At 39.4% G+C, this 288,358-nt stretch overlaps 9 protein-coding genes and 1 long non-coding RNA gene across 19 annotated transcripts in view; 4 read left to right on the top strand and 6 right to left on the bottom strand.

The window, feature by feature from the left end:
• Nucleotides 1-8,029, bottom strand: part of LOC116047719 (claudin-10) — a 13,905-nt gene extending 5,876 nt beyond the window's left edge. Inside the window, exons 1-5 of one of the 2 annotated variants that reach the window (XM_031296676.2) lie at nt 7,649-8,028; nt 6,906-7,067; nt 6,727-6,814; nt 6,476-6,583; nt 6,034-6,386 (exon numbers count right to left, since the gene is read on the bottom strand). In XM_031296676.2, the coding sequence (XP_031152536.1) occupies nt 6,191-6,386; nt 6,476-6,583; nt 6,727-6,814; nt 6,906-7,067; nt 7,649-7,880 (786 nt within the window). In that variant the 5' untranslated portion in view covers nt 7,881-8,028 and the 3' untranslated portion in view covers nt 6,034-6,190. Of the gene's footprint in view, nt 1-6,033; nt 6,387-6,475; nt 6,584-6,726; nt 6,815-6,905; nt 7,068-7,648 lie in introns of those variants that run through there. The other variant, XM_031296685.2, reaches the window with a different exon arrangement.
• LOC116047784 (claudin-10-like) lies at nt 1,611-3,017 on the bottom strand. Of its 2 annotated transcripts, none has more exons than XM_031296775.2 (5): nt 2,704-2,950; nt 2,435-2,596; nt 2,258-2,339; nt 2,036-2,143; nt 1,611-1,915 (listed from the first exon to the last, which is right to left on the bottom strand). In XM_031296775.2, the coding sequence occupies exons 1-5, from the start codon at nt 2,933-2,935 to the stop codon at nt 1,723-1,725; spliced, it is 777 nt and encodes a 258-aa protein (XP_031152635.1). In that variant the 5' UTR covers nt 2,936-2,950; the 3' UTR covers nt 1,611-1,722. The 2 variants fall into 2 exon arrangements, with proteins under 2 accessions (XP_031152635.1, XP_031152625.1); XM_031296765.2 differs by having other exon boundaries at nt 1,863-1,954; nt 2,704-3,017.
• A 367-nt stretch (nt 8,030-8,396) lies between the features above and the next one.
• Nucleotides 8,397-11,078, bottom strand: cldn10b (claudin 10b). 2 transcript variants are annotated; one of them, XM_031318601.2, is made up of 5 exons: nt 10,566-11,078; nt 9,715-9,876; nt 9,549-9,630; nt 9,351-9,455; nt 8,397-9,229 (listed from the first exon to the last, which is right to left on the bottom strand). In XM_031318601.2, exons 1-5 carry the CDS (start codon nt 10,783-10,785, stop codon nt 9,073-9,075), a joined length of 726 nt encoding a protein of 241 aa, XP_031174461.1. In that variant the 5' UTR covers nt 10,786-11,078; the 3' UTR covers nt 8,397-9,072. The 2 variants fall into 2 exon arrangements, with proteins under 2 accessions (XP_031174461.1, XP_031175131.1); XM_031319271.2 differs by lacking the exon at nt 9,715-9,876.
• A 4,271-nt stretch (nt 11,079-15,349) lies between these two features.
• On the top strand, nt 15,350-56,228 carry LOC116047696 (multidrug resistance-associated protein 4-like). Of its 3 annotated transcripts, XM_031296630.2 has the most exons (31): nt 15,350-15,626; nt 16,344-16,454; nt 19,554-19,674; nt 19,757-19,981; nt 20,059-20,148; nt 20,267-20,430; nt 20,547-20,672; nt 20,867-21,116; nt 21,203-21,310; nt 21,485-21,574; nt 22,341-22,532; nt 22,669-22,763; nt 22,844-22,930; nt 23,068-23,164; nt 24,488-24,727; nt 24,942-25,073; nt 25,225-25,262; nt 25,565-25,659; nt 26,089-26,235; nt 31,821-31,900; nt 37,675-37,825; nt 38,613-38,732; nt 38,884-38,994; nt 39,117-39,217; nt 40,285-40,476; nt 46,115-46,270; nt 49,107-49,196; nt 49,656-49,828; nt 52,088-52,193; nt 54,395-54,529; nt 55,869-56,228. In XM_031296630.2, the coding sequence occupies exons 1-31, from the start codon at nt 15,553-15,555 to the stop codon at nt 55,944-55,946; spliced, it is 3,975 nt and encodes a 1,324-aa protein (XP_031152490.1). In that variant the 5' UTR covers nt 15,350-15,552; the 3' UTR covers nt 55,947-56,228. The 3 variants fall into 3 exon arrangements, with proteins under 3 accessions (XP_031152490.1, XP_031152498.1, XP_035860385.1); XM_036004492.1 differs by lacking the exons at nt 15,350-15,626; nt 16,344-16,454; nt 19,554-19,674 and having other exon boundaries at nt 19,908-19,981; nt 20,076-20,148; XM_031296638.2 differs by lacking the exons at nt 46,115-46,270; nt 49,107-49,196; nt 49,656-49,828; ... (1 more) ...; nt 54,395-54,529; nt 55,869-56,228 and adding an exon at nt 41,696-42,022 and having other exon boundaries at nt 15,553-15,626.
• Nucleotides 56,229-80,432: 24,204 nt separating this feature from the next.
• sox21b (SRY-box transcription factor 21b) lies at nt 80,433-83,502 on the top strand. Its single transcript, XM_031296616.2, has 2 exons — nt 80,433-80,688; nt 80,840-83,502. Exon 2 carries the CDS (start codon nt 80,857-80,859, stop codon nt 81,589-81,591), a length of 735 nt encoding a protein of 244 aa, XP_031152476.1. The 5' UTR covers nt 80,433-80,688; nt 80,840-80,856; the 3' UTR covers nt 81,592-83,502.
• A 21,683-nt stretch (nt 83,503-105,185) lies between these two features.
• Nucleotides 105,186-111,776, top strand: dct (dopachrome tautomerase). Of its 2 annotated transcripts, XM_036004267.1 has the most exons (9): nt 105,186-105,369; nt 105,438-105,797; nt 106,149-106,448; nt 107,339-107,439; nt 108,758-108,924; nt 109,053-109,232; nt 109,335-109,470; nt 109,595-109,796; nt 110,907-111,776. In XM_036004267.1, the coding sequence occupies exons 2-9, from the start codon at nt 105,509-105,511 to the stop codon at nt 111,080-111,082; spliced, it is 1,551 nt and encodes a 516-aa protein (XP_035860160.1). In that variant the 5' UTR covers nt 105,186-105,369; nt 105,438-105,508; the 3' UTR covers nt 111,083-111,776. The 2 variants fall into 2 exon arrangements, with proteins under 2 accessions (XP_035860160.1, XP_031152454.1); XM_031296594.2 differs by having other exon boundaries at nt 105,270-105,797.
• LOC116047662 (glypican-6-like) lies at nt 111,533-224,595 on the bottom strand. 2 transcript variants are annotated; one of them, XM_031296574.2, is made up of 10 exons: nt 224,087-224,595; nt 194,856-195,014; nt 180,075-180,466; nt 173,123-173,288; nt 141,796-141,926; nt 141,004-141,147; nt 139,966-139,995; nt 117,081-117,217; nt 114,745-114,920; nt 111,533-114,109 (listed from the first exon to the last, which is right to left on the bottom strand). In XM_031296574.2, exons 1-10 carry the CDS (start codon nt 224,235-224,237, stop codon nt 113,898-113,900), a joined length of 1,698 nt encoding a protein of 565 aa, XP_031152434.1. In that variant the 5' UTR covers nt 224,238-224,595; the 3' UTR covers nt 111,533-113,897. The 2 variants fall into 2 exon arrangements, with proteins under 2 accessions (XP_031152434.1, XP_031152445.1); XM_031296585.2 differs by lacking the exon at nt 139,966-139,995.
• A 27,325-nt stretch (nt 224,596-251,920) lies between these two features.
• On the bottom strand, nt 251,921-255,455 carry LOC116047656. The gene is made up of 2 exons (XR_004104447.2): nt 255,280-255,455; nt 251,921-253,159 (listed from the first exon to the last, which is right to left on the bottom strand). It is a non-coding gene; the product is annotated as an uncharacterized LOC116047656 (long non-coding RNA).
• Nucleotides 255,456-258,507: 3,052 nt separating this feature from the next.
• On the top strand, nt 258,508-264,167 carry LOC116047649 (FAST kinase domain-containing protein 5, mitochondrial). 2 transcript variants are annotated; one of them, XM_036004585.1, is made up of 2 exons: nt 258,508-258,723; nt 261,476-264,167. In XM_036004585.1, the coding sequence occupies exons 1-2, from the start codon at nt 258,572-258,574 to the stop codon at nt 263,922-263,924; spliced, it is 2,601 nt and encodes an 866-aa protein (XP_035860478.1). In that variant the 5' UTR covers nt 258,508-258,571; the 3' UTR covers nt 263,925-264,167. The 2 variants fall into 2 exon arrangements, with proteins under 2 accessions (XP_035860478.1, XP_031152417.1); XM_031296557.2 differs by having other exon boundaries at nt 258,526-258,729.
• A 16,311-nt stretch (nt 264,168-280,478) lies between these two features.
• Nucleotides 280,479-286,448, bottom strand: slitrk5b (SLIT and NTRK-like family, member 5b). 2 transcript variants are annotated; one of them, XM_031296553.2, is made up of 2 exons: nt 286,170-286,448; nt 280,479-285,742 (listed from the first exon to the last, which is right to left on the bottom strand). In XM_031296553.2, the coding sequence occupies exon 2, from the start codon at nt 285,683-285,685 to the stop codon at nt 283,082-283,084; it is 2,604 nt and encodes an 867-aa protein (XP_031152413.1). In that variant the 5' UTR covers nt 285,686-285,742; nt 286,170-286,448; the 3' UTR covers nt 280,479-283,081. The 2 variants fall into 2 exon arrangements, with proteins under 2 accessions (XP_031152413.1, XP_035860462.1); XM_036004569.1 differs by having other exon boundaries at nt 286,179-286,448.
• Nucleotides 286,449-288,358: the final 1,910 nt, after the last annotated feature.

The following is a 288,358-nucleotide window of genomic DNA, read 5'->3' as shown; positions in this document are numbered from 1 at the left end:
TAGGTAAAATACATACCTTGTCAGCATTGCCTAATTTTCCTGCAAGCATGACGTTTCCTATGTTATCTTTACCGCAGAGCCTACAGAGCATTTCAATCAGGAGAGACTTTGTGGCAGATATGCAAACATTTATTTGCAAGTTACAAGGTAGGTACATAAACTTTGGAGATTAGACTCCATCGTAAAAAGGTATATATATATATATATATATTTTAGAGGTTTAGAAAAACCAAAACATATCCCCTGATGGAGTCTAGACACTGGTGGTGGCGACTAAAAACCCGAAGACCGGACGAAAAAACCAAAAGGGAGCCGTCAGCCGGAAGAAGACCGAGACCACCGTGGTTGAAGATGCCTGGAGGTAGAAGGGGAGGAGGCGGGTCGCACTCTCGTCTGAAAAGACAACTGACAGAAGCAGGGGAGAGAACAGATTTAAAACATGGTTGTCATGCTGTGATTGGCTTGAACATACGTCTCGATTCTGATTGGTTTACATGAACGTAATTCCTACAAACCAGCTGATCAGTTTAAGAGAAGAGTGTTAACGTAATGAAGTCTCCCTGACAGAATTTACTCTGAACTACATTTGTATAGTAACTAGTACTGCAGTTTGTAAGAGATATTGTCCGCCTGTTACAGACTTGCGTTTGGGACGTGACCTCTCGTGTGATTCGAGCAGAGTGTTTTATTCAAATGGGGGAGATGGGAAAGGCCATCAGTGACCTCAAAGCTGCATCCAAGTTAAAGAGTGACAATACCCAGGCTTTCTACAAACTCAGCACCATCTACTATAATCTTGGAGACCATGAGATGTCCCTCACGTAAGACCCACCTGCAGACTGCTTTCTTGAGGAAGCTACCACACAGTATCAGTATCAGACATTGTGACCAGGTTCAGGTTCAGGTTCAGGTTACTTTATTGGTACCCGTAGGTAAACTAGGTTTCAGTCTAAGAGGCAGGACATCCTTAAAACTTTGTAGAGTACCACATAACATGGAACACACAAACAAATAAAACATGGCCAGGTACCAGAATTGTCACTATGAGACAACTTCCTAATTACTAAGGTGTTTCTTTCAGAATCAAATATGGCACAATCATATCTCCAATAGATTACATCAAAATTATTTTTGTACATTGACATTATCAGCTGTACAGGGCTATTAGCAAAGTGCTATTCATGAATAAGTATGTCTTGCATTTGTTTTTATGTGATAAGTAGGTGGTAAAAATAAATTATCTCACAATACAATGCAGTTGTCGTGCAGTAAATGGCTCATAAAGTTTGTTTATTGTTGAGATTTTCTCAAACCTTGATGGTCATTTTTGTGATCATGACACCTCAAAGTGTAAATATTGTTCAACCATGACTCAACATTTTCACTTTATTATTATGAATTTGATACATGTTACAGTAAGTCAACATTAAGTCCTGGTATTATTAGTTACTTCTTTGTTCATGTTTCAAATATACATAGTTTTATCTACATTACTATTAAAAAATATTCATGGCTACAACAACAGCCAAACATCACGATAATTAATACACATGTTTTGAGCCACTGTAAATGCTAAATGTCTGCTGTGGAAATAAGACCCATTCTAAAGGCTAATATTAAAGCTTAAATATGGGCTTAGATTATAAAATATCTTGGAAAATGAAGAGACGCTTATTTCATGAAGGACAGAAAGACAGAATATTTTCCACCTTTGAAAACAGGTCATACATATGCATTTATAGCTGACAAATTGGTGGTGGTTGTGATCCCAGAGATGCTGCTGCCTCTGCTGCCACTGGTGGTCCTTGGTTTTCTGCTCTCACTAATCTCTGTATGAGCCAACAACTGAATGCTCTTTTTTGTCGGAACAACTCTGTAGGCATCAGGGAACTGGTATTCAGGGAATCTTTTTGAGCTGTGAGGTTCAGATTCAACAAATGGATGTTATTTATGTCTGTAAAACAAAATAAAATAAAAGAATAGAATAGAAATGCTGGAGAGAAACTAAATCAGTCATACAGTGGCAGCATTTTACCTTGAGTGGAACCCGTCCCTCCCTGCAAAGATACTGTAAATGAGGCCTCCAACAACAAGTAAGGTGGAGCCTCCCCAGCCGATAAAGACACCAACACCTATTTCAAACCTGGCAATAAATACAAGAATAATATGTACAAGTACAATTCTTCCTTCATATGAATGTTGATTCATGAAATAAGGTGAGTTTGTAGTGTATTTTGTCCATGTCACTTGCACATACTTCTCCGCTTTGTAGTAAGGGTCCTGGAATTCTGCTCTAAGTTTGTTTCCATAATAGGAGAAAGCAATCATAGAACACATTCCTAAAACAATAGGCACATATTTATTTAAAGATGAATCATGTAGTGTATTGCAATGTGACTTCTTTCAAATAAGTCTGTGTAACTCTCAATCTTACCTCCGATAAGGTAGTTCATTCCCCCAGCAAAGGTTAGTCTTGCATTAACAATCTCTGATCCCCCAATCTTAGTACACTTCATTCCCACTAAGACCAGAACTGATCCAAAGAAAGCCAAGATAATAGAGATGATGATGAGAGCACGGCACATGTGAATGTCCCCTGTCCAAGAACAGCAAAACAATGTTATGCATACATTGGGGTAAAAAAGACTGTGAGTCGCCTTTTTATTCATCATCATGCCTTGTGCTAAAATACATTTTACTTACAATTCAGTGCAAGTAGTGATGGAATGTTCTTGCAGTCAGTTACTCCAGTTGAATCAGATACACAATTCTTCCACAGATTGGAGAAGTAGTGTGAAGTAGTCAAGACTCTGCTCTCTATCTCAGACCATGTCCAGATATCTATGGGCATTGTGGAACACACCAGGATCCATCCAGATAGACAGACAACAAAGCAGCCAATCTCCACATACATCACCACAGTCCTGTAACTCATGCTTGCGTAGAAGTTGAGCCTCTAGACAGAGAAACGCAAATCCAAGCAATGGCACAACAGCTTCTGAACACAAACTGCAGGGCACCTGTGTCATGTGTCCAGTTATGCCAAAAACACACAGTTAAGCACACACAAGAGGCCGGGCAGTTTGTATACATCACAAACCTTCATGTTTTGCCTTGAATTGACACTCCACTGTTTTATGACGGTCGATTTGGTAATGTGTTGGTATAATACACATGGAAACTACTTTGTACAAGCATGGGGTCAGTTTTATGTACCATATTGCTCTTACTGCTGGGTTAAACTCTAAAACGGTGAACAATGGATTTGCACACACAGGAAATACTTGAATTGAAATATTTCTAAATGATGACACTATTTTGTTACACATCGATGATGTTGACAGAAGAATAATACACTTATAGGTATGCCAAAAAAAAACCTTTAAAGTTATTCCCTGGAACTAGTCAGCTGCGGGAGAAACCGCCTGAGGCCCACTAAATGTCCTTTATAGCTTTGCAAGTTTTGAGAACAAAGGATAAACATTGACATATTTAGAGGTAAATAAGTTCTTCTTTCAAGACTTGCATTAGGCCATAGCATAAGTAGCCATGAGCTTCAACTTGAATTTTTAAAAAAGAAAAGAAAAAAAGAGCTGACCAACCAGTGCCAGCATCGAGGGACAGTCTTTGCAATCAGAGACTCCAATAAAATCAATGACACAGATCTTCCACAGATTGGAATAGTGACACTTTTTCATCAAGTGTAGATATCTTCTAGTCTGTCGGCAAGGTGGTAGACACCAGCACCCACCCCAAAGTGGTAAAAATAAAGGCCAAGATCTCCAGAAACATTCTGCTCATGCTACAGAGAGGACTCCTGCACACTACTGTGTGACGGCCAGTGAAGTTGGTAAGAAATGATTTAATGGTTGGATGAATAATTGGATAGACACAATAATGTATGCTGTGTATTACATTATATATCAAATAGATATTCCAGTGACAACGTTAACAAATGATGAGTAAACACAAGACAGTGTATTTTATGACCTGTTTTACCCCCAAAAAACATGACAAGAGCATGGAAACCACAACAACAACAAAAACAACAACAACAAAACAAATTATAATTGTACATAGTCCAATGAAGTGGTGAAGGGTTTTTTCATTCTATCTACAGTGCGATATGCCAATTAATAGTTAAGGGACCGTTCGGTATTTATGGAATGGACCACTGGAGGAAAATTGGGGAGGGTCATGTCTTTTTATTCTTTGTTGAGGGGAGGGTCACCCAATTTTTGTATTCATGAAAAGAGCAAAATTTTAAAGTGGCTTGTTTGGTGCATATTTATCCATGTAGCTCTCAGTCTCTGCCCCCTAGCAGATGGGTCTGACCACATACGCGGTGATGGCTGGGGGGGCAGGAGGAACACTGCCCCCCTGTTGGCTCAAACGGGTAATTGCATTGTTTAAAAAATGAGTGGAATAATTACGTCTGGCATGACCAGATATTTTATAAATATTTTTAATAACACAAAACAACTAAATGGTGGTAGGTAATACATCAGATTTCATATACTGCTTTAGTAAAAACATTATTACCTGGCTGACGATGGGAGCAGTAGGACGCAAAAAACAAAAATTACTGTTGCACTAGTCTGGACATCTTGCTGTGCCAAACTTGCAATAAAGGTTTCCTAAATGCCATGTATATAAATGTGATGTCAGCTTACTAATTGATTGCGGGTTTTGTGTAGATTTGGACTTTTATACATTTATTCCACTTTGTTTAAACGGCGAAGTGGAGAGACCTTGTTCACCTGTTTGGAGTTGGCTGGTGAATGTGACGCTCGTATAGGCCTTGCTGGACACACCGTGACTCTGTTTGTGGATCTACTGATCTCTGTGGATTCTTTTTTTTCCGTGTCATTGGATTACGGAAAAATACGGATCTTTTTTCTCAACGTGTCTTAACTTTTTATGGTGTGACTGCGCTTGGTTTCTGCGTTTGGAGAGGCATCTCAACAGACTGTAGGTCGAACACTGATTATTCACTGTTACATTTTAGTTGAATTTAAAGGAACACGCCAACTTATTGGAACTTTAGCTTATTCACCGTAACCCCCAGAGTTAGATAAGTCCATACATACCCTTCTCATCTCCGTGCGCGTTGTAGCTCTTTCCGACGGCTCCACCAGTAGCTTAGTCTAGCACGGATCCTGAAGGTAATCGGTTCTAACTAGCCTACTGCTCCGAATAAATGACAAAATAACGCCAACATGTTCCTATTTACATGTTGTGATTTGTATAGTCACAGTGTGTACAAATAACAAGGTCACATGAGACACAGCCATCTTCTAACCGTATATAAACTGGGAACTATAGTCTCAGAAAAGCGAAGCATTTCTACTCTCTGTCCGGTGCTTCTCAGGTGCAAGCATATCACTCCGCCCAAGTAGCAGAAGTAGCAGTACTTCACCTTTCTGAGAATGAGAAATAGAACTGCCGAATTGCGTTCCAAGACAGCCATGCCGCGATTGGATTTCATAAGGGCGAATTGTTAAATTGTTACAATGTAATTTAAAATCTGCTTTCAAAATAAACATATGTGTTTTGGAATATAATGTTCAGCTTCGGCACCTTTACTTATGTGCTAAAATATACAATGACTGAGGAAGCCTAGTGACGAGTCCATAGCAACCAGTGTTGAATTATTATTTCCCAGTGGCCTTTGCTGAATGGTCTCAATGTTTTATTGTTTTATTTCATATGAATACTAGTTTACTAGAGGAGTAACTTAGTATTTGAAGTAATGCAGTAATGCATGAAGTGTGCATTTAGTTTCCATGCTTATTGTGTTTGCACAACAATGTTAGTGAGTAAATCTACTGAAATGGCCACCACACCATAACTGAGAAGTGTGATGTGTAAGATGAGAATGCAGAGGTTAACTTGTGTATGTCATGGCTGTAACAAATCAAATGGCATCTGTACTTCTTTGTTAAATGCAAACTTGCATGCAAGGGGAGGGTCATGCCTCTTTTTCAAATCATGTTGGAGGGTCATAGAAAAATTATTGCTGAGGAGGGGAGGGTCAAGTCTTTTTGGCTTAGAGGCAACAAAACTCCTCCGGTGGCCCCTTAATTAAATAACGAACAGTCCCTAATCAGACTTGGAGCTACTTTGTCTTGTTGTGTTCTTCTATTTTTTGTTAAAACAAAACTACATATGAAAGAAGAGCTTTGAGCCACTACACAAATGCATCTCTTTCTGAAATTTTTGTGGGTCTTGTCTGAGAGAGCTTTGAGATTTTGGTGCCAGTGTAAGGCCCTGAGCCCATATAAGATCCATTCTGCCTGGAGGGTTTGTAGTATCCGGTGTACAGGGTTCTTCCTCTGGAGCGAGGGGCCATGTACGTGCCTCCTCCATAGGCATAATCCAATTCACTGTAATACCAAAACATTGTCGAAGTTAATAATGTGGCATGAACTCAACAGTCACTGAAAAAAGGCTAAAGATGGATGAATTTAAATACCTTTCAGGGCAAAGTACTCGGTAGACTGTAACAGCGTATAACACAGCCCCTAAAAGGATCGAAAAACATCCCACAAATCCTAGAAATATGGGATTTCCTAGGTCATACCTGGAGTAAGTTAAAATGTGAGACAAAAAGTCATGATACATTGTACATACTGTACATACTGTACATCAGATGTTTATATTTTACTATGGAATCAAGTTGGACTTTTCTGCAATTAACCAATATGGTAATGTAGATCAGTGTACCGTATTTCTCCTGACCCAACACTGCCAGCGAAGGCTTTTCTGTTAATCCTGTTGATGTATAAGCAGTAGGCAGAAAAATCTGACACACCTGCATGCAGAAGTTTTGTTGATATTTAGAAATAATGAGGGCAAAACATTTCTGTCATTTACAGGGACAAACATGCGTGTTTTGTACTCACATCCAAGAATATGAAACACTGCTCCGGCAAAAAGCTGTTTGGCCTTGGTATTATCAGTTCCACCAATGTAAGTGCAGTCCATCCCAACAAAGCAAAGTACTAAACCAATGAGTCCAAGAGCTACCCCGCATATCAGCAATCCTCGTACTCCCTGTATAAAAGCTGTGAGAAACAAAAAGAAAAAGTTAAGGCAAGAAAAAAATGAAAAAGTTCAATTTTTAGAACAGTGTTCAATTTCAGAACCGAAAAGAAGCTGATTTGTGTTTGAAAAAGAATCTCTTTGGAGAACATCCCAAGCTCTTTATATTCAAGAGTTAGTAGACACATAGAGAAGAACCATAAAGCCAGCTGCCTGACCCAGTTATGTTAATATACTATATAATAGCTACAGTTTCAACACATTAGCAACCAAACCTACTGGTCATACCAGACCAAGTAAAGCTGTAGTGGCAAAATAACTAAGTGGCATTTTATTGCTTATGAATTCAACTTTTCATTTCTAAGTCAAGAATTATGTATATGTATGTATTATGTATTATATTTCTTTTTTTCAAAGGTCACACAGTCTGACATAGCACTGGTGTAAACTCAGTGCCACTGTGAACACGTATCCATAACTGTGCTATGTTCTGCCTGTTGAATTACAGGTCTGCAAATCGTTCTATTCATTCAAAGTAAAAGACTGACAGAGATAGTATTAGAAACATTACTACTGAGGTACATGCAAAATGTGAAGCACTTACGTGTGAGATTCCAGAGCGCAGGGAAGTCTCTACAGGTGATGACAGCCGTGGAATCTGTGTAACAATCCTTCCACAGGCTGGATGAATACCAGGCCACTTTGATGACAAATGAACCTCCTTGTCCTCCTATTGGAGAGATCTTCCAAAAGTCCATTCCAATGGTGCACAGCACAAACAGCCATCCCAGTGATGAAACCACGAAGCCAAATATTTGGATCAGACGTTTCCTCATTTCTGAAATCACTAAATTAAACCAGGTAGTGTCCACTCAGTTGGGTAGAAGCACAAAACACATTAAAAGTCTACTCGGTGGTAAACATGATCATGAGTTATTTCCTGTGTCAGGACAGAATGACATTGTGCCTGTGCCATGTGCCTTAGTGTTGATGAGGGCTATATACAATTGTGTGAGATGTTTACTGTAAACTTTCTGGAGTGTGACACCCACTTGAAAGCATTCAAACCAATTCTAGCTACTTTTTCAAGTGTACATCTTTTTGCAGCCCATGGTATGTATGTTTAATATGAATTTACATTGTAAAAGCCCACGCTTGTAACAACCTTGAAATGTTGTATTACTTTTGTCCATCACACTAATATAATATTAGGATAAAATGGGTTAATGTCACTAATCTTCTTAAAGAACATAACACAAAGTGCAAAACTGCTGCCCTCTTCAGACCTGCTGTAATCACTGACGAAATAACACTTTATAGTCAGCTGAAACTATTTTTAACCATTATTTATTTCTACTCATACCGTACACTCTTCTAAATAACAGAGCCTTCTCATCATTCACCACACATGTCAATCAGACAATGATAAGATGCAGTCCTTTTCTGATCTTCTTGAAGTTAGCTTACTACAAAATCATAATTAATGGTTATGCCATGGAAAACAAAAGAATCTGTGTTTGAAAGTTTGAAATATTGTCATCACAGATTAACAACATGTACAGGTTAGTTACAGTTAAATATTCAATCAACAAAGGAAATGTCTTACAAAATATTACACACTTAATTGCCACATACATTAAAAAAAAGGACAATTATGTAAAAATGAGATCAGAAAGGCCCATTTTGGACAAAATGTTTTTGATTGAGCTGTTTAATCATAATACATACATAATCTGAGCATTCAGTGCACAGTAATATGTAGAACTGCCAAATACAGAAGTTGTCTGCTGTATAGAAAATAGAAATCCCCCAACATTAGAGAGTAAACTGCATCACACAACTTTAAATTCAAATCCCTGGAAAAAAAAAAAAACATTTAAATATTCCAAACTAGATTCTTGGTGAGCCACGGATTAATATCAGGAAATGCTGCTCCTGTTAGACAAAACCACCAACTTTCATACAGTGTGCTGTATCTTTTAAGACTCACCAGTGGCTTTGGCTAATAGTGTTTTATATTCACATACCTCACACATACACATTCTTATCAAAGTGCTGAATCCTGGAGGAGTTGCTGCAGTCAGGAGGTGGCCTCTGGTTTACAGACTGTGCCTGCCCTCTTGGGCGGGAGGAGATATGAGAATGTGAGACAGCACCTTTGTAGATATAGTTTGCTCGACTGTGGCTGTAAAGAAACAGAACACAGACTCATCCTCATTAATCAAACACATATATGGCTCAACATAATTGATTCATAAATGTATCCTCTGTATAATGTAAACATAGTATGTGTTACTCAAACTAACCTTTTGGTAAAAGAACCTGTAATGGAGAAGCAGAGCACGCTGCCTCCGAGGATACAGAGGATAGAACCTGCCCAGCCGATAAAAAGCGCAGCTCCCAGTTCATACCTACAGACAACGACCAATAACCAACTTAATGATATTTTTCTTAATTGGTTGAGTTAAATTCAAACACTGGCTGTACAGTCAGATGGTTCTTACTTCTGGTCATAAAACATTGGGTCAAAAAACTCTGTTGTTATCCGGTGTGCATAGAGGGAGCATGATGAAAGTGAGCAGAGGCCTGAGAACAACAAGAAAAATAGGGAATCGTATTAGATCACATAGATATTTACAGATATCATACAAACAATTTCACTATACTTACCACTAAGAAGGAAAATTACACCTGCAAAGCAGGCAATACTGGCTTTGTTTTTGTCAGTTCCTCCAAGTTTGGTGCATTTCATTCCAACAAGGGCAAATATAGAACCAAAAAAACCCAGACAGACGGCTGCAATCATCAATCCCCTGCATGCTTGAATGTAGCCTGCAAACATAGATAGAGGTCAACTTATATACAATCAAAAGTGTGTTACTTTGAGTGGCTCCATTCTATGGTTTTGCATTCCCTGTACTCACATCTGCACATCGCAAGGTCATTGGGCAAGTGACTACTTTACACATTAAGCAACAAATGCAATTTGTCATGAATAATTCTAATTGTTTTCAGCCACTTTTTTGGTAGTGCGGAGAGTGACTTGGTATGAAATGTCCTATTCAGATGTGATTTTGAGGCAAATATTACCTTGGAAGTTAACCTCTGAAACTAATCAGCCGTGGGAGAAACCGCCTGAGGTTCCCAGTAAATTTCCTTTATAGCTTTCAAGCTCAGAGAACAAAGGCTAAACATTGACATATTTGGAGGTAAATGAGTTGGTTCTTTAAGACTTGCATTAGGTGTTAGGATTTCTATTAATCCTGAGTATCATCTTGAATATATATATATATATATATATATATATATATATATATATATATATATATAAAAAAAACTTAGACGGAGAAAGACCTAAGGTTGAGCACTTGCAATTGGAATCTGAGGATGAATCAACACTTGAAAAATTACAACAAGCATTTAAGGCTTTACACACACTCTTTGACGGAAAAACAAACAGAAAACTCCATAAATCCAAGAACCAAACCAAGAATTCAATGAGAAGGGAAAAACAAGCTGACCATTCAATGCAAGCAACGAGGGAAAGTCTTTGCAGTTAGAGACTCCAGTTGAATCAATGACACAGGTCTTCCAAAGATTAGAATAGAATGTAGCTGTGGTGATGACTGTTCCATCATTTGAAGATACCTCCCAGTATTCCATCGGCAAGGTGGAAGACACCAGCACCCATCCCGAAGTGCTTAATAAAAAGGCCAAGATCTCCTGAGACATGCTGCTCATTCTGCAAAGAGGACTCCTCCACACTGTGTGACGGCCAATTAAGTTTGTGAGACCTGGAATTGATAATGGTTCCCTGGCTAGTAAGGCTTGTTGAAAATGTAGCTATGTTCTGCACTATGTACTAAGTTCAATGGATAGGCTGCAATTGATAGTTAATGTGTTGTGGACTGTTTTATTCTGTAGGGAGGAGTTTGGCCCTAAATATCAACAAGGGGCCAATGGTCTATTATCGCTCCTTCCAACCCCTCATCCAGTACACGTCACTGTGACTCACAGTCATAGATTGTGGGGATTGAAAGTTATGAATGTTGAAAGTATCATGATGACATCAGTAACGCCATTCAAAATTAAAGCAAATGTAGGCATGCAAGATTAATTCTTTGCTATGTGTGTGTACATATTTTGAATGGGCCTATCACTGTGATGGGCATGAAGTCCAATACTCAAATTACTAAGTAAAAGTAATGATACCATTATGGAAAAATACTTTGTTAAAAACAGAATGTTTGCAGTAAAATGTTTACTGAAGTAAAAGTAAATGCACTTAGGTATCAAACATATAGTATTCATTCTGAGGTGTGTTACATTATTAATGTATTAACCTGTAAAATGTGTCAGCGGTCAAACCATTCCTACTTCACGGTAAGGTTAAACTAACAATGCATCATACATTATTTTATGGATGTACAGTATGAGCCAATGATAAATTGTAAGGTGTTCCTGCTAATTTGTCCATTCACACCACACACAAATTACGTATAAGGGGAACCAGCACCTGACAGCCTCAACAAAAACAACAACATTAAGCTTCACAAAAGTCTCTATTATTTTACATATTACATTCATTACATACTTATTTTCACATAATCATCACTCATCTTTGGATTTATTTATTAAAAGAGTTTAAAAAATAACAGTCTAGAGAAACCACAGTCACATTTAAGATAGGAAACAGCAGTGAATGTGTCACCTTCTACCTTTCACCTTGCACTAACAAGAGTGCAGTAACTTCCTCAAAGACCTAAAATAGCAGGATTTAGATAACTTATTAACAGCTTGTCACTTACTTTGATCTGACAGCATGCGAAGGAAACAAATATGCTGTTACATTGCAGAGAAATGTGTTGATACATTTAGAAAAGGACAACTAAAAATATAAGTGAGATGTCACATATAAAAAGCAAACAATAAGGGAAAACTCACCCAAATAAATATTTCATTAAGCTTTTCTAATGTGAAATAGTGCCCCATCTGGTGGATATACATACTAATGTTTCTGCAAACACACTTCTGCCACCAACAGATGGAGCTGGGAATCTCAAACCACTCTGCAATTGTTAGTTAAAAAGAAAAGTATATAAAAATATATATATATATATATATATATATATATATATATATATATATATATATATATATAACTACATATACCTGAATTAATTAGTACAACTAATTATGGACAATAAGAGCAAAATGTCTTCAATATCAAGTAAATGATGCAATACAATACATAAAATATGGGTTAAAAGGGTTGGCAAATGCTTTTTATGCTTTGAATTGAATGGTGTCTAATTGTTGGTGTTTTATTTTTGCTATAAATCTGAAATAAACATTTTTTAAGGTAACAAGTCATTTGTGATTATAGCAGCAATGACCATAGTAAAAGATAATAATAATATTTCATTATGGAAACAGGTATAACTTAAGAGTTTTTATTTAAAAAGAAAAATAAATAGGCATGTGAGTGAAAAGTAAGACAATCTGAAACCCAAGATGAAAATGTTGGTCATTTTTAAAACAAAGATAATGTGATTCTTTCACTGACAAATTGACAGAACGCTGTCAGACTGTATCCTCTATAAAAGACACTTTATGATGAACCTAAAATAAAGATTTATTTGCAAAACACATCACTGAACAATTCCGTCTTTCATAACATTTTACTTCCCAGTAAACTTCAATAGCAATTTCAAAGACTACTTTATGTAATAAACAAATTGCAAAAGTGGTAATGGCCCTATAGGAACAAATGTTTGAGTATCTACTGCACCTTAAAATATATGTAAAAATATGCACTGAATGTATTCTGCTAAGTTTGAGTTTTGATAGAAGTTTGACAACATCTTAAAAATTATTGATACATGCTTGTAAAACCAATGTGATACATCTGTTTCTGTGGTGAAGAATATTTAGGTTACACTATTATTACACATTAGAAATATTTCATAAAGCACCTCCACAGTCCCTACATACAATACCTTGCTGTAGGTCTTAGGCTATGGTCACACACTAGATGTGTTTCCAACCACTATATTGGGAGAGACAAATGCGACATGCAACAGTGTGAGAACAGACAGATACTGTTATGTGGTCACTGTGAAACTCAGACCCTTTTAGCTTACCTTCCAGCTGAAGGATATGTATGCAGTGCAGAGCTCCAAGGGCATTTCCAGCACAGTTGTTCCACAGACCCTGGAGCATCCAGGTTGCTGTGATGACTAGGAATGCACGGCTGATGGCCCTCCATTCATTGGACACTGTGGCACCAATAGTGGCACCCAGCCCTGCCAGGTCGCTGAGAAAAGCTAGATTCTGCAAGCATGACTATTTGGAGTTTTAAGACAGTCTTTTAGCACATTCGTGAAAATTAGAAGAAATATACTGCCCTATGCAGGCAAATTATACTGTGGACATGTGTTTCACTGAGATGATTTACAGACAGGACATCTTGTCTGTGTCTCTAGTGACGAGGGATGGACACAGGTGTCTGACAGTAAAATAGTAGGAAGGAAGCATGAGCTGGCAGTTAGTCATTCAAATTTGGCAAGCAGTATTTGAAAGGCAATACAATATTGAAATATCATACAAACAGGGGTGACCTCTAGCTCAACCAGTAAGAGCGTTCGCCCTATGTTGGCTAAGTCCTGCAGCGGCGTAGGGTTCGAATTTGAACTGCTGCCCTTTGCTACGTCTTATCCCCCATCTCTCTCCCCCTTTCATGTCTATCCACTTTCAAATAAAGGGAAAAGCCCCCAAAAAAATTATCTTTAAAAAAAAAAAAAAAATCATACAAACAAATAAATAAGGAGTAATCAGCAAACCTCAAAATAAGAAGCAATGTGACAAAGTCCAGTTACTGGTCCATCTAGGACACATCATTAGCAACTGAATGACTGTCAACTAATGATTGTCATTTTCAAAAGAGAAGGCGGCATCAGAACTTTATCAGCTGTAATGTGGACCTCAATTGAGTTATACAGGAAATCATTAGGAAAACTAAGACATGCCAGAAAGATTACAAATCTTGCAATTGTTGACTTGTTAGTATTATTTTAAATAATTTTTTTTTCTGTTACAGAATGGGAAAAATACAAACCAAAAATATATCCATGTTTGCGTAACACTGAAGATGTACAAATGTATTAGAGCTGCATTTGGAGTATGTGGAATTTTTTTTTAGAATAAATACACATCTTTATTGGTAGAAAATCAAGCAGAAGTGGATTTCAGAGCATTTTACAGAAAATGGTGTTAAACAGTGTTTGTAACAGGGGAAAAGGTCAAATATAAATATAACAGCCAATATCAACTTTTCTACACAAACACTGGTATACAATTCAAGAAGAAAGGTAAATAAAAACCTTGTGAAGTTTAAACAACTTTCCATTGGCTTATTCAATTATAGATGAAACTATATCTTATAACTAATAGTTTGAAATAGATACAGTAATCAGTATATCAGAAAGGTTTGGAACATTTTGATTTATACTAATTGAATTGATCGGGTAAAATTGAGAGCAAGAATTCATATTCTATTAATCCAAATAATAAATTTTCATACATTTACAGTTAATTGTTTGTTTCTTCATACTCGAGTATGAAGAAACAAACAATTAACTGTTCAAATCTGCAACTTAATAAATCTAACTGAGACTAAACAGTGGTTGTGTGTGAAATGAATACAATATACAATAACTAGAGCAATGTGTAAAATAAATATGGATTTTTTTAACTTTATTTCAAAAAAGTAGTTTACAAAACAGTCATTGCAATACGTAAACAAATAAAATACAAAAATATATACAAATAATAAAATATAAAAGTAAAAATGATGGACAAATGTACATAAGCACAATAAACAAGTAGTGAGTGCATCACCCACTTTGTCACATGATGTAAATGTAACTTAGTACATTTACACAAGTACTGTAAAGCACAATTATGTACACATTTCTGCTACTTTATACTTGTACTCCATTTCAGAGGGAAATATGTGTACAGTCTGCCTTATATATATATATATATATATATATATATATATATATATATATATATATATATATATATATATATATACCACTATAAGGTCATATTCTGCATGGGTAGTTTGGTTGCTGATACAATGTGGATGATATTACTTTTACTGCAGTACATTTGTGTAGTCTACATAATTGTTCTTTGGGTAAGAACAGAGCTCATGACATGAACGTAAATTTGGGAAGTGATTGAGTCCACCGTCAGCCAATCCCCAGGCGGTGGGCGGGGTTAAGCAGCGCCGCGCTCACCTGACAGCACGGCTTTGCGTCCTGTAGTAATCCTGCCCTCAATGTCTGTACAGTAGGTGTGATATTGACAGACATTGGACTTTACAGCAGCTGTGCAGTCAGAGTTTTCCTCCATTGAGTCTTTTGTCGATAGCTCCCTGCCACATAGACTGCAGAGAAAGTCCTCAGGTTGCTTTTACTTTTTGGGTGGGGTGGGGGGGGCATGGAACCACTGTGGAAGGAGGCGAAGGATAATCCGTCGGCTTCAGCTAATCTTCTCTCCAAGATTTTCTTCTGGTAAGAAAAGCGGCCTGTAGTGACAGCCGTGTTTGACATTAATTGAATGGAGAGCTCTCCTGTGTGACAGTTTGTGGCCACTCAAAAGACAGTGTGTCCCCCTGGATGTGATAGCAGGCAGCTGCTGAGCATCCGCCCATGCTTAAACATAAACAACACTGTTCCCACACGGAGGAGAGAAGTCAGGCTCCTCGGTAGCTAAACGTTTATTCCTGAAGTCTGAAATCCCAACAGGCAGACTCATGCAGAGGAATTGTAGAGTAGCATGGAGCATGAAAAAGTGGGCTATTATTGTTTATAGTTAAGTAAAAGTACTATAATAACTTAATTCGTGTGGCTGCCACACACTGTGGCACTTTTCTTGGCAGTTAGAAAGACAAAGTGCTAAAGTGAAAAGTAAGTAAGTAAGTAAAAAGACAGTATTAGGCCTAAACCTATAAATTATAAAGTAAACAAGTTTTGGAAGTGTGCTACAGTTGCATAAATAAACAGATTATTCTGAAGAATGGACCATTTTTTGTTAGTATACGTTAACAAAACATGGTACATGTGGACTACTTCTATAATGCACAGTAGCATTAATGTCTTCTGGTGAAAGCCTTGTATCTCTTTTATTTTTACGCTTTCTCATTATGCCAAACTAGGTTTTCATAGTTTCTTTGAACACTAATAATTATTTTCAACTATTGAACATACTTTGATGTACTTTCTCTCTAGTTGGCTGAATCCCTTGTTCAGTATCGGGTACAAGAGGAAGTTGGAGGAAGATGACATGTATAAAGTTCTCCCAGAAGATGCATCAGATAGACTCGGAGAGGAGCTACAATGGTAAGACATTGAATAAAGTCTTTTATCAATTTAGTTCAATGCTCATTTCCCTCTATCATTGTGTTGGTGGAATTCAGAGCATTTTACAGTAAATGGTGTTAAACAGTGTTTGTTACAGGGGGAAGGGTCAAATATAAATATAACAGTGAGTAAAAAATCAATTTGTCTATACAAATACAGGTATAAAATACAAGAAAAAAGGCAAATGAAAAGGAGGAATCAATGTTCATTTCCCTCTATCATTGTGTTGGTAAACCCTTATTTACTGGGATTCTCCCAAGTAGCTAATACTATAAATAGGCTTAGATTCTAGGAAACAGGGTAGAACGCCAGTAATACCTCTTTAGCTTGATTGATTACATTTTGATTAGATTTGATTAGCTTGCCCCCCCTTCCGTTGTTGGGGTTTTAGACTGTTTCTTACACTGCACTGTAACTTTTATTCTTGTATTTTCATACCTGTCTTATTCTATTATAGCTATTTTTATATTCTCTATAAATGTTTTCAATTGTTTTTAACTGCTCTTTAATGTTTTTATGTAAAGCACTATAAACTGCCTTGTTGCTGAAATGTGCTATACAAATAAAACTGCCTTGCCTTAAGAGGAAAGACACAAACCACCTTCTGGTCACAACTCCTAGCATCAGTTTCCATGATAGCAATTTTGAAAAGTGTCCACTCTCTATCCAATAGTTTTTGAGGCACAGGAATCCAATTCTCCATCATATATCAGTTGACACCTCTGGTTCTCTTGATTAGTGTCCAGAATATGTGGCTTCTGGACTGATGAAACACAGCTGATCTTCAACCATTACCATGAGGTGGTCTGGTACCATGCACACCTGTGAACCTCCTTATGTTAATTCATGCTATTTCTTATTGGCTGCCCATTGACTAGCACGGCTGTCCACTGCTCAGGTTTAGATCAGATTCTTATTCTTGACATCATTGCAACTTCAAGGTGTATAGTAATTGACATTGAAATCCCCCTGAATGGAAATAGTAAATGGTCGATTTGGGCATTGTCCAAGACCCAATTCACCACTTCAGCAAAAGCATACTAATCAAAACTACTATATTCAAACAACAATCAGAGCTTTATTCACATACTAAGCCACAGACATATTGGAATTACCCCCTTCTCCACTGTTTAGTGTGTTTAATAGCCAACCAGAGACTCAAGGATGTCCCCACCACTGCCTGGCACCTATCAGCCTGGACATCTTCTTAATAGGGGACAGACTACCCACTTTTAGGGGGTTTGGTGTCAGACTTCACTTTGTGCTTGGAGGAGAGCCCACCTATATACAGTATAGACAGTACTTCTCAAACTGTCACATGAGAGCTTACTGAATCATAATTGGCATTACAGTACGTACTGGAGTCATTTCCAGCTATGTGTTTGCGCGTCAAAATGTCAGCATCGCCCCCGCACAAGGCCAGGGTGGGAGAGACCCAGAAAGAGGTGGCCTATGCCATCCAGTTGAGGGATGATCAATGGCCATAATGGAAGAGTATAGTGCAAGTTCTTCACAGCTAAGGCTATTGATGGATGATGATGACACATACCAATAGTTAGATATTGCAGCTGCAGTAATGAGGGGTTTGTATTAAATTGTGGCAGTGAAGAGCTAAGCAACAAAGCAAAGCTCTTTCTTTATAATTCAGATCCAATTAGAATTCAATCCAATGCAAAAGCTATATATAGAGAGTCTTGCTATTATTTTCTCGTTACGATGCAGTGCTACAAATAATTGATTACAGTACCTCAGTAAATATTCTATCATAAGAGAAAAAAGGTCCAAGGCACTCTTCTTGCAAACAATTTAAAAAGCCTTTATTTAAATGCCTATTTCATGTCGTAATCTTAGTACATAAAAAATAGAACAGGCCAGCAACCCACACGCAGCGGCACAAACGGCCTTCATTTGAGTGTAGCCCTCAACACACAGTTTACCCTTTAATAGACACCATAGGTGCATCTCAGTTCCCATATTTGATAGCTCTTCGCGCCTCTGCTGAACCGGAAGTTGTTCTATCCCTCCTTCGTGAAGGCCATCTCAAAGCTCTTATTCCTGCTCTGAATACAAGGAGTGAGCATCGAGGAGGGATCAGCGAGGAGCTACAGTATGAGCAAGGATACACCAGAGCAGCCTTCCCAGAAGCGGTGCAGCTAATAGGGTTGCTAACCTCACCCATACAGCTGACAAATTCATGTGACGCTTCAGAGGAAAAGACTTCTCATCCCTCTAAAACACATTTCCTCGTTTCCTCTCTCCTCCCATAATTTCCTCGTGTCTCTCCCGTGCTTCCACGGTGGACCGAACTAAGACGCGAGGAAGGGAGGCAAGTGGAGGAGCTGCAATTTAAGAGAACTGAGATGTACGTTGGATTTATTAACACCTGATAATTGTAAATACCTGAGCAAACAGCCAGTGAGATTAAAGGTTACAAATGTAAAGTATAACCACCAGATGGCTCTAAAAAATATATACAAGGAAGAGAAAAAAATAAAAGTAAAATAAGAAAAAACATGGATGTGCAAAACAGAAAAAAGGAAAACAAAAATAAATATGACTAAATGAATTTTGCAAAAGCACTATAAATGAGACATAACTACAAAAAAGGACTGCAATCAATGTTTTCATTGAGTCCTGGATAAGTTGTGGCCTGGCTTTTTATTTTTTTTGCAAGAGGAGTGCCTTGAAACCTTTTTTTCTTTTCTTTTTTTTTCCCTCTTTTGAACATTTGTCTTCCCCTTCCAAAGAGCACCTTCATGATTTATTTGAGCTTCTGAACAGTCCAGACTTTTTTTTCTTCTAAAATATTCTATCATGTAGAAACGTGTATGTAGACAGCTACACACTAAAATCTGTAGAAATGTAAGATGCACACTTAGTCAGTTAACATCCACACAAGCGAGACATTATTATAATAATAATGAATGATTTTGCTTGAAATGTGGAACTGAATTTGTTGTGATTTCTTTCGAGAAACATTCTGTAGTGCAACAGTTCATTATTGTGAGTACTGTAACAGTGCATTATTATACATTACTGACTGGGAGTAACCATTGCTTTTCTTTTCACTTTTCAAAGGTACTGGAACAGAGAGGTTCAACAGGCGGCAAAAGATATGTGCCCACCCAGACTTGCCAAAGTTCTTGTTCAGTGCTATTGGAGATCATACGCACTCATTGGAATATACATCTTTATAGAGGTACCGTGCAATCTCACAGTGAAACCAAAAGTCTACAGAGAACAATGCTGTATTAACAATTAATATTTTCATTTTCTATCAGGAAGTTATCAAAGTCATTCAGCCGTTGCTACTTGGGAAGATAATTGAGTACTTTGAGTGTTATGACCCCACCAACAAAGCTGCAGTCTATGAGGCCTACAGCTATGCTGCAGGCTTCTCCTTGTTAACCGTCGTTCTGGCTGTCCTTCATCATCTCTATTTCTACCACGTCCAGCGGGCAGGCATGAAGATTCGTGTGGCCATGTGCCACATGATTTATCAGAAGGTCAGTCATTATGACACATCTATGTATAAATGTCTGTATGTATGTATGACTTAATTTAACACCTTTGTTCTGCAAAGGCTCTTTGTCTTAACAGCAAAGCATTTGCCAAAACTACCACAGGACAAATTGTGAACCTCTTATCCAATGATGTTAACAAATTTGATGAGGTAATCATATGAAAGTATTTTATGTTTATCTTTAAATTCATATTTCACATGTGACTTACTCATTCAATAATACAGACCATACCTCAGTAATTCTTTCCTCTTCATCGTTTTATAACAGGTAACCTTATATTTGCACTTTTTGTGGATTGGTCCTCTACAAGCAGCAACGGTATTATTTTTGTTGATGTATGCGATTGGCCCATCATGCCTTGCGGGAATGGCTGTCTTCTTCATCCTGATGCCAGTACAGACTATGTTTGGACAGTTGTTCTCGAATCTCAGGTTTGTAGTCATTCGCCAGATTGATCAAATATAGAAAATAATTTTCTTTACTTTAAGTTTATGTTGTGTGTTGCACTGGTGCCAGGCCATTGCTGTAATTTGTGTCTGTTGTTTAGGGCTGAAACAGCAGTCTTAACAGATGAAAGGATACGCACAATGAATGAAGTAATTTCTGGGATCCGCGTTATAAAGATGTATGGGTGGGAAAAGCCTTTTGCTGCATTGGTGGATGAGGTCAGAAGGTACACCAATAACTAACCTACCTTTCCTTTTACCAAATTCCGTTGAAATCTATTAACATGTTTGTGTCATGTCCTCTTAATTAACAAGCATGTAAAAAACAAATACTCCTGTTTGCTGCAATACATTTGAGAATAATGTACCTGTACATGTAGGCCTGCAGTGTTTACTGACAACATGTCTTGTTATTGCACAGAATGGAAATCTCCAAGATCATGAAAAGCTCCTTCCTGCGTGGCCTGAACATGGCATCTTTCTTTGTGGCCAACAAGATTATCGTCTTCATCACCGTCTGTGTCTACGTGCTGACAGGAAACCAGTTGTCTGCTAGCAGAGTGTTTATGGCTGTTTCCCTCTATGGAGCGGTCAGACTCACCATCACACTCTTCTTTCCCTTTGCCATAGAGAAGGTCTCTGAGTCTCTCATCAGCATTAGAAGGATTCAAGTAAATACACCACATGCAGGCCATATTTGTGTGTGTTGATTACTGTCTGTGGAAACTGAAACTCTGAATGTAATTCTCCTTCTAAGAATTTTCTTTTGCTGGATGAAGTTGCTCCTCAGCATTTGGGGCTTCCTGTGGCAGAGAAGAAGGACTGTATGGTCAAAATTCAGGATTTAATATGCTACTGGGATAAGGTGAGAATTATTTGTGGGCATGGTGTCTCTCCTTATAGATAGTGTCGCTATAGAGATTGTGAAGCCTCTGGGACAAACTTTTGATTTTGAGCTATGTAAGTAAAGCAGACATGAACAGACTTTCTGAATAGTTACTCCATGACAGGGTTTCAGTTTATTTACTTTGTCTTACAGATGCTAGAGGCTCCAACTTTACAGAACGTGTCTTTTACAGTGAGGCCAGAGCAGCTCCTGGCAGTAATCGGACCTGTTGGGGCTGGAAAGGTCAGGTCTATTTTGTATTCCTGGGTTTATAGTCATGCACACACGATGATGATAAACTTGAGACATGTTAAGTAACTCAAAAATGTTAATAATGTAATATTATCAATTGTATTAGCAGTAAAGAGTTAAGTCAGTGCTGAGTTTTTAGTTTTGAATGCCTTATAAAAAGTCACTGGTTTTAATAACAAGATTGCTTAATTTTGCCATTGATTATTGTATTACACTGTTACTGTAAGATAGTAGAGCTAGCATTTCTCATTAAAGCCATTCTTTTGGTTAGCTGAAATGCCATTAATTATTGTCTTTTGGAAAATATACTTACTCACTTTCTTACCAAGAGTTTGATGAGAAGATACATATCTCTCTCATGGTTGTGTGGTAGATATGGAGCTAGAGTCGGGAGACAATTAGCTTAATCTATTTTAGCTTAGCATAAAGACTGGAAGCAGGGGGAAACAGCTAGCCTGGCTCTCATAAGTTCAAAAATACACCTTACCAGCGCCTCTAAAGCTTCCTAATTAACATGTTGTAAGTTGTTTGTTTAATTTATTCACAAACAGAAACGACAATGTGTGTTTTACTGCTAGTTATGTGCTAGCCTGTAAAAATCTCTTTGTGAACAACTTTATGCTAGCTAATTAGGCTACCTCCAGTTCCAGTGGTTTTGATCTTCTCATCTTACTCAGCAAGAAAGTGATTTTAAGCCTCCAACAATGCCAAAATGTTTTTGAAATCTTGTTTTTTGTCCTGTGTTTGTGCATGCCAGTCCTCGCTCCTCAGTGCCATCCTGGGAGAACTGAGTCAGGAAAGTGGTGTGGTCAAGGTCAAAGGAGAGCTGACATATACTTCTCAGCTGCCCTGGATTTTACCTGGTACGATTCGGAGCAACATCCTTTTTGGCAAAGAGCTCAACCCCCAGAAGTATGATAGAGTTCTGAGAGCCTGCGCCCTCAAGAGAGTGAGAATCACTGTTGATTATTACAGCCCCGCTGCATTTTCATTTTCTGTAGTCTATGTATTAGGAAGGTTTAGCTTGTAGTGAGTCCAGTGTAAATGTGAATGATTGGTAAGGGTTGCATTTGGACCTTATTCAGGACATGGACCTATTGCCAGGTGGTGACTTGGCGATAGTTGGGGACAGAGGGGCCAACCTCAGTGGAGGACAGAAGGCAAGGGTCAGCTTAGCAAGGTGTGCTAGATAACTACAGCAATGCACATTTCTTTCAGTGTCAGTGACCGAGATAACATCCATATTTGTGCATCTTTTAGAGCAGTGTATCAGGATGCAGATATCTACTTGCTGGATGACCCTCTCAGTGCTGTGGATGCCGAGGTGGGAAGGCACCTCTTTGAAGAGTAAGTTTTGTTACTAACATCTCCCCATTTTTGTCAATGGAGAACTCAAATGGAAAGTACATATCAGTTAATCAGGTGTTAAAATCAGGTGGTGAAAATATGTTAGTAGTTTTTGTTGTAAAAAGTGTTTCCTTCAGGTGCATTTGTGGACTTTTGAGGAAGAAGCCTCGTATCCTGGTTACTCATCAAATCCAATATCTGAAGGCTGCAGATCAAATTGTTGTCTTAAAGCAGGTGTGTGTTTGTCTTGTGTTTCTAAGAGTTTACATGTAAAGAAAAGTGCTCAGGTGGTAATTAAACAGTAGTGCATCAAATAAGCCAACCAAAGAGTTGTTACTGTTTATGATGCTCCATTTACTCTGAATATTTGCTATTTAAATAGTTTTAATCATGATCATATTATATGGCGTAAAAATGACATTCACTGTCTTATAGTATCACTTAGGCCTATGTCTAATTGCATTGTGTTTCTCAGCTCAATAACTTTTCAGTGACACCACACCCAAAATGTATCTTTTTAGTATCAAACAGTCAACCTCTGTAGACTTCAAGGTCGCTTTAAAAAGTTTGTAGTTACCTGAGGATATCATCTTGGATTCACAGCGATTAAAGTGGATTCCAACAATGACACAGCCAAAAGAAAACAGTACCTGTCTCCTGCTCCTTTATTGGTCAGACAAACCACTCTGTTTTCTTTAGGACATGCAGAGTCATGCTTACCAGCAGTAAGTGACCTATGACCATGGCAATAACAGAGCAGTCCCCAAACAGATTAGCGTTGAAGCCTCACTAACTGATTTGTGGCCAATTGGTATCAGAATAACTAAAGAACAAGCTGACAATTGGACGGTATTGCTAATGCATACAGTGCTTACACTCTCAGCTCATTATCATCTCATTGGAACAGAGTGTCTAGCAGCTTGATGATTCAAGTTCAAAAGTTACTGACATTTTAGCTCTGGTTTGGTCTTTTTTGACTCTTGAGGAAAACATTGGCATGTTTGGCTCTCTAGATGTTTGCATTTCTGCACCTCCTGGTCGCCACAGAAATATTCTCTGTGGATTTGTCACTACAAGCAATCCCTTCCAAACTCCACAGCCACAGCTTCAATCGTTAACAAAAAAATAAATATGCATATATTGTGCAATGGTAGAGCAGGTAAAACAATGGGAAGTGCATGATTTAACTTTATAATATCCATTAATATGACTATTATTACTTTTACTAAAATATTTATAATATATGAACTGTAACTATTGTTGTCAGAATACATCCAACATGGCGGAAGACATTCAAGAACATTCTGTCAAAAGCCTCAATTAGGATGTTATTCTATTACTTATATATAACACATTTGAGGGATTTGTGTGTGTGTGTTCCTTTCTGTAAGAGTTTAAAAGTTACATTCATAGGCAAAGAAACTTACATAAATGTTCTTTTTATTAGTAATATTAACAGGGGCTCATATATCATGTCACTTACAGATGCTGAAATTTCCAGGACTATGTGTGTGACTTCTTGTGCTCTTAACTGCATCTCTTTGCTGTCATTGCCAGGGTCAGATGATGGCACGGGGGACCTACAGTGAGTTACAGAGCTCTGGACTCGACTTCACCACCCTGCTTAAGAAGGAGGAGGAGGAGGAGGGCCAGGACAGGGAGAGGCAGGGCGCGACCCCCATCCCTTGGACTGTCTCCCGCTTCCCCCATACACTCTCTGACAACTCAATGTCCTCTATGTCCTCCCTCTCCTCCTCTCTGTACTCTTTGAGTGATGGAGCAGAGCCACTTACAGTGGTAGGTATAGTTGAAACATCGAATTACTACAACTTGGCTATAATTGGAAAACATGGTGTTCATCAAGCTTTAAGCATATGTGTATAGGGAAAGGCTTGTGTGCATTCTACAGCCACTAGAGGGCAGAAGCTACTCACATTTTCCCTGCTGCTCATTTCTGCCTGATCTGAAGTGTTGCTGGATGGCTGGCATTGACACTAGTGTCTATTTGTAGGCAATGCAACCAATGGAGGAGGAAAGCCGCTCAGAAGGAAACGTCGGCCTGCGTATGTATGTGAAGTATTTCAGGGCAGGCGCTAACTTCCTGGTCCTCTTGGTCCTCATTTTACTCAATGCCCTAGCACATGTGAGTCACCTTCTTTAATTAATTTGGTGTGTGTTTTCTATAAATTTTGGAAAAATACAAAATATTTATCTCAAGTGAATTTGAGACAAAATTGAATGATTTAATGAATTGACTTTTTATATTTAATTTGTTTGTGTGTTTGCTTGTTTAGATCACCTTTGTTCTACAAGACTGGTGGCTTGCTCGCTGGTAAGATTTTGTTTCTCTTACACCCTGTAAAAAGCATGAATGCTTTCAAAAATTGAGAATAGCAGGTGTTGTAAGCCAAACTGACTGATTTTGATTTTGAGGCTGGAAATGGTCGATGATTTAATAGAAGACGACTGAACCAAACTGTTTTTTTTGGCATTATCTGTCACTTGTTGAAACTGACCTTGTGCTTCAGGACAGGAAGATTGTGTTCTGTGTAGTGCCTTCATGTTCCAGCGTTCTTTCTTTGTTGTGTTTATTTGTCCTTGTGGATTTTTGGTTCTTTTGTCGCTGACTTGCAGGGCCTCTGAACAGAAGCACATCAATGTGACAGAGCACCTCAATGGCAGCTTCCCTCGGCGGCTGGACCTTGACCTGTACCTAGGTGTTTACGCAGGTGAAGCTCACAAAGCGCACATTGCTTTTTTGTGTACTGTTGAGGCTCTGAATACGCCAGCCATTCAATGAACAGATCCACAGTTCTCTGGCTGTGGCCCAAGGCCTTCAAGGCCCAGTGTACTGTATGTGTACATGGGCCTCAGCTGTACAGGGAGATAGCAGTGCCTTTCTTTTTCTCTGCTGTTGGATTGCTCTAATTGTCTCCCTGTGACTCCCAGCCACTTCCCTCTTTCAGACTTTTGTATTCACAGTGATAGATCAGCATTCAAGACAAAAAAAGCATAATTGAAGGAAAAACACAAGTAGAATAAATATGCTTTTTTTGTGCCATTCAGCATGCTTAATACTGGAACCTTAAATGCATAGCTGACTACAAGGATAGCATTGTAGTGTGCTGATGGATTTTTTTTCTCTCTGCTTTGGTCAGGTTTAACAGCCACTTCAGTAGTGTTTGGCTTCCTTCGCAGCTTGGTCTTCTTTAATGTCCTGGTGAGCGCGGCCCAAACCCTACACAACAGCATGTTTGATGCCATCCTCCGGACCCCTGTACACTTTTTTGATATCAATCCAATTGGTAAGTGGCTCACCTCCTTCTCAAGTTCTCATTTAGATAACTACTAACATATTCATAACATGACCAAGGTGGTAAAGGAATGATGTGTGGGGATTATGAGATGTTAACATCCAGTGGGACCTGCTGTAGAAGCTCCAGTGGTGAGATACAATATCTCACCACTAGAGAGCAGACTTATGTTTCGAGCCACTTCACAAACAGCCATACGCTTGCTTTTAAACTCCATAGTCAGTTATTAGTTTGTAAGTTATATATATAATAATTTATAATAACTTATATTTTCAAATGCTATCTTTTTCATATAAAACTGTAAATAATTGTATTCAAGGATTTCATATTATAATGATATTATTGAAATGTTTATGTAATTTCTCAATAAATATAATTAATAACTGATAAATATTAATCAAAAGATCTAATATGTACTGTAATATAAAAACTGTACTTTCAGTCATACAAGCTCAAAGATGGTTTTCTGTTTGTGGGACATATGGGGTTTAATATTTGATTGTGACTGGCATCACAAAAGTCGCTGCTGGGATTTAAAGCCTGTGTAACCAAGAGGCCGATTCAGTCAAAAAGCCTTGTGATATGGCATAATATGTAGTCATAATGTATTTAAAAATGAGTAAAGAGAGTCCTATCTTTTTTTATTGTGAGTTTGAACAAAAAGCAAACAATCATATTGAATACATATTGTTTGCACTAGATCTTGGACAGTGTTGTGTTTGGACTATAGAGCTTTGTAAATACAGATGTATTTATCTTGTGCGCTGTATCAGAAATCTTCGATTATTTCATTAGCTTTATAGGCTGTATCTGCTGGGTCAATGGAGTGGGCAGATGGACACGATTTTAAAAAGTGTGCAAACACTCCAAATACGTCTGACTTTACTCAGGTAGGGCTGCTAGTTTTTTCTTCAGGCGTGTTTTGCGCCGCCTTTTATTATTAGTATTTTAGTATTTCAAGATTTGTTTCAATCATTTGCAAAATGTTTTGCTCTTCTTGTTATTGTATCTCTATGACTTTGTGGTATTCATTAAAAAAAACTCTTTTAATTAGGTGAAATAATGTCACTAAAATGTTTCATTTATATCCAAAGTCAACTGTCGAGTGGCCCACTTTGATAACTTTAATTGTTCATCTGTCAGCAGATAATTACTCAACCTAATCTCTTCATAGTGACATGCATGTACAGCACATTCAGCTTGGGTGGGAATTCTCAACAAGAAGGAAACTTGTATCTGTATAATGAGTCATAATAAGCTAATAACACAAGTCTAAATATGATTTGAGGGTGTTCAGAAGCTTGCGGTTTTTGTCGGGTATTAGAAGTGGGTGCAGCAACAAAGCTTTCCTTTGCAAAGCTGTGTTTGGAGCAAACACCACAGGTCTTAATCTTTGGCTTTTGTTTCTAGTGCTGCTGTTGTGTTACGTATTGGACTACCTGACGGCTTATCTGGGTGTGCCTTGCTTGGTAATCTACACAGGGGAGGAGGACAAACACTTTGAATAATGTAATAATCTGTTTAATAGCGCAGTAAAGGAGAGGCTTAACAGACACTGCTATCTGATTGCTGTTGTGCTGCTATCAGTAACCATTGTATGACCAGTCCAGTCATTGCAGCTTGGCCTCTAGGATGGCAAACAACAGTGTTTATGGCTGGATTTATAGACAACTGTCCCAGATAGTGAGTTTCTTTTGTCTTTAGTCCAGTCAATAGTAGATTAAGCATGACCATGACATTTTTTAACAATTTAAATAAGTTTCACTCATTTACATTTTTTTTTAAATTTTCTTCTCCTGGTCTGTATTTTTTGATTTATTCACTTGAGTGAAACCGAACAGAAAAGACCAGGACAAAAAAACGCTGTCAGCTCTGCCGTTTTTCTCTTACTCTTCTTTCTTTCTTAATGTTTTGCTTCTTTTTTTTCCCCCTTTATACAATAACTGCCACTTTCACCACAACTGCTTCCACACATCCACTACTCTCATGCAATAAGTGTGAGTAATTTGTAACTGTGTGCTGATGTGTTGTTAAGGATTTGACAACTGTTTACATGTGTAAGTGATAGGTGCACTGCTGCTGAACAGGCCAAGTGTTTGATAGCTGTCCACGGAGTTAAAGGTTACCATTTCAAGCATCACTGCACAAAGGTCCTATTTGTTATTCTGTGAATGTGGTTTATAACAATAGAGTACAGCAGTGGTGAATTATGTTTGATGAAGAGGCATTGTAGCTCCTCTGTATCAGTCACTGAATGTGCCATTTGTATCATGTGTCTGTGTTATCTTTTGTGCTGTGTGGAAATAGTTGATTTCCAAGTTGGGGCTTGTGGTGATGAAAACCTTTTATATTTTGTAACAATACTGTTTGATAAGAAGAAATCTAGATGATGTTGATAACACTACAGACTGCTATTTCCTCTACTATATTAATTTATATAACTTAATATATTCATGTTGCTCAATTTTAGCAATATGGACAGTCTTATTACAGCTGTTCATCCAAATGTGATCCAGTTAGAGCAGCACAGACAGCGGTGGATGTGTTGAGCTGATGTTGATCCCTGTAATTTAGTGTCATTGAGTGGGCTAATCCCCTCAGAGACTGCAGGCCAGGGCTTCAGCTCATCAGCACAGTCAAGAAGTGGAGCTTCAGTCAACACACACATGCACACACACTTCTACCGTCCCCCTTTCACATCGGCATAGTGGGCCATCTCAGTGCTAGGTGTCACTCAGTTGCTGTTGACGCAGGGAACATTGGATCTTCTGTAGTCAGTGATGTGAGATTCTAATTGTGTCTACAGAGGCAATGTTTTGAATGTCTGTATTTCAGGTCTGGAATGCAAGAGTGTTAAGAGCAAAGTGGAGGAAATACTGCAGAGAGGATGATGATATCGAGGTGTGTAAATTGAATGTGGAGATGGAGCCGTGTGTGTGTGTGCAGTATGGCTGATAGGGCTCCCCCTCGCTCGGCACTTCCACTATTTAATTGCATGAAAGGGAAGCAGAGGAGATTGCAGGAGCCTGTCAGTGTGAGCGAAGAGAATGGATTTAGAATGTATTAGTATTGGCAGCAAGGCGCCAGCGGTGGGAGGCTGCCCCAGGCCCCAAGGCCCTTCATGGAAGTACAGGTGAGCTGTGCCACCTCCAGCCTTGGCAGCCCCCTCCCCAGTATTCCTTCATTATCTCACTTCCCTGACTGAAAGGCCCTCCAACTGCACTGGGGCCCACACATGGAGCGGCTCTGAGTCGTCCCCTTATCTTGATGTTTACAGGGAACAGCGATTTGCCACACGCCCTGCTCTAGCCGGACCCCACTGTTCCACTTCTTTAAGTGTGATTGGGGGCCTTGCTCACCTAATATCTCCACCTAAGGGGCCACCTTAGTTGGAAGGGCTTGATATTTCCTGAGCCTAAAAAATAGTGCAAATCACCCCTGGAGTCTTAAACCATGAGAAATTGTTTGATACTAATGCTGCTGATATCCTGAAATGTCTATACCCCTCGCTACACAATAGGTGATATTGTTGACAACCACCCATAGTGATTGAAGCCATTGTCCCATGCCGATCTTACCTCATAGGCATTTCCATGCAGTGAATGTCTTTGTGTAACTGCACCACTGTAATATATCCCCTCTATAGTCTGCGCAGGATGGAGAAGGGTCTTTACTTCATCCCCTCTGAAACTCTCTGTTGACTGAGCTGCTTGTCAAACAGCTGATAGCTGGCTGATGTTCTCTGTTCTAACACCCTCTAACCATGGTATGATGTAACCCAGAGAAACCTACCCTTTTCTCATTGGCATTGTTTGTCAGATATGCATGAATTTAGGTCATCTATGGCTTAGACAGTAAAATTACATAAATTATTATTGGATCTTCCGCAAACACAGTTTGACAAGCACTCCCCCCATTCCCAGACTAAAGCAGCTATATTCTACACTAGTATAGTAGCAGCTCTACCCCCTTGCATGAACCCTCCCCTCGGGATGTCTGTATGCTAAAGGGGCACTCACACTGTGAATAAGATTAGTCTGCCTCCAAGTGTACAACATGCTTACGCCACTTGACTTTGAATCAGTACTGATTTGGAGCATTGCTGGATTGTTGCGGGGAATAATCTCTGGCTGGGTTTATGCAATGGCTGTTATGGGGAGCCCGGCCTCGTCTGCATGCATGTTTTAGGCAGGAGCGGCATTTTGGATAAAGCTGTAAGCTGCTTATGGCCGTGGAGAGAGGTGATTACAGGGCCCACCTCCGTAGGACTGACTGGGAGGCTGGGAGGCAACTTTTAGGTCAGTGCCATGGCTCTGCCACGCCTCCGAGTGCCATACTGCCACATTCTGCTAATGTGCTGCTCAGCCGTTTCCTCTCTGTCCTGTACCAAGTCCCACCCTTATTCATGGCCTATTCTGTGAGCTCAAATAAACTCATATGCATGCTTGCGAGGTTGGTTTCACTCTATCAGGGGTTGAACCCTAAATACTGTATGTGTGTGCTGCTTTATTTACATTCTCCTCTGACATATTATTTTTCGCTTAGTGTCACTGTGAGAGACAATGGGTTGCTTAAGTACAGTATTAAACATTATGACACCAATTTGGAGACGCTTTGACAGGGAATACACTATAGACTACACACAAAAGATCTACAGTACAGCTTGTTTGTGTCTTTTGACTTGAGCCCTGTTCATGTAGTGGCAATGCTGGCACTGCTCTGGTACTTTTTTCTCTGCCTCTGAGAGTCAGAGGGTTTCATTCAAGGACAGAAATAGAGAAAGCCTTTCTGTCTTGTCTGCCTTTAGGTGGTGAAGTGTGGGAATTTGCTATCACTGACCCTGTAGTAAACACTGTGTGAAAGCAGCTGGAGTATAATCTTATGTGTTGTGGGATCAGAATAGGGGAGCAAAGTTACTAAAGAATCACAAAAAAGGGCTGCCACATCACCTGTGCAGAGCATCAGCCAAAATAATGAACACCTGAGCAAATTGGAGGCAACTCAATTAACGTCACTGACAAAGCCAGTCAGAGCATAAAGGCAGGTACGCAGCTTCTGTTGCCCTTTTGTTTGGAAACAAAAGGTTCCCTCGTGTATTCAGACAAGAGTAGGGCAGTCTTTATGAAATGCTAGACAAATAATGATTCATTGTTTAATCTAGATAGGCCTGTGTTTTGCATCAGACAGTGTATAAGTTCTTTTCTATTAAATTGGAGGGGACTTTCGTAACAGTTGCTCAATAGTCTAGTGAGACTGAAGGAAATTGAAACAAACTAAATATTGTTTTTATGGGTTCAGAATGATTAGCTAATGGATAAAGAATATGTATATGCATTTGACTTATATGTGTTATTCCACATCCAATTAATACTCCAAATGTTCTCTCACACTATACAATTACACATTACATAATCTTGTTTCCCCTATTTTTACTATATTACTTCTGATCGGACAAATGATACACTTGACACCTTTCTAACCAATAAGACCACATTTTGCTTTCAATTGTGTGATTCTATCTTACATATATCTACTCTAATGTCATCTAATCTGTGCTTTTGTGTTGTGTTTCCCAGGAAGAATCCTCAACAGGTTTTCGAAGGACATTGGTTACCTGGACTCTCTGCTCCCATGGACGTTTGTGGACTTTATCCAGGTGAGTCTCACCTCGGCAGGTTTGGTCGCTGGCACTGCAGCATGGGAAGGCCATTTCATGCCTGGCTAAACCTGCTTTGTGGTCCGGGTCCCCTAATCTGGAAACAATTACTGTAGGATTACCCGCCAGCGCGGCCCAGCGCCTGCACAGATTTAATAAAAGTGTGCACATAGGCTGAGGGCGTGGCTCCCTCTGTGTGACACAACAGAAGCGGCATCTTCAGAGAATGTGTTTGGAGACTAAACAAGTGATTGGGAGAGAGAAAGGTACCAAAGAGGAAATAAAGGTCACAGGATGATGGGGATGATTTGGAGGAAAACAGTGGGGAGGCAAGGAGGGGGTGACGAGGACAATTCGCTGAGTGGCAAAGAGAAGAAGTGTGAGCAGCAGGCGTACGATGTATTGCAGGAGTGGAGCTGGAAGCGTGGTTGAGGGGAAAAGGGGACAGGTCAGTTGGAACAGATCCAGAGCGGGACTTGCCCCTCTTAAGGCGATTCACCTAATGCTCTACAGTCTTAGGCCTGGTAGCCAAGGGCCACCCTGGTGCATAACCAGGTTAGGTTACCAAATGCCACCGTGCCACCATGACAGCCATCTCCCACGAAAGCCTGCGGAGATGAGCCAGCTCATGCACCTAGCACCACAAAGAAGGGAATGTTCGCTGCACAATTCGAGGTAGAGGAGCAGGCGTGGCTCTTTGGTTAGGGCCAAAGAATAGAACAAAGGCGCGCTGAAAACGAATCCCCCCTCCACAATGCCTGAGTGATGTTTGTGGCAGATACCCATCTCACAGTAGACAAAAGCCATCTTAAATGCTGAAAGCACAAAGGATCATATGCACAAAGCCTTTTTGTCTGCCATAGTTTCCCTCATTTTGATAATAAGGTGAATAATGGCTGGAGTAAAATAATAAGTTTGTAGAAGGCACATAGGTCCAACTGAAACCAGTGAAAGTAGAGGTCATGACTAAAAACAGTCTTGTATCGCACATATGTACTCAGAGTATGACATCTATTCCACCATATTAGTTATTACCTGACTTATCATGGAATACAAGAAACAATACTATTTGAACCATGTGTCTGTATTGTAGTGAAAAATACCTTTTAATAACTCAAGAGCAAACTGTCAAAATAAGACTAGCTATATCATAGACTGGCTATATCATGTGCACATGGTTTCTGCTGGTCGTTCGCTCTAGCAGAAAGTGGGAAGTGATTGTGATAGTGGACAAAGGTGGCATCCTTTGGACAGAACACTTTTGTTTGTGTGGCTTTCTGCTCTTGTTTGCAGGTGGCTTTCATGAAGCAGTCTTTAATGCTTTCAGGAAGGACGTTTTTCACTCTTTTTATCAAAGTATTAGCTGCGCAGAAAAGCTGCTGATCCTGACTATTGTTGCTCATTCGTGGAGGGACATTTCCCCATAGTCATTGTTTAAATGGTTGTCAGTGGGGAATAAAGTGAAACTTCATAAACAATGCCCTAACTGGTTTATCTCTCTCTATGGGGAGAGGTGTGGGGATTTGCACCAGAGCCTCCGCCTTTATGGTGGAGTAAGCACTTCACAGCCCCTCAGCACTGCTCCCATCACCGCCTAACAAGGGGATTCCCTCAAGCTGGGGAAACCTGGTTACACCCCAGACCCCTATTTTTCTTCACAGGTCTCATCAAGTAGTAATTTAGTGTATTTGGGAAAAAGGCTCTTTCTCCTCTCTCTTTATGGTCAGGGGACAAAGACAGAAATGTCAATTAAAAACACCTCAGGCTTCGGGGACTGTCTGCTTTTGTGTAGACTTGACCTTTAAATCCTGGGTTGCCTCTATTTTCACAGAGGGGGCAGAGGAGGAGGGCAAGACAATAAGGGGTGAGTACAGGGGTCTTTCAGTGGAGGATTTTGTGTGAAGGCTCTTGACCAAATCACACCACTAACTGTCGGGTCCATAGCTACATTCATAGGTCTTCTTAACCATCCACGCAAATTCAGTTTGTCAGCATGTGCATGCTAAGACACCAGCTGACAGGTGCTTTCATTTAAGTGTGACTTAGCCTGGTCTCACCAATTTTAATGGCATATAAACATGCATAAACATTGGCTCATGAATCATAAATTATAGCAGTAAAACCTGGAGGGAGAGTAAATAGTTTGGAGTGTGTGAGAAAAGGGAGCATGTGTGTGGTATGCAGACAGAATCCCAGCACAGAATACACACACAAACACACAGCAAAGATGGCTATTGTCTAAAAACACTGGCGGGTGGATCGTTTTGTGAGTCTGTATATTGTGGCACATTGTGTGTCAGGCCTCTCAGTGGCTTTGTGGTATATACGAACTGCTGACGTAACTGTGAGTGCTATAGGATGGGATTTCACCGGCTTTCTCTCCTTCTTTACCACACTGGTGACGGAAGAAGTGAAGAATGCACTGGCTCCAGGCGTTACTCAGGTTATACTGAGAAACACAAGAGATGGTCCTGTGTGGAAATATTAAGGCTGCGCCATGAATCCCCCTTGAGCATTGTTTTATGACAGTGCCATTGTCTTCCTGCACAAGGTGAAAAAAAATACCAGTGACACCTAAAGATTTGTCAAATTAATGTAAAAATAAACCAGAAAACAGCATTGTGTGTGTGTGCTTATGGGTATGCCTAACTGGCCACTTAGCAATACCACACATGGTCATTCGATGGCGAGCATCGGCCAGCAAAAGCTTTCATTCCAGTGTGTGTATGTGTGGTCTCACATGATGCTGCGGGGCACCTTAGCTGCTCTGACTCAGACATACAGGCCAGGCCCTGGGTCCTTTGAGTCTGGGAACTTACATAACAAAGTGTCAATATGATGAAAGATAATGCATTCTGTGCTTTCTGTGAGTGACTTTTGTATTTGTGAATTGCTGTTTTCTTACACATTTGAAAATGTTTTTGTGTTGTTTTCAAGTGAAAGTAAAAGGAGCAATGACTGAGTGAATGAATTTGCTGGACACAAGTGATTTATAGTAGAGAGAGAGAGAAAGAGAGACCGCATTTCAAAGCCTTTCTCTTATTTCCAAAATGGGCTTGGAAATCTGCAGCTTGACTGAGCCCAAATAAGTGACTTCTTTTACCTTTTCACGACACACAAAGGCCTAATCCTAGGACTACTTGAGCCACCAATGTAGACAGTGACTGAGACCACCATAGTATGTGTCAGACCCTCCTCACCACACACAAAACACATTGACTGCAGCTTTATGAAGTGAAAATGGCCCAGAAAGGGAAAATGTGAAAGAGGTGTCCACAGTCATTTCTCCCAAAGAAAGGCAATAGCATCTGGGCATTTAATGCTAAAATAAAGCCCAAAGACAGAGTAGAATGGATTGGGTCACTTCTATTGTTCCAGAGCCCGAGTGGAACAGCCCTGTTTTGTTTCAGTACCACTGACCCTTGCAACTTATTGTGCCCCTCTGTCAAGGAAAAGTGTGGAGTGAAAAAAAATTCCAGCGATGACAGAGGACTTCTTTTGAGGAATTTTCTTTGCCATGCTTTCCCCTCATTTCCTGTTTTGTTTGCACTTCTTTTTTCCCAGTGGCAAATATTGCACACTGTCAGTAAATAAAGGGAGGATGAAAAGGGGGTTGTAAAAAGCATACTGATTCCTTATGTCCAGAGGGATGTTTAATTAAAGGCAAGTGTTTATTTTCTGCTGCGGAACAACAGTCGCTATCATTGCTGAGCACAAATACAGCAATTAACTTCAATTTTCTACATTTATTTAGACATCAAAGAGCTGATAGAATCATTGAGAAAATAAAGCAATAAGGGTCAGCAGAGATCTCAATGGTCTTTGGACACAGCAGTGCGCCCAGTTTGCCTGAATGACTGAATCACATGCGTGCGGTAGCTTTCTTTTCTTGCTAAAGAGCAATTAGCGGTAATTCTTTATTTAAACAGTTTGTTTACAAAACCTTTCATCCTTTTATCCACTTTTATGTGCAGCGGGATGTGGCTTTGGGAGTTTTCTGTTCCTGTGTGGTTTCATAGGAGATATGGATGTGGTCCGAGGGGGTGAGGTGTGTGCTTGTAGGATCACTTATCTGAGTCATCTGTGTGTAGTGTGGGTGGGGGGCCACGGTGTTCCCGATGCTGACATGATAAGCGCCAGACCACGCAAATGGATCACATCAAACATTGCCTTGGCGACAGCGGGCCCTGGGGAGCAGGAGGAGGCAAGACTCCTATCTAATGGTTCCTGTTCCTCTGTCGCTTCTGATGACCCCACTGTCAGATAAGCCTGTCCTGGACCTTCGTGGCTCCTGACTGAAATGGGCCCAATTAGAATTTAAATGAACCAATCGGCAAACATGAATGAGCGTTGTCGCTGTGTCACCAATCAGCAGCAGGAAGGTGAAGCAAAACAGTATATTTGATAAGACATTTGTTCAGTTAATGTTAGATCCCCTCAGGGGAAGGCTGGATAACATGCAGTAATGGCTCGTGTGCCACCATCTCACTTTGCAGTCTGGTAGCCTTCCATCAAGGCTAAGATTGAAACTTATGTACTGTGAAATTCTTGGGATCAGTTGTGCTCAGTAGCTTCCACTCACTGTTTGATTGCGTGGGCTCCACTACAGCAATGGTTAGACTAGTAATACCCTCTTATCTGAACTGCAAATGGAATTGTGTAGCTTTTCATCATGAAACTACGCTGAAAGTGATCATGCTTAAATGTGTGCTTAAGTGGCAGATAACATCCGTAATTAAGGTGCTAAATTAAATTTTCATCTCTCTGGGCTAGTCTGAGACCACTGAAGGTAACAGTATGATCTTAATCTCCACGTCATAGGATTCATTTCTTAGGATGTGTCTAATTTCAGGGTTTGAGGTTTCAGTTTTATCATCTATCAATCAAATATGAAATATGTAACACCGTATACCTTTCAGAAGAAGAAACGGTATACAGTGGTGGAAGAAGTATTCACATTATTTACTTAAGTGAAAGTATCAATATCACACAGTCAACACACTCCATTAAAAGTTAACTTAGGGGTCATGAGATGATAACAGGTGTAGGAAAGAAGAAAAAACTAAGATTAAAAGTAGAAAAAAAAAAAAAAAATCAAAGGTAGTGAAGAAGTATAAAATTGTGAACACATAATAACCACCACAGATGTGAAATGGTGAAAGCATTTTATTTAACCATAATGATACTTTACCAGATTCTAAACACTGGTGGGTGCTTTGGTGTCGTCAGACTCATTGCCTCCAATCCTGTTTAGGCAGCTCTGGTATCCTGGTCTAGATGTGTCACAGAGCCATTAACACGGGTGATGAGTCACTGTGTTGTTGAGGGTTGTGTGGTTTGAGTGTGATGTATCAGAAACCCACAGTGTGGTTCCCAGAGCCCTCTGCCAGTCACTGTGGCCATGCCTGTTGGCTGGCTGCTCTGCCAGGGAAGCTTACAGGCCAGAAGTGTTGAAGGGAAAGCCCAAGGGAGCCAGGGATATGAGCTGCAGTGGCCAAGTGGTAAATTCTCACCTGCTACTAAGTGAGAATTAGCGCTGTGGTCGTTTTCCTTTCACACTGTGAGTCACATAACCTAAGTCCCACAACCTGCTGTTACCTTTCTGTATGTCTGTAATGGTCTCACACAAATACAACTGAAATAGTTCCTCTTGTTTAGCCTCAAGAAATAGGCCTCACTGCCCTGGTGGTAGCCCACACAGCAGCAGTGGAGCTTTTGTCTCTGTTGCTGTTTGCTTAATATTGTGCCCCTTTCTATTTCTCTTTCTGTCCCAGGTTTTTCTCCAAGTCATCGGAGTGATTGCAGTAGCTGCCGTCATCATCCCCTGGATCCTTATTCCTGTTGCTCCACTTCTTGCTGTCTTCCTGTTTCTGCGATGCTACTTCCTGGAGACCTCCAGAGACATAAAGCGCCTAGAGTCTACCAGTAATTTTTTATTTTATTTGGGTGGGGGGTGGGCATGTCCATTTGTGGTAAGAGACAAAAGCAGACCACAGGAATGCTAATAGACCATTGAAGAAAGTCGTGGTCATTAGCATAAAGGCTAAAGGTGGCGGTGGCCTATGGCTCGGCCACACGCAGTTTCCTCAAGAGACGGGAGTTCATGACATCACATACAAAGGGGAAAAATGCCAAGTGGGCATGACTAGGCTATTGAAGGCTTTAGTTCATCTTTTTTATTCTGGGCTGAGAGCCCAAATGTACATTGGACAACAGGTTCCATCATCTTAAAGAACAAAGGTTCTATTAAAAAGGCCAGAGGAAACATTTAGGTTTTGTCTCTGGTTTTGTAAGCCTAACAAATAGAAACAAAAGACCACTCAATTGCAACCTTTCCCTAAATCAAACTCTTTGTCATCAGAAGCATATTCAATGTGTGTATGACGCAGTTCGTACTTCACTATTGATTACCACATCACATTTCTTTTGTGTATGCCTTCTGAAAGTCAACATATTGAGAAGAAAACCCCGACACATCAGGTAGATTATGACTCACTTAAAAACACAGTGAATTTAAAGACATAAAAGCAGTCTAAAACAGTGTTCTACATAAAAGCAAATGTTTGGATTAAAACTCTTCAAAACTGTCCTAAGTATACTATAAGGAATGCATTTGTGTTGAAAAATGTCATTGTTGAATGTATGGATAGCTGGTTTTACAGATGCATGTTTGCTAACAGGTGCATATACTGTATATATTTTTTTCTTTTAGCTCGGAGTCCCGTTTTCTCCCACCTTTCTTCCTCTCTCCAAGGCTTGAGCACCATCCGTGCCTTCAAGGTTCAGCAGAGGTTTCAGCAAATGTTTGATGGATATCAAGATCTTCACTCAGGTGAGCATTAAAAATATATATTTCAGTTAAGGATATTAACTTTTTATCACGCCCTTTCAAAGCCATTTAGACTAATGTTATTTTGTTAAAATCAGCAATATTTAGACAGTAGAGATTACATGTATTATCTTCTCTGTGTGTTTGTTAACAGAGGCTTGGTTCTTATTCCTGACTACTTCTCGCTGGTTTGCTGTACGCCTTGATGGAATTTGCTCAATTTTTGTCACCATCACTGCTTTTGGCTGCCTTTACCTGGGGGATGGTACTGTATGGGATTTGGATAAAACATTTGACATTATTGACATCAAAGACTTTGTTAGTGAAACCATGGCGATAAGCTCATGACTGTGTGACCGTATGTTTACTTTTTTTCTGATATTACAGGACTGGAACCAGGTGCAGTGGGTCTGGCTTTATCTTATTCAATGACACTTACAGGCATGTTCCAGTGGGGAGTCAGACAGAGTGCAGAGATTGAGAACATGGTGGGAACATTTACATTTGAACACTTACTATACCTATTCATGTAACAATTTACAAAATATTTAACAAAATTCTGGGCACATAAAATAGGTCAACTAACAGAACTTAACTCAGCATTAACACACTAATATAGTATATTAAAAAAAAAAAAATCTCTAAACTAGGAATCCCATCCCCCCATGATGTGGCAGGAACTTGGTACAATCTGATTAGCCACTTCCTGTATTTAATAGCTCTGCTTTGGTGGGCACATCTTTTGCCCAGGCCTGTCAAGATGTTCCAACTACCAGCAGCAGCACACACCCTCAGCACTCGTAACTCAAAGAAATAGAAATAGAAATTATAATGATTCAAGGCAAAGTTATTTAAAGTCAAACTAAAGTGTGACTGTACAGATGTTAACTAAAGGTGTGCATTACAAATAGAAATGAACTGCCAACAATACTAGTATCATGTATAAAACAAAAGCTATGTGTCATTTATCTGTTTGCTGATATATGTGCGTAAGGTCAACAAACAAGTGTCAAAGAGAAGAAAATGAACTATTATGTGTCAACTTAGAACACTAAGGTGTGTGCAAGAGGATTACTGATATTTAAATCAGTTGGGAGGCAGCATGTGCGGCCGTCACCGAGGGTCTAATGAAAGACACTATTGAGTTGCATTGTGGGAAATGTAGGATCCAGTGTTTTTGACTCATTCTTTAGACTAAAAGTCAACATTTCCGCGTCTGCTGCTTCGTTTTTACGTGTTGTCTGTGGTCCCCCAACTTTATGGAAGTGCAATACTAAACTATTAGAGTACTCTTTTAAAACACAAATTGACTGCTACTTCACTGGTTAGATTATTGTTTGCGATGGTCAAATTAGAAATACTAGTAGGACATGTGACATGTCATGTTTGCTGTTTTATGTTCAACATAACTTTACGTTTACTAAAGCTGAAGTTATGCCATTTTCAATTGTTTCAAGTGATCATAAGAGCAAAATGTATGAATCAGAAATCTGTCTTCACAACATATTGTGTACTTCTACATGTTCTGTGAAAAAGATTGCCTTATCTTTTGTAGATGACATCAGTGGAGAGAGTGGTTGAGTATGCCGAGCTGGAGAGTGAAGCACCCTGGGAGACGGACAAACAGCCTCCGCATGATTGGCCCAAGGCAGGCTCCATCACCTTTGACAGAGTCAACTTCTCTTACAGTGCCAGTGAGCGCTTGGTCCTAAAGAATCTGACTGTTGTCTTCACATCCAGAGAAAAGGTTCTTGTCTTTATTCCCACCTGTGCATGCTTACTGGTGTGCACAGCCTGTGACTTAGGTTGATATGCAGCTAGTGTAGAAGGCGTGATGTGATTCTTTTTTATGTGGCATTATTTTCAAATCAATTATTAAAGGGACACCATATTGTACTGCTGAATCTTCAGGACTATACCATTTGTGATTCATGGAATACATATCATGTAATTAAGACTGTTCAAGTGGATCCATTTGTTCCCAATTTGCATTTTGAGCTACCTGACGGTGACAACTGTTCATTCACTATAAGAGAGAGGAGAGGCCGAGGGAGAGCGGCGAGGGAGGAGAGAGAGGGAAGCAGAGGAAGATGGTTGAGGATGATTGAAATTGTGTTTAATGCAGGGGGTGTATTTTGCATGGCTATGGTTGGCCAGGGCGGCTGATTTCACAATGGATGGGTTGATAAGTGTGGAGGCCCTGGCTCTGACAGCCCATGGGAGGGATCTCTGCCACATGCCATGGGGGGGAAAGGCTTTGTACATCCTGACAGTTCCCCTGACACCCTTTCACAAGGAAACCAACCACCTACAGTACACAATCCTTTCACTCTGGCCTTCACTACAGTCACATACTGTACATAATCATATAACCACTCACAACTCCAACTACAACAATAACACCCATTGTTTAGAGAGAAATAGCTTAGTAAGAGCATATTACTCGTCTTCGAGACAAAATCGATGATGCACAGTCCTCACTTTTACATTTCATTATGCTAAAAACCAACTGCACAATATGATTTCTAAAATGAACTTTGACAATCTTTTGTCTGAAGTAAGCTGGAAAAGGTAACGTGACAGCTTTTTTTTAAAAGAAAGCCAAGGAATGTCTGACTGATCGATGCTGAACGCTGTTTCAAATGCATTCAAGAAAAACAGAAATTTTTGGTCATTAGTTTCAATAGCTTAAAATAACCTTTTGTTTACATTCATTTACTGCCAATCAGGTAGTAGTGTGGTGTTCTTATAATGCACAGAAGGTGGATGGACGGGTAAATCTCTGGGTTCGCATCTACTACTGACGTACTAGCAGTCAATATCCTTTTATATTCACCCATTTACAGGAGCCAGCTCCAGGGCTCCAATATTGTGCATGCTCACTCACTGACATGGCTACAGGGACACTAAATGGAATGGAGCCATCATGTTATTTATTTACACCTGTGCTTTTTCTGAATTGACAGGTCAAGATGTCTGCCGTGAAACGGGTCTATCGCTCATATGAGTATGGATCATTACTGTTGAAGAACAAGGCAGCATAATGGAAAGGGATCATGAAATGAAAGTCTTTGTTTATCTGGTTTGGGTGTGGAAACTGCACAGAATGTATGAAAAGATGTTATGCACATATACTGTAGACACACAAATACGAGTTGCATATTATTGAAAAAGGGATAAGCATAAGGTCCTCAACCTGCTCAATCTGCTGATGCAGAGCATACTACTGTCAGCATTAAGTACTTTCAAATTAATTCCATTAGCAACATTTGGCATTTTTTTCATAGCAATCTCCTCAAAAGTCTGCAAATGTCTTCCCAGGACTCTCAGCATCCTTTTCTCCTTGGCAAGGATCATACTCCTTCCTGCCCTCTGCCCTTGCTCCCACATGAGCAACGGGTTAGTGACTTTTGTTTCTCTCATAAATTAACAGCCTCTTGACCACTTTTCATTTGAATATTCAGAGTTGGAGTTGTGGCCAGGCCTGGGCAGGTGGCTCTTCCTGTGGGGTCCATCCCTGTGACATGAGGACCAAATGCAAGCACAATTGAAATTCATGGTATGGTACAAGGCCCTTTCCTCCTCCTGCCTTGGGCATCAGGTTATGGAGAGCAAAGTGATTACTTGCTGTTGAGAATATTTTTTTGTATAGCACTTTTCAAAACAAAGATACAAAGAGCTTTGCAGTCAGGAATAAAACCCTCCACAGACTGAATACAAGTAATCGTTTAGACAGTGAACCTGCTTGTTGACTAATACAGATTGAGGTGACTTCTGCCAGGAAAGGATGACCCAATTGTGTGGAGCTCCTATTCAACAGCTCCATCTGTGAGTCAGTGCTTGCAACAATGTTTTCTACTACTGCTTTGAAAACATTCAAAGTGTGAAAATCTTTGTTCATAATAAACATCTAAACTTTTTCACCTTCGCTACCACCTGGGTGGCATGCCTAGGTTTGGGTCCTGAGAGGTTTATGTGTCTAGGATGTTTTGGCACTGTGGTGAAGCCAATGCATGCGTCCACAGTACACTATTTTTTATAGGGAGGGTGCTTATTCTGTCAGAACTTCAAATGTCTGTTGTCTGTGCACTCTTTGCTGTATCTTCTGCAAAAGAGGGTATAATTCTACTGTCACAGTAAATGTGTCGGTGACATCCTCTTGACATAAGGTCACAAAGAAGTTAAGGAAAGATTTTTTTCCTCTTCTGAAATATTTCCTACCTGGACCAGGTAAAGGCATCCAGTGGTACGTTCCTGCATTTGTCATGTAATAATCACCTGTGTTTATTGAGGCCCTTTTAGTGGGACCATTTCAGCCCACTGCATAGCTCTCTCTGTTTGTGGTGAATTTAGACAGCTTTACTGTGCTTTTGCCTTGGCTCAGAGTTATTATGTGTTTCAGTACACCCAAGTGTTGTGGTTACAGAGGGAGATCTAAGTTGTGCCACAAACCCCACACCCCATTCTGTACGTCTAATAACAAGTTCATTCATTTAGATCCTGGATCGTTGAGCTGGTCCTTCTAACCCTCCAGCTAAATGGGTACAGAGGGAGAAAACATTTTGGTAAACCCCTGGCTAAACAAAAGTTGGCCATTGGCTATGTAATGGCATATAACAAGTGTTGGCAGGCAGCAGTGTGTGGCATCAGCAGCCCAGTTCAGTAGAATAAGTAATGGTTTGCCTTGTGATGTAATTGTTTTCACCATTTCCATTTGGTTCTTGGTTTCATTTGGGTCTTTGCCATGGGGTATGCTCAGCATTCAAAAACACTGCGCAGTTTGATCTAGACTGGTGATGTTCTGTTTGGGTCCTCTTTAGGTCTGTGTGTTTAACACAGCTGTTCCTGGAATGATTTGGGAATGCATGGGCCGTACAGTGAAGGCACTGGCTAGACCTGCAAGTATTAATGGCAGGGTGACCCTGCTTTTCCACTAGACACAGAGGATGAAGTTTAGTAGTTCATCTACATCTAGTACCATTTTCAGGTCAAATATGTCCAATACTTAGTTTATGACCAAACACCTGCAACACTAATGATATTCCCATCAGCCTCAGATGTACTTTGTGTTTAGCGCAAATGAGCAAATATTACCATGCTAACATGCTAAAATAAGACAGTTTATGATGGTAAACATTATAACCTCTAAAAATCAGCCTGTACATGTTGTAATTGTAGTATTGTAATTAAAGTATTAGTGAGACATTCAATACAATCTAGGGAGACCAGTTTGAGTAACAGATCTGTGAATTTGAAGGCTTCTCAGGTGCCCAAAACAAGACAGGGGTTTATAATACTCAAAACATTATACAACTGGGAAGGTAAACTGTAGCTGTAGCTACTGTCAGTCTGAAAGCAGCCTTTGTACTCTTACATCCTGATTGGGTGGCTTGTACAGTACATTAAATACACAGATACAAAAAGATGGGTAGTTAAAGCTTTATTGCGAAACTTTTTTTATATTAATGAACGTCTGTTACATTAAAGCCATTGCCAAATGAGTTGATACAAAGCTAATTAATCAGTTTACCAAAACACTCTGTATTTCTCTGCATGGCTGTGTTTAGAAATTGTTGTCGTCCGGTGGCAGAATCTCGAGTGAAGATAATTACCTTTTCTGAAGAGTCCATCGTGTTTTTTTAAATCCTACATGTCCTCCTTGGCTACTAGCAACTGCGTGGAGGAGGGGTGGGGGCGTGTGCGCAATTACGGAAGGCTTGTGTCATGTGGATGCAACAACAGTGGTGTTGTCATTACTTAGAATCAGACATGTATAACGTACTAGAGACCCATACTTGAGTAAAAGTACAAGTGCTCTATCAAAAAAGTGACTTGAGAAGAAGTTGAAGTGCTCTTTAAGCACCACACTTAAGTAGAAGTACTAAAGTATTCAACATTTTTTGTACTTAAGTATTGCAAGTAGTTTATTTTAAAATGTACTACTCAAGTACTAAAAGTAAAAGTACAAGTATTGTGTTATGTAGTTATTAAAGAAAGCAGTCAAAAGTTTGAATATCATATTATTTATTATTTCAAATGTTTAGCCTAAAGGACACTCACAATTCCTTTGGCTGTAGTCAAAAGAATTAACAAATATTATATATATATTATATTAAAAATAACAAATATTAACAAATACTGAAATAAAATGTACAATTATCACACTGTGCAAGTAAAATGAACATCCTCTCCAGCACAGTAACGATGGAAGCCCCAAAAAACGTATCACACACTAGCTAGTAACATGTGTGATGTACAGTGGAAAGTTAGCAAGCTAGCAAAATACAGATAACTAGCAGCTTCACATCACAGGGTAAAACGGTTAACATTCAGTATTCATTTCAGACTGAAACAACTCAGGAATAGCTTAATCTGCTGCAATAATAGCTAAATAGAAAGAGTACAAACTTACATCGTCTCTGACTTCTGAACAGGCAACCGTAATGAAAAGAAACATAATCGATCTCTGGGATTTCTTACGTAACTTACGTGATAGCGTACGTAACTAACGTAGCTGTAACTACATACACTGTAACCTACATAGTCTCCGTAGCGTGAGGAATTCACAACAGTAACGAGTAACGATGCAGCATATAAAAAAATGTATTGCCGTAAAAGTATTAAACTCATCGAAAATATGTACTCAAGTAAAAGTGGAAGTAGGAGAAAAAAGAAAACTCCAGTAGAGTACAGATACAGTCTTTTAGTACTTAAGTACAGTAGTGAAATAGTTCTACTTCATTACTATACATCTCTGCTTAGAATTCCTCATGGGGGCGACAGAAACTATGCACTATAGCTTTAAGCATACAGTGTAACACTTATAGAGCCTTGTTTAACGGCTTCACGTGTTATCATAGAACTGAAGTTATAATGAGTAACTACAAATTTCCAACCTACAGATGTTGGCATATGCAATGCGTGGAACTGTTGGACTATGAAATGAGCACTTTTATAGAATATAGCACACTTTAAAATAGCTGCCATGAATCATAAACAAGCAAAAGGTCCAACACAAAATTATACAGGTGATGGCATCAAGATGGGTTCCCCGATGCCATCTGAATAAACTTATATAATGATACATCCAAGATACGAGAACATTAAAATGTTTAAACATTCTTTAAAAATCTGGTATTTTCTCCACTATCTGCCAAAATCATGGGATTACTGTCAAAAAAAGAGATTTGTTATACCTGCTTGTTGTAGAACATAATGTTTGCCATCAATCTCTTTTTATCTCCACACGATACAAGTGGTTCCATTGTACTTATGTTCCCTTGATGACATGACACAATAAGCACAAAAATGATTAATAGCCTGAGGGAGCATGACAATATATTGTCTTTACACATCTAAAAATAGTTCTCATTTCTCCACTGTAGGTTGGCATTGTTGGACGCACTGGTGCTGGTAAAAGCTCCCTGATCTCTGCCTTGTTCCGGCTGGCAGAACCTGAAGGACGAATAATGATTGATGGTTTTCTGACTTCTGAGATCGGTCTGCACACCCTGCGTCAGAAAATGTCCATCATCCCACAGGTGACTTTTTAAATTGCCCTCAGTCTCAGCTGTTGTCTTTGCACTTGAAACTGCATACAGTAACCGATATGTAAATCTAATAAAATATTAGGCATCATCATGAAATTAGAACAGCACGCAACTTTCAGCATGATATTACAGGATGTTGTGTTTAATGTTGTCCTTTTCTAAAACTGCTGCACTTTTGCTTTGACTTCTTCTGTACTTCTTTTGATTTGTCAATATTGAGAAATGGCTGATGAACACTGATAACAGACACCTTGGTGCTTTAAAAAAAAAATAATACTAGCTTTTAAAAAGCTAAAACAAGTGAGGAAATGTACAGTCGTCTCTCAGGGGATTTCTGAAAGTGAGACAAACAGATGCCTTGAGACAGTTTAACTTTATTTCCGCTTGTTGAAACTGATACGGCATTAAGAAAATGCCAGCCTGCGGGTGAGTGTCAGCAGAGTGGAGGGAGGGGAGAAGACTCCCACGGCCTGTACTGTGAAGAGAGCAGTTCCCCATCCCTGACAGAGGATTAGCCCTCTACCCCCCAAACATGGGAAAGCTGCTTAGAAGAAGTCTTCCCCCATCCTCACAGTCAGAGTCACCTTGTACACCGTCACTTAGCCCAAGTCTCAAACATTTCTAGGGTGCAGCCAAGATGCCCAAAAACCGTTTCATTAATGCTTTTCTGTGGATTTGATTTGGCATTGCTACTACTTCAGATAAAGTTTTACTCCCTCATCCAAACTAGTTTAAGATATGATGTGTGTTTGATGTGATTTTGTTTACTCTTTCTCTCCTAGAGGGAGAGACTTGCACAAAGTGGCAGGTTACAAGTCAGAACTTTAACTGCACGCCCATCTGTGTCACATACTGGATGGCATTTTTATGATTGAAGTCTTACCAATAGAGTTTCTCTGTGTCATGCTCTTAGTTTTACAAACTTATATAGAGAGAATTCTCTTGGATTTACACAAATCCATCTGAAAGCCTTTCTATTCTCCTGCTAGACGTAAGAGATGAAGTGATAAAGTCAGCCTTTCACATGGAAAAATTGCTAGTTGCCTTTCCTTTTCATGTGGAATTTTGAGTGTGATATGTATACTATACATTGCCAGTGAGGAGTTTCATTATTTGCCACCCCCCGATTTGATTATGATAAGCTTGTATTAGCATATGGCATTAAAAAAGGATCCATTTCAGTTTCTATTGAATTCTCAGGAATTACTTAGTAAAAAAATGAATTCTGTGGCAAACAGAGGGCTTAGAATTGGTGGAGCACATAATCGGTCTATGGAAAGCTGTGCTTGAAAGCAGTTTTTCCGACCTAACATTGAATCCTCAATTAAAGTGTGTCACAAAACTAGTTTGAATTGGGACTTCAGCTGGCTTAATGACAAGGCGGGATTTTTGGTGACAGAAGGAAAAGCTCATTGGAAATAAAGAGATGGAACATTTTCTAAGGAACAGGTAGCAGGGATGAAGTCCTGAAAAGCTTAATTTCTTCTGGATGAAAATTGAGCAGTTAGTCCTGAGCCTTCTGACCTACATGGAGGTTTGTTGAGACAGAATTTTGTATTTCAGGGGTGTGTGCTGTGTGCGTGTACACTGCATACATCTCTGTGCTTACATACCTGAGTGCATGCTGTTTCAGCACTGGCTGTGAAGCTGACCTGTCAGAGAGCAAAGATGAAGACGTGGAGAGTGAGTCACATACAAGAAGTACTGTAACCTTAACGCAGGACACTCAGCCTTTTAGGCCCATTGTGTACTTTACTCTTGCTCCTGGTCTAATCTTACAGTTGCCAGGTGAACAATTACTATCTCGATTTGGATTAGATTCATGTCTTGAGTAAACTAGATTTATCAAATTGCTTGGACTGTGATGAGGATACAGTTGAAGTCTATCAGTTTTTGTTTTGAGCAGTTGCTTGCTGCTCTGCGTCACCTCTATTGCTGTGATAGTTTTTTTCAAATGGCCATTATAACCATTTAGTGTCATACATTCAGTTATGTTTCAAAGGAAAGCACAGCTGTATTTGTTCACCGATATAGAAAAAAAGCCATATAAAATGCTTATCTACAGCAGCTCTGTACAGTCTCTGTATGACAACCTGGGAGAGTCCTAGCAAGTGTTCAGTAAATCATTTCAACATTGGAGCAGAATTTATGAATATATATCTGACCTGACACGACGAGATGGCAGCTTGCTCCTGTTTATCAGGTTTACCACAAACTGAGTGGCATGTTGGAACAGTGCCTGTGGACTTGTTGGCTTGTACATCGGCACTATAATAAAGAGCTTTATTTACTCTCTTAAAGATGGCTGTGCGGCTGAACCTTGATCCAGGTGTGTGGCTCACCATAAATACATATCTCTTGGACATCCTAGCTGTCTGAGATCTGAGGCTGTCCTTTTCATGAGGGTAGTCAACTGATGCGATAACCCCTCATGAAAGATGCTTGTGCGTTTGACAGAGTAAAGCTGTTACTTACATTTTGAGATTATCATTTCTAATACAACTACTGTATAAAAAGTCTTGGATGGTAACAGTGACTAGATGTTTTTGTGCCATATTATATATTCAGACAATGTCGCACAGTTATTATCCACCATTACCAGTGCACAAGCTCTGGTTTTCCAAGTAAAAAGATCAACTTATTGAAGCATAGTTGGCCAGAGCATTGAATAGAGATCCTGAGTGGAGCAAGCCCTTTGTGAACATCTTCCCCTCAAACATTGCTTAGCGGCGCTTTATAAAGCTTGTCTTAACCCTTTCATACATCTTCCCCTTGTCATTATCTTAACTGGCCACGGCCTTCTCTTTCTATATCCATCTATCCACAGGACCCAGTTCTCTTCACTGGCACCATGAGGAAGAATCTGGACCCTTTCAGGCAGCACACAGATGAGGACCTGTGGAATGCACTCCAAGAGGTACTCCAGCGTGGCTCTGAATGATTCCCCCTCGCCGGCCCAGGGGGGGATCCCTCTGTCCCCCTGTACAATGCTACCATTCAGCCTCCCTGCTCGCCACAAGTCATGGGGGGAAATCCCATTAGGGCCATGGGGCCCAGCTCAATGTGCGGCTTGTAACTGGGAACCATTGAAAGTGCTGGGGGAGATGTGTTTGGGCAGTCAGGCCAACCAGGATGAAGGCTCCCCCCATAGTGAAGGGCTTCAGCTCCTGGTCCTGCCTCTGAATGGGTTTGGTGGCCTGGATTAAAGCTAGAGGCTGGCCACAAGAGAGCACTGGCCAAGGTCATCAGTGGACCTGGCCCTGCATTGTGCCAGGCGGTTAATGGGTGTGTTTGGATAGCTCTTTAAAGGGATCCCTGCAGGAAGCCTTTATGAAGGGGTAATGAAGGGTTGGGGCTCTGCTCTCCCTCTCTGCAGGTGCAGATGAAGGCCGTGGTGGAGGACCTGCCCAATAAGCTGGAGACTATGCTGACTGAGTCCGGCTCTAACTTCAGCATGGGCCAGAGGCAGCTGGTGTGTCTGGCCAGAGCCATCCTCCGGAAAAATCGCATCCTCATCATTGATGAGGCCACAGCCAATGTGGACCCAAGGTCAGGGGACACTCAAGTCTACAAGTAAAACATTTTACAACGTTTGAACAGTCCTTTCCACATGTAGTGTGTTTACTGTAAACAAGTGCTCCTTTTAGATGGGTAGATCTTTAATCTAGGTTTAATGAAACTGTAGCACCACAATTGTTATACAAACTGAAATCATTCCTTAAACAATACTTCTGTTCAAGCAACTTTGCAAATAAATCAATATCACGTATGTGTAAGTGAAGCCTTAAAGCTACATTGTGTAAACATTTCTCCCATCTAGCGGTGAAATTGTATATGACAACCAACTGAATATTACTTTCTGGCCCCTCCCATTCCGAGCGCGTTCTAACTCCTACGGTGGCCGTATTATTCCAAGAAGTACGACTTCTTCCGTGAGTGTTCCTTCCAGTGTAATAATAGTTTGACGTTATTTATCGTTATTCTGTATATTGTACGAGATTAATAGTGTAAGGCAATGTTTACAGCGTAGGAGAGAAGCAAAGGAGGTTTGTGTTTTTAATATATTTCTCTGAGCAGTATGAACAATGTCAATGAAACCGATATTAGCTCCTAGTATCTCCATCGTTTACACGCAGCTGTTCTCAGTAGCGGTTTTTGGCACGGGCGAAGCAGGCAGCCGGCCGGGGCAGCATTTTTTCATGACACATGGGGGCGGCACGAGCACTTTAAAAAAAGTCCTCAAAGCGGTTTTCTACTGTATTATCAATCATTTCACCGTGTCGGTAATTGGCAAATTGGCGCCCCTGCTTGCTGAGAAGGTACCGTGCACACTGCACAGAGAAGCTGTGTGAGAAGGGGAAAGGGGAGGGGGGAGCGGTGGAGCGGGGGACAGTTCACCTCTGGGTCTAACAGGTTGCTGGGCATAGGCGCCAATACCGGTGCTTCGCTAATACTGAGCACCCGCGAAGGTGATCGCGGTTATGTGTCAGTTAAACTTTTCATCTCCAATCCTATCCTGAGTTGAAAGATAGCCTACTTTACGGCTTTATTATCGAGTTGATAGGCGTGTGTGTTTGTGTCGGCTGCTGAAATACAAACATTTTTTGACGAAGGGGGGTCTCGCAGTGGGTGTAATTCAATGTAGACCCGCCACTGGCTGTTCTAGCTGTAGCTAGTCTGCGTACGTGAGTTGTCTGCCAGGGAAATTACGACATGTGATTACGTTTATGTAGACAATCCTTTTTCATCATTGACGTGAGGAAAAGTATCCTAGACGTTGTTCTAGCGTTATGCACAACCATGCTATAGTTAGCCAACAACTATAAAACTTCAAATTTACACAAATAGGCAGAATTACCTGTCGAAAAGAAAGCAGGCAACTTCGGTGTCCCTTTTAAAATCTTTGCTCCTTATGAGCTCTTTCCATCTTGGAAAAGCCACTCCAATATTAACTTTGATCTTGTTGCTTTGCCTGTTGCGTTGTTTTAATTGTCTTTTTAACTTCCTTGGCGACTCCGTTACATGTCCTCGAGAATAGGCGCAATCCTCCATTTTCAACAGGCTTTCAAATCTGACGGCAGTCGCAAGTAATCTTCTCCCCCTCTATGGCACTGAGTGTAAACGTGCGAAATGTGTTTTAAAGATGGAGGCGCAACATGGTGGCCATCATTCAAGCGACTCGCTCGTATGTATTCTGAATGATTCTGAATGGCAGATTCTATGCGTATGAGAATACTTTGATTAGTTAGTGGAAGTAATTACACATGAATGAGCACATATTTGTGAAAGAACAATGTTTTTTTTGCTAAGAATCAACTCAAAAAATTACACAATGGAGCTTTAAAGCAACACTAGAGAACGTTTTGTAACTTAAAATAATGTTTCCAAAATCATTTCAGTGGTTCATCAACTCGTAAGAGGGTGAACGGCACTTCTGCATTCGCTTTGCGGCTCTCTACCGGCTATAACCACACTATGCAAGTTTGCCAGATCGGGTAGTGGATCTGTAGTTCAAATGAGACATAATGGGACAATTCCGCTTCCAACCTGTAGGGGGACCGAAGCGGGAACAGTTCTCTAGTGTTGCTTTAATGAAAAGATGCACAGATTTAACACGTATCATCTATAATGCACACTGTTGGGGGGTGCATTATAGATGATACGTGTTAATCCTTTTTTATGCCTTCTACTGCACATACCTTGCTGCTGATGAGCCATTGTTCAGTGTTAAGTAAAAATCCCTGCCCAAGGGTCTAAAGGAAGAGGGTTTTTTTGTGCTGAGGTGTTGTGTTCCCTGCTTCTTTTTAGAACTGACAGCCTCATCCAGCAGACTATCCGGGACAAGTTTCAAGAGTGTACCGTCCTCACCATTGCTCACAGGCTCAACACTATTATTGACTGTGACAGAATACTGGTAAGTAATAAGGCAGTAAATTTCCATTGCCCAGCACTTTAGTCAGTATTTTAAATGAGACCATTATCCTTCTGTTATCAGTTATTAGTTACAGACAGAAGAATGGTGTTAAACTACAAATAACCAGCTAGAAGTTTGGTGCTTTTAGTCTTAACATTGTGTGATATCCCTTCACAAGCTTGTTCTTTCTTATCAACTATAATAAATACGTAATAAGGACAGAATATGTAGTATACCGTGAAGTAACCCTGTCAGAGAAATGTATCTAGTTCTCTTAACAATTACATAGTGGTGTGATTAATCAAATTACTTTACTTCATGCAGCATGGAGGGAAGACCGGGACTGGTGTTCTCTGAAGTTTCTTCAGAGTGCCTGACCTCATGACAGAGTTGATTCAGTCAGGCATTAACGACATACACTACCTGAGCCCTGAGACCAATGCTCCTTTTAATGTGAATGTACTTCCGCAATCCCTCAGGACAAGAGTCTTTTTGATGATAAACTCAGTGCAATGTCAGCAGACTCTTATCTGACAAACTCACACACAAAGGACCCTATTTTAACGATCTAAGCGCACGGCGAGAAGCGCCTGGCGCAGGTGCATTTAGGGCGTGTCCAAATCCACTTTTGCTAGATTGACAGCGGAAAAAGATCACGAGCGCGAGCAGATCATATGATAATACTATTTCACATTGTAATATTTTTATTTTTAATGTTTTGCATGTTTGTGTGTTGATGTGTGTGCACTAAGGCTCGCGCTGTTCATGAGTCTAGGCCCATTTTACTAATGCGCTGTTAAAATAACAATGGAATGCTGCGCTATTCACTTTAGACCAGGTTTTTGTTGGTCAATGGCGTGATCACTTCCCGCTGCCTCAAGATAGCAATACGCCAAGAATTCACCTGAACACACCTCACTGTAGGACCAGCACGCCCATGGGCACTGGACGGTCTTAAAAAAACAAAGACACTTGCGCTGGGCTTTGCGCCGCGCTGCGCTGGGTGCAAGATAGGGCCCAGTGAGTCACAGGCTTCCCCAAAATCAATATATTGAGTACTTAAATATAAATGTTCGCTTCCCACACCCTGCAGAAACATGCGCCTCATATTCACTACTGCTGCCGTGCGTCAAACACACCTGAGGTTCAGAGCTTACAAACACCTCTTTCATTCGTTGCAATGAGCCTGCTGAACAATCTTTACAGAGTTTTAATTCACTTGCTTGATTTTGCAACAGCTGGCCTGATTTCTCCCTCACAGCATTCTTTCTCATTGAGCCTGCACCCGGGCCACTTGATCTTTGGCCCTTTCCTGCTACTGCCTGCAGAGGTGCCAATTAGTGCCATTTGTGGCAGCATTTGTTAAGCGTCTATGGAGGACATGGCACGACCTGGTGGCTGCTCGGTCACTGAGAGGGTTGCTGAGAAAAGCCAAATATCACACAGCAGGGACTATTTCACACCTACACTTGTGTTAAATGCCCCCAGATTGTTGCACACTCAAGGGGAACTAGATTTTGGTCCACCTGAATTGTCTCTTCGAAATCTTAAGCTGTGCCATATTAAGATGCAGAATATTTCCATACAAACTCCATCTCCTAGTGTCCTGTTGATTATGAAAGCAACAGCAGAAGTCTCCCTTTCATACTAAACCATCCCTGAAACTGGGCTTTAGCCATAACAAACTGCTCATTACAGCTGCAAGGGGATTGAGCTTGTTAAAATTTGTCTGTGATATAATTGTTGTCTTTTCCAAACTACTTGAATTGGCACTGTTGTTTGTGTGGTTTCTATGGCATGTGATGACACAGAAATGATGGTAATTTTCTAGAGTGTCTTAAAGGTGTGATTGTTGGATTTGACTGAGGACCACCCCTGAGCCGCTGAAATGCCAGGATAAATACATGGATAAATCACTGATCTTCAGTCTGTCAGAGTCAGCGCGCTAGACTTTCACACTGCTAACAGGCTACGCTCATTGTCCGTGGCCCTGTCGAGCACAAACAAACACCAGTGTTTGCTGTTGCATGAGTCACATAAAATGGATGGTTCCTATGTGCAGAGAACTACTGTTTCTCTATTCATATTGCACTGTCTGCATGCATCACTCAGCAGCGAAACAGCTGAAATGTCAGTTTTCCCTAAAGTAAAGTATACAGGCGCACACACACACACACCCAGCATTGTATGTGTGATTGCAGGTTTTGGATGCTGGCAGGATCCAGGAGTATGACGAGCCATATGTGCTGCTCCAGAACCAGGAAGGGCTCTTTTACCAGATGGTCCAACAGACAGGCAGAGCCGAGGCCGCCTCACTGCTGCACACAGCCAAACAGGTAACCACACCCATCTTTGTCCCAGTACGGGGCTGTCACTAAATAGAGTCCAGCCGTGGCACACTAATCCCAGACTCTCCCTTTAACTCCAGACTTCATTGCTCACCCCTAAAATAATACAGTTAAGCAAAAGAAGATGTGCATTACCCTGACAATGCAAAGACACTTGATTACCATTTTAATTTAAAGTGCTTACTTGGAGCATTGCAACACCATAACATTAATTTCAAGAGAGAAATTGTCCCCTTTGTAGATTTACATCCTCTGATTTTATCAAAGAAACTCTCCATATAATCTTTTTCTCATAATGTAATTTTGAGATCATTTTAGAGATGATTCTAGAAAAGCAGCTTTCTTTGCGCTATATCTATTTGGAAATATTGGGTTTAACTTCATCGCGATTTGGGATAAACTTTCTATGGGGATTACTGTAATAGAGAATGTCCATATTTTTTCTGTGTGAAATTCATTTGTGATGTATTTCCCCTTCAGACACTGAACAGATAAGAGCCGGCTATTCATTGTTCAATTCCATTTTATGTGCATCTGTCTGGGACTACAGATACCATATTGCAACTTCAAACAGGTCTTTGTGAAATAAGAAAAAGTAGGCATCATTCCATTTTCTCTCTGTCCCTCGCACAAATTTATCAGCAGAACTGTATCTTCTCAGCCAGAGGAGTGAAATGAGTAAAATACTGATTTCAAAGACTCAGCACACTGTGGTATTATTTGGTATCGTCTTACCCTGCACACTGGCGGATTGGTAGTGACATTGTTCAAGCCCTTACATTTTCCTTTCTTTATTGTAGGATGCTTTCCTTAGATCAGATTACTGCAGCATCCATAACTGTCTAGCACCACTTATTAAATACTGAGATGGTCCACATGTTGTGTGTCAAGTTTCTATAGTTGTCAGTCAAGGTTTAAATACATTCAATAATCTGATATCAACCTCTGGTTCCTTTGTCCATGTTAAAAGAGAATCCCAGAGTAGACGGTATATCTCTGGCTGAGGCCAACCTGTTTTCACCTGTTTTGCCTCTTTCTCAAACTTACTGTTATTGAAATTGTTAGTCTGTCAAGCCTCTTTGTGTTAAGAAATCAAGTATTTTGTAGAAAAATAAACTCAAATGAAACAAGTAATTTCAATGATTATCTCTGATATTTTTCCTGTGAATTTCACAGAGCTAAATAAGCCACTTTTGCATGCTTCAGCGGGTGACAAATCCCTTCACCCAGCTCTGACTGGATCTGTCATGAATCACACCTCAACAGATCGTTTAGATTGGACTGCGTGTTTGTGTTCTGTGACACCGCTTCCCTGATGCACTTCCAGGTTTACATGAACAAAAAGCGAGTGACAGACGTGCGCTGCGCCAAGGACATCTGTGCCATCTTTGAGACGTCTCTTTGACAGGAGAGTCGCTGTGGCCCTCATGCTCATCATCACTGACCAAATCTATCACCAGATATACTTAGATTCCTTCCTGTTTATTAAAATGTATTTCGACTCCCAGCAGGCCGAATGTAGTATTTGATTGGCGTAGTCCTTTGGTGTGGAACAGAGGCAAGTATCTGAGGCAGGGTGTACCTTTATTGACATTATATTACTGCATGGCTGTTTATTGATTACACCCTGCTATGTTTATGTATACATGTTCTGGCCTCTTAGGTAGCTTCAATTCGGCACTAGTGCAGATATTGGATGTGTTTATCCTGGTGCAATTAATTATTGGTGGCTTAAACTATTCCTTTAAGGCAAACATTGTTTGGTTTCATTATTTGGAAAATGCTTGAAAAGACAAGGAGAACCACAGGAGACAGCGAGCGATGTTTTCAATAATTATTGTGCCTTAATCAGACTATTGATGTTTTTTTGTAATTGCACTGTTTTAATTAAGTAGTCTTCCAGCACTTTGACGATAGTGGTTTTATGTCTACCTCAGCTCTTGTCTGGAAAGAACAGTAAAGTTGAAATGTAACATGTCATGTACTGGCAATGATAATGACTAACACCAAGAAACATTTATTGCCTCTGAAAAATGTTCTCCAGTAATACAACTTTCTCTCTTTACTTTTTGATAAATGGGCTGTTGTGGCTTTAAAAGCATAGCACTGACATGAAATTTGGTATGACTATTTATAGCTATGTATTTATTTACATTGTCTAAATCGTTGCATAAGGTAATATTTCAGGGAGATGCACTTTGTAGTTTAGTCATAAATAAGTGATACAAATGATCACTTATAATGTAGATCAAGTAAAATTCTAATTACTACATATAATAAAACAGTATTTCTTGAACGTTTCAGTACTCTCTTCATTTTGTGTTTCAAACATTGTCTTGTCTGATATTACATTGACTCACTAACAATTTCCTCCCGCTGTTGCTCATCAAATGTCTGAATGGTGTGTTTGCTTCAGGTCAGTGGTTACAACTGGTCTTGACCAAGATGCTACAAATTGGTACGTGGTTAAGAAGAACAACCTAGTGATTATCTTGTTGAGTCAAGTGATTTTTAAATTCTGTTTCATGGTGGTGTAGTCAAGTGGTGTAGCTATTTACTCTCATTTTGGCATTTTGCAATATGATGATTAAGTCCCATTTAAAATGTAATTGTGTCATCACCAGCTCAATTAGAAAATAACTCGCCTTCATACAGAAAAGAGCAAAGCTGGTGATTACACATTGAGAGATGTCTGTCAGCAAACACTTAGCTTGCTATAAAAGGCTGTATTTAACCAGCACAGATTTGGGTTGTGAACTGCAGGACATCAGTTCCTTTAAAAGCTGAGTGATTTACACAATTCATTAAAGCCAGTGAATCTTCAGCCAGCGTCATATTAAATGGTTACTTACTCTCAAATAGCCCCTTGGGAGTTGAATTGTTGGCTTGCGAATAGATTAAAGTTTACATTGAAAAGATAAATTGAATTCAGAGGTAATCAATAGCATAATGGGCCAGTGAGAGGAGCCTGCTGCCTGAAATGAAATTACCATATTTTTAATCTTAATTTTCCACTCTGTTTATCTGACAGTGTGGATGTGCAATCCAAACAGATAATGAGAGAGTGGGATATTGACAGAGAGGTCCTCTGGAGTGCTTGTTTCAGTGATTAAACGCTGTGATCTGTGATTACTTTGTGTCGGGTGTCAGGCTGGCGGCCAGGGCCCGGGGAGACACAGGCACACAGCAGCTGGAGCATCATGGGTCTCCGAGGTGCTAATGCACCTGACACAGCATCGACAGCATTCGAAACCCTATCAGGGACTGCACCACACGGCAGCTGCCACAATAGGAATACTCATGGCACTATCTACATCAGTCAGCATATATCCTCTCTGCTCTCCCCTCGATAACAGCCAACACAAGAATGGTGACAAAAAAGTTTGCACAATAAGTATTATTAACCAGATACCTTCCTATGTTGCCCAATAATGGATCCATTTTAAGACATATCTGAATAGGTGTGCAAATAGCAATGCCGTCAACATAGTGCTGATGTAGCTTTAATAAATAAATGTCTGAGAAACCTTCCTGTCCACACAATGAAGTTTAATTCCAAAGAAATAAAACACAAAATAAGAGTCAGCACAATGTGGAGGTAGTGAATGAAATGGTGCATTCACACCGTAGCATTTAGCCCATCCACACTTTAAGAGAGGAGTGATACGTTGGTGCTGATTTGAGGATGAGATAAACGTCCTATTCAGTTAAAGATGTTTCACTGTCAGTTGAGAGAAAAATAATGTAACAAGTATCTACAACAACGGAAGTGGTGTAAATTGTTAAAGGTTGTTTTGTTACAGGCCAATAAATAAGTAGTCTCAAGGCCATTTTGGGTTGAGGAGACAATGTTTTTCACAAACTTTGTTGTGCCAGCATTTTCTTTTGTGACGGATACTGCTGTTTGACAAATGGAAACAAATTGCATGGTGCAGGCGCCTGAATGGCAGGGAGTTGGGGAGTGTCAAACTCTGTGCTGAAAGACGATGAAGCGAGAGCCTCAGGTTTTTGTGGGCGACTCAGACCTGACTGATCCCAGCATAAAGTACTTGTTGAAGAGAAGGAGAAAAGGAGAACAGGATTTCGACAGGCTGCAGTGAAATTAGGAGAATTGACTATGGCGGCTTTGTTCCTGGCTGGTGACATGGGGTGGGGGAGATGGGGAGACTGGAGCGATTCCCCAGAGACTGCGCTCAGCCTTTCTAAAGTGACTACAAACTGAATATCTGACAAGTTCCCAAGGCCTGACATGACTCTGTGTGGAGCTAAGAAAAACAAACAACAAATGGCACGTTTTTTAAGATACATGTGGTGACACTGGATGCACTGTGTTAGAAAATGGCTTTTTATCTTAAAAAATAAAAATAGGTTCTCAATTCGGAATATGTTGATGCCAAATTTTTTAGATTGTGGCAACAACCTAGTTAGACCTAGTTTCTACCGTGGCAGACTTTGTGAAAGTAGAAACTACCATGTTGATTTTCAACTTAATTAGAGGGCTTATAACTAGTAGTTTCTCTTTGATCATGCATCACAAAAAAAAAACTGAAACATGCAACTGCAACTAACTGCAAGTAGTTCTTCCGCGCATGCACACGTGAGGTTTAATAAGCCCCACTGTATCATGGTGCCTCAGCAGTTTACTGACCACCCCGGACTGGCCGACTGATACTGCTACAAACAGTAATTATAGGTCACATGTGTAATGGATGATTGTGCTTTGTAAACTCCCCAGGCTGTGGTTTATTTCAAACTGTGTAGAGTACACAGTTTGCACACAAAACAAAATAGTGAATCTAATTATATTTTTAAAGCATAAAGAGTAACCTTTTTTTTATGGAAAAGAAAATTAAGAGAAACCGAATGAAGATTTGCCTGGATTTCTGTAATTTTACCTGCCCCTGCTCCTTTGAATTTAACTGGCTAATGTGGCCCTTTGAAAGGCCACCAAATAGGAAACCTCTTGGCATGCTTTAGCCTTAAATCCTGGGCATGCTCTGTCACCTTCCAAAAGTGCTGTTTGAGTCTTAACTGTGAGAGAAAGCAGCAAAGTGGATGGCAAGACAATAGCTGAGGGCTTATCTCATCAGTAAATAAGGCTTATTGCTTAAAGCTATATAAGGCTATGCTTATTGGTGATGTCATCCCTTTGTGGAAGATTGATGAAGCTTGAAGCAGGGGGCATAATGTGAGTGTGAATGTGCATAAGTGTGGAGGAGGAGGCCTAGTGCACCAAACTCGAGAGTTTGTAACTTTCCCCTGCAGAGTTTGATTTAAAATGTATGACATATTTTAACTGCTGCTGCACTAAAATTGCCGTCTTTGGAGGTAAACTAACCCAAATGTACTTCAAAGTTCCATCTGGCCAGGGGGCTTTTATCCTTGGCCATGAGAGCGGTTGATGTTCTGTGCATGTAAACGTGCAGCTTTGGGTAAAGGTGGGGACAGCTTGTGTCCCCCACTATTGTCTGGTTGCATTTACGTGGGTCCAAGGGCCCACTGTGTCTTTTCGGGTTACTTTCTCATCATTTCTCCTAATGTAGAGACCCACAGGGTTGGTGGCAAGCGCACAATGCGGCTGTTGTATGGTTACTGTCAGCTCTCTCAAATAAGGCTTCCTGTTCATTAGACTTCTTTTCACCTCCGCACAATGCGCCGGCTTTGCAGCAATAGTGAGTCGACGCCCATCTCTTCAATGCCATGTGAATAGTTCTAAATAGTGTTTATGCAAGCCATTGTTGTCTATTGTGTACCCAGTCTTAATGCACAGTGATTTGCCTGCTTTTGTAGCCTGGGTTACATTATCTTGCCTATGTGGCTTCAGATGCATGCCTGGCCTTTGAGCCAGTAAACAGTCTAAAAGTTAACTCCCTATGGACAATGCTAAAGATGCCTGATACAGTGGGAAAGAGTATACTAAATGTCCCTCTATAATTACTCAAATGGCTTCTTCCTCTGCTGAGTCCATATCTGTTTTCAACTTTGTAGTTCCATCTGAAAAGGTCACACCTCTCTAATTTGATTTTCAGGATTTAAAGGCATTTTTTGTGCCCCCCACCCCCACCCCCCCGAAATGTAATAATTTAAAAGAAAGTTTGGAAAAGAGTCAAATTTAACCTTAAAGCTGATTTTAAATCATAACATGAGGATTATTCTTTTTTTTGTAATAAATACATAGTAAAGTTGATACAGTTGCTTTGAAAGATTAGACTGACACTATCTGTTGCACATCAGGTGAAGAATGTCCATTCACTGGGGAGATGTATTTAAACACTGTGTCTTTATTCTTCAAACTATCAGGGTGAAAATGAAAGGGTAATACAGATAGACAGCCAGGTGGATAATCTGACACACATCACAGTCAAAGAATAAAAACTTTTAAATCTTAAAGATAATGTCAAAACGATATGTCTTGTAATGGGAATTTTCTGTTTTGTGACTCCGATCAGTTACTTTAACATGGATTTCTGTGTTTGTATCACAACTTTATTTGATTAAGCTGATTTGGAAAAAGATAAGAAGCAAACAAAATTGTGCATTTGGTTCAATTCATGTACATTTGGCTTTATGCTAAGATAGCTATATTTTCTGGCCCACTATAGCCCTAGCTATAGTTTGTGGCCCATCTGTTTTAGTAGTTCCTGCTCTACATCCTACTGTTCAGTTAGCATGAGGTTGCTGCCAGAGCACTTCAGAAATATTATTGCTCATAGGAAGTTAAGTTTGATTTTTTTTAAAAAACTAAAAAACAAGCTTTTTCCCTAGAAGAAAAAAAAACATTGGCGACACCTAAAATGTTTTTCCAAAAGAAAACAAAATAACCCTGAAAATTGAGAGAGCAGGAATGGGCAGCATATTATAGCCTTCATCTGTTTGTGGCATTGTTCTAGAAAGCGTATACATCACCTCCAGAGAGTAACTGATAGGCCTAACCATTCATTTCTTGGATAGATGCACAAAAGCAGGAGATATCTGCGGCACAGATTATTCTCATTTCAAAAGCATTCACAGTCAAGTTTGCAGAACAGAAAAAAAGATGCTTTTAATGCTGGCCAATGATTACAGGTGAGTGATGTAACTGATAGTTGGCCCATTATTGTTCGGAGATTTGGTGTGTTTGACCCCCTAAAGCATTCTGCTGCCAAGGGAATTTAAAACAACCTTTGGACTCGGAGGAAAGGAATGTTATGATTGCTCTCAGTGACACTGATACAACACTGCCACATCTCTGACTCCAGATACAGGAGAGCCTTCACTGTGACTGAGACTAGTCTCACTACACCAACACTTAGCAGCAGGCGTTTCATTAGCCTGTCAGAGAGAGGATAGATGTTGCTTTTGTCTCTGATTGCCACATCCCCTAACGCTCATGCTGCTGCTTATGCATTTGACCTCCATTAGCCCACCAGGTGTGTTTCACATTTTATTTAATGAACTGTAGTTATGAGGTAAATCATTGCCTGCAACAATACTCCTTGAAGCAAGTTTTTTTCCCCCTCTCTCACACCAAAGTAGTGATGTTGACTTGCGTTGCTCCTGGGCTGATATTTTCATTAAAGGCCCTCTTATCAAATAATGAAATAAAGAATCTGTTTCTTGCCCAATGCTATTACCTCCCACAAATCAAAAGGTTCCCAGTGTAATGTCTTGCCTCTCATGCCAGTTAATTAGGTAGTGTTGTGCTACATACTAATGCTGCTTTCATGAGAATAATCTGAGACAATAAACCTGTCTCTTTTGTGTCCTTCCGCAAGCCCTCTTAATTAATATCAGCAAATACAAACCAAAGTTAATTGAAATTTGAACATCCCATCTTTATAGTTTACAATAATCCAATCGCTAGTGTTTTGTTACTGTTGTTGAATTACTGTAATAGCTGGTATCATATCTCTATTTAGTATTTCATTGATCACTCTCAGGGACACAGCAGAAATATAAAAGAAAGAAATGTCTTAACCATGAGTAAACACAGGAGGCAATATATGCAACCCCAACATTGATTCAGACCGAGACATTAATATTCACACTCCTCCAGATAATCATAGCAAGGTGTACATGATTTGTTTTCATTGATTAAGTGACATTGCTTCAGCTTCTCACACCATGGTTATTAATATAGTTTGCATTGATATTATTTCTGCATTAACAACAATTTCACCAAGTAAGAGAGATTACGGGTCTGATGCAAAAGAGTAGCATCTCAGTGGCAGAGCGCTTTAATCAGAACCCCTTTTGATGCAAAATCTTTACAACTTTAATCAATCTTTATGGACGAGCTTTTCAAACTGTATGCAAGTTTGAATAGCATAGTTTTAAAGAGGCTGTGCCCTCCTGTCAGATATCTGATACGTTTTGCAAATTACAAATCCTTCTACGAATATGAATTAGGTTGTGCAACTCCGAGTGTTCCTTCCATTCATGGTGTACACAGCTCAGATTTTACTTTTTTTAAGAATTCTTAGCCCCAGCTAATGTAATCAGGCCAACAATTCCCAAAAGCGTGGGATTGTAGTACACAGAGCCCACAACAAAGCATAATCTGGCACTCTACTATTCCAGTAGGATTTTTTTTGTCCTCACACTTCTTTTGTCACATTGGCCCATGAACAGAAATAGCTAAACACAATAAATAAATAGATAAACAGTGGGTTGTCTTTATAGCCTTTATGCAGTGATATTTCTGAGCCAAGAACATTTCTGAAGTTAACAGTATTTATGTTCCGGTAGTGTTGGTCACAGTCTGTCACACATTATTTGCATCTGCATGTCCGATTAACAAATATGACATATTCCTAAGATCAGGCTCCTAGCACTCTAACCACCCACCATGGCAATTAACTGTCTACTAAGCTAACAAGCGTAACACACATGCCTGATGCAAGCCAGTAGAATATCAAGCTCCTAGATGTATCCCCGTTTACCCCATGGTGCCGCTGTGAACACGCAGTACACATGTGCAGGCTAATTTCAAATGTTAATTAAGTTGCCTCTCTGGACTGAGGATCTTTACTCTGGCCGGTATCATTACATTACATGTCATTTATCGATACAGGGTTTACTTTGGGAGTGCAACTGGCATTTGAAATTCACTAGGGATAGAGAGAGCTGTTGTGTCAGGGACTAGTGAGACCTTGTCACGGGGAAAAGAGCCTGTCAGACTAATTCAATATGGCTTTTCTGAGCTTTTCTGTGTCTTAAGGACTGTTAGTAGTGAATGAAACTATCTACTGTGTACAGCGAACATGCTAACATTGTTATGACCTTCACACTGCTCAAGCTTGTTATCACTGCTTGGGCAAGAAAAAAATAGCTTGGAAATGCCTGAATACCTACAAAGACGCATAGATAGTAGCAAAGAAAGGCCAGGCATACGACATTCAGTCATTCTTATTTTAAGTCAGGTTAGAGGGCAACTGGATTTACAAGAGGAAAAAAGGGCCCACATATGACAGTACACTTTGCATGTCACCAGAGGAGATAAAATAATTCAAGTACAAACCCATAGTATGTGTTTGTTCCTTAACCTTAACCTTCCTTGACTTTGCTGGAAATGACGATCCATGGATGTCATTTCACCATTGTCATGGGTTCAAGGATTATATCCAACATAGCATCTGAAGGTAGAAGGGTTTTGTGGTAAATCCAGACTGTTTTTTACTGCACGATTGCCACCAAACTATCTGTTTTACTTATTTCTAAAAAAGCATTGACCGTCGGGGCATAGCCAATATGGAGGTTAATCCATTCTAGTGTCTATACTATGGGATGCTTATGGAAGCATATTTGCTTAGGGCAGCCATGCAAATTATTACTTACTGCCCTGTTAGCTGATAACACAAATTAGATACCCATTAAAGTTGAACAATGTATATAGAATGAGAATAGATTGCAAGTGATACCTGAAGGGATGCTTAAGTCGTATGGCACTAAAATATGCCTCATGCTTGCAAACTTCAAAAGTGGAGAGATGTTTATCCTTGGGATTGGAAGATGCATAATAGTAATCTCATATGCACAGAGGCAGCTGCCAGGTGGAGGATAGCACACTGCATGTTTATGAATAGAAATCATTACAGGGACTAGGGAGCATACCGACATGGACCAGTGACACAGAACTTTTTTATCATCTACCCAGCGTTCACTACAGCACTTAAAAGTTCATATGCTGAAATGTTTAGTATGGCATTAGTTGAGCTGTGGTCATTTTCCACTGTATTTGATTTGTTATTTGTGTTTTATTTTCTATATATTTGTTTGTTGAACAGACCCAAGTGTTAGGAAACATTTGTAAAAGTCCCTCCAACTTGTCCTGACCTGAGTGTGGGTTGGAGTTGAGAACAACAAGGCTGTTAATACGATCCTGCCACCTGAGGGGCCTGTGAAATCAGAAACATGCCAGCTTTAACAGCACCGCCACAACTCCACTGGGCTTCTACCTTCACTAGCCTTTGCCTTATCAGATGAGCCACTTTAATTCATGTGCCAAACACCTCTCTGAAGGCGAGTACCAATGTTCAGCAGCTTTTAGGAGGTGGAAATGCTGTTTGTGGCGTGTTGGAAGAGAGAGGAAGTGCTTCAGGCCTGTTTGGGAACCCCGGTTAATTCTACCTTTTGACTTGTCTGTTGTTGTCTTTGAGCCCCTTTCCCTTTCTGCTCCTCTGGCCGGCTGATAGTTAGGGATTCATCTTAAAACCTCCCCTTTGTCTGACAGACCGTGGAGTCAGCAGTTATTCTTCAACTGACGACTTTCAATGCTCGGCGGTGAAAGAGATGAAGCTGAAACACAAAGGCAAATTAAGGGTACAAAAACACTCGCCATTGTCCCATTGTTGAGGGTCACAAATCGTCAAGTAAAAGCAACACAGCGTGGTTGAAATGTATTCTCCTCCATCCCTTTCCCCCTCCCTCCCTTCTCCTCTCTTTATATTCATTAGATTCATTATAGGCCACAAAGGATTGCCAACAAAACAGCTTGTGATTTTAGTTGAATTCATCCCCCTCTGAGGCCTGCAGGGAAATTAAAGTAGGTGACTATCACTGGAGGGGGAGCGGGGTTGACACATCTGAAGCTTTCAGTGATGCTAATAGCCAAGCGTATCCAAAATACACAGGAGCTGACCTCAAACAGATTGTGGGGGTTTAAAATCATTAGTTTGCAAATGAAGCAAAAGTACATTGGTTCTATGGTAGAATCAGCCCACTCTGAACCTTTGATTAGTGTTTGTCAACTCCCCTTTCTCTTCATACTCCCCCGCCCACTTGCAATCCAGAAATTAATAAAGGAGACATAGCGACACTTTGGAGGGAAATGCTTGCATCTCCAGCACCTGTTAAACAAATGCACTTAAGGCAGGAATCAAATTGCAGGCAGGTTTAAATTGGTGTAAAATCTTCATTTAGATGATGTCCCCAGGGCCTACTTATTACTTGAGATTTATTTAGCATTAGTTCTGCCTCGCAAATGTGGTGCACCATTCCACCTCAGTGAAATATGAAGAGGTTTGATAAAAAGCTACAACAGATTCTCTCATTAAAAAAAACTAAACCTTTTAAAGATTCATTAATTTAACTTGTAGCATGCAGCTCTGACATGCACACGAGTTCTGTGCTTGTGCCCTTGAGCGCTGTATGTTATACAGTGTAAGATGTTGCTGTGGATCATCGGCACAGGTCTGTGAGAAGAAGTGCGCTGACAAATTAAAGTACCTCCAACGCTGAATGCATCTCATTGCATTGCAGATGTTCATTTTGACGCATGCACTGATACTCGAATAAGCTACCAATAAGGAATTCTATAAAATTCTTTGCACCTGTTGTTGTTTTTTTAGTAAAAATTTGAAATTGGTCACACTTGCTATCATATGTCATGTTGCCGTAAATGGCACACATCATGGTGAAGGCTGGAAGGAAACAACCACAAAGACATTTCATTTGTAGCAGTGCCCCTATTGAGTATGTCTGTTTCAGTCACCAATCTGTTTTGTTCTCTGTCCTTTTCAATTTGTTTACATTTGGCCCCTACTGGAGAGGGACAGTCTATTGATTTATTGTCCCCGCTTCCTGAGAGTGCCGTTAAGAGTGGACAAGGCCCCCCCGTCTTCAGGCCCTGCTCTTACATTGTGTTGCTGGTTGCTGGCTTCTGTTACAGAGACAAGCCAAGGAAGGGCCTTGCCCAAGCATCACAAGGACCCCACAAGAAAAAAAGCTTCAGCCGTACGAAGGCCAGAGCGAGAGCATGGCAGCACAATGTAGCTCCGTCTGAATAGTAGACGGTTTGGGACATTTGCCTCCCACAGAGGGCTTTGTTTTCTCTTCTGCATTTTTCAACCGTTTAGATTCTAACATGAGACGTCCATTTACACATAATATTAGAAATGTTACTATATAATATACAATTAAAAATATGTGGGGTGTGTGCATAATAAATATATATAATATATATATATATATGAATGTTTTTTTGCTTTATGTACATATACACACATTTTATTCTATCAGGGTGGTTTGTATTCATTTTTTGTGACATCTCATTTTGCAGATTGACTTTTTTTTTTTATGAAAAGCACCTGTCTGCGATTCTACAGAACAATTTATATGAGTCAAAAGAATCGTTTCAGATGAAAGTTGAAATGCTATTGTAAAATAGCCTTTCACTCTTCCCGCTTGAAGATAAACAATTTCCCATGAATATATGGCTGGGCCCCCTATCTATCACCAGCATCAGAATGTGTCCCATACTGAGCCTATTGTAGTCTATTAAAAGAAATCCTTCCCTGTGGCAACCATTTTGCAGGTTTCAAGTAGATAAATGCCTTCCAAGAGGGATAATAATGCATTTCTACAAAACTGCATTAAAGAGTAATGTTTGTCAACTACTCCGATAAAAACTTCACAGTCACAATTCTTTTTAGAGGCGGCAAATGCATTGGCAATGTGTAAAGCTGATTGGTCTGGGGAGGCTGCCTACAGGTTAGCAGGCCTCATTTCCAATCTCTGACAGCAATATGTGTCCCTGTGCGCTTCATCCCGATTGCTCATGTTCAACACAAACCATGGTCACTCTATATATGGAAATCTCTGTCTTCAGGCCGAAAAAAAATTAAAAAGGTGAGATTGGCACTTTAACCTCCATGCCCCCCTGAAAATATGTTTTAGTCTGATACATTATACTAGTGCGAATTATTTATCAAGAAGATACAAGCTTGATATTTCAAAAAAATAATGAGATGTTGAGGTGGCAGCTGGAATGTTCTGGTCCAGCGAGCAGCATCTATGAATCGGGGGAAATGAAGTAAATATGGCTGGCTGGGACACACCATGTGCAGAACGTGAAAGGAGGAGTGCAGCGTTTAGGTGGCACTGACCAAAAACTTAAAATCTCTCCTTTGTGGCTCTCTTTTGGAATCGTGGCACCAAATGTATTCGTCTAATGCTGCGTTAGTTATTATAACGATATGAATGAATGTCAGTTTTAAAAAGTACAGTTTGCCAGATGTATTAGGAAATGAAAATTGAATGTCTACTTCCGGGAAAAAAGTCTCCTATTTGTGGTTATCAAACCGCTCAAAAGCCTGGATTCTGTTAGGCAAAAACAAAACAAGTGTTGTGCTATGTTCAGTTGAAAGAGCCCACCTGTCGACTCGCTGCACTCAGAGAACAAGTCTTTCAGTTGTTGAAGCTCATACAAAGTGAGTGAAGAGAAGAAATCCATTCACACAAAAACCGAGAAAGGCTGTGTATTAATTCACTTCAGACCCTGTCAGTCACTGCTTTCACTCCACTGTTAGTCCCTCACGGTTTGATGAACACACGGCAATCAAGGTGAACCGTGACTGGTTTGATTTTTTTAAGGCAGTGAGTAACATGTTTTTCTTCACCACCCATTCATGCCTACACAATGTCATTTAAAACTGAGGCGTGATTGAGAGACGATTGTGCTCTAACATAATTATGGAAGTGTTCCCTTTTTTGTGCTGTTAGTAGATTTAAATATGATAAACCATTATGTTAATGCATTTAAAATAAGTATTAATATTTGTATTTATTTCATCACCAAACATCAGGCTTGTCTCAAGTATTTCAACCTGTTGACTGAACTAAGTTAATCAAATGACAAGAAGAAAATTGATTTATTTCAGAGCTTTCCCCATCTCCACCCCAAACTCTTGTCTTTGTTTTGATTCATTTCATCCTCTCTGAACATCCCGTTGCTTTTCAGGGCCCCCTTTGTTCTTGGTGAAGGGGTCTTTTATTTGGGAGAAATCTCCCATCTCAGACCAGCGCTTTGCCTTGATGCAGATCTTCATTAATCTCCGGGGCCGCTGTGGGCTCTACAGCAGCCTGCCGTTTTGATGGGAATTGAATTTGATACTGCATTGTGGCTTGTATGGAAGCTAACAATGGCCTGTGTTCCTTCCTGTGTCTGTGCACAATCAGAGAGACCCAATTAAATAATTTGGTACAATAAGGGGGAACAAAAGGATACCCAGGCATAAAGTGAGGGCTCCAGCATTTGCATTCTACCTATTTCTGTATCATGTTAATTAATTCACTTTGAAACCACAAGCGGAAGGCACAATGGAAAACAGTGCAGCTCATTTCAAAGTATGTCTGAGGATGCTTTATATTCAGGTGACATGCTAAATCAACATTTTACAATAGAAAAATCACATTTCTCTTTAAAGTGCCAGAGACCAGAGAGAAAAGTGACTTTAATTTATTTGAATACAGTTATTTCTTAACTTTATATTTGGAGAGTCATTATTTCAAAAGCCCATTTTCCTTTAAAGTGCCAGGGACAATCAAAAAGTGACTTTTCTTAATTTGAATACAGTTTTTTCTTAACTTTATATTGGAGAGTCATTATTTCAAAAACCCATTTTCCTGTTCTGTGGTAAATTCTAAAAGGCTCTTCTGTAGCTCCGATAAATAATCCCACCTCTGTTTGAATAGAATAATTTTGCATCTAAAATGACTGTCTGTATGATAACCTGGTCTTAATTAACAATGTGTGAATTGTGTGATATATAACTGCTTTTGTTGATGGTAATATGTCATATTCAATGAAGGGTAAATGAATTATCCACTAGTGGCCCATGATAAGCGGTGATGGGACCCATATGGAGCTGTCAGCGGACCGCTGGTAGGCTCTCCTAGTCCAGCCGCTGTAATTGAAAGAAATGAGCCATGGAGCTGACACATTAGCAGTCTCCCCAGAGATGGACCACACAGCACACTCACACATGCACGCACACACATGCATGCACTCTCACACACACACACACACACACACACACACACACACACACACACACACTTTTTTATACATCATCTATACAGACTCTATCTCACTGAAAGTATAACCCAGACAATGTCAGCCAAGCTGACACAGGACAGTGCCCTACTGTAAGTGAGACAGGGTGTAAGATTGTGTAGGTCTCCGTCTGGGTTAAGGGGATAATGAGAAACTGCCCTGCAGTGAGTTAATCAGCTCATCGCTCTCCCAGCACTGCCATTTATTTGCTGTTTATTCCCCGGCACAGGGCCCCCAGGGGGATGCCTGTCTGTGAGGCAGCACCTGCAGCTTCCCAAACGCTTGATTTAGTGCTGTAAATGCTGCTTGTGGGCCAGATTACACTGGACAGTGATCAAACCTTATTTGCACTCTGATTAGACAAACTGCTCCCTGCACTGACCAGGCTGAAGCAATTCTCCTTTAGCAATTTTATACTGCTGCCCTGCGTAAAAATGATTAACACTGTCTGGATAAATGTGGCAGACATTCACCACAGCTGTATTCCTGCATAGCCTTGATTCTAAACCTGGTATCAGTCATACTGCTATAAGCCAAATATTATAATCACAGCTATGAAAAGGTACTTACTGTTCAAAAGCCTTATGGAAGTAATCACAGAACTTACACTGTCTCTACAATTGGTCACAACAGAGTAGGCAAGGCGACTACCATTTGTCTCAATGCATACGTCTTTTGTATGGCTGGCTGGTACAGTTAAAAAACTGAAATTCACCTCTCAACATCTCTTAGACGACTTTATCATATCTCTGTTTGGCAGCTGAAGTTTAAATGAATATTTAGCAAAAACAATCTATGTATGAATTTCCTTTGTTCCTTTGAATTGTGCCCAGTAGATTTTGGATGTATCTGCATTCATTCAGGCAGAAATAATATGTGAAATTACAAAATATAACAGCATGGCATGCACATTGTACAGAGGGGTCAGACAAAGTAATGCAAACACTTGCTTAAAATATACTTGATCCTGGAAGACACAAACAAAAACAAAAAAACATTGCTACAAAGGTTTGTAATATTACATTAAAAGACAATTTGTAGAATGTATTTGGTAGATGAAGTATACAGTAGCAGGTACTTGGGGTTTTTAGAGCAACCTGTACATGAACAAAGCCCCTAAGTGCCCAAAACCTCTGCCCAAAAAAATCCTTATTTATGAAGAGAACAGTTTGACCATCACAAAACACATGTTTTGGTTTGACAAACGCTAACTGGCATGCTAATATGACCCAACTTTTTATCAATGTTTTTAATGGTGAAGTTGTTCCTTCAAAGTTTTCTACACACCCAACAAGACTAAGTTTATGTTATACAAGCCATTTTTTAGTTTAGTTTATTACACTGTTTTTTTACATTTTACTTTGTCTATGACTTATGTGCAAGCCATGCATATGCACACAGACACCATTCACACACACATGCACACTCCTAAGAACAGACAATGCATCCTGTAACCTTCAAACGTATTGTGTTTAGAGTAGGTTCCCAGTTGCATTCAGAGTGAAAAGCACTCCAGCTCGGTCATTGTACAGCAGATTTTCATGCTTTAGCGCTACACAAAGCCTGCTCTTTCCACCAAATGATCAGGCCATCTTAAATGTTGCATCTGAGACTGAATAGGTACGTATGTAGTACATTGGCAAGGTCTCTTTCTTTCTTCTACTTCTGTGCAGAGGCTAGCAAAAAAACGTTTTCTGATCTGCTCTCTTTGCCCTGATCCTCCCCCAGAATGCCTCTATCATTTTTCTAGTATTTACTGTATTACCATAACCCTAATGCAAGGCCTATTTAGAATTGTGCTTGAGCGAGTGGGAAGCTTATTACAGCAAAGGGGAATTATTGTGAAGAAAAAGTACAGTGTTAACCGCTGAAAGCTTTCATTTTTTCTTTCATTGTCTCTCCTTCCTTCTCTAAACAACCTTCGTTTTTCAGCTACCAGAGCAAAGTTCTCAGAGAGAGCATGGAGTGCATTCATGCATCCTGAAAGAGGCTTTTAAGGTTGAGCACGGTTCAAATAAAAAGGAAGGTGAGCTACAGCTGGACCCAGTTTGACTCAATGTTTATAACCTTGCCATGCAGAATTCAAGAATGCTGAGGAAATAAATGAAGCTGGCTATAAAGCCTATGCAAGCCACAGTGCTGGGAAACATATTGGTATTCATTAACACGTTTTGTCCAGGTTGCTAAAGTGATGTGATGTGTTGTAGGTTTTGTGAGATGTTTTTGGTTAATTAAACTCGAAATTCAAAACTGCAAACTATCGCTGTTGAATTTGAGTTAGGGAACTGACAATCACAGTACTGATATTCTTTTATATATGTATTTCATTTTTGGGGAGAAATCATTCTTTAGAATAGTATTATTGTATTTGTATTGATTTAGAGTGTGCAAAAGATATGCATCTTGAAGATGAATGTATGCTTGCGATAAGCTACATAGAGTATTTTTCTTAGCTGTCAGGCCCCCTCCCATTGCTCTCAGCCCCTTTCTCTCTTCATTTTGCTAACTGGTGCTCAAAGCCTCTCCTCCGCTGACCAAGCATCAGCTTCCCTGTGCTGATAAATGGGCTTCTTTGAATTGATGGCAGGCTGGAGGAAAAAGAGATAATCCTAGATAATGTGGACACAGTTTTCATTTCTTGTCACCCAATTAAACTGCAATTATCCCAAGTGCAGGAGAGGAGAAAAGTGGAAAGAATGGCCAAAGAATGGGAGAGCGGGGCTCCCTGGGACACTCTTTACCAGACACATTAGCCCAGATTTGCACCATCCTGATAAAAGAGACCCATTTCTTGCACTTGGCAATGCACAGCGAGTGGCAGACCAGCTGCAACCTGGGGTTTAGAAAAGAATGCCTGTGCAATGTTTGTGCCATGCCTCAAAGTGGTTGGGAAGAAAAAGATCAAAATGTATACAGTTTGTCATTCTATTAAAGCACTGTGGCTTTTGTATGGCGCTCCATGTGTCTTTAGCTGAGGACATCGAGGTTTTATCCCTTAATAGCCCGTATAGATTTTTTATATTATTATTATGCAAATGTCCAAGGCACATTGTCTGAGAGAACAAGTGTGTATTTTGTGAAACCTTTGTCATCACTGACTGATCAATGTGAGAACCCTGGAGCTGACTACACAGGGGTTCAAAGACCTTCAAACAACTCTTAGCATATCCAAAAGTGCTTTGACTGAGAGCTTGTGTGCACCTACTGTTCCTTAAAAGAATCGACCACTGCTTTAAAAAAAAGGGGACGCTTCCTCCGTGAATTGTTTGCCTCCACATGAATCAAGGCTGGGTGAAACTCTCCCCTGGCACAAAATCTAAGAAGTAAATTAATGTCTTTTGTAATTACAGTTCCTCTTCGTAATTATCACACTGGACAATTTATGGATTAACATATTGATTTCACTTGACCCTTGGCTAGGCTTAATTTGGACAGAGAAGATACTTTTAGCTTGTGCTGCCAAATGCAAGCAGCCCTCAGGGAACCTGCTGGAGCTTTGCTCTTTAGGCGTGTCACAGCATCTTTAGCAAACGTCCCATGGGATGATGATCTGACTCACAAAGGGTCCTGGCCTTCGGGTTGGCTATCTATTCAGAGTGTAGCTCTGCACGGGTATTGACTTTAGCCAAACATAAGAGAACTGCACGAGTGACAAACTGAGCGGAGCATTGGTAAGAGTAATTAATTAATCTTCACGCAGGCGATTAGTGCTTTGAAGTCTTTGATTTTGAAAAGCTGTGCTCCTTGCTTTACTATCCCTCCCCTTACAGTCTGTTAAGATAAACATTGGAAATACACAGATTAGTTTAAATCATTAGGCAAACATCTTAACACACAAACACAGACTGCCTGCTTTGGAATGCTGATAAGTGTAAGTAACCCCTCTGCAATGGCATCTAATGATGCTGTCGCATGTGTTTGTGTGCACAGAATCAGCGTCAGTGGCAGTAATGCATTGCTGATTATGGAGAGGGGAGAATACTCTGTCAAAATATGATCAATATTTCCTATAAGTGCCCCCGCTGCTCTGCATGAGTAATGGCCTGAAAAAGCGAGCCACACGAGAGAGGCTAGTATGAATTTGGCCTCTCCACTGCTGTGTCCATCAAATAATGAGATCACCTGAGACAGCCACTGTCACCGCCCCCCCCCCTCCCCGCCCACCCTCGAACAGGACGTGCTGACAGGACACTTGCCCTCCCATTGATCATATTGTCATTCAAGTCGGTGCTTAGGAAACGCATGTATACACACACACACACACACACATACACACACACACACACACACACACACACACACACACACACACACACACACACACACGTGTTTGGATGCAGATGGTGGAATGCAATGAAAATATTACTAATGTTGTCCTGTGTTATCTGTCTTGTATAATGAACTCTTACTCTAGTTATTGGAATGGCCACATGTTTTGTCCCTGAGGTATGTCAGACATCACTGCCATAAAGGGCTCACCTAGAGATGTGACATTCAGGCGCAACAATGAGCCATCTGCAGGAATTCACTTATTTCACTCCTTTTGAAAAGTGATTCCCCCCCTCTCAATGACATGGTTATTATCTTGGTCACTTAATCTCCTCAAATAAGATTGATTTGTCCTTTCAGGCAGTGTAAGAGTGCCTCTGTCAGAAGGTGCTCAGGCCATGGGAACCATAGAGTTCCAACGCATCCTCACAATTTTCCCATTTGATGGAGGTCACAGTCACTCAGGCTGCTTCTTTGACATACTGATGAGTAGACGCACAAAGGCCCTTTCATTGTTACAAGTGATAGAGAAGAGCATGGCTACATGCACAATACACGACAGGAAGAGATGGAGGGTTGGGAATGTGTCATGCAAATGCAGACACGCACCCTGAATTGTCAGAATATATTTAGATAATAATAAGCAATGGTGCAACCTTTTTTAAAGAACTTTTACAGCTTGATTCTCTTTCTTGTCTTTATGCAAACTTAATTAAATTATCAGGTTTCCCCTTTTCTTTTTTATAAGTAAGTATGCAATTTTTATTTAGCCTGTTAATAACTAATTTTTGGCTAGACTGTGAGATCGAACTGACAATGGGCAATGATTTACACAAAAGCAAAGCCAAATCAGAGGTCATCTTCCATAGACCAGTGAATACTTCAGTTTATTGAATACAGTTTTGATTTGATTATATTTCACTTTGAAACTTCTGCCCATTGAAAAGCCCCTTAACTTGAATACATCTTGACCTTTAACTTTACTTTTTCAGTGTTTTCACCTTATGTTCATTCAAACCAGATGAACACAAATCCTTATATTCCGGTCTTCATCTCCTATTCATAACATCAGGGAAAAGCGGTAGGGTCAAAGATGGTTAATAAGCTGGAAGCACTATATGTGTGTGTGTGTGTGTGTGTGTGTGTGTGTGTGTGTGTGTGTGTGTGTGTGTGTGTGTGTGTGTGTGTGTGTTGATGTTGTGTACAATGTTAAAGACAAACAAGTTACCCTCTGGATTTTTTTTTCTGCTCCTGAAGGACGACGGCACACTATAAAAGCCCACATAGCATGTTGCTGTGCTGCCACGAGTTCAAGGAGATTGGATCACTTTTTGTTTGCGAAGCAGCCTCAATTCAGCTTCCACATAAAAAGCGAGAGACTAGGAGAGGACTGAGAGAGAGCAGTCTTTGTGGAGTTGAAGGGAAAAGGTGGATAAAAAAATTGCCTGGGTGCATCAGTTTTCTCTGATCCCAACTGGAACTATAAATGTATCTGAGAGATGAGCTATCTGTGGCGGGCTGTGCCACAAGCAGGCCTTTTCTTCCCTCTGTCCCAATGATGAGTTAGCAGGACCTGGAGTGATAAAGCTGATAGAAGCGCTGCTATCAGGTGGCAGTCTGGGTAATTACAACTCTCTGTTTGGGGCTTTGCAGCGATGCTGTGGTGATAAGGGGAATATAATGAGGAAGAAAGGCCAGCGATAATGTATCCGCTAAATGGTTCAAAATAGTCTATCATGGGAAAAGTCATCTCAGTGCCTGGAGGGATACAAGTATCTGTGGATTTGAACCACAGGGCTCTGCGTCAGAAAATATGTGGAAGGTTTAAGTTAAACATACGCCCTGTGGGGGGTAGCAGCAATCAGAGTTAAAAAATCTGACTTTTCACAAAGGGTAGGATGGGGCATTTTTTTAATGATCGAGGAAGTTGTTTGATTGCCGCTGCTATTTTGTTTGCCCCTCAGGGTGTGGAGATATTCTGCAGCGTGAGATTACATATAATACTTTGACAAGCGGCGGTTTAAAGATGAAGGTCTTATCAACCTTGCGGACTCCACATCCTTCTATGTAGCCATTCTCCTTCCATAATGTGCTTTCAAAGTTTGTTGTATCTGTCAGTTCAGGTCCTCGAAGATTGAACTGACAATCACTTCTCTTTCTTCCCTCTTTTACCATCATTCAAGCATTCACACGCACACACACACACACACACACACACACACACACACACACACTCACACACTCACATTCACACTCATACTCGCTCAATCCTCAGGCCATTTGCCTGTTCCACTCCCCAGTATTTAATACACACCACAGTGTGTTCTATCTTGTATGGCTGTTCTATTGTGAATTAGAGATTCCCTCACTAGGGATCATGACCACTATCAATAGTATTTTCACTAATGTGATTAAGTTAATACTGTGCTCTATGAGAGGATTATTTCTCAATTCCTCTTGATATGCGTAATATTTAGGTTGTGGTTGAGTAAATATTTTGGTTCTTCACCAAAATAATTCCCACTGAGACAAAGAAACGAAAGTATGCCCTAAGGAGCAGTAAAGACTGTATAATTAGAATGATTACAGAACTGCACAACTAATTTGGCACTTATTGAATATATTTTGAGAACACAACGTTCAAAATAGGTCACATATTTAAACCACAAAAAAATATTAACTTTATTCACATTAATTATGTATTTATTCAGACATTCTGTGTGACTCATTTGAAGTGATGCTGAAGTCGGCATTGTCTCTTTACCAATCCGATCATTATATTGCCTTGTACTTAAGCATATTTTCTACATATTGTGGAATCTGTAAAGAAACCTCATTAGACAAAATGACTTCTGATCCAAATGCAATCATCTTTAAATAGTAATCAATTGGATCCCTTACAACGCTAAACTGTTTGTCATTAGCAGTTTATCAAAGGCTCACTTAAGATAAGACTCTGCAGCTAATGGTGTGTGATAGTGACAAATTGACTTTCAATACTCTCCACATCATGCAGGAAACACTGCTGTCCCTTAGCCTGTGTAACATGTTTGCTTTGCTTGAATTTTTTGATTTTGTTTCCTTGTTCAGAAATGTCTTTGATATGAATACCTTTGTCTTAATCTTTCGCAATTGGAATTTATCTCAGCCAATGATTAATAAAAATAGGCTACATGATGAAAAGAGTTAACTGAAAATACACAGTAATTATTCTTGAAACAATATTATATTTCTTCCTTCTTAAAGCTTCAGTAATATAACGCCAGTCATGGTTTTAAATTGTTTCTTTTAGCAAAACTAATGAAATATTTTGGTCCAGATTTATGCTGTTTATTTGCAGCATAAATCCTTAATCTGAAAATCAGCTGTAAAAAGTGGAGCACGTATTGGCATGTTCATATATGAGGATGAATAAAAATCCTCAGATGAAAATGAGATGACTACCTTTTACTGTAAGATGCATTTACTCCTTCTGCCTTGGCCCTGGCCTACATGGGAGCAGCTACAGCCCATAGCTGAAAAGGAAGGGGAAGATCCAGGCAGAACTGTGATCAGACAAGCAAAATGAAACCACATCAGGTACACAATCAGGACCCCTCCCTCTCCCTTTCTTCAATCCTCCCTGATAATGAGCAAACTTTCATCTTGCTGTAAATACTCTCCACTCTGTGGGGTTTGAAGTGGCAAACAGAAGATATCGTTGTTTACCCTGCATGCTCACTTTTTTATTTTTTTTACCACCAGTCAAAGAACAGCCATCTGATAGCAAGAGGTCAACTTGTGTTCCTTTAAAATCTATTTATTTAAAGACTTGAGTCCCCTTCCTCCATCCTACAATAATCTTAATATATAAGGTATGTTTATGCAAACTGGGATTATCCAAGGATCGTCATCAATCCTCTCTATAATTTGTTCTGCTTTCTCCTAGAGTTAGTGGAGTGTTGAGCAAAATAAACAGTTTGGTGCTATCATGAAGATTCTTGCTCCTCCAGGGGCTCCTATTTCAGAGTGATGGCTTTAGCACTTTAGAGTGAACTGTGTGCGATCTCTCTGGGAAGGAATATGTCCCCATGTGCTTGTTGTTGCTGCTGTCTGCCTTCTATTTGCATGATATTTTTCTATTCAGTCTTATCATCAGTGTGCTGTGAGGTGGGAGTGCTGGCTCCGTCTCAGAGGCTGGACCCGGGCTTTATCGGCAGGTAATTCTTCCACTCTCACTAACTCATCTTGAATTATTTAAGTGTTATTTCCAGGATTCAGGCTAAGGTAAAAGAGGGGGAGAAACACAGGTTTTTTCTTTTTTTTATCAGATCTTCCTTAAATTACTAAATTAAATAAATTAAGGTTTTCTCAGTCTGCAAAATAACAAGCTGTTTTGTGGAATAGATACAACAAATCTTGACATTTTGATGAGAAGAAAACATGGTGCATGGCTGCGCCTGCTCCCATTATTAATACAGGCTCAACTAGGCCCTGCATCATCTGAAATCCTCCAACACATGTTCTTAAAAAAAGAGGCCATGCTTAAGGCAGTGATGGGAGGTATTTCTCAACATTGTCAAACAATCCTAAACAAAATAATACAATTACATAAAACTGCAGAGAGGAATAAAACATTATGAAATCAGGGGGCCAGAAAAAAATAATGTGTGCAGACAGTGAAATGCACACCTCTATAACTGTCAACTCCCGATAAGAACTTTCCACCGTAACTTATTCATATAATTCATTGCAATTTTTGCCCGTTTGTGTCATGAGAGGCATGTGCTCCTGCGGAGTGAGTGGAGCGCTTCATTGCAGTAATGTTATCGAGGTGAATGACAAGCCGACAAAAGGGGCGCACGGTGTTGAGAGATGCTGCGACTCAGTTTAGGCAGCATGTTTGTCTCTCATCTGGTCCTCTTGGCGCGGATCATCCTCACCTTGTCAGGTTTCCTACTTGAGACAAAAGAGCGATCCCTCAGTGAGCTTTTTCTGCGCTGCAATAAAACAGCCCTAATCCTTGTTAACAGAACATTTTAAACAATCTCAAACCGGAGCAATCAAAAGGGCGCTGTCTCTTAGAAATTGCGCATCACTTGGGGATAGGTCAGCGTCATCACTCAACTTTCACCCTCTCAACAACCTGCTCATTATAATTATCTAAAGTAATTATTTGTCCAATATTTTATTGAATAATAATAATAATAATAATAATAATAATAATAATAATAATGGAAATAATAATAACAATTCCACGTTATATATTGTGCAAACTGTCCTTATTTTAGGCGAACTCGTTAAAAAAGAACAACAGTACATTGACTTGAATTAGACATCCATTTATATCCTAATTTAAACGTTCGACCTGCAGCTTAATTCCTCATTTATAATATTGTTCGATACAGCCCTTATGTATTTCCTTTTTTGTACATATATAATTGTACAACGGAGAAGGTGCGAGAACAAACCACTTAAACCTACAATTTACTCAACAAGTCCTGCAGATAACTATAATTGCTTAGTTGAATATTCGACAACCTAATTCCAGTTGTCGATTCGCTGCCCTTGGGAAAGTCCTTTGAAGTGAAAGGGGGGATTTCAGGAAAGTAATTAATTTCACCCAGCACGATTAGAAACACTTCAGACCTCTTCAGCGTTTGTGTATTTACGACAAATGCCACAATATCAGAAAATTAAAGAAGACATTCTTTACCTCTCTTCTCGTCTTACACACTATTCAATGGCAGTGTCAGCCATGGGGAAGGAGAGAGGCAGGCAGAGAGACAGCACACCGGTGAGGATGAAAGGTGAGAAAGTGGAGTGACATCAGCGGTTTGATTGTCAATTAAACACATGAAACAGAGAGGAAGAGGCGATCAGGCGTGTAATGATAAATGTTGTAAATAAAGGAGAGCGCGTGCGTTTTCTTCAAGTGTTTGATGCCTCAGATACAATGCCAATGCAAGTTGAACTTCAACAACATAGCTTACAACAGTCACCAAATCTGTCAATAATGGTGGAAGGTTAATACATGCTGCCACCCTCGGGAATTTCAGGTGCAGCCGTCGCTTAAAAAGTTAGACTAATTACTTTAATTGAAATGAACAATTCCGATTTGCTTATTATAAATAGAATATGAAGCTAATGAGTCGAAACTACACCGGGGTTAAAAACACTCTCACTGAATAAATAAGCATAGCCTATATAATACGAGATGTTTTTCCTTTCAAACAGGGTGGGATTTTTTTCAAAAATCGTTTAGCAAGTAGTCTGCGTACCCGGCACCAACTGCGCATGCGCCAGTTGCACTTTCACTACCTGCCACACAATCCTGTATTTCACATGGGGCTAGCGGGAGTTCTCATCCACTTGCGTAAACGCTGCTGCAGAGTGGTGGTTGACAGTCTCAGGCGACAAGAGGAAAACAAGACAGCAGTTTTTTTTCCTTCTCTTCTTTACTAAAGGCGTATCACTGGTGGATGCCACCATGAAGCAGAAAACATAAGTTGAGCATTTATAAGGACGCTGCCACTTGTACTTCACTGAAGATATTCATCGGTGGGATGAAGAACTGAAGTCTTAAGTAAGTAGCCAAAACATTAGCTGCAGTTGTTGTGAAACTTATAACGTAATTGTTGAACTATTAAAGGAGTCTTGTGTGTGATTTTGTTCCGATTTTATTAAATGTAGGTCTTTAGATCTATTTATACTTATTTTTTCTACGTTATTTTTCCAGAGAGTTTGTGCCAACATGTCTAAACCAATGGATCACGTCAAACGCCCGATGAACGCTTTCATGGTTTGGTCCAGAGCCCAGCGCAGAAAAATGGCTCAGGAGAACCCGAAAATGCATAACTCCGAGATCAGCAAGAGATTAGGAGCAGAGTGGAAACTTCTCACCGAGTCTGAGAAAAGGCCATTCATCGACGAAGCCAAACGACTGCGAGCGATGCACATGAAGGAACACCCAGACTATAAATACAGACCGAGGCGGAAGCCCAAGACTCTGATGAAAAAAGATAAGTTTTCCTTCCCTGTGCCCTACAATCTCGGGGAGCACGACGCACTCAAAGTTAACGGGCTTTCCGCGGGAGCACTTTCCGAGTCCATCATGGGGCACCCTGACAAGGCAGCCGCGGCTGCGGCGGCTGCAGCTGCCAGGGTATTCTTCAACCCGTCCATGTCGAACCCCTACTCCTTTTTCGACCTAGGATCCAAGATGACTGAGCTTTCCCCACCTTCGTTTTCGTACGCGTCTCCGTTGGGCTACCCGCCGGGAGGCGCCACGGCTTTCACCGGGACTGGTGGCGGGACGCACACCCACACTCACTCACACCCGTCCCCGGGAAACCCAGGCTACATGATTCCTTGTAACTGTACGGGCTGGCCCTCAGCAGGACTCCAGCCGCCCTTAGCATACATCCTGCTCCCCGGGATGGGAAAACCTCAACTTGAACCGTACCCTGCATATGCTGCAGCATTATGATAAGGCCCGCTTTGGACTTCTGAGAAAATGAAATGTGAAAAAAAGCTATTCATGCAAGAGTTTTATTATGCATGCACAAACTTGTACATGTGATGAAGTGCTCGTCGTCTCAGATATCACATGTGTATGTATATTGATTAATGCCTTTATCTAAGGTACTGCTTATTTAGAGAACTCTCTAATCTATTATTAGCCATCACCTCTCACAGCCCAGAGCAGAGGGAAAGAACTCAGTGATGGCAGAAATGCACACATTTGAGAGGAAATGGTATCAGAGCATTTTGTAAAAACAAAACAAAACAAAAAAACATTTTGAATTCGATTTCTATCTTTTGCAAGTTGCACCTGCTTTGACTATAACCTGTTGGAGTCCAGGGCAGCATATTCAATGACCATATTAATCACAGGTTTTTTTCTCTCAGATACGTTATTGTAGGCTAATGGGTTGTAATTCATGAATCAAGGAGGATTTGTCACGTGTCCCCTCTTGAATGACTGTAAATGTGTACAGATAAAAATGACTCTTATTTGCCGTTATAGGCTTAGTGTTTGAGATAGGGCCAGGAACCTACGTATTTCACTAGAAATGCGGTGTATATTTTGAGTTTTTAAACCGTTTTATAGATGTCTGTAATATTTATTGTTTAGTGGAATCTATGGTGACCCAGACAATTTTAAAAAGGACAAGACTAGTTCTGTTATATTTGCACATGAAACGTAGAGGATGTAGGCTAATTTATTTTGAAGGTGATATTGCATTTCAGTGGGCTTGATGTATCAAACCGTTTCTCCCTCCAAACAGTTAAAAAAAGTAAACATTTAAATGCAGGTGGAAGTTTATTCAAGGAGTTTATCATTTGTTGATCCCTCATCCTCCCACTCCTCGTATCATGTGCAGCAGAAAAAAAACGTTTTTAACTAACTCTTATGGAATTTGTATGTTTTGTGTTTTCTTTAACCTCCGTTATGTACTTCAATCTATTGCTACTCTTCACTTGTTGAGCAAAGGACTACAATAAAGCGTATTCGGATTAAACGGAAGGGATTCGCGGCTGTAGTTCTTGATGAGATGAACAAGATTGTTATCTTTTCTTTTCCTGCTCCTCAGGCCAGGTGAAGTGTAAGGTATCCTCCAAAGGCCGCTTTTGTCCGCGCTTTGAATGGCATTACTGGGGGGGGGATCTAAATCAGCCCATTGTAATCAAGAGCCAAAACCTTATTTATCACAATTTTAATCGTGAATAGCAGGGAAGATAAAACTGTGTGGTACTCTGAGCTTTCTTTTCCCATGCAGGGAGAAGGAAAAAAAGAGAGCTGCTTTTAGGCTGCAGAACAAGCTCGTCTTTGAGGCTTTTAAACAACCTGAGCTGAATGTGTGTGCGCAGTCAAGTCTGAAAAGAAAAACAAAGTACATTTAAGGGACACGCTCATTACAAAAAAGCATGCTGATCGATCACCTGTCCTAAAGAGTGCATGTCCTCACGTGCGCGTGCGTGTAGCAGTTGTGTGTGTGTGTGTGTGTGTGTGTGTGTGTGTGTGTGTGTGTAATTCATATTAGATCTATAACGTATAATGTAGCCTATGCTGTTTAAGCAAACTGCCCCTCCTAGGTTACACTGAGAGATTAATTCATAAGGATCAGAGCGATTATGCAAAACTAATTTGGACAGTCCAGGGATAATTATCTCCGTCACGGTTAATTAAACCCTTTCACCACTATGTTCTCTATTGTAACACCCCGAACACTTCTCTCCACGGAACTTCCTTCTTGGCCCCGAAAATAACGCGCAAGTGACCTTGTGTTTCATACAGTCTGGAAACTGTACAAACATGTGGGTTATTTTTGACCTCATAATTTGTTGCTTCTTATTTTGATTTCATGACTTATTATTATTAAAAGTCCAATGGTTATTGTTATTTTTGTTATGCCACAAAATGAAATAGATTTCAAGCATGTGTAATAAAAAAAATGTTATTATTTCTTTTAAAATAAGTGTAGGCATCATAAAAGTGCAAGCCAGTAGCTGTCTGATCAAAACACAGAGAAGGTCGCCATGTCTGTAAAAGAACTTGCATTACGAGTTCAGTGGCCATTTCTTTCTCTTTCTTTGGCCTTTTTATTATATATTTTTTTCCTTGAGGAAAAAGGGAAGAAAGCTGAAAGAACTTTTTTTTTTCAACTCTGGGAGCGTTTAGACGGTCGAGGAGGTTTTGTCTGGGAACAAAACGTGGGTTGGGAGGTTTTGTGAGAGTGTTGTTTGTTGAAGTGGAGCTCAGCAAAAGCGGCTGCTTTCCCTCATTGTGATGAAAGCAATCAGTGGTATTTGGAAAACTGTTAGCATTGTGCACTTCTTCTGTGTCCGTTGTGGTGGATTTCTTTTCACAAGGTTTTTTTTCAGCCGATCCAGCTGGCCGGAGTGAATAGCACTGCAATGTGTACACGCTTTGTCCCTCCAAGCCCTTCAAGTAGCCCACATTGAATAGAGTGAGTTGACACTGCATGACAGTGAAACAACATAATAAAAAATACATGAGCGCATGAATAGAAGCAGGCGCATAAATAAATAAAATGGGTGGCCAAAACTGGATAAACTGAATGACAAAACGGTGAAAGGGGAACAAAAAGATATTTAACACGCTAGATTAGCATTAGAATGCAATCTACAAGCCAGAACAATTGATGAATAGGTTTACCGGCCAAGAAAGAAATGGACTAAATGCCTTTTGAATAGATAGCCTATGTTTTTTTTTTTTTCTGTCTAAGACGGGAACTGAATGGAAAAGGTGGAGATGCAACTATGGAAATAAGTGGGAGAAAACTTTTCTTATAAAATGTTTTCACTCTTTATTCCAGGATCCCTTCAGTAAATCAGTGGCAATAAAATCCGTTTCCCAGGGTAAGATTAAGGTTCAGATTCTGCGATTATCACATTGTATTAAACCAAACTTAAATGAATAGCTATTCTAAACAGAAGTCATGTCTTTGGGTTTCCCTCTTCCTTGACTTTTGTTGGCCTCAAATATTTTTTTATAATTGTTATCAAGGAATAACTTAATAACTTAACTTAAAAAAAAAAATGTACATATGGCCTACTAATTTACATATTCTCAACCCACACAATTAAAAGTGAGAATAGCTTTTTAATAGATGGTAGATGGGTATATAGATGACATTGTGATCTGGCCCTGAGTAAGAAGCTGTGAAGGTGCTGAACAATGTGAGCACTTGGCAGAAACACTGCATAAACTCCAGGGATGAAGAAGACTTTTAATGAAGACTTTATTTAATTTAAACAAACTAGTCATTAGCCACTCAGTCATGTGTCAGTTACAATGCATTTCTCTTTGCATTAGGAAAGAGTTAAAAATAGAGAATGTATATCTTTACTGACAGTGTTTACATGAGATAAATACTGGTCCTCCTGCAGAAGCAGTCTATTAAGCAGTGTATTCATTTAAGTTGCATCCTTTATTGATGTCTGTTTAATTCAGAACATACAGGAAGTTAATTTCTGAAAAGATAACCGTTAAGTGGTTTTATTGAAACCTTTGCTGTTTCAAGAATATAATATGCAGAACGCCAAGAGTATTTTAAATGTAAAGCAGCAATGATTCAAACAACAAATATATGTGTGTTTTAAGATATATTGCAGACAAACAATAAGAAACAGGAATTGAGTTTATATTTTAATAAGAAATTAAAAATCCTAACCACTTGCCTTGGTATTTGACTGTAACTTGACAGCCGATACAAAGGTTCCTACAGAAGATTTAAAGCTATATGGCTGCCTCATGTTTTCATAAGCCCCCCGTCTGATGCCCTGATATCATTATGTCTTAGTGTTAAACCCTTTATGTGCCTGTAAGACATTTGTAGAAGTGAGATTAGGCAAATTAACATACATATGTATCACCGGTTCAACTGTGTTGACCTTAAAGGGACATACAATGGTTTCCTCATCCCTAATTTGCCCAGGGCTGCCCCACAAGCATGTGGATTATCACCTGGCTTCAATGGCTTGAGATGGATCATTTTAGTATTTTTTCTGACATGAATAATACATCAATATAATCTCTTATAGGATATTTTCCCTATTTGTTTGCAGTAGTCTGCTTCTTGCCCACCTGGTTGTCATATAGCATGTGTGTGCTGTGTGCAACGCTGGGAGATATACAGCCAGTGCTGGCTTCTTGGTGAGGAACCTCAAAGAGTCTTGATCACTGACTCCTCCATCTCATTTTAGGCAAATCAAAGTGTGAAAAGTCTCTCCTGAAGCAATATCTCCATCATCAGCTTGGGCCAAGAATGTTTATGAAGGCTGTGTGTCATATTACCTGTAATCTCCAGAGTATGAAGTGCTGTATTTCGTACTTCTCTATGCTCCCAGGAGGGAAAAAATGCCAAAATTATCTTGCATTGCACCTTTTCCGCAACCCCTCTACGTGGCAAATCAGAGCCTCAAAACCGTACATGTCGCTGTGCCCAAGGTCACCGGGAGAAATGAGAAATCTCTGTGTACTGTACAGACACTCCCTATAAACATGCCACACAGTCTCTGAAGTCTGACTCTGCTTTAAAGAAGTCCAAGTTTGTTTAATAGTACATAATGCAATAAGTCGATGGACCCCTGCTGGAGTTCAGAGAGGGAACGCTTGAATTAGGTTAGGGGCGAGGAGTGGAGATAGGGGGGTGGGTGTGTGTGTGGGGGGGGGTCTTCATGGGTTGGGGGGTAGTTGAGGTAATCTGGAGTTTTCAGGTGAGATGACTGAACTGCCCTCATAGTTGTCTGGCATCCAAGAACATTAGCAACATCATCATAGCCCTGCTGTTATTTATACGTCAAATACATTTTAGGACACTTCTTATGTCAGAAGAATATTTCTTAAATTTTTCTGCCCTGATCGTAGCTGATGAAATGATACTTCTTGTGTGGAAACATATAGTACTGGTCACATTGCTGATGTGAGAATACACTATTTTGCGGGTACTGCAGATTATGGAATCCTATTGTTCTGTTTGGGGTCTTGGAGACTCTATGCTCTTCCTAACAGCTCAAAAACATATAAATAACATTGCTTTATCAACTTAATATTTATCTTATTTTTTTTCCTCCTAATTTTATGAGAATTACTTTTTGAGATGACATGTTTCTGAACTCCGCTACAGATAATTACATGTTAGTTAATCTTTGGGGTCTCAGCTGTGAAATACATGGTTTAAAATGGACTTTTTATATGCTCTATATCTGAACTTTTTGTGCCAAATCTAAAATAAGTGTGTTCACAAACACACTTATTTCAATATTAATATACTATACTTCAATATTCTGTTCAGATTTCTGTTATTGGAGTTTTGTACCAGTTTTCTCATTAGAAGTCTAACAGGAAGTTGAACCTCTCTGGCATCTAACTGACCTCACATATAAGTAACGTCATTCTTTAGGCCAACATACTGTACATTTATTTGTCTGTTAATTACTTTTTGGCAAACAAAAGAAATGTGTATTTCCTCATTCATAACCTATATAACATATACAACTTGAACAATGTTATTGTTTGGTGTAATAACAAAGCTGTATGGTCCTTGTATTTTTTTTCACCTTCATGAAATGTGCAATCCTAGTTTTGAGGGGGAAGAGAGGAAGATATACCACTACCAATACCACTTTATTTCTGCATATTGGGTCAAGGTCAAAAAAAAAAAAATTGAATTAAAAAAAAAAAAAAAAAGTTCATTGCAATCTTAAATATTATTGTTGAATGAGGACAATGAGGAAGTAATGTATGGTAAATGTCAAAACACAAGAGTTGACTTTTCTCATCAATAAATGAACAATGGATATTAATGCCCCCCTCCCCCCCATAAAAAAACTGAAGAATTTCCAAAATAGATTTTAATCATCATCTCTAGATACTCTGCTGTCTTTCTGAACACATCGGAGGAACAATTTTAAAGTGTGCCATGAAGACTAAGAGGTTGTTGTATCCCAGTCAGTTTTAAAACACAAGGAAATGTGATAAGTGAGAAAAAGACTCTGAAGCTCCCACTGCTGTCTAAAGGAACTCATTGCACTATTAACTTTATATGTATATTCAGTATTATAAGAAGGAACATTATTTTACAAGCCATGTTCAGACACTACAAAGGCTGGTTTGAAAATATACAATTTAACATGAGAATACTATATACAAGCACATTTATTTATATTTGAGGAAAAAAGAAGAACAGATGTTGTAGGTGACACAATTGAATATTTGACATGATTAGACTTTTTCAAAAGATCATATAGCTGCTAGGTAGTCACTGAAATCATTAAGTTAATAAACCAAAACATGAGGCATAGGATTATTTTATGAATCCATCAATAAATTAGAATAATGTCAGTGAGCAGCCTTAAAAAAAATGTTCTTAAAACTGACATGACATTTTTTGTTCCATTTCCAAATGACCGCTGGCAGAGATTGCTGGCTCTCGTATTAATTCTCAGGTTTTGAAGGAAAAATATATCTATCATAAGTAGAAATAATGAAGTTGAAGAGCTGATGCCCTGAGGAGCAGTCACAAAGAATTATATCTTTCTATAACACAGGACACAGGCAAAAGATAAGTACCTGTCAGTTGGCATACTTTTGCTACATGTGCCTATCAATAAAAGAGATTATTTTCCCCAGTTATTACAACAAAGATCTGCAGGGCTCGAAGATTGCACCTTTAATGAGAAGGGATGATTTCCTCCTGCACACTCACAACCACACTTGAAGTGAGTGAGCTGTAATGCCATCAATTTTCCCTCTCTCTCAATTTTTTTCAACAACTTATTAAAATGAAATATTGCCAACATTCATTCACAGGGATTATTTATTACATTTTAACAGGATTATGGTGTGCAAAGCTTGATTTGGGATTCACACCCTGTATTGTGATATCGTGGTTTAGCAGTCAAATTATGTAGACTTGTTGTAATTAACGGTGGCAAAATAGATCATTGCCAAATGATATGTCGCTCCATAGCTAATCTTTGTGTACTGAAATGTTGGAATACTGAAGAATGCGTTCAGTGGATGGAAACTTGGATTTTGTCTCTATCAGTGGAGGACGGATTGTCATTCTGTGGGCAGTACTTTTCGGTTGAAGAGACTCCAGTCCAAATTGCAGAAGGTGATTTCCTCGTAGTTGTTAAATGTTATTGCTGACATTGATTTCATGTGTGTCGCTGCTTTTCTTTACACACACAGTTTTGCAGCCATGGTGTAATGCACTGGAACAACCATACAGATGCCTCAGTAATGACGATATAAAGAATGCAAGTGTATGTACCTCGATGACAGCAAAGCAATAACTCGTACGGACACCTTATCATATTCAGCAGAAAATCCAACACTTGCAAAACATGTCTTTAATCTCAAAACATGGCTGCTTCATGAAACGTGCCATTAGTTATACTGATGAAGGAGCATGACTTCACACCTTAATTGGGAAGTAATGTGAAGATCCTCAGAACAAATCTATTATGAATGGTCCAACCAGACATCACATGCAGGGGTCCTTCAGACACCCCATACTCTTTAGCCACATAATAACGCTGTTGCCGGTCATATTGTGTTTTGGACATTTTCCATGTTCTTTGTTACCACAGAAAGGGTTACATTGAAGGTAATGGCTTTTGAACATTGTATTACTTTCGTTGTTCGCCTGTGTATGGCAAGAAAATGGATCTATAAAAGGATGTGAACAGGGAAAGCAATCAAAAGTCTGGCCTTCACTCTCACTGTGCTGCTAACAAAATATTACAAGGCTAGGAGCTGCTGAAGTACTTGCAGACAGAGAGACATCTCTGCCTCTTCTCTTTCACGCCACTGAGAGGTCCTCCTCTCTCAACATTTTTCTTTATTATTCCATATCTAAGATATATGGTTTTATTCAGCCTCTTTGTCTGCAATGTAAAATGCTGCCCAAGTTACTATTAGCAATTAAAAGTACCATATACATAATAAGAGCAGAAGCATATTACATTGAAATGTTGTTACATACACAGATGCATGGAAAAGTCTGGAACTTTCAGCATTTTAATTCAAGCACACTGAAGTTGTTTGTATGAAAAATAAAATGGGTCAGGTGGAACAGTGCCCTTTGACAGTCCTTTTTAAAACGGAAAGAAACCTGGGAATAGCAACATCTCAAAGCAAGGGCACCCACACAAACTCTTACAGGAGACACAAATGAATTTGAATGTCTAAAAGCAGACCTCTGCACTTTGATATTAGTGCAGACAGGTGTAAAAATATACACAGCTTACACAGAGCAATAATAAGAGATTTATGTATGTAGGGCGCAAAGAAAATGCCGAGCTATTGCCTGCTGCTGTCAGGTTCATTTTCCTGTTGCGTCATTCACCATGCCAGCGCACAGTGAAGCCAAATATGGCAGAATCCTCTATTTCTTATACTGCGTGCATCATGATCTCTTGTCAGGCAAACAGATGTCTGAGCACCATGGATTGTTGGATGTTTGTATGTGTATGTAAGAAATGAGTAAACAAGTTGAAATATTTCCCCCTTAATTTGATGCACAATGCATCTTGACAGCTAATTCAATTCATGCAGATTTCTAAGATCTAGTGTCAAATGGCAGGTCCTTTCTGCTCAGATAAATAAGTTAGTTTAGTGGCAGGCAGCTAATAACTCCATATCGCCACTCAATGCGGCGAATCAGGCGTTTCTATTTGTCCTGTAATATTATCACCTCATGCTGACCCTATCTAACCTTTTACCTGTACAGTCAATACACTCAGAGGTGATAAAAGACCATGAGTGAATGGAGTGTGTGTAATGTTGCAGCCAGCAGCGATTACAGAGGTAACATGAATACTTGGAAGCGATACTGAGACAGAGCTTTTTGTGCCTCCTAAATTGCTGGACAGCTCCAGGGCTGACATTTAAAACATAACATCACCAAACAAAAACACATTAAAAGAGAAAAGCTGACCAGGGGGCTTTAAGCAAAACCTGAAATTCAAGTTTTGGCGAAAGCAACTGACCCAAATTTCCTGCCCCTTATTCTCCTTAACATGCTTCTGCAAGCCTGGGCCCTGGGGTGACATATCCTTTACACAGGGATTGCTAGTGCATTTACATAGCATGGTTAATAAGAGATCAACACCAGGAAAGCGCCTTGAATATAAAGCTTTCTTGTAAAAATAATGAGCGAGCGATTGATCCATACTCAAACAAGCCGGTTTGCTGAGTTAATACCAAAGGCAGATTATAGCCAGTGCCAAAAGTGCCCTGGCGTGCGACGCTTTTTGCTTAGGGGGTCCCCAAACTTGTCATCACATTAGCACATGGTCAAGGAGTACATCCTACCACTCTCATAATCTGCTTTCCTGCACAATTAGCCTTCTATAATAAGGCAGCTGCCTGACAGCCAGCAGGGAGAAAAGAGTAAAATCACTGAGTTTCACATAGGATGGATGGATCGTTTATTGCCACTGAAATATAGACTCTGAGGTGATTCTCTCTCCAACTCATCACCTACTGGTCCTCACGTTAGGTCTGAACGTTGTGACAACATGGAGGCTTGCTCTTCTTTATTGTGCCAAGCATCTATTGCACTTTGATGAACCAGACAAAGGAGGGTAAGGGTGGGGGGTGTAAGAGAGGAAAGAGAGAGAGAGAGAGAGAGAGAGAGAGAGAGAGAGAGAGAGAGAGAGAGAGAGAGAGAGAGCGAGCACCCATGGCCAGGGTGGATGTGTTTTTTAGCTCAGAAAATCTGAGAGAATCAGATGTTGGAGCGAGTAGAATGGCAGGGGATGGCAAGTTTTCTGAATAAAATAATAGATAATTTCATTCCGACAAAGGCGAGGAAACTATGGGCAAGAGAACAAAATAGCAGGAAGGGATGGAGAAGGGAAGGGGTTTGAAAAGAATAAGAAGAATTCAGTGCTGCTTCTTGCAAGGGAAAAGAAAAAAAAAACATTGATGACACCCGGTTCCATTCTTCCGCTCTCCCCTTTCTCTGCTCCTCGCCTCGCAGCACGGCGGGCTAAGCTGGGAGCTGTAATGTCATTAAATTGCAAATGCTTTTTTTTCATTTCCGACACACACTGTTTACTTATCTGGCAAAAACATATGTTGGAAGGAATCCGTTAAATTCTGCCCATTGCCTTGGGTGAAAGTGCAATAGAAACGGGCCCACTGAGCTCCTTCTGTCGTCTCCTTTTAGCACTTTGCCTTATCTACAAGGCTGCTTAGCAGCAAACTGGCGAGTTCAATGAAAAATGAAGATACAGTGCAAGATTAGGGAAGAACAGTGAGGGGAGAAATGCTTGGAGAGAGGGTCATCCCATTGCAAATGATTTCACTCCTCTCCATCTGCATAAATGACTATTTTTAAGGCATCTCCAGCGTCTGTATATTTTTCTCACTCTGCCACACATTTAATTTCACGCCCCGTGTTCTGAATATGCTTAAATGCATATCTCTGATGCACCTTTAAGCCAGAGGAAAGAGGATGGGGGGGTGGGTGGGGGGGTTGGGGAGGGTACGAAAGCAAAATTAAAGATAAAATGGTGTGATTTGCACTACAAGTCTATTACTTTATGACATTTACATATAGTTTACCTCTGCAATTCCAAGATTTTTTTCTACCACCTTCCTATCAGTATTTGGGCTTGTATAAATATGTATAAATCTTTGTTGAGAAAAAATAGAATTCCTAGCACTGCACTGGAAAGTTTGAAGGGTGCACTTTCTTGCTTCAACTTCTTCTGTTGCTCCCATGAGACTGTCAGCATATCTGTTGAGGGAGTGCTCTCCGTGCTTGCCCCAACAAAGACACAAGCTTCAAGCACTTGTGCCCCACGATCCTCAGATACTCCTCCCCTCAGTGGAACGAGTTGGGAGAGGGATCCCGGGTCAAGGCTTGGCCGTGGCTTCAGAGGAAGGGCCTGGCAAAGCCTGATGCAAGCGAGGAGCTGCATCCTTGTCAAACAAGTGGTTGAACAGCTCTGTGAGAGCAAAACATGGACTCCAAGTATGTCTTCAAGATTGTCAGAGACTGTATTTACAGAGGACCCCAGACTCCCACACAGGGCTCTCACAGTGACATGATGAATACTGACTACATGTGTGGTGCTATGCTATCAGGTGGATGTGTTGTTCTACAGAGGAAGTTTGAGCTGCGAGTGGAAAGCCCGCCCCTAACAGCAGAGGAGAGGAAGGCTGTGAATTGGCCTGGGAATGAAAAGGAGAGAAAGAGAGAGAGAGAGGCTATTCAGAGCACGATTCCTTTCCTTCATTGTCTGCCTGCTTAGATTTAAATACGCTCATTCAAAGCAGACAAGAAAAATGCTTCAGACCCTTGCATTGTTGGCTTTCTCTCTCTTCTTTTCTATTTGCAATTAAATGCATTTCAAATGGAACAACTGTACAGAAAGCATTTGTGATAAGAATGAATTCCATTGCCTTTAACCTCCTTTGTAATGGCTTTGCAATTTTTGAGCACTCTTATTATGAGAATTGCACAATCAAAACATATCTTTGAATAGAAAATGCCATACAACTTAAGTATTGCTTCATTGAAAATTAAATTGCATTTAAAAATCATTTTTAGTCCTCTGTGTTCCTCATTTCTTAAGCCAATCTTAGTGTTTCTGTTTTGTTGCTTTGTGTGTAACATTGTGCCTTGACAGGACCCTTGTGTCCTGAGCAGTATCATACACACTGGTCCTAAGCATGGGATGAGATCAGTCAATTAGAATTAATGTCATCTGGTCATTTACAGCTAAACACCCTCCATATGCATTGTGTTTGCTTTGTGTGCAAAGCATCAACTGCAAAACCAATCTCATCCTCCAGACATGAATTTTTGAAGGATTTGAACGCTGTAAATAACTCCAAACCCTCTCTTACGAGGTTTACCCCTGGAGCACTTTGTAACTTATCAGGGCTGCCTTGTGCCTCCTCTAATGCTTGCATTATGCTCAAATGTAAATCGGTAAGCTGCCAGAGAAGTGGGCGGGAATCACTGAAGAAAGAATCACTGAAGGGTCTAGCCAATATTCTGATTGGGGCATAGCAAAATAAACAGTATAATTTAGTTTTTTAGAGGCCAGATGTTTAGTTTTTGTTGTTGTTTGTGAACAAAAATACATCACACTCCTCTGTTATATTGAAAAACAATAGTGCTTTAGTGATACACACTTCCAGAGATTTTAGCTTAAGTAATAAAAAGTGAGACTCCCGGCTTTGAAATATATTTGAAAAAGTTTTCGAGGGTTGTGGGTTTTAATAGGAATAGGAATAAAGGAAACATAATATATTCTGAGTGAATGATGCCCAGAGGTCTGTTTAGTATTTCTAATTTCCATCTCTAATGGTACAAGAGACTGATTAGTAATTAGGAGAGACTCATTTAAATGCATGTAATGAGCATTATAGGTTTCCCATATACTGTGCACTTCATACTGATAAAATGGATACCATCTTTGTCAATTTGAACGCATGTTGACCTTTAATGGCAATTAATCTACAACACAGTTCTTCATGCTGCTCGTCCTTGAATTGGCTTTATAGTGTAATGAGTATATCATTGGAATCTTCCAAATAATTGACCTCAAGCATGTTTCGCAGCATAACTATTAATCTTATTTTCCAGTGGATAATTTGATCAGTTTGCAAGAGAAGTGGGTTATACAAGCACAAACTAGTGCAGACGGATACGTGGCCCCTAGATATTAATTTGGAGATGGATGGGAGTCCTAAAGAGGATTAAAACTCTATGCAGGCTACTCATATTATACGACTGCATACCACCCAACCCACTGTATATACTCTCAGTCACTGCTTGGCATGGTTGAGATTTGAAATGGTGACAGTTAAAGTACAAAGATGTCCAATCCTAGACTATTTCATGGCATATTTCTTGGAGCATCCTGAAGGAAATGCAAACTGTTAGGGCCAGTCATTCCAGTGAACCAGGGCCACCAGACACAGCAACACTGCCCCCCTGCTATTGTCTACAGACACTGCATCGCTCTGTCTGCACAGTATCACTCCTTCTTTCACACTAGAATATGCTGACATAGTGAATGTAAAGGAGGCAAACTACCACAAGGTACTTTTAATATTTGCATAGCACTTTTTTTAAAAGACCTTTTTGACAGTTGACACAAAAAGGACAAAAGCCACAACTAGAACATGTTCACATAATATCAGAAAATAAATAAATATAGAAACCATAACTGAAAACACCACAAAAGAAATAAGATACTTTTGCAGGAGATTAACACAGTGTTTTTTGCAATGTAAAAAGAAGTGTGCTATAAATGTAAATAAGAGAGATTAATCATACAGTGGATTTACTGTTTTCTGATAGGATAGAATCACTTTCAGTTGTGGAGAGGAAGTGGAGTTTGTAAAAATGTTGCATGCCAGGATGTTTTAAATGCAAAGAGCTTTATCTCAATCTCAACAGTGGTTGGTATTTTGTTAAATAGTTAGATAACTACAATAAAAGTATTGTGAGGCATTATGTAATTTACAGGTGATCATGAGACCTGTGCTTTGTTTTTAAACTAATTATGAACTACAAGCAGATATTGTTTTATTTTATGTTTGTTTAAAGTCATTCATTTATTTCATTTAGTAATTTTGTTTTGTATATGTGAGGTTCAAGGCTAAAAATGACTAAACCACAACAGCATTTACATGACCTGTTGTCCATTCTTCTTCATTTTTTAAAAGTTTAGTGTTTGTGCATTTTCTCAAGAGTAAAAGTGCATTACATTTGGTATGTGCTCATTTTAGAAAAAAACTAATATGAATATGGAAAAGAAACCCAAAAGCCCAGCAGGTGTTGTCGAGTGGCTCCTCACATTACACATCATTAATGAAATAATACCAAATAAAAACAAGCAAAAACATGTAAATCGCTTGGTTTTAACCAGTTTCTAGGACACTGAGCTCTGTTCTCTGTAAATGTATCTGAAGTGGCCTCAATTACAATTTTAAAAGGCCTTCTTTTATTTAGCTAGAACATGTTCCTATAAAACATATGCAGAGTGGGTTAGGTGTTAAGAGCAATATTCACAAAGCTGTCAAGAAAATGAATGCATTTCTTCATCCACATAACAAGTAGATCATTTTGATTCTCTTTGAAAGACTATTAACAGAATGTTTTCATTTGTTCTGCTTCAAACATGCATTATGGACCATTATGCTCAGCCTTATATTGGAAACTCCATATGAAAAGACAGTGAATAGATGCAATGAGTTTTATAACTACTAAGTGATATGCAAATCAAAATCTGTTCTTGCCACTATTCCTTTGTTTTTAGTTAAAAATGTATCTTTCCATCATGTCCCCTCAAAACATCCTTATATAATCATAGAAATATGTTGACAGTTATTCTTATATTATTCTAAATTGATCAGCATAAGATTCCAGATAAAATATTTTTTAATATCAGATTATAAAAAAATATTTGTCACTCACACAACCGTGCCATAATATGTGATGGCGTGTTTCTTCATGGCTCTCTGGCACCATCATGTGTTTCAGTAGGAATAATAGATTCTGTTTATTTACACATTTTTTAAGAAGTCGGTTTTTGGTAGAAGAAATGTCCAATAGCCAGTTAAAATAGTGGAAACTAAATGTCTGAAAGAATAATTATTTTGTCTGGATAATTTAACATTACATGGATAGACTGTTCTCACCCCAACCACAGTCTGTTCACCCCACTCCCCTCCGGGAAGCGTTTCAGGTCTCTCCGCACCCGTACCAGCAGGTTCAGAGGAAGCTTCTTTCCTGCGGCTGTCACCCTACTGAACTCTTGCTCTGCATCATACAGAATATCTGTATTTACTCTGTTTTTCTTATTATATATTCTGCTAATACACTGCATATCTATATTATTCTTACTACTATTATAATGTCACTGCTACTACATTGCTCATATCTGTACATGTTGTTCATATCATTTCATATCATTGATCATATTACATAGTCATATTTATTCTGCTCTTATAACACTATATAACATTAACATTGTTGCATTGCTAACACAATATATTCCTTGTCCTGCCTATGCACCACCTGTCTATACTTTGTATATCACATTGCACTTTTCTGCTTTTTTTGCACTTCTGGTTAGACGCAAACTGCATTTCGTTGTCTTTGTACTTGTACTCTGCACGATGACAGTAAAGTTGAATCTAATCTAATGTATGCATCTGCTTGTTGAGCATCACACACTGTATTGATTAGGGTCAATCCGATGACTGGTTCAATTCAGTGTTATTGGAATTCTAACTATTTTGAATAAACAACTAAATTGCAAAAATTTGGTACATAATATTAAAAGGTTTAAACAATTGAATAATAAAGAAACAAAAAGAAAACCAATTAAAAAAAACATTTCCAGATGACAACAATTTAAATGTTACTAACTAGTGTTCACTGTTAGTTATACTTTTTACAGTTAATAAAATATGTTTATTTACAATTCTGTTTCTGTTCTAAATTTTAGTATTTTTAAAAATGGACAAGAAAAAGAAGAAAACAAATACTATTCAACTGCCAATACCAAATCTTTGTTAACCATAACTTGCTGAAAATATAAGGAACACATTTTAAATCCAACAATTATTGTCCTTCAAAAACTCCAACTGTAGCAGTATATGTGTATATGCACAAGTGTGAGTTTGTATTATGTAAAGGCTCTCATTCATGCACATTTACATGTATTTTTTCATTTCCCTAATTAGTTTGCTAAACATTTAAACAGGTATGTTTTATTTTAATCTTGTCTTTATTTTGATTTATAGATATGGATTTTATAACATCGAGCCATGACTGTAATGAACAACAATCAAGTCATTGGTAAATTCATAAGAGTCACATACACCCTGGGTCTGAGCATTCACTTTGCTCTCACTTACACACTTGCAGACTTCTTTTTTTTACTGACATGAATGTGAAATAATTTCTATAAAGTCATTTCATCTGACTTCTTCCAGAAATGATGCTCACTAATCCTGTTGAGTGCAATGAACCTCACACGGCATGTTGTGTAAAACACTCACATGACTTTTTTAATGAGGCCACGTTTATGTCTGTTCCATGTACAGATTTTCATGTTTATGTGATACTTTTTTTTTAATTTATTTTTTTTAAGATGATTTTTTTTGGGCATTTTTAGGCCTTTATTTGACAGGACAGCTGAAGGCATGACAGGGGAGAGAGGGGGAATGACATGCAGCAAAAGGCCACAGGACGGAGTCGAACCCGGGCCCGCTGCGTCGAGGAGTAAACCTCTTCATATGCTGTACCAACCCATTTATGTGATACTTTAAAGGTATTTTGGACTTGGACTGATTTGAAATCTGTCACTTTTTCAGTAATGTATCAAATTTCTTTGTGATTTTATTTATATTGGTTAATTTAGATTCAGACCCCAGGATTTATATTATAACAAAGCTCAACTCTTTTTTTCCCAATACATTTAGAGAGAGATGGATGTAAGCAGGCAAGCTGGCTCCATGGAAATGCTTGGAAAACAATGCTTTTATATGATTGAAGTATTACTGACAGCTCTATCACTAATAAAAGGACTCCAGAAAAAGTATGACAGGGGAGGGATAGTAATGGAATACATTTTCAAATGGTATTAATCTCTTAATCTTGCCTCAGTTATGATATGCTTATAGCTCATCAATATATAGCTTTCATAACGATAGTAATAAGTAATCGACTTTGGAAAGCACTCCATGACTTTCTCTTCGGTGTGGTGGAATACAGACTCCCCTTAACTGCACTTTAGCTGTCAGCAGTCCCATGTCAGACCACTGGAATGCATCGGTCAAAGAGATGAAGGAGTCAGGAGTTTCTCCCATTAGAAGGCTTCTTTAATAGGTGTAGAATAATAAACAATGGCTTAAAAACAAACTCTAGAAGGATCATATGAGGGCAGTAAAAGAAAAACACTTAATAATGACTCCAAATAAAGATCAAGTGATTAAGTCCAACCTCATGGGTTCTCAAGTTGTGTGAGAGGTGATGGATAAGATCTGTGGAGGTCAGGGCATGAAGTTAACTTTTTTGACCACCAGCCACTGTGGCAGGTGGATTTTTAAATCCACCTGCCACAGGGACTTTTTACCAGCCACTTTTTTTTTGCGTCATAAAGGTGAAAAACAGGAATTGCTGTGACTCTATGATCCTGTCCTGTCCTATTGATGGTAGCCCGCCTTGATAATCCTGCACAGGGGCCCGGTGTTGGCTCGTTACTCCACTGCATATAAGAGATGAGATGACTGACAAAATCAGGAGTAGCCTACGCGCACCACAACAACAACCAAACACTGGTGAATGCGCACCATAACACATGAATGTTTTTTGTATAGTTCTTAAAAATAAAAAAATAAATAAAAAGGAAACTTGTTTTGGGGAGAATAATACTTGATGCTGCAAATGTTGGTAAAATATGAAAAAGGCTGGTGGATTTAAGACACAAAATAATTTATTGGATGAATCAAATATGAAAATATCTGTCATTGTCAGTGGCTTGTTAATCTTTACATTGTTAGTTAATTTCCTATCCTGGCCTGGGACACACATTCATATGGTTTGATAAAGTACTTATTGGACTTTAACTTATCATTGCACTTACAATAACGTAGCTGTCCTCAATTTAGGTCATCCTGTACGTCTCATCTGCGTTTTTTCCTGCATCCACCATGTGCGTTTGTGTGTGTGTCTGTGCGTGCGTGTGTTTGTGTGTCTGTGTATGTGATTGTGTGTGCGCGTCAGTCGCGGGGGAAACGGAGCAGTCCCGCCCGCTGCAGCCGACAATTTGAAACAGCAGCGCTGACTTTAGGGTGAAGAAATGTTCCAGCGTACATTGATGTTAAAATGTCTACATGTTGGCAGGACGGTCTGAAATGTTTTGCACGGTCTTTCGCTGTATGTTTTGCTGGTAAATGTGAGATGTTCGAGTCACACACACGTCTCGTCTTTATATCAGAAACTAGGAAATGAATTTGACCCGTTCTCACTTCCGCTTGGTCAGTGGCTGCACGTGGGATGCTGGGATTGTGTGAGTAATGAAAATGCGATAGGGAGCCCCGGCTGTCAATCAATGTCTTCTAGTGATGCGGGCCCCTGATTGGACCAGGCCCGTAAGCAACTGCGTACCCTGCTTACCGATAGTTACGAGTCTGAATCACTCAATTCTCATTGGCTACCCGCCAATGTGGCAGGTAGATTGACAGTTTCACCCGCCAATCACAAAAGTTACCCGCATTTGGCGGGTGGGCGGGTGCCAATTTCATGCCCTGGTGGAGGTTAAAAAAAAAAGAAGAAATCAGCTGAATCAGTTTATTCATTTCTCTTCCGGACTGTGTCCAATTCAAGTCAAGATGCCGATACTGTCATGATGTCATCATGGCAACCCATGCTTCTTTTTTGTTCTGTGTGTTTTTGTTTGTTTTCTCTCATGTCCCTCCCTCCTGTGCCGATTACTGTGAGCTGTGGGTGCGGCTTAGCTGGCAGGTGGCACCAGGTGAAGCTCATTCCCTAATCAACCTCCTGCAGTATTTAAGGCTGCCTCTGTGATCCACTCATCACCAGATCGTACCGTCTACCAGTGTGGTATAGTTGTGCTCCTGGCTCTCTGTGTTATTTGTTATCCTGATGTTTTAGCTTGTGTAGCTAAAGTATTTTCTGTGTTTATCTCTTGTTGCATCCTGCTCGTGTGCCTGCCTGCCTGCCTGCCTGCTTGCTCATCCCGCCTGCTCCTCTCTCTCTCTGTAAGAATTGGATTCAAACTCAATTGTTTGATGGACTCTGGAGGAGGCCCTACCACATGGTCAACGCCACCACTTCACTGGGCACGCTCTGGAGAGCGCACAGCACCCACCACTCACCACTGGATTCCCTCCACCTCGAAATAAGCGGTCAAACTAGCCGCCCCTATATTTCGCGGTGCGCGTATACACTTGCTATTACGGTGAGACCGTCAGAACTAAAAACAGGGAATTTTCCGACGAAGGCAATTTCCCATTCATTTATTCTATCTGCCTGTCTATCTGTCTGCCTTCCTGTCAGAAAGAAAGAAAGAAAGAAAGAAAGATTTTAGCACACCTCACAACCAAAATAAGAGCCCCCCAAAAATCATATATAGGCTGTTTGTCTACACATTCAGAAAATCATAAAAATAAAAGTCCTATCTTCCACAGACCAATTTCACCTCAGATGGAGGGGACTCCATCTCAAGGTGTCAACTACAATGTTTCAGGACATTCTGATGTTGCTTTCCAAAATAAGAGCCCCCCAAAGATCATATATAAGCTGTTTGTCTACACATTCAGAAAATCAAAAAAATAAAAGTCCTAGCTTCCACAGATCAATTTCACCTCAGATGGAGAGTACTCCATCTCAAGGTGTCAACTACAATGTTTCAGGACATTCTGATGTTGCTTTCCAAAATAAGAGCCCCCCAAAGATCATATATAAGCTGTTTGTCTACACATTCAGAAAATCATAAAAATAAAAGTCCTAGCTTCCACAGATCAATTTCACCTCAGATGGAGGGGACTCCATCTCAAGGTGTCAACTACAATGTTTCATGACATTCTGATGTTGCTTTCCAAAATAAGAGTCCCCCAAAGATCATATATAAGCTGTTTGTCTACACATTCAGAAAATCAAAAAAATAAAAGTCCTATCTTCCACAGATCAATTTCACCTCAGATGGAGAGTACTCCATCTCAAGGTGTCAACTACAATGTTTCAGGACATTCTGATGTTGCTTTCCAAAATAAGAGCCCCCCAAAAATCATATATAAGCTGTTTGTCTACACATTCAGAAAATCAAAAAAATAAAAGTCCTATCTTCCACAGATCAATTTCACCTCAGATGGAGAGTACTCCATCTCAAGGTGTCAACTACAATGTTTCAGGACATTCTGATGTTGCTTTCCAAAATAAGAGCCCCCCAAAAATCATATATAAGCTGTTTGTCTACACATTCAGAAAATCATAAAAATAAAAGTCCTAGCTTCCACAGACCAATTTCACCTCAGATGGAGGGGACTCCATCTCAAGGTGTCAACTACAATGTTTCAGGACATTCTGATGTTGCTTTCCAAAATAAGAGCCCCCCAAAAATCATATATTAGCTGTTTTGTCTACACATTCAGAAAATCATAGAAATAAAAGTCCTAGCTTCCACAGATCAATTTCACCTCAGATGGAGAGGACTCCATCTCAAGGTGTCAACTACAATGTTTCAGGACATTCTGATGTTGTTTTCCAAAATAAGAGCCCCCCAAAAATCATATATTAGCTGTTTGTCTACACATTCATTCCCATGGGCCCACCACCTGTGGGAGGAACCGCTGGGGTCGGGTGCACTGCCACATGGGTGGCAGTGAAGGTCAGGGGCCTCGACGGACCAGACCCGGGCAGCAGACGCTGGCTCTGGGGACGTGGAATGTCACCTCTCTGTGGGGGGCCTCTAAATCGGAGGCCATGGTTCTCAGCAGGAAACCGATGGAGTGCCTTCTCCAGGTAGGGAATGAGTCCTTACCCCAAGTGAAGGAGTTCAAGTACCTTGGAGTCTTGTTCGCGAGTGAGGGAACAATGGAGCGGGAGATTGGTCGGAGAATCGGCGCAGCGGGTGCGGTATTACATTCAATTTATCGCACCGTTGTGACGAAAAGAGAGCTGAGCCAGAAGGCAAAGCTCTCGATCTACCGGTCAGTTTTCGTTCCTACCCTCACCTATGGTCATGAAGGTTGGGTCATGACCGAAAGAACGAGATCCAGGGTACAAGCGGCCGAAATGGGTTTCCTCAGGAGGGTGGCTGGTGTCTCCCTTAGAGATAGGGTGAGAAGCTCAGTCATCCGTGAGGAGCTCGGAGTAGAGCCGCTGCTCCTTCGCGTCGAAAGGAGCCAGTTGAGGTGGTTCGGGCATCTGGTAAGGATGCCCCCTGGGCGCCTCCCTAGGGAGGTGTTCCAGGCACGTCCAGCTGGGAGGAGGCCTCGGGGAAGACCCAGGACTAGGTGGAGGGATTATATCTCTAACCTGGCCTGGGAACGCCTTGGGATCCCCCAGTCGGAGCTGGTTAATGTGGCTCGGGAAAGGGAAGTTTGGGGTCCCCTGCTGGAGCTGCTACCCCCGCGACCTGAGACCGGATAAGCGGACGACGATGGATGGATGGATGGATGGATGGTCTACACATTCAGAAAATCATAAAAATAAATGTCCTAGCTTCCACAGACCAATTTCACCTCAGATGGATCTGAGGTGAAACTTTTATTTTTATGATTTTCTGAATGTGTAGACAAAACAGCTAATATATGATTTTTGGGGGGCTCTTAATTTGGAAAACAACATCAGAATGTCCTGAAACATTGTAGTTGACACCTTGAGATGGAGTCCTCTCCATCTGAGGTGAAATTGATCTGTGGAAGCTAGGACTTTTATTTTTATGATTTTCTGAATGTGTAGACAAAACAGCTAATATATGATTTTTGGGGGGCTCTTATTTTGGAAAACAACATCAGAATGTCCTGAAACATTGTAGTTGACACCTTGAGATGGAGTCCTCTCCATCTGAGGTGAAATTGATCTGTGGAAGCTAGGACTTTTATTTTTATGATTTTCTGAATGTGTAGACAAAACAGCTAATATATGATTTTGGGGGGGCTCTTATTTTGGAAAACAACATCGGAATGTCCTGAAACATTGTAGTTGACACCTTGAGATGGAGTCCTCTCCATCTGAAGTGAAATTAGTCTGTGGAAGCTAGGACATTTATTTTTATGATTTTCTGAATGTGTAGACAAACAGCTAATATATGATTTTTGGGGGGCTCTTATTTTGGAATTCAACATATCATGCAGTGAAAGGTTGTGAGGTGTGCTAAAATCTTTCTTTCTTTCTTTCTTTCTTTCTTTCTTTCTGACAGGAAGGCAGACAGATAGACAGGCAGACAGAATAAATGAATGGGAAATTGCCTTCGTCGGAAAATTCCCTGCTTTTAGTTCTGACGGTCTCACCGTAATAGCAAGTGTATACGCGCACCGCGAAATATAGAGGCGGCTAGTTTGACCGCTTATTTCGAGGTGGAGGCTGACTTGACCGCAGTACACAACCCTCCTTTTTTGCCACCAGCACAATTATTGTATATATTTCACTCATTAAAACACTTAATCTTAATTATTGTGTTTTCGTCTGCTTTTGGGTTCCACCTCCTGTGCCGTTCCGTAACAGATACTGTGCAACTGCGGCCTGGGCGCCTCGATATTGGGGGTTATCGTTGCCCACATGTGCATGACGTCAGAGCATGGGATCAAGTTGGACACAAATCTAAATGGCATGAATTGGGGGGCGGCGATCGCCTATGGCAAGCCTTTTTTTTAACATACTGTAATTGCTAGAATGGATATTTATTTTTATTTATTTTATCTATAAAGTTATTCTTCCTATCCATAATGAACATTCTACAAACTAGGTAGGCCTATCTGCAATATAGGCTATAATTCTTGGACTTTTAATTTTAGTTTATGAGGAAGAACTCCAATTTCAGATATCTACAATCACATTGTTACTATTCATAATTTGTAGGCTTATTAAGATTTTTTAAATTAGATATTCACAATTGGCATTATACAAATGCAATTTCAGATATCTACAGATATTTCAGATTTTAACCAAAACTACGATCATAACCAAGTAGGCCTAGTTTCTGTGCCTAAAGTTAACTAAACTGCGACCGCTTCACAACATTAACCATGTGTTTAAAACTGCAACCTATGTTCTCTGGTTTAAATATGAGGACGGAAAACGCTCCTGTGGTTCGTATTTCCTGCCAACGCTAGGATTGTTTATGGAATGCTCCTGTGGGTCGTATTAAAGGGAAATTACCATTTTCATCATATGGTTTAGAGCAGTGGTCTTCAACGTTATAGGCCAAGCTTAGCTAAAAGAGAGACAGAATAGGGATCCCCTACTACATGTGCTGTATAAAATAAAGTTGCATTAAACTGGGCCAGATAGATGAAAATGAATGGCTTAACTGAATGGCGACCATAGTGACTACCATACCTATAGCATGCTTTTCTTCAATGTGTACATTAAATGTTTTGTTTTTTTTCACAAAAAGGCCAATTTATCTTTACTATTAAAATGTTAGATTCCTTTTAATGTATCTTTTCAGAAATTTAATTTTTGAAAGAAGTAACTGTCAAAACATTATTTTTTAAACATAGTTTGGCAGCCGGCTTCCACTAACTCTGAGGATCCCCTAGGGGTCACAGACCCGCTGTTGAATATCTCTGGTTTAAAGGACTTGTTGGATGAGACACATGGTCCCATGAAATTCATTCATGTATTCTCAGTATCATCCACTTGATTCCTTGAAGAATTCTGACGCAGATGAGTTTACTTACAATCATTAACAGAATGATCTGCCTTCAGCGCGTTTTAACGGTGTTTGTAAACAATGTAGTCTTTTAGTACAAAGTGGCCTTCCAACATTATATAACCCTTTAGGCAGTTCCCTACAGCCTATTCATCCAGCTCTTACTCCAGTGTAGAGCCAGCTCTGTCACCTGATGATCACAAGACCGACAGGCTTAATCCTCCTCAGCTCTACAAAAGCAAGAACAGAAATTAGAGGCTTTTTTAATGTGCATGTAACCAACTGGAACACAACATGATTTGGCTTTAAGTGTTGTTTCCACAGATGTTAAAACTATCACTGAATCTAATTTGAAGATACACAACTGGGGGCTATAGCAGACTGAGACTGCACACTCTTCTGGGGGAACTAATTGGCTGTATTACTGCTACAAGTTGAAGTACTAACTGATTTGTCACCACTGACTGGAGGAAACAAACAGGTGAGATATGATGAACGCTCTGGGTCTTGGTTTTCTTTGTTTGCTCCTCTGGCCTGAGCCTGCAGAGGCTCAGTTTCCTCGAGTGTGCTGCACAGTTGAGGGAATCGTGTCCAAGCAGTGCTGCCCCGCTCTGGGCTCAGATGCAGCCAATGTGTGCGGCTCTCTGTCGGGGAGAGGAAGCTGCTCGGCTGTTCGAGTCGACAACAAACCGTGGGGAGGACCGTACAGACTGAGAAATGTTGATGACAGAGAGAGGTGGCCGACCAAATTCTTCAATCAGACTTGCAGATGTACTGGTGAGTCATGTAGGCTACACTTTTATTAAAGTGATTATATGTAACTTTTTAATGTTTCTGAAGCTCTTCCATTTTTCATACAATGGTCTTAAATGACCTATAACAGCAAACGAGACTAACAGTGAAAAGAACGCCATTTTTATATAGTTGTCAGTAAGGCCTCTGCCCGGGTTAGGGTTAGATTAGCGGCAGGGACACGGCGCTACAGTTACACATTCTGACGGGTCACCAAAGCGGCCGCTTGAATCAACACAAACTGAAATTTACATATAGCCACTTTAAATAAAGTCAACTAGATAATCAACAACATTAATATGTTTTGACACGTTAAGTTTGCTCTCTGTGTTGCAGCTAACTTTGCAGGGTATGACTGTGGTCAGTGTAAATTTGGCTGGACCGGACCAAACTGTGACCAGAGGAAAGCCCCTGTGGTACGGAAGAACATCCACTCCCTGACCCCAGAAGAGCTTCAGGAGTTTCTCGATGTTCTGGACCTTTCTAAGACCACCACCCACCCAGACTATGTCATTGCCACCCAGCACTGGCTGGGACTCCTGGGACCAAATGGAACTGAGCCCCAGTTTGCCAACATCTCCATCTACGACTTCTTTGTCTGGCAACATTACTACTCTGTCCGAGACACTCTTCTGGGTAAATGAGCACATTTCGTGGCTGAAAACTATTGTAACTTGTTAGTTCATGTGGTTTATTTTCAGTAGTCTGTTTATTAGGAATATGATAACATTAAAATACAATTATTAGGAATATAATAACATAGGGATATGTTATAGAAACATCCCCATTTATTTAAATGATCTCTGGTGATGTATGACAGATTAGGCTGCACAATATATCGTTTTTTTTTATCGTCACCGCGATATCAACTAGCGCAATGAACACATTGCGAAAGGCTGCGACATATCGCAAAAGACACTCAGAGATTTGTGAGATTGTGTTAGTTGAAAGAAAATATGAGCAGAAAACGGCACTTTAAAATGTAACTGTCATTCTTTTTTGTGGTGCCTTTTATATTTCATTTAAAGTTTCATTTGTACAGAAAAAGAAGGTTGGAAATGATTTCCTGTCATTTGTTTTAAATTCTGTTTTAAATTTTAGTAGAATACTGAAAGCAACAGAATGGCAGAACTGAGTACACTTTAGTATCTGTGTATTTATTGCACCTTATAATTATAGTTTAACTGAAAAATTCAAACTACTTAGTTGATCCTAATTGAAAATATAGGTCTGTTACTATGTTTCTTAAGATTATTGAAATAATCAAACTTTGAACAGCATCAGAAAACAAACATATAGAATAAGGTATTAGGAATAAAAAACAAATTAAGAGGGACAGCAGGTATTATTTAGATTTTGACTTAATGATATCATTTTCTGTGATATAAATCAAAAATAATTTCATATGTATGTCTCATACATGGATTAAATAATATTCCTCTACATATAATAGTGGGTGATGTGTACATTATTGCCTTGTGATCACACAGAGCTCATCAAACACTTTCACTACGGTTTCCCTGCAGGTCCCGGTCGGCCGTTCAAAGCCATTGATTTCTCACACAAAGGACCAGCATTCATCACCTGGCACAGGTATCACCTCCTCAGCTTGGAAAGAGAATTACAGGTATGAGTAATCTTTTGAAAACATGTCATTAAACTAATCTTTTTTGTGCCATGACTGGATTGGATCAGTAACAACACAAGAGTTGATTTCTGATTAAACCAAACAGTTGGGAATGTATAAATAGGCTTGTATCACTGTTAACATTCACATTTCAATCAGGAGAGACAAGTGAATGGATTAAAGATGAAAATCTATTATTACAGATATGTGCTATTTAAGTCTTGGTAGAAAGTCTTTGGTGCTTAGACTCTACAGGGAGACTTGTAACTGAGGGGGGTCTTCCCTGAGCAGCAGTCAGATAAATCACCCTACGGAGTCCAGACACTGGTGGTGCTGGTTGATGGTTCTGATGAGGCTGATGGAGCTGAAGAATCTGCGAAAACTGGCGTTGATGGGGCGCATTGCCATTTGCGACAATTTGCAGTGAAATGGTTGCTGACAACAACAGAGAGGAGAACAGATTTAAAAAGCCCTGACGCACCGCATGCATACAGCATAAATGCACAGAGAATCACATTGAAACTGAGGCAGAAGCAGGATGATAGGCTTACAATAAAGGTGTGTCGCTGAGCTATTGAATAGATGAGATCAGCTGATGTGACCAGCTGATGAGAGCAGCAAGACAGCAAGGAGTGAATGAACATGTGTGTGATTGAATTGAGATGCATGAGAAATAAAAAAGGCCTAAGCATGCAAAAGTATAGTCTTCCTGACTGACCTTATGCTATAGCTTCATTTTCTCCTTGGAGTGACCAGCTTTTCAACGTGTTATTACCATGTATATAATAATTGCTTTTGTAAGTCATTTTAAATCATAAAATGGACTAAGTTTTGGTACATCAGTGTGTGATATCTTGGAGGATCTTTTTTCAGACCACAGCTACATAAACACCCACAAGTTGTTATTTTTTCATACAGAATTTATCCATCCAGTTTATTAATCAATGCCATTTTTGTGAATACATTCTTAAAAGCACAAATACATACCAGAGACTCTTGTATTGAATTGTTTGATGTAATCAGTCTGCCCTAAGAAGCAGATAACCTTCCTACAGTATAATAGTTTTGAAATGCCACGTGCAGGTGAATTCTTGTGGAAGATCTTTAAGGCGCAGATAATTGGTCAAAACTTTGAAAAATGGAAGCGAGAGATGTAAGCTCAGGGAAGAGAAGTAGAGGAAATCGTAGATCTGAGACTGGATCCAAACTGAGGAAGTCACAGTTAGAGTGTAGCAATCATGGCTCGTATATTGGCTGTCAAAATTGTTGATATTGAATTTAATACTAATGTAAAAACAAATGTGCCTATTCCTTGCAGAAATTGACCAGCAATGAGAACTTTGGGATCCCTTACTGGAACTTTGCCACGGGGCAAAATGAGTGTGATGTGTGTACCGACTCTCTGCTGGGAGGCCGAAACCCAGACAACCCATCCCTCGTCAGTAACCAGTCCAGATTCTCCAGATGGAGGGTGGTATGTGACAGGTCAGCACAAAATACTGATGGAAAGGGAAACAGACTTAATAATTGTTGGATGGATTATGATGAAATTAACATTGGGGGGCAAATGAATGCACGTTTTTAAATATTTCAGATATTTTATGAATTTGCAGTTTGGATGAGTACAATCGCCTGGTGACTCTTTGTAATGGCACCAGTGAGGGTTCCATTCAGAGAGGGATAATGGAGAGAAGCAACATGTCTCTGCCCACCATGACCGACGTCAGAAGCTGTCTGGGAATGAAAGACTTCGACAGCCCTCCGTACTTCACCAACTCCTCCTTTAGTTTTAGGTACAACTCTACTATTTAGCATAAATAATCATTTGAGATGTATACCTGCTATTTCTTTTGCAAAACTATGATTTAACACATAATTTGCTTTGTGACCAACAGAAATGCTCTTGAAGGGTATGAAAAACCAGATGGAGAACTGGATGAAGCGGTCAATAACCTTCACAACCTCGTCCACTCCATGGTCAATGGAACCAGTGCTTTGTCTCACTCTGCAGCCAATGACCCCATCTTTCTGGTCAGAATCTGATTTCATGTTTTACTCTGAAATTACCAGGTGAAGTAATGCTTTACTTTAAAATGATGGGGTAAAGTTGCTGCCGTTAAAATCACCATGTCTTTTCTGCTTGTTTACCTTGCAGGTGCTCCACGCTTTCACTGATGCCATTTTTGACGAGTGGATGAAAAGGTTCGTTCCATCCAACACCACCTTCCCAGATGAAATGGCCCCCATTGGTCACAACAGGGACTACAACATGGTTCCCTTCTTCCCTCCGATCACCAACGAGGAGATATATGTTACATCTGAGCAGCTGGGATATTCCTATGCCATTTCCATGGATGGTGAGCAAGTGTTTAAAGGAATAGTTTGACATTTTAGGAAATATGCTTATTTGCTTTCTTGCCAAGAGTTAGATGAGAAGTTCGAAATAGGTTTCATATCTGTAGGGTAAACATGAGGCTAGGTTCGCTTAGTTTAGCACAAAGACTAGAAAGAGGGGGAAACAGCTAGCCTGGCTCTGTCCGAAGGTAATAAATTCCGCCTACTTGCATCTCAATAGTTTACTTCTTTTTAATCTCCTTTGTCTAATCCGTACAACAAAATATCAAACCAGTCATTGATGTCGATTCACAGCAGTGTTTGGCAAGTTACTCGGGAAATGTATTTTGTTACTCTTTACTAATTACTTACGTTACTCTTTATATTACTATATTACTTTCACGCCAACAACTGCAGAAATGCAAACATTCTGCATTCAGGCTGTTACTGTATGTTATGAAGATTATCACACATTTACATAGGTCTACTAAGTTTTTTGTTGAATTTCACATTGGCTTACATATGTGAAGGACCTGGCGACGCAGATTCCCATTACCATAGTAACTTGCTCTGCCTGTGTGCACAAGGCGAGAGAGGAGAGGGACTCTGCTCTGCTCACAGTGACATGTTGGATGTCATCGATGTTCCCACTCAGAGCAAAGCCTTTACATAATGAAAATACCTCCAGCTGTTGAAATTATTCCTTTCTCCATGATCCTTCATTTAGCTTTTTGTCTACCGGCATGACATGACCTGCCCTGGCCATGACCTGCCACGCGCTGAATTACGGCAAGCGAAGGCTACACGTCACGTCATCATAAGAAAGCCTACCTGGGACAAAAACAAATCACATTCGAGTGACGCAGTGTTACTTGGATTAGTAACTGTGATGTAATTACTGTTTTGGAAATTGTAATCCCTTACACTACTCGTTACTATGGAAAGTAATAACATTACAGTAATATATTATTAAGTAATGCGTTACTGCCCAACACTGATTCACAGCCATCTATCAAAATCCCTATTTGAAACATCTTATTTTGACACAATGGCTGACATGATATACATGTAGTTTTTTTCTGCTGCAAAAAGGTTTTTTTATGAATATCTCCACCTGCCCTTCATCTTTACAGATGCAGATGGAGGGCCGGCTGTGTTTGTGCTGGGCTCCACTCTGGGGGGAGTCTTCATTGGTCTCCTGGTGCTTCTCCTTATCTTTGTGCTCTACCTGCGTCAACAGAGAAATAGAGGCTTTGAACCTCTGATAAAAGCAGACTTCACAAATAGAAATTACACAGAGGAAGCCTAGATTTTGCCTGTTGTTCTGAAACACACTTCAATACCTGAGAGAGATGGAGCAGCCAATCACCAATGTTCTGTATGCCCTACTGTGATGCAAGAAAATATTAATCCTGTATATGAACTACACTTGGACTTTTTAGATTAAATCCAATTTCGTATAAGAACAATTATGTGAATCATGTAATATTGATTGGAAATAGTAATAGAAACTTCCCAACACCAATCAAAATGAATGTATAATTGCATTCATTTTGTGAGCTTACAAAAGCATGACCCCATTTTCATTTTTATGAACATTTTACAATTTCTTTGTAACAGCCACTACAAAGAAATCTATTGGAATGTTTTAAATAAATATTTATTCTCAAGAACAGTAACAAAACACAAATGCAATCATATTAATTGCACTGGAAAACAATAAGGCATATTTGCTTAACTAGTTATTCACCCCTCTTAGTTTGAAATTTCAAACACACTTCACCTCATTAGGATTTTACTTCATACAGAAATGCATTGATTGTAAAAAAAAAAAAAAAAAAAGACTCAGCATTTCATGCTAATTCTATTTTTCAGATAATTTGTCTGACATCCATTTTTAATATTTTATTGCAAAAATATTACCATTAAAAGTTCAATGATACAAAACATAAAAAGGGCATCCTGTAAAATGAATATTCATAATAAAGAATCCTTTTAAATGACGCATTTGACATATTTTTTCTGTATTTTTGTTCTTGCAATGTGGATGCAAACACTGACTTAAATGCAATAAAGAAAAGCTCAACAAATATTCACTGTATACTGCGAAGAAAGGGCATAACACTGGTTAATTCCTTGGATATGTAAGCTTAGCTGGCCTGGTGGTTATGGAGCTGACGGGCTCTCAGAGAACAGTGTGGACGTACATACAGGCTGGTTTTGTCCACCCCCCTCAGCAGTGCCAGGCCTCTCACATTCTCTGTAAGTACGCTCTACTGAGGAGCTTCACTGAAGCATTCAGGCCTGTCCGGTCTCCACAGATTCTCATTTCACAGGTGACTGTGGTCGGCTTCCAGCCAGTCTGTGCTGCAGACATAACCATTCAAGCTTTACAGATACATTTAGGGCCCCTTTCTTTGCATTTCCAGTAAGCACCGTGTGCTGTTTGCTACGTCTTCTCTTAATAATTCACTCACCTTTTAAACAAAGGTGGTAATATATTTGGAATAATAGCAACACTTTTGACTACTGTCTGACAGTATTTCAGTTTTGTAGCTTTATAAACACCACAATGCATTTGGCTATTTTATCCAAACTGTAAAAGCTGTTACAGGATAAGCTTTTGCTATTCAATCACATATGCAAAAGTGGCACCTTTTTTTTGTTTCTGTATATGCAAATCCAGAATTCACATGTAATACGTGTAGACGATTTTGAGGATGCAGAAGCAAATGTTATAGGCCCCAAGTACTGTAAATGAATATAAAGATTACAGCAGCAAAATACTCTCGTCTGTGATGGTGATTCTGTATTGAATGGGTGTGCTTTTCATACAGCAATGTCCATTCACACATATACATGATTTTTAATCACTGTGCCTTTATAAGGCTTTATAATGTCAGCAGAGTATGTTTAAGAACATTATTAATATATTTTAAAAATTGTTAATTTTTTAAAATCTCTTTATTAAATGGCTTTGCATGCAGGTCACTGATGCTATAAAGTGGTTAGGTGGAAGCTGTGTGACTACTCACTTAATGGGGACATGAAGCCCTACTGGTAAAAATAATAAATGTATTATCGATCAATCATTATCTATAAGTGAGGATTTTAATTTAGCCCTCTGACATTAAATCATTAATTACACACCAGGACATGCACCCTACAACACTACAGAACCAGCATCATTATGGTATTACTGTATATTGGTGGCACCTTCTGTGTCAATAAATTCTCCATATAAATTCTGTCCCGGCTGTCTATTCCTAAAGCGCAAGCTTGAGAAACCAGCATGATATTAGAATATTTTGCAGATAGTAAATTTGTTGCAAGGCAAATGAGTATATAAAAATGTCAATCTTATCTCTTTAAACAAAGTGTGAGTTTTAGCACAAGGCGGACGTTGACCAGAGCAGATACATGACCAACCAATTATATACTTAACCGACAATCTCGTTAAACGTCATGGTTGAAATTACCGTAAAACATAAGATGAAGCAACATGATCTAAAAACAAACACGGATTTATGATGACTTTGATGAATATTCAATCGCTTCTCATCATAAATCAATAATTGGCACATGATATAATGGCTATGAAACAAGGATTCAATTAAAATTGTAGGTGGAAACCATATGTTCCTGAATTTTCTGTCATTATCCTTTGTATTTGTTTCAAAATATAATGTTAAACACATGTTGAACTTATTGTTCCTCTTTCAGGTGCATCAAACAACCACATTCTCAACATTTTTCAAAACAAACAATTTTTGCATTAAAAGAAACAAAACAATCAAAGTGCGTGTTATATTTTTCCACATGGAGACCTACATTAATACCTGCCATATGTGCAAGGAATCTCTGAAACAGAGTTTGTCGGCATGTTAGATGGTGAAGTGATGCCATAAAATATCAAGTCTAAGGTTGGCACTGCACGATCTTTGGGAAAGTGGGAAATCACGATGCATGACTGCTCTCTTTTTCAGAGCAGACTCCTCTAGCCTCCAGGCTGGCAGCCTAAATACTGTCTGCTTGACTGTAGCTCCAATCTGCCTGAATACAAAAACTGCAAAAAAGAAAAAGAAAAAAACCCTGCTGTCCATGTTTAGCCGGTTCCTCCAGCATTATCTCCATTGTCGGTGGAGTGCCAGGGCTGAGAGGGCCAGCATGGTTGGCAGGGCAACAGAGGGTGCATGGAGCGGGGCAGAGTCATCCACAGGCCCCCTCCGGTCAGCTTCCACCACCGGGGCTTCGGTGGCAGCACCCACGGCGTCCATGTCTGTGGGGCAGACCTCTGTGCAGCCGCTGCCACTGCCTGAGCCGCTGCCTTCATCGCCTGCAACAACATAACAAAACACAAGCCATGAGCACATCACTGACAAAACATTAGTCAACAATTCAAGCAACAATTCCTAAACTGTTGCTTTAAAGCTACAGTATGCAAATTTTTCACAGTCAAGTCTCTTTCAGCTCATTGTTTTTATTTATGGAGATTTAACAATAAAATGCCATATACAGTATAATACCAGTCTGTATCTGCTTATGACTCTGTGCTCTTTGTAAATCTCAATACGACTGTTGAACCAAATCCTAAATATGTGATGGATGGGCTGTATTGGACTGATATGAAATGAAGAAGACTACTGCACATCTAATACGCTGCCTCCAAATCTTTCCATAACTGTCTTCATCAAGTCTTCACATACCTTGATGAAGAATGGACCATTGTGTTTTTTTTCCACACTGCCCATGTTAGATATTTGCTCCTTCAGTGCCTCTTGTGGCTTTCCTGATGCTGATTACCTCTACCTCAAGGTTAGGTAGTATTTCAAAGTAGACAGTTTATCAAGATGAGTGACAGGTTGGAGCATGAACTTGACCAATGGTCAGACTAAAAATACATTTCCTGCCTTAAGACAAAAAGTAGCATGTTGTCGTGTGTGTGCATGGGGAAAGTGGCAAGTTGCTTACTTGAGTCTTGAAAGTAGATATCATTGCCATTGTAGGCATTTTTCAACTTGTTGGTCATCACCCTCAGAGCCATGATCTGCTGGCGGATGAAAGTGTCTGGGCGGGTGATGTCCACACCCACCTCAGGGTTATTCAACTGGTTGGTCAGTCCATCCTTTTGAACTTCAGGGAAGTACCTTTAATACATCAAATAAATTAAACTTAATGACTTATTTTTGACAAGGAGTTTGTTAAAAGGAATCCGGTGAGAGATAATTAGTCAATGAGAAAGAATATTTGTGAAACTAGACAAACACATTAAAAGCGTATTAAGAGTCTGGCTCTCTCACGTGCAAATTATTCCCCTACATCAATAAAAACAAAGAGAAGGCTAGAGAAAGGGTGGACTGATACACACATATTTTGTTGTTTTAAGCCATGTGTCTAATTCTCATACTGCACTCGAGAGTGGCTCTTTGAATTATAACAGTTTTGGCAGTACTTGACCTAATCATGTGGGATAATGTTCCGACATATTTGTGGGATATTTCTCTAGGGAAAACATGTCTGATAAATAAGCAGCTGGTCATTGTGTGAGGGCATTCCACAAAGCGTCTCAGACAACAGCATTTGTGTCCCATTAGGCCAGCTCACTTTGGGTAATATACACCTCTGAAAACACAGCGAGTTAGAGGAGGAAACATTTGATGTCAACTGGTGATATTCTCTTCCTTTTGGTCCCCGAAAATAGCAGCAACTTCCACACCCAATACCAATATACAGGGTTGAATTATCAGCTTTAAGAGTTAATCAGGTAATTAAAAATATGAATGAATGAAGTATTTTGATCATTTTGATCACATATGATGGTATGAATAAAAGTAGCACAAATCTATTAACTGTGACCCCATGGTTGTGAGCATTTGGAGCAGTCGCGCAAATACTTTCCTTGAAAAAAGACGAAATTAAATCAGATTATCAGGGACACACCATGCTGGCACATTTTAAACAACAATAACAAACAAAACACAATTCCATAAAATAACATTGACAGAAATGCAAAAAGAATTTAAAAAGCGATTATAATTTATAGCAGGGGTCTTCAACGTTTTGTAAGCAAAGGATCCCTTAACTGAAAGAGAGATGGCACAGGGACCCCCTACTACATATATTGTATGAAATTAAATTGCATATTAAACTGGTCCTACCATAACATGTAGGGCAGCCTAAATCCTATTTGCAGTGAATACCAAGCTATTAAAATAGCCTAATAATTGCTGTGTTAAACATACATGTGGCAAAATGAATCCTTAGGATTAACTGTATATGTGTGTGGCCTTAGTGACTACAGTCATGTGAAAAAATTAGGACACCCATGCTAAAGTTGAATAAAAAGTTTTTAAAAAAATTTAAAAAATAAAAAAATAATAAAAAAATTAAAATTAAAATAGCCCCACATCACATGCCCTTCACCATACCTAGAGATTGGCATGGGGTACTTTCCATAAAATCATCTCTTAATGCAAATGAAACCAGCTATTAGGCTAACTGAAATAAAACCATGCCAATCTCTAGGTATGGTGAAGGGGATGTGATGATGTGGGGCTATTTTAATTCCAAAGGCCAAGGGAACTTTATCAGGATGCATAGTATCCTGGATCCATGAAATAACTGGCCTTTAAAAATAAAAATCTGCCTGCCTCTATGGGAATTTAACATAGGGGTGTACTTACTTATGCTCCCTGTATTTTAAGGAAGAACATTTATTTATTTACGATACATTATTCATTCACAAAGAAAATTGGTGTCCTTAAAGGTTGGATTTTTCCTCATTTTTTTAATTAAGGCATTAAGATCAATTTCCTAAAGATGATTTTTTTATTCCTCTTTTTAGTCAACTTTAGCATGGGTGTCCTAATTTGTTCACATGACTGTGCCTTACCTATAGGCCAGAGAGCCTACCATCAGTGGGGATTTATATTTGCTAATATGTTGGATTCATGTTAGGACTTCTTAATTTTGAAAAAAACTTTTGAAAATTACCAATAATTTGGAGGCCCCCCTGCTTTGATTCTGAGGACCCCCTAGGGGAAGATCCCTGATTTATAGTAAAGGGTGAATGCAAAGCAGAGTGATCAACTATTAAGTGTTTAAGAGACCACTTTTTATTTGTTCAGTTGACTAACAAAAGTCAAAGTATGCCAAGCTCTTGCGCAAGTTTAATTCAGGGAAAGTAAATAATCTGGTCTTTAATTTTAGGATTAGACTGATTAACATTAGTCAGGCAGAACAGACTTTGGACTTCTAATAACCTTTTGTATCAGCCTGTGTTAGCCCCTAGGCCCTGGTGCACTCACCTGCCCTTGGTGTGTCCATTCCAGCACTCGTCATCACTGGCATTTCCAGCGGTCACTCTGTCCTCCATGCACATCGCCTCAGGCAGGTTGGACCAAAATTTCTTTGACAGCTTTAGTTTCTCTTTTATGTCAACCACCTAAGCAAAGACAGGCGTTGTTATACATGGTAGGGGAAAAAAACCCTGAATAAACTAATCAAGTCTGTGTTCCAATATAGCATTTACAGCTGGAAATGATGCATATGCAAAGTACATAATACAGGAAATATATATATATAAAAAAAATAAACATTAATTGGATGCACATTTGTACACAATTTCTTTAATCAGACATTATTTATTCCGAGCAAGAAAATAAGAAAGAAATATTGCACAGAGTGTGAACGATGCCTTTTCTTTTAAAAGTTGATGACAAACCTAAGACACATCCTAATTACCACATATCCTTTGTAGAATCATCTGAGAGAAAATGCAGACAGTAAAAGATATCCTTGAAGTTTCTGATGTATACGGTATGACAGATTGAAGGTATACAAATCTAGCATTTATGTCTTAACAGAGCTTTAGTCTTTTAAAAAACTCTCCCTTACTCAGGATACATCTCATTTGTAAACTCATTATAAAACTGCCCCAGCGTCACTTATTACCACATCTTATCAAAGGGATTATAAATCCTTGGGATTTAACCCTGAGACATTTTAACTCTCTCTGACTTCCCCAAAATGATTTGGGTTTAATTTCCCCTCCATGTTGACTATCGAATGTTTGCATCATGAAAAGTAAGACCATGCAGGCTCGCAGCAATAATTTAATCTTGAATGTCAGACTTAAATGCTCCTTTGCATCCTGGCCATGTGACACAGTCAGATATCATTTTCTGACTTGAGCCCGTTGAACTCCAATCTTTTATCAAACACAGAATTTGACATATTTCACTGAAGCTGAGGGAAAGCCTGATAGCAGCAGGTTGGCCCCATTATCTTTTTCTGACTGACTTGCTGTTGGCTTACGTGAAATTGTAGTGAACCTGAGCAGAACATGAAAGGTGCTGTACTGACTGTGTGACGCTGCTGTAGGCCCCGACTCTGCTTTTGATGTGTTAATCCTGTCACACTGATGCCAAAGCACTTCAGCAGCTCTGATATTGCCCAGAGGGTCAAGGCTGCACTCAATGCAAGAGATTGACTGGCAATGTTTGACTAAACCTCAAACATTAAGTTTAGTTTAACAAGTGAGAAATTCACAGTTTTTCTCAGGATCTGCAGGCAAAACCTGTAAAAAGTGTGAATTGAACTGGGAATGACAAACTCACCTTAAGGTAATGCAAATATATAATTAGCACCTTCACTAAACATGATACTGCCATGTTTCATGTGACTGAAATAATGATAAACAGTCCACTTATTTAATAGGCTGAGATGACTTAATGATTCCATAATGTGCAGTATTGACACACAAAGCTGTACTCAGCCATATATCCAATATACTGTACAGAGCGATTGGATGTTTTCCATTTCAAACAACCACAACAAACACATAGCCTTAGCAGTTATATAAAACTCCCTATTAAGATGGAAAACTGAAAAAAATAAATAAAAGTAAATAAAAGTACTTGATTGATCTAGACTGCCTTAAAATGTATGATGCTTAAAGCAAAACATGTTTAAAAAGAAGAGGAAAGGTTGAGCCTTTTCACACAATAATAAATATGCCTCTGGGGAAATTCTGCCTCTCTCTTCATTGGGCATTGCCCATAAATAAATAATACGACTGCAACAAGCAGCCCTGGCATGCTACCGGCTACAATGCACACTAGATGGCACTATGTCTTTGAGAAATGGGGAGACAGATGAGCAACCAGAAAGAAAATACAGAGAGAAGATGAGATGTTTACTAATGATGTTTCTTTCACACCAAACTTCACATTCACATGGATCTCCATGTGGTCTATAACACGAAGACTTGTAATTACCATGGAAACAGATGAAAGTAGAAAGACTAATGAAAGACTTACGTACAAACAATCTACAGTTTAAACAGGAAAATATCATCCCAGTAGTGATGGTATGTGAGAAAGGAGAGAGGACGTGTGTGGATCAGAGATCCTCATCACAATCAGCTTTCCTAACTGACAGGATTGATATTCTCATTATCACATAATCACAATTAAGATCATACATAGGTCACCTCACATTAGGATATTACAGTGCATTTGTTTTCAGTGACATCCTAATGATGACTATTATCATGAAGTGTGATAGCTATTTAAATACCTTATGACGTTAAAGTTATTATTAGTGTGTGATACCTATGGTTCTGTAACAAGGGCTGACAAGGCAGTTGATAGAAACATTTACTCACTGGATGTGCAAGCCATGGCCATTTATATTATAGTTTTTCCCTGAAAGGACCTCACAAGCTTAAGTAAAATATTAAAACATTGTCAATATATGCATCTTAAGGTATTACAAGTACTGCGGGAAACAAACTTATATATGCAGTAGCTGTGTTTTACTGAATGCAGTCTTCCACTGATAGAATAGAATGTTTTACCCCCCACACACAAACATATTGACACACACACACACACACACACACACACACACACACACACACACACACACACACACACACACACACACACAGATTATCATGGTAGAATAAAAAACACATGCATCTCCAAATTTGGTGATTTTTAAATTTTCAGATAAACTGAAGGATATACAGTATAGTTTTCCTTTATGGTTTGATATACATTCTCATATTCCGTAAGCTAAATAAATCACTTAAATCACTTAAAAAAATTTAAAACTTTACTTTAACTGACTCTAAAGTATTGCAGATAAAGTCCTGTTTTTGGAGTTTTGCTTTCATATTGGATATAATTAGATCATTGATTTAACCCTCGACCCAACTCATCAAAGGTTATATTTTTAAAACCAAATTTCTTTTCATCTTTTTTCTCTTTTTGCAAAATCCTAAAATTAATTATATATATATATATATATATATATATATATATATATATAGTATTATCCCATTTTTGTAAAGTCATAGCTTAATAGTATGGGATTTACAATCTTTGGTCTCAGCATCTTTTCTTGCTGTCTGTTCCAAAGGTCAGAACTGAACTGGGAAAAAAGGCGTTTAAGTTTGCTTCTCCCTCTACCTGGAACAAGTTAGAGAAATCCTTAAAACTTAATGAATTGATCTCATTGTTGCTTTTAAGAGGATGTTAAATGACTTGGAGGCAGACACATCTGCTGTAGATGTTTTGCCTGATGTATTTATGATTGTGGCTGACCTTGGAAATGTTTGCTGATTCAGTTTTATGTTTTTAATGTTTTTGTGTACTTTGTGTTTGTGTGTATATGTGATTGTACTGCTGCCAGTCTTGGCCAGGACACTCTTGAAAAAGAGATTTGTATTCTCAATGAATTTTTTCCTGGTTAAATAAAGGTTAAATCAAATTTAAAAAAATAAAATAATGTTGTGACAGTTTATATCATATAGTGATCTACACTGAAATGAGTAACAGAATAATTGAATATATATTCCACTTTGCCAAGGTCTTTACGAGGAAGGCTGGCCCATCCTACAGGGCTTTACACGGCATTGCTCTCTTTCTGTTTTATGCATCACATTATCTATATTCTATATTTATTAAAGGCATGATGTATAATGTTCCCTGCAATTTTGTGAAAATGCCCATCTAGAGATGTCTTAATAATTAAACTGTAACACAATATTCCGCTTCACATTAAGGCCTATGAAGGTTCTTAGTCATCCGGGTACAGTTGTAGGATGTTTAGAAAGGTAAGTGGATTTTAGTATTAACAGTTTACTTTCATTTTCATTTCCTATAAAACAGAAAATCCAGTTGTTTGGTGTACAGTACTGTCGTACAGCTAGATATTCACATTAGGAATTAAAAGCATTGCACATCTGGAGAATGTATTTATAATATTTCAGGTTTGGAGGTGCAAAAGGTTCCAGCGGCTCAGCTGGACAATTTAGATATTTGTCTCACCCTTTGCACAATACAAACCCTTGAAAAAGAAATTTTAAAGGATAAGTCATTATTCTATATTCTCCAGTCAGCAAATACCATCAAAAGACCAAACTTAACACTAATGTATTGTCTCTTTAAATGCTTTCTGACTTCCCGACCCCATGTGTGGAATTCAGCCTCAACCCATTGGTTCCTACAAAAACAGATTACACACAGATATAGTTTCATTGTTAAAAAAAAGGCCCAGTAATCTTTTAAAACAGCTGGGCTCTGTAGTTTTTAGCAAATATAACTCAAATAGGAGTAAATATTGCTTTTGCTGGGGACTATTTTCAGTACCGGATTAATACCCATTTCGTACCCAGGTGAGTATTTACAGCAGCAGGACAGTGTATGTGGGATCGACTCAAAATAATTTATTGTAAGGAAGGAACATGCCACTCATAATTGGCTAATTGATGTTTTTAATAGTTTTTGGACAACAATGCAGCTCCATGGCACGGAGGAATACTGTGAGCTATATCAGGCATTGGCTACATAGATAATCAAAGGATTAATTCATTGTTGGTTTCTGTCTTTTCTTGAGACTTAGCTAAAACAAGGAGAGATTCATGATTAAGCGTCAAGTTAAACCTTGAGGATAAAATACTGCAGCAAGGTGTAGTTTTGCCCGCTCTTCCTCCTCAGCCATATTTTTTCTCTTTCGCTCTCCATCGTCTACCTGCTTCCTGTCACAAACCATATATTACTTCATGCTGTTTCTCTCACTCTCTGCCCCCTCGCTATGACTTTCGTCTCTCTTCTCTTCGGACTTTCTTCCTGTTACCACAGTCCTAAGTGAATGTGAAGGTTTCATGGCTAGCTGACCCGTGATCTTAGACCAGACTCCTATTTTAAAAAAGCTTTGTGAAAAAAGACCCTGGTCTTTATATAACAGTGTGTGCTCTTACATCCCTGGACTGTATAGCATCTGTCCTCTCCCATCTTTTCTCCTTGAGTACCACAATGGAAATGAGCTGTGGAGCATGATGGCAATGGCTCTTAATTTTTCTGTCACTTAGTACATGATTCATCTTCTAATAAATATTAATTTACTCATAAATGTAACAAATCAATCATCTATAATGTTCTTCTCTCTCTGTGTTCCTGCTCTGTTTCTTTAGGAACAGGAAAACAGGATGTTTACTAAACAGCTAATCCTCAAAACAGAAGATCAATTCAGCAGTAAACAGCACTAAAAAGTAGCCCATAATGTATTACAGGTCACACAGCTTAGCGTGCCATGATCCAGACCTTTTATTTATTTATTTTTTTTAACCACAAATAAAATCCACACAAACATACTGGATATACAGTACAATGTTTACCCACTGTAGAAAAGTAATTGGCTTGAATGGACAAACATGGGGATGCGTTGACAAAGAATAATTATTTCTAAAAACAACAGTATGAATTAATGAGATAAAGGCATTTGCAGGCTTAAGGTCTTTGTTTACAGATACTCCATGTATTTCTTGTTTTTGTGCACACACAGGCAGGTCATGGTTTCTTTTTCTGTGAACAGGGTGGCAGATGTGTGCCACCTTTCAGCTCAGCACAAACATGTGAGTGAACTGTACTTTGACCAGTGGTTTTCAGATGCCTTTGCCTATTCTCAGATCAAAAGCTGACGTGTCACTGGCTTTGAAGCTGCAGTCACACTCCTGGCAACAGCACAATGTCAGCAGCCTAAGCTCTTATCTGGCCGTGGGATGATGCCTATATGTGCTATCTGCCTTTCAAAAAACGCAACAGACGATCTCTCTAACTTTTAGTCTCAAAAAGCATCGCGCTCACAGCACTGCCAAAGCTGACCTACAGTGTTCAGCTGACTGTTCTGTCAGCTGGTTCTGTCGCGTTCACAAAAAAGGCATTCTGTCTCATTCTAGTTATAACACATGCATCTTGTTTAATTACCAATTACTCCTTTTTTCATGCAACTATCTGGGGATGTTGCCGCTGCTTGACACAGAGCATATCCGTCTGCTGCAAGTCTGAGCTAAATTAGTGCATGTTCAATCTAATCATAGACTCTGCAGCAGGTCTCACCACCAAACCACAAGGGGCAGACAACTCCTCGATCAACTTATTTTCCCTGGCAACTGCTGCTCCTGTCTGCGTTAAAATAGTTTGTAATTGAGATGCAGGAAGAATACTGCATTCGTATCAAATGAAAGAGGTCAGGGAGTCGGTTCTGCTCATACCAAGACCTTGGCCATGCCATAAGTCTCTCCCTGACCAGTGACCACTTTGAGGACAGGCCCGAATAGTTTCTTACAAGAAGGAAGGCCACAGTAAGAATAACTCTGCCTCTTCATCACATTCTTCATCAGATTATATTATTGACTGAGCCAATCCTAAAAAACTAATACACTCTCCTCTCTAAATCTGGATGCACTATGTGGTCATGTAGCCAACTGATCAACTGCCACAGTGTCGAGTATCAGGGTGCTGACGCCCTGTGGGTGCATGTTCCTGGACACGGCTATTTAATCTGGTGTCTAACACGTCATAAAGTCCTTCTCACTGGTTCAGGTCTACTCATAAACAGCAGGATTATCTCATCCACGACCTGCCATCTGGACTCCAAAGCACTTTTAGCACATTAAAAAATCGGTAAAGTAGAAATAATATTGGCTAGCCTAAAGCATACCAAGTAAATGACCTCTGTGATAATGTTTTGAGTAGCAGTTGTCCCCCCTTTGTCAGATCTCGTTTTGTCCTTGTCTGGAAACATTCACCTCAAAGGTGACTGGCAGTGTTGCTTCGAGCAGGTAACTATCAGAGTGCATATAGATGTGGGCTGTTTTCATCCAATCAATATCCATCAACAGAGGGCAAGAGCAAATACGTTTCCCCTCTGTGACTTCGCAATAGATGAGACTAGAAAGACATTGCCCAGTTGTTTATCTTGCACTACTCACACAGATGGGAATGGCAGGGCTCCAGACTAACTTTTTTTTTTACTAGGAGCACTGTAGTCCTTAACTGAATATTTTAGGTGCACAGGCAGAAAATTAAGGGGTGCATATCTTAAATCGACCTGCAACGCAATTTTTCACATTTTCACCATTTTAATTGTTTTACTGATAAATGCCTTGGTAATAAATACAAAAACTACAATGTCCTGTTTTATTTTAGTTCACATACACATTTTAATTGAATGGTGCTTAACAAATGGACATTCAGAAATGTAAACAAAGTATTATTACTCATTATTACTCAACAAGTCATTAGAGTGCAAAAACCAAAAAATAACAAATAAAAAGAAATGTTAACCTGAGGTAAGTGGTCACTGGTCAGTGATCACTTTTCTGTCATTACAGCTTCAGAACAAGTAACATTATTATCAGAATGAAAATATATAATTTTTTTTTTCAAAACGGTCGGTGCGTCCACATGATACAAGCCTTCCGTGACCGTGCACTTTTACGGGCGATGATTGACGCCACAAAAGTGAGACAGCAAGTGTAGATGATGTTACCCACACAGCTGACTAATCACTCACTGCCCTCCCTCTCTCACACACATTGGCCAACTCTTGCAGACTCGCTCCCTCCTCGTTTTTCTACATGAAATAAAAAAAAAAGTAGTCAAATTTACAGGTTGCACATGTCTGAGTATGTTGTAAAGAATACTTGCACGGTTTTAAAATAAATGGTCGCATATTGCGAGCACTTGGTCGCAGTCTGGAGCCCTGGAATGGTACACCAAAGCAAATCATAGTTAGAAAACAGCATAACCACTTGCAAACTAAAAAGTGGTTGGATATGACAGTGCAGCGGTGGTTCTGTCCTCTGCTTCCAGGCTACACTACATGTGATCAAGATAAACCCATTTTTAGCAGCATTGTGTGGGCCATTGCCCTTTTTTCAACTGTCAGCTGGAGCTGCCCTCCTTGTTTCCCTTGATTACAAATGATTATGTCTGAGCATAAATCTGCCACAGCAGAATTCTACGACTTTAACATGGACATCATGACAAAGCGTCAGTGGCGGCAGTGCATATATCTATTTTATATCTCCTGGTGACAGCACTGTGAGATTGTTATTATGCTGCTTCCTGTGAGTGGATACTTGACATGAAGTGAAATTCTATTGTTATTCAAAAATGGCCATTATTTTGCATTTGTTTTGATTTTGCAGCCCGGGTTTTGAACAGTAGCAGAAAAGCTGTGATATCCATCTTAATGGTATATCTGACAGAAAGTGGGGAGGGGATACAGATATTATAGAGGCAATAAACAAGAGTAATGAATATTTATCACTTTATCAGTCTTACACATACCTTAAGATTTAAAAAACTGCTGCCTTGAACAATAGTTCAAACTAAAGTTTATTGATGTAATTGCTCAAGTACATTGTCTTGGAGTTGCTGCCATATTGGCTATATTGACTATAAGTTGTCAAATTTAGTTTTGATTCCATACTTTAGCGAGAGAAACATTGCATTTAATCGCTCAGTTCTTTGACACCCTGGAGGCATAACTTCATTTTCAACTTTCAACAATCTTCATGACTGTTATAGGAGAAATAATTCATAATGCCTTCAATTTAATGTGACGTTGAATCTCTGTGTACCTTGAAAAAAAAACACAAAAAAGAAAAAGATAATGCTGGTTCCAAAAATAGCAGAAGCTGTGTTGTTACAAGAGACGCATAATTACAAACGAACGACTTTGGTCTCTTTAGGCCAATTTGATCAGGTTTGATTACTCTACTGAGAATTAATCCCCAAGATATACATATTACATTTTTTAAAAAAAGCACTAATGATATCTTAAAACAGCTATCCCTTGTGGTTTTAGGGACATGTTTGGTAAAGCAGTCGTTAAAATGAGTCAACACACAGGTGTTGTCAAAGCCCAACCTTAACTGGCCTTAACTTCATTTTTGTCTATATTTCACGCGGCACAATCAGGTCTTTTCTCTCATAAATGACACATTGCTGTAGCACATGTAATATTTGCATACTGTCAATGAACAATAGGACATACTCAGTGGCCCGCTTTTTTTGCATGATATTGCCTCAAACCATTTGCTCAGTCCCAATAATGTATATCATAGTGAGCAAAATGTATCACACAATGATCCCATAGTGAGAAAAAATGACAGAATATTAATGAAACAGTGGTGAGTTTGCGCTTGTGATTCGCCCAAGGCCACGACAGGAGAAGTTTGAAAAAGGGAGATGATTAAAGGGAAGCTATGCTCTGTGGAGAACAGAGCAATCATCGGCAGGCCTGCTCTCTCCCTGCTGCCCTTGTTCCCCAGAGAGGCAGGCAGCCTAGAGTCTAATGGGGCCAATGTGCCTCATTAATGTATTGACAGATATGAAAAGTAGCAAAGCCTTTATGGCACCAGCATCAGTCGCTAAAAGACGAGACGATGCATGGAATGATTTTAATAAAATCACTGAGCTTCTTTTGTGAAAGTCTTGGCGTTATAACTGATGGTTGACTTGGACTCTGATTTCACAGGGATACATTGTAAAATTCACACGTTGTACTGAATATCGGCATGATTATGGCATATGAAAAAGTTAAAAACTGAACCATTTTAGCTTAATTATTATGAAATGATTATTTTCAGTATGGGCAAATTAACTCTAAAATAGTGATTTTAAATGAATGTAACACTTGAATTTCAGTGAGGATGGAAACCAGGAGGCAGATGTACCTCCTCTTTCAGCAGCCGCCTTTCCTGCTCCAGTTTGGTTTCCTTTTGTTTCCATTTTGAAAAGTTTCTCATTATTCTATCCCTATTTTTTCTGGTTGGTAGCTACTTGTGAATTTGGCATGGTAATTGCTACTCAAACGCTCACACATAAAATCAACTTAAAAAATGAAATCATCATTTGCAGAATAACAGACCACTAAGGAAATGTAAGGATTCTTTGAAAGAATAAACAGTAGTGCAACATCATTTAAAATGCCTGTGTTTGATTTGCCATTACTCTCTGGGTATACAGTAACAGGTAATGTTCACGTGACAGCTTGTGAGTTACTCCTAAATGTTTCACTTTGTTGTAAGTAGGAATTAGTGTTTGACAAAATTGTCTTCATTTTCCCTTCTATGATACTTCCTTTCTCCTACGCTGGCTCCAAAGAGCTTTTTTAAAAATGTACTTCACAGAACTGTGATAAATATAGGCCCAGAACTCACTTTGTGATACAGACCCCAATTGGTATCCCTTTGAAGTTTACTTTCAACCACCTTGGATTAGACTTTGGAATTGGTGAAAGGTCTAAAGTGTGTGAATAGAAGTGGTTATAGAAGTGTTATCCTTAGTTTCACACTACACAGACACATGTGCATGCATGGAATATGTTTGGGTTTGTCTCAGAGAATAAATCAATATGATTAAATGTTCATACTGGTGACTTGCTATTACTTTGTAACTCCTCTCTTATAATTTATAATAGATTATAGAGCCTATGAGTTGTTGAGTTAGCACTAGTGAGGCCACAGCTTTCTAGAACTTTCTTGACAACATTACTTGTGTTGCTTTGTGAATGACAGAAGTGAACTGTGGCTGATAGCTTTTATATGGTTGTTGCACCTTTTGGCTTAATACAGCTTGTGTGATGTCTTTATCTCACTACAGGGCCAATGTCGTGAAGCTTTGGTGTACTGTAAGGCTGTAACCCCATGCAGTCTGATTGAGATGTGTCGCTATGGGTTAGGTCTCCTTGCATGTTCGTCAGACGCATAATTTAATTATGCCCTTTCACCTGACAGAAAATGATGACTGTGTAATGAGGGAGAGCTCTGCTTTCTATTCATCTGTACACACAGCTCCTTTCTCTCCCTCTCAGAAGGTGAGACTTTTCACTCATGCAATCAGGCCACACAGCCACAATTGTCTCTGCTTTTTGTTATGGTGTGTGACATTTATGAACAGATCATGAAGTGTTCCTCCTGGAATCCATCTACTCCTGTGTGGTGGATGTGGTGATCTGTGGTTACTGTGGTTACCGGTCATCTTAAGTGGGTTTAAATATAGTACAGATCCCAGAGGTCCATTCAAAAACAAATGTTCTGTTGCTCTTTAGTGTGCAAGAAAAGAGACTCATCTGCATGGTTACACACACCCACACAAACTGGCCTTTTTCAAAACCTACATAATCTACATTCTATAAGGTTGAATGTTCTTTTCAATTAATGTCCTGCTCCACACTAACACAATTACAAACTGGAGGCTGTCCAGTACAATGATCTGATCTGTTGGTCACTGAGCAGCTCCACTGGAGCAGTTGAATGTTATAGGAGCCTTGCTCAAAGATACGTCAACAGTGGTACTGACTGAATTATTACTTCCCGGGAATATATCACTCTTTTTCCCGGGATTGCTTGCCATAAATTATATTAGATCTTAACCCCAGAGCTGCGGGAAATGTATTATGCTGTGTTATTGTAATTTGAGGTTTTTCTTCCATATTCATTAGTTTATGTGGTAATAGAACAGCAGTTTGTTTTAAGAGTAAACTATCTTTGAGGTGAAAAAAAACCCAACAGATTTCTGATTTTCTGCTGAGAATTAAAACGTCCCAACAGCTATGATGGAGCTCAGGACTTATCCTAAGAATGGCCACTATTTTACAAATTATTATTATACAAAATGTGCTAAATGCTACCGCAGGTATTTCCCCCTGGGAAACAGGGCCATATTTTAGCGAGAAATCCCGGGAAATCCCACAACCTCAATTCCTTGCATTCAACCCTATCCCACATCAGCTCCACCCTTCTTTAACTGGCAACAAGCAGCAAACCTAACAACAAGCTTTAAAATGTTCCTTTAAAAGCGTGTGGGTGATGGACACTGAGATATAAGTAAATAATGCTTCAGCATGTTGGCTGTTTTCGGACGCTAATGTAAATGCTTGAAAGAGAGAACATACAGTACAATAACTGCTGTGTGGGAACGCAGATGCACATACAGTATGCCAGTGCCTTTAGGAATCTGCCTATTGTGAAATGTAGAATGTCCAAAACAATCAGATCAGCGTATCATTATTGGAAATGGAAGTCACTTTTTCTCTAACTTCACCAACAGTAAACACAGCTGTTTGACTGGTAAGCTTTATGTTTGGGTCTTTCATTTTAAAAATTCATCACAAAGACCATCGCTAGTAAAAGCATGACTATTGTGTATGGCACATGTAGTTAGCTTGACAAGGGAACTGATCAATTTAAGAGGTCATTGACCTTCCATAATATACATCATACAGTCATAATGAACCTTTTTCAATACATGTTTGTTTTTCACATTTCTCTAGTAATAATTAATTAAAAAAAGTGCTTGGGTTCAGGTTTCTTTAAATAGGTTTTTTCTGAAGGGGTGATTTACATTTAAAGGTAGATTTGGAATTTGTCAGGTCAGATCATTTTACTATCAAATATTTATGCTTGATTGCCACCCCTAATCAAGGTCAAAGTAAATCTACGGTCAAACAATGCTCTGAACTATCACGCCACATATGCACTTTTAGACTATTTTTTTTTTTGTGGTCTTAAAAAAAATATGTTAGAATCTGTGGAATCTCCATAATTGCATGCCTTGGGCAAAAGTGAGTAGGTACAACAACTCAGAGAAAGGAGCTGTGGATAGGCCCACTTTGCTTCCATTAAGCTGTATCCAAAACAAGAATGTTTCAGTGGCTTGACATGTTCCTGGACTGCAGAAATATAATGCCAGGGTCAAGATTTTGGGATAGGAGTGGTTGTGCTTCTGACTTCACAAACCACACACGGATGTTTTACTCAGTGTTTCCAACTGAACATGGCAAAAAAGGATTGTGTGCATGAATATTCCGTTTTACTTAATGTTATACTATTGCACGTTACCTATGTACTAAGTGTATGAGTGAATAATTTATCCAAACATGAATGTGAGCAGAAACTACAAGTGATTTCACAAGATTCGGAAAGCAGCTTGACAGACATGGCAATCCAGTCAGATCACTCCCACGTAGCAGAAAAACTACCTTTTTGCACCTTTTATTTCACACTCTTCACACACTTAACCCTAATCAGAGTCATGGAAGGCTGGAAACAAAACAAGGAAAAACCCTGGGCAGATCACTGGTCTCTCACAATGCTAACAAACAGAGACAGACAATCACACAGTCACACCTAACTGCAGTTTATTGACCTGCATGCCATGGTTGTAGGAAAGTACCTCAAGAGAGACAAAAAAACAGAAGCAAACATGGGGAAACCTAGATTAAAGTGCAAAACTTTCTTGCTGTAAGACAGAAATTCTAAGCACTGATCCACAATGCTGCCACCTTTTCTTACTGAGAGGGCTAGCCAAGAGGACAGGAGTGATTGTCTCTTTCGGACTTGCACCAACTGAAATGCACATTGGCACGATAAGGCGTACAGCAAACCTGGGGATATAACACACGACAAACTGACCTTGATCTAATGTCACAGTAGGAGGTGGCTTTTTATTATTTTCTAAAAAAGTCCAACTCCAAGCTAAATACATTTAGCTCACTTGGATGTTTGACCTTCACTGTGCAGAATGATGTACAGTATGTGCACAGTTGGACTTCAGATGGCTGTTTTCACATTCATCTGCTAAAAGAGGGAAAGGTTCTCTGCTCACTTTAAATCTGGGTTTAAGACATGTACGTGAGAGCATTATTTGTGACATCACGACTAGTTTGGCCAATCAGATTCCAGCATGTACCAGTTTCAAAAAGAGTGAGCAGTTCAACCAAGTCTTACGGTTTTCTTTGAATAATTATCAGAGGCCAGGAGAAGTAAAAATATGCAGTAATTCCCAAGAAAAACAAACACACCATTTTCGTTTTACATTGTTAATCCTCATGTTAACCCTCATATTTATTTTGTGACCCCAGGTTGGAAACCACTGTGTCAAGCAGTTTCCATGCAGACTATTTCCTACAATATTAGGGAAACTTGTTTTTCTGTTTGAATTGCTGTGACAAGTTAAGACTAATATTAGGGTTTGTGGCTGAATGCATGCTGGATAGCCACTCTTGATTGTTGACTTTGGTTTCAAAAATGTTTACTTAAGCCAACAGTACAAAAAATGTTTGACAGGGTGAGGCAGAAAGGGAGAGGAGAAAAAGAGAACGGCAGGGATAAATTATATCTGCACAGATGAAAGGGGAGCTATCATTTGTTAACAATTATACCTTAGTAGTCATTCAACCATCAAGCTTCTATGATATTTGTGTGCACAGAAAAACAAAATATCATATTTGAATATCGAGAAGCAGGTAAACGGGGATTTAAGAAAATGCTAACATTTTGGTAAATGTTAATATTTGGAAACATTTGTAATGCAAAGACGGACTATATAGTACTTAATCAATAAAGGTAAATGGAACCTCAATTGTATTTTCTTCTGTTTTTTCTTGAAAGTTGCAAGAATGCCTTGTTTTATGTAAACTGAGAATAGTTTTCTTCTTGTACCAGTAAACACAACTTAATTCTGTGCTTTTAAAACTTCCAGACATTCCTGATATTTTTCCGTGAAATTCTGTAAAAACCCAACGAGTCTAGGCACACACATAAATGAACTGACCAAGCCTTAATGAAGACGGCTTTCTGAATCCATCAAGGATGTTGGAGCTGGTAATTGATGACTTGGGTTTCATTTATTAATAATCACGGAAGAGCATGTACATGAATAAGTCTATAGCTAAGGTCTTAATACTTAAAAAAAAGATACATCTGATTGACTTTCAAGAAAAACCATGTGAAAGCTATGTAAAAAGAGGATCAAAGGAATCCTTTTTTGACAGATATTGTTCCCTACAGGCTCTTTCTACAGTCTGGTCTTGTTTTTGTCTTGCCCCTATTGTTTATAGTGCCATACTGATAAAATGTGAACCATGTATTACACAAGGGAGACAAAAAGGGCCAATAAATCTACACTGAATTAAATTGCACCAAACTTGTGACAAATGTCAAATTAAAAGCTCCACCTATTATCTATAATGCGCCTCTGAGCCTGACAGTCTGTTGTGCCTTTATCCCCTCTTTGGACTTTCAAATCTCCATTTCTCTCAGAGCTTTGAGGGCGTGTGCTCTGACAGAATGTCAGGCAATTAAACAGTCATGGCTCATTGAGCTGGAGGTGGGCCAGCTCCTCCAGGCTTCTCTATAGCCAGCAGAAGAAATGAATGCAGGCTCTCCCTGCCATTCCTTACACTTTCTTTGACTCACAAACGTACCGCTAAATCCAGACAAGAAGTTCTTATCAAAGGACAACTTAAACAATTGTCAACTATTACAAGGCTGAGTAGTGTCACTGTTGCAGGTAATTATCTTGTGCCAGAATGTAAAGGAGGACAATGTGTGGGACAACAAAAATGTCCTCTCACTGGGAACCCAGTCATGTTCCTGCTACACATAAATGCTGCCACATTAATGATGACAGGAGGCAGCAGCTACATGAGACTAACACCCTTTTCCGAGAATACAGCATAAAGGCATGAACACATAACTGGCAGCAGTTTTAATTAAGACATACATACTGACAGAAAGCTTCAGCTAGAAACAAAAGTCACTATTGTTTATCATATTTTTGTAATATTTCTCAGGTGTACCAGGCATCCAAGAGCTGGTAGAAACCTGCATTTAAAACTTTAGTTTTTTATGTTTAGTTTTGTTCATGCTGGATATTAAAAGAGAATCGAGAACCGTGGCCAAACTTTTCGACCACAGCAGTTACAGACTGACACCTATTTGTTCAAAACCCCAAACCCTTTCAAAAAGATTACTAACAACATATTGTGGTACTGCAGCTTTGCCATATTGAAGGGAGGAAGCAGGAACAGAATTAATAAATAATGGCTAATACATTGCTTTTCATACAAGCTTCCCACTGACCACCACCTACTCTGAAGAGAGATACAATGGTAAGTGGCAGGAAATACATGTGATGTCTGCTGCTATATATACACCAAACAAATAATAGCATGCATCCTAATGCAACCTCAGACAAACAGGGGTGTCACGATTCTCCAAATCCTCGATTCAATTACATTTTCGATTCTAAGGTCACTGTTCGATTCGATTCTCGATTTTTATATTTATTTTTTTTAGGGCTGTCAAACGATAAATTTTTTTTAATCGCGATTAACTACAGAAATTCAGCGATTAATCGCGATTTAAAAAAAATTAATCGCATATTTTATCACATGATTAAAATTCTATTATTTTGCATTTCAGAACAGTTTTTAAGTACATATTAACAATCGAAAGCAATTTTTACCAGTGTATCTTGATTGGGAATCAAATGAATGCAAAGAAAGTTACTTTATGAACTTGATTTTAAGATTTGTAATTATTTATTTACTGTAAACAGAAAAATGTGTGAATCTGTCATTATTGCACAATTTCTCCAAGTACCTAACTAAAAAACTAAAAAACCCTATCCTTACTAGAGTCAATATAGTGTTTAGTAACTCCTAAATAATGTTGATTACTCACTGACGTCCAGTGATCACCGGTTAATGAGACAGCGTTTGCAGCACTTTGCAGCTGTTCCAGTGTGACTGCTTTCTCCGTGTGGTACAGGCTGTGTATGGTGAAACTACTGTCCCTCTCGACGGCAACGAGACAGGTCAGAACATGCCAACCGTAGTACGTCTTTAAGACCCGAGTCCTCTACGTTGCTGACAGGTCTGCAGTTAGTTGCCACCCGTTTTGCAAAAGCTGTAGTAATTTTGGGAGATTTGGTTTCATCCACAGGTCTGCAAGTAGCACTCTCCAAAATAGTGCCTGAGTGGGTAGCATGCTAGCGGGTAGCATCACGTTAACTGTACTACTATGCTTAGCTCCGTAGGTGGTAGCTCAAGCTTGACGTGCTTCGGTGATATTTTAATTCGGCTTTACACAATGTGCATATGGCTTTCGACTTGTCTACGAGCCGTCCGGGAGTTTTGGAAAATAAAAAGCCCCATTCAGAGTTATTGCTGCTGTCTTTCTCCATCATGCCTGCAGCCTGCAACAGCAGGATGTTTTTTTTTGTTTTTTTTGTTTTTTTTGCAACAGCAGGATGTGTTACGAGGAAGTGGCAGCTTGATGATAAGTAACGGTGCTGCAAAGGGTCAAAATAGTAGCCTGTTAGGCACGACGCAAAGCCGAGTGAAGTGTAAAATAAATTAATAAATGCCGGCATGCGATTAAAAAAAATGAATTGCATCGCTGACAGCCCTAATTTTTTTTAAAGCACAGGTTGCTATGCCATTTTTAGACTAGACTTTTATGCAATATAATATCTGACCTTTGGTCGCAATGTACCACACTACATTGTCAAATTTAAAACATTTATTAACAACATAATGTAACAATAACTTATATCTTCAGTCAATTGGAAATTTGACAATTTGTCAATAAAGTAAAAAGAAAAAAAATGTTAGCCAACAATGCTGAGGGCAGATGCTTTGCAACACAGCGGTGTTTGGTGTTTGAAGCCCCCAACGTCGGCACTAGGATTAGGCAATGGTTATGGTTAGGTGCCTTGAAGACGACGGCCGCAGCGCTGCCTTGAAGTCTTGGTTGGGGGCTTAAAACACCATTGACCCAGCACAGCGGTCTTAGCAGACAGATAGCAGAGAGGGCGACTCAGCAGTCCGCTAACTTGTTGCTCTCTCTAATATTACCAATATAAGCTGCTCTGTTTAGGCTACAAAACGTGTTTTGGATAATGTTCAGCTTCGGCAGCTTTACCTATATAGCTAAAATATACAATGACTGAGGAAGCCTAGTGACGAGTCCATAGCAACCAGTTTGCGTGTTGAATTAATTACCCAGTGTGCTTTGCTGAATGGTCTCAATGTTTTATCGTTTTAACTTAGTATTTGAAGTAATACAGGAAGTGTGCATTTAGTTTCCATGCTTATTGTGTTTCCACAACAATGTTAGTGAGTAAATCAACTGAAATGGCCACTACACCATAACAGAGGAGTGTGATGTATAAGATGAGAAGGCAGAGGTTAAACCGTGTATATTATGGCTGAAAAAGTAAAGGGAACCTGTAATCTTTGCCCAGTGCAAACCAGTATAGAAGGCATCCAGGATTTAATTTGAGCAGCAACACGGCGGAACATGTTCTGGCACCTCTGATGTTGGATCCGGAACCTTTCTTAATTGAATCCAACACTTCCTGTATCACCATGAAAAATGAATCGCCTAAATGAAAAAAATAAATTACTGTTTGTGTAGTGTTCAATGTTGTTATCTGTCTTGTTAGTCTTTATCCCCCATTGAAGTTCCACAAAATTCTTGCATTTCCGATGCGTTTTGAGGTGAATTTTCAGGGTAAGACGGAGGCGGGAGGGGAGGCACTTCAACAGCGCGGCGCTGCACTTCAAGTGACACAAGCGCTTGTGCTGGTTGAGATTGCTGATAGCCTCATTTCACTCAGGGGAAAAATGTCAAAAAGACAACAAAGCTTGCTTAACTTTGTCAAAAACGCTGGCCAGTCGGATCCCAAATAAGCAAAAACCGTTTCCGCCGATCAAGAATATGGAGACCACAGTGGGTTTTTTGGTTAATTTAATAGTCCCATGGATAATTGCTGCTTGTGAAAACGATTGTTGCAGTGTATTTTATTTATTTATTTATTTTTTTACATTTCGTAGTGCACGTTCTGAAATAAAAATAAACACTGCCTTGTACACACAGCGTTGTTTAGTTTTTTTTAGTCAGAGAAGCTACGTAGGTGATGTCATTTTTTTTTGTTCCGTTACCTCCAACCCCCGTTTTGAGTCGCCGGATCCACCCCCCCTCTGCGCTCCGGGACCTCCCACTTAACAAATTAAGCACTGAAGGCATCCATAAATTGATGCTGAGGGTCATTCCTCTTTTCACAATCATTTTGGAGGGTCATTGAAAATTTTTTACTGGCAAAGGGAGGGTCAAGTCTAATTTTACTAAAGATCCCAAAACTCCTCTGGTGGCACTTTATATAAATAACGAACAGTCCCTAAGAGAAACAAAGTGTCTCCCCTGTGTTTTCTGACCACGGTGGGAAATCTGTAGCAGGAAAAGTTAACCCTCTCCTTGATTTCATAATGCCATACCTGTCTCTCTCTCGTTGACTGACTCGCTTGTGTTGTTCGTTGTGTGTCCGACTATGCGTGCTTTGGAACACCTGCCCAACTCTACCTCTGATTGGCTAACCATGACATTTTACTCAACCTCAGCCAATCGTCAGCATGTATGCGCTTGCGTCGCGCACTGCCCACTAACCAAGGAAGACCAGTAAAAAAAAGTATTTGCCTCTCGGCTCAGACTCAGAGATCTAGTTGGTCTGATGAAAAAAAACTGCTTCAAATATATTAACACGCCGCATTTTTTGGCAGTAACGGTAACGGCGTTATTAAGATGGGAAGAGTAATCAACGAGATTACTCGTTACTGAAAAAAAGTAACGCCGTTAGTAACGCCGTTATTCCCATCACTGATCGTGACACCCTTACAGACAAATCAACAGGAACTATTTGCATATAGCAACCACATAAACCATCCTCCTGACACTTTTAATTACATACATATATATATAATGACTGGCAACTGATGAGTCCATAACACGTTTGTTTCTTAATAAGCTAATGCGACCATAGTGAAGATCACATCCTGCTGCAGTCTTCATTTGACCACAGCATGGCTACAGTAGTTTAGTACTCTATGTTGCCTGACTCATTGTACTATACCTTCTCTAACAAATGCAAATGCTGTTTTTTTCTCTTAAAGACATTTTGGTTTTTAAATGATCCCTGCAAAGGTAGCCTCCATTCGTTAAGTTTTTTTCACTATAGTGGAACTATCCTTTAATAAGATTATCTCATGCAAACTAGCTACCTCAGCAGTCAGTATTGATGCGACTATATGCAGCAAGATCGAGAGTAGTGTATTTTCTGCCTGCCAGTATAGTGGCTGTTAGAGGCAGTGGTGGTAACTGTAGGACCCCAATAGAAATACATCAAACTTTTCACAAGAAATGTATGCATATCCAGGCCATTCATGGTTTTTTTTATGACATCTGTCTACTTGTTCTTGCCATGCATTTGCTTGCTTGCTATATGTTAACAACAATGTTGGAGGTAAGCTGCAGGAGTGACTTAATAGCAGATGTGTGTGATTTCTAAAAAATATAACCTTGACCAACGTAATTCAATGTTAGCTGAGCAAACCAATTAGTTCAATATTCCCACAACATGACTCATCACAATGATAAAGACTATGTCTCACTGTCTGAATATAACTTTTACCATCTTTAGTTAAGAATACTTAATGCTGACTAATATTCTACCACTGTGGCTGTTCCATTTACTGTAACCAAAAACTATGTCACAAGCTCTCAGCAGTCAGTTTTCATTTATGAGATGAAACTACTGTACTACTTATAGTACTCGTATAACACACTTATCAGTTTTGAAAAGTTTTGACTGTCAAAAGTGCGCCATAATTGTCTAAATTAAACCTTTAAGTTATGTCAAACAGAGGAGGGACATTTCAGCAGCTGTTAAAGACTTACAATAAATACAATGCTGTAAGTTTTGGTTTATGTCATGCAGCAGCTTGGACTATAAAGGCATTCTGACATGATTTTATGTATTTAATATTTTGTTTCACAGCTCATTATAAGAAACCTAATCCAGAGGGACTACACAATTGTCAACATAAAAGACAGCTGTTGGCTATTTTTATATTTCTTTTTACAACATTGATGTTATCATATATTAATAGTTATTAACAATGTATTTTTAGAGACAAGTTGGAGTTTTTATCATGGACTTTACAGTGTCAGTATTATTTGAGCCAGCATCTAGTTGCAGTTAGAAGAGCAGCACCTTATGATACAGTATTTCCACACTCAGCTGTGCTGTATCACTTTACACAGTATCTGATGTGGTTAACAGCCACATATGGTCAAATATGAGTGGATATGAAGTGCCATTTGCAATTTCTTACAGTGTGTGACTTTTTTCTAACTGACAATATGAATAGACAAATTGTGTGTATATATATATATATATATATATATATATATATATATATATATATATATATAGGCATCTATAATCAATAATTCTTTGTTAACAAAAGACCACTTGACCCTCAGGATTACTGTGCTATAAAGCATGTATCAGCTCATTGTTTTGGTTTTAAAGCAACACTATGTAACTTTTCCCGCTTCGGTCCCCCTAAAGGTTGGAAGCGGAATTGTCCATTACATTACATTGTGCAAGTTTGCCAGATCGGGTAGCTGATCTGTAGTTCGAATGAACTGGACAATGTAATGTAATGGACAATTCCGCTTCCAACCTGTAGTGTGACCGAAGCAGGAAAAGTTACATAGTGTTGCTTTAAGACCTGTAACTTTACCTTTTGGGTTCACTCTCACCACTCTGATCAACAATGACTTTTGCGGACGCAGCAGGCAGCTGTTTCCAAGGAAAAACCCTAATAAACCCAGAATACACTACCTGATCAGCACCAAACAGCAGGCAGAAAAAGTTAACAGCTAGCTGGTGAACATTGTGGACCATTAAGCAGCTGAAGAGCCAGATATTTTCTCAGGAATTAGTGGAGACCAAAAACAGAGCTAAAAGCAGAGTGAATATCTGTTAATTTTTCTGAACTATGGCTCCAAATGAATGCTAATGTTGCTCTGTTTTTATTTGAATTGGTTCTGAGTGCGGCTGAAATGATGGATGTGAACTGGACCAAGCAAAAAGACAAACTAAGCATTTTCTTTTTCTTTCTATGAACCAAACAACCCCCCATTACAGCATATTACTGAATTCTCACGATTTGCAGCTTCCTGTGGCCACTGTGATCAGCATGGATTCCTCGGGCACAGGCATGTTGATAATAAAATTTGCTGCTCTGGGCGCCCTCACTTGGTTGAGCGTGCGCCCCATGTACCAAGGCTCAGTCCTTACCGCAGCGGCCCGGGTTCAATTCCAACCCGCGGCCCTTTGCAGCACATCCCCTGTCTCTCCCCCCTTTCACAGCTTATCAATTAAAGGCAAAAGCCCCCCAATTTAAAATAATAATAATAAAACGCTCAGGTACACTGGTCTAGTTATCACATGTTAGAAATAAGCTCCTGTCACTTAGCTCCATCTTGTGAGATTCTCCAAGCAGGCTAATTGCCCGGTTATTCATGAGTAGTCTGGAGCCCCTACTTCACTGTACCATTAAAGCAGATGCTGGTTTCAACACTCTCCCACCAACTCTTTACAGCTCTCCCCTCTGCCAGTTCTGACGAAGCAGGTCACCTGCTGATTGGTTGCCTTCCTCGAGCAGTTGACTCTATTAGCTATAGCAATGAGGGTCTTTAACTGGGATGTCTCTAGAATAGATGGGGTGGTTAACGAAGGTTCGTTTTGGATCTCCAGAGAGGAATCCTCACTAGCTGAGGACACCATGGCATGTGTTCAACAATCCCTGTGGTGTTAGCAACTCAACTGTAAAAAGCCATGTTTAACAGCTGATACTCTGATGCTATAATACACCACAGCAGCTATTATCGAGGTCTTAACAGTTCCTGCAGTAGATCCCCTAATAAATGAAAGACAAAATAGGAAATCCTATGCGACTAGGTGACACTGTCTCCCATGTGAGATGGAAATGAGAACCTGACTGACACTTAGCACAGCAAGTGCCACATACTACTGGGATTTACAGTTAACAATGCTTGTTTGCTGTAAATCTCTAATGCTTACAACACAATATGTATCCCCAACCACACAATATTAAAATGTCAGTTTTGCTCTGTCATAATGCATCAAACAGTTGCAGATGGAGTTGAAATGAGTATAAAATGTTGAACCTTACACTGTGTTGCATCACATTCCAAACAATCCTCTGGTTTGCAGCATAAAGGCAGGGAAACAGAAAGTCTTAATTAATTCAGTGAAGGGGGAAGAAATCATTGACGGACATACAAAGCTATAGAGACAACTGCTGCATATGAGACATCAAAAATGTGGAGAATGAATTAGATTGCGCAAAAACATCATTAGCATTGAATAAAACAAATAACTAATTAATTGTTGTGGGATTCAAAGAGCCAGATGGCAAAAACTGCTGCTTTTCAAATAATGTATTCATCAACCTGTTATTAACCTGACACAATGCTTTTGAGACATTTAATTTTGCATGTTTTAAACACTGTGGGCGAGACTGCCATTCCAGTAAACTGAATTAATACAGTTGCTCCTTTTCAGGTCAATAGGTAAATAATTTCAAAAAATATTTGTTTTGGTTTCTAGTTTCTTCAACATAGCTAAGATACAATTTGAAAAGATTTACTTTGAAAAGGGCTAGAGGGGAGTAAAGAAGGGCACTGTGGCTGCAAAGGTAATCCATGATGAGAACTGTCTCTCAGCTGAATTGGTGTGTCAGCTGCGTGTTAACCTTTACCCCGATGCAGCATTTTAGGTTTCAAGGTTGTTTGAGATGGAAATCCATGTATCAAGATTCAATCCAACAAACATACAGCTAATCTGATAGAAAATAAAGGTGTGCTTTACAGCAAACAATTGATATGGTCAGCCTCACAAAATCTATCCATCTCTTCTTTCATCCCTTTCTTTTCTGTTTGCCAAGTACACAGAGATGAGAAGGGCACTGAACGCAGCGCACCGCACCTTCCGCTGCCCTCTTGGGGTAAAGCTGTTGATTCGTTAACAAACACAAATCGATAGAGGCGCCTGAATGGAGGACGAGTACAAAGAATTAATTTCCGGCTCCAGGGGCTTACGACGGCAAATCACCAGCTTTAATCAACAGTGTCAAGTCAGAAAGACAAATGATGTTTACACTGAAGCAGTGTCTCGCCTAAAAACAGCAGCATTGGCTCTGTCTCCTTACCAGTCTGTCTAGGCTTGTGCCAGCTGCAGTGGTAGGCCGCTCCTCTGGGCTGTACGGCCTGAAGCGAGCGTTGAACACATCCGAAACACCACGTGTAGACCTAGTCATTCCTGCGGGTTTAGGCTGGCCACAGCCTTGAAAAACCTGCAATTACAAAAACATGGGCACCCAATTGTCAGGGGTTTAAATTACTTGGGAAGTGGAAAATAGGGAAAACATGCTGTTTTGTTAAGGTCTTGTGAAGCATTCATCCCACATTGCCAGCTTGACAGTGCTTTTTGTCAAGTTGAGGTAACCACGTAGATAGGTGATTCAACTAGGAGTTGTGACCAATGCTATTTAGGATGACAGAGTTAAGTTTTTACGGGCTTTTGGGAAAATACCACATATACTTAAAAGATAAACAAAACTGCATCTGTTGCATGGGAAAGCCAACAGAGCAATTAGCTTTGAATGAGAACAGGCATCTAAAACTGCGTAGGCAGGAAAAATTCTTCACAACCACCTACATTTTTTTTTCTTTCTAAATAAAATTTTGTGGGCAAAGAAAAATGCAGTAAAACACAGGAAACACATTAACTACTGTTAGTTGAACTAAGATTATCTGACCAAATTGAAACATATAATTCAAATATAGGACCTAAACTTGGACATAATTAAAACGTGTTGTACTACACACCTTAGACACAGCCCAGCCCCAAGATCCCCTCTTAGTTTTGCTTCAAGTTGGACTTCAACAGCCTGTCGGACGTGTTGCTTTAGTTCTCTGGGGAATAAACCCAATTGACATACCCTGTAGGAGACCTGGGCACTGTTGTCTTGCATATTCATGATGGCTTCTGAAATCTTGACATCAATAGGCTCCATGACAGATTCAATGTTGAAAGGTCCCTCCAGCCTCTGTGCCACCAGCAGCATGGCATCTGTAATAACAGTGGTAAAAAAGGTGGGGTGTGAGATATATACAGAGATATATTCAGTTGGAGAAACACTTTTCACTGGTATCTAAGTGGTCAAGCACTTGCATACAAAAATAACCTTCAACATAGCACAACATGTCCAATTTTGTCTAAGATGTATTATATGGTCCCATTCACATGCTCAGTGACACACTCCTGTCATGGATGATGTGGCAGGGTCCAATATTAGTAGCATTTGAGATAACCCAGTGCACTGCAATTTAAGAAAATACAAGCAAATAAAGAAAACATATTCACACGTTTGATTACACAATTAGAAGTTCACTTTAAATGAGCATAACACAATCATAAAACACAAGCAAGAAGGATTCCACTCATGTCCCTGGATACTGTGATGCAGATCAGTTTGGTTGTGTGCATTTACAGTGTTTCTGCATTTGCGTGTATTTTCTGCTAGTAATTGCTTGCATTTAGTTTGTAAGGGTTTTCTGTATTTGCTTATGTTTTCCGTATTTGAAGTGCTTTCCAAAATGCAATGCATGAGTTCTCAAACTGCTGTTAGTGTTTTCCTAATTTATTTCTGATTTCCCACGTTGCTTGTGTTTTCTTAAGTGGCATTGTGCCAGGCTCTGTCAGCTCGCACAGAAGAAGAAGCAGGTTGACTCCTTAGACAACTAAAGAAATGAGGTTTAATTTCCATATTGCAAACTTGTATTCACATGAATTTTTTTAAATGCTATGCCTACCTCAGTACTAAAACAATTAATCAAAAGAATATGTATTGCCAACTGTTTAAGTGATTTTTTATGCAAAATGACCAGATTCTCAAATGTTAGGATGTGCTGGTTTTCTCTATCTTATATCACTGTAAACTGAATATTTTGGGTATTTTGACTGTAAGTCGGATAAAACAAGCAACTTGAAGACATCACTTTGGGCTCTCGGGAATTGTGATGGCCATTTTTCACTATTTTCTGACATTTAAAAGACTACATCATTAATACACTGAAAAAACCCCTCAATAATAAAAATAATCCTTAGCTTCTTAGGCACTGACTTGCCAACGGTCATAGCTTCAAACAGCAACTTATTGTATCTTGCCTTCTGATTACTACACAGCATTGTCCATTACCTCCACCTCTCATCACAGTCCACCAACACACACTTATGAAGCATGAATGCTTCTTGGGGGAAATTCAATTTTTATGTAGATTAATTCAATCACGTCAACAAAATGTTGTTATGTTGCATGCAACAAATAGTGCTGATGAGTAATTGATTTAATTAAACTTTTGAAAGCCTAGCATTTTTTTTTTTTTTTACATCCGGGCAGGCCATGAATACTATAAGGTCAATGGCTCATTACTATCCTTGTGTAGACACCAGCCAGAAGGCCTTGTTGAACATGAGACACTTAACATTATCATCTCCACAGATTCTATTTGTTTTCATCACTTTCAATTAACACATCTGATCATATTAAAAAGAAATGTTCAGTTAAAAAATGTTATATTTACAGCTGTGATGGTGCAGATTTCACAGTAGCTCAAAGTGGTTAGGCTACAGCTGTCGACTTTTAGAGGTTAAGTGTGTCAATTGATATTGCCATGAAACAGAAACAGTGGTAAAGTGCTTTCACACTCGCAGGGTTTATATACTAATGTGATACTAATGTGCCACTGTCTCTGTAATGGCAGTTCTGCATTTGAATGGAGTGCCACAGGGAGTTGGACATCACCAAACCACTAACTCATAACTGAGCGAGTCCCAGATCTGGAGACAGTACTTAAGTAGTCTGTCAGGAGAGGTTTCTCCATCCATAGACCTCCCAGGACAAGACCTCACCACTAGGCTGTTGTAATGACTCTACAATTATGTCCATACTAAATAAGGTCATCCTGCCATTTAGAGACTAAGAAAACGATGACCTCTGACGTGCTTGTGACTGCCTCATTAGTTTATTTAATCCACACTGAAATACAGTAAGTAAGAGTGTTGTTTTTTGAAGAATATTTATTTTGGCTTGCTGCTCCCATCACCCCACCCATCATAAGAGAATGGTATAATTTATTCCCAAGTGGCGAAGGCACAGATAATATTCCAGAGAACAGTGCAAAAAGCAGTGACCGACACTGCGTAAAAACCACATATATGAAAACAATAGGCCTTAGTTGAAAAAATAATGACTGATACTCTGTGTAAAAGGTAGCCAAAGACTTAAAGGGGATATAGGAGACAAATACTGAACATAAATAAACAAAAACAAATCACACAGTTCTTTGATAGCAGGCTTGTCCTGAGATCGCTAATGGCAGAGGAAAAGAGCTGTGAAACATTAGCGCAGCTCTGGCTCGATATCCTTTCCAATTATGACGAAGTCTGAGCCTTTGAAGAGCTCTTCTGTTTGGTAACATAGGAAGATCTAATAGCCTGTGATACTTGCTGAAATTTTAATACACAGACTATGTCGGAGCCAAATGGTTTTCTGAAGGAGCACTTCAATCGCACCACTGTGCAACCATATGGTCTTAGTGTAGATGACACCTGTACCAGCAGAAAAATCAAACAAAAACAATTGAGATTTTATACTAATAGTCTCTTAGCATTTATGCTGATCCGCTTCTTTAAAGTGTTTCATGATGCTAAACTGGAATTTAGGCAGAACGCTTTGTTTGTGTTCTTGTATTTTTTTTATTTTTTTATATAATTTGAACCTGACATTGCCATATAGCTTGCTGTTTAATCTGATTATGATGTAAATTCATTCATCTGCCTCAGGTATGTCTGCTTACTTGATAACGAACACATAAAAAAAATCTCAACTGAAGCGTAAGCTTAAAAACTGCCAAGTGCAAATACTGAAAATGTAGGTCAAGAGAGCCAACTGGGAACAACTCATGTTTCATAAGAGAAAAGAAGAGTGCCTCTAGCATCAGAGACGATGGAAACCATGGTGACTTTTCTGCAACTTATCAGATGGGCTCGACAAACAGAGGGAGCCAGGAACTTTGTCTTCATACATAACTGAGGGAGAGCAGACAGGGAGCGACAGGAACAGAGAGAGAGAGAGAGCAAGAAGAGAACAGGAGAATGAGAAGTGGTGCTGACTGGGTTGAGTCAGGCCAGGGTATGGCTTTGTCCCAGAGGAAGGGCTCCTACACCGCATGTGGAAAAAACTCTACCTACATGGAGAATTAATGACCATCATTTATGAGGAGTGTATGAAGTCCAGTCCGCTGTGGAATGGCTGCCACTCTGAGCCAAATTTTCCCTGCATCACTTTTGCAGCACTGAGATAGGCCACTGGCCAGCCGGAGGAAATCTTTTTATCATCACGACACAGCCATGCAAATAGACGCATTTTGTCCTATTCAGAGCTGAGGATTTTAAAAACAACAACTGAGACTGTGCCTGCATGACATGTAAAACTAAACAGTGTCACAATGGCCTGAAACCACAGCATTATCCAAATTTGTTTTGTTTAATATTGGATGTTAATGATTAAGTCTGGCATGTGAAACATGCTTATTTGCATTGTCTTGCTCAACAGCTAAAAACATCTGAGAAGGTAATATTACTCTGGGCCTCTGCCTCTTCATCGAGATTGATGTCCACTTAAAATCAGACTATGTCAGCCAGCGGCAACCTCCAGCAGACAAGGACAAAAAAGGTAAGTGAACAGGCCAATCTATGGCTCTTTGCCTGTGACGAGCTCCACAGAATGAAAAATGGCTCTAGTGTAATTTGGATTCTGTAAAGCATAGCTCATCTGTGGTTCAGTCAACCAACTAATGGTGCTATATAAAACGGTATAAAAATGAATACAAAGAAAATGCATGTTGTTCCTTGGTCACACCTGATCAAAAAAGTCCTTGAACATACATGTATGTGCGTGCGCGCACACACACACACACACACACACACACACACACACACACACACACACACACACAAACACACACACACACACACACACACACACACACAGATTAAGACAACACAATTAAGAATAATTTCCAAAGTCAAGTCTGTTCTGTCATACAATGATCTGGAAAAAGTCATCCATGCCTTCATAACCTCCCGCCTAGACTATTGTAACTCTCTCTACTTTGGTCTCCCTCTGACTCTGGTGGCACGGCTTCAGATGGTTCAAAATGCAGCAGCTAGGCTGCTCACGAACACAAAAAAGCGTGAACACATTAAACCTGTCCTAGCCTCCTTGCACTGGCTTCTAGTCCAGTCTAGGATACAATTTAAAATACTGTTGATGTTTTTAAATCTCTTCACGCCCTGGCCCCCAGCTACATAGCAGATATCATTCATCCCCACGTAGCTCCCAGGTCCCTCAGATCCTCCAGCCAAGGCCTCCTCCATGTCCCACGGTCCCGGCTTAAGCAAAAAGGTGACAGAGCCTTTTCTGTTGCTGGCCCTCAGCTGTGGAACCGACTGCCACCTGACATCAGAAGTGCCCCTTCAATTGTGATATTCAAAGCCAGGCTCAAAACTCACCTTTTTACATTGGCCTTCCAGGCATCTTAATTGTCTTGCCTGCTATGTTTGTAAATAAGTGTTTGTCTTTTGATGTCGTTTTAGTCTAAATTACTGATTTGTAAGTGTATTTTATGACCCTGTGGCTAATGCGCTATGTACAGCACTTTGGTCAGCGTGAGCTGTTTTTAAATGTGCTATAGAAATAAACTTGACTTACTTACTTACTTACTTACACACGCACACACACACACACGTGGGCAGCCACAGAAAAGGACAACATACTGTTCTATTTCGTATAGGCTTCGCCCTCTAAGCCACGCTATTGGGTTTATCCCTTCGCGCATTGCGCAGTCGTGAAGATTTTCTTTCCCGCCCTAGCGTGCCGGTCGGGCTTCAACTACGTCCGCAAATACTGTATATAAACAGAGCGGACGCGTAGCTCTGCTCCCACTTTTTCTTCAAGCTAGCAGTATGAAGACAAGCTCAACTTCCAGCGGTGTTCACCTCTGCCCCACCTGCCGGACTGGCTGCATCCTGCCGCCGGACCTCCATCCCCGCTGTGAGACCTGCCTTGGCGCCGCTTACGCCTCTTGCCAGTTCTGCATCCGCCTGCCATCTAAAGAGCTTAACCGGCGGGCGGAAGCTTTCTGGAGTGTCAGGCTCTCACCCCCGACGCCTCCTGCTAGTTCTGCATCCGCCTGCCATCTAAAGAGCTTATCGGCGGGCGGAAGCTTTTCTGGAGTGTCAGGCTAGCGGGGAAGGGGATGGCAGCTGGGCAGATAGACGGCAATCCGTCAACACCCTGGATCCGCCGGAGGAAGGCTTTATCGACGAGCACGAGTCCGATGGCTCGATTCTCTTGGATAACGCCTCCGTCACCGGCTGTCCCTCCTCCCCCTGGGAGATCTTGACCTCGAAACGGGGATCGATGCCCTCCCATTGCGGCTCTCCCCATCTCCGGAATGGCCAAGGGCACCGCTCCGGCGGTCTTCCCCTCTGCCTCAGGCGGCTCCACCCTCTCTTTTGGATCTGCCGGAGATCATCAAAAGGCGGCAGACCAGAGAGGCATAGCGCTCCCGGCTGAGCTTCCAGCCCCCGCTCGCGGCCTCTTGAGCGGGGATGTTTACGCTCAGGAGCCGCCCTCCTCACGGACCCCACTCTGGCCGCGCTTCACGGAGCTTCGGCCATTTGTGGAAGAGGAGCTCTCCCAGCCCGGGAAACTGAAGGCTCCCGTCTTTCGCTACGCCCCGTTTACCCGGGTTCAAGGCGACACAGAAGCGGGCTTCCTTTCGGTCCCCCCTCTGGAGCAGAGTCTGGCGTTCATCCTGCTTCCGAAGGCCACTTTTTTTTTCGGCCACCGGAAGCCTACGCCTCCTTCACCCCATGGATCAGGTATGTGCTCAGGTCACTGACCGGTCACACCAGTGTGCGGCCCAGGGTCTCGCGGCACAGAACAATATAGCTTTGCTAGCCTCCGCCATGGCCATTAGCCTACTCCGGGAGCTCTTCCTCCGGAGCTAGTCACGGAGATTGGCAAAGCTATGACCGCGATCCTCACCCTGACCACGGCGTCCACGGTGGTGTTGTCCAGAGTCATGGCGTGGCAGACTGTGGAGCCAGCGAAACATCTGGCTCCACATGACACAGCTACCCACTGACATCAGACGTGAGCTTCTGTACGGCCCCATAGCTCCTGATGGACTATTTGGGCCCCGCCTACAGACAGCCACGTCCCATTTGCACCAAGTTGAACGATTTCGAATGCTCGGCTCTTGGAAGGCGGCTCCTCCACAGCAGCGCCGTCGCCATGACAACCGGCATGAAAGGAAGCGCACCACAGCCTCTGCTGCGGCTGCGTTTTCCCAGGCTTCGAGCTCCGCTCCTCCGCCCGGCCCCCCTCCGCAGCGACTGCCGGCTCCACATGACCGGCAGGCCTCTCGGAGCCGGAGGACCATGAAGGCGGCCCCCACCTGGTCTAACCCACCCCCGAGCCCCCCAACAAACAGCGGCGTCGGGGCGCGGGAAACGTCTGTCCACATACAGTTGAGAGATGGAAACGCAACGGCCCTTTTAACGACCCATCTAACGAGCAGTTTCCCCTCAGCCAAGCAGCCCCTGTTCCCATTGAACAGTGCGCTGACAACATGACAGTCGTTCCCCACACAAGCGCACACCAGCCCACCGTTGCACGTGGAGCTCCACCGCTCTCTCACTATGCAGACAGCGAGAGCGAACGCTCATTCACTATGAACGGTGCCGCTCAGTCATCCCTCTCCCCCCCCCGGCCATGCCAGCGGGACGAGGAAGACAATGACCTGGTGACCGCTCCCGCCTCTCACAGCGGTCCCATGGGCTGGGCGTCACAATCTCACGTCTCGCCCAGCGGCGGAATGGGCTCTGCGCTCCTTGCTGACCATGTCCGTAAACAAACACACAGACATGTGCACGCCTGCTCAGAGCACAGCGCAGCATGGATCAGGCTGACACACATGGACTCATGGATGTCAAAGCTGATAACACGGGGCTATACACTTCAGCTCGCCTCCCCCCCGCCTCGCTTCACGGGCGTATTGGAGACAACCGTGTCATCCCAGGCAGAGCCACATGCCATGACAGAGCTAGGGGAGCTACTGTCATGGAGCGCCCATTCCACATGCTGACCATCAGACATGTGTTGGAATGTGTGCGGCACCAAGAATGATTTACATCTGTGGATCTGAAAGACGCATACTTTCACATCCAAATCATTCCCAGACACAGGAGATTCCTGCGCTTCTTTTCCAAGGGGCCCATTTTCAGTACAACCGACTACCGTTCGGTTACTCACTGGCCCCCCGCACATTTCCAAGTGCATGGAGACGGCACTTCAGCCGTTGCAGAAAAAAGGCGTCAGAGTCCTGTTTTATCTAGACGATTTGCTCATCCTGGCTCCCTCTCGGGAAACGGCAGCGCTGCACACTGTGGCAGTTCTGCAGCACCTGCAGACACTGGGTTTCGCCATAAACTGGCAGAAAAGCTCATTGGTTCCCACACAATCGATAGTTTTTCTGGGTGTAGTGCTAAACTCGATTGTTATGAGGGCCAGGCTGTCAACACCAAGGCAAGACGCGCTGCTCTCTCTCCTGTTGCACACCACGCCATGCGCAAAGGTATCAGCGCTGTCCGTCATGCGCCTTCTGGGCATGATGTCCGCGGGCTACATGGTGGTCCCCCTGGGGCTTCTCCACATGAGAAAAATCCAGAGGTGCTTCCTCCGTCAGCGTCTCGACCCCATACGTCACAAGTGGCGAATGCTGATCATTCCTCCTTCCCTACAGTCGGACCTGTCACATTGGGGGAACCCCCGGACCTTGTCAGCTGGGGTTCCCCTGGGCAAGGTGACGTCATATGTGACAGTGTACACGGACGCGTCCCTCACTGGCTGGGGGGGAATGTGCGAATCACAGGTGGTGGGAGGAGAATGGCCACCCCTCTCCCACACATAATTTGTCTGGAGCTGTCCACGGTGCTGAAGGTTTTGAAACACTTTGCCACCACCCCTGGCCCAGAACCCTCCTATATGCTTTTCCCCCGGTCCCTCTGATTCCTCGTCTCCTGGAACGCATCCAGGAGGAGAATCTGTCGGTCATCTTGGTGGCGCCGGAGCGCATCCTGGTTCCTGACACTGGTCCAGCTGCTGGCGGGTCCCCCCTGGCAATTGCCGTGGCGCAAGGACGCCCTGTCACAGCTGGACGGCGCGATATCTCACAGTGATAATCTAGCGACTGTGGGGCTGGCTGCTGAGCGGGAACGCTTGCAGAGGTTAGGCTTGCCCCCTGCCGTGGTGCGCACTATTCAGAGCGCGAGAGCCCCCTCCACAACAGCGTATTACGCGGCGCGTTGGTCCGCTTTCCAGCGCTGGTGCACGGAGAGGGAAACAGACCCTATATCGTGTCCCCTGTCTCTCGTGTTGACTTATCTCCAAACATTGGTAGATAACGACCTGGCTCCGTCCACAGTCAAAGCCTACGCAGCGGCCATTTCATCCTGCCACGAAGGCTATGGAGAGAGAAGGTTTTTTGCGCACCCCCTAGTAAAGCGTTTTTTGAAAGGGGTCAGACGACAAAAACCCGCCGTGCGCTCTCTCACTCCCCAATGGGATCTGGCCCTGGTGCTTCGAGCTCTGGGAAAGCCTCCTTTCGAGCCCTTGGCACAAGCCTCTCTCAGGTTGCTGTCCCTAAAAACGGCGCTCCTCCTTGCTCTGACGTCAGCCAAGCGAGTGAGCGACTTATGTGCGCTGTCAGTTTCACCGTCCTGTCTCTCCATTAGAGGGGACAGGAGCGCAGCCACCCTACAGCCTAACCCTTCTTTCACACCGAAAATTTTAACAAATTCCTTTCGGTCGAGGGTTTTTTCCCTCCAGGGTTTTTTCCCCCCGCCTCATTACAATGACGTGAAGGATTGTGCTGACCGATTGTGCCCGGTGCGTGCGTTATCACAGTACGTTTTACGCACGGCGGACATAAGGCGGACACAACAGCTGTTTGTACACTATAGGGAACACTCCCAAGAAGTGGCCCTGTCAAAACAGCGTCTGTCTCACTGGCTGTGTGAGGCTATCACCCAGGCCTATAACACGGAGGGGGCGGAGCCCCCCCAGGGCATCCGGGCACATTCTACAAGGGCACTATCGGCATCAACAGCTCTGTTCAGAGTCATGTCAGTAGCCGACATCTGCGCGGCGGCCTCTTGGGCATCCCCATGCCCTTTCATCCGTTTCTATTTGCGGGATATGTCCGAGCCCTCTCTGACTCACTCGGTCCTATCCTCACTCAACGACGGATGATGCCCCGTCGTATGTGGGCCGGGTGCCGAGAGGAGAGCGCCGTCCCACATATATGTGTAGCCTATGTATATATGTACATATGTATATATATATATTTGTCGCTATCACACATCCTCTCTCACTGCCATGCACGCCTACAATCATGATATGTGCCACTGCATGTGCACTGCCTGGGGTCCTCCCCCCCCCTACTCTGGGTGGCTGGGAGGGACTCGGGCGTCCCATAATTATCAATCATGTACTACCCTCACCAATCATGCACGCCTGCCCTCTCGGCTAGGCCAAATTATTACCATGGCAGGCCCCGTTACCTAGATAACGGATTATCTGATACAGTCCCCTGTCAGTGCATGAGAGAGAGACAGAGGGGAAAAAAGGTTTAGTCTATGTTCCACTGTGGGCTCTGGGTCACAGGTAGCATTGACTACATCAGCTTCGCCCTAACCCAATAGCGTGGCTTAGAGGGCGAAGCCTATACGAAATAGAACGATAGTTACGTTATTGTAACTCCAGATTCTATGAGTATAGGCGTAGCCCTCTAAGACCCGGGCCACCTGCTCCAGTTACATTAGCTGAAGAAAAAGCTTATGTTGGGAGCAGAGCTACGGGTCCGCTCTGTTTATATACAGTATTTGCGGACGTAGTTGAAGCCCGAGTGGCACGCTAGGGCGGGAAAGAAAATCTTCACGACTGCGCATGCGCGAAGGGATAAACCCAATAGCGTGTCTTAGAGGGCTACGCCTATACTCATAGAATCTGGAGTTACAATAACGTCTAACTATCATTGCCTTTATCAAAATATCCTCTGCTGATACAAGGATTACAAAGAGCATGTCATGACTGTATGAATACAGTAGGCTGCATAGGACTAAAACACTCCTAAGGAACACGCATTTCCTGGGTGAAAGGCTTTAATTTTCTCCAGGAAGCGAACGCCGCTCTCTGGCTTGAAAGTCCTGTATGTTAACGCCCAACCATCCACCCCTGTCAATGTTGTGAATACAGCACAAAAAAACGTGGAATGCTTATGAATTACAGTGCTTGACTTTATGTAAGTTTTTGAACGAATGGTTCATGAGAACAGGTTGTTCCTAGACGATGTATCATAAGATTTTGGCGATCTCCTTGGCCTTATCTCTAGCATCATCCTGAGGTCAGAATGTGTGGTTATGAGTGAGGTATCTCAACAACTATTGGCTGGATTGCCATGAGATTTGGCACAGACAACAATGTGCCCTTCACGAGGATTTGTATTAACTTTATCTAGAGCCATCATCAGTTCAACATTTCTATTTTCTTTGATTTATGACAAAATTCCTGCAAATCTATTACATTCCCATCAGCCTCAGCTGTACTTTGTGTTTACTGCTAATTAGTAAATGTTAGGATGCAACACTAAGATAGTGAACATGGTAAACATGACCTGCTAAACATCAGCATGTTAACATGCCAACATTAGCATTTAGCTCAAAGCACAGCTGTGCCTAAATACAGCCTCAGAGAGCTGCTAGCGTGTAGACTCTTAGTCGTGTTTAAAAATAAAGCATGACACACTCATCGTCATTCTTTTTCCATTATTACAGTACATATTTGCAATTGAGTGATAAAAGCACACTAAATAGTATGCAAGGCTAGTAATGTAAAAGCCATATACTGGTGCAGCACTGCTACTGCACTGCACTGCTAATGAAACTAAACAGCATAATCCAATAATGAGCCATTCACAAGCATATTGTGTTACTAATGGGGTTGGAAAGATGTCATGGAATTTCAGTCTATGGATGCTGACAGGAGTGTTTCAACAATTTTGTACACAAATATGTTGAAAAAGCCCATCCCCACAGTCAGTATCCTTTCTTTCACTTTGTAAAATCCACGTTACATGATCTGGACAGGCTCAACAGCAAAGACAATGGAGCAGCTTCGAGCAAAGACAATGTTAGGCCTCACTGCTCATGAATACACCAGAGAGAATAATTTCTTTCTCTTCACAACATTTCTATCTTTCTGTAGATTTGTAATTGCACAGGTGGGACGTGAGTCTGCAATTAGATCCACTCAACCACATCTTCATGTAACTGTGAGGGATTACGCAAGCAAAGAGTTATGAAACAAAATGGAAATTAATGTCGCTACAAATGCCTTTGCACATGAAACAGAGCGAGAGCACAATGTTGACCTGGTGCTGCCTTGAGAAGGAGCACAATATGTTGCCCAATATTTGTTCGAGGCTTTTAGACAAATGACGTGAAAGGGTGGCACTGGCTCGGTCTATACTCTGCCAGAAATAACTCATGTGTGTAAGCTATATAATGTAATATAATTTCCTAAGCCCTCAATTTTCAATTCAAAGTTTACAGTTTTCTCACAGCTGGAAGCATTAATAGATGACTTGGATGGGTGAGTTGTATATTTATTCCAAATTCTGAAATAAGGTCAATTCTAAAGATATATCGGTAACACTTTACAATAAGGGTACATTAATTAGCATTACTTAATGCATTAATAATCATTAATTAACCGTTAATTACAGTTAAATAAGGTGTCTAATAAACATTTGTAAACAATGTTCATGTTTGTTCATGTTAACTAATTAATTGATGCATTATTTAGCATTAGCTAATGCCTTAACTAATTGTTTAGTTTTTAATTGTTGTTAACTAAGGTGTCTATTTTACCATTAGTTAATGCAGTAATAAGCATGGACTAACTGTTAATAACAGTTAACTAAGGTGTTTATTTTAACATTAGTTAATGAACTAATAAGCCTAAACTGGAAATAACAGCTAACTAAAGTGTCTAACTATCATTTACTAATGTTAATGTTAACTAAGGTATTGATTAATTCATTGTTTAATGGTTTGTAAGATGCTATTTATATTACTTATTACAGTAATACGCATCAGTTAACAGTTAATAATACAATATTAAACATTAGGTAAATGTTAACAAATGTATCTTGATAACATCAACTAAGGGTTTACTTGTTAATTAAGGTATTTCCTAATATTATTAGGTGGTTGATAAAGATGTTTGATAGCATGTATGTTTTAAGGTTCACAACCAAGCCATCTCATTATAAGACAACTGTTTTTATTGTTTATTTACGGGTTATGGTTGTCCACATACTTTTGTCAACTATATTTGTTCATCCTCCAACATATGACTTACTTTTGGTAGAGGCCCAACCTATATAAATTATTGTGCATGCTATATAAGCATTACTTAACCATAATTGGCCACTTGATTAATGTATAATAATAGTGAATAAGCATTACTAAACCATAATTAAACAGTTATTATTGATCTTTGTTAGCCTTATTGGAAAGTTGAGAACATATGCACCTTAACCTACACTTGATAAATGCATAATAGTGCTGCTAAAACATCACTTAACCATAGTTAACCAGTTATTAATGCTCTTTGTGAGCAATATTGTAAAGATGAAAGCATATACCCTTTGAGTAACGTATTGAGCATTGAGTAATGCATTAATGCATTAATTCACCATAATTAATTAAACTGTCACTGTCATTCAACAGTAGTGAACCAAATGGAAAAAAAATTTTGAACAACCATCTTTTATCCACCCAAAAAAGAGACCATATGCTATATGTTAAAAGAAAAAAAACTATTCTTCATACAAAATGTATATCAACAATCACTACAAATTGCCACTTGCTTTTGTAATTTCTAATAAAATTAAAAAGCCTCCAAAAGGAATTAAGCATAAAGAAAACATTGCAGTGGGCTATACAATTACTAGGATTGGGTATTAATTAACTTGAACATAAACTGTATCACTTTATAACTTTATAACAATATAAATGCCTGCATGAGGCAAATGATTTTAATGCTTTTTTATTGGCAGAAGCTCTTGAATCTCTTTCAACTGCTGTACTTTTAAAAAAAAAAAAAAATGGCTTCATCAGCCTCAACAGCTTGTTTACATTGCTTGACAATGTCTATGAGCTTCCTCTCCTTGAGCTGAAGAACCAGTTAATAGTCTAGCTAGCTGTCTCAATTTACGTATTATTATACATTAATCAAGTGATAGTTAAGGTGCATATGTCCTCAACTTTACAATAAGGATATGAAAGAGCATTAATAACTGTTTAGTTATGGTTTAGTAATGCTTATTCTGTATTATTATACATTAGTAGAGTGATAGTTAAGGTGCATATGTTCTCAACTTTACAATAAGGCTATCAAAGAGCTACCCTGGAAATCCAGAGTTCTAGCGAAAGCACAATTTGAATGAATCTGGCCTTGAGTAATGATGCTTATTAACTATACCCTTGTAGCCGAGCTGCACCAATCACATCGGTGTATCTGATATAGGCGGGCCAGAGGCGAGCTAAACAGATGACGACAGTTTAATCTACCAGTCAGCTCCACTGGTAGCTAAGCGTATGGGGCTCTGGATACATCACCCCGTGTATTGTTGTGATTAGTCGTAGTGTTATCCAGTTGCGTGCAGTGAGATTTTCAAATGCATGGTTGGTGCTGCCCCTCGAGTTGGGCCATTTTCATTACTTAATGCCAGACCCTTAATCTTTCGGATTTGGGTCTGGATTTCCAGGCTATCAAAGAGCATTAATAACTGTTTAGTTATGGTTTAGTAATGCTTATTCAGAATTATTATACATTTATCAAGTGTTAGTTAAGGGGCATATGTTCTCAACTTTACAATAAGGCTATCAAAGGGCATTAATAACTGTTTAGTTATAGTTTAATAATGCTTATTCAGTATTATTATACATTAATCAATTGATAGTTAATGTGCATATGTTCTCAACTTTACAATAAGGCTATCAAAGAGCATTAATAACTGTTTAATTATGGTTTAGTAATGCTTATTCAGTATTATTATACATTAATCAAGTGACCAGTTATGGTTAAGTATGCTTATATAGCATGCACAATAATTTATATAGTTTGGGCGTTAAGTTAATGTCTACATGAAGACAAAGGAACAAGCAAACCTCTGCATGGAGACTATGTAGTCTTTTCACTGATCTCACCCTCTATCAAAAGTAAGTCATACGTTAGAGGATGAACAAATATAGTGGACAAAAGTATGTGGACATCCATAACCTGTAAATAAACAATAAAAACAGTTTTCTCATAATGAGATGGCTTGGCTGTGAACCTTAAAACATACATGCTATCAAACATCTTTATCAACCACATAGTAATATTAGGAAATACCTTAATTAACAAGTAAACCCTTAGTTGATGTTATGAAGAGACTTTTGTCAACATTTACAGTTAGTCAAGGATTATTACTGCATTGACTAATGGTAAAATAGACACCTTAGTTAACTGTTTTTAACAGTTATTTAAGGCTTAATATTGCAATTACTAATGGTAAAATAAACACATTATTTAACTGCTATTAACAGTTAGTCAAGGCATTAACAATTGGTAAATAGATGCCTTAGTTAACTGTTACTAACAGTTTGTCCAGGCTTTTTACTATATTAACTAATAGTAAAATAGACACCTTAGTTAACTCTTATAGAGTTAGTCAGGCTTAAAATTGCATTTAATAATGGAGCTCAGTGTAAATTCTTTCAGGAAGACTTCTAATCACCGCTCTCTTCCTAAAACTATTCAGCTGTTAGCGGCGTTCACTTTTCAGTAAACCGACCAATAGGCCACGAAGTTCATGATCCAATCACAGCATGACATCCTGCTTTAAATGTTTTCTCCGTGCTGTCAGCTGTCTTTTCAGGCAAACGTGCAACACTCCTCCTCCCCTTCCACCTCTGTAAGGCATGGTTACCCGAACCGAGCCCGACGGGTCCCAACGGTACCCGCCGGGCCGGGTTCGGACAGATATTTAGAAATTATGGTCGGGTTCGGGTTGGGCTCGGTCACATCAGCGCGATAAGGCATTTGTTGTAAAATGGTGCTGCGACTCCTTTAAGAGAGCTCAGTGCGTGTGTAAAGTGCAGAAGAGAGATAGAGAAAGAGGAAGCAGACGTGTAGATGCCATAGACTGTATATAAGAATGGACCAACAGATCCCGTTGCTCTGGACGGAGACCAGTGAAGGTCGTTAGAAGCACTTTTCCGGTGAGCGCTGAGCGTTACTGCGCAGCCTCCAACTGAGAGAGACGACGTAAATGTGCAGTGAGCAACGTGTCTGAAAGTTGTAAGTCTTCTGGTAGCTGTGCCAAGAGAAATCTCAATCATTCCCAATCTTGCAGAGACGGAGAGCGTAGGTATATGTAAGGAGATAACATAGGCACAGGCTAATTATTGATCACTAAAATGATAGTTAACATTAGTAATTACACTTAAACAGCTAATGTGAGACAAAACTGCCTGCGCGCTTCTCCTGTACTATACGGTAATTCCTCTACTATGCGACAGTAAGTTGAGTGGTTATGACACAATCGTTAGCCTATTTTTACAAAAACGTCTGCTACGGAGCCATAACGTGAGGTACACGGTAATGGAGCCTTTTATACTTTAAACTCTTCAGATGTAAAGTTATTCTCTGTCAAAGTGGCGCCAAAATGAATGGCAGTCAATGGGATTCTAACGGGGGGTGATCGCTTTGTAGCATTAAAATGGCGCCATAGGAGGTTCGCGGTCCGAGGAGAAGCTTACCCCCTTGGTAGATGCGAGTTGGCGGAATAGGTTTAAGTTTTGTAGCCAACAGTATTGTGTGGTGTCCGAGATAAATCCCAGACTGAAAGCCAAGTTCATTCATTTGCTCACCAGAAACGGGATATAACCCTAACGTTATATAACGTCGGCCCTGGAGGTAACGAGTCTCCCCTGGTTTTCTGATCATGGTCGGAAACGAAGCAATCAGGAAAGGTTAGTACATTGAACATTTTAAATTAAACAGCCTATTAACGTGCACTTGTTGCCCCGTGTGCAAGGGCGTAAATCCCAGGGGGGTCGGGGGGGTCAGGACCCCCCCCATCTAAGGGTTGTCCCCCCCCCTAGAAATATCATTAAAACAATGTTGTGTAATGTAAATAACATAATGATGTATACTTAAAATATCTGTGTAAGCAGTAAAACAATACAAACCACAAAAAATGCTTTTTAAGTTTAGAAACATTTTGAGTCCCCCCTCCCTTGCCTCACAGTGGTTTGGTCCACTGCATGCTGTAGGATCTGCGCTAGAGTCGGCTAGACTCACAGTCACATCAGGTAGTGACAGGAATGTAGCTAGTAAGTAGGCGGTTCAAGACTGTTTTATTCACATTAAACATCGGATTACAAATAGAAATGATGCTGAGTAATTAATGAATTAGTCATGACAAAAAAGTTCGCTATGTTAGTGTAATATAATGTAGCCTAGCTTGTTTAATAGCTTGTTGGATAGAAATGCACCCACTACAACTAACGTTACCACGGCGATAAACCTAACGTTGTGTGTGAACTGATATTAGGGTTAATATTGAAGATCTACAGTTGTGTTTTGCTCAGTATGAGATTAAGTGGCTGATCAGTTAAATATATATCCTCTGTCCCAGAAGAAACCTAATATTTATGTGGAGGACGCAAGATCATTTTATAATTATAATATGACCGCGTGGTGAACCTATGAAACTAACTCATATTTAGACATCTGACGTTAAAGATTTGTGTTGTTGTTAAAAATGACAGAGAAAAGAAAAACAGACATAAGATCCTTTTTCAGTAGGCCTACACCAAAACGCCAAGTAAGTACAATAAGTCCTCATATCAAGACAATTTGATAACATCTTTATAAGAATGGGTGCTTATGAAAATACTAACGTCACTATGTCACAGGCAAAGGAGACAGAAAGAACTGAGGAACAGGGAGACCAGGGCCAGTCAGGTGTAGAGTCTCAGGGAGACCAGGGCCAGTCAGGTGTAGAGTCTCAGGGAGACCAGGGCCAGTCAGGTGTAGAGTCTCAGGGAGACCAGGGCCAGTCAGGTGTAGAGTCTCAGGGAGACCAGGGACAGTCAGGTGTAGAGTCTCAGGTAAGTGTGTTGAGCTTAGTTCATATTTTTGGAGGTGTGTGGCTGTCAGGGTGAGTGAATGAGCTTTACCAGTGGCTCACTAATTTACATTATGATCAGCTAATTTAACAAGTGTACAAAAGCATTGTATTTCTTTTATATGGGGACACTTTTTCAAAATAAGTCATTATGTTTTAAGGTATGTTTGTGGCTTGATTATAAACAACTTAAAAATAAATACATGGTTTTAAAGAAGAATATTTTGGTCAATGTAGTCAGCTTTTTCATTGAATCAAGAGAAACACTGAAAAGAAGGATAATGGTACAGTCTCCATGCTACACTAATGATAGTATTAAGGCTTTCCTCTGTGAACACATCTCCTCTACGAGTATAATTGTGGCTGTATTATTTGTGTCCCCTTCAAAATTTGCTCTTCAGAAATTTTATGTTTATTGTCCCCCCCCTACTGTTAGATCAGATTCACGCCCATGGTAATGTAGAAAATGTATTGCTAAGAACCACCTGTCACAGCTTACATTCAACAAGCAATCAACAAAGTAAATGGGGCCCCATCAGAAGTTGCATTGATATCCCTAAATGACAGTTTCAACTGGCCCAACAGCTGTTAAACTTACATGTACGTCTGTATGTCTGTACTATAATGTTAATCTATTTATCCTCTTCAGTGTCATCAACCAAGTGTATTTCAATCTAACTAAAAGGGTTCTACATTTACTCCATTAACGAGGAATATAATTCCGACACGGCTCCACTTGAATTTGACAATTTTACATTTTTGCCAATAACCGTTGGCAGCAACCATTTGTCTTCATCAGGACTCTTGTCAATTGGATTATTGTTCCTCAGTGTAGATTAAATGGCAGTTCTATATCTTTTGGCTCTGACATTTCATGCTCATTATAGGTCGAAAGATTTTTAATTAGCTTAAGGTCTAACCACAAAAAAAGGTATTGACTTGGCTTGTGGTGTTAAAATGTCAGAATGTGTCATTATCTTACATACAAGCAAATGACTATTACGCCGACATTAGTGTTAGTCTTCTTGCCGTTATTTACACAGTGCGATCAAATAAAAATGGGTCATATCAGCTCACTGAAAAAGAATAAGAAGCTTTGGCTTGAGGGCTCAGAGAGAAATTGGGAGAAACACCTGAGAGTCCTGACACAGAGCCAGTACAGACTTGAAGCTAAGATCTTGATTCCTGTTGCTTCCATTCAGACCAACATCATATACCTGCTCCACTGACCAGAGAAGACAAGATATTGGGGAGTGAAAACTAATCCAACCAGAGAGTGACAAATCCTTTAAACCTAGAGGCTGTGCCCATGATAGCAACGATTTTTCCCAACACCTTCTCACTGAATGACTCCACTTGCACCTTCTAATTAAATGAATCCCAACTTGTGACAGAACTTCACATTAACCAAGGTCTCACCTTCATTTATCTATAAATCCATAATGTGTGGCACTGAAGAGACAAGCTGAAACAGATGTTTGAAGGGCAGCTGCACTGCTAAATATTCCTCCCACTTGAATTGATTCGCTGTAGCTGTACAACATTTTTATAGAAAGAAAAAGAACTGGTTCAATGTTTCTCATTTTTGGATGACTTTCTTTGATTTGTTGTTGAGGCCAGTGTACAATAAATTATGGAAAAATTGCCATCCTAAATCACATCATTCCCCTGTATTTGTATTCATGTGACATACAGTATGCACCCGCATCTCGGTGAGGGAATCTTTAATGTATCCAGTAACAACCTCAAATCAGTCCTTGTGCATATTATGCTTGTTTTACTTGCCCCTGAGCATGAGATTAATTAGACACGCGAATAAAATATGACCATGAAATGTAATTTAAAACATGAGCTGACTGTAGACTCCAAAAGGAAAATGTCAATTGTACATACACTTATCGCACATCGTCATTTTGAAAGGTACTGTTCCTGGAACTAATATAGCTTTAGTTCCAGAGGGTCACCTGATTATTAATATTGATATAAAACATTTTTGCTCAGTAGTGTTACTAAATATGTGTTCATGCAGCAGCTATAATGATACCTATAGTTTTAGGAAACATAAGATAAACAGAGCTAGAATGTCAGTCTGTTGTGTATATTTCTGCCTTAATGTTACACTGAATAAATCAAATCTGAATAAATCATACAGTAGATTAAATGGGCTCTGCTGAGTAGTCAGTCTCTAATCCATTTGTTCCCACTGGAGAACAAATCCTTGCTGACCTCCTCCCTTGCTGCGTCTGAAGACGAGACTTGCTCAAGGCATTCATTATGGAACCAGACACTAATTAAAGAATGTTCATAAGCAATATATTGTTTTCCTTTTTAATAGCAAATACCAACATTTTGAAATTCATTTGTAATAAATATTACTTTGCTTATCATCATAAACCAGCATTAAAAAAACATGTGTGCAATTTGATGAGATTAGGAGTGGGATTAGATTTTAATTACATGAATTAACTGAAGCATGGAGCGTCTGATGAAAAGCTGTCAGTCTGTTCACCGCACCTGAGAACTCCATACTGAACATAATCAGGACCTACACGCCAAGTCCTCTGGGATATATAGAGCATTACGCTTTCTGCATAAATCCCTGGATATCTGTTTTAAGATGATCACTTTGACAGTGTTTACTTGTCTTTGTGTTGTTAAAAAGGTGTTAATATTTAACGAACTATCCAACTGATCTGACAAAGGAAGAAAGAGACAGAGAGCACGAGTGGGCGAAAGAGAGAGCGAGTGCATTGAAAAAGCTAAAACGTATCTCTGGTACCTATGCAATATAATTGTACATATTGAACTATAGTCGCAGGCTTGAGTGTTTGAACGGTAACAGCCACCGATTAACCTATGACAGCAGTCTCTTGTTAAATAACCAGTGGTGTAGGAAGTATTAAGATCCTTTATATAAGTGAAAATACTAACGACACTTTAAAAATGTAAAATATTTTCAGTTACTTCTGTCTTTATTTTGACTATTGTCTAGCAAGTGGTCACTGATTTGTCTTGGATCAGCCTCTCTGCTTTGTTCATCCTGCATTCTGTATCATCACGAATTTATTAGATGGCCTCCAAGAAAAAGGGAGACAGAAAGCTGCATGCATCTGATCTGTGCTTTATAACACATGTGATTGTGCAATCAGAGCTACAGTGGATTTAAAATCAGAGAGCTTGAACTGTCAGAAGCAGCAACGATTCAACCAAAGATCTTTTATATTTAGTTTGCATTAAATCTGTTTAACTCCAAAGGTGTGGGTGAAGTGGATTTTAGGCACTGCTGTTCTATATCACTGCTGTTCAAATGCATCGATCCTGGATGGGAATTCAGACCTCAAACAGGAAGGAAAAACATGAAGAAAATAGAGGATGCAGTTAGTTTGCAGGTACCTTTGACAGTAATTTTAGTTTGACATTACATCACAGATTGGACCCCAAACAGGGTGAAGACAATTATGGCCAGTCACATTCAACCTTGGTCGGAGGAGGGTCACTAAGCCAGGTTAGGTGACGTGTGTTGACCTATTCAGATTGGTAAAGGTAAAGGAGCTTACTTAACAGTAAACCTTGACCCAAAGTTATACAGAAGCTGTGTTCTCTTAAAATAAGGCTTTTTTCAAAAAATGTCTGAGTAAGTGCAATTTTTCTTAAAGCAGCTATTAGAATTATTTTTTAACAATGGATAAAATTACATTGTAACAATGGCAAAGGGATCACTTGTAGTGATGAACCTACAGAGAATTATCAACTGAATCTGCAGCTCCCCTCGACTTTACAGAGTTGTATAGACAGTTTCAGCTCATTGTTTAGTTGTCCGGCTGCAACCTTACTGTTTTGGTTCATTCTCACGCTCTCGTAGAGTTTTTTCGGCTGAAGCAGGAAGCTATTTTCAGTGAAAAAGTTCTAAAGCCCACAGTATACCTGCTTAGCACCAAACAGCAGACTTTTTAGCAGCTAAAGAGCCATTGTCCTCATGAGTTGGTAGAGACTAAAAGCAGAACTAAAAGAGAGGGAATAATAGACTTGCATTTTTTCAGGAGGCCAGAAACATGACTCCAAATTAATGATAATGCTGCTCTGTAACTGTTGGCTATATATATAGGTATTTGCTAACAAGTTCCCCAACTTAAGTTGAGGATATGTTAATGTTGTGTTTACAACTTGGTTCCGTTGCCCTCAAGTGTCCAAAGAAAACTAGTCAGTAACACTTGTTTCCAAGTCTGCCATGTATGTACGTTGAGAAAGTTATTGATCCCTCCTGTTTGTTCTGGCCGTGAAGCGAACTACACTGTAAAACATGAAACCATTAGTGTGAAATCCATGCAAACAACTTTTAGACTTACAGCTCGTACTGAAAATAGAGTGAATGTCTGAAAAATCAAGACCATTTACATTGACACAAATTTTAAATGGTGCTTGATAAGATTATTGATCTTGTATTAGAATAAAATAATATGTGATCACCCTTAAATAAGATATATTGGTAACACTTTACAATAAGGGTACATTAATTAGCATTACTTAATGCATTAATAAGCATTAATTAACCATTAATTACAGTTAAATAAGATGTCTAATAAACATTTATTAACAATGCTTATGTTTGTTCATGTGAACTAAGGTATTAATTGATGCATTATTTACCATTAGTTAATGCCTTAACTAACTGTTAATTACAGTTAACTAAGGTGTCTATTTTACCATTAGTTAATGCAGTAATAAGCAGTGTTGTAGTCCAGGGTATACGCTGGTATACGGCGTATACCTACTTATTTTTCAGTCAGCATTGCGTATACCCACTTCTAAATCCCCCCTGATGCGCACCATTCAGTAATATCTGTGAGCCAGATTGCCCATTTTTTCCTCAAGGATAGTGAAGCCATGACCCACCCTTCTCTGCCTCTAATTGGCTGGTACTCGCTGCTTTCACTGATTAGATTGGTTAACTTTAGGCATGAGGACTGATGAGCCAATCAGAGGCAGAGTAGGGCGGGTCATGCCGAGGAAAATATCGCTAATACCTCAGGTGCCAGTGAAAAAAAACAAAAAAAACGTGCCGGTGCCACTTGACTACGATAACGGCAGCAGACCAAACAACAGATGAAGAAATAACACAAGCGGCGGTGTGCCACCCCAGTTGATGGAAGACATAATTCTGAGGTAAGTTTTAAGGTGGTTTCCAAATGAATCATTATTTTAAACTACTGGAAAATTGCCAGTGGCAATATGACTGCACATTTAGAGGAGAAGAGATAACACCATGTTTGCCTCATAATAAATACATTTTACATTCATCCAGGCTGCTTGTGTGACCAGTAGTAACTACAAACTGCTCCTAATCAAGTCATGATCATTTTATAATAGTGAGCAAGTAGAAATGACAGATTTTTGGGTAAACTAAATCATAGTCTTACATGTCACTGTTTCTAAAACAGGGCTTTTTTCTGGACTACTTTTATAAAAAAAAAAAAAAAAAAAAAAAAAAAGGTGAAAACTGAGAGTATACCCACTTCTCCAGGGACCACTACACCACTGGTAATAAGCCTTGACTAACTGTTAATAACAGGTAATTAACGTACCTATTATATCATTAGTTAATGCAATATTAAGCCTTGAATAACTGTTAATAAAAGTTAGGTATGTATTTTAACATTAGTTAATGTAGTAATAAGCCTTTACCAATTGTTAGCAATAGTTAAATAAGGCGTCTATTTTACCATTTCAATCAGGAGAGACTTCGTTGCAGATATGCAAAGATTTATTGTACATATGCATAATATGAAATGTACAGAGTCTTTGGAGATTAGATTCCATCGTTATAAAATAATTTTTAAAGGGGTAGAGAAGCCAAGACATATCCCCCCGATGGAGCCTAGACACTGGTGATGGTGGAGAAGGAACCCGAAGACCGAACGAAGGAGCTGTCTGCCGGAAGTGGACTCAGTGTGCCGTGGTAGACGATGACCAAAGGTGTAGAGTCTGGATCGGGCCGAATTTTTCTGTCCGAGCCCGGCCCGCGTCCGACAGAGCTGTGACCGAACCCGGCCCGAGCCCGACAGGCATTAAGAAATTTGTGTCCGAGCCCGACACTGTTAAAATCTAATTTTTTTCTCATAGCACATGTAGCATAACATATGTAGCCTACGTTTGTTTGTGTGGAAAGCTTTTATTAAGCAACTATAGGAAGGCATTCGGAAATGTCAACAGATGAGCGCATCAGCACACACGGGCATGGGCGTAAATCTGATCTAACAGTAGGGGGGGGGGGGGGACAATAAACATAAAATTTCTGAAGAGCAATTTTTGAAGGGGACACAAATAATACAGCCACAATTATACTCGTAGAGGACATGTGTTCACAGAGGAAAGCCTTAATACTAACATTAGTGTAGCATGGAGACTGTACCATTATCCTTCTTTTCAGTGTTTCTCTTGATTCAATGAAAAAGCTGACTACATTGACCAAAATATTCTTCTTTAAAACCATGTATTTATTTTTAAGTTGTTTATAATCAAGCCACAAAAATACCTTAAAACATAATGACTTATTTTGAAAAAGTGTCCCCATATAAAAGAAATACAATGCTTTTGTACACTTGTTAAATTAGCTGATCATAATGTAAATTAGTGAGCCACTGGTAAAGCTCATTTGCTCACCCTGACAGCCACACACCTCCAAAAATATGAACTAAGCTCAACACACTTACCTGAGACTCTCCACCTGACTGTCCCTGGTCTCCCTGAGACTCTACACCTGACTGTCCCTGGTCTCCCTGAGACTCTACACCTGACTGGCCCTGGTCTCCCTGAGACTCTACACCTGACTGTCCCTGGTCTCCCTGAGACTCTACACCTGACTGGCCCTGGTCTCCCTGAGACTCTACACCTGACTGTCCCTGGTCTCCCTGAGACTCTACACCTGACTGGCCCTGGTCTCCCTATTCCTCAGTTCTTTCTGTCTCCTTTGCCTGTGACATAGTGACGTTAGTATTTTCATCAGCACCCATTCTTATAAAGATGTTATCAAATTGTCTTGATATGAGGACTTATTGTACTTACTTGGCGTCATTTTTAACAACAACACAAATCTTTAACGTCAGATGTCTAAATATGAGTTAGTTTCATAGGTTCACCACGCGGTCATATTATAATTATAAAATGATCTTGCGTCCTCCACATAAATATTAGGTTTCTTCTGGGACAGAGGATATATATTTAACTGATCAGCCACTTAATTTCATATTGAGCAAAACACAACTGTAGATCTTCAATATTAACCCTAATATCAGTTCACACACAACATTAGGTTTATCGGCATGGTAACGTTAGTTGTAGTGGGTGCATTTCTATCCAACAAGCTATTAAACAAGCTAGGCTACATTATATTACACTAACATAGCGAACTTTTTTGTCATGACTAATTCATTAATTACTCAGCATCATTTCTATTTGAGAAAAGAAAAACTTAATCCGATGTTTAATGTGAATAAAACAGCCTTGAACCGCCTACTTACTAGCTACATTCCTGTCACTACCCGATGTGACTGTGAGTCTAACCGACTCTAGCGCAGACAGCAGGGGTCACCAACACGGTGTCCGCGGGCACCAGGTAGCCCCCAAGGACCACATGAGTAACCCTCAGGCCTGTTCTAAAAATGAAAATTGAATATTGACATTATCTGTTTCCCACCTTGTTAAGTCATTGTTGATAATTATTGTGAGAAATCATTAACGTAATCAGTGTCTTCACATAGATGAGTATCATTAATCATTAATAATCATATATAACTAAAGGCAAACTGAGCAAATTTGTTATTTCAGAAGAGTGTATCAAACTGGTAGCCCTTCGTATGACTCAGTACCCATGAAGTAGCTCTCAGTTTCAAAAAGGTTGGTGACCCCTGTACTACAGCATGCAGTGTACCAAACCACTGTGAGGCAAGGGAGGGGGGACTCAAAATGTTTCTAAACTTAAAAAGCATTTTTTGGGGTTTGTATTGTTTTACTGCTTACACAGATATTTTAAGTATACATCATTATGTTATTTACAATACACAACATTGTTTTAATGATATTTCTGGGGGGGACAACCCTTAGATGGGGGGGGTCCTGACCCCCCCTGACCCCCCTGGGATTTACGCCCTTGGACATTACTGGGGAGGAGGAGATCTCTGCTCCTGAACGTCTGGATCTTAAGTTTTTAGAGAAACAAGCTGAGCTAACGCTAGCAGCAATGAGCCAAACAGCATCAGAGAAACACTGATTTACAACATGAAAATGCTTTATTCAGTGTTTTTTACCAGTTTTAATCACCTGGTCGGTTTGTTTTGGAATGTATAATTCAGCTCCTGGTAAAAACCTCATGAAGGATAACACTAAAGCAATGTTAACCGGGATAATGTGTGTTTACACTCCACTACACCCCTGCTTTTAGAAGAAAGTTCCCAAACAACTTGTCCTTTCTCTTTCCACACTGCAGCTGCTTTGCCCTGTGCTTATTGAAAACAGACATTCAGGCCACCATAGATCATTCAAACAGATCTGCTTCCACATGTGTGCATTGACAGCAAACACCCACAGATGTTGCTCTCTTTCCTTCCTGTCATGCAATGTATAGTCACATAAATAAACTGTTAGACAGCATGAATGGAGGTAGAGTACATAATGTATCATATGATCACAGTAATCTGTTAAAATGGTTGTTTTCAAGTGCTTTGCAAAACAAGCAAAAATACCCCTGACCTTCTTAATTACTAACAAAATGAAGACTAAAACAAGTCACATGCTTTTTATTCACTGAGAAAATAAACAATTTGCTTTTATTTTTCATTATGCACTTTTACAGACATCTCTGTTGTGGTCGTTGCTGTTGAAACTCATTCCTCACCTTTTTCCTCAAAGTCTACATCAAATACAGTATATGTTAAAGCTCCATTGAGATAGTTGTAATAAGAACCCTGAATCAAATGACTCTGTAATGGGAAAATGTTGCTAATGCTGCTGATCCAATTGAGAATCAACCCTCCACCCTGAAGCTCTTTGCGGCTTTTACCCTCTTTGAGCTGGTCATTGTTTTGGTCAGCTGGTCCAAACAGTCCCAGTGGCTCTCACAAAGACAGGCACAAAACTTTATGCAGCCGCTCCAAGGTCACAAGCTTGCACAAGCTGCTTGTACACTACATGCCCAACGTAAAATGGCAGAGTGCCAAAGACAGCGAGGGATTGGTGAGGGCCCTCCTCACCAGTCCCTCGCTGTCTTTGGCACTGGCACTCTGGCAAACATCAAGGAAGCCCAAAAGAAAAAAAAACTACAAAATAAATAAAAACACGAGCTAAAAAAGAGAGTGGATACTGGAGGTACATGCATCAAGTGCTCAGAATCTGCTAGAAAGGTAAGTAGCCGTTTGTTTGCTAAGTCTTGATAAGCGGATAAAGTATGAGGCCTCTGCTTCTGTGAGTCTTACGTCTTAGCCTTAAATCCCAGAGAAACAAAGTTAGACAAATGTCTAATGTCTTTGCATTAGCTCTGTTATGTGACATATTTCAGAGTGAAACAGAGTATGTGAGCAAGGGAATAATTTCGAGAGGGAGTTGATCAAATCCTTCAGGGTTTTGATCACTCAAAAGTGAGCATGACTTGCAAGAATTTGTTTTTGGAGAATCCTCAACCAGCGATGTTAGATCAATATAAATGCCCAGACATGCTTTTTGGGGACAGTGGTAGCTCAGACCCCCAACTGCTTGGGGCGCATTTCATGGGCATCCCCCCTACTCTGACATCACTCCATTAATGCATGTATAGGTCCTAATGTGCATGTGTGTGTCTTTTCTGTGTAATATCAACAGAGTGTAAAAATGCAATTTCCCCCTTGGGGATCAATGAAGTTTATTTAATTACAATAGATACAATATAGGAACAAGAGGTAACAAAGCCATTGAAGCATGGACACAGGACCAGAGGGCTATTTCACAAAACCAAGATAAGGGATTAACCTGGGATTTCCCAGTTATCCTGGCTCAATTTAGCCTTGACTTGGTTTCACAAAAGCAGAGGCACCTAAGTTACCATGGAGATTTATTCTCTACAGCTAGCCTGGTAAAGGCCTTTTTACAGTCGCCGCAGCTGACCTGTCGCGCGCCAATGTGACGTCAAAATGACATAGATCTCACTGGCGCGCCAAGATTTTAAGTGCGCGACCAGAGGTTGTGCACCACTCTATTTCTTTCATCGGCACACGACAAAGCGGAAACAGGAAGCATGGACGAGTTTGAGGGCAACCGGACTCTCAGAGCGACTGCAAATCTCTCTTGTAAACTTACTGGGTTAAGATGAGTTATTTTATGATGAATGAAAGGCTTGATCCGACGAAGTAGGTTATCGAATCAAATCGAAACACTGACGTCAATGCTGCTGCCAGTTCTGCCATTGTTTACCTTTTTCTTCTTCTTCTAGTCCGTAGAAATAGCAAAGTCGGTAGCCTTTCCTCATTAGCGACACCTCTGTTCAGGAGAAGACTGCAACTAGTTTTGCGCTCACCACGCGCCAGTATAAATAGTTAGGGTGTTCCTATGACATCACATTGGCGTCAAATAAACAACAGGGTGAGAACTACTTGTCAATCTTAGGCAAAGTGACAAACAGCGACGAAATCCGCACTCAAGCGGGTCCCGTGAAATATGACAGCTACAGTTTATTGGAAAATAGCATTGTGGACACTGAAGTTGATGAATTTACTGTTTATCAGACCCCAGATGAGACAATAAGCTAACGTTAGCGAACGCTACGGTCCCTCTGCCTCCCCACTGCAAGAGACGCTGTATTCCTCCGACACGCTGTATTAACGTTACTGTTTTAAACCGTTTTCCAGGTTAGTGGGGGTGCATACCGCTCAAAACCAACATGAAAAACGTAGCTAATAATGTTCACTCAGCGTTTTGTTTTGTTGTTAAACTTTGTAAAATGAGCGGTGACGTTAAATCACCGGTTTCAGGTAACGGCACCCTACGGTACCGTCTGTTTGCTGGATGGTTTGAAGGTAGCGGTCGGTAGCTAACATTAGCAGATAAGCCCGTTGACAGCGACGTTATTGTTCATATTTTGGCACAATGTTTCTGACCGTAGTAGTGGTCATAGTGACTGAAAGTGTGATGTGAGATGCTAAAAAGAAACTACACGCTGTTTTCAGGTAACGTTACTTTTTGACGTTCAAATCCCCTCCACCCCCCCCCACCTAGAGGAAACACTGCAGACTGCATTCATTCTCAATGGTTTATGACCTTATATTTTGCCAGTGGGAAATAACTGATGAATATCACTCTGTTACATTCATGTTTACATTGTGCATGAAATGTATCACTTAATTATCTTTATAGTTTCTAGATTTTAGAGTCCAATTTCTTCAGTGTCTTTCTTGTCTATATCCATATATACGAGAGAGCAAATTATATAATATGTAAAGAAGGAAACTCGTCCTCTATAAAAAATAATAAAAAAAAAAAAAGACGTGAGAAAAAGCGTGGCAGATAAAAGCAGACCGACTGAATGATAGTCTAATAATATACATTTACGAACAACTGCTCTTAACTGAAACCATTCAATGAGTCACTTGTCATTTGCAAACAGTTATACACTTTGCATTAAAAGCGAGCAGTGGAAGTTAATATGACTTATGACATTTATATTTTAGCCCATGAAAGAGAGAGAGAGAGAGAGAGAGAAACAGAGTGAAAGAGATATTTACGCATCATATTCTGGCGTTGTAGAAAATTGATCTTCATGGTAAATTTCCTGAGGAACATTACCTTCTGCTTACGTTTAAGGCAAAGAGTACAACGGTTAATTTGTGCAAATGATAGCCTAATCCTTGAATGGTATGATTATGACGGTTTCAATTCAGAGCAGTGGTCAGTTAATGTATATGTTTAGGCTACTTACGCATTCAGTCGGTCCGCGATCGTCTGCCACGCTGTCTCTTGCTGTTTCATTACAACGGCCGGGTTTCTTTTTTACAAATAATGTATTTCACGTTATAATACTTCCACAAGAAGCTGCTGGTCACTCTGTATAAAGTATGAACAATGCGTATTCTCCATTTTAGCATCAGTAAATCTGTTATCGACCTTGCGGTCTGTTAAGGAAAGCCGTGAACGTGCATCTATCTGAATTACTTCAGCCTGGCTCGGCCTTCGTGAAACGCACCAAGCCAGGATGCACAGATTAGACTAGGTCGAGCCTCGCTTTATCGATTATCCTGGATTTATAAATTCTGCTTTTGTGAAACAGCCCCCAGAACTTTTTCATTTTAATGTATTCTGCTAAAAACTCCCACTCTTATTTTCTGCAATTTCAGAGCTGGGAGCTCCTTTTCCTGTTTAACACAGCAGCCTAGTCACATTCTCACTGTCACCATTTTAGTTCAATCCTACAGGATGAGCTTATCTAAATGACAGCGGGATTCATCTGTGTTAAGCATTCTATGATATATTAAATAAATATATAAATATTACATTCATCTTTGTACTTTTTGTCTCTGAGCTGAGTCTCACAAAACCTTACACTCCCCACTGTGCACTTCTGCCCTATTACAAGTCCCCATTTAGCCCAGCAGGAGAGCAGACTCCCATGAATAAAATCTTTTCATGCAAGAAAATGCTGATAGAAGAATGACAAATAAAGCAGCCTCTTATCCGAGGGCCCAATGTGTGTCAATGGAACAGATGTTGTCAAAACATGATAACAACACAGCACCAGCTGTAACCTCTCTCAAAATAGAAAGTCAAACTAAACATCATAACACACCTATTTCTGTAATCCTGCAGACTTAAAAGGTTAACATTTTGACCTGAGCCATATTTTTACATTTTATTTATCATATCAGTCCATTTTGAACAAAACCAGTGTAAAATGCTTTACTATAGTTGCAAACGTTCAGCTTGCTTCGGCCCCCCAAAAAACACCCAAAATTATGGAAGAAAAGACAGGCCATTATAATTAATATCCTATGAGCAACTCAATACCTATTTGTGAAATTTATTCTGCTGAAAGTTTTTCAGTGCTATAAATTCCGTTTCACCATTAGTTTTGCAGTTAAGACTATCCTCCCCCGAAAAACACCTGCTTAAGTCGTTTGTTCAAGCAGCATTTACGACTCATATTTACGTTTTTAGTGACGGTGCCCTGTAGTGGACGTAGTAATTATGACGGGAGCAAAGCAGAAAGTAAGGTATCGAAGTATAGGAGCACCAAATTCCGTGTATGGAGGCAGGATGTGGTGGATGGGTCAAACAAAAAAACACTTTTGTGGGTCGTATTAGAGGGTAGGGTATCTATATTATTGTATGGTTTGGAGGACTTGCTGTTTACCAGCCTTTTTTTGTGACCATAAACCATCAGCCTCAAAGTGCCAAATAATTAATGTTTAAACACTAAGGTGTTTACTCTTTCATGAGCTTAACAGACAAAAGGTGTAAAGCCATATTAAGCAATATTTGTGATAATAAATTGAATCCAGTTACTCCCTGTAGTGTAAAGGTTGCTTGCAGTTATTGCCAATCTCACCCAATCAATACTCCAGTCTGCAGCTTTCAGCTTATGCTTTAAACAGTTTTTAGCTCATTGACAGCTTTTTTTTTAACCATGCAACACTGTGTTAAGCAACACATAATTGCAGCTATGACACAACGGTGAATGTGAAAATTGATTCTACAAATGTGTAATTATTGCGAATGCTAATGTGATGTGTTTTTCCCCCATAACTACCACATCCATTAGACCCATTTGGCCATTTTGTAGAGCCATACACCCAGGCATGAATACATATAAAATATCTAATTGGTCTGATGAGACCCAGGTGAAAAATGGCTGGAGTGACACTTGAAAAGACTTACCAATGTACAGGTTCCACTCAGGATCCAGATCAGCTTGATTGGCCAAACAGCCCTTCACGACATTCAGGCAGTAGTTTTTACAGGGTTTAACTGCTGGCATGCCCTGACAAAAGGGGCAGTACAGCATCTTGGTCAGGGCTCGAATACATGCTGGACTGCTGCTTACCTGCAAGAACACAGAGTGTGACGGCAGTCATTAGCACCTGGACAGTTCCTTCAAAACCCATCATAATTTGAATTACATTCTGTCCTTTAGTAATTGCATTGATTCAAGGAGGATTTAAATAATTGTTTTTTACATTTATTTTTTTTCTTGTTTTTACTTAATGTTACTGAACGCACCACAATTAAGGATTCTTAGCTATTTTAAAGTGAGTCCAAAAAAGAGTCTACCACCAGTTGTACAAATTATATTGTCAGTTTGTTATTTTGATCAAAAGTTTTTAGCGTGCACGTTCCAAAATGCCAGAAGAGACGAGACAAGAGAGATGTTCTGCTGACCATAGACGTTTGTGAGAAATGTCAATCACAGTGTGGGTGACAAATTGACAGATAATTTAACCTGCATTTAAATGTAAAATATTAAATAAAGACAACTATTCATTTGCCCACACATCAGCCAGAGTTAGCTGTCAAGCATTTTGTATTTCACTTATTCATCTTTCTCTGTTTTTTTGTTTCCATTACTTCACATACAAAAAGGATAGGATGGATAGGATAGGACTAATAAATAGCACATGCTATAGACAAGACAAGCAAAAATAACACTGATAGAATATTTCGTAAGTGTGTTCACAGATAATCACTTCACAGTAATACAATTTTATAAAACATGTTTAGCACCTCATCCTTACTTTAGCTACTCATTTGGCTCACAAGAAAGACTGCAATAGGCCTTAAGCAGCCCAACAACACATTGAAATACCATTGTGTTGTAGTAACTGGATTAATAGATAATAAAGTAGATAGATAATGGAGTGGGCTGTAAGAGGCAACTCGTTCACTTCCTCTTCATCCTAGCTTTTGGTTTCAATTTGTTGACCACTGAGCTCTCAAAGCTCTTAAATTGAGCCTGCATTTGTGTTTTTGCCTAAACATATATCACAGATATTCAAAGTACCTCTAAAACAGGATTATGTTACAGAAATTGATTTAGAAATACTGAAACTAAATAATGTATTTCTGGACATATGATCAATACTAACACAGATCTCTTACTTATGAGTGTTTAAGAGCTCCTTGTATAGATGTGTCTCAGTTCACAAGTCATACATATTATGTTTGGATGCACATTCAAGTGGTTTCGGTCTGAACCACATGATTATTATTTTAGTGGGCAAAATTTAAATGAATTAGTTAGCCACAATTTAATGCATAATGCATTTGAAGAGGGTGAAAAACAACAACATAATTAGCAATCAGTTGTGGCAATGATTAAATTCAATTTATAAAATGTTGCTGTTAATCCAAAAGCAAATTACCCATAACACAACTCACTGATGCTTTCCAAATGTTTTCCAACACACACTATAATTTGTTGTACAAATTATAAAGCTAAAATCACAAATTCTTCTATTTATTGTAAATAAAATTGACTTGACTGGTGTGACTTTTGTGAACAGCAGGGATTGAACAAGCTATAAAGAAGAAAAGGCTTTCATCTGTCTCATTCAGTAGGTATTGTGATAGTGATGGAATACCCAGAGAACAAACTACAGGAAACAGCTAACCATTGGCTAAATTAGCCGCTCTGCTGTATTACATTCAGGCCATGTGTAGACTACGTGCGTCCTAAAGTGCAACATTTTATCAGTGATTGTTTGTTTTGCCACGTGTAAGCTTGTATGGTGACGTTTCAGATAGCAAATACAAACTTGACTGCGTGACCTAGTAAAGTAGCCTGACAAGCCAGACTGGGTCGCAGCTAATGGACTTTTGTCTGTGTTCTATGAAGCACCAACAAGCATCTTATTAAGTATCTTACAGGCTGAAAACCCAACTTTTCAGACTACATCTATACATGCCATGCAAGCACTTACTAATGTCTCATTTTCATAAAACAAATACAAATGCTACTCTAAGCACATGTACTGTAGCACTAAAGACACTCTTGCTGTAGTGTTTTTTTTTTTAAGGGATGCACTAACAATTTTTAAAGAGATCCAGCTTTTTCTACAGATGATGAATGCACTCATTGTAAGTTGCTTTGGGCAAAAGCTTCTGCTAAATGAATGCAATGTGAAGACCCCTAAGAGAAGAAATTCCTATCGCATTTTATGCCTTATGTGAATATGTTTACATGGAATAGAAAATATACACCAAACGTCATAGGTTTCTTTACCTGATGACATATCTCAAGCCACACAAAAGACAATCAATGAGTTTATACAAAGTATATAAAATGAAAACTGAATGTAACTGCATTATCGCAGCAGGATGATGAATGTTATTTCTCTGTCTCAGTGGAATATGAACCCTATATCACACAGGGATACAAGACTGCCATTCCAGTTTATGCTTTTAAAGCAGAACATCCCATACAGTGTTGTGTTGTTGCAGCTAGGCAACAGTAGAATCAGCCGATGGTCGGCTCTCAGAGCATAGAAAAAAGCAACCATATGAAATATTAATAAATAGGCTATGGTTTTTGTACGGGACTTTGTGATCATGGCATTTGGCTACGCTGACACAATTCTTTTCCTCTATGCTGCGGATATAAGTTTCAGATGATTTAGCTACAGCGAAATACGATTGCTGTGGCTGAACAATACGTCACAAAACAAGAAAAACAACCTGCTATTCTCAAGAATCTGTACTGCTTTATATCTAATTATTTAAAGTGCTCATATAATGCTCATTTTCAGGTTCATAATTGTATTTAGAGGTTTACATTGTTTAATTTTCAAAAAACACCATATTTTTGTTGTACTGCACATTGCTGCAGCTCCTCTTTGCACCCTGTGTGTTGAGCTCTCTGTTTTAGCTACAGAGTGAGGCATCTCACTTCTGTTCCATCTTTGTTGGGAGTCACACGTGCACAGTAGCTAGGTAAGGACTACTAGCTAATCATAAGCAGAGCATGAAGGTGTGCCATGCTAGCAGCTAGGCGAGCATTATAACGTGTGTTACAAAGTGACACATGTTCGTCACAGAAGTAAAGGCTGGACTACAATAGAGCTGTTTGGAGCAGTTTGTGAACAGTGTTTTCTGTTGGAGATGGTAAGTCCCTTTGGGGTGAACTTTGGGCTTTTTCCACTTTGTAAACCTATAACATGCACAAAAAAGATATATAACACAATAAAGGAAAGGGAAGAAGCCAAAAAGCATAATATGAGCACTTTAAGTAAATAGTAATATTGTTGCAAGTAAGTTGTTAAAGCATTTACTAGTCAAGTGAAAGGAAATTGACAAGTAAAGTGAATTTACACTTTGCTGAATGTTTCACTCTGACAGTGGCATCTGACTATAATTAGAGATGTTCCGATACCAGTATTGGTATCGCTTCCGATACTGCCTAAAACGCTGGTATCGGTATCGGGAAGTACTGGAGTTTATGCACCAATCTGATACCACGTAATAAAGCCCTAAAGAAAATCTACATTAAAGTAGTTTATTTATGTTCTTTTTCTGTTATAACTGACTGTCAAACTGGATAATAAAAGAAAGTTCTGTGGCATTCATTGTTTGTGTTTGTTCATGTTTCACAAAGAGTTTAATCTGAGCCAGACTGACAACAAAGATAGAAATCATATCACATTCATACAGGGATAGTAGTATACATTTGTTAAAACACAATAAAATATATGACACACTGGTATCGGATCAGTACTCGGTATCGGCCGATACGCAATTTCAGGTATCAGAATCGGTATCGGGAAGCAAAAAATGGTATCGGACCATCTCTAACTGTAATATGTTGTTTATCTGTAAAGCACTTCTTAAAACAATGCTGCAACGTAATTTGCAGTAAAACAGGGATAATACAGCAATGGATGGTTAAAAAAGCAAGTACAATAAGACTCGGATGACAAAAAAAAATTCCAACTCCAAAAAAAAGAAAAGTATGCGGAGCCGGGACAACAAGTTTTGTAACAAACAGAGATTTTGGACCCACTAAAAGGCTGAAAGAGCTTTGCCACAAGATCTCAAGTAGTGATCAGATCTGTGCGGAATGAGCTGATCAAAGAGCAGGAGCCAAGCAAAGCTTTTAAAAACAAGCAACAAAATCTTAACAAATCAATTGTACCAGACAGGTAAGTGTGGTGCAGCAAAGATTGGTTTATTACAGACAATTCTCTTTGAATGTGATAAAATTCTGGCAGCAACATTTTGTCTTAGCCGGTGGATATTTTGCCTGGTAAGATCAGAATAAAATGAGTTACAGTTACAATCAAGCCTGGAGGAGTTAAAAACATGGAGGACCTTCTCTAGGTCTGCAAATAAGAGAAATGACCTCATCTTAGTCATATGTGTTAATGTTTGATGTGCCTGAACCCCTACCTCTTTCTCAGCCCAGTGCTTAGTATCATAAAGAGAGGACTGGAGGTATTTTTGTAGCTACAGAGTCAGGCTTTGAGGAAGGCTCAAACACACCCGCCCTGAATAACAGACAACCCTCACACATCACCTCGCAGACAACTGGTGTGACATGTCACATATTAACTTGACACAGAATATTATAGAAATGCTCCTGCCAACATCTATCACACCTGATACAGGGGTAGGGCAGCCTTACAAAATAGACAGGAGACAGTTCTCAGCTGACTTAGAGGTCATGAGGAGAAATAATCATTGGTGTTACTATTATCATTCATTATGAATCATCACATTCATTAGTGATATATTGGTATTTTAAATGACAAAATCATTTTAATATTTTATATATAATAATAAATAAATCTTTCACACTTTCTAAATAATAATAACCAACACTGGTAACAATAGAAGTGAATGAAATCAATAAATAGTTTTCCATTGTACTGTATGGAAATAGAAACGCAAATAAGTGACTAGAGTGAAGGAACCCTCTTGTGGCAATGGTTCACTTAGGAATATACACTGGCAACATACTGTGAAATATCATAATATTTCCATTTTACAACATTGATTCAACCCATTAACGGTCACTGTGACTTTAATGAAAAGAGAGCACAATGTTGCCACATTCCTTACACCTTTGCTTCTGTCAAATTCATTGGCACCTTACTACAGTGAGTGCATTCAGATAGCAACGTTGAAAATATTCTAAGTAGTAATAATCAGAACGATGATTATATGATTTGAATCACTTCAGATAAGCAGAAACAGATGAACTGTTTGGGTAATGATCTGGGATAAGTATGAGCTTTGCTTATGAGATGCAGAGTCCAAACACAGCTTCCTCAAAGCTCCGCCAGGTTTTGTGTTTTGTCTCTTAAGCTGTGAAAAGCAACAAAGTGCTACATCATCTACTTTAATTCAGTATATATCCCAGCAGCAATAAGCATGGATGTCACATCTTGGAGGTGCTGTGCAACAGACACCTCTAGCAGGGTGTCTTATTTAATTATGCTTACACCCAATCCCTCATGATGAGTTTATACCCTGGGGATCAAAGGGCTGCAGTCTCAGACACATGACCTGGATCTCAGGTCCCACTGAAATGTCAAGAGGTGACGCTGGGACATGCTGGCTTGTGAGAAACGCAGAGTGTAACTCAGTAAACGCATACTAACAACACATCCTCTGTGGCTGCTCCTAAATGAGCCTTACCACTACTACTGGCAAGGGGGAACTGATACATGCAGTGAAAGGAACATCTTTAAAGTTCAATGAGTGCATCATGGTGGGCCTACAAGAAAACTAATTGTCTCAGATACAAGTAGTGTCTTTTCCTTAGTGTCTTCCTCTCTGATTGATTGAGGGTTACTATATTTTCACCCTGCCTTCTGTTTATATACTGTACAGCAGGTCTATAAATATTCATAATAGTGTTGATAATCCAGTCTAACTGATATCAATACAGTAGTGAAAAGAAACCAGGGTGATTGGGGATTTGCAGCATAGTGCTTATCAGCGCTTCTCTCAGCCCACAAGAAGGCATGTAGAAAGAGCCCTGTTGTTGTGGAGTGTGACTAAATCCAAGCCTTAGCCTCTTGCTTCTCCTTTAATCTTACTTTTTACATGATCTAAACTACACACACTCCCAGAGCAGTGTGACATACGGCAGAAGCTGCATTAAGATTACATCGCATCAAACAGAATACTAAGGCAACAGCATGATTAATGGCTTCTGTAGACTGGGTAAACACATACTAGAAAATAGAGCAATAAACAGTGATGGCACAACATGTCTTTTCTCTTATTTTTCATTGTCTGGGCATTTCTCCTGAGCAATCCACATACCCTTCAACACTGTGTTCTAGACAGCACCTGAACAAGCTGCCTCAAGCTCCAAACTTCCTGAAGACATGCACCAAGAGAGCACACATTAGTCAGAAAAGTATCTGGGAGAAACTTGTTTGCAGTGGAAAAAAACAGGGGGAAATATGTGCTTGTTGCAGAAACACCAAACAAGATCTTGTGAAAATCTGTGTAGATACACAGCAAGTCTTAATTTCAGCTGAGGTCAAATGCTGAATCTTTGTGGCTGGGTTAGCTCAGTTGGTAGAGCAGGCGCACATATACGTATAGAGGTTTACTCCGCGATGCAGCGGCTGCGGGTTCGGCTCCGTCTTGCGGCCCTTTGCTGCATGTCATTCCCTATCATGTCTTCATCTGTCCTGTGGAATTAAAGGCCTAAAATGCCCAAAAAAATAATCTTTAAAAATGCTGAATCTCTTTCCATCAGAATGAGCAATGAGAGCAATCAAATGAAATATGGTTTTGTTTTAAGTTGAAATGACAGAAGCATGCAGTTGATTGAGTGTTTTATAATCCAGTTAAATTTTATTAAAGTGGTGAGCACTGTTACCTTAGACACTCTCTGGGCCACCTCCCGGCCAACAGAGAGCCCTTGGACAAATGTGCGTGCGGCGATGAATGCCCGGGTAACCTGAGCCTTGAGCTTCCTGGGCACGTCTCCAAAGGGCTTGAGCTCGTCTGTGTACTTACTGATACACTCCAGATAGTCCTCAGTGATGACGTACTGGGAGTTTAGCAGTGTGAACATACGCTCCAGCAGCCGCGACCAAAAGTCATTTAGCATTTCCTCCAGGTTAACATTTCCTCCTGTATAATAGCGCTTCAGCTCTGCAAACAGGTTCTCAAAGACCTCTGAGTTTTGCATGTAAGGCTTGCCGTAAGTCCTCACAAACATCTCATTAAGGGACCTCTCTGTGTTCTCCAATAGCTCCAGGAAGAATTCTGGGTTAAGAAGAAAAGAAAAAGTGTTACTTATTGTCTGATTTTATTTCACGTGTGACTGTGTTGGTATAGGTTATACTATACAGTACATGGCAAACATACTGTAGATATGGCTTGATAAGATGCACTGGGAACCTTTCTTTAATTTGTGATTAAAATAGACATGCAGCAAAATTACATTAACTGTGTCAGATTGCAAGATAGAATGCCGCATAAAAAGGAACTCTGCTTGATTGCGATGCCGACGGCAAAAATGTCGACAACCAAAAAATACCAAAATAGCAAATCAATTAGGGCTTCTGATGTTGATTTCATTTTGAAGAAACTTCATTCATTGATTTTTATCTTCAGTAAACTACGTTTGTCATTGCAATGGGAGCCTTCCTCATATATATTTCTGGAAAGCAATAAGTTCTGTGTTTGCAGTGCATGAGGTCTGTATTGTCCATATATTGCCTGTAAACCCAAAATACATTTCTGTACCTTGATAGAAAGGCTAAGGCATTGCTGAATGATATCCTATACTAGGGCTGGGCATCGTTCAAAATATTTTGATCCGGTGCCAATTTCGATACCTCAGTTTCGATGCCAGTTCCTTTACGATACTTTTTTCGATACCATATGTTTTAAAATCCATTTCAACATTAACAAAAATACATTAAACACAAAACTTTTATTTTGTGAATCAAAACAGTTATCAAAATTAAAACATTCTGGTAAAACTGCTCACTCAGAGTAACTAATAAAACTGGTTGTGCTTTTGGATAGGGGTGCACCAGTCAGATACTCAGGATTGGTATCAATCCAAACTTTAAAAATTAACAAAAAAAAGAGAAATATTTTTGCCACAACATGAACATATTATAAATAATAAATAAATAAACAAATAACATTGTGTACAGGCTAATATTGAACTAATGCTAAGGCATGTGCGTGCGTGTGTCGGTCGGATCTCCGCTCTGTGTCAATATGCAGAGAGGACAGATAAGCTTGCGCTTACGCACTCAGACGCTTTTGGAACTGAAATTTGGCACCCAAAGATAAATCATTTTTCGATACTCATAGGATCTGGGTATTTTTTTCGGTGCCATAAAAGTATCGACGTTCGGTGCCCAGCCCTATCCTATACACAGATTTGCACTGGAGTATTGCTCCATATGCTGGAAGCATAAGGCTGTCAGATGAAGTGCAATACATGGTCCTTCAATATGATTATGATTCCACAATACAATTTGTCTGTAAGGTTTGCAGCCTTTCTGCATTCTCCTTTTTAGGCACCACTTGTTGTTTGCCTCATGACCTCTATGACTCACCACAAATTGGGAAGATATGATAATATTTCTGACCATCTGCTATCCATAATGATAGTCCTGGTGTTCAAGGACCAAAATTAAAATTTAAATAGGCTTCAAAACTCTGCACATTTAACTGCAAAGTGAAATAGATTCAGACTAGACAGAGGAGACTCCAGTGCCATAAAGGGTGATGGAGGTGACAGAAAGTATTTTATATTCCTCAGTTATTGTCTTTTATAGGGCAATATGTCCCATCCAAAGCGTTGAAGCAGAATTCATTTTGCCACTTGGAATCAGCGGAAAGCTGTATATACAATATTGACATATAATCACTTCATAACGTTGATATGGTGAACATGTTAGCAAACAGTGACCTATTTATACATCTACCAGACAGATACGTATTTAATTGGAATCATAACAGTAAAGTTGTTAGCCACAAAACCAAAACAATGAGCTGAGAGACTCTAAAAGACTTTGGGGAGTTGAGGCTGTAATTCTCTGTGGGTTGGTCACTCGAGCAACACCTTTCACATCACACATTGTCATTTCAGCCATTGTTAATATAGAAAAATTAATTAGTTCAGCTTCAAAGTCTCTAATTTCACTGTACAGGGCCTAGTGATAAGAGCAGTGAAGGTGTGAACAAAGCCAGCAGTCAAACACTAAAAAGGTGGGGATAATTAAAAATAATGAGCTGTGTAGGTTGTTCCTGTAACAGCATGCGGCCTATTGATACCATGAATACTGCCTAGTGTTTTTTCATATGACCAAATATCCACTAAGAGCCTCCCCCTCTGAGTCATTCATATTACATTTACTTATCGAAATGGCCCTGACAGAACTGTAATGGATTTGAAGTGGTCATTAGTGCTCAGCAATGCAGGAGAAATTAAAAATGACAGCAGCATAGAAACAAAATGGTATGACTCTCCATGATACCACACCAAATCCCATCTGGTTAGATAGTCTAACAAGAGCTGTGCATGTTGCACACACTAACAGAAAGTAAAATATGACTGACTCATCTGCAAGGTAGAACACACAGGATGTTATTTCATAATGTTATTATCTGATTGATACAAATGTATTTTTAGCTATAACTCACTTCATGTTAGCTTGGAGGGTTAAGGTCACATTTGCCACAGGAGAAATGCTAGATTTCCAAAACTGCTTCTGATTTATCACATGCAATATGCTTGTTAAAGACTTGCTTTCTCTATTATTATCACAATTAATTATTGTTCATTAGCACGTCTTATTAGGTACCAGTGAGTGTTAACTGTAAAATGTCCTCTGGGGAACTGATTAAATTAGCTTTACTCTTTCACATATGTTCCTTTTATCTTAAGAGGATAGGACTTTTTCTTTCAGTAGCACATACAGTACGCAGAACTTGTGATGTTGGTCAAAGTAATTCTTGAGACTATAGTAAATTAAAGACTACAGTGAGCAGTTCTTTAAATATGCAAAGCTCCATGCATGATTTGTGCTTCAGAGACTCATTGTTAATGAAAATAGTCAGTGGTGCTGAGCGATATACACACTGATTAATGACATCTTCAAAACTAATTTCATTAAAAAAATGTGCATTTCAGAAATGCAGTCAGGTTCTTTGCCCAATGTGGCTGAAATATTAATTGAATATAACCAATGTTATTAAGGCAGTATTTATCGTTAATGTGGACAGTATATTTGATATCATTCTAAGCTCTGTTTTGGAGTGATAACGATGAATAATTACATTTTGAATGACTAATAGTGTATATTTAGTAAAAAAAACAGACAACTTAATCTAATTAGGGGAAAGTCATAAGAGGGATCGTATTTTACAATAACAAATTTAGTGAAATGTCGAAGACAAAAATTGTCAGGAAAGCTTACATGAATCCTCAACACATCTTAGTAATTAAGAGCTATATCCAAATGAATGGCTGAGAGAGCTGCAAACAGAGGATAATGATGCTGAAATGCTGGACATGCAGAGTTTATTACATTTCTCTAAGACAGCTCAGTTTGGCTCAAATTCCTCACTGTCTGCACAGAGCTGTGCAGAGCCATTCTCTCTGTGAGAAAGAGTAAGCATGTGTTTCTGTGCTTCCACAGCCACTTGCTCTCACAGAAACCTGGTGAGGGATGCTCCCCTAGATGTCAGATATGTCAGTAGTAATCTCAATTCCAACAATCTTGAAACAGAATGCTCCTATTTTAAACATTTGAGCTAGATGATGGAAAAGAAGGCAAGTTGCATGCTTTTTTATTTATAAGCAGCTCACTGTTTTTGGAAACAATAGAGTCTATGGAGCACATAACCAACCGAGGGAGCTGTGGATGGGAAGACATCTACTGTGAGGAGCCTCATGGGAAGTGGCCTGGAGAATTAGTTACTGCAGTGTCTCCTGAACTGTAACCAGCCACAATATAGGAGGATAAAAAGGGTTGGTCTCCCGCGACAATTCACTGTTCTTCAGTTGAGTAATAACCATCTATGATTAAAAAAAAACAGTGTGGTGAGGAAACTGTGGCATTCTTGGACTACATTCTCCTACAAACTACAAAGTAATCAAAAGCATATGGCTGCAATTAACACCTAAAATGGGTTTCCATATAATAGTCTGTGGATGAATAGTCAATGTTTAAAACTTCAGGAAATGGACCATATAGTAGCACAGTTAAATTTCAGTTTTACATCTTGAGCAATTATTCATAATTAGTAGGGCTGTCAAAATAACGCGTTCATTTCGATTAATTAATCTGAGAAAAAATAACGCGTTAAAAAAAATAACGCAGATTAATCCATTCCATATTGACGTTTGACCCGGAGCCGTTCTAGCCACCATTGGACTGTAAAATGAAGGAGGGAGACGAGAATGTGCTGCCTGGATCATTAATTGGAACATTTACTTGTAAAAATCTTCTTCCTGCCAACCCTGGTTACCGAAATCTGGTGCCACTGATATGTCTGCGCTTCTCTCTGATGCTCTGAAACAGTTGTTACAGGAAACAGAAACACCGCTGCACGTGACGCTAGTTAACACTATACTCAACAGCAGCTAACGTTAGCCTACCGCTAGCTAGTAGCTGGATTAAACACGGTTAAAATGCTAAACGCTAAACGGTGTAAAGTTTGACTGTGTTTTACTGTAGAGGATTCAACACTGGTATGTAACAATCTGCAACTGCCGTCGGAAAAACCACACGTTCAATAAAACTGGTAAACTACAGCCTTGTGGTGCATTTGAAGTTATTGTAAATGTCCTTTTCCCATCTGGTGGTTGTTTTTGTCGTTCAACAGCAATTTACTAGTGAAATAAGTTATTGTTATTGTTATACATTATTATTAAATCATTTAATTTTGACCATATGGCCTTAGCAATAAACAAGCCGTTCTTTAATGTCACCAACTGTTGTTTAGTACCCTTTATTTTTCTTTTCTTTACTTTACTTTCTTAAAAGGTATCAGTTCAGGCACCGTTAATTATGTATGCGATTCATTTCGATTTATTAATCACAGAGTATGTAATTAATTACATTAAAATTTTTAATCGATTGACAGCCCTAATAATTAGCAAGATGTTTTTTTAGATGGGCGTTGGGATGGATATCTCAAAATGTGTGTTAACCTGTCTCAGACAAAATCCATATACACAGTATTTGGACACAAGCTATAGGTATAAAGAGGGCCTCAGAGTGGAGTGTAAATTAAGAGTCAATACAACGAGGCTGTGTAATTACTGCAAAATCTCGGGAACATTGTAGATAATTTGTTCACCTTCATTCATCAAAGCTGGGGCCTCGGTTACCAATCAGTCCCAACAGAGAATGTTGTGATAATTTCAGGCAGAAATAAATACAGTTGCAGTTTTTTATTTATTTTGTGGTAAATGGAGATACAATTAAGCTCTGCCTGAGTCTCGGGGAAACAAGGTGCCATGCCTACAAAGAAATTTGCAAGATTGGTTGGTTTGTTGAGGTCCAGGATGTTTGATCTGGGCTTGTAAATTTGGTTCTGAATTGGATTATTTCATGCATTATTTAGCATTCTTCCAAATTGAACATTTGTTTAATTAACTGTTTAACAATGCAAGAAACTGGTTGAATTTGCTTTAATTTTTGTACATATATAATAAGAAATTTGTTGAGGAACTGACCAAAACTAAAATGCTGCATATAAAATATGCTATACTATTGTAAGCACTGTCTTTGGTAGCTCCTTTGCAATGACATTTATATGTGGTGACAAGTTTACAGCATATTGCTTCATTGTATTTAATGGCCATACACCAATAGAAGGTACCAAAAGAGCCAAATGCATTCACAGAAAGTTGATGAATTCAATACAAGAAGATTTTCAGATCTATCTATAATAAACTATCTATAATTTATCAGTGAAGCTACCCAGTCAACTGCAAAAATGACTTGTTTGGCTCTCATGCAGCAGAATAAACAGCCTGTTATCTCCAGCAGAGCCACTCAGTGTCTTCTCCTACAGGACTACAGCCAATCAAAGAGGGAGCCCATCTCTCCCTTTGTGATTATTTAAACTGCATAACATAACACACACAGCTTGGTTTGCAACCTACTGGAGCTCTCATGCCTGTACATGAAACTAACAATTTTGGTGGCAAAAGGAGCACTTCTAATTCCACATGTCAATCATAAGTGGATCATTGATTGGCCTGACAGGAGGCGCCAGTCTACAGATGGCTGCTCTGAGTGCTATGCTACTGTACAGAACATGACATGGCTGACCGTTTGTGTCTCCATTTTCATGTGTTAATTCTTGTAGACTGCCTATTGTAAGTCACACAGAGGCAGTTAAAAGCAAAGAAATTCAATGTAAAACCAAAGCTGCTAAATAAAAAAGTGAATAGTATGCTGGTGAGTCAAGACAATACAAGGTCTAATGTGGTGCATCTGATATGATTCTATTTCTTCATATTTGAAAGTTAGCATATCCAACTATTTAACATGAGGAGGAAAACTGGAATATGTTTGATGGAGTGCTGGTTCATGAATTAACTTTGATTGGCATACTGTCCTAGAATTATAGTTAAATCCTTTCCATAAATGTTGCAGTTTGTCAATCAGAAATCCCACAGAGAAGGATTACAGTCACAAGTTTTTCCACATCCTGTAGTGCACAGGGATATTGTGATATTTCTACTTGATTCCCTCTTACTTTTCCATTCTCCAACTGGATAGTCCAATAGGACTTCATATATAAAGGCGAGTGTTGCTGAGCAAGCAAGCCCTATTCAGCACTGCACGGCACCAGCATAATTACTGGGTTAACTTTATCCATTACCTTTTTTTTACCGAGTGTTTGTGTGATTTTTAAGTTTTACCTCACAGTTAAATCTTTACCTCTACAAATCTATCATCAATTCTACAAAACAATGCACATATGACATTCAAAACTGCGAAAGGGTACACAAATTCAATTCAATTCACAATCATAATCGTAAATAACCTTGGGGTTGGGTAACATGACGGTATATACCGTGCGACTGTAGAAATGTGTCCACAAGTAGAGATTTGGCAATACCGTTTCCACCGCGGGAGCTGTTCTCGCTTGATCTAGTGATTCTGGCATGATCTTGTGATTCTCGAGAATCCCGCTGCTGTGCTGGGTAACGGGATTTTGGGAATGGAGAACGAATGTGAAGTTGTAAATAAAGATAAGGAGGAGGCATCCCAACCTTAATAATAATAAAAATATGGTTCTCGTTTATACTGAAGCTGGAGTTGATAATTACCATACATTTGCACGCTGTAGTTTTTTTTGACAATGTTGTCATAAACATGAAAGATGAGCGAATTCTGCAAATCAAGTCGGGTTTTATTGGTATACTCTAAAATACAAAGAAAGAACTTTAGTTTTTCTGTTTTGAGTCTTTTGTTTTTAACTCAAGTGTTATCTCGTGTGAGGCAGTTGTTTTTTGTTTGTATGGAAATAAAAGAAGAAAGTAATCAAATGTGATGAAATACGGTGCGATTATTTTAACCACTTCTTATTTGAATTTACAGAACAATCACTGTATCATGATGTATACTGTTACGTGATATAAAATGACATATACCGTAACAGAAGATTACACAAAAAAACCCAAAACAATAACATTAAGTCAAAATAAGCCATTGTCTTCTGTGATTTTCAACATATCTGTAAGTAAATATTGCAATTTTGACACAGTGATGCAACAATACAACTGATGCCATTTTGTGCCAGCTGCTAAATATTGTCTTAATAGACTGCCAGGGACAATTTGACAAGCGATATCAGAGTAAGTCATTAACTCCAAAGAAGATCAATTGTGGAGGATGGACCACATTCATATTCTATTTGGCTACCCAGCACCATGGTGTTCATGGTCAAAGGAGGGCCAACAATTGATTAGCAATTAAGACCCTTGACTTAGTGTTTAACGAGCAAGTGGAAAAGAATGCTCTGTGCCGGCCATTTATCTGATGTATCTGAATGGTTGTTTCCTGAGGACTTAGGAATAGGGATAGGATATGCATTACGTTGAAAACAATGAGATTATTCAGAGATGATTTTTGAAAGATAAATTAGCAAACAGGCTAAATGTATTAATACATTCCAGTAATTTGTATGTAAGTGGCTGCATGTTTGGCACATATTTTTCCGATGATGCTGTTTCTCTCTTAGATTCACACAGCTGTACAGTGCAACATGGGTTGTTGTGGATATTTCTGTATCTGTGCTCGGATGGTCTTGGCATAGTCGAGACTGTGCCCTCTCACTGTGACACGTAGGCTGTGGTGTCAGGTATGCGTAGGCTGGCCAGCTACTGTCAGCTACAGTAACACTCATCACAAACTCTGCATAAAGAGAAGAGAATACACACATAGCCTACACTGACTCTGTGTAGGTGGAACTCCAGAGCCAGGTGCTAAATAGATAGTAAAGAGCATCTAAATGATCTAACAACTCTGTGTTGTTTGGATCCTTAACTACAGTGTGTGTTCCGATTCAGTATCAAGGCCAACACAATTATTTTGGTATCACTGCTTTATGAAGAGAAAAAACTGTTTAAGGAACATGGAGTCAGAGAAATGCAGACTCTTATAATATACAAATTGTGCTTGAAACACTTGAAACATGTATTTTCTTTTCAAATTTATTGGCTGGTTGAATCTCAACTGATATCTCCTGCTTAAAACCACACAACACTCAATTAATGCCACGTAAAGATAAGGGTGGAATTCAAATCCAGCAATCAATATGTCAGATTTCCGAGAGGGTGGTCAGTCGAGACCATCAGCAGACACAAAGTCTACAGACAGCAGAGGGCTACAGAGCTGAACCCTGCATTTGGCATCTGCTTTGACGCTGATGGAATTATGGAGAATGGCAGCAAACCCCAAGAGGAACAGGGGTGCCTGGAGTCATGCATCTAAGTGCTGCTAGACAAACCCCATTTCCTCCCCTCACTGGAGTCCTCCTTATGACATTCACTATCCTGACAGCGGATGATCAAAATAACACTTATTTATTTATGCATGCTTCCAGGAATCACATGTGAGCTAAAGAAGTGTATATTCCTTCCTGGAAAGAAAAACAGACAGCCATCACCCAGGCATTGTGACATTGAGTTTCTGGGCAATGTGCAATCATCTGAGAGTTCCATGCTGTAACTGAATAGTATTTGTTTCATATAATATGTTGGATAGTTTGAAAAGAATGAGCACAGAAAGACATTGACTAGTGAGTATTGAATTGTCCTATTAAATCACTCAATTCAGTTATTGACATTGGATATATTTAGATATGAAATGTCTATGCTTTAACCTCTTGCTTTTGGTCAAAGATTAGTAGAGCTGCAAAGATGTATTTATTATTAATCAATTAGTTGTCAACTATTAAAATAACCACCAACTATTTTGATAATTGATTCATCGGTTTGAGTTATTTTTTACAAATTCTCTGATTCCAGCTTCTTAAATGTGAATATTTTCAAGTTTCTTTCACTCCTCTAAGGTAGAAAACTGAATATCTTTGAGTTTTGGACAAAACAGGACATTTGAGGACGTCATCTTGGGCTTTGGAAAACATTAATCAACATTTTTCACAATTTTCTGACATTTTACAGACCAAAAAATTAAACGATTAATTGAGAAAATAATCAACAAATTTATCAACAATGAAAATAATCGTTAGTTGCAGCCCTCAACATTAGAATTACTTTACATTAACTGAACTTTGGGTGTGTTGCTGTTCAATCATGAGATCTCAGAAGAGGTTGTATTCATGTTGAAATAAGGTATCTTATGTAATTTATGTATATCAGTATGGTAAAAGATCATCCCACAAGCTGTGAATGGTGAAAAGGTGTAATGCGGCACAAAGAGGTGCTGACATAAAAATGTATATGTTGGAATCATAGGAGATATACTGTAGTGGAAGATAAGCCTTACAGTACGGTGGCCCTGAAGTGCAAATCACAACAGCAAATAGAAAAACGCAACAGCAAATCATAAAACACAACGGCAAATAGGAAAACACAACGGCAAATAGGAAAACACGACAGCAAATATGAAAACACGACAGCAAAATAGGAAAACATGACAGCAAATATGAAAACACGACAGCAAATAGGAAAACACGACAGCAAATAGGAAAACACGACAGCAAATATGAAAACACTTCAACAAATCGTAAAACACAACGGCAAATAGGAAAACACAACGGCAAATAGGAAAACACGACAGCAAATATGAAAACACGACAACAAATATGAAAACATGACAGCAAATATGAAAACACGACAGCAAATATGAAAACACGACAGCAAATAGGAAAACATGACAGTAAATATGAAAACACTTCAACAAATCATAAAACACAACGGCAAATAGGAAAACACAACGGCAAATAGGCAAACACGACAGCAAATAGGAAAACACGACAGCAAATATGAAAACACGACAGCAAATATGAAAACACAACAGCAAATATGAAAAAACGACAGCAAATAGGAAAACACGACAGCAAATCGGAAAACACAACAGCAAATAGGAACACAACAGCAAATAGGAAAACACTTCAACAAATCATAAAGCACAACGGCAAACAGGAAAACACGACAGCAAATATGAAAACACTTCAACAAATTTTAAAACACAACGGCATTAACTTCTACCGGAAAAGGTAGGGCCTATCTAGCAGAGGACGGACCCTCCTGATTGGACAGACGGACTGTCTGTCTTTTAACAGGAAGGAGAGGTGAAAAACACGGAAAAGCGCCTACTTTTAACAGAGAGACAGTCCGTCTGTCCAATCAGGAGGGTCCGTCCTCTACTAGATAGGCCCTACCTTTTCCGGTAGAAGTTAATGCCGTTGTGTTTTATGATTTGTTGAAGTGTTTTCCTATTTGCTGTCGTGTTTTCCTATTTGCTGTCATGTTTACCTATTTGCTGTCGTGTTTTCCTATTTGCCGTTGTGTTTTATGATTTATTGAAGCATTTTCCTATTAGCTGTCGTGTTTTCATGTTTGCTGTCATGTTTTCATATTTGCTGTTGTGTTTTCATATTTGTTGAAGTGTTTTCATATTTGCTGTCACGTTTACCTATTTGCTGTCGCATTTTCCTATTTGCTGTTGCGTTTTCCTATTTGCTGTCGTGTTTTCATATTTGTTGTTGTGTTTTCATATTTGCTGTCGTGTTTTCCTATTTGCTGTCGTGTTTTCCTATTTGCTGTTGTGTTTTCCTATTTGCCGTTGTGTTTTATGATTTATTGAAGTGTTTTCCTGTTTGCTGTCGTGTTTTCATATTTGCTGTTGTGTTTTCATATTTGCTGTTGTGTTTTCATATTTGCTGTCGTGTTTTATGATTTGTTTAAGTGTTTTCCTATTTGCTCTCGTGTTTTCCTATTTGCCGTTGTGTTGTGATTTTTTGAAGTGTTTTCATATTTGCTGTCGCGTTTACCTATTTGCTGTCGTGTTTTATGATTTGCTGTTGCGTTTTTCTATTTGCTGTTGTGATTTGCACTTCAGGGCCACCGTATTAAAGGGATACTTCACCGATTTAGCATTAAGCTTTGTCTCAGTAGAAACACGGTAGTATTTTTGAATGACCGTGCTTCCCTCCCTCATGTCCCCCTGAGAGATCTCTGTATTGTGGGTCTGGAAAAAATCTTCTGATGACGTAAAACGAGATTTTTTTGCCCAGAGGCAATGGACAGCCATACTTCCGCATATTTCCAAACCGCCCATAGGGGGTTGGACTGTCGGCATTCTCCGAAATTTCACGAACCAAAACGAGTGTCAGCCATCTTGAATCCTTGCGTAGCTTAGTGGCTTCTCAGCATCAAAACTTTAGATAGATAGATAGATATATTCATCCCGACGGAAATTTTAGAACAATTATGTGCATTCAAACTACCGCACACATGTACCACCGGGATACATTGGTACAGATCAGACACATACAGATACATCCAACTTCAACGAAACTCCCAACGCGAGCTCACAGACTGCTGTGTTTTTGTTGTTGTGGAAACAATTGCCGTATCGGACTATCCAGCTAACAGGCCGGCTGCTCTGTTGCCGGGTAAGACTAGCTAGTGGAGGTGGGCTGTGTTAACACAGACTGCCTGGTGCAGAAATGGGGTGCTTGTATCCAACTAACTGCTAACTGCTGGTGGAGTTTGTGACTGTTAAATGTTGACCATTCTAAAACTCTAGACTTAGACCAACTCTAAAAAACTTCAGTTTATGTCTTGCTCTTACATGAAAGCAAGAAGCTTGTTTTATAGGCAAACCATGTCACAGGAAGACAAGATTATGTATTAATCATACTAAATATGATCCATTTACAATAGAATAAATGAGCTTGATTTCATAATCAAATGTAAACATCTATCAACCGTCATGTTACAGTGCTCGTAGATGGCAACATGTTGGGCATACAATATCCTTTTATTTCAATGATTCTGCTGTTTCTATTGCTGCTCCTTGACTGAAGAATAGCCTCCCGCAAAAGTCTCAGTACACATCAAAAGCCTTTTTAAACTTTATCTCTCTTGTTTTCTTTGGCTTTTCTAGATGTTATGTGTGGTATCTACATTTCTCTTTTTTTTCTCCTGTAAGGCACTTTGTATTCACTACTTTGGAGAGTGCTATAATAAATAAAGTTGCTGATACTGGCACTGAAGAATTACCCATTATTTCAGTCAAGGCTGCCAAAGTTTGATGGTTACATGGTTGCAGCGTTGCCATTTCTTCATGATTACGAATGGAAATGTTTTAACAAAACATTTACACTACTGAAAGCAAAAACTGATCTGGGGTTTTGAATATAGGAGGCTTGTTAAGTATACAGTATAGCCTATGCAAAGGTTTAAGTACTAATAACAATATTAGATAGCATCTTATAAGTCTCATCACTCTTAATGTACATTCTGTTATGAGGAGGCAGGGAAAAGTGGGCCCAAACGCAGAGATGAGACAGGCAGGCAGGGAGGCAGGCAGGAGAAGGTTGCACACGATGATTTATTTGCAGGAAGCAAATACGAGCAAATACAAACAGGAATCCAAAAAAGCCAAAAAGTGCAAAACAGACTGCATGAGGGGTACAAACTGAGGGAGGCAAAAAACTAAGTCCAGAATCAAAGTCAAACAAAAGAACAGGATATCAAAAGCGGGAACACAAAGAGCGCAGGGAAGACACAGACACACAGAGCGAGCATACCAACAGACACGAACGGATACAAAACGATCTAACAGGAGACAAAGGGAACACAGAGGTTAAATACATGAGGTAATGAACAAATGAGGGACAGGTAATACAGCAGGTGAAACACATCAGGGCGGGGCAGGACAATCAACAAAGGCGGGAAAACACAGAAAGTAAAACTAGACATGACAAGACAGAAAACAGACTATCAAAATAAAACAGGAAGCAGAATATAAACAGGGAAATGCACAACAGAAAAATACACAACAAAATATACACCGACCACAATACACAAAACGGGATACACCAACACAACAGGGAACAAAAATATACAAAATAAATATACAAACACAAGACACATACAGAAATCAATAATACAGGTAATAGAAATGGAACAAAATACAAAGCAAAACACCGAAACCATGACACATTCAGTATTATAATCCAATATTCCTTGATTTAAAAAAGGGCACTTTCCTTATGCTGAGAAGCACCTCGTTCATGCTTGTTCATATATTTATTGACTGTGATGACTGTGCCTGAGTGTATGTTAGAGTGTATGTTAGAGTATTTGTGTATTTATTACTTTCATATTCAGGTACGGCACAGCAAATTTCATTGTATATAAGCTTGTGCAATAACAATAAAGTATATATTCTATTCTTAGGAAGAGTCCTGCCATTCACTTGGAGAGAAAGAGAATTCAGATACGGTACTGTAATCTTAAAAGCTTTTATGCTGCATTCTTAAATTGTTTGACAATGCTGACAGGTGGTTATGCTTAACAATTTTCATCTCCACCACCCTTTACTATTGTCCACAGTGATAAGCTGCTGCTTCCTACACAGTATAATGTTGGGAGTTGGAGGGATTATTATTTCTAATTAAAGTGTAACTGGAAGGAGCAGACTGCATAGAGAAGATACCAACAGGGAGAGGTGGCGAGGTACAGTGAGTATCAGTTCAGTAATGAGTACTACATCCTCTCCCAAGCTCAGTGGATGTGTGGTGGTCAAGATAGTCCCCATTGGGCTACGACAAGATCACACAGAGCACAGGACCACCAAACAGCCTTAATAATGCAGAGTGTGGCTCTGTACTGCTGTTAAAGCTGTCAATCTGCTGTGCAAGAAGCCATGTTTGTCTAATCCAACAAGAGGGTTCTCCACTCCAAAGCATATTAATGAGATTTCACATCTTTTCTCCTCTTAAGGGAAGACAGCTACAGAACTACAACAGTGAACCTTTTCAAATTAACACACACACTGTAAATCCTTGGATTTTCCCTTATTGCAGCATTTTATTCTATGGTGACTTACCAAACTGTTGACAAAAAGAGACAAAATAGAAAAATGTATCATCATAAAACATTAAGCAAAAAAAAAAGACTTACCATCAAATCTTTTGTGTCTGGAAACAAAGGTGCTTCTCAACTCATGACTTATTTCATCAACCAGATTCTCAAAGTCCTGTTTGCTCTGTTGGCCAAATTTGTCCTCCATTTCCTGGGTGCAACATGTGTTTCCCTGAGGACATACTCGAAGGTGTTCACCTGCAAAATAGCAACAACAAAAAAACAAAATAGTGTTTTTGTATCCATACTAAAAGTGGCACTAACTATAGACAGACTTAACCCTTGTTTGGTGTTTAGGTCTGTGGGACCCGTTTTCAATGTTTGCTAAAAGAAAAATTATGCTATTTATTATTTCTTCTAACTCAAACTCACTGGCCTTGGCCAATTTTCTGTGAAGAACATAAAAAATAACTTATTTTCAATGACTGCACACGGTACACCCCCCCTACACATAACTATTACATATGAGGTGTTCGGGTCTACTGGACCCAAGTGTAATAATTGTGTAATAATTGTAGGTGCTATGAAACTTAACTGTGTCCTCCTCCTAACTGGGTGTGTGTTTGTGTGTGTGTGTGTGTGTGTGTGTGTGTGTGTGTGTGTGTGTGTGTGTGTGTGTGTGTGTGTGTCTGTGTGTGTGTCTTTGTGTCTGTGCGTCTCTGTGTGTGTCTGTGCGTCTGTATGTGTGCGTGTGAGTGTAGGTGTCTGTGTGCGGTAATGTTGTCTGTCTGCACCTGCTATTCCCACACAAAGTTATAAAATTGTTACATTTCAAGCACTTTCACCTGCTGTGATTAAGTTCTAAGAAATAAGCACCAATAATGATCAAAAATCTTGTTTCTATTTTTTTTTAACTTTTTTTATAATTGAATTTCCTTGTTTTCTCACAAAAAACAAAAATTATCATATGATCATAAATGTGATCTCACAGGAGTAAATGGCAAATATGAACCATAAATGATATATATATATATATTTGGTAATTGAGCTAAAGGAAACATCTGTTAAGTATTTTTACATAAATTGTTATGGCTGTGTTGATTTAAAAGCCTAATAATGTGGTGGGTCCACCAGACCCGGGAACATTGGCTGTGTAACAAAAATATGAACACCACACAAGGGTTAATACATGTAACATGACTGGAGTAGGCTATATAAAATTAGAACATTCAACTTCAAGAAATCCTTTCTTTCTCTCACTCCAGCAAGTCGGGTGCTTAAAATTCACTCAATGATTCAATAAAACTTTTACAGCAAAATCTCTCATTTTGGACACAATCATTTGAGCTGATAACAGTATTTAACTTTTATGTTCTTCCATTGTGGTTTGCAAAATCCCATCAGATCTTAATTAGCTGAAATGCGTTCAAATTGAGAGTTTGCTAAGCCTCATCCCCACTTAGTTACTGTTGCTATGTCTGACAAGCTTCCCATTTTCACAGGGCACATGTGCAGTTTACAATGATGCCCGTGGCAGATTTAGGCTACATCGTTGTGAAAAGTAGAACTACTGCAATCTTGTAATGGGTAACGAAAACACCAAGTCACCTGAGCCAAAAGGACCTGTGTTCGGAGAAATGACGGAAAAATATGGACCGGAAGATAACGGACATATTTCTGATATTACCTCTCCAACACGGTTGTGACAATAGCTTATCCATACAAGGACCACATCTCTGAACTGGTCAGATTTAGTCTGCGAACTAGGTCAATAAGAAAGACAACGTCTGTGAACTTGTCAGATATTTCTGTGGACTTATCAAGAGACAGACTGAGAACTGTCCTGGATTTAGCAAGGTTTACTGAAATTAAACTAAGCTTTGTAGCGACGGCTACATCGTAGTGAACAGTAGAACTACTGCAATCTTGTAGTGGGTAACGAAAACACCAAGTAACCGGAGCCAAAAGGACCTGTGGTCGGAGAATTTTTTTTTTTTTATCATTGTTACCTGCTCTTTAATGTTTTAATTTTTTTTTTTTTTTAATCGTTTTCTAACTGCTCTTCAATGTTTTATGTAAAGCACTTTGAATTGCCCTGTTGCTGAAATGTGCTATACAAATAAAGCTGCCTTGCCTTGCCTTACAACTTAAATTTCTTGGTAATTTGTTAAACAATGGGTGCTTGATTTTAGACATAGGTAGACAATACAGGCATCTAATTTCTAGCTGGTAACTGTTGACTTTGTCACCTAAAATGACAACTGTCTCTAGCAGATTAAATTGCTGCTAGCTGCAGCACATTCAGTCGACCAATCAGTAGCCACACAGAAGTGTGAATGAGCTGTGAATGTGCGTACCCAACGACCAATCACCAACTAAGAGATAGCAACCCTGGTTTAAACCATTTACACTTTTTCGTTTGGCTTTGTTACCATAGACATATTCAGACTTCGTAAATATCCTGCAAAATCAAAAACATGGTGTACGCAAAATTCTGTGGCCTTTCCCTTGAGACATGGCACCAAAAAAGAGCCAAATGTAATTTTGTGATGTCAAATGTTACTGTGTGGATAATTTGGAACTTCAGTTTGTCAGATACCCTTTCAAACATTTGAACACTTTTAAACATAAAACTATACTAAACAAATGAGGGGGTGAGAGTAGATGGTGCATTATAGTTCCTCCTCTTTCACATAACCCTTGGTTTCTCAGAACTGTAGCTCACAAACCAACATTTAAGGTGTCACCAACATGATATTTTCCTCCCCGGAGATGTGATAGACTATGCATTTTCATTGTAATTTTCTCTGTACAGAAAATAAGTTGCTGATTTCAGAAATGGACAGAGTAAAAAAACTGCCGTGTGCCTTGTAAGTTCTTTAACATGATTTTGTGCACTGTAGAAGAGGATCACAGGTAGTTTCTTTTTGGTCTGACAATAAGAGTTATCATTGGCAAAGGGTTATCAAAGTTTAATCAGTGAGGTGAACAGATAAAACATTCCTTTAAACTATTCTCTATCATTAAATCATTGATGATGTTGGTAAAAAACTGAAGTGTATCAAAAGTTAATCATCTACAGCATTTCATTTTCCCATGCAGCAATTTCAAGAAGACTCAGTCTGTAATTTCTTCATTTCACAGTCTAAAAACTATGGAAGTGTATTGATGACAAAAGATTTAAGAGAGCACAAAACAAATTTGAGGGCCACTCAATCTACAACTTAACCTTTGGGAATTGTGTAACTACATTTGACCCAATTTAAATTGCGAAGTAAAAGCTCATCCTGTTCCTACTTTTAAAATAAAAGCTGGGATAGTGTGGCCTCTTTCTTTACCAAGTGAAGACAGAGAGCAGTAGCCTTTGTGGTGTCCGTCTTATCTTAAAAGTCAAAATGCGCTTAGTTAACACTAAATGACTAAAATCTAATTACATCACATTTATGGATGAGGCTGAATGTGATTTCTGAATGAAATGCTGCCCTCAGAAATCTAATGAGCCTGATATGAGGTGGTTGGTTTTACTGTGATCTGATCCCACTCCACATGGGATTAAAAAAAAGCCTAATAATAATAATAATAATAATAATAATAATAATAATAATAATAATAATAATAATAATAATAATAATAATACAATTATTATGGGATGTGGCTACATTCAGAATGACCACATTTTTAGAATAGGCGTGACACAAATCTGACATACCGGTATAAATAAACTAGATGGCGGTTAGGGGATCAGTTAGATCGTCAGAAGTTCAATTTACAGTGCAGATCAACACGCCCACAACAATTTAAATTTGAGGCTAAACGATAATGCATATAGACAGGGACGCCGTATAGGGGGGAAAAGTTAGGACAATTCCAAGGGCCCATGACTGACAGGGGCCCCAAAAATAGGTAAAAACTAATATAAAATTATTAGGGTTGTCAAAATAACGCGTTAATTTCGATTAATTAATCTGAGAAAAAATAACGCGTTAAAAAAAATAACGCAGATTAATTCATTCCATATTGACGTTTGACCCGGAGCCGTTCTAGCCACCATTCAACTGTAAAATGAAGGAGGAAGACGAGAATGTAGGAACATTTACTTGTAAAAATCTTCTTCCTGAATAGGGTTGGGTACCGAAATCTGGTACCACTGATATGTCTGCACTTCTCTCGGATGCTCTGAAACAGACGATACAGACAACACAAACACCGCTGCATGTGATGCTAGTTAACACTATACTCAACAGCAGCTAATGTTAGCCTACCGCTAGCTAGTAGCTGGATTAAAAACGGTTAAAGGAGAATTCCGGTCGATTCCAACCCGTAGCTCTGTTGTTTGTAAATTAGGAGTACTGTCAGTAGCGAGAAAAATGAAACCAATCAGTGCCGCCTACACCGCGTTATCCTCCTGCTAGCGTTAGCACCCAAAGGCTTAAACAGGGCTTAAACAGGGCAAGTTTTAGCCTCTGAACATGCTCGAAATGCCATTACAAGTGCTTAGCCATGTGCAGTTATTCCTTCCAAGGGAACACAGCGAATTTGACTGCAGTAGATGTGACAGAAAGCCATAAAAGTTGTGTTAATCCATACCTCTGGTTATTTCCTGGCCCACACTAGTCGAATGCCGATCTCATACAATCCAATATTCCAAAATGTATTTTTTCCACAAAAAACGATTTGCCGAGGTTCTTTCCATAGTAATGCGTATGTATCAACAAGCTGTAACCTGACACCACAGTGGAGCGAGCAGAGCTGCAGTTCAAGAGTTCAACAGCTAGGTAACCTAGCAACGGCAGCAGACGGAGCTTGGAGTTAGATCAGGACTAATATGAGAAAATGGTTCGAGTTTGTGCCTTTCCAAATTGCGGCAACCAAATGAAGAGATATTTAAGCTTGAGCTTTCACCGTCTACCCCTCCACAACCGGGAGATTTCACAGTTGTGGCTGGTTGCACGTGATGCGGGTACATGATGCTCGTGTGGATACTGTATCGCAATGACCACCGAGGAAGAAAGCCTGTGCTGTAAGGAATGGGATCTCATCCAGCCTGGTCTGGATGGGTCCCCAGATAACGGACATTGTTTCGCCCATACACAGAGGTTTCCCCATCTGATCTATAAGGATGTTCTGGAAGCGTTTTTTTTTTTGTCCCGAAAGTAAATTGGAAGAAGCAGCCTAAACCGGACGGACCTGATGGCCAGCTGTGTAATGAGTGAGTACAACAGACTGTCATGACTCTGTCCTAGCTTAGGTACATGTACATTTGTTGTAAATACACATTCAAAACACTAATCAAAACATACCTCTTCAGATTAGCTTTCCACATACAATAATCTTACATTTCTCACCTGATAGTTACTGTTTTTATTGTTTTTAATTGCTTCTAAATATGCTTGTTGTGTTGGTTTTATTGCTTATCTGTTTTTAATGTGCTATATGTGCTGGTTTTTACTGTAAAGTGTCTTTGAGTACGATGAAAAGCCCTCTATAAATGAAATGTATTATTATTTATTATAAGTAAATGCATCACTTCTTTAGTGAAATAACCAAAGCTCACCCTTCCTCCCCCCCAGCCAATGCAGACTCGTGGCCTACCGGGTGATTCTGGAGTGGGTTCTGAGAGGAGAGCCCCTTGGCCGTGGCACCAGAAGAACTTTGCCTACCTGTGTTATAGCAGTGATCAGACAAGAGTACCCCTCCCCCACTGGAAGTTACACAGGATTCAAAGAGGCAGAGGACATTTTCTGAGTCTAATAATATGATTTCTAGTAACACTTGGTATTGCCATTACTAGGAATAAACAAAGCAATTGCACAGTTCTATTAGTAAAAAGTGTTGTACAAGTAAAGTAAATTGTAAGAATAAATAAATTGTAAGAATAAGTACATTGTACAGTTCTATAATATATTGCTGCACCTGTCTGTTATCAGTGGTTTTATAATATAACAGTACACATTACATTTGTGTTTTTGTGTCTTTACTTCAACAACAAAAAGGAAATTACAATATCACAATCTAGACACAATCAATGTAAAGTGCAGTGTGTGGTTTTATACATAATCATGCTACACACAACTGTGAAATCTCCCGGTTGCGGAGGGGTAGACGGTGAAAGCTCAAGCTTAAATATCTCTTCATTTGGTTGCCGCAATTTGGAAAGGCACAAACTGGAACCATTTTCTCATATTAGTCCTGATCTAACTCCAAGCTCCGTCTGTCAGCTCTGTGAGCTCCTCCCCCTGCTGCCGTTGCTAGGTTACCTAGCTGTTGAACTCTTGAACTGCAGCTCTGCTCGCTCCACTGTGGTGTCAGGTTACAGCTTGTTGATACATATTCATTACTACGGTGGCCCTAAAGTGCAAATCACAACAGCAATAAGAAAAACGTGACGGCAAATATGAAAACACGACAGCGAATATGAAAACACGACGGCAAATAGGAAAACACGACGGCAAATAGGAAAACACGACGGCAAATATGAAAACACGACGGCAAATAGGAAAACACGACGGCAAATATGAAAACACGACAGCAAATAGGAAAACACGACAGCAAATAGGAAAACACGACGGCAAATATGAAAACACGACAGCAAATAGGAAAACACGACAGCAAATATGAAAACACGACAGCAAATATGAAAACACGACAGCAAATAGGAAAACACAACGGCAAATATGAAAACACGACAGCAAATATGAAAACACGACAGCAAATATGAAAACACGACAGCAAATAGGAAAACACTTCAATAAATCACAAAACACAACGGCATTAACTTCTACCGGAAAAGGTAGGGCCTATCTAGTAGAGGACGGACCCTCCTGATTGGACAGACGCACTGTCTGTCTTTCGCGCTCCCAAATCACCCACAATCCTATGCGCGCGGCTTTGCCGGCTCGTAAAAAAAACAACAACAATGGCGGACCTAAGTGGGAGTTGGAGCGGCATCGCTGATGGCACAATTAACATTTAAATGTAAGTATATTTAGTGTTTGCCGTACATTTGTTATCACCGTTAATGTGTTACATCAATGTCAAGTGTTACGCATTAATGCTGGTACAAATTGCTATTATAATTAGGTAGATACACCCCGAGCTAACGTTAAGCTAACTGAACCTATCATTTAACATTAGGCTGTTAGCTAGCTAGCTGTGTTGCTGTCTTTTATGCCATTTGTGTTCGTAAAGTTTAATGTCCGGTGGCATTTTCATCTCTTTTTGTAAGCCGTTACTGTATATGCGTAATGTTAGCAGAGATTTAGAAATTGGTTTGTTTATCAGTTGTAGCTGCAGGATTGGAGGTAAAGCTGCACCTTGTTAACTTCACTAGCAACGTTAAATGAAAGCTAAAATGTATGAGTAGTTTCCCATGTAACAAGTATAACATTCCGTTATAGCATTTATAATGGTAAAGATCTTTTTCTTGTGTTTGCTGTCTTTTAACAGGGACTAAGGAACAAATGGAGGCTGCACTACAACGCTGAAGTTGGCATCCGATTCGCAGCTTCCGATTCGGCAGTTAAGGGGAAATTTAAGGGGAACTTAAAACTGTCCGATTCAGCAGGAAACATAATTTACATTGCTAAGTGACTGATCCTCCGTTTTTTGAACCTCTTACTGTATTGAATGAGTGTTAGTCATTAAGGTAAATTATTAATTATGTCTAAAACACACTTTTAGATTTGTGAAAGCTTTATTGTCTTTATGAGAACACAATAAAGGGAGATTTCACCATTTTTCTAAACTTGTCAAATCAGGACTAAATTATCCCAGAGAGTCTAAGGAGTCTTAAAAACACAGTTTGAGATTTGTGAAAGCTTTATTCTATTTGTGAAAATGCAATAAAGGGAGATTTTACTGTATTTTTCACATATAGACTACATTGGACCAGGTCCAGATCCAAAACCACAATACTTAAGACTTGTCAAATCAGGACTAAATTATCCCAGAGAGGCTAAATAAACTGTTTTATTTTATTGCCACAGCATGGCCTTTGCTAATTGACATTCAACGTACAAGTCCACGTCTCTCCATGTCATTTCTTATATCCATGAGCAGGTCTTCCTTCTCACTTCAAAAGAAAAGTAGAAAAAGTTATTTTTACCTTTTGGAAATCAATCCAAATATCGTCATAGATTTGCCAGTGGTTTAATTTACTCTTCAAATCCTTCTCCTTCAACATAAGTGTTGTTTTCTCACCTTTCCTCAGAAAAAGAGGCAGGACTGAGTATTTATGAAGATTTTTTTTAATTCATACTTCATAGGCCATTGTCTCAGGTGAGGAGCAACCCCACTTCTGGGGAACGCTGGGTCCCGATCTTCTTTGATGATGAAACCCAGCTGGACAGGATTGTGAAATACCTGTCAAACTTCCTCGACAGCTGTGACACACTCTCTGATAAAGTGTGCACCATGGTGTCTTCTGACAGGATCAAATACATCCTAAATGTGTTGATGTCAGAGATAGGTCCACAGCAGTTCCACATTATATTCATGAAGACATTTTTTTCTATGACTTAAAGTGGCTATATGTAACTTTCAGTTTGTGTTAATTCTAGCGGCCACTTTGGACAAAAGTGGTAGTATTTTCACCACACCTGCTGTCGTAAAGGTCTTTTCTTTACGGTGCTGTATTGCCCACTGTAGATTACCAAGTTTGCGTTACCGTGTTTACACAAGTACAGGGGAAGACCTGCTCATGGATATAATAAATGACATGGAGAGAGTGAGTTAATTCTTGTCCAGTTTTGACAAGTTTAGGTATTGTGGTTTTGGATGTGGACTTGGTCCAATGTGGTCTACATATGCAAAAAACAGTAAAATCTCCCTTTATGGCATTTTCACAAATAGAATAAAGCTTTCACAAATCCCAAACTGTGTTTTTAAGACTCCTTAGCCTCTCTGGGATAATGTAGTCCAGATTTGACAAGTCTAGGTGGATCTAGACCTAGTCTAATGTGGTTTATATGTGAAAAAAAACTTATTGTGTTCTCATAAAGACAATAAAGCTTTCACAAATCTAAAAGTGTGTTTTAGACATAATTATAAATTTACCTTAATGACTAACACTCATTCAATACAGTAAGAGGTTAAAAAAACAGCTTTAAGTTCCCCTTAACTGCCAAATCAGAAGCTGCGAATCGGATGCCAACTTCAGCGTCGTGGCTGCACTAGCGTCACCAGAAGGGAGAGATGAGGAGGAGAGGGAAAGCAAAAGACAAGCAGGGAGACAGAGGCCAAAAAGAGATGTTGAATAGATTATTTGTTCAATGAAACTGGTAAACTACAGCCTCGTGGTGCATTCGAAGTTATTGTTAAATGTCCTTTTCCAATCTGGTGGTTGTTTTTGTTGTTCAACAGCAATTTATTAGTGAAATAAGTTATTGTTATACATTATTATTGAATCATTTCATTTTGACCATATGGCCTAGCAATAAACAAGCCTTGTTTAATGTCGCTGACTGTTGTTTAGCACCCTTCTTGTTATTTCTTGTTTTTTTTTACTTTCTTAAAAAGTATCGGTCCAGCCACCGTTAATTATGTATGCGATTCATTTTGATTAATTAATCACAGAGTATGTAATTAATTAGATTACATTTTTTAATCGATTGACAGCTCTAAAAAATATTAAACCATCATCATTCAGTATATATATTTCAAATATAATAATAAAATAAATGATGTCTTTGTTTTTACTTGTTTTTGGCAGTAAAAGTTAAATATCCCCATTAACCAAAAAGTAAACATCCATATTGACCAACCACCCCCTGTATCTGCATGAAATGGTTTGGTCCTGCCTTAGCGCACTCACTCAGTGACGGTGTTTAGTTGCAGTCAGTAGATGCGCCAGAATTACAGTGACCACAATGTTACCAAGTAATGTTAAATCAAAATCTTTTTAACATTTTCAAAAAAGGAAAGAGAGAAAAGAAAGAGAGGAAAGACAAAGGAAAGGGTGTCAAACTGTAATCCAGTTTTTCACCAAGAAAGGTGGGTAGCCTATAGTCTGTGAGTGGTATTAACCTGTTGGCTTAATGTCCATAGTGAAATAAGCTAGCTAACTACAGACTAGTGTTAGCCTACATTTAATCACCATTTAATCAGTGCAGGAAAACGTTTAGCAAGATATTCATATTAAATCATTGTCCCTGCCCCTTTTAGCAGACTTAACAACAGATGAGTCAGCAGCACCCCAGTCTCCCCCTAACTGTGCCCCTCCCTGTCCCAGTGAAAAAGGTGAGCAACATTGTGTTCAATGACATGCCAGTTAGCATCATTGCAGGGAGTCTGTGGGGATTTCGCTGTCTCTCTTGCTCTTTTTACCATTACAAAAAAGAAAATTTAATATTTATTAATGACAGAAATTCAAACATATTAATAACAATTATTTTCTCACATAATGATCATTATGAAATAAAATAAAAAAACAACAGCCTACGGTCTGTACTGGATGCTGGACAGTTGGAAACTGTGAGTAGCTTACCTGAGCCTGCATGTAAGATACAGACAATATTAACTGTATTGAACTACAAGAAGCAAGACATTTGCAAGCCTTTAATTAGAGTTATGTAAAGCTTTTGATGGGACAGTTAGGTCCCAGAGATGTGGTGACAACAGCCGCGCAGAGGGGGCCCAATTAGATTTTTTGTCATGGGGCCCAAAATTCCTGGCGGCGCCCCTGCATATAGGCATAAAATATGTTAATCGCATGTCCTAAATAGTCATATGACTTACATGGATGATATTTCACCATTTTTTCCCCTGCACACATTATAATCAGATTTCTCTTCCCCACACAAGCCAAATCAAATCAGATTTCAGTTTCCCCTCATAAAATGCAGATCTAATGTACATCATCTGCAATCAGTATGAGCTTCCAATCAGGGAAGCAGCTGTAAGCAGACGGCAACTGTAAAATGCTCACTGTATGCAGCAACAGATAGATTGCACAGCAGCAGAACAAGAAATGGATTTCACTTAGCGAGCACCATACTGAGTGAGCAACAATATGATATGAGCAGGAGATCGTTTTGCACATTAGCATCTACAAATGGAAACATGAGGTAACATCTTAAAGATTTAGACTGCAACACCCAGAATGTATGTAATATGTCATAAGAGATTGGTTCCCAACCAATGGCTTAAGTGCCGGGGTCTTGCATTTCAAAGCAGATCAAGAAACACATGCAGAATGGTAACTACAGTGTGTGACAATGTATTATCAACCAAACTAAACAGCGATTTCACTGTTACAACATTACAACAGTGTAGACCATGGAGCAGAATTGGCAATCCGATAAGGTCTTAAGGCATTAAGCTAAATATTCTAAGACATCCTGTAGAAGTCAACTACAACCTTGGTAAAAAAACCTAGGCTATATATTTTAAGTATTTTGGTATGAAAATGTCACATCTTTTTGTTTAGCAGGAAATTCTCTTAATAAATAGGAAAACATGATTTATGTTTGTCATTGTTGAAAAAACAATAGAAAATGATGTGCTTATGCTGATAATTTCATTTAAATGATTTTCAGTAAGTACAGCAATGTTTGTGTGAAGGTGGGGGTGGGGTTGTGTATGTGTTGCACACTGGGGGCAGTGACAGATGCAGAACAAATGCTTAAGTTGCTGGCTAAAGCCACACAGGCTTGTGGAAAATAAAAGCAGTGCAGTTAATTTCTCTTTACTCTCCATAAAGTAAACATAAATCTTAGGTTTACTTTTTAACAGACAGATTAAATGGCAAGTTGTGAGGATACATTATTGTGTGTGTTGGTACACAAGGCATAAAACTAGACAGAGGGTGGTAAAGAAGAGAAAACACGTGTCTTATATACTTTATATGGTATGAATTTTGACTTTTAAATTGTTTCATCATCTTCACCATGGGTGTTTGTTTTTACATAAAAAAAGCCTTTTTTTAAATGCATGGAATTCAAATGTGTGAAAAAGTGTTTCATCATTTTTATAATGGGAGATTGTTTATAGAAATGTACCATTCATCTTCTATTTCATTTCACAACAGGCAGTGGGTGTTGCCAAGCATGTGGATATGGAATGTTGCATATTTAATTCTTCCAAAAAAGTGCATTGTTATGGTTATCATAAACAAGAACATGGTGTGTGAAAGTGTCTGAAAATTAGAGTAGATACCGTCAAAATAATGAGACATTTATACACAGTATGATCTAGGGTATGCATATCCACAAAAAGGCTTTGATCTTGGAGTAAAGGGTGACTCCAGTGCAAATATGTTGCTGGAGCATTCAGGTGGACCTCCCATTGCAGATGTTTAGTCAAATAAGGCCCTCCATGAAGCTCACAATTCCAGCATCATGGTCCTTCTCTCTTTACACACTTCCTCTATACTGATCAGGCCTGCAATGACTGGAAATTCAATTTGTATTCAAAATCACCACTTATTTCAAAATATAGTTATGATTTAGGAACTTTATTAATATTACACACAGTCTACTGGCAAGACCCTTGGCTACATAGTTTGAGTGCAGCCTTTTTATCAGATATGTCAAGAGGAGAAAAAAAATCCATCTTGACATAACAAACCTACTATGTGCTCCAGCAGTCTCAACAGAGCAACAACATCACTTAAAAATAAAACTGTCATACATCAACATATGGGAAGGAGGCACTTTCAAGGGACTTCACCACTCAGCAAAGTGCCACAACCTTCCCTGCCAAGGTTAAAACAGCACTGTGGCTTCCCAGATAATCTATCCAGTGGAGCACAGACCACACCTTAGCAACCGACAGGATGGTGTGGGCCAGACAGTTCTTTTACAGCAAAGACAAAATGCTGCATCTTAAAGTTTGTTGTAGTGTCTTACAAAGACTAAGGCAAATTAACTTATGTTATTATTATTTATTGTGTCAACAATAAAATGAATGTCCTAGTTTGGGATCAATAAAGTCCATCTATCTAACATGAAAAGACTGAAACCAGCAATGACTTGAACCTACTTACAAGTATGGCCTGCAGCAAAAGCCTGATACAGCATCGCCTTTTTGCCATAGACCTCAATTGTATTCCAACAACTAATGAAGCTCAGCGCAAATTCTTTCAGGAAGACTTCTATATTACGGCAATCACCACTTTCTCTCCCTAAAACTATTTAGCTGTTAAGAGGTGTTCACTTTTCAGTAAACCAATCAGAATTGGCCACAAAATTCATGATCCAATCACAGCATGACATCCTGCTTTAAATGTCTTCACTCCTTGCAATCAGCTGTCTTTTCCGGCAAACGTGCAACCCTCCTCCTCCCCTTCCACCTCCGGGCATCGTCAATCACTGCAACCTGAGTCCCTTTCCGGCAGACAGGTCCTTCATTCGGTCTCCGGGTTCCCTCTCCGCCATCACCAGTGTCTAGGCTCCATCTGGGGGAATATGTCTGGCTTCTATACCCCTTTAAATATTTTTAATGATGGAGTCTAATCCCCAAAGACTCTGTACATTTCATGTTATGCTTATTTTCAATAAATATTTGCATATCTGCAACAAAGTCTCTCCTGATTGAATTACACATTAGTGAGTCCCATAGTTGCAATGTAGATAATTGTGATTCAACCCCAGAGCTCAATTCATTGGGCTTGAAATGAACCAATAACTATTACATACAGATCATTTGTTAAAACACTGAGTGAAAAGTTGCACAAAACATTTCATCTTTGGTATGGTATTTTGTTGCAGTTGGCAATTTTATTTTCTACTGATTTCTTTAATCCTTCTATCCTTTTTTTCTCTCAAAGTACAAATAACACTCTTATTCTTCCTACAGTCAATACAGCCGTTTCTTCACTCTCTCAGCTTTTCCAGCGATGCAGTTCATCGCCCAACTTCTGCAGCAGTTGATCTTTCAGCAATCACGCTGCATTTTTTTTCAGAAAAGGCATTCAGTATATGTCTCAGTAGTAAGTTAAAGTCACACTAGCTCTGGTCTACTATATTGGAGACAATGTACGCATATGTTGCTGGTTCATGGCTTTGGGAAAAGGTATAAAAAAATCCTGCTGTGCTGTGGATAGCTGGAGATGAGAGCTGGCGATGCAATCAAGTCCACCGCCAGACATTATTGGCTGTATACAGTTCCATTGTTAGCATTTCTATAGGACTCAGCAAGTTTCTTTAAATAAACTGTAAATTGGCACGCTACAGCGTTGCTAAAGTGTCAAAGTAGCTTCACAAGTCCACAGCGCTGTGAAGTAAACCACAAATACTTTCTAGCATAGGAGACAAAAATGCTCTGGGTTGTTTGCATCTCTTTAAACCAATCACAATCGTCTTGAGTGGCGCTAATTTCCGCGATGGTGGCTCTGCAAAAAAGGAAGGAACATTTTGGTGGAACATTTGCACCCCCCAAAAGAAAACGTCACATACAATATTAAATGAAGATAACTGTTCACACAATACAGTAATGTGAGCTATTTAAATTAGCTGGATACATGATTAAACGTAATTTGCTCTCAGTGTATGGCTTTGTGTACTTTGTCCATAGAAATCCCCACAAATCGGCCCCAAAACATCCCAGTTAGATAGTAAATGCTGTAAATATATTCTTTGTAAATCTTTACAATCATTCCCCGAAAGAACCAAGCAGGCCTGCCATATTGCACAATCCAAATTTTCTTTAAAACTTGACATTTTCAGCGTGTAGCTTGGTAGCTCAAAGTGTGTTGTTCTTTCCCGAAGCAAACAGAGTTTGAGAACGGCAACACACAGAGAGCGGAAGGTTCACGCTAGAGCTATAATCCGGCCTTAAAAGTTCAGCCCGAAAAGGACCGAGCCCGACAGAATTCGGCCCGAGCCGACAAATGCATTTTGATTGACAGCTTTTTAAAAGCCTGAACCCGTTTACAGCCCGACTGTACAAAAGGCCGTCTACCAGCAGTGATTAGAGTACATGTCGGAGAATAGCGCAGACACGCGCTTCACACAGCGAGCGGGCATACGCACCACTCGGCGGAAAGGGGAGAGAAAGAAAAAAGAGACTGCGCCGCACGCACACAGCTCTTTTGTCTTTCGTCAAGAATGAGTCATTTATACATTTTTTAACATAATTTATTCATGACTAACGTAGGCTTTAGGCCACATGGAAGTTGGAACAAAGAAAGAAAATAAGTCCTCCAGAGGCCAGCCTCTGTTTCACCTCCTCAGCATCCATTTACACGCTAATCGAAACGCTTCACCTGACCGCTCATTTACCGCGCAACCCGGAGCGCAAGCCCGAGCCCGTGTAAAATGATAGAAATTAAGACCGGACCCGACAGGGCAGAGATATTCAGCTCTAGTTCACGCACCGGATTTCAGACAATTATCCTGGAAATGTACTTCCATTGATCCAAACTATTGTCAAAGTAATGCTCCTCTCTTCTGTCTATCACTCACACAGACATGCAGAGACACATTATGAAATCCAGGGCCAGTTGTACTTTTGTACTGACTTTAGATACCTGTGTAGATTTTAAAATGTGCTTTCTATGATGAAGTTTACTATAGCTGTAAGATTTGTATCAGCTTTCCTATCACCCCAGATCCCATCTTTTAAACAGAAGGATAGAACAATGTGTGTGTAACCAAAGAGTTTGTGAAAACAGTTGTAAAAACTAAAGTGTCCTTTAGGTAAATGTCTTAGCACAGCTTTGGGATAGCTTACTCATTGGATCTGCACTGAGCCAAGTCTTATACAGATGGGGTTTGTGTTAGTTTTTTGCTGGTATGGCACCCAGTCTGATTACCCCCTAAAGCTGTCTGTGACCCAGGAATTATTTCCCACTAGCCTCGTATCAAAGCTGGCAAGTCATTCAGAATGAAGAGGGCTGTGAGGGTGAAACAAAGAGACTTGTCCCAGCCTAACCTCACTGTACAAACCCATTCCCTGTCCTTTATTTGTCCGGGGCCAACAGCAGGATACTTCCCTTTGCATCGAGCCATGATTATCACATTATCATATTAATAACAAAACAGAAACACACATATCAATGCTATGTCACAAGTGTTAACCATGCAACAAAACTGTGAAAAATTCCAAAGCTGTGTTTTAATGAGGTTGATGCATCCACTCTGTGATTTAATAACACCTACAAACTGTCATCATACATCACAATTACTTCATGTCACTATCATGTCTGTAATCAAATGGAGTGTCAGTCAAATCAACAAGCTTATGATCACTGCTGATGAAGCTCTACAAAAAATATTTTAATTCTACCTTCTTCCTGCTGAGATGTGCTCACATTTTACAATGTATACCTGCCATTTAATAGTAGGATTTCAATATTGATCATTTTTATGGACTGCAAATACAATATGACTGGGATTTCCATAGCTGTACCCATTTCCCCATCCCCCATCCTTCCTTAAGTACTTGTAAAGCTTCTTGACGGGAATCTGTGTAATAATCCTACATAATTAATTTAATGTTTAAAGTGGCCATATTGTGCTCATTTTCAGGTTCATAATTGTTGTATGTAATGTAAATAATTTTCAAAAAACACCATATTTTTGTTGTACTGCACATTGCTGCAGCTCCTCTTTTCACCCTGTGTCAGGTCTCTGTTTTAGCTACAGAGTGAGACCTTGCAACTTCTGTAAGATCTTTGTTGTCAGTCACACATGCGCAGTAGCTAGGTAAGGATTACATGAGCTAGCTAGCTGTTTCTCCAACTTCGGCCTGTACAAGGCAGGATTAGCCAGGAGACTTCTTCTAAATGAGCGCGCACTTCCAACTTTGCGTGGAATACCTGCAGAACAGGACATGTAAGTAGTTCTATACAATTTATTTTGTAGATTAGGGTGAATTTGTGTGTGTTGTAGCAGTGTTTTGCCATTGAGAACGAGCTAGCTAACGGTTAGCCCCCTAGGCCCCTCGTCTCGGCTAGTTATGTAGAAAGCCGTGCAGACTGAAGGCAGGACACATTCAGAAACCCGTTTCTCACTCAAAACAGCATGGATGTTTTTTTTCAAAGTTTGTATGTGTGTGGAAGCACCAGAGACACAAAATAACACCCCAATTATTTTCCGTCTCTTTTTTTAGATATACTCACTTTTGCTTGTATGTTTCATGTTCATTATTTATAAATTTGTAGAAGCCAGTGTTTCATGCATCCGTTTCCACAAGAACCGTTGAGAACATTTAAAAAACACCTCCACATTGTGCCTTTCAAAACCCTGCTATTTCTGTAATTGCTTCAGTCACACCAATGCAAGTTCTATGTCACTGAGAAATAGCTGTCTGACTCAGTGTTAATACCGAAACTCCAAGGTTTTCCCTGCTCCCCCATTCCCCTTCCACAATAATAGGTTGTGTAGGAAATTACCATTTAAAAACTACACACATTAACACATCATTGTTCCTAGTTAAGGTCTGTCACATTCAGCTGTCGCAGCCTTGCACCTAAGCCCAGCGTTAAGAGTCAGCGTCAACTTTGTATGCAAGTGTTTCCACACTAATCTATTTGGTTGCTATGATCATTCTTGCAGGAGTGCACAGGTGAAGCAAATTGAATGTGATCAAATTAGTAGGGATGCAATCAAAAAATAGTTCACACTTTCATGTCCTTATGAGCAAAATTAGAACATGACTTAAGAAGTACTTCATTTGTTTTCAATATGCTTTGTCAATCCCAATAGTTTTTTAGTCTATAATATATTATGACTAGAATCTTTTATAAACTAATGTGTCAGCCGTAAGAAATTATTGTCCAAGTTCCTGGGCATTCTAGCAAAGGTAGGCCAACTCTCGGAAGTATTCATCAGTGTACCTGGCCAAAGAGACCCACGGCATATGTACTCTACCATCTGCTGTGTCCCCTGGTTCCCCCTGACAAACTTTTTATGAGTTCACACTTGAAGCTACATTCGGACCTAATGAGATCAACATTGCTCATGCAGTTTCTTCGTCCTTGTGACATCACTTCATCACTTAAAAGCAACTATAAAGTCTTCTGAATTCTGGCAGATTTTTTTAAATATAGTTCTGCACTTCCTTCTTGGATTTAGAGTCCTGTCAGAACTCCTTCATATTTTTGGTTAATTTTTGTCAACAAAATCTCTGTACATCTTTATTATTAGCCAGTATTTTAGTTGGGGGTTTGTCACAGCTTATTTCCTTACACAATAACTAGGGCTGGGACGATTCGTCAACGTAGTCAACGTCATTGATTACGTAAATGCGTCCACCCAAATAATTTGCGTCGACGCGTCACTAAATAAAATAAATAAATAAAACTTGTGTGTAAATTAATTAATGTAATGCGGAACTACTGTTAGATACGCGGGTTCTAGGGACAACTAATCTGTAGCCCCGTCTTAGCTCTGAAGCTAGCCGAGCTCTCCGCCTACATGCAGTTTTTTGTCAGGTCGACGGTCCAGTGAGTGAGTCAGAGATAGCAGCACGAAAGGACGAATATGGCGAGTAGTGGTGACCCACAAGAGTTAGAGGACCCGCCGGCCTCTTTAAGATCGCAAGTTTTGGAAAACTTCGAGACTGTATGACTGCAGCCTGGAGCCTCCACGTGTCATGCCCTCTCATCTCATACCCTCCCGCCTGGTCTTCGGGTCAGTTACAGTAGTACATGCGAGAGAGTGGTGGATAAGACGAGGACTGTGTGTTGGCGTTGTTCAGCAGTTGTTGGGTATGTGAGTGGAAATACATCTAACATGCTACCGCATATCCAACGCCATCACCCAGATGTGCCAATCACTGGAATAAGATAAAAAAACTGTCCAACTTCTCCTCCCTACAGTGCTTAACCAGCCTTTAGATACAAATAATTAAAGTTAAATTAAAGGGAGAAGAGCTTGGATGTTAAACAAGAGCTCATTCATTATTTTACCTACTGTTAAAAAAAAGCAAATACAGGCTACTGTTTTTGCACTTTCTCTTTTTATTTTTTATTTTTGTATTCCTCCTGAAAGTGACTTTATTTTGTTGTTGGATTGATAGCCTACATCTGGCTTCAGGTTGCAGTACAAATTCATTTTACTTGAACAGTGCAGTGTTAAACAATTTTAATAAATAGAGATTTGAACCTTACTGAAATTTGTTTTGTGTAAATTGTTAATAATTGAGCAATGGGAAAAGAATCGCTAATTGAAAAATTAGTCGTTAGATTAGTCGACTAATCGAAAAAATAATCGTTTGGGACAGCCTTAACAATAACACGTTTACTCTTTTTCCAGAATATTCCAAGTAAAGTGAGTCCAAGTTTCTGCCCATTTTTTCCTACCAAACCACATTGTTGAAATCATGCATTTTATCTGCCACTCACAAGCTCTGGAAATGTTTTCAGAATTATTGCTTCATTGGTGCTCCAAGTGACACAGACTTGACAATAGAATGCAAAAAATATTACTTTATACTTATTTAAATAATTAATTAATTTTGTAGATTTTTTTTTGCTCACTGTGGTCTGAAATGGCTCAGCTGATGTTTGCTTATAGTATACCCAAGACAAAGGCTGTCCAAGGCTGATCCAATTCCCTGCCTTACCAGATGGGCATCGGAATTGGCCTTCATCCAGTCAGAGCTGCACACAAAATATTACACTAATTTCAACTCCAAAAATACAGCGCTTCTCAATTCTGTTATCATAGACAGCTTCTATTCAACTTCTTTAGAGCTTCTAACTGATGGGCTCGAGCGATTCTCAGTGGATATTTTCCCTGAAAAATATCTTGTTGCAAAGTCTGAGCTAAAGAGATTCAGGCTGGCCTCTGTGAGACTCAGGTTTTTTTAGCCACATCATTGAATCCATAGCACGGACACAAACATAAAGCAACATGCACTTTAAAACACTATTGCAGAGAATCAAATTAAGGACGCTGGCTAGCTGTGATGTCTTGGGAGGCATGCATGGACAGGCTAACTATGAGCAAATGAACAAATGCATTATCAAATAAATCAAGGAATTAGTCGAACTGCAAGGAAGTAAGTGGTTGGATCTGTATGTAGCCAATGAATAAATTGATATGCAAATTATTTTCTAGCTTTATGAACATCATCACATCTAGAAATGATACCTTGTAAGGATCTCATTATATCGGACCAAAAACAGACTAAGTTTGCTCAATCATTTTACCTCCTTGTTGAAAATAAATCAAGAGGTTAGCTAGAGGTTGCTATAAATCACTGTTCTATCCAACACTCATCCATATTCACTCAATGTCATGCACTCTCAGACATCCAAGGCACTTAATGTACATAGTTTCATTTTCACCCATCACTCTATAGCACACTGAAACATGTCCTCTAACTGATGGACTATCAGACTTTGGCAAGAAAACTACAATGAGATCAGATCTTCAGGAACCACATGAGGATAGAATTGAATGCATATGAACATCAGCATCATGGATCTATAAATCAATGTATTCCACACAGTCTTTCCTTGACACTCTTAATAATGTCTCTAGAGGATTTTGTGTACAGAATAGCCAAATTTCTCGCTCAAGTTAGAACTTGCATCAATCACAATTGACATTATTCCTATCACATTTTGGGTCATGTCAGAAGTCATAATAAAAGGCATGTTTGTGTTTTAAATAACTGTGGGATTCTGTTACAGAGGAGTGTATGTCCTTGGGTGAATGAGGACAGGTTCAAGAGGAAATGAATTCTCAGTGACATAAAACAGTCTACACAAAAGCAGCACAGTACAATGGTATGATGGTATTCTTCATCCTCAGGAGAGTCAGCGTGAAGGGAAAAAGGACAGGAATAAAGATGTTGGAACAGTTTCATTCTCCTAGCAAATGTGTCATTATTTTCTTTTTTGAATATGTCAAGATATTCCACTGCAACATGCCATGTGCAAGGCTGTGTGCATGATAAAACAACCAAGTGTTGACTCAATGGTCTGGTGTTTCATGTTGAAATATTTTTAAATGTACGACAAAGAAATCTCTTTGCGAAAGGAAATATAAATGCATAGCTGGGCTCTGTCACTGCAGAAGAAACATTTTTTAGAGGCTTTGAAGAAGTTGTTGTGAAGAATAAATATATATATATATATATATATATATATATATATATATATATATATATATATATATATATATATATATATTTAAAACTGGGCTTCACACTGACATTTGAACATAGAACTGTCTCTGAAGCTACAATTACTCCTTTGGGTTCAAAGTTGAAAAGTCTGTATTCTAGTACAGAAGAGATAAAGGTGACTGAACACATTTCTAGATTATTAATAATTAGTTTCAGCCCTGCATTACATCGTACAGTTAGGCAATCCCCTTCCATATAAATGGAACAATACACAAAGACTAGATTTCTCATCGTATATATCTTTGCCAAGAAGATAAATATACAACCAAAAAGTACAATATGTTTGACCCCAAGGGTAATAGCTATGGAATATTCATGTGCCATATCGTTCTGCAAGGTGCACCAATATCATTACAGCTAAGATTAATATATGGATTTCCCTAACACCATGTGCAGCACAAGTACCGCATAATCAGCATATGTAGCACTATGTCTGGCTTTGATATTTATTGAGGACTATGTAATAACAATCCTAGTGGAGGCATGAGATGGCTGGTGTGGTTATTCAATTCACATGGGCAGCACGCCTCGAAGCCCCTGAGAATGAGACGTGAGCAAGCAAGCCACTCTCTCCTGCGTCAACTTGCTAAGTGGAGCATGGCAGAGGACTGCACTACAGGCAGCAGCTGGTGGCTGTTTGGAGACCTGGAGGGCCTTGAGACCTGCACTGATCATTACCTTTCACTCAGCATTTACAGCTTAGTGTACAGACAGTGGCCATTATTAGCCCTGCTAACTTGTTACAGTGCAAGTGTCCTCAGGTCAGCAGACTGCTTAAGTGAGAGGGTGAGGACACAACTGCACCACACACAGCTCCCCACGGCGGCTTGCTGGAAAATGCCACACCGAAGCGCCCAAAGGAGCAGTGTAAAGGCAAGCATCCTCTCCAGTTGCACATCATGTCTAGTCAGACGTTGTCAACAAGACAGGAGTGGCAGACGTGTGGCTAAAGATAGATCCAATGACAGCGGCGCGGCATTCAAGGGGGGCTTTGTTTCATGATGGCTAGGTTTTGACAGGCAGACGAAGTGTCGGGGAAAGGTACCAGCTATACGTCACAGCCAAAAGCCTATATTTGATCCTTGTGTCCTCATGTCAATGAAGAGCATTGATCCTGAGGATTGTTTTCTGAAAAGGCAGTGATGGCTTGAAAAGAGACAGTGGAAATGTGTCAAATACTGGAAAATGTGTAAACAATTCTAAAAAAATAGAATAAAAATAGAATCACATGAGGTAGTCAGATATCAAGTAGTAGATATGTGCCAAATATGTCTGAATAATAATGCCAGTCATCTATATATCGATAATATTACACACACAGAACTTATCTCCTGTGGCATTTTAGGATTTGCAGGCGAGACAGTCAATCTCACAATGTATCCAAGGTCCATACCTTTCACTTTAATCTAAAGTAAAAATGAAAACATCCATTTTGAGCTTAGAATGTGAACAGAATGATGTCCACTGTATAAATTAAACTTTGTTGAAACAGATTACAATAAAATGTAACCCACCAAAAGGAGTTGAATGCTTATGTTTCTGTAACAAATCAGGCATGTAGTATGCAGTATGTGTAGTCTGTACTGGTCAAAAGTTTAAAAAAAGGAAAGAAAAAAAGAACTAAAAACAGGATCAGTTTAAAGGAAATGTGTTTATGCCAGCTTGTTAAATGAGGAATGAAAAATCCCTTTCTCAGTGGCTCCAGGTTAGAATTTAATTGGACAGTTGTTGACAGGAATTAATAGATCAAAATAACATCTATTCAATCTCTTCTTGACAACAGGAGCACTCATTCTTTCACATTTCAAATGATTCTTAAACCATGAAACAGCTATTGCCATGCCGTCTCGGGAGAATCACTTCAATCCATTTTCCTTGTTTTTCACAGTAGATTTATCTCAAATGAGTTTGACAAACAATAATTATTTATGGCTGTGTTCTCACCATCATTCCTTCAGTAACCTTTATGATAACAGCTGCATATCAACGGTATAAACAAGGCACGTCAGGCTTACAGTATTTGGTCCAAGCTTCAATAACCCAGTGTCTCTTTTAATGTTTTTGTTTTCAATCTTAATGTATTCAGAATTTACAAAAAGCTTTGTTGCTATATTGAAACAAATTAAAGACAACTTAAAATATCTGAATAATGTTTTCTGTCTTCACATAATGTGCACTGTAAATTAGCAAAACAAACACCATTGTTAGTAACTGCCTGATTTTAAAGAGTGTGTTGTATTAACGTTTCAGCAACCAGGGTTATGAGCAGCAGAAAGATGGACATAAACCCTGCTGAAGGCCACAAACAGAATAAACAGAAATCGTGGGTCACAGACAGGATTAGGGTTTAGAAATATTATCCAGAAACTACTTTTAGTGTGAAAAAAAAAAAAAGAAAAAAAAAGAGTAACCCTGAAGACATGAGTTTCCCTCCTTTTCTGTAGAAACCCAGACACATCAAAATCAACAGACATCTTCTTTTTGGGAGCAGGAACAGAGCATTAGTGCATAGACTGTAGGTTCCAGACTGACAGAATGAAATAACTTGGGTTTTGCACTGTTGGTCAGAAAAAATAAGATAATTGCATGGCTCTATGAAGGTGATCATGCAAGTGGTCCGCTTCTATATTGCATTTGAAGAAATCAAATGGCCCATATACAACTGACAGTGATGGAGGTAGTGTGAATATGATGATGAATTAAAGCCAACATATAAAGGAACAGATACAGTAAGTACAAAGAATGGAAGAAAAAATGCATTAACAACAGTTTATTAAATACACCTGTGCTCATCATGTATGTAAAGAAAGGTCAATATAATTAAGTCCAGTATAAACCCAGATTGCACGTTAGCTTCACAATCACATGATTTACAGCCCCTGAAAACTTGGTTTCAAATTCTCTATAACTTTAAATATTCATGACAACATAAGCAACATTAAAGTTAAAGTTAGGTAAAAAAGACAAAAAACATTCTTAGTTATTAGTTATTTAGAGTTAATCCCTCAACAACTCCCATTTGTTAATCAGCTTCATTAGGAATGTGTAGGTATGGCTGGATCAGATTTGATTGACAATGCTGACAACATACAACAACATAAATAGTAAGGGCCAGGGGCGTATCACAAAATTCTGGGCCCTGTAGAAAGGCATTTTCTATGGGCCCGTCCCCGCATCCACAGCTATTCATTCTAGCATCTTTTTGGGCCCTCCTCACATGAGGGCCTTGAGTACTAGGTCCCCTTTCCCCCCCCAGTCCAATGCCCCTGGTAAGGGCAACACCACAAATGTAAAAAAACTCATATGTGTTGTAGCCGGATTGACTCAGTGGGTAGAGCAGCCGCACGTATACTGAGAGGCTTCGAGGGTTCGAGTCCGACCTGTGACGATTTCCTGCATGTCTTCCCCCTCTCTCTCCCCTTTCTCACCTAGCTGTCCTATCCATTAAAGGCGGAAAAGCCCAAAAAATAATCTTAAAAAATAAAAATAAAATAAACTCCTATGTGAAATAAAGAAAATGTTGGCAGGAAATGTTGTGTTTATGTTGGACCCCATGGCCAACATGTCCTCATAATTAAATAACAGAACAGGTCAATTGTCAAGACTCCCAAAACAACATATATGACCGTTATGGAAGCAGCTCATAACGACCCATAATTAGGCAGCGACCTCTCATGGCTAGAGCAAATGAGGCCACACAGTGGCCATTTAAAACATGTGACCATAACGTGACCGTGATGGAAATTTTAATCATGTGATCATTCTATTTAACATAACGGGCACAGTTTTAAACGCGTAGTAAAACTGAACTAGTTACGTTTAGGCAACAAAAGTCCTTAGTAATGGTTAAAGTCAGTTCATTTTAAAAAGTGACAACTGACTTATGGTTTCACACGGTGTGTGAATCCCGGTGAGTGAAAGTCCTGTGTTTGTTTGACCCATCCACCACCCCAACCTGCCTCCTTACGTGGAATTTGGCGCTCTTATACTTTGTCACCTCGCTTCCTCGCGATAATTACTTCAGCAACAAGATGTCGCCGCCTAACAAGAAACATAATTATGGGGAGTTATTATTAGTAGTTCAAAAAGAAAAGAAAAAGAAATATATATACAAATAATTTATGCTTTGATATGCTTTGAGTGTCGTGTTGTTCCCTAAAACCTTTGTGGGACACAATGTTTCCTACAGCTCTCACAGGGAACACCTGCAGAGAAAGCCCATCATGAGGCCATTTTGGCATTCATGAGCATGATTGATGACATGGAGATGGAGGCAGCGTTTGAGAAATCCCCTGTGCCGCGGGAAAAATGATGATTGTTTGGATTCTTCCTCCCTGATAGTGCCCCCCTCGGATTCTCAATAGGACACATTCACATTAAATTATATACGTGGAAGTATGAAGCCTCAAATAGTGGTGCTACCATATACAAACTCAAACAAAAACTGCCAATCCCAAAAAAAACAATTATCTGCAATTTTATTGCAAAAATGTTGATGTTTGTAGAGTGAAATGTAAATGCAGAAAAACACAACACAAACCCATCAAAAGCTGCAATACCTCTCAGGACTCCCAGATCTCTCCACATGTGTGATTGACAGGAAGGTCATAATAATCTGACGATACATCACAGCGACAGTGGCGTATGCTGCAGAGGCTAACAAAGTCACCTGGCCATTGCCTCTGCAGGCACTCCCATTTAGCCCTTTTTAATCCTCTCCATCCCATTACATGACGGTAGAGAACCTGGGCACATTACACGCTTCAGCAGAGAACATTTGCCTCGTTGTGCAGGCCGCCAAGGATCACATAAAATATCAGCGCCGTTATTTCTGTCCCTTCTCCATCTCCTGGCTGGGAGTAAACAGAGCTGGCCGTCAAATGATAGCATAGAGTATGGCATGCTAAGAAGTTCCATTGAATCCAACAGTGTGCTGCGTGACTCACTTTCCATATCTTCCCATCTTGTCTCAGACTTTGGGTAATCCACTGACTGAGTGGAAAATGAGACAACAGGGGCAAGACTGCAGAGTGCAGGTCTGATCTTTAACCAGATCCTTGTTTTAGATGCGCAAACACTTAAAGACTTTTAGAGCTATCCACAAGTCCATGCGCACGTCGCTTAAAACACCTTCACCACATAGCTGTTGACAGCCTCCAGTCTGGCCTGGTCAGCAGGCAGAAGCATCGCCTAAGTCTTGTGGAATTACTGTACCAACTGAGCCTTTAGGCTTTGGATCATAACAACATTTCTGTCAATAACACTGACTCCACTGCTGTCATTCCACCTGACCTGGTTCCTTCTGTTTGACCAAACACAACACCAAAACTATGGGACTGTAAGCTTTTCATTTTTAGCTTTGTGAAAAACATTGTTGCAGTGGTTGAGCAGTCTAAGTGGTACTGAGTGCAATACTCCTGCAATAATACCCTGCTGTTATTTCTCTATTATATTTCTAATGTTTGTAATGAGTGCTTTATATTGGGCAAAACAACATACAATGTGATCATAATGTGATAGGCAACAACAACAACAAAAACAGTAAAATCTGAAAAAGGCAAATAGCTCTTAATGGAAACTAATAGCATTCATTAACATAAATGAGATTACGAATTAACCAGTATAATAGGATTAACTTTAAACAGTTAATGTATGTCAGAAAATGTGGCATATATGTAACTTCATAAGAGAAATGTGAAGTGGATTCTATCTCATTTGATGTCTAACATGGTCTCTAATGGCATCTTACATCAAAAGCAGTGGGAGCACACACACATCCCTCTGTCACTACTGTTGAAGTCTCAGATAACGACAGAGATTTTAAGAAATCAAACAGCAAAGAGCAGCCATTTATAGAGGTGGACCAGTAACATGAAGGTTGACGTTTTTGCCAAATCATCAGAGAGTGAATAGAGTGTGATGGCAGCTGTAAGGCTGACAGAAACAATAAGCTATACGGGAAGCTTTAAGAGCCCCGCTACACTGAGTCCCACGAGGACCAACTAATCTGCAAGTACTGGAATATCAACTCCCAAGTCATCTTGTCACTGAAGATGCTCTCCATCTGCCACATGGCAGCTCCTAAAAAGATAATATTACAAACCTGCTACATGAAAATGATGAATAAAGGCTACAAAAATGTGTGTGTACAGTGTTTATGTTGCAATCTGTCAGCAAAACCCCCAAAATGAAAACAATAGAGTGTTCTCTTTTTGTCCTTTATAGACCATTTAACTACACAGTAATTATACTATGAATGTGTGCACTTTAATCAGAGAAAGTACATACTTAAATGATAAATCAAAGCAGGCAATGCCAGATTTATCCAAAAATAAACTACTAAACCTAAGCAACTACTCTATTCTTAATAGACTCAATGGAGATAGTACAGAAAAGTAAAGTACCATCCATGAGATCAAATTTCTAATCAGCTCAACATAATCTCCAGAGTTTAAATGGTGAAGATGTATTTCTGCTCCTGCTTTTGATCTTTGATTTTTACTTTTTGATCAGAAGATGTTGTACTTTTAAACAAAAGGTATTTCCACCTTTACTTAATCTAAGAAATAACTTAGCTCCATTATGGTTTGCATGAGTGAGAGGCAATAAGTCACGAGTCTGAAGGGCATGCCCATCACTGTGTGAATTTGCTGAGGTGTTGATAATGCGTTGTCTCTCCGGCAGACACGTAAGGTTATGACTCATTCAAAGACCACATCAAAAGACGTTTATTCAGTGTGACAACGTTCAGAGATGAGATTGAAATTTCACTCATTTGGGAGATTAGTTGTGATGTCAGGGACATGGATCCAAAGGATTTAATCAGTTGGTTATTTAGCCCATCTCTGAACAGGTGTGCCTGTTATCAAATATGCAGCTTTTTATTTGTGCCAGATTTCCTGCTTTATAGAGAGAATGATTGGCCCCAACAATGACGACCTTACATTACATTACATGTCATTTAGCTGACGCTTTTATCCAAAGTGACTTAGAATTGCTATATATGTGGAGCATCTAGGGGTTAAGTGTCTTGCTCAGGGACACATTGGTTGATGTATCGCAGTGAGAATCGAACCCGGGTCTCCCACACCAAAGGAATATGTCATATCCACTGCGCCATCACCACCACCACAGCTCAGCTGGGGGTAATGTAAAAACAAAACAAAAAACCTTTTATTCCTAATTACTTTTCTTCAGATGCAGACATAATGTGCTAAGTATATGGCATTCACTGATCATGTGAAATCACAGAATACTATTTAGGAATTATTATACAAAATGTTATTGCAGTAAAACATTGTTTAAGACGTTTCATGAGTCATTGTATTAAATGATCTGAACTGCTAAAACAGAATGTATTTATATCCACTTGCAGCTAAAATATGTATTTGGAAAATTGTTTACGAAAAATGTTACTACATTACTAAACCTTTAGGCTATCATTTGCGTGCATCATTCATCTCTGCATGTAATACACTAAATGTGACATTCATTATGTAAGGTATTTGAAATAACTGCTCCAAAGGGTAGTCGTGGCTGTAATTATGTAGTTGACTCATGGTTATGGACTGCTACTGAAGCAGTGCAAGAACCATCAGTTCCATTTCACCTTATCACTTAATTTTCGCAGAACAGGAGTTAATCTGCACAGTTGATCATTCATTATCTCTGCTTTGTTAGCACAGTCGCAGACCTCTACTGGACACAGATCTTACCCTAGGCTGCCTGGGGGACTCTTTACACATCCAGTAGCCTATTGATTCTGGCTGATAGGATATAGTTGTCGCAGCATGAATATGTAATCAGTAAATGAGCTCACATTAACGGAGAGCTGGGTTCAGGCGTTTGAAATGAGTGGTTTTCTGATAACAACAGGCCTGTAACTTCACTGATGCAGGAGGCTGCGCCAGCTGTTTGTCACCATCCAATCAGGTCAATTAGGAGTCTAGGACTATTGTGCGGTTTAAAACTTCAGTTAGACTCGCTGCAACTCACAGAGTGACAGGTGGTTGTATAACACCCCTGCAGCATCCAATCAAAGACCTATAGTAATAATGTAGGAATGACTTTGCATCATAAATGAGTTGCAATGGGATATTTGGGGATTCTTAACTTTTCCTTCCAGAGCTTAACTAACATTAAATACAGACGCGTGTATTACACAAGAGCCTGTTTATTCCCGAGGTTATCTATAATGCTGTATTTGGCAGGTCGTGCTCCTAATTGACGAGTTGCACTTCGTCCAGCCTTACCTGGGATCTCCTGAAGAGGAACATGTGCGAAGCTGAAGCCTTTCCCGATACAAGCTTCCCTCACATCGCTGCAGTTCCGTGCCTTAAAATCTGCTCTTGCTGCAACAGACAGCACAGAAAAAGTGCAAATGATGGTCTCTAGTCTGAGCATTGTTCACTTCTGTGAAGATCCTTTTTGTTTAAGGTTCTCTGCCGTATCCTTGCTGATAAAAAAAAAAAAAAGAAACTCCCTGCAGTAGATCCGCAGGTACTTAATGACTGGGCGTTTAATGGTTGCAACTCAGCTATTAGTGTCTACCAACACATTTCCCAAAGCAAAACGGGTTTCTAGTGCAGCCAATAATAATTAAAAGTCCCCCGGCGCCGCAGAAAAAGAGGACTGCGAGTGTGGAGGTGCCACATGAATCCAGGCAGTGCGTTTCCCGGCGTGTTGACTCAACTTTGCTGAGCAAACGAAGCCCCTGGTCGCTCTGTTGAAGAGGAAATGCTGTGTGGAGAGGAGCGCTCTGTGTTCACATCAGATTCACCGGCGAGGCAAAGCGGGACACAAAATATGGAGTGGAATCCAGCCTCATCCCCTTTAGTGGGGGGGGGGCTGCAGGTCGGCACTTACCAGCAGAGATGTTGTAGGCCTATAAATAAATAAATAAATAAATAAATAAATAAGAAAAAATACATAGGTAGGATGGTGGGTGAACTGTCTGTGAACTTACTGTAATAGGCTACACATAAAATACACATACAGCTGTACATGGACTTCTAACTATTACAGGGAATCTGTAAAACTCTGTAGGTAGGTAATATTTTTAATATTAGTAATGCAATAAGGTAACAACTTGTCACTACTCTAAATCTCTAAATCCTTATTGGTCTATTTAAGTTGTTTTTAATATAATATTTCAGCGTTTTTTGAACAACATATATATTTGTGCAATGTAAAATGTCGTTTATTCACCTATTCACCTCAGCCATCCTTTTTTGTCCTATGTGGTTATGTTCCAGTGTTGGGATTTGACTCAGTTCAGAAAATGTAAATGACCACAGTTTTTTTTTTTTTTCACATTCATCTGACACCAAAGCGAAACACCAGTCACACGGTATCAAACTGTATTAACTAGAGGATGTAAAGGATGTGATGAAGACCAGAAGGCAAGCTTTCATGGCTTTATTGATTTCGGAACAGCTTGATCCCAGGATAGATCAACAGTGGATTAACATGACTGCCATCACTGTGTAGGGTTCCTATTGCTATGGGATACCACATTTTGAAAGGTGAATTAAAGTGACTCGTTTCAGAAGGTGACACAGCCCTGGAATATTTAGGATCAAACATCCAAATCCACTGCTTTTATGAAGTCATTGCTTTTAGGAAAGTCAGTCATTTTAGTAACCATGTTGAAAAATGCTTTTTGGTAGGCTGTAATATGTCATGATATGTCCGTTGACCACAGTAGCAGTTTTGTATCTTCTCCTGAGCCAAAAACAACATTGTTGACATTGTGAACTTTGGTTGAGATTCTGTGAACTTTGGTTGAGTGAACTTTGGATCAAATTCAGAAACCTTGTCAAACTTCCACACAGAGTTTGAATCAGAATGCACACTCCCATGTATCTCTGTCTCAGATGATTGGAGTGTGTGTGGTCATGTGATGCTATTGTTTATGTTATCTAAGGTACAAATGCAGTCTCATATGCTGACAGTGGTCTAAGCCATCCTCCCTTCAAGAATTCTGCGCTCTACTTTTCTTGTGAGACATTTTGACCTGGACATGTCGCAGTTAATTAACGTATCAAACTTTGAAACTCAAGGGATGGTTTCATCCAAATTAATTTTTTTAATACAATGAAAAATTAATTTCATGGGAAATTCTCAGTTAAGATAGCTGTCAAGTTGCCTAACTGAACTTTAAAGCTGCAGGAAATGTTTATGTGCGTGTGTGTGTGTGTGTGTGTGTGTGTGTGTGTGTGTGTATTTGTGTGTGTGTGTGTGTGTGTGTGTGTGTGTGTGTGTGTGTGTGTGCGTGCGTGTGCGTGTGCGCGTGCGTGTGCGTGTGCATGTGTCCATGCATATGAGCTGCCTTCAGTGCTGCCTGTGCACACCATTAATAAAATGTATGCATATTCTATTTTCAGATACATTACGTTTGCCAAAACATGTTTTTACTCCAGCTCTTTTGGGATTCCCACGCACTCCCGGAACAGTCAAAGACATTTAGTCTCTCCTGTGTGTGTTCTGAGGTTATCTTGGGGCTCCTTCCAGCTGGTCATACCCAGCACTCCTCCAAAGGAAGGTGTAAAAAAAAAATTGTCAGTCACAAACTGAAGTGCAGTTAAAGGAGACTGACGATGCACTGAAACATCTAGTTTTATTTTCGTGGCATAACAATAAACACTGCAGCCACTGAGATGACTAAACTCCAACTTTGGTGATCACTTGACAGTGCAGAAAGCTTCAAACAGGATATAATTATACTCCAAACTGTCAACCTTTATCAATAGCTACTATGAAGAACATATTATCAGGCAAAGGCACACACACTCAAGCAACCAAGAGAAATAACTCATATTATCCAATAGGTTCAGGTTCAGGTTCAGTTCACTGACAGCTGCTTAATCAGCACCTTGGAGAGCGCCACATCCTCACCAGGTACCTAAAACACCTCATCTTAGCTATGACTAATATGAAAAGGCAATAGTGCAGCTTTGAGATCATGTGCCATTGCGGAACCTTTTCACCATATCTCAGAGTGAGAACAATCACCTGTGGAGAGTCCTTATTTGGCTGCTTGTGTTTGCAACCTTATTCTTTTGGTCATCCACCTGATCCAGCATGGATCACTGCAGTGGAGACCCCTCACTGTTAAATGCTCGCACATAATATTGGTGGGTGATGATGGTCGGATGTGTTATAAGTTATGCATATGTACATTGTTTTATATGAGCTTGTGTAAGGGGTTTAAGTACATAAATATTTCAATGTATTTTATATTCAAGTATGTGTGTGCATGGTGTTTCACTTAGCTGCAAGACCAATGTTGAAGTTGTCCCTTTTAGGTCAACCTGTAAGAGCCAAAATTGACTATAAATAATTGAGTTCAATTTGTAATTATGTTTATATTTGTATTACAAAGATCTATGTAAAAGTATTGTGTTTTATTAGTTGTCTAGGTTATTGTGCATGTGCAGTTGGCTTGATAAGAACAAAATAACCCCATGATCAGTTAAGAAGGAGGCCAGCTCAGTTATGAGTGGAACATGTTTTATATTAAAAGTGGAGAAGTGTTCTTTTCTCAAAAAAGCTCAGAGGGGTTTTATGTTTTTGGATGGGATTTAAAATGCAAATGGAGAATGTAGATAAAAACTAACTGATTTCTGCCATAGGAAAATTACTGAATATGTGAATAGTCAAAGTGTTCTACCTGACTGGAAGTGGTCTGATCTCATGTGTGGAAAGTACTCAATATGAACACAGCTCTCTCTCTCTCAACGTATGGGCACTAAAGGCTATATGACAATATATAAAGTAAGCGTTTCCCTATGGTCCCTTCATCTTTGTTGAAATGAAAACAGTGTATTGTTCTGCAATCTGATATTACTCTTGTAATATCAGAACTCATGTTGAGTTCTTGGTGTAATCCAGGACTCCACCCTCTCTTTCCATACTCACATCAAATCTATCACCAAATCTGCCTTTTTTCATCTTAAAAACATCTCCAGACTCCGGCCATTACTTTCTGACAGAAACCCTCATTCATGCTTTTATTACCTCCCGTTTGGACTACTGCAATGGAGTCCTGTCTGGGGTCCCCAGCAAAACCCTAGACAGGCTCCAGTATGTCCAAAACTCTGCCGCCAGGGTCCTCACCCACACAGAGACCTGGCAGCACATCACCCCAACCCTCATCCACCTTCACTGGCTCCCAAATCCTCCTTCTCACCTACAAATCCCTCCATGCCCTGGCCCCACTGTACCTCTCTGACCTCCTCCATCCATACACCCCACCCCGAAACCTGTGGTCCTCAGACACTGGCCTGCTCTCCATACCCCACACCAGACTCTGTACCTTCTGAGACAGAGCCTTTAGTGTTGCAGCCCCATCCCTCTGGAACACCCTTTCTGCAGATTTCCGAAATGCTACATCCCTGGACATTTTTTTAAAAACTCCTGAAACACCCTCTGTTCACCACAGCCAACAACCTCCCTTAGCTTAGCCACTGTAATTCTGTAAAGTGTCCTTGGGTTTCATGAAAGGCGCTATATTAATACAAGTTATTATTATTATTATTATTATTATTATTATTATTATTATTATTATTATTATAAAAATGGCATGCTGTTTAAACAACATATGACTATCTCTGTCATTTTAGTTTGAGAGTAAAGTTATTTGCACGACTACAAGAGGTTGCTTGTCAAGAAAATGTAAACAAGGGTTGTTTAACCCATGTAAAGAAATTAACAATGCTACAGTTTTCCTTGTGAGCACATGCTCATCATATGTTTGCGCATTTCACACATCAACCCCATTTGTGATATGATTCAACTCTCCACCGGATCGGCTGATAGGTTAGTTTCACCAACTACCCAAAAAGTCCAATAAATATGGTCTCAGGTTAAAAAAGAAGAAGAACAAGAAGAACAAGAAGAAAGAAAAGAAAACTGATATGTAATTATCTCTCTGGTAACAAGTATAGTTTGGAAAGTTTGCAAAGAAAGGTGTTTTTTATGAGTCAGACAAAAGACCAATTACACCTTCACAATCACACCCTTCTAGGTGTCCAGTTGTTGCAGAAGTGATTGTGCAATATTGTGATTGTTATCTATCGCCCAATGGCGAGGTTGGTCGGTCGTGGGGATGTGCAAGGATTTTCTGTATTCAAATAAGTATTGAAATTGATTATGCCTTTTTTGCCCTTTGACATCTTTCTTTCTTGCTTGCTTATTAAGTACGTGATTCATTCAGTAGTTATGGCATCTGTGCCTGAAACTATGTTTATGTAAGTGTTCTTGAATTGTTCTCAGTCTGTAACCATGAAGTATGTATTTGTGTTTGGTCAGTTAGCCTTGAACCTTAATGTTTACTAATATTTTGGGACATTTTTGGTAGTTATTGAAACCTGTTGTACCTCTGAGCTTTACTCCCTTTAAATCCTTGTCATTGCTATTGTTGAAATTAAAGGCATAATTTAATCAATAATAACAATGAATCTAAACAACCCAAACAATACTCAATTATTTACCTCAATGGCCAGTGGTTTCTTTACATGCTGGTAAAATTAAGAACAGTTATCCGAGCAAAGCATTAGTCCAGTTAAGATGTTTATATAGGACTGTTGCATTAGTGATCCTGGGTTCATGCTATGATGCATAGTCTGAATAATGGCTTCTTCATAAAACATTCTTCATAGAGCTACCATAGCAGGCTACAATCTTGTAGCTATGTTTGTACAAATATTCAGATAAATCTGTTATTAGGAGCATGTGCAGGGATGGTTTTCCAGAGAAAGACACATCACTTTGTACAATAGCTGAAAGCACATGACGTCTTTCTCATTACCTAGAGAGTCGGCATGGGACAAAAACATCTGTACTGTAATATTTGTTGTACATGTTTTGCTAAGATTTCTAATACACAGACATAATTATTGCTATATGTTCTGTTGTGATACTAAAGCAGAGGTGTTCCTTTCTTTCCTGCAGACATTAAACCCTTTGTCAGTTCATCACTGGATCACATTGACATTTAAATAAACAAATATGTGCTCCTTTTGTTGTTTGTTGTTGCATGTATCACATTGACTATTTGTGCAGGATTGGTCATTTCTACCATTCACCCATTTTTTTAATTCATTCTACAGTTTTTGGATGTTGAATCATGTACTCATCACTGTAATTCAAACATTTTAAATGGATTGACCACATTGAAAACACTGAAAGGAGGACTGTTCATACAGCCATCTTGGACTTCTGTAGAAAAGCCCCTATTTCTACCAGTTATCATACCAGATCATCTGAAAGAATAAACATTAGTGCACCTACAGTCTATGCTGAACTGAGCAAAACTGCGTTTTTATACTATGCACCCTGGCCTTGGAATAATCTCACAAGATCAACTTCTTCTACAACTGCTGCTATTGTATTACCACCAATTTCAAGACATTTTTCATGAAGGGTATACTTGTTCATACTAGGCAAATATGACATTTCTATCAAACAGATAATCTATCTCAAGAGAAAGCCTGGTTAAATACAGGTTGCATTAAGAAAATAATAAATAATCAATTACATTTATATCATAAAACTTGGAACTTCATAATGCACTATTGTGCATTATGTGGTTCCTGCTTTGACATTTTTGTTTGCCATTTCAGGGGTGTATTTTCCTACACAGATTTCATGTTGTATTGTAGATGACTCTCTTGCAGTATATTAAATATCATAGAGTTCCCTTTGTCATGATACAATACATCAAAATATTGTGGAAGTATTGTATTGTTAATTAACTTAAGATGACCCTGGATTCATAAGTGATAAAAAAAGAGAGAAGAGAGAGCTAAGCAATAAACAACTCATAAACAATGATATACATCAATAACCTCCTACCTAAAGTTTTTGTATATTGCTATAAACTAGCCTAGAAATCTAGACGCACCCTAGCGGCAACAAATTTAATTTGCAGCCAGAGGGGTCTAGGCACTCTTCGTTGGCTTGCGAGCTGGAAAAACCAAACTCTAGTCAGGCCAATCACATCGTGTATAGAGTCGGTGGGCGGGCTTATGGCTGCTGCTGCTGGGAACAGCGGTCTTCTGGAAGACTTGGAGTTAAGCTTTTCTTTGAGAAAAGAACAAAGAACGGCACTGAAATCATTCTTAAAAAAGGAAGATGTGTTCGGAGTTTTGCCGCCCGGATACGGCAAAAGTTTAATCTATTAACTAGCTTTGCTACCTTCTTCGTTGCTTTGCCTGGTTGTAGCGCTATCCTATTGCTGCAGAGAGAATTTGAAAGACAACCGTTTATCCCGCCCCTCGGATTGAGCCCCGTCAATGGTGAGTTCCCAGACCAAACATCTTTATGTGGGTCTGGCTTGTCAGGCTAGCTATAAACCGCACAAACCTCCTAAACATCCCTTCTGAAATACAATAAAGAGGACAAGAATACTTCTTAAAAATCTTATATTCTCGCTCTGAAGCTCTTCAAGTGAAATAAACTCACCACAAACCAACTTACTTCGAACTGAGAGCCTCTGAACATTCAGCTAGAAAAATCATTTCAACTATTTAATGCAGTGAACTTTTCAACCTGCCAAACCAACCCACCCCTCACTTGGGGATTCTGAACATTTAGAAACTGGGAAATAAGTGCATGTGAAAAAGTTGTAGTGTTTGTGTTTTTTTCCATCAGCCTCTAAACAATTCTTATTTGATGTCTATTGTTTTAGTTGTGTTTTCTGGCACTGAACAATTGAAATGCCTCCTAGGGAGAAATAGCCTGTATCAAGCTATACCTTTGGCAACTGTGTCCCCATCTACACATCTAAGATTTGACAATAGGCTTTTGCATGAGTAGTCTGTAAGCTGTGGGGAGAAATAACATCTACTGCTCTGAGGACACGGACTCTTTATCCACTCCCAGTGAAAAGAGATGTTTCAGCAGAGGACCTACTGAGAAAGGAATAAACAAACACTGGCTTCACCGATGCTAAATAAGTTGCCTAATCAAAACAATTACACAGTTCTTGAGCCCAAAGGGTTACCTGGCCGCTAAATCCTTCACTGTGTGAACCCACTCCCAAGCCTGCATCGAGACTGGGCACCTGTGGATTTTACTACAGGTGAGGTTTTATCAAATTGCTTGTTGAGCTCCTCTTGAATTGCCGTTGCCTACACCTGAGACCACTTCACCATGGGTGTCCTTTGTACGGTGGCTGACAGGGGCAGACGCCCTGCAACTTAAGAAAACACACGCAAATAGACAAAACACAAGCAAATTAAGAAAACAACTTCATTAATTTGACAACACATGTGCAGCATTCAGCAAATGCGCTGCAAATACACACAACACAGCCAAATACATAAACGCGCTGCAAATATGAAACGATGCAAAAAGAAAAGCACACAAACCCCGAAAACAAATGCAACAAAAAAACGCTGCATCCAGATTACACAACGGAAGTTCTCCAGACCTCTAGAGGGAGCAGCTAGTGGAACAGCTTGATTTTCAACCCCACGGGGGGAGAGAGAGAGTGAGAGAGAGAGAGAGAGAGAGAGAGAGAGAGAGAGAGAGCAACTGCATAGACTGTAAATATTAATCTATGTTTGAGATATGTTTTCTCTCGTTTGGTGGGTGTGTCTCGGCTCAGGTCACAGGTGATACTCAATCAGCAGAGACGTCTGTAAGAGAGCGCTCTGCCTTTTTATTAGAGTCGGGTATGGCTGCAGCCTGGAGAACTCCATAGACTGTATATTAAATTCATATTATTATTATTATTATTAATAACATAATATATTAATAATATACAGTCTATGCTCCCGTCTCATGCCCTCCCGGCTGGTGCAGTCCCCGAACTTCGGCTTTTCAAAATAAAAGCTTGCGTCTGGTCCCTATGTCTTTGTACTTTGGTGTGTTGGATGTTTGTGAACTAAACAGTACGGCAATCATGCTCAGGGGCGTCGGACTGGGGGGAAAAAGGGGACTGAATACCCACGGCCCTCATGTGAGGAGGGCCCAAAAAGATGCTAGAATGAATAGCTGCGGATGCGGTGAAGGGCCCATAGAAAATGCCTTTCTACAGGGCCCAGAATTTTGTGCTACGCCCCTGATCATGCTAATGAATACAATAACTTTTTCAGCAGATGTCTTACTTACAACACGATGGAGTTAGCAAAGCAGTTTTGTGTTTATATGTGCGAGCGGGATTTATTCAGTTTGATAAATCCCACGGTAAATTGGCTGGTTTACTAAACAGGGAGGGACTAGAAATCCTGTCTGTTTTTTGTATTTCAAGAGCGAATTGCTCCACAATATGAATACAGATTGATCACTTATTTTGTTGGTAACCGTTGTTGTATAATCACAATATTACACTTGAGGAGGCCTATAGCCTACTTCAGTAATTTCGGACTCACCTGGAACCTGAGCCGAGACACACCCACCAAACGAGAGAAAACATATCTCAAACATAGACTTAATATTTACAGTCTATGCAGTTACTCTCTCACACTCTCTCACACTCTCTCTCTCTCTCTCTCTCTCTCTCCCCGTGGGGTCGAAAATCAAGCTGTTCCACTAGTTGCTCCCTCTAGAGGTCTAGAGAACTTCCGTTGTGTAATCTGGATGCAGCGTTTCTCTGTTGCATTTGTTTTTGGGGTTTGTGTGCTTTTCTTTTTGCATCGTTTCATATTTGCAGTGTGCTTATCTATTTGGTTGTGTCGTGTGTATTTGCAGCGCGTTTGCTGAATGCTGCACATGTGTTGTCAAATTATTGAAGTTGTTTTCTTAATTTGCTTGTGTTTTGTCTATTTGCGTGTGTTTTCTTAAGTTGTAGGGCGTTTGCCCCTGTCGGCCACCGTACCTTTGAGTATGAGGCTCAAAACAACTTAATGGCTACAAAGGCTCACAAACCCCTCCACCATAATAAGTCTGTAATTTGAGGTGGAATACGCCACACAAATAAAATCATGTAACGTTTTAAGTCATGTATTCTTATTCTAACCCACCAATGTGTCTAAAATTCAAAAAGATATCATATAGGAGGTAGCCTATTTAACATTATCATTACTCACAACAACATATGGCACATTATGGGGGTTTTTTTTAAGAAGAAAAATTCTAAGCAGAATTTGAAAAGGCTACATTTCTGAACGATTCTGTGCTCACAGAAACAGCTAAAGTTGCAGACAAACTCAAGCTCAAATGGCAGTTAAAACAGAGGCGCTGAAATAATAAACATCTATACAAATTCCTTGTATGTGTAAAAAACGTACTAGGCAATAAAGCTTTTCTGATTCTGATTCTGATAAGTTTCAGTTTCAGTGTAAGTACTGAATGAAGTTGAAGTGTCACTTTAAGTTTAAGTGTTGAGTGAAGTCCTGAACGCTTCTGAATTGTCATTTGAAGAGAAAGAGATGAAAGCAATTCAAGTGTCAGTTGACATGTACTGTAAGTGGTAAAAGTAGTTTAAGTGTCAGTGAAAGTGATCAATGAGTGTACTGTAAGTTGAACTTTCATTTATATGGGGTCATCAATTTGACTGAATCTCCTGTGAAGCTGAGGAGCTTCATGTTGATAGTGTATAAAATATTATAATATTTTATATTATATGGCAATATCAGTATTCCTGTAGGGATAACATGACTCATTAAAAATCGAAAAAATAAAACACCTCACTTGTACACAGTTCTTTTAACTGCAGATTGTAATTATGTTTAAAAAAAACTAATCACATTCCACATCAGGTGCAAAGCTCATTGCCGTCTCCTGAAATCAAGTCAAGTGATTCTAATGAAATCAGTTTGAACTACATTTTCACTGAGGGTTTCCTTATTGCATATTTTAATGTGCAGACTTAAGCGCAAGTAATAATTTGCTATAATGTCACACATTAATATTGAATTTATGTTTATGGTCTTATTTCCAAAAGGTTCAGATTACGACAAAGAAATTAAGATAATTTACCAGACCATAATTATACTCTAGAAAGAAAATAAAACCTTAATTATAATCAAATTAAATCTTAAGTTGTCAATATCCTTGATAATTACAGGTTGTTCCTCAGTTATGGATGGCTGTACAAGGATGAAACTTAAAAAAAAAAAAAAAAAAAAAACAAACTTAAAAATACCTACAAACCTTAAATACACTGATTGGGACAGAATTAAGTCTTCTCCACTTTTTTGGGCTTTGTTGTAATGTAAACCTTTTATTATGTCATAATTATGTAAGATAGTTTCCCAAAGCCATGTATCTCTAAAAAAGACACAAAACCAGCACATAAAGAGCAGTATGTTTCGTCTCACTGCTGGGATGAAACTGCTGTACAAGAAGTTGCTCTTGTTCCTTCATTATAATACACATAATACTTAAGTATTTATTATATAAAGACATGTGCATCTGGTAGAATTATACTTGTTCACTGTACGGTGTTAATTATATCCCATAGTCAAGTCAAGTCAATTTTATTTATACATTTTTATTTATATTGGCCTCAGGGGGCTTTACAATCTACACAGCATACCCTCCTGTCCTTTCGACCCTTGCTTCCAATAAGTATGAAACTACCCCAAAAGGCAAAAAAATTGAAGAAACCTCAGAAAGACAGACATGCAATAGATGTCAGGTGTACAGAATAGACCAATATAATAAAATTACAATATAGACAATCCATATGATAAAATGATACATAGAATGTGAACATATATGAAAAAGATGGATGCAGGAGGATGTCAAGCAGCTTCCAGTTGTCACCAAACAGCTAGAGCCTGAGCCACACGACCTGCTCTCCACCATGTAACCTGGAAAGCGGACAGGTTACACAAAAGCCCAGTTTTCACCTAGTTTTTAAATCCATCCTGATCACAAGTGGTAATTTAAGACGCATCTGGTCGAAGACACATTCTAATGCCAGGTGTATACTAACGTACTTAGAGCTGTCCACTTGTGATGGTGATTCACCCAGGACAGATTATAAAAGCAGGTCAAAACAGCATCAAACACACATGAAGAAAAACTGAAGCACATAATTCAGATAGAAGGGAGATTGAAACAAACACACAGAGAGAGATAGAGAGAGACAGAAAGACAAAGAGAGAGAGAGAGAGAGAGAGAGAGAAGAGGGCAGGCTGAATCTCCTGGAGGACAGAGACCCAGATCCAACATGTGGAACATGGCACGACAGCCAGGAGAGAGAGTGAGGTCCCAGGACGGCCGATGGTCTGGCACAGAGAAGCCTTAAAAGTAAGAGAGAGGGAGAGGGAGGGAGGGAGAAATAGATAGATATAGATAGATAGATAGATAGATAGATAGATAGATAGATAGATAGGTAGATAGATATATAGATAGATAGATAGATATATAGATAGATAGATAGATAGAAAGAGAGAGAGAGAGAGAGAGAGAGAGAGAGAGAGAGAGAGAGAGAGAGAGAGAGGCGCACAGCAAATTCTTCTGACTTCTTATGAACTAATTAAATGTCACATTTGTACCCACACCTTACAGGTACATACAAAAGTGCAAAATTAGAGCCATGGGTGATAAAATTGTGTGTCTCTGCGTCAGAACTCCTCTCTGCCTTCTGTGAAGTATGGCCAGAGAGGTCCCACACATCCTCCACAAGCCCGAGGCAAGGGAAGACTCTGAATATGTTTTCGTTACCCATTCTTCATCACCTCAGCAATTGTTTATTGCCTTAGAAACAAACATGTCTTTGGGGCATGTCTTGGGCAAAGTATGAGAAGTGAATCCATTATATAATAAAGAACAATCAACCGTTTCAGTATGCAAATACAGCAAGTAACAAAACACATTTTCTCCTTGATAAATCCTGTGTGTCTACTCCAATCGACTGTAGCATAGCCCTGTTCAGGTAAACCAAAATGAACTGTAGTTTGTAAACCTCAAAAGCAAAAATGTAATTAACACACTTACACAATGCACAGTTTTAAATTATAATCCTTTCCAATCTTCTACAAAGCAAAGCCCGTACCCCTTTCCCCCCTGGGACCCGCTGATTTAAAAAATGAATTAGCATTCTCCTAACATTGGTTGCAGTCTAATCTGAATGTGGAGCACCGCGAGGAGAGAAATTCCAACTGACAGAATCTGCAAACACTAGCAAACAGCCAAGGTAAAGCAATAAACCTGGGTAGATTAGCACATAAAGATAAGTGTGCTGTCAGTAAACCTGCCAATTTCAATCATTTAACTTTAGTCTGATGGCCCTGGCTGCCCCAGTCTAGTCTGGGCTCGTTCATGGTAGTGGTGTTTAAAGACCGTGGTTTGTTTCAAGTACAAACACTTAGCTGGCCATAATTAAGAACAATTGCTAATTATGTTGCTGTAGATTTCGCAAATATTTGAAGATTGATTACTTAAAATGTGCTCATGATTACATTTAATGATGAGTAAATAAGTGTAATCTCTGCAATTACTCTCTAATTAGTTTCACATGCAAGACACTGACTGCGGATGGACAGTTTTATAACATTGCAGGCAACAAAGCTACACAAATCTATCAATAAAATGACCCATTTATATTAAGTGACATTACATTGACCTGCAATTTATGGGACCCTCCATTTCCTGGGATTGCATGCAAGTTAAAAGTCATTAGTTTTCAACCAGCGACTTGTTATTTTATATCTGCATTTGGATCTCCATGGCATTTCTTCATTCTACTGATGTTCAGCAAGACAGATTTAATATGCTGTGCAATCCTTCAAGCTTTGCCCCTTCTCTCCTCCCAAGGCATCTAATGCAGCATAATGAATCAGTGGCAGATACTCTTAGATGAATCCTGTGTCAACGTCAATGGTATGGATCTATGAAACTTTCAGAAATAATCCAAAACATGTCGTGCATTTGGTATACTATACTGCTGTGCTTGTTATAAATGCCAGATGAATTGATTTAAAGTTATGCATTAAGCTGACTAATTCTCAATGTCATTTGCTCAGAGCAATTAAATAACTGCCACACAACATGTCGTAAAATGATGGTTGTGTAACTTTAAAATCATACATTAAGGTCCATAAAGCAATAATAATAATAATAATAATAATAATAAACGCAACAGCTTTAGGCTGAGATTAGGGGCATCCTTTTTTCTCATTCACACCTACTCATCTGCACTTTTTCATGAAAATGCAGCCGTGAACAAATTTCCTCTAATTCTGTCATTTAATTAAATTAATTTTTTTTTAATTTTTTAATGATTGGAAAAAGACATGGCAGGGATTTGTTTCTCATTAGGGTAAAAGGGGAATGACAAACTGACACTGGACCTTGAACTGGTTTAAAACCACAACAGTGATCCAAAACAGACTAGTAATGATGTCTTTTCTGCCATTTAAGTTTCATGCTCTTCTAAATGTCTAGAACCTGGCTCCGCACATCACGCAGACAACCCAGCTGAACCCTAGGCAACGTTTGGATGGTTAATTCAGTTTTTCATTCAGCACAGCAGACTGACATTCATCACGACTGTGCCATCATGAACAGGAGCGGGATGGATCAATACAACCCAATTAGAAACAGTATCTCTCAGATCAAAGGCCTACTCCCATCTTAGAAATCTGACTACTAGACAATACATTAATATAGAACCCAGTTGTTCTAGTGACAGTGGCATCCCATCCTTTGACACTCCTCCACTGCCACTGCCAGAATACCAACAGTCTTTCATTGTTATAGCCCTTATGCAATCAATTTCAATCTAAGGCTAGTGGTCAATCACTTTCCAATGGCGGACACACAGAGCCTGCAAATAAGAGTGGGGGGTGGGGGGGAGATGTGCTTGACAAAGCTCCTGTAGTCCGATGCCTCTTTGCTGTCTGAGGTCTGTTGTGCTGGGCTGAGCAGACTATAGCACAGGGGGTTGTAAACAACACAGCTGGGACAAACAAACCAAATCCTGACACTCCTCTCTGGTTAAATCCTTCGTTGGCTCTGTATCTTCCAGAAACTATAATGATTTGGACTATTCTGGGCGCCTGGAAGATGTTCAGAAAATATATTGCAAGTCAAATTACCTGTGGGAATCGGTAAAACATAACACACCTGATAGCTTATAAACACAGATAAGACAAGATGGATGGAAACAGAGAAGGTGCAACGAGATTCAGACTGTGCTGTTACTGAAATGTAAGCGCTCTGATAGCATGTTTCATTTGCGTTGCTGTGTGCACAGGCATGTTTATGAAAAAGCATAGGCATGAAAAAAAGTGGAAAACAGCATGTACTGTATGCATGTCAATGTGTGAGCATGTGTGTTTTTAGGGGATCAGGATTCATTTTCGCCACCAACGTCCAAGAGGCAGATTTCAAAACGAAAATCACTTCAATGCACAATTCATGCATTTTACACAAAAGCAGCCCAACAATCAAGGTCAGACTATTACATTTCCTGACTTCTGTTATTGCCATTGGATTCCTGCAAACTAACTTATGCTGGACACTTAAATCGGTTGCCTTTTTTCTGAACAATGAATCAAAAAGATTCCTAAAATTGCACCAGAGTGATGTAAACATCACTTTACAAAGCTCCTTCTATTAACAAAATTACAGCATGCGCTTCAGTATTAAAATTCAGTTCCTAAGACATATTTACATTTTCAAAGCCCTTTCACCAGGGATATCCTCAGTGTATTGTCTCAGACGAAAGCATCTCCATTTTCTTTGCAAGAAACATCAAGAAAAAAATAAAATAATTGTCTGTCTTTCTGTGCCTCAACAAAGGCCACCACAGAATAGTTGATTGTGTATTTCACAGATGCACCAGCAAGAGTATTCATCTTGTTCTACCGAAGGCACTGCACCCATCTGTTTTGGCATTCTTCTCAAGATAAACACAAAATAAAAGCAGTTTATATGCCCAGTGTGTAGTCAACTACACATTTTTGGGATAGAATTAACTGTGTTTCCATTTATGCACCAAGAAAGGTTTGCTCTATGAATTGCACCCATTTGTTTTCATGGCAGATGGTACATATCCATTAACCTATATTTTGCCTAGAATTTTTTTTTTTTTTACCTTAATTTCACTTTTCTGTCACAATCTTGGTACATGCTGCAACATCAAAGTACGTCTACTTCAGTCTTGGGCCTGTCATGTGTTGATGGTTGATGGTAGGTGGTTGAAGGTTGCATGTGTGTCTCATTGGGTGTGATAGTTCAATAATAACACCTGCACCAGATTAATAACTTGTCAAAAAGTCATACGGTATTTAATTGATACACTTGAGCATTTCTTAGTTTCAGGTGAAAATGTTCTATCTGACACGCCCTGAAAATAAATCAAAAAGCTGTGAACAAGTCCAGAGGGGCTGTGAATCTTCTTCTGATTAAAGTGAATTTCCATCAAGGAAGTGACACGCTCTGAGAATTCAACACTGCCAGTATGCAAGGGTCCAGGCACCTTGGGGACCCCAAGTATAATTTGCTTCAAACCTAAAAGGCAGATAATAGTGCTGATCTGACAGCCAGCCAATTCCCAGCTTCCCTCATCAAGAATACATTCAATTTCAAACATCAAACTGCTTGCAACAAAAATGAAAAAAAAAAAAACCTTTGAATGAATGAGAGTTGGATGTGAGGGGAGGGGGCCTTAAGGAATCCTTTATATACACAAGTTTGAATCATGATTAGCCTCAATATTCTGAGCCTATGTATGGTCCAACATTTTAATTAGACAATGTTTTATTGGAAAGTCACAAACTTATTCAAGCTTGAAGAAAAAGCAAAAGGTTAATAACCAGATTTCTTCATTTAAGTTTTTCAGTAAAAGGTGAGATTAAGATCAAAATGTATTCTTATGTTGTTGTAATGTCTGAACAATCTCTGGCAAGAATTTCCTTCGGGATTAATAAAGTTCTATCTTATCTCTTATCTTAAACGTTGGTCCATTTTGTGCTGTGGTACTTTTTCAACTGACATGCTCCTTTGACTGAACCCTGTTACAGTAGGTGCAAGTTTCAGTATAGTGAATATACTGAAGATGTTGTCAAGCACGACATTTTAGAGAAAATGATATGCATCATGTTCCTTTTGCCCTACATTTCAGGGGAAAATATTATAGAGCCAATATCACTGGAACTTTTCTGTTTATCCACTTACATTCATTCAGATAATAATAATAATAATAATAATAATAATAATAATAATAATAATAATAATAATAATAATAATAATAATAATAATAATAATAATAATAATAATAAACACATTGCATTAGATAAATATAGTTTGGAGCTTGGAATGACACTAGGATTATATTTTCTAACCGAAAGTATTGATGAAATATCTGCAAAATGTTGCCATTGTTGAACATAACTGGCAGGATAAAGGGTTGGATCATACTGGAGGTGAAATCAATGCGACTGCAGTCAAAGCCAAAAATGATGTAATTCAAGGGCGAGATGATAATGGAATTAAAAAGTAAATGGTACATTATTCGACTTCTATCTGTAAGAAATTGTGTCAGCAATTGACAGATTTCTGGCAGTTTACAGTGGCCTGTAATTGAAATAAATAAGCCAGCCAGTAAACTAATTAAAGAAGAGAATCAATGGGCCAGAGCAGAGATCTAATGAGGAAGCCATGTACATCTTAATGGGAATGTCTAACAATATCATGCATGGCCATTTTGGAAAGTGAGGTTTGAAGCCATCAGCACCTATTGAGGTCATTGTGTGCCTGTGAGGCAAGAATAACCTTAGCTATCACATCCTTAACCCGAGGCTGTGGTGGAAGTTTGGTTGAGTGATAGTTATAAAATATAGCCTCTAAATTATGGCATGGAGATAAGGATATGCGTCATTTTGCAGCATAAAACCTGGTTATGTGGTAGTCCTGAAAGCTCTTGCACTCAGAACTGCCTCCTCCTTCCTCCCTGTGGCCCTGGTAACAACCTACAAACACTCTGCACATTAGTGAGAATATAATAGAGAGAATACAGAGAAGTTTTTTATTTGTTTTAAATTTTGATCTATTTTAAGCAGGGTGACATGGACATGACACATGGCCTATGACAGGTATTTTATCTGGCTTTTAAAATTGTGATGGCTTTTAAATTGTATGATGTATTTTTGATTGCTTTTTGTAAGTCTGTTTAAAGTGAGAGCAGTGAAGTCAGTCCTGCATCGACAACCATTCATCTTACTTCACTGCAATGTGCTAAATAATCAACAGGTCTTATTGTGACCTCAAGTTAGCATTACCTTTGTTCTTATTATAGGACCTTTCCACTGCAACGTTGCCTGTAGCCTTTCCTGCCTGACACATTGTTTTATTTTTAACATTGATCTCTATTTAGGTATGGCCAAATAAATGCTACAGCTTTGTTTTTGTTTTCACAGTGCTATTTTTGTATGTTGTTCTACTGAATTTGTATTAAAAAAATGTATATCAATTTTCATTACAGGGTGTTTTTAGCAGATGTCACTGAGTGCCTGTTTCATGTAAATGAGTGTGGCCTTCCTCCTCCCTGCACTTGGTGGTCATTGAGTGTGCATTTACCTCCCGTTGGTTTGCTCTGTGTGTGTGTGTGTGTGTGTGTGTGTGTGTGTGTGTGTGTGTGTGTGTGTGTGTGTGTGTGTGTGTGTGTGTGTGTGTGTGTGTGTCTGTGTTATTTAGGTGCTCTTGGTGGTCTTCCAATGTCCACTTGTCCCGGCCTGAGGTAATGAAGGTCCATCCAGATTTTATAGTTTTTGTATGATTATTTATAGTTTTTATGTAATACTAGCACTGGCCAGTACTAATTTGTCAGCTGGCTGTGTAGGATTAGGTAACAGTTTAGAGTACAGCCCACAGCCATAAATACATATCATCATTTAGTATATACAGGGTATCAATAGAATACTTATTTAGTACTTATACCAAGACAAATATGTATGTACTGTAATTATAGTGCAATCACAGTGGATGCACAGTGTAAAATGAAATGGTTTCCTGTTCACCCCTTTTTCTAAGATACCTAGAGTTTTAGTAATTGTAAGTTAGGAACTTGTTATAAAGTATGACGTACATTTGCCCATCCTAAACCAAAATCCACATCAGTCTTCATTTACAAACTTACCCGGTCTCTCTGGGCTCTTTTGCTCAGTTACAGTGAGATGATGTGGACTTGCTCCGTTCTCCCTCCATTACTGAGATGGCGCTGCCACAGAGGTTACAGCTCATTAATTCAAAGCCTGTATGACTTGTACTGGGATGGCGGAGGTTAAGACAGAGGTTCTTCATTTGCAGAAGAATAAATAGACCTTGTAAGCAATACTATACACTTCTCAGTTACTTCCATTAGTGTGTACAATTCTTATAGGTCAATGTAAACTAAAATGATGCTTGTTTGATGAGCAGCTATTGCTCGTGGTGAAAATCTTCTGTAATAAAATAATTTTGTTTTCTAAGGAGAACAGAGTCACCCTGAAACAATACATTATAGATGCTCTTATGCATCTTTAGATATGCCTGAAATACAATCCACCCACTAATTCATCAATAAGCTCCTCAAGCCTCCTGTTTTCATGTAATCCCACGCATTTCTATAGTTGGAGTTCTTTGATTTCCTCTGTTCTTTTACAATTCAATGCATGCATAAAGCACTTCAAATCTCTACATTGACATGTCATTTATAGGTGTATTCCACTGTGTAAAGAGTGCAGTATATTCCCTGGTTAAGTTATGAAAAGAGTACAGGGTTGTGCCATCAAGGCAGGCCATGATAAAGTGTACTGTAGTCTTCAAAATGTTTGGCCCAATGCACTGTGATGGCTGTCTTTCTGGTGGGCAATTCACTTAAGTCCTTTCAGAATTTAGTCTGGCAGCATTGTTTCATGTAAAAACTGTCAACAGACAGTTAATCTCGACCAGACTCTACGAGCACTCTTTGGATCACATTAGTAGGAAGACTGATATACTTTGAGGACAAAGACATATAGCTGTGTGTGTGTAACACAGAAGATCTTTCCAATGAATTACAGTGGAACAGAGAGCTGTTGCTGAAAAGAAATATTAGTTTATTTGTGACAAATGGTACATCTTTAGCAGCAGCCAGTGATGTGTGTCATCCAGAGTTAGCCCCAGCTGTCTCATTTGACATTGCCTGCAGGAGTATGAGTGTCATATGTGATGTTCAGACAAGTGGGGTCAAACCATCAATTCTCCAGACTGAAGATGGTGACAGATAATTGCTTGCAGCTTTACTTTGTAAACCTTGCGAGGATGGAGCTGAAATATTATGCTAATTCAGACACTTCAGAGTAATTAGGAGACATAGTAATCTAATAGTAGCTCAGAGGGGAGTCACTCTGCAATGACAAATTATATGATTCATTGGCCACAGTGGAACTGTAAACGTATCCTTTCCCTGTGAGTGAAGTAGGAGGGGTATTGCAAATGCTCACACCTGTCTTCAGCAATATGCATTTACATGTAGAGTTATGTAGAATTACATCAGTGACAATCTTTGGCTATTTTAATACATCCAATACAGGAAGAAATAGATGTTAATAGACTTTTACAACATGAGACCATTATTTGTAGAAGCAGACTATATAATGCATCATGCTAAGATATATAATTTGACTAATTCTGATCATTGTATTGAAGACTAAAAATGGCCTGAGCATTGTCCCATTATCAAAATGTTGCTTAATTATAGCTGACAAAGGGAGAGTTTTATAAATCACTGAGGTCTTCTACTTTTCACTCACAGTGCCCACAACGGTACATAAGATGCATTGTAACAAGACCACTTCTTTTTCCCCTTTGAGACGATTTATTAATTAATAAGACACTGCTAAGAGGCTTGTGTCTTTCTCCTCTCGTGTGGTTTCCTCAGAGAAAATCATTGTGTCATTTGAGCTGTCAGTAAATCAAGGTTTTATTTCACAGAGACCTCTGTATCAAACATTTCATGTAGTGTGCAGAAAGACAAAGGAAAATGTCAGACGATGAGATTACATACCTACACAGATGGTCCGAGATCATGGCACATGTGTTAAAGAGCGTTCAACCACTTGTTATGCTGCTTGAAGGAATAATACACTGTTTTCAGCAACCCATATTGACAATGCTATGACAAAACTCACTGTCACACCAATACAGTCATGAGGGTCAGGCCGGTATAAACTTAAATGGGTCATGTTACCTCAGGTGACCTGGCTTCACAACTCTCCTCCAAACCTTCGTCACGCAGTGCTCAGCATTGGTGAGCAAGAGAGCCAGAGAGGGAGAATAAAATAAAGCAGCTATAACCACAATGAGCAACTACTGTAAATGTTTCTCAATCTATTTATCACTGCAGCCAACAATTAAATCAGTGGAGCATTCCTTGAGTTGATCTCTGTGTCACTGTGACATTCTCATAGATAGATGATCGCTCATGAACGCAGAACACAAAAGATTTAATGCCAAAAGGAGTTTTTCTTCAAGCGCACGTCATCTAGTATGTGTTTGGAGAGAATATGTTCTTTGAGGGGAAATGAGTTATGCTCAGAACTAAAATGAAAGCTTTGCGTCTCTTCGATTGAACATGACTCAAGCAGTGAAATGCCTTTAGTGAGATAAGACTAAGCCAATGTTTCATGTTGCCATTATAAAACATAAGAATGGGCTAAAAAGATGCAGCTGCAATCTTTTCTCTTCTTTGTCTGTTGGAAAATAAATACATATTTCTCTAAAACTGTATTTTATGTCTTAAAGACACACAACGCCACACAATGTTCTGTCATTTAAAATGTCAGTTATTTTTTACATCATTTTATGGCCATGGCTAGTGGTGTAAGTGAGGACAAACAGTAAGGTATGGATGGGTGAGGAGTAAGGATGCGTCAGCCTATGTGCTATTCTTGTAAAAGTGTGAATATGCTTTCAGCTAAGACAGTAAACAGAAACAGCACAGAAACTGTTAATAAAGCTGATGTTTCAACAGTGAATACATATGAAACAGTGGTTGAGGTAGATGGTAGCCTCCATTTCATCATAGCAATAGTCAATCAAATGTAGGACCACATTTATCGTAATACTATTTACTTTTAATAAGGATCTTCACTTCAAAGTATTCCTTCTCTTTTTTTAAAGAAGGAAATACTAAAAGGATATCTGTATTGACTTTCACTTGATTCACCATCTGCCATTTAGAAACCCTCAGAAAACAGTTGCTGTATTTGTTCTGGAAACAGCTTGTTTCCGGTTTTGTGCTATACAGTAATCCACCAGATTACCCCCACAAAACCCAGTCTGGTGGCAAAATACTGTAAAAATGCTGTGCGAGAAGGCCATTTTATTTTGGTTAAATGCTTTGCAGTACAAGTTCACCATTACTAAAGAGCTTTTTTACTGTGTAGTGAGGTGTAATGGCTGTGATCTGTTACTGTTGAACCACCAGCTATGCTGCCCTTTGTTGCTTTGTTGCTGAGTGTAGATAATGGAGATATATCCAACATGTGTTTCAAACTTAATGACATAGTATATTACACTGTTTGTTATTGCCTTCCAAAACATATATCACAGTGCCTCTAAAACTGCTACAAGTGACTGTTACAAAATACTTTATAAGATAATTTTCTGATCTGCCACCATAGTTAAAGGTATACTTTTTGATTTTAATCCAGCTCTGTGTCATCTTTGTGTGGGCAGTGTGTTTAGATGAACAGTGTTTGGCTTTCCTTCCACGGCCCCTGTGCACAGAGCTCGGAGCAGTCTGGCGGATCTCAGCAGACCTCTGTTGCTCTGCTCAGCTGTGAGCTACATGAGTTTTGTGCACATAGATTTATCACGTAACTCTGCAGCTGCCCTCAGCTCTGTAAAGCATTTTAGCGTCTTTCAGCTCACTGCTGTTTTAGTATTACGGTCCACAACTTATATATTATATAAGTGCTTATACATATGTATAGGTAGGTTAGTTCTGACAGGATAACACACATGAAATGAGATATTCGATAAAAATCTTTGTACACCAGAAAAACACAAACGTGAAATAGCAGAATATAGTGTTGTAGTGCCACTGTTCATGAATGGGACCAAAAGCCCAGATGGTACATTTTGGATAATCCACACCATATAATACTGATGGAATACACACAGATGTTTCACCACCATTTGCCCAGTGTGGCCTTTCAAATCCCAAACCCAAGAGAAAGTAGTCAATTGCATTGTCATCCAGCTTCTCTAAATCCACGAAAAGACATTATGTTCCTCCATACTGCAATCTGGACAGAAAACTAAAAAAAGTCAGCTGCTACACTACAGGTATGTTTGCATCATTTGATGTTGTTGGCAAAAGACTGTTTAGGAAGTACACAATCACAAATAAGTAAAACAGTGTAGTTGTACGAACTTGACATCACTGTCCCCTCAGTAACACCCCTGAAATTGTCTCTCAGACTGCAGGGCCAGAAAACTGTAGAGCAATTGGTGCTTCGACATCTGCAGTGCTGAAACCTCTGCCAGTACTATCTTACTGCCTGGCGTACTGGAAATTAGTTGAGCAGATTTGAGAGGTTTTCAAGCCAAAGGGAACTTTGACTCCCCAAGGACAGGAAATGAGAGACAGGTGACAGTAGGGGTGAGTGAAAAATAGGACACAGATTGGTAGCTGTGAAATAGTGTGGTTAAAGACATTTCATGTGATTTAGCAGCCCAGTATATAACCACAGCACTGCGCTTTGTTGCACATGATGCCTTTGGGGACTTGAGACTGCAGCTTCTCACAACCATACCCAAACTGGCCTATATTTTACAAGGACATTTTTGTTGTTGTTGGAGATTTATACATCAAGATCCACATATAACTTGCAACCATTGTTCATTGCCCAAATCATACATTCATGCTTAAATATATAGGAGTAATTACATTGTAATAGTATTTCTTGTTAAAAGGTTATATGGTTGAAACATCTTTCATTTTAAGCAAAGCGCAACAGCATGAGACAGTAGTGTGTGTGAAACATATTATGTCATAAATATTACATGAGCTCATTCAAGGTCTAAAAAGCTGTCAAATTCTCAAAACATTGTGTATTGTAACTTGTAAGATATCCTTTATTTTGGAATATGTGTAAGTCTGTATTATTAGCAAGAATTATCTACTTAGGATTACTGATATAATTCTAACTAATTCAAATAAATCACTAGGGTTTATCTTGACATCACAACAGATCAGGCGTGTACAGTATATTAAGCAGTCAAGAGATTGTTTCCTAATCTTGAATGGACATTCTTTGGATTCTGTCCGTGTCTCGCTTCGCAAGCCACATAGTCAGCATGTGTTCTGGCACAAGATTGTGATTAAGCTCCTTGTAAAAACTCCTCATCAACCTGCTCAGAAAATTAATTGTTTTTCATGGCTAATTCAAAAGTGCATTAGCATAAATTGACAGCTGCGGTGTGCCATATGCATACATAAAATTGGAGTTCATTCTCTGGTCGGGCACAATCCTGGAGATACAGCCACAGTTAACTCACAGAGGTCAGCTGAAGGAGCAGACCCTCGTCAGGGTGAATGCCAGGGGTGGATTGCAGCCTCAACAGCATGGCTGACACAGGCTTTTTTTTGTCTGTTAGCAGAATTAAACAATCCCCTGAGACATAACATCAACACACACAAGGTCCCTTCTGAATATTCAATTAGCCCTACAAGTACTAAGAGGAGCTAACCAGCTTTCTGTAAAATCAGTCACACCTTGATAACCATGAAAGTACTTGTATTGAGCTTTCCAGGTTAAACAATCTTCAAGCAAAACAGCAAATTGATAGCTACTAAATTGTAACCATCATGAGTACCTTACTATCAGGACAAGAGTCTGTGTTCAGGACTTATGTTGATTAAGTGTTTGAAGCCATCTGCAGAGAATTTGGGGCTATTAGATTTAGATGAAACCAACAACAGCCAAACCTCCACGAAGAATGACTCCTACTCAAACTCATACATCCTCTTTTATCTCAAGTCCTTGACAAAGTCCCAAAAATAATTGCACCAGCGAACCCAACAAATTTAAGCATGCACAAACAGACACCCATTAGTCTGATCCTAAAGGAATGACGGCATATTGATTATCTTTTTTCCTGTTAGATTTTGCTTGTTACTCAGAGTAAAGAAGATCACATCACATCCAGACAATGAATGAACAGTCTTGTTTTTTTGGCCGGTGTGTCTCCCTTCTATAATCCAGGGAGAGTGAGGGTAATAACTGTTCACAATAAAAAGTCAGTTTTGCATAAGCCTGAGCTGAAAAATAGCAGTCATGGGTTAAGGGGCTGGTAAAATGTCTATGATTTCTAGACATGGATGAAGACAGAGAGATGGGGGGGGAGGGAGAGAGAGAGAGAGAGGCTGAACTCTGAATACAGATTAGGGAGGAATAGGTCCACGAGATGAACAACACAATCAAGCAGAAGAAAGACAGAAAAGCCAAACACTTCTAGCACAAACACTTCTAGCAAAAATACTTCTGCGCTGAGAGGATTGTCTTAATTAGTCTGCCATGCATTTAACAACTGGCATATGCAAAGAGACAGGCATTCATTTTTCATGGCAACAACTAATAGCTCATGAAAAAGTCACCACCTCATAGCAAATGTAGGCCTAATACGATGACATGTACCAAACAGAATATTGAAATATTTAATAAGCTGAGCATGCTATCATATGTCATTGGGTTATTATGATGATTTCTATTCTACTGTAATAGCCTATGGCTGACAAAAGGCAATCAAGGGAGACTTTTCATTGACCATATACTGTATATGTATGAAATGAATGAAGTAACTTAATTTGGTGTTCCTTTTGGATGAAATAGAATGATATTGATATAAAAAGACTGACAGTCTACAGCCATAGCTGAGGCTGCAAAGCGGTACTTTAAACTAAATGCTAACGCCGACATGCTAACATGCTCACGCTGACAATGCTGACACACTGATGTTAGCAGGTGTAATGTTTACCTTCGTGCATGCTAACATTTGCAAATTAGCACTATACATGAACAGCTGAGGCTAATGGGAATGCCATTCATTTTGCAGGTGGTCATAAATGAATAATATCAGACAAATTGGAATTAGATGTTGTTAGATGTCAGGGTGTCCAGACTCATTAAAATGATTACAATTCATCCTGAATTTCATGGCACTCCACCCAATAGTTTGACATTTCACTCAAATATCAACATCATAGTGGCTCTAGAGGAAAAATCAGGACATCAACAAAGACATTGGGATTTATCCCTTGGGAACCACGAATTTCATGGAAATCCATCTAGTATTTATTGAGACATTTCTGTCTGGAACAAAGACGCGGACTGACCGACATTGCCATCCCTAGAGACATGCCACTAGCATGGCTAAAAAACTAGAATTTTAAACAGTATTTTATTGTGCACTTCCAAAATGGGTTGCATTTGTCTTCCATGAGCTTTCTTTTGTTTTGTTTAAATATTATATAGTCTTGTCAATTACTGGCTATTTAAATAATATTTAAACAAAAGAAAAGATATATATATATACACACACACACACACACACACACACACACAGAATAATGCCATATCATGATTTGGAATAATGCTGTATCAGTTGATTTCTGACAGTTTGGTCACATTATCACAACTTCAAACTTGCCATCCAACTGAGTGACAACCCATAATCACACAGCAATCTGTGTCTGATAAAGGCATAAGATGTTCTAGACATCAGAGTAAATAGAGGTTGCTAGAGCAATCAGCATAGGCTGACAAGCAGGAATGCATCTTTGAGTTCATGTCCTTTCTGGATGCTTCCCATTTATCTTGACTGTCAAGTAAAGAGGACATGATAATGAAAGGTGAACACTCCAGTGAATGGCTCTCTGCCAGCCTACCATGCAATGAAGAATAATGAAAACTCTGCTCATTGGTCTGAGGTTGGCTGGATGTGTGTGTGTGCGTGTGTGATAGGTGGAGCATTCATTTTGTTAAAATCAAACCTGCCATCGTGACAACAGAATTCAGGTGATACGGCAACAGAAAATATCCTTCAATTTGAATTACTTGTATTCGATGATATGCAGTGATATTTAGAATTAGGGAAAAAAACAAAAAAAATTTAATTTGCCTACTGCTTTATTCAGTTTGGACTATCAATTAATTCACCATGCAGTTACCCTTAGAAAAGCACTTTAAGTGTACAGATACCTCCCTCTGCTGGAGGAAGGGGGAGCTGCACATTCAATTTAAAGGGACAGTCCAAATTAACAAACTATCCATAGTACCAAAATGTAAAACACATCTTGCAACCACTCCCACACTGATAGGCCTTATAGTACAAGGAACAACACCCACCAACAGCTACACTGAAAGCAAAGTGTTTTTATACAGAATTTGTGAAATACATGTAGTGCATACCTTTTTACACTTTTATTTGATAATCAAATGTTCAACTTTTAATTCAAAATGAATTCTTACTATATTCTAGAAATTATTTTTTACCATTGTTTTACAGCAAATAACAGTTTGGGAAACTGCGTATGACCTTAACAATTTCTAAATAATAAATTCTCTGGGCATGTTTTGTGTTGACTCGATTCCAAAAAGGTTTTTTAAAGACGATGTAAAAATCATCCCAACTTACGAAGATCAGAGATGTAGCCCTTCCATTTTTCATGTTTCTTCCACCTTGTGCACATTATTTTACCATAGCTCAACCAACCATGCACCAAGCTTACAAGGCATTTAAAAGCCAGAGACAAAGGTAAACCCTCATATAACAAAATAGTTATGCAACGGTATAGTGAAGAAAATAGCATGGGTTTTGCATATAAGTGAACCATTTTAAAAATGTATAATTAACAAATGTTGACAATCTTAGACAGCCCAGATACTTGAGAATTTTAAAATTGAGGGAAAATGAACAAAAAATAGTAAGTGTCCACCTTCATGACTAAACTTTGATTTACCATGAAACAAAAGCCTTGTATTTATATTCTGAAGAATTACAAACATAACACCCCAAAAAGGGGGTATATGAATTTTTTTACAATTATAACAAGTACATTCTTTGCAGGAAAGCACTTTTTCTTTTAATCTGCTCAGACACTCAACCAGGATCAATAGGTTATATATCTGGTGAAAAAACAAAATACCTCAGTGAGCCAATGGAAATATTTATTTTTAAATGCTGAATTTGTCAAACCCTATCATTACAGGAGTGTTAGTGACAAGATGGAGATGGTGACATAAGGATGAGATTTCAAAAGTCCAATACAAAATGTATACTAGATACATGTGGGCCATTTCACAGTTAACCTTTGTGCAGAACAATTCCCCATGTCCTCAACAGGCCGGGACAAGTGCAATACCACACAAGTACAGAGCATTGCTACCTCTCCCAACCTGCACAGAAAGGGATCACATCTGATAGATTTCAGATGATTTCAGTTCTATGATCAGTTTTGCATGGATTTGCACAGCAGTACAGTAAAAAGCTGAAAGCAAACAAGCAAAACTAACCAGAGACCCATGTGCATAAGCTACCTCTGCAGTTTCAGTTTTCCAAGAAGAAACGTGTCTAAGAAGTACTTTAAGTGCTCACACTGCAGTAGAATTTTATAAAACTACCTGCACTATAAGCACTTTAATACTACTTAAACATCTGCCATAATAACAGAGCTGTAGTGGAAACATGATTGACCACCATGGAGAAAGAAACAATAATAAAGAGGATTCAGATGAAAACACAGGCCACCATCAGTTTTGCATAGATTTGCACAACGTATTTCTTCTTGGAGCGCAACTATGCAAAACTAACAGAGAACTGCCACAATTAAAAGTGGGTACACACACTCTGCCACAATTAAAAGTGGGTACACACACACACGATGAGAGTCCAAGCTCCTTATGCCAGAAGGAGCACTTAGGGCAGTAGGTGCTAGTCTACTTCACTATCTGCACTAGATGCACCTTAGCATAAGCACTAGTGGAAGGCTCACAAGTGCAAAATATGCATGATGTCTCACAATAACAAGCATGTTTGATAAGAGGGGCCTCGCTCCAGACACAGCTGCCTCACTCAGGAACAGCAGGGGCCGAACATCACCGCAGGATGGTAACAAGGTCCTGCCAGATGTGTATTTAGATTCAGTCTATCCTGTTCTAGCATAAACCAGTCGTGTCTGTAAATAAGCCTGATCCTTTAGTTACCATTATCATAATAGTGCTGAAAGTGCCTTCACTGCAGTAGATTTTATAGAACTACCTGCACTGTAAGCACTTTGACACTACAGTGACTTCAAACTGTTCATGTGGAGTTTTCGATCACAGAATGAAATAGGATGCCTTTAAATCCACAATGAGGGGCTTTCCACAGGAGATACAGATGTGCGTAGGGGTCTGCAAGCATAAATGAGACACAGCATCAAGAGTATGTTAGCAACTTCAATTCAGGGCTGATCAACTTAAATACATTTCATTTTTATATATAAAAAAATAGTTTATAGTATATTAGTATTGTGTAGTCTACTAAATGTCAAGAAATGGTGAAACGTGTTATTTAAAGTTTGCAAATACAAGGTGATGTTGTAAAGGTACTGGTTTTATGGACCAATAACCCAGAACTCAGATACATTTACAATGATATAAAAACAGGGACAAGTAGCACATCCTCACAGTTGACAAACTGGAACAAGAAAATATCCACCATTTGTCTGTTTAAAGATTAATAGTTCATGAAAATGATAGGTCAATTACATAAACCGATTATCCACTTTAGCACTACTTCAAATCGCCAGTGACGTAGCAATGAGTGCAATGTATAATGTAGAAGTTCAGTCAACTAAGGTTGTTATCTCCAACCAGAATGACCCTTGTTATGTTAGACTTGTTTCGTAACCTCCACTAAGGAGGTTATGTTTATAGGGCTGTTAGTCTGTTAGATTGAAAGATCTTTCAAACATCGGATGTACTTTCAAAAGGAAGCAGACCATAGGAAACTGACCAGTTTTTGGTGCAGATCGTGTCAGTGGTCGTGTGACTGATTAATTTACATTTAGCGCATTCATTCTTGCACAAAGCTCTAATATCCCAAAGAAGTATCCACCAGCCAGCCTTATTGCCTTAATGTGTATTTTCATGTAGAAATTAAGTCCAGAAAACAATCAGGATTTTTTGTGGTGTAAAACGCAGGTGCATTAATGGGGGGAAAACACATGAGAAACAAGCACACGTCGAAATGTCTTCAATAACAAAGTTCAATGGGAAGGCTAAGTGGGAACCAGGGCTGCTTAGAGGATAGTCACATATTACTGTAACGTTACCCCTCCCCCACGCGCTAACATGGCGCCCAAGAGTCTGCATTTTGAGCGTTTTATAAACCTACTTCCACCCACCGACTGGATAACACAACATACGTATAACTAAATTGGTAGCGTTAAAACACTGAAATCAGGTGCATGTGAAATGCGCGCTCATTATGGCTGGGCGCACCAAGCGTATGATACGAGCTACTGCAAACTTAAGCCAGAATCCAGGACACAACAAGCTAGTAGTACCCGAGGGCTCCATCAAAACAGTTCATACAAGCATGTGCTAGCCAAACATGCTAGCGCGTGCAGCCTCAGAGCACGGTTAGCTTTCAGAAATTGAGATTGTTATCCGATAATTTATAATGCCACAGGTCAGTTATATTTAAACATGTCATCTGAGCAAATAGCTTAAAAGACACCCTAAGTTAACAGGCTACGGTTGGCTTACACCCTCCATCCAGAGCATTGCATTCTCTTATCTTAGCCAACTTAGCTGCTATAGTATTGCTAGCTTACCTATGAACGCTAATAATAAATATCGGTGCATGTTCCCGAGTGCTTGTGGAAAAGGACATTTCCTTGTAAGCACATAACGTGGTCAATAAAGTCAATATTAATTACGTAATGCAACTTAACGACATCTTCTCGTCGGTTTGTTAGCGTTAGCAGCTCGCGGGGTAGCAAAGGCGCGCGGCCTGCTGCACCCCCATGTGCTGCTGCTTTGTTCTGGAGGCACTTTTAAGTATACACCACAGCGAACAAATGGACTGAGAACTTTAATAGTATATCAACATATGGCCGACAACCGGAGTATACGAGTCTATATCTTGCAGTAACTACGAAAGGGTGTAACGACTAATTTTCACGAGTGAGTATCACTTCCCCGAGATAACGTTACCGACTTCAGGTGCAGCAGCAACACATGCTTTTCAAATCTCCCTCATTCTCCAACCATGGAGGAGAGGTTGCCATGCGATGCGCCCCTTACAACATGTTTTCAAATGCGGAAATTGACGATTAAAAGGTTTTCCCCTTATGTAAACGTCAAAGTGTGGCTGCGGTGTCGCATACAGCGCCAAGCATTTCACTTTACTGACATTTACCGCATTTCCCGAAAAGGCTAACAACAGGTTTCTTGCCAATAACATGCGCGTAATAAGAGACTAGCTTCTAAAAATCCACCATCTTCACTCACTTGTACAGACTTACCGTTTACTCACACTGTTTCGGGGGTATCTGCAAAACTGAGAAAAGAAGGACTTAGGACATATAATCCAAAAAGCATAACCATGTGCTACTATTATGATTTGCTAGGAGTTTCTGAATCGTAGTAAGATTGCGAAAGTGGCGCGAGTAGAGTCTTAACCATGTGGTGAATGAAGGGCGGCTCCCAGCCAGCGTAGCTAAACCCCAACTCCTTCATTAGCATAAATCAACTACTTCCTCTCCAAGTGCCACTCTCAAGTTTCACCGCTTGATTTTTTTTTACACGTTTTGATAAACTTGCAGAGGTGGCGAAATAGCCTACACAAACTACGAACTTATTTCTCATTAGGAACAAATAAATAAAACAAGGAAACAAATAGGCTACAAACACAGGCAACATCAAAACATGAGTTGCACTAGTCGACGCCCATGAAGTTATACCCTGATTTTGTTGATGTTTTCCTGCGTAATGTTTAGACAAAAATGTCCTATGAATACGAATGAATTCTAGAAATAAATACACCCTGTCTTTCTAACGAAAATAATATGCTTAAATCAATTTGTTATTTACTATATGGCACACACCATATAATGTATTAATCTTTCCAACAGGATTTTTTGTAACGTCTATTTATTCCGACTATTTTTCGGTTGTAGTTGCACAATATTTTAAGTTTTTTGTATTGTAATAGCAAACTAAATTTAATTCTTTAATTAGTTATCAAAACATCATTTGTATGAGTTGCACAGATGCCTTACAAATGGAAGACAATTGTTGAATTGATATGCCTGAATTAAAATAATTAGTATAATCATAGTATGTTATGGAATCCTTAAAAAAGAAAAAGAAATGGATGTCTTGGTGTCTAACTGGCATGTTCAACCTGCTGTTGGAAAGTGGTTTTTTTACCATTTGATATTGTGGACAATATTGGGTTATAACTAATATTTGCATACACAAATATAATAGGGTCAGAATATTAACAATACACCAAGAAGAACAAATTAAAAAGTTACTTGAATGTAATATAGTAATACGAGAAACAAGTGCAATATACATTGTTATTTGATTACTGAGTAATATACCTTTTTATTACAGTATATCTAATCTAAATACAATGGCAAACATATTTGTTTAAAACTTTAATAGCACACACACACACACACACACACAAATAGCTATAAATACATATATTTCTTCATTATAATATAATGTGATCTTTGTTGTTGTAATTTATATCAACATTTCACAGCAAAACTACAGTGTAATGTTAAATAAAATAACAACCCAATGCAGGTTAATTGTGGCCTGCGTTTGTGTTACATTAAAACCACAAATAACTCAAGTCCACATATTTGTACTCCCACTGTATTTGTACCGATCACTTTTTACACTGCAGCCAGCATCGGTATGAAACTTAGTTGCACTCAAAGCTTGATGAACATGTTAGTACTCACTGATGTCAGCAGAGACTTAATAAAATAAAATAAACTGCCACCAACATGGTTTAAAGTGTTGCCAAAGCTCCTCGGGTCACTTTACCCTTTACCTCTAGTTTCATATCAACTGTGATGCATTTCTGTGATACACTTCATTCCACAGTTTGGTGATAAAAACCATGAATATACTGAGGACGATGACAACACTTACATTATTTTATGCTGTTACAGGTTTGTTTACCTGCATTATTTGAAACATTTGAAACAGTTTTTTTTTTTATTTTTTTATCTATAGCTGATTTAAATTAATGAATTATAAAAGTATATCTAAATTTTAAATGGTCAAAAATGACTTCTCACTTAAAAACTAGAGGGCTGCCTTGGGGACATAATTGGTCTACAGGGAAAGAAAACAAAGTTGAAAACTAGTTTCTGGCAAAAATGTTTCAACAAATTAAACATATGGTGTCCGACCTCTAGGATTAATTCAGTCTAAAAAAATGTAGTTATAAAATGCAATGCAATATCATATTAAATATTATGAATGCAAATACAATTTGCTTGACATGATTTTTGATCCCATCCTTATAAGCCATACCATAGCTCAACTTAAAAAAGTAAATCTTTCTGAGCCACTAAACAGATGCATACAGCTTTAAAAAAAAAAACTCAGCCGTTGCATCCCAGTTGCAATTTTTGGGGAGAGGATAAAAACATTCATGTACTCATTAATACTTACTGAATAATCTAGGATGAATTGCCAAAGTGATAAGTCATGATGTCTATGTCAGAAGTGATTATCTAAAGTGCAAAAATCATAGTGCTGAGTCAACAACAAAAATGCATGGATATGTTGTCATCTCAGGTTTATATGGGGTTGATCAATCTACATTCTTTTTAGATGGTATTATTAGAGGTAAAAACACCAGTACTGATACAGCTTTGTGCTATGCTCAAAATTAATTCATATCAAGTACAAAACAGAACTATTAATGGCCTGTAGCATAGATCCTGACACAGATCGTATATTTAGCATACAGAAAATATTTGAATAAGAACTTTGCTCCCAGCAGAAATTATTTAAGAATAAAACACTTTTACAAAAATCTTAGTTGAAAATAATTGAAATATACTTTAAAGTTGGATGAACTAAAAGGGATTTCTTCAAATGAAATGTTCTAATATTATGTTTCAATATTATTCAGCTTAAAAAAAAACATAAGGAACAATCAGGCGTAATAAAATAACAGAAAGTACCAATTGACTGGCCTACTCTTTTGTTCTCAAAGGAATTTGTTTTTGACAAAAAAGTTTTCAGTTACAGAATGCATATTACAATTATTATTTAATAATGCTGGTAATTAAGCAGTATAAAAGTTGTGGTTTAGTGTTATAATGTTATAGCTAAACAATTTAAATTACACATTTGCACTATGGTATACTCACTTTTTTGTTCTAATATCTTTTTCTTATGATTTGGTTTGAACAATTATGTTAAACATATTTTTGCCATAATTCTTATATCCTATATTAATAGTAATTCATTGGTTCAATGGTGACGCTATAATGACTTTTTTTGTTGTTGCATTCTGTCGTCCTGAAGTTTGAACCTACCCGTCTGCCGTAGGTCATGCTCTGTTCAGTCATGGCTACTTTCCACCACGCCTGTTTCCCGTTTCCATGGAAGCCACATTCAACTGCCAGAATAATGTAACACCACGATTCCGACACGATACTTAACACACATTTATTAGAGAACCCAATAGTGACAATCAATATTCCAATACATTATTACAATTTGTACAATATCTTTTCTGCTTTTTAGCACATTAATGGTTACATCGTCGAGCTAGTAATGTCTAGTTGTTTTATTTTGAAGGATGAAGTACTTGAGTTCCGGTGTAATTGTAGCATGTTTGTGGATTTAACGCTTCCTTCTCAGAACTTCATGAGGTTTTTACCTACATGTTCAGATTGTTTAAACAGTCCCGTGTTGATGCTGAAGAGGTAAAGGTGAGTTAACGGTCTGGTTACAGGACATAGCTAGATGTGATTTATTTTATAATTTATTGTGCCGGATAGCTAGCAATTTAAGCCTAAATTAACGTTACCTGCTGTCTGTCTGTCTGACACCACATTCCCAATCTACAATGTGGCTGCTCCTCTACTAACGTTATAACGTGCATGCATATCACAGCACATCACTGAATTATACAAAATAAGTTATCTTATAGTTTAAAAGATGAGGAGGCAGTCACCATGGTTTAGATTGATAACGTTAGCTAAATGGTAACATGTCTCTACTTGTTTAACCTCGATGTTTGTATTCCAAAAATTAGTAACGCTAGTTAAGCAAATGTGTGTGTGTGTGTGTGTGTGTGTGTGTGTGTGTGTGTGTGTGTGTGTGTGTGTGTTCACTCAAACAGGTATTCTGGGTTTCAGGCAGGAAATATTCATAATTGTTTATAAGCAGTGTTGTACATAGAAATGTATATAGCACTGCAATGTAAATAGCACTGAATGTTTAGTGTCTTAATCATGGTTTTCATCAAGGGAAATTCACTATTCACTTAGTTCATACTGTGCTTGACAAGAAATGTTTTTTACCTTCATTGTTGAACAAATTGCCTTGCATGAGAAATGTACAATTAGACGGATATTGTGACAGTTTGGTATGGACAGACATATTTTGTATACAAAGATTTTAGACCATAATGTTCCATAAATGTCAGCTAAAGTGTATAACATATACAAAACGGGTTTATACCCTATACAAAGTTTTATTTTTGATTTGTATTTAAATTAGGGTTGTCAAAATAACGCGTTAATTTCGATTAATTAATCTGAGAAAAAAATAACGCAGATTAATCCATTCTATATTGATGTTTGACCCGGAGCCGTTCATTGGACTGTAAAAATGAAGGAGGGAGACGAGAATGTGCTGCCTGGATCATTAATTGGAACATTTACTTGTAAAAATCTTCTTCCTGCCAACCCTGGCTACCGAAATCTGGTGCCACTGATATGTCTGCGCTTCTCTCTGATGCTCTGAAACAGATGCACAAACACCGCTGCACGTGACGCTAGTTAACACTATACTCGACAGCAGCTAACGTTAGCCTACCGCTAGCTAGTAGCTGGATTAAACACGGTTACAATGCTGACAGCTAACGCTAAACGGTGTAAAGTTTGACTGTGTTTTACTGTAGAAGATTCAACACCGGTATGTAACAACAAAGAATTTCTAATAAGGGAAGAAGTTCCACTCTCTCGTTACTTGGTTACTTCTGGCTTCTGAACTGGTTGCAGTTCCACCAGAGTTCCATATAGGGGGCGCTCACAGGCCAGTGCAGAATGAATGGGACTCTATGGAGCTATACCCCTCAAAATTAATTTTGAATTCAAAAGTAATTTGAATGTTGCATTCGAAAGGGGAGGCTAAGAAAATACACACTGCTGGGTGTTAGATTTTTTTAAAGTGGCTTTTTTGTTCTAAAAAGCCTTTTAAAATGTCAATGACGTCATACACATATACGGCCAGAGATACTGCTTTACGGCAAGCTCTGAGTCGCTTCCTTTTTTCTCTTGAGGCATAGACAACACAGCTGACAGGTCAGACTCTCCCTGTCAATACATGTGCTAGAAAGAGGTTTGCTAATGTTTTAAAGACCACGCCAAAATATTCACTCTGACATTCTGGCTCCGCTTCGGATGCCGTCAAGCAGGATCTCCGATCGTAATCAGTCCTTCACTGACCAATCAGTATTCATTAGCAGAATGCTAGCGTGTTATGGGCAACACCGACTCAACCTGTAAGAAATTGAAAGGACATAAGTACTCGTTCATTCAACTTTCGACCTATAATCCATGTTGAATTTACAAAAACTACAATCAAATCTGAGATTGAGAGAGAATTTCTCAACGACAATCAGGTGAAAGAGACAAATTTAGCCGTCTAGCTCCATAGGGTCCCATTCATTTTGCACTGGACCGCGATCACCCTCAGTGGAACTCTGGTGGAACTGCAACCAAAGTAGGTACAATGGGGCTGAATAGGGAGTGGAACGGCTTTCCGTAGACCGGCTTTGGTAACAATCTGCAGCTGCCATCGGAAAAACAACACAGACGGTGCATTCAATGAAACTGGTAAACTACAGCCTCGTGGTGCATTTGAAGTTATTGTAAATGTCCTTTTCCCATCTGGTGGTTGTTTTTGTCGCTCAACAGCTATTTACTAGTGAAATAAGTTATTGTTATACATTATTATTAAATCATTTAATTTTGACCATATGGCCTTAGCAATAAACAAGCCGTTCTTTAATGTCACCGACTGTTGTTTAGTACCCTTTTTTTTTCTTTTCTTTTTTTACTTTCTTAAAAAGTATCGGTTCAGGCACCATTAATTATGTATGCGATTAATTTCGATTAATTAATTAGATTACATGTTTTAATCGATTGACAGCCCTAATTTAAATCAATATTGAGGTGCTTAAAACTGGACTCCTTTATTATTCCACATCTACCTTTTCCCCTCTTTTAGAAGCAACCCTTTTTTTGGCCTCTTGACATCCTAGACCAAATTTGAAGTGAAATTGATCTACATATAATACATAGAATGAAATAACCTCTCCCCGCCCCAAAAAAACAAAACAGAAAACTAAAACAATATCATTTTGCAGTAAATGATTACCAGGTATAGTAGGATGGCATTTGCCTGCTGTCTTTTGAATCATGCTTTTGTCTTTTTTTCATCTGTCAGATTGATGGCTGCCTGTGTGCTGTGTCGACGGGTGCCCAGGCTATGCTACCTCCCAGGCTTGAGAAAGGACTCTACCCAGGCTCAGCATGTGCCTGTCAAACAAAAAGATGAGACTGATGATCATGAGGGGAAGAAAGGAGTATTGCAACACCAGGATGCCTCTTCTCAAGGAGGATACAGGCTGTATTACAACCCGTCCTCATATCATCACTCTGTGTGGAACTCTGGAACCTCCCAGAGCCAAACAGATAATGATGAAGATGAACAGTGTCTCTCCACTCTCGCACCTTCCTTCTGGCAACAGAGCAATCGCTACAGTGTGAGTTGCTCGCGGCACCTCTCCAGCTCAAAAAACACACTTCTTGACTTAGCTTTCAACAAAGGCCCTGAACCCGAGATGCCATCAGTTTCACCGTACTACAGAAAACCCACACTGCCAGATGTTAAGGTAGATACACGTGCCTTCCTCAAATGCCGGCCAGGGTATGCCTCCATAACCCTTGACCTCACCCAGCGGCCTCGCCCAATCGAATGGGAAGAGGCCTTGCCCCTGCTCCAAAAAGTGACTATTTTAAAAGGCAGCATGAAACCATCTGATGTGTCTCAGTTTCTTGTGGAGCTCAGCCGCTTACACCCTGATAAGATGTCATTAGTGAGGAGTGACCAACGCTTCATCATGCTCCTCCGGTATTCTGTGGAACACCTTCGCCTCTTTAATGATCTTCAGCTGCTGGAGGTGCTGCAGTCCTTTGTGTGGCTGGACATGCCCTGTGCCCACACTGTTCTCGGGCTGTATGAGGCCGAGCTGAGCCGCCGGGCCAACCAGATGAGTTTAGACCAGTTGCTGTTAGCTGCTGACTTGTGGCGTTGTATTGGGAGGCAGGTCCCCCAGTTCTTACAGCACCTTTATGATTCAGTCCGTCTGCACCTGGGACAAATGGGGGTCCCTGAGCTGGTGCAACTATTGTATATAATGGGAGAAGGTAGGCGGAGCCCAAAAGACTTGATCCATCCTGTAGAGCAGCTTCTCATGCGTCATTTACAGCAACTGTACCCTGAGGAGGTTGGTGCTGTGTGCTTGGGGCTCTTTAAATCCCAGACTTCAATATCTGAGGGTTCAGTGACTCGCATTGTTGATAAGGCACATTCTTTGGTGGAGGAGATAAGCGACTTTGCCATGGTGAATGTGCTGAAATTTCTGCGTTTCAGCTACCTGTATCACAGGGCGTGGCTGCAGGCCATGGCACAGGAAGTTCCTCGACGGGCCCACAGAATGGGTGTCAAGGGGCTGATGCATGTGGCACTGGCCTGTTCAGCGCTGCATTACCGTGATGATAACATCCTAATGGCAATTGCTGAGAGAGTTCCCTCTTTGGTGCCACACTGTAGGAGCAAAGACTCATGCAAACTGCTGTGGGCCTTTGGCACATTAGGGTTTCTCCCAGTCCAGAGCCCAAGCTTCTATCCGAGCCTCACAGAGGCCCTGAGGAGGAGGAAAGCTGAATTCCAGCGATACCCAGAGCATCTGCTTACTGGTCTTCTTGGCCTGGCCTTTGTCTCTCAGTTCCCAGAGGACCTTATTGCATTAGCTTTGAGTCCTGACTTTGTCAATTTAGCACTGAAATCCACACAGCTGGAGCTGAAAAAAGACTTGTTCACTTTAGATGAAGCTGTGGCTCTGGAGTTGCCTCAGTGGAGTGGCCCGAGGCTGAGCTGTGAACTGAGAGAAGAGGTGACAGAAATGCTGTGGAAGTTTGCTCAATCAGATGTGTGTCAGAAGCCAGAGGTTCAGGAGGCAGAAACTGCTCTGCAGGATCTGCTCGGAGGAGAGAAGTTTGTATGTAAGAGAATGATTCTCCCCCACACTCGCTCCATTGACCTGGAAGTACATCTCGACACCACTGGACAGCCGATACCTGTGAACCCAGCATCCCACACATCCACATTATCTCCAGAGAACAGTTCATCTACATTTCCTTCTCATCAGGGTTGGGGGAGAATGAATGTAGGAGTAACTATAACTGAGGAACTTTTAGCACAGCTCATGAATACCAAAAACACCCCAGAACCTTTAACCCCATCTCCTACAGTTAAGCGGCCTACATCTCTTCACAGAGTAGAGCCTGATGAAGGTGGGAGACTGTTTGACACCGGGCTCGACCTGACCAGTGACATTATAGAAACTCTTGTCAAACCCAGTAGCCGAGGCTCAGCTCCTCAGAACTTCAAAGGCACAGTCAAACTTGCTATCCAAGTTTCCAGCAGGAACCACTATTGCTACCATTCACAGCAGTTGTTGGGCCTTCATGCCATGAAGAGGAGGCAGTTGAAGTTGGCAGGCTACACGGTTGTGGAGCTTAGCCATCAGGAGTGGTCTCCTATGCTGAGGAAAAGCAGGGCTGAGAAGCTAGCACACCTGCACTGCAAAATCTATACCAGTCTGCGATGATTATCAAGAGTCCACGCCATCCCATACTTTGGCTTCTGGTCAATCTTTAGTTTGTTATGAGTATGTACCAAGCACAGAAAACAGTCTATTAAGGAGCAACATATCTGTTTTTAACCCACCAACCATTGACCTTTTCTACATTTGTAGTTCAAAACACATTTCTTAAGGGTTTTGGTCAAAATGTGTGACATTTCAAGATATGTTTGTGAAAATAATGCAAATTAAAACATATTCAACTCCTCACTGTAACTGTTGTTCTTGTTGCAGGATACAGTGTCTAAATCAGGTTATAGTAAAACATATATATTTTTTAAATACTGTAAGTATGAAAGATTTACTGACTGGATAATCGACTTGTTGGTTAAATTGAGATGGACTGATGATGTTAAACAAAAAAAAATATTGCCAAAAGTGTCTTGAAACCCTAATTCAATGCTGGCTAGGCATTCTATTTAAAAAGGATTGTTTTGACAAAATAATATCCTTCAAATCAGTACTATGCAATACTATCACTAACTGCAACCCCAAAATGACTGAGTATTGTGCAAACTCCTCCCTGAAAAGCTCAAAAGATATTAAATGTTAAAGGTTTCACACAAACATAATGCATTTACAGCGTTTATGACATTCCACTGTCACTTTTTTGTGGCAAAACATTTATATGGCAGGTCATGTAAAACTGGACCTCTGAAACCCACTGGTTGCAGCCCCACTGACTCTGGCATATGACTCATACACACTGAGATACAATTGATGTTCCCATGTTTGACTCCTCCAAGCCGTTATTAGATGACTTTGCTCTGGAAGTCATCTGGCCGTCTCTCTTTCTGCAGCAGGATTAGGGAGTGTTCACAGATGTCATTTTATTTTTATCTGTAGTTTAGAGGAATACAGATATTTTTTGACACATGGTTGTTAGGATATTGTTTTTATCACCTTGTGTAAACATGAAGTGTAAGAGCCAATGAGTGCCCTTGGTATAAATAGGAACCAATCTTTGGCTCTTATAGCCAGTAAACAGTGTAAGCAGTAAACAGTAAACATTGGGCCAGTGTACAGTCAGTACATAACTGTTATTATAGGAGGTAGTGGAAGTGGTGGAGAGAGAGGAGAGGCAGACAGACTATGCAGAGAATTCTCTCTCTCTTCCCTTTTATGAAGCATTGTAGAGTTGTATGGCCCTGGGGACAAATGACTACAAGACTACACAGGCATACATACAAGCAGTGATTTGTCTGGAAACCCAACTAAGATCTCATGGAAATAAATGGAACCAACGGTTTTAACTGCAAATATGACTTGGACTTTCATTGATCAAAAAGGTAAAAAGTGTGTCAATTACTCTACCAGTGGAACAGCACCTCAGGGGTTAGCCTCTACAGTAGAACAACACAAGTGGGTTGTTGAGCCGATCCATTTATATTGTAAAGAGCTGTCAGATTCACAAAGTTTTTCTGATTTCATTTTTCTGAATGCAATGCAGTTCAACAGCCCAAGGTCTGAGACGCCTCCCATCGAAACTTACCAGCTACTATTGTATGCTTAGAAATCATACAAGTAATGTAAATATGTTTGTAGAACTAAAACATGCAAAAACACCACTTTGGACATTTCAGAAAAGCAAGACAAACCATGTCATATCCAGGTTCGGGAACATCCGTCAGCAGGATATCCTTGTTACTCCTTGAAGAAAAATCTGGGATAAGACCTTGGTGTACGGACACACTGGAGAGACTACAAGTGTTGTGTTCCCCTTAAAATATTTCTCCTTTCCCCCCTTCCCCCAGAAACCGATGTTAGTGCTTCCATCTTGCCAGTTGTCCCAATAGAAGATAAAAACAGCTTCAAGGTCTCTGACTACAATGCATTGTCTCAAGGAAATGCAAGACAATCCTGCAGGGAGATTTTTTAATAGAATGCCCATTAATGCCCAGACACAACTAGCTTAGAGAATTAAAGAGATAATGCTACGGCATCAAGACTAAAGGTAGACAATTGTATGGCATTATTTGCCCCATGCATTTCATATCTCTTTGTTGATGCAGTGCAGTGGGAAGTAGAAACCTAGACAGCATTTGGAGCAGTTGGTTTAATAATTAGTTATTGGACTGAATATTTAAGTTTGGACTACTTCAGTAATGGACACAGACTTTTGATGAAAGACAAACTGCCCTGATTCTCTTCACTTCTGCCTCCTTCCCTCACTTCCTTTAAGTCACTTTCTGATGGGAGACCGTGGACTATAAGTGGGAGACAAGTGGTATAAAGGGAGTAAAAGGAAATGAGCAGTGGGAAAGACAAATTCAATCAACACTACATCTGCCAACATGCGTGGGAGCGCTTGATGACCCCCTTAGGAGGAGCTGGAGGAGGCTGCTGGGAAAAGGGACATTGTGGTTGCTCTGGTGCTCCCTGATCAGGATGAGTAAGAGGGGAATGAATGAATGAATTGAGAGATATTACAAGTTGCCAGCAGAGGGCACTCTCAATTTAGGAAACAGCACATTACGTCTGACTGAAAATTATGAAATAGTCCCATGATTTCTTGATATGTTTATAGAATATTTTCATGTAACTCACATTAATATAAATGCAAAGTGTGCATCTCTGTGTTCAGATAAACAGTTTAACAAGCAGAATAACATTAAAGCAACATTCATTTAAAATGTTGCTTTCAACAGCATAATTTATTTGCAGAAACAACAAAAGAGACAGAAGCACATTCAAGCGCAGTAAATACATTTTAACAAGGTAGAGACGAGTCAATAAATACCTCTGCTATTCTTCACAGATCAGAACAACTATAAAAGAGAATTCACATTTAGGCACTTTCAAGTCAGTGCCATCCCCGCAGCTACAAATTTCACACTTGTGGGTGTGCAGGAAGGATTCTTTTGAAGTTGAGATGATTCAGTTTCTCATTTAGCACCATTCTCTTTGGATTCAAATGCAACTCATTGGATAGCCAAATAAATCCCTTATCCACGTAGGGAGAAAACGTTACCTCTCTCACTGATGTTGTGTGTCAGCTCTATTATGTTTTCAGGTTGATGCTAACAAGGGCAAACATGTTTGGGGAAAAGGGACTGCCTGCCACATTGCACTAGTTTGATCAGTGTGTGGAGTAATGGGAATGATTATCGGCTTAGATTGGATCATTGTGCTGATGTTATATTCTGAGTAATCTACCAAACGAGGTGCTAAACGTTCTCTTATTCACATTCATGACTCACTAAAGACAAGGAATTTAGTGAGTTAACCTGCTATAAGAGAGAGACACGGAATGATATTGTCATACTGCTACGCAAGACAACAACACAACGAAACAAAAGTAACTAGAGAATCACCATTAGGCTTAGACACTATTGTCAAACGTGAACGGTATTTCACCCATTAATGGAGCAGGCTCTGGTGGAGTGAATGCTCTCTCAGTAATCCCTGTCTTATTTGCATTTCAATTCTTTTGCTTTTCTCAGCCAGGAAACTAATCCAGCGCAGCCTGAATGTTGCCTAAATTTGCATCAACATTTCTTAAATTATCTCAACATAGAGATACTACTGTCTGTCTGCTAAAAGTCCTTAACTTAGCTTATTGTATGAGACAGACAAATCCTGATGTCACATATTCGTTAAGCATTTATGCAACACCTACTACAAAATCCACTCTGTAGACTTAATCGAGTTTGAGTGAAAATGATTGTCCCTGGAGAGTGACGACAAATGAACCCTATCACAATTTTTGCACGATGATGGGACTAACTACTCCTGAATGTCTCTTTATCACCCCCCCTCTCAGTGCCACTTCCTTTCTGACCCCTTCGGTGGCATTCAATAATGTGTCTGGATCCTTGCCTTTAAGATTCCAAACACACACACACTGCTAAACCAACTGCTGCATGGATGCGACTGATAGGGAGTGTTTGCATTCAGCCCTCGTCTTTGCTGCTATTAGACCTTTATTAACTTAACCAAGTTCAAGATTTGCTGCTTGGTTCCTCGTCTATTAGGAGATCAACCTTTTCACCTCAAGAACACAGTGGATTTGGCTTGATTTGGATTATTAGTGTTATATTTTTGGCATCTTAAAAAATAAATAGAGACAATGTCATGCACTATTAAGCTAATCTTCCATTTAAATATATTATATGAGCATTTAACCAGGGACACTGACATTGTATTAAAGCATTTGAAATGACAGCAGTAGGATGCTTAAGATTTCCATTTAAGTGAAAATCTTGCTTCTCATGATGGATTTAGTTAATTGATGCTATCCATAGAATCATTTGGCCCATGAGAGGATCCATCATGACCAGAAGGCACACTAAAGAAAGAAGGTTGAACATAAACAAAATAAATGATAATATGCAGCTTGGTTACTCAGTTCAAAAGTTCAATATAAATAATCATTTGCGAAGAAGAAATTCCAGTAATTAAAGCGCTGTTGTGATTAAAAATCCCCTCGATCATACTGCAGGGGCTATTTTTAGCAAGCTTGTAAAAGATGAAGGTATTGGGAGGGAAAACAGTTCTGTGTTTTCAAGCTAATTAACATTATGTGTAAGATACGTTCAAGATGACAGCAGCATTGTGTTGCATAACCACATTGCTGTCCCTCTACTCATATCATTTGGTCACACAGATCATTACTGCTCAAAGCAGGATTCATGTAAGCTCACTAAACACAGTGGAAGTGCACAGCAGAGTCACTGTAATACAGATCCCCCATGGCATTTGCAGAGGGGTCTTAAAGTTATAATATTTAAGTTTGTCATTATATCAAATCCCAATTTTGCTACTATTTATAGCTGTCATTTTTCCCCCAGCAAATGCCGTTTTGTGAATTTGCGCACTGTAATAGCCTCTTCTACATTGTAGTTTCATGTTGTTAGTGGAGTCCACCTTGCTGCGGGATTCAAATTTGCTACCTACGCACAAGGGATTCACGGGAAATGATGGATGCATTTTGGATGTGATAAACTCGGTGTCAGGTGACACTGGTGACTGTCTTCTTTGTCAAAACAGTTTGTATGGGTGCGCTGTATACAGATATGCAGCTTCGGTTGCAGAGTAGCCACCCAACTTGTCTTTGCTTTTCCCGCTGGTTGATGCATGTGTCGTTTGAAAGTGAACTATTGGACTCTGTATTAATAAAACACACTTGCTATCACTGTACAACCAGTAACCACAGTTTATTGGTGTTTTAAGCCCCCAACGTCTCCTTCCAGGCAGCGCTGCCTGAAAGGCACTAGGATTAGGCAATGGTTATGGTTATGGTTATGGTTAAGGTTGGGCTAGGGTTAGGTGCCTTGAAGTCAATGGTCGCAGCACTGCCTGGAAGGAGACGTTGGGGGCTTAAAACACCATTGAGCGTAACCACAGGTGTCACCAAGTCAATCTAGCCTACTGAAATCTTAGGAATTATAACTTTAAACCTGGATTAATTTATGTGTTGGCCAATTGGAGATAGCTTAACAAGCTGTCACATTTACATAAAAGTAAAGTTACCTCCTTACTCATATCAAGTTGTGGCATACACCTGGACAATATACAGAAAATCCAATATTCACTCACCCTCTGATACACTCTGTTTTGGTCTCGACCAACCCCAAGGGAAATATATGGCTCTTCAGCTACTAAATGCTGTTCACCAGCTTGTTGCTAACAGTGCCTGTCTGCCGTTTGGTGCTGGGTAGGTAGCGTACATCTGCCTGCTGCTGCTGGAAACAAGATTAAAGAGCAGTAACAGTTTCCGGCTAAAACCAAAACAATCAGTTGAAAGATGCTCCATAGAGCTGAGGGGGACTGTTGAGTCCAGTGATAAATTCTTGGTTTGACATGCAAATTACAATACTATACAATCTTTTTTTTAATTTTTTATCTAAAAATGGAAACATCTGTAATATAAGATACTGATTAGTGCAGCTTTAAAGTATAAACTGTGAAAATCAACCCTCACATTCTTGTTGCTAATTACACTCATAAAATGCAAAAAAGAAAAAGAAAAAGATTTAATATACATACATATAAGGAAAACACTCCATTAGTACACATTAAGTACCTTCATGTGTGGCATTGAACACTGAGGACATTTCCAAGGGATACAAAAGAATATCAACAACATCTTGCAAGCTTGTTTTAAAAACTTCAGATGAATAGATTAATTTATTCTTTGCATGTTTATTACATGGGTTCACATATTCTCTTTCAATTATTAGCACTTAAAAACTTTCAACAACAGCTGAGTCACTGCATTGAAACTTCAGTCTGACACATATCAGGATTCATGATGCTTACTCTGCAGGATGGGTGAAGATGAGAAACAGCTGCAACGGACAGACCAGGAGTTGCAATTTTAGAAAGAATCAATGACATCCTTATTTTGGGCACATTTAGCTAAAGCTCAGTGCAGCAGAAGCACATACTATATAAGGATACAGAGCAATTGCAGAGTGTTGAATAAATTGTAAGTCTATTCAAAAACATTGAGTCATCGCATAAAAGATAGCAATGGCACAGATTACTGAAAGGCTCTTCTCATCATGTTTATGTTTTTCCTGCCTTTTTATTTCTTTCACACTAGAAGCTCATCAAGCCCAGTTAATATCAATGGCCTATGTGGCTATATTTAATGTTGGCAGTTGGAATGAGACTTTAGGACATGTTCTTCTGTTTGACAGATGTATAGTGTATTTATGTCACGTATGAGTGTAATATTCAGTGCTATCATAAATAGAAGCAGAAATGTCACAAAGAGGTGATGCAGGAATTGCAACATCAGGAACTGGAACAAACATCCAACCATGAAAGTAATGTCTCTGACGTAAAACCAGTTTCTCGATTCTATGTGTTTTTGCTCTCAAAGTTGTATTTACTGTAAGATAGAATTTCAAAATGCTGCAATGGTGTAATCAGAATTTGTCTCATGAAATGAAGAAGTATATTATCTTTTAATGGTGTTCGACCGAGTGATGCACAGCCAACCCCTTAGCCTGAATTAAACGTGTCTACATCCCTTGCTTTTAAGCACACGGGAAACATCTTCTGCTTAATGGGAATACATATTTTAGTCTGTAATTAGACCCTAGTAAACCTGGCAGACAAATTTAAAGTGATGGGTTAACTATTTCGTAATGATTTATTACATTATTTCGAACACTCAGGATTCAAACACAGAGACAGATGCGCACACACACACACACACACACACACACACACACACACACACACACACACACACACACACACACACACACACACACACACACACACACACACACACACACTCACACACACACACAGTACATTTTTAAATTAATCCTGTCCTTACTACATTATATCAGCAAGAGGAATACTGGGGAAGACCGTTGATACAAGAGCTAGAGGAATTTAAAATCTTTCCAATGTTCCAACTTCCTTTTATAAATAATTGATGAATTTTTACAGTACAGTCACATTGCCTTGACATTGCAAAAACATTGTGCTATGTTGCACATTATTGTAGAACATTTCCATTTCATGACCATGGTGATGGAATGGTACATATTTATAGTGTAGACTCAGTTACAGTAAATCAAATAGGAGTACTGCCTTTCTGAGTCATACCCACCTAACGATAAATAATGACTAATGGCCATTCTGACAGAAGTGGTGTGCAAAAAGGACATTTTTCTTTGCTACAGTAGGTGCCAAAGTGCAGCAATCGAACTGAGAGGAACATTTTAAATGGGTGCTCAGCTATCAAAAGTCCAAAGTGGACTGCAGTAAATAAGATGTGCTACAAAAAGGGAAAGGACAAATATCAGGTCACACACCCAAAACATAGTCAGGAAGACTCACATTCAAAAGAGAGATTGAAAAATAGGAGCTATTTTAAGTTTCCCAGAAATGTCAAGTCTTAGGGAAACTGCAGTTCAGTCTTGTATTACACAGACATATTCTTTTACATTCTCAGAAATAACAAACTAAAAACAATGACTCTCTGTACAAATGAAGGACATTTATTGTTGTCTTTCTCTCTCACTGTTCTGCTTATGCACCGTTCTAAGCCAACACAGGTTTCTACAACTGTCAAAACCACATATTTAATGGATGTGACTGTATGGCAACCCAAAGAGGTTGACCTCATTTATGAGGATTGATGCATTATGGGACCTTCTGATCAGAAAGGATTTTTAATAATTTCTGTCTTCGTGGCTTATTGCTTATCAACATATCCTGCTGCTGATTAGGCTCCATTCCTGCTTTAATCCCAACAACTTAATTATACAGGAGATGTCAGACTTCCAAGGACGCTCTTATTTTGCGTGTGGTAAATCCAAGTGTGAATATTTGATGTTGCCATCCTCCTGTGCCATAGAAATCCAGTCTCCTGGGAGGGAGAGAAGGACACATGCAGGGAAAATGCAGGGAACATGTGATTTATACATACATGCATGAACAAATCTCATGTTCAAAAATTAATAATCCGAGCTGAACCATACTGTATTTCTCGTCTAATGAGAAATATATTTTCTGTAGCTAAGGGACAATATGTTTATGTTTATTACTGTCTGTAATATCTGTGACTAAACAATAGTCCATAAACAAAACCTGCAATCATCACAACAGGTGTTGTTGCTGTACGAGCAAGGGCTTAGCTGATTAATGTAGTTAATATGCTTCTGTCCTAATAATAACATTGTAGTGTGAGACCATACAAGAAGTGGTATAAGTTGCTATAGCAACCAACCTTTTCCCTGCTTGACTGTTTTCCTGTGAGTGGATGTTGCTTTGATCTGGTAGCCAGTGGCTAGTTGAGGAGTTTAACTGTTATAACCAGTGGGAGAATCCCCCCTGTGGGTAAAAGGACCCATCAAGATCACAATCAACACTCTGATTAAAGGGGAGGAAGTCGTAATCTGTTCGTATGAGTTCAGATCATCTTGTAGGAATTGACTGATCTCTTTCAAAGGTCTTGGAGTATTCATTGCATGCCATTTAAAAGCACACAGACACAAAAGGACATATTGTTCTTTAAGTTCTTAAAAACATGCTGTGTTCAATTCAGAATTTTTGAGCACGCATGTAAAACTCCACACAAACTCAGGTATTTTCAAATATGCAGGATCTGTGATGAATTATTAACAGACATTGTGGAATCTAAAATAGTGTCTTTGAATAATTCATCTTACATTCTTATAAGTTTCACATTGCAAATCAGTGTGGAAATTGATTGGTAACACACATAGTTGAATATGTTGTATTTATCTTAAATCTATATTGCCTTTAAATTAGTTTGCTATGCAGAGGAGCCGCATTCAACCCAAAACAGCTCTAAGGAGGTTCCTCACACACTCAGTGTGCTCAGCTGCAGCAGGTGGCTCTGCAGGGTGTTTTATTATTATTATTATATATTTTTTTCATACTTTCCAGAGGGGCTATCACTTAGTTTACACCTGAGTGTGTCGCCACAAGAATGTACTCTATTTTCAAGAGTAGAGCAGTGTGTCTGTGCCTGGTGGTAAGCTCACATTCTTCTGTGACCACAAACACAAATACAGACCTGCAACTAGATTGCCATTCGGTCATTACAAGGAAATACGTCTTTTTCTCTATATTCCTGCACACACTGTTAAGCTACTAGCTTGCTTTGGGTTTCATAAACATTAAAACATTTGTATTTGATCTTTCTAATAAGGCCATCACAGTCACAATGTTTCAACTAGCCTACTAGTAAAGGATATGTTCTTTTCTCTTCACTGTCACTATGGCTGAATGTTGTGCTGAGTGAGACGGAGAGTGTCGGCCTGCAGTCACCTGAGTTGCTATAGCTGATGCTGCAGTAGTAGCAGATGCAGCTGTGTTCAAGATTCATCAGGGATTGTTCTCTTTGGATGTGATGTTCTGAACCATTTTAGTGTTAACCTAAGCTATATGGCATTAGTTTTTTGTTTTGTTTGTGAACGTAGATTTATGCCAGTATTTCATATTCATCCTCACATCACATCATCCTTTACTGCGTTGTGTTTTTAGATATGTTAAAAAAAAGGTTTGAAAGCATTTGTGGTGCCAAGCTCTACCTTGACAATGACACAATGTATTTTTGATCACAGGTAAAAATATCACATTACGCATTTATATTGTTTAAAGAATGCATGACAGAACAAGATGCTAGTACCTCTGTGAAGCTGTACTTGAGCTAAATAATGCTTGCATGGCAACACATTGACAATGCTAACATGCTGACGTTTAGCAGGTATAATGTTATTCCTGTTCACCATTTTATTTAAATGCTTTAGTATGTCAACATTTGCTAGTTTGCAAAAGTTAATGGTGCACCAAAGTGATTACAATTCATCCTGAGGGGGACATGAAAGTCTGAACCAAATTGAATGGCCGCTAAAAATGGGGGTTTGTTAACCATCTTAAATTTAAGTTTTACTGAGTTCTAAAAGCAGGCAAGGGTCATAACCAGGCAAACAGTCAAATCAGGCATACTTATCCAGGCAGGGGGAAATAAAGGCTGAGACGCTACAGCAGATGCAAACTAGATAATCTGGCAAGGATGTATAGTATATACTGCCAGGCTGATTAGGGAAATGGGAAAAAGGTAAATGTGTGGGCGGAGGGGAGGGTTACTGTTGTTAGGGTTACAGTTATTAGGTATAACAGAGCAAGCAACATCATTTATTTCATTATGACTTCTTTCAAATTATTCAAAAGGCATACGTTTTTTGTTTGGAGAAAAGTTAAACAATACTTGTCAAAACTGGTGAAGTCTTTTAGTGGTTGACTGGACAAATTTGACATGTCTTTTGGGAATTCTGGGACATCTTGGCAGTCAAACAACAATAGCCTGTCAATTATCCAGTCAACAGTGAACCACTGAAGGTGTGTCTTACATATATTGCTATGAGCTTCATCAGTATTACCACAGCTGACACATACTGGCAGCGGGTCTTCTCAGTCTTTTGGCTTGTTAGGAGTTGTGTAGTTGCAAGATATTTAACACAAGGAAGAACTTGAAAGAACTGTTTTGATGCACTTGCCACCAGCTCGCAGTACACAGCCTTCAGCAAATAATGCTTCCCAGTGTAGTTAATGAGGAAAGATATGAATGGTCAAATGTAGGTAATGCTGAGGCATTGAGTTACCACTCTTTGAAGTGCTTCTTTTTGAATATTAATGATATTCATGACCTATTTGCTACTTCACTTTATGTAAATTCCCGATGGCCTTGTTTCACCAATGCATTCATAGAAGATATGAAGATGCTGTTGGCAAAACAATAATATAATTAATAAGGGACTGTATGCATAAACTTAGTAACGAGAACCAAGGAGTTGGCTTTAGCACTGCATTCACAGTTCTTTTGGACGTCTGAACAATTGTGAAAATGAGCGTCAAAGTCAGGATCTCATTATATTATAACAAAAAAACTCTGGGTGAAGATATTTGTTTGACAGCTTGTATATGGCAGTGCTCCCTGGGGTTCAGTAGATGGTTACCCAACACCCCCACCTTGCCATCTGTCTGGACCCATTGTAGCTTGTTGTAAATCCCACAAGGATACTCCCAGCGAAGCGAGACAGAAACACGGAAAAGTGCTTTTAAGAACCACAGCACACTTTCAGCCTGTCATGAGAGTTGAGTATAATGTGAGAGCCTTGATGTGCCTTGAACTGTAAACTGCTTAAAAACTTATCTTTAAGCTTAAATATAATAGTGTCTGAGTTGCCACCAATAAACAGAAAGGAACGTTTTTCTACTAGTGTTTGTAGACAATGCTGTATCCATAAATGTCTCCATATCTCTCTGAAACATGTGGTTATACATATGATCAATGGGACTGCAGTCAGACTTAGCTTTACAGTGCTGCTATTATAGAAAAGTTACACAAACTACTGGGTGTTGTAAGTAATAATGGCCAATGGAAGGCAACACAGGAAAAGAGATAAGGAAAACACAAAAACAGAGGAATAACTAGAAGGTATTTACATGTTTGCTTTAAGAGAACAGTGATTTAAGTGGACAGTAGCCTGTGTCTGACATGTCATGGTTTATGATGCAGTTTTATAAACCATGTCCTGTGCCGTGAAGTTACTGAACAAGAAGCCAAAAGCATTCACGGTGATAAGGGTCACAGTAGGTTCCCCTGTCACCCCCAAGTGTCTGTTCAGCTGCAGTGTCCTTGAGTAAGAAACCAAATCCATATCAGCTCGCATCATTTATCTGACACTGTGCCAGGGCGAAAATGTAAATGGCTTTTACTCATATTGCCTAAATGTGGTTTGTGGTATAGTTATAATCACACATGACAAGACTCCATTAAGGAATTAAGAAATTATACATTTTTCCCAAAACTTTAAAAGGAAAAAACAAAACAAAAAACAATGTGTTATTGAAATTAAAAAGGGAAATTGACACAAAATAAAATGTGAATTTATACAAGTGAATTCAGTTTCTCACGGCAAAGGTGCACCACATTCACAAATTGTTTTAGAAATCCAATGATAATCTTGACAATCATAAAGTAATAAAAAGGGAAATAAATCGCCAAAATAGTGTAGTGTACCCTTACACTTTTTACACTACACCTTTTCTATGCTTTCACTTCCACTTACCATTAATCTGATATAGAATTGGCCACTATAAGGTTTAAATCACAACACGTACAATTATGGATTAATGTTACGTGAATGCATATAGGCCATTTAGTACAATATGTAATGTCTATATAGGAAATATATTAGAGGAATAAATATTAAGTCTCCCCCACCATAGAAAGATATTGTCAGATTAATGGCTGCTTGTCAGAACAAACTGAACATTTGAACATTTGTAGACTAGGGGTTAGCTGCCTTCCTCCAGCTGTCGGTTCTGTTTTATGAGATGGTCAGGAGAGAGAAGAAGGAAATGTGCAACACTGCAGCAATAGCTGCATTTAAATTCAGGCTGCCACAGTACATGGGCAATCTGTAATAGTCAACTCACACATCATAGCACTTGATTCAAAAGCTTCACAGCCAAGACAGATTTATGTTGGCGTGTGAAATTATGACACTTCTATGAAATGATTGTGTGAAATAATACAAAATAAGACTATAAATTGTTTTAGCTGGTAAAATATGTTTTCATTTCAGTGTGGTTGTATTAAAGTAATCTTAGATTTTAACCTTAAATGTATAAACTTTCCCTACAGTTTTTTTTTCAAATGGTCAGTTGCCATTGCTTCTGTAGAAAATCATGTCCTTTTTAACCGTCTCTCCTCTTGAGTACCATTATTGTTCTGGCAGGGAGAGTGAAGATTTGTGTCTCTCCCTCTCTCAACTGAACGAGGAAACACAAACAGGGCCCTTTCAGGTCACATCTTTTTCAAATCAGGAGAAGACATGGCTGGATCACCCTGGTGTGCCACATTTATAAATAAACCCACCGTGAGACAAGAAACAGATTTAATATTTCGATTTAAAGACACATTTTACAACATATTTACAAGTCCATTGAGGCCTGTCTGTTGGCACTATAAATTACAGGCTAAAGTGCGCCAGTCGATCTGTTAGCAGTTATAGTGACACTTCAGGCCAACATACAGAGAAGGACATGCCCTTGATGTGCTGAAGAGCCATAAGGAAAATGGGCTGATAAAAAGAGGGTGGATATCAGGCATGGACAGAGGTTAATGCAAGATGAGTGACTCTGCAGGGTTGCATACAAGCTGCACAGTGTGCTTAGTGACTGAAGGAGGGACAACATGATATTCAAAGTGGATAATTTTGAATTGGGGAATATTATTAATTCTGGATACTGGCAGGAAATCTAAGAGGATGATATTATGCATACAGCCAATAGTTGACATTGTAATACATAGCACTCAAGAGCTATGAAAGCCTCTTATACACATCAATTCACTTTATTCACAACACAACATTTTATTTTGGCTTTTGCCAAGCTTTTATTTTTTTCTTGATGTAGAATACCATTCTCATGTTTAGTGTAGAGTACCATAAATGGGAGGATGAAGAGGGATTTTGTCACTTTTCTCAGGTTGGCCGTAATAAGCCTGGATAAGCCCTCAGAAATATTAGTGTGTCTCAGACATACTGTTTCCAGTTGTTGTAAATATACTGGCAAAGTTGAACACATTCCAATTCCAAATCCCCCTCTCTGGGTTTTGTAAACACCAGTCTACCCCAGCAGCATGGCATTTCTCTTCAAATCCATCTAAAACAATGGACCTTACTTTGACATACAGCATATACAAGCACACTGGACACAGATAAATGTCTGTTTATGTTTAAGATGTATTGCATCAATTATTACTGAAGCCCTTTGCTTCGCTGGTGAGTTGTATGAAGGATTTTGAAACAAAAACGTTAAAAGACGAAAAGAGAGGATAAAGGTATTGCCACATTAGTTGGCTGAAGTCCTTGAGGCGAGCATGAATACACTGAGTCAATAATTTATGCACCCAGACACACACATTCAAACACACATGCAAAGTGAGAAAGAGAGAAACAGAAAATTGCTGCACAGTGAAACAGAAGACTGAAAAAGCATCAGGGACAGAAACACAGTCCGAGACAACAACTGGAAGACATATACTGTATATGTTGCCAGATGGGAGACATACAGTATCTAAGAGGATTTAATCACTGGTACTTCTACTGTGTTTGCTCGCCTAATGTATGCAGATAGTAAAGGTCTTTTCCTTTGGTGAATGCTTACAGTCATTTGCTGTCTTCACACTGCCTGACACATCTCTTCAAGCTTACATAATGTAGATCTGCCCTAATTTCCCTCTCCCCAGCAGAATTGGGGTCTTCAAGCAGCTAAGCAACATAACACCATTAATCTGACAAACATATTGAGTCAAAGGTGATCCACTGTGGTTATTAAAATGAATATTATTCAGACACAGATCCTGTGATTTGTCCGTCACGCCTAAATGCAACGCAGGGCAATGTTTTCCATGCAAGTCAGCTTTAGTCTTTCATATACGTGTGTACATGTGTACAATTTAGTGACATGCAACATACAGTCATCACTGTGTCAGCATAGAGCCTCTTGCTCTAGAATTGTTTTTCTGTGTCAGGTAATTGGATGTTGCCATGGATACTGCTATGTCTGCTAGGAATATAGTTTATGTGCAGGTGTCTGCTTCATGTGCATGCAGATGTGTTCACAGTTACAGTAAGGTCACACCTTTTCCCAGCTTTATGCACATCACAATCAACACAACACATGCGCTATCAGATGCTCGAGAGCAAACATTTGGAATTCAAAAGTGTACAAGAAACTCATATTTGCCAAAAGTACATTTTGTAATACTGCCCTAGGCCTGTTCTGTGACTGATATTTGTGCAGCTATTTGAACGCTTAAGGTATCAGATAATCATTTAATTTAAACACTGAGAGAAACAACAGAGAATTGATCATTTGAGTTCTTAGTCAACATGTCTTTGGGTGGTACTGAGAAAAACTAAAGCACCATGCAGTATGCCATTTCAATGTTGATTATGCAACACAGCCCTTTTCGTTAATTCCCATTTGCCTAATTAAAACCATGACAATGGGCTTGATCTTAACATTTGAATTGGGTATTGTAATTTTAGTATGTGTTTAGTAGTGTTCTGAAAAATGCCAATGGGATTTTGTGTAACATTTTCAAAGCTGTCCTCCCTGTGCACTATGATATTTACTTCACACACCATGGTTTCGAGGGTGAAGGGAACACAGAAACACTGGCATATGAATGCATATCTTTTATTCATCAGCTAACAACTAAAGAAACAGCACATTGTAGATATATTTACCCCACATACAGTATTCCTAGTTGTACTGTGGTTTTGCAATAAGAGACCAGTTTTTTGCTTTTCAGAGCCGATGCAAGTTTGCATGGAAATGCTGATGAAGTGTTCTATTTACAAATCAGAGGTTGACATAGAAAACCACTGTTTCATATTAAAATACAAACAAAACAAACAAAAGCAAACATAAACGTTGGAATAAGAATAAGACACTAACTGGATCTATTCTTCTTTGCAAATTAAACATTTGCACATATACACAGGACAGTCACATTTCAATTTAACATATTTTTGGATTATTAGTATTTGCAGTCTCACGTGTGACAAATATCAGCATTTGGTCATTGATAGCAAAAAGCTGAAAGAGCAAAACATTATAAATGTCTGTTATATACAGTATATACTCTTTTCCATTACACAGTTGCAAGATTCTTACAAATTGAAAGAAACATCATGAAAAATAAATGTGTCAGAGTTTCCTTCAAATACACTGGCAGCCTAAATTATTTTCTTTTTTGTGATGTGCTATTTTCTCATCTGTTGCATTAGCATGGTTGCACACAATTTACCACACATAAAAAAAAAAAAAAAAATATATATATATATATATATATATATATATATATATATATATTCAGAACTGAAACAATTGACTAAATGTCGGCCACTGCTCACAATAAAAAAACATTTGTCTGTGCAGGTTTACAGTGTTTTCACCACTAACTTTACAGCAATATATTGATTTAAAAAAATCCATCTAACAAAATACGAACCTGTGCAGGTTTACATCATGCTGCACTGTGTCAACTTCATTTTATTTCTTCTGATGAATTTCCAAAGGGCAGACACAGTTCAAATGATAAAACAATCACAAAATGACTCTGAACATGTGAAAGGCAACAAACCAAGACTGTATACTTGATAAACAGCATGACTAATGCTGCAGTGTAATACATGGTGACATGCAGACAGGGTCCAAATACACCATGTCCTCTAATTAGCTGAGTTAAGATGATAAGTTCAGTGCATAATACTGCATATGAGGAGAATTTACTCTGTGTATAAAGTCTGATTTCTAGGCGTACACTATTGACCCAGAAATTGGTTCAACTGCATTATGACTGGATGATGTGCTTAGATTCTTTTAGAGCATATAACATTTTTTATGAATTAGACGACTTTATCCATTCAAGCATGTATTTGTTGTGCATTCAATCTAGTCGCTAAAGCTCTTGCAGACCTTTACACGTTTGTTACACTACCAATCACCCCCCCAGCCCCTCTTAAAAGGAGAGAAAGACACTACTAATTGCAGTCAAATTTCCAGATTTCATGCGCCCACAGATGAAAACAAACAATGCCAAATAATGATACATTGTTTTTTCATTGTGATGCAACACACACAAATCCACTCAGTATTCCCCTTAAAACACATGTAATTAAAAATATATAAAGTTTAGAAAAAATGAATTATCCAAAATGTTGTTCAAAAGTACCTCTGAATATTCATGAGTGTTACATTTTAAATAAACATTTATGGGATGTGATACTATTATTAAATATCATGTTCATGAGTGTTGGTTGAATGAGCTGTTGGCATTTTGTACAGATTGTCTAAGTATTCTCTATATATCTATGCATAGTGCAAGCTTTTTTAACATGTGGTACTTTTATGTATACACTTTATCAAACCTACTTCTATGGCTATATGCACATGTGTTACCATATTGTACATTTCAGAAAGTGACATCATTGTTAACCTGTAGAAGTCAATAGTGCATTTTTTTGTAAAAGAAAGAAAAGAAAGTTGCATAATATGCAGTCATTTAAAATATGTTTTGGGCCTGAGGCCAACAGATTTTCAGCTGAATATCAAACAGAAGTATATGGAGATACATTAGACTCTTATTGTATTGCAAATCTACTCAAATGTATTGCAACTGAAAAACAAATTTTGTAAGGGTATTCAGAGATATAATAAAGAAAAAAAGGTTGTAATGGTACAATAAAACACAGGAATGTGCTTTGATGTACTCTGAGTGTCAAACTTTGCATATATTATGAGTTGATTTTTTTTTGTGAAGTGCTTTGGTTGTGGTACAAATATATTTAAGACACTTATTCCAATTCATCCTTTTTCGACAAGTGTGTTTTCAAGCTGAATGTTTGCCAGAAAATACATATTTGTGATGCATGATATAGCCTTTTAAAGCTCATTTTCTTTCAGTTACAATACATCTGGATACGGCTGTGATTATAATCTTTTAGTTACAACATTTCTGAGTACAGTTACAATACATTGATATTTAACTAAATACAAGTGCAACATGTGTCCATAATCCACAAGTGCAGTCGGTTCGGAGATGGGGAGGCTCCGAGGGAACACCACCGATTACATGTCTGTTCAGTATATTTTTAGGATACATTAATTATTCTCTCCCAAATCTGCAAACAAGAGAGCAGAGGTTTTCTGGCCTCATAATCTGTGATGCATTTAATATGATCATCCCAGAGCTGTGCATTCTGGAAGTAAAACTGCCTCCCTAATGTGTCTGACTCCATTTTTCCCTGGATTACAATTTCCTAGATGTGTGACTTTTGTCAACACCTCGCAGGTCAAATTCATGGTTACAGATCAATTTACTTGCAGACTAAATTTGATTTAATCTCATGTGTGAGTTTCATCTTGAATACATTTGACAGAACTGGGTGCCATACATATAACTGTAACAAAAAACCTGGTTTATTTTAGGATAAGAACATATCATCTGGGGCGCCTGGGTAGCTCACCTGGTAGAACGTGCACCCCATGTACAGAAACTCAGTCCTCACCGCAGCGGCCGCAGGTTCGGTTCCAACCTGCGGCCCTTTGTTGCATGTCGTCCCCCCTCTTTCTCCCCTTTCATGCCTAAATCGGTCCTATCAAATAAAGGCATTAAAAGCCAACAAAAAAAACATCTTAAAAAAAAAAAAAAAAGAACATCATCTGGACGCTTCATGAACACTCATGAAATGCTGCTAATTTGAGAGTAAAAGCTCAGTGACATTATTGTTAATGTAACAGCTCCAGGATGTATTTTATATAGGGATGAGTCATAATAGCCTCAGATTTCTGGTTGCTTGTTCATATTTACACATTTAAACCAAACTGTTAAACACCACAGGGGTAAAGGGATAAGTGATACTTTAAAATGAATAGTTTTAGTATTCCATAATGTGACACATGATTCCCAGAAATGCTCACAATGTATTGTACTAATAAAGGTGCTAAAGTTGTTCTGCCTGTTTTTTTAAACATGGTCGGATTCCTGATAAAAAAGGATACATTGCATCAATGCATCCACTCTGACCGTCCACATGTCAAGTCTCCTAAAACTGTGTAAATGTTGTTCGTTTTTCAAGAACCTCAAGGTAATCGGGATCAATATGAAGCTTTGCTTTCAGTTCCCAGTACTCACTCCTGTTGGGCTCCACATACACAGTACTTGGTGATGCACAATAGAGTATTGTCTGTTGTATCCTATCTGGGTGCATGTATTGATGCCTTGCATCAAAGTCTGAGGTATACTGACTCGACGAATGCGCTGCATGCCTGCATGGTAATGTATTGCTGTAGCGTGTGTGCTTGTCAGGCTCATGTACATCTCTGTAGTAACACTGATCATCTTGGTAAGAGCTGGAGGGCTTGTTAGGTGGCTCTGGAGTGGTGGCACTGTATTCCGAGCTTATTATATTACTGGCTGCTTCTTCGTCCGAGTTACCCAGAAAAGCGCAGCTCAATTTGTCAAAGTCTCTAAATCCATCCGCTGATTTGCTCTCCGTTGGTGTTTGGGCAGAAGTTCTGCATGTGGATTCTGTGGGAGGTGGTATGTACTCATATACATGTCCAGCAGATGTTCTGACTTTGGGAATGGATCCCTTTTTGTAAAGGCCATATTCCATGTTGAGAGAGCTAATGCAAGCATTCATGGAGTTATTGTGCTCGTTTTGACTCTTTTGATGTCTCTTTTTCATTACCACGAACAATCCTGCAGCCACAAACACAGACACAATGAACATGAAGAGAAGGGCAAGAATCATCACAGACAAAGGAATGGCGCTGTATTGTGTGTCAAAGTCCAAAGATGTTTCTATGGTGATAGTGCTGCCTGGAAAAGATTCTTCAGAGGGTGGGATCATGGAGGCAAGTATATCAGAGTTATTAGGGCAGAAATTAGCTGTCTTAATGTATCTCATATCCTCCCCAGCTAGCCTTTTAGGCGAACCACAGATGACATTGTTTATAACTGTGCCTGTGCTAAGCTGCTCCAGCCACATCTTCAACTCCAGTATGCTACAATAGCAATCCCAGGGGTTCTCGAACAAATCGACTTGCACCAGTGCCGTGAGCTGATCTAGCACGCCGCTGACAGGCAGATATCGCAGATGGTTGCTGCGAAGATTTAGTCTGGCTAATGTCAGGCCATTAAATGTTCCCACTGGTAAGGTTTTCAAGAGATTATTGTTCAGAAAAAGAAGCTGAAGTTTGGGTACATGCTGAAAGGTGTCAGATGCAATTTCTTTAATGACGTTGTATTCTAAATATAAGAACTGTAGGGTCTCCAGTCCATAAAACATCTCAGCTTTAAGATGGTCAATCAGATTTCCGTTAAGGTATAGTCTTCTTAGGTGTATCAAATCGCCAAATGTTCGGTCATGTATGCGAGAAACTCGATTGTTACCCAGATGAAGCAAATCTAATCCAGTCGCATCAATAAAATCTGATCGACGCACCACAGGGATATAATTCCCAGTTAAATACATCTTTTTGGGATTGTAAGGTTTGGGATTTAAGTCAGAGATATGCTCAATCTTTCGCTCCTGGCAGTTCACATTCAGGCCAAGGTCTGAAATTTGAAGGTTGCAGGTGCAGGCAGTTGGGCAATCTAAAGGCACAGGGGATTTGGTTTGATATGAAATAATTTGGCCATAATTCTGTGGTTTATTAGATGGGATGCGAGCAGTGGGCCTTGATTTTAATTTGCGTGACTGGTGGGGTCCCTTAGTGGGTCTTGATGAGGACCGTGCAATCCCTGATGAGGTGAAAGAGGCTGTGACATGAGCTGGCGTAGTCCTATAGTATGCATCGGTGCTCAAATGTGGCAGGGGTTGCATCTCGTATTCAGCAATGGCTCTCCTCGGGCACAACTCCTGTTTTGAAACCTCATCAAGATCTCTCCCGTGAAGCCGGAAAGGGAACTCACAAACAACATCGCCAACTAAAGCTGTGTATGATATGCTCTCGAGCCAGGTTTTAAGAGCAATCAGCTCACATGAACAGTTCCATGGGTTCTCCTCCAGCTGTAACTCCACAACACTGTTCATGTGCTCCAGCAGACCTGAGTAGGGTAGCACTTTGAGCTGATTCCCCCTTAAGTCCAAATGAGTTAATGGTACATACTGGATAATGTTCATAGGCAGAGAAGTTATTAAGTTGTCATTTAGAATCAGGACCTCCAGATGTCGAAGTCTGCTCAAGGCATTCGGCGCAACATGAGTGATATAATTGTAATCAATTTGTAGATATTCCAGACTTTCAAGGCCAAAGAAAATCTCTTCCTTCAAGGCATCAATTTTGTTATTGTTGAGATGCAATCGTTTTAATTCTTGAAGTCCATTAAAAGCTCCTGCTTCGACTTCAGATATCTCATTATTTCCCAGATGTAATATTGTAAGTCCCTTGTACTCAACAAAATCATTGGCAGATAGCTTTTTCAAAAGATTCCCTGTAAGCAGCAGATGATACTGGGAGAAGTACACTGGGCTTATGTCTGAGATACTTACAACTCCTCTGTTTTCACAGCTCACTGTGAGAATCCCCTCTCTCTCCTCACAGGCACAAAGTCTTTGACATATTTCTCCATAACTGCCAAACATCTGAACAGTGCACACTGACGTTGCACTTAGCAAAAAATATGAAATCCAAAGATGCATTTTCCTCCAGAAATGATGGCCGAGCTCACAGTCCTGCTAAGGTTTCCTCAATGCCATCTAGAAATAAAAGACATACATGGTGATGTCAAACAGGCAGACTACAATTGAAGCAACTTCCAAACAGCAAGCTGTAGCCTGCATGAGTCAAAGGTTCATGTGCTGATACCCAGGGGTAACTTCTATCTGTGGCTGCTGATTTTAAAATGGCTCAAACAAAGCAGGATAAAAAGCAACTCCTTCAAGCTATGTAGGCTAAATAACAAAAAGCAAGGTCAAGGCAACACATAAGCACAGAACAATGGTCTCAATCCGCTCTAAGGGGAAGCCACATCCCATTTACTTGTTAAGACATCAGAATGCAATTAAATAACATACTGGTTTGAATGTAGAGATATGTAAATTAAGGTTAGCTGAGATTCTGCTTCACAGTGCACGCTCTGTCAGACATGAGACAGACAGCATAATTTCTGGTAGAAATACATACCTCAAGCACATTGATGAAGATGTAGGCTCGTTGAGTATTTCAGCGCATCTTTTATTTTTAATCCGTCAAAACGAAGGAGGAAACAGGATCTATTCAGTGTGTATGTCGTCTCTAATGCACCGCAGAGGATGAAAGAAACGCTGATCAACCATAACTGCCAAATGCTTCTCTTTTACCACGCTGTGCCGGAGGAGACACAGCTATGCCTGGTAACTAAAGTTGCTTATTCGCTCTCTCTCTCTCTCTCTCTCTCTCTCTCTCTCTTTCTCTCTCCGTGGAGCCTGACGCACGCACGCACGCACGCACGCTCACTCGGTGGTCTGGAGGATGTCAAGTAATTTCATGCACAAAGAATCAGCTCACTGGAGCATCGAGATACATCCCCCCAAAAGATGTTGACCTACCTACGGAAAAGATGTCCCCAAAAAAAATTATCAATAATTCACCGAGCTCTTGTGTTAAAACGGTTTGTTAAACCGCTTATCATGTTATTCATCCGGGAAACAAAACCTTCACCGGAATGTCAAGTTACATCAGCTTTTTATAATCTGTCTGTCAATCCTGTAATGTTATGTATTGTAGATGGAGAGCTGGATAGATAAAAGATCACATATTTCCAGCAGCACACTGGCAGAGCAGTTTATTTTCATCCCAGCTGCTATTTTTGGACATCTGACCTGAGAAAAGCTGTCGATCAAGTCACAGTGCAAGTTGGCCTGCAGGTGCCCATGTCAGTCCGATGTCAGAGGTTGTGGACTTTTTATGGTTCAGTCCGAATATTTTGTCAATACCCAGGTAACAGCAAACCCTTGAATGAACTGCCACACAGATTCCATTTCTCATGAAAAGCTGCAATAAAGTGCTTATATGGCCTGTGCAGAACAGCCTTAATAATCATGTCATCCACTGCCTAATGCATGAGCACACTAGGGCTTTGCCATGGTAGGATGTGCATTGATCAAGCAGAAAGCTTGCAAGTAATACTCTTGAAAATGTGCAATATTTGCCTGTCAGTTTATTAAAATGAAATAGTAAACTATGAGTCACACAGAATGAGTTTGTTTTTACCTAATCTTAATGAAAAGCAAACAGTTCTGGCATGAGTTCTCGCAGCATTATTAGAGTGAAATATTCAGCTCTCATTTTCATTTATCAGATGTAGCATCTGAACTGGAACTGGTGTTGCATACGAAATGTTGTGTCAGTTTAGTGACAAAAGCAATAGGTAAACAAAAAGACCTGTCATGCCCTTCTCCACCTGATGCGGTAGCACCCATGTGGAAACATGTCAAGTACCGCCTTGTATACTGATGTGTCCTCGTGGAGCAATATCCATCATCCTCCCCACTTGGCTCGTGCTCACATGGCAGGAGAGCAGGCACATCAGGGACACTGCCTGTGGCTCATATTAAGAGTATGAAGGCTGCATGCAATTCATTTGTGCTTCTGTTTCCTCTGCCTTTAGAGATTTGCGCTGCATATTAGGCTTGAGTCTCAGCATTAGCTAAACCCCATCATTACACCACCATTTCTGCATAAATTAGCATTTATGTTCGTTGCAATATGATAAGCAAATTGTGCAGCTGGCACAAAATAGCTGTCATCACAAACATCTGGATGAGAGAAATCATGTTTACGTTTTGAATATTAATGAAATATTCTTTCTAATTTGTTTGTGTGAATTTTCTGTCTTTGCATTTAGTTTGCGTCCACACATATGTTTGCATCTCTCAGCAGTAATTCATGTTGTCCATCCAGGGTCACAATGTGCAGAGGGAACATGAGGCACACACTATCATACACACAGGCGATGCATGATATGAGCCTCATTTACCATCACTCCAAGTCTTCCATGACACTGAATATAATCTTTACCAACTGGGAGCAGAAGAAAGCGACTCTCTCTCTCTCTCACACACACACACACAAACACACACACACACACACACACACACACACACACACACACAGACTTACACACACGCACCACGCACGCACATGCATAAAAGGAATCAGCATAACAAATGACAACAATTATGTGCTCCAAGGTCAGAAATACACAAATGGAGTTGGAGCTGTGCCACAGAGGATGATTGGTAGTGCTTCTAAAATATGTTCCTTACAGATGGTGCGTCGCACTTTGTCATCTGTGTCCAGCTTGAGCGTACAAGAACACTCGGCATCCCAGT

This window comes from Sander lucioperca, chromosome 8, assembly GCF_008315115.2.
Source record: "Sander lucioperca isolate FBNREF2018 chromosome 8, SLUC_FBN_1.2, whole genome shotgun sequence".
Taxonomy (NCBI): Eukaryota; Metazoa; Chordata; class Actinopteri; order Perciformes; family Percidae; genus Sander; species Sander lucioperca.
The sequence above is the reverse complement of the archived record's forward strand: the minus strand, read 5'-3'. Positions and strand labels throughout refer to the sequence as shown.

What these genes read in the sequence shown, in the direction of transcription:
- LOC116047784 (XM_031296775.2), bottom strand. Translation starts at nt 2,935, where the DNA reads ATGAGTTACAGGACTGTGGTGATGTATGTGGAGATTGGCTGCTTTGTT. An exon ending in ATCACTACTTGCACTGAATT is followed by an intron (nt 2,597 to 2,703) that starts GTAAGTAAAATG and finishes GTTCTTGGACAG; the next exon opens with GGGACATTCACATGTGCCGT. An exon ending in CCTTACTACAAAGCGGAGAA is followed by an intron (nt 2,144 to 2,257) that starts GTATGTGCAAGT and finishes ATTTATTGCCAG; the next exon opens with GTTTGAAATAGGTGTTGGTG.
- cldn10b (XM_031318601.2), bottom strand. Translation starts at nt 10,785, where the DNA reads ATGAGCAGCATGTCTCAGGAGATCTTGGCCTTTTTATTAAGCACTTCG. An exon ending in TGTAATTTTCCTTCTTAGTG is followed by an intron (nt 9,631 to 9,714) that starts GTAAGTATAGTG and finishes TGTTGTTCTCAG; the next exon opens with GCCTCTGCTCACTTTCATCA. An exon ending in CCAATGTTTTATGACCAGAA is followed by an intron (nt 9,456 to 9,548) that starts GTAAGAACCATC and finishes CGTTGTCTGTAG; the next exon opens with GTATGAACTGGGAGCTGCGC.
- LOC116047696 (XM_031296630.2), top strand. Translation starts at nt 15,553, where the DNA reads ATGGAACCACTGTGGAAGGAGGCGAAGGATAATCCGTCGGCTTCAGCT. An exon ending in ACAGCCAATGTGGACCCAAG is followed by an intron (nt 49,829 to 52,087) that starts GTCAGGGGACAC and finishes GCTTCTTTTTAG; the next exon opens with AACTGACAGCCTCATCCAGC. An exon ending in TTGACTGTGACAGAATACTG is followed by an intron (nt 52,194 to 54,394) that starts GTAAGTAATAAG and finishes GTGTGATTGCAG; the next exon opens with GTTTTGGATGCTGGCAGGAT.
- sox21b (XM_031296616.2), top strand. Translation starts at nt 80,857, where the DNA reads ATGTCTAAACCAATGGATCACGTCAAACGCCCGATGAACGCTTTCATG.
- dct (XM_036004267.1), top strand. Translation starts at nt 105,509, where the DNA reads ATGATGAACGCTCTGGGTCTTGGTTTTCTTTGTTTGCTCCTCTGGCCT. An exon ending in AACTCCTCCTTTAGTTTTAG is followed by an intron (nt 109,233 to 109,334) that starts GTACAACTCTAC and finishes TGTGACCAACAG; the next exon opens with AAATGCTCTTGAAGGGTATG. An exon ending in CTATGCCATTTCCATGGATG is followed by an intron (nt 109,797 to 110,906) that starts GTGAGCAAGTGT and finishes TCATCTTTACAG; the next exon opens with ATGCAGATGGAGGGCCGGCT.
- LOC116047662 (XM_031296574.2), bottom strand. Translation starts at nt 224,237, where the DNA reads ATGCTCAGACTAGAGACCATCATTTGCACTTTTTCTGTGCTGTCTGTT. An exon ending in TCCTCTTCAGGAGATCCCAG is followed by an intron (nt 195,015 to 224,086) that starts GTAAGGCTGGAC and finishes GCTATTTTGCAG; the next exon opens with GTGAACACCTTCGAGTATGT. An exon ending in TGAGTGGAACCTGTACATTG is followed by an intron (nt 141,927 to 173,122) that starts GTAAGTCTTTTC and finishes CTGTTATTACAG; the next exon opens with ATGCCATGCTGCTGGTGGCA.
- LOC116047649 (XM_036004585.1), top strand. Translation starts at nt 258,572, where the DNA reads ATGTCTAGTTGTTTTATTTTGAAGGATGAAGTACTTGAGTTCCGGTGT. An exon ending in CCCGTGTTGATGCTGAAGAG is followed by an intron (nt 258,724 to 261,475) that starts GTAAAGGTGAGT and finishes TTCATCTGTCAG; the next exon opens with ATTGATGGCTGCCTGTGTGC.
- slitrk5b (XM_031296553.2), bottom strand. Translation starts at nt 285,685, where the DNA reads ATGCATCTTTGGATTTCATATTTTTTGCTAAGTGCAACGTCAGTGTGC.